The 288,358-nt window shown below is 47.4% G+C and overlaps 1 protein-coding gene across 2 annotated transcripts; it reads right to left on the bottom strand.

Moving 5' to 3' along the window:
* Positions 1-53,245: 53,245 nt before the first annotated feature.
* On the bottom strand, positions 53,246-234,594 carry LOC146866275 (uncharacterized). Of its 2 annotated transcripts, XR_014976780.1 has the most exons (8): positions 234,463-234,594; positions 215,413-215,514; positions 159,071-159,294; positions 153,291-153,378; positions 124,395-124,632; positions 122,984-123,119; positions 56,690-56,726; positions 55,243-55,361 (listed from the first exon to the last, which is right to left on the bottom strand). XR_014976780.1 is itself a non-coding variant. In XM_085640813.1 (7 exons), the coding sequence occupies exons 6-7, from the start codon at positions 123,047-123,049 to the stop codon at positions 56,160-56,162; spliced, it is 633 nt and encodes a 210-aa protein (XP_085496939.1). In that variant the 5' UTR covers positions 123,050-123,119; positions 124,395-124,632; positions 153,291-153,378; positions 159,071-159,294; positions 215,413-215,514; positions 234,463-234,594; the 3' UTR covers positions 53,246-56,159. The 2 variants fall into 2 exon arrangements, 1 of the variants encoding a protein (XP_085496939.1); XM_085640813.1 differs by having other exon boundaries at positions 53,246-56,726.
* Positions 234,595-288,358: the final 53,764 nt, after the last annotated feature.

The raw sequence follows: 288,358 nt of genomic DNA, 5'->3' as shown, positions 1-288,358 counted from the left end.
TATCCTGAAGGCCACCGGTCACTGGCAAGTGACTCTGAACTCTGTCCCCTCAATTTCCAGGTCGCCTGCAACTTCAATCCATCGTTGGAACCGAACGGACACCTCTCTCGACGACACAAGCAGCAAGAACACCTCGATTCCCATTGAAATCAGCATCGCGACCCGACACCAAAGGACACCTGTGCACCCGGACTCCCTGGGTGAGGTAACTCTGGCATTACGGTGCCCAAGTGTGCATTGGCTATCGAAATACTTACCCTGTAAGTTGTGTGCTTGTTGTCCACTCAGAAGTGCCCTAGAACTTTAAAAATACAAATCGCGACATTTTTGCATTGAAGTCTATGAGAAACTCGCGTGCGTGTTGAGACACTGCACGCGCCTCCTGTGGGCTGATTACCTACCTGAAAACACTACAGCAGTGAAGCCCCAGCGATTCCCAAGGCCCTAGGCCTCTTCATTTTGCTTGTCGAATTTGTTATACCATTTACTTAGTATATGGTCTGGTACGCCCCTAGGGCTACAGTGATTTATGTGCTTAATTTGTTGAGAAATGTTGATCTTTTGAATGTTTACCTGGGACTAATCTCATAAAGAGATTAGTAGAGTATATTTAGTAATAAATACATATATATTTCATATATATACCTGTGTGGTGTCTTTTCATTTGGTAATTCAAGAGATTATAAGGTAAAACAAGCTGCTTTACATTCCTCAGAGACTTAGCCTGAAGGCTGCTCTCCACAGCTACCACAAGGATAGCTTTCTTTTAAAAGGTTGTCTTTAAACCTATCTACCAAGAGTCGAATTGGACTGGTGCAAGGTGGCCACTAGAACTAGTGACCAGCATATGCCAGGCCAACTTCTCACAGATCCACAATACATACATAAGTTGTTGGCTCGTCTTTTCGACTTCTCCTCCTTTGTGAGCGGTCCTCGAATCGTTCCTATTTGCATAGGTTCAGATCCTGAGGTTCCTTCTGTACTTCTTCCTGTTTCAGCCTTAGCTCGGTCGAATCTCGGAACCGTACTTCTGTACTCTCGTCTTCTCTCTCGTCTTCTCTCTCCCTGCCGGAAATCCAGTTCTAGCACTAGGTCTATCAGGGCGGAAATTTCAGTTGGACGATTCGGTATTTGAGCCAAGCCATCTTTTAATTCATCTCGCAGGCCTCGATAAAATATTGCTGTCCTCTTGTTCTCCGGCCAATCAGTTTCCATTACAAGTTTGTTGAATTGAGCTAGATAAGCCACTAAGTCTCTATTTCCCTGCTTCAATTCCAAGAGCTCGTTATCTACTGCTTGAGAGATCCGTCTTCGGTCAAAGATTCTCAAAAATTCTTTCTTGAACTCATCAAAATTCTGCAATAATGGATCATCTCGTGACATTATCGGCATCGACCATGCTGCTGCATCTCCACTTAAATATGACAATATGAAGGCTACTTTCGACTGCGCATCAGGAAAGATAGAAGGGCGACACAAGAAATGAAGTGAACATTGTGTAATAAACACCTGCGCTTTTTGTGGGTCCCCACTAATTCTCTCTGGCGCTGCCAACGGTATTACTGGCGACAAAGAATGTATTACTTGCGTTGTTAGCTTATTTGTGTCTTCCATTGAAGTGGTGGGACCCTCCCTTCCAGTTGAATACGGTTGTCTCATCCTCTGTGCTAATTCTGCCGTCTCTTTCCTAGAATTCATGACCTCCTGCCTTAGACTTTGATTCTCTTCCTTAACTCCTACTAATTCCTTTTGTATCGCCTCTAGGACTGAGCCTAAGGTCTGTAAATTTATTCCCTCAACCATTTTCTTTTCTGTTCGGGTGCAAGATTAATACGTGGGCACTTCACTCTGTCAGGGCTCACCTTTAGCTTCCCGCTGGTTGCTGTTGTCTTGCACAGGAACAGAAGCTGCTAGCTTCCCGACTCCCACTACTAATCACTCAGCCCCAAGAAATGTCTTTGGCTCTAACTGATCAGCAAGGGGGAAGGGGGAAATTGGATAAAATAACAAACGAGAGAAGAGACTGGTTCTGGACCTTCTGGTTTTCCTATCTGGAATTCTTCTTCAGCTATCACTCTGCTACTGAAGATTCCTGAGGTAACGAAGCACACAACATTATTATTATTCCTCCTCTACTCTATCTCTTTTCTTCTCTTCTCTAATGGTGTTTTCTACCTACCCAGTATCCTGAACTCTGTGCCTCTCTTCTTGTTCAACTCTGCCTTTTCTTCTTTCTGGTTATTGATGTCACTATTTATCTGTAAAACATATATTCGTCTTTATTATACCTATTTATCTTGTAGTCTTAATATCCTTTAACTCTTTCTCTTTTGACCTACCATAAATCTTTCTTCTCGTGGTTTCTCTTCTTTTCTTTCTTGCTTCTAGCTATACTATAACTGTTGTCTTCTAGATGAGTCTTTTGTGCCTTAACTTCTCCATTTGCTTCTTCTCCTATGGTTACTGCGAACTGTTATAGCTCTGGTAAGTGTTTCTCCTTACTTTCCTAGTTGACTGTTCTTATTGTCTTTAATATTTTTTCCCTTAGTAACCACTTCAGTATCTACTACAATATACTTCTTTTCAGTACTCGGAATGCAGATCTCTGCAGTCTCTGGTAAGTCTTTACTTATTGCGTCACACAACACTACTTATCATTTTAATGTGACCTTAGATAATCTGTCAGTAATTCACTTAGCTTTCTACTGTCTTCTCTTCAGGTGCTGTAGAAGTCGTATCTTGTCTCCTGGAGCGACGAGGAAAAAACTCCGAACTCTCTCAGTAAGTTGCCTCTACGGACTCTGCGGCTTTTCCTGTTCTCTTCGGTAAGTATCGACACAACTCTCTTGTGTCACTCTGGAAAACTTCTTAGACAAGGTATTCTCTTCAGAACGGGGAACTCTCTCGAACACGTCTTCTCTGAGGAAAAGTCTTGGTGAAGTGCGCACTACCTAAGGCGCGCGCGCGTCACATCGTCTCCCTCTGGATCTGTTAGCAACTAGACCGCCGACCCCAGCGTCTGCGCGGCCATCTTGGAAATGCGGGCCTGCCACAAACTCGACCATTGAAATCCATTCAAGACTGAAGCGTCCATAGAACTTAATCCCTTGCGCTTAGTTTTGGAACTCACATTAGGGGTTCTGACAGTACCCCCCACCAAGGATGGTCCTTCCACTCTGAGCTTGGTTGGATTGCGCTGATAAAAAAGTTTTATTAGCCTAGGAGCATGAACATCTGAATCTGATTCCCAAGACCGCTCCTCTGGACCGTAGCCTTTCCAATCTACCAAATAGTACAGTTTACCTCTGACTAATTTTGAGACCAGAATTTCCTTTACCTCAAACTCTACTCCTGTATCTAGCTGAATTGGTTTTGGAATTGGTTCTTTTCTCAAGTCAGAAACTGCCTTCTTCAAAAGGGAAACATGAAATACTGGGTGAATTTTGAATTGGGAGGGTAAGGTCAATTTATAGGTCACTGGACCGATCTGCTCTGCAATTGGGTAAGGGCCGATAAATCGTGGCTGAAATTTTCAGTTCCCTTTTAGCCTTAAATTTTTTGTATTCAACCAGACTTTATCTCCTATTCCTAGTGGAGGGGGTTCCTTTCTTTTCTTATCTGCGTATTTCTTATACTTTTCCTTAGCCTGTACTAGATTCTTTGATGCTTCTTCATGCACCGACTTTAAATGAGCTACCAAATCCTTGGCTGCTGGGACTGTGAGCTCCACATCTTGTACTGCGCAATTTGGATGTCTACCATAGTTTAAGTAGAACGGGGAATATCCAGGGGACACATTCTTAGCGTTATTATGAGCGAATTCTGCTGTCCACAAGTAGTCCGGCCATTCTCCCTCCTGTTTCAGCAAGAACAATCGTAAATATTGCTCCAATTCCTGGTTCACCCTTTCCGTTTGTCCATCCGTCTCCGGATGGAAACTGGTGGAAAAACGAGTTTCTACTCCTAACCCTTTCATAAAAGCCTTCCAGAAATGTGAAACAAATTGGGTTCCCCGGTCTGATATTACGATCTTGGGTATTCCATGTAATCTGACAATCTGTGTACTAAAGTGTCTTGCTAACTGTTTTTCTGTAGGGATTCCCTTTAAGGCCAAGTAGTGTGTCATTTTTGTGTATGCATCTACTATTACTAGTATGGTATTTGTCCCTTGACAGGATGGTAAGTCTGTAATTAAGTCTAGGGTGATTGTATGCCAAGGACGAGGAGGAATGGGAAGGGGTTGCAACAGCCCTTGTGGAGCGTGCCGTTCTGATTTTCCCTGAGCGCATATCTCACAAGTCTTTACATATTGTTCAATGTCTTTACTCATCTGTGGCCACCAATATTTTCTTTTAATTAGATCGGCTGTCTTGAACTCTCCCTTGTGGCCAGCCAACAGATGATCATGGCATTCCTGCAAGGCTTGCTTCTGCAATGCTGTAGTCGGCAAATACAATGCACCTTCCTTAAATGGTAATTCATCGCAAACTTCTCTTCCAGGTTCTAGTTGCGCCCATCTCTGCATTTCTTCTGGGGTTAGAGCTTGGATTACCTTTTCTTTTAAGTTCAATATATCAGTGGCGCCTATAATCTTGGTATCTGGTACGATCACTTGAGCGCTTAGTGGACTTTTTTCTTCTCCGGGTCCCAACCTAGACAAAGCATCCGCCTTTCCATTCTGTGCCCCCGGTCGATAGGTTATCACAAAATCGTAATCGGCAAAGTACAGAGACCAACGGAGTTGGCGAGGTGTCAAGGTTCTGGCTGACTTCAGGAATTTTAAGTTCCGATGGTCCGTGTAGACTGTTACCACGTGGTGGGCCCCCATTAGATAATGTCTCCACTCCTTGAAGGCGTCTTTTATCGCCAGCAACTCTTTTTCCGTAATCGTATAATTGATTTCTACTGGTGTCAACTTCCTGGACCGATAAGCCACCAGGTGTAACTGGCCCGTTTCCTTATTCCTTTGAGATAGAACTCCTCCAATCGCAAGGTCCGAAGCATCTGTCTCGACATAAAAGGGCTCCAAAGGCGCAGTGGTGAACTCGATCTTCAAATCTTTAAAGGCTTGCTCTGCTTCCTCCGACCATTCGAATCGTGTTCCCTTCTTCAGTAGTCACGTCAAAGGTAGTATTCGTCGAGAAAATTCTCCAATAAATCTCCAATAGAAATTTGCGAACCCAATAAACGCTTGGACTTCTTTCACACAAGTGGGCGACTTCCATTCTTGTACGGCCTGAATCTTTCGTTTGTCCATATGAATGCCTGCTGGCGAGATTACAAAGCCCAAGAACTCTACCTGTGGAACTCCAAAAGCACATTTCTCCAACTTGACAAATAGTTTGTTCTCTCGCAGTTTCTGTAAAACTCCTCGAACCTGTGTTTGTTGCTCCTGCATATTCGTTGAGTAGATTAGTATATCGTCAATATACACAATTACGCATTGATCAATGAATTCACTGAGCACATCATTTATGAAGTGTTGGAACGCTGCAGGCGCATTACACAACCCATAGGGCATCACCTGGTATTCGAATAGCCCCAAGCGTGTTCTGAAGGCCGTCTTCCACTCGTCTCCCTCTCTAACTCGAATAAGGTGATAAGCTCCCCTTAAATCCAACTTCGTGAACACCTGTGCTCCTTTGATCTGGTCCAACAAGACGGGGATAAGGGGAAGAGGATACCTGTTCTTCTTTGTTATTCGATTTATGGCTCTATAATCAATGCACGTTCTCAACTCGCCCTGCTCCTTCTTAGGCACAAAAAATAGTGGCAAGGACACCGGCGATTGGGATGGACGTATAAATCCATTGGCCAGATACTTGTCGATATACTCCCTTAGGTGATGATTCTCTTGTTCCGTCAAGGCGTACACTCGACTGCAAGGCAAATTTGCCCCTGGCTCCAAGTCTATTTTGCAGTCGTAAACACGATGAGGCGGCAGTTGCTCGGCTTCCTGTTCGTTGAAAACGTCCTCGAAATCTTGATATTCTTGTGGAATTGTTTGCGTATTTATTACGCACACAGAGACTTCCGCTGAACATAACGCATGAGCCGGGTTCTGTTTACTCGTTACCTCGTGGGCCCCAAAACAGTTCTCTCTACAATATGCCGAGTTCATTTCGATTGTTCTGTTGCTCCAATTGATTGAAGGATTGTGCTCTGTGAGCCAAGGAAGCCCCAATATAAGTTGAAATTGGGAGGCATCAATTAAGTTAAAGTGCATAGCTTCTCTATGCCCATCTTCTTGAATCAGCTCTATCAACTCTGTGTGACTCGTGATTGGCCCTGAGGATAGATTGGTGCCATCGATTGCTCGAACTGGTTCACTTTTAGCCTTGGCAATTGCTTGCAGCCCAATCTTAGTCGCGAATTTCTGATCACAGAAATTACCTGTGGCTCCTGAGTCCACCATCACAGTCACTCCTTTCATTATTTTTTCACGAAAACGGATTGTCAAAGATAAAATCAAATGAGGCGAAGACGACTGTAATGTATTCGCCAGCCGATGTTCCTGAGGAGTTGTTTTCTGATTCGCATCCACCTGCACAACTCCTTCTACAGGTGGTGCTGCGAGTTTTCCTTCGGCTTAAATGAACCCTTTGGCTTCTTTGGACAATTTCGCACAAAATGTCCACTAGATCCTGTAGGAAGGTGGAATCTGACTATATGGTTGCCCCCACTTTTTTCCTGGTGTTTGAGTGGTTTTTGACTAGTCTGGCTGGGATCCTGCTATTCAGGACCCCAGCCTATCTGCTTACTCCCTAAAATGATTGGTGTGCATATTAGATGCACTAGTGAATGGATACTGTGGTACCTTGTGAGCCCCTAGTATATGGTACCTTAGGTACCTAGGGCATTGGTACTTCACAGGCCTACCAGGGGCTGCAGCATGTATTATGCCACCCCTGGGAAGCATTCTCAATCTGACACCACAGGCCTGCTACTGCAGCCTGTGTGAGGTAGTGTTAGCACTCCTCACTGAGGTATAGGTTTCTATATCTCACCATACACACACATATGAACCTATCAGTCACCCCTATGGTAGGCCCTATCAATCCCAAGGGCAGGGTGCGTGGTTTATTATGTGAGGGGGTGCTTCTGCCTGAGCAGGACCCCTCTGCAGCTGGCAGAGTCTATTCTCTGCTGCTGTTTGTGGATGCGGTTAAACCATATACTCTTAAGTGCATTATAACCTCCCGGTTAATGCTAACTTTGGAATGACTGCATCAAAACATGTCGTGTTTGGTGTCAAACGTTTTGGAATCATACCCCCACACCAGTAACTGGTGTGGGAGTATGATCCCACCCTACTAGAGGGGACGACATGTACCCACTGTACCAAACGGTAGAAATCTTCTAGAGCCCTGGCATCACAAAATGGATGCCACCAGCACAGACACCGGGCTGCCCTCCTGCTGCTGACTGAAACTCGCAGTGGAGGGAGCTCAACAAAGGGTTTCCTGTCACAGGGAGTTGTCACAACCTTCCAGACAGGATTTAGTGTATTGGAGCTGGGTGGGTGCACTCTTAGAGTGCCTTTGAAGTCCTGCACTGGGGGAGCAGTAGGCTCCTCTGTGCATATGCCAGCTCAAACCGGTTCAGGGGCCTCTGCCCCTGTCCTGGCGCGAAACTGGACAAAGGGAAGTGGGTGTAACCACCCCCTACCCTGGCCCTCCTAGAGGAGTGGCCATAGAGCTAGTCCCTCCCATCTTTACAGTATAAGATACCAAATATTGCCAATGCAATTCAGATTACACCTGGACGACGCTCTACGAAGAAGAATCCGGTCCCTTCAACGTTCTACTACCTTTAGAAGACCGAAGGATCTCCCTTGGAGCCAAGGAGTGGCTCCCCTGCTTTGCAGGTACCTTAAGGACTGAACAACGGTTGCAAACTTTACCGCTCCCGCCGGAGCCCGAAGTCCCTGCGTCCCCTGAAGTCGATTTCCTGACCTCTCTACGGCCATTTTGAGTCCCCAGCGAAGCTGTGGCGTCTGGACCCCACGAGTGACGAGGAACGACAATACCAGGGAACCGTGCACTGATTTCGAGTGCAAGCCCTGAACGACGAACTACAAACCTGTGCTTTGGACCACTTAATGTCCAAGTCCCGAGCAGGTACTGAACCAAAGATCAGCGGCCTACCCCGTCCCGAGTGACCGTGGGCTGTTGCTGAAGTTTTCCTGCAAAGGCGTCTTCGCGGTTGCTTGCCCGTTGGGTAGTAGCCCTCCTGAAGACATCCTCGACTATTCCAAGGGCTGGCCTGGTTGCTCTGGGCCTACCCTCGCTGGGTAAGTCCCTCGGACCTTGCTGGTCTGAGCCATCCACCAGCTTCATTCTACCCGAGACTTGCAGTTGCCAAGGGTTGTTGGCTCCAATCCGAGTGCCGACACCGCCAACAGCTGCAGACGTCGTGGGACCCTCCAACTCCAGCTGCTGATCGTCTTCGATCCCTCCTGGACGACGTGGGCGAAGAGACAAAACACCATCAGCGACGAAAGCGACGCGACAGTTGTGGTCATCTATCCTGAAGGCCACCGGTCACTGGCAAGTGACTCTGAACTCTGTCCCCTCAATTTCCAGGTCGCCTGCAACTTCAATCCATCGTTGGAACCGAACGGACACCTCTCTCGACGACACAAGCAGCAAGAACACCTCGATTCCCATTGAAATCAGCATCGCGACCCGACACCAAAGGACACCTGTGCACCCGGACTCCCTGGGTGAGGTAACTCTGGCATTACGGTGCCCAAGTGTGCATTGGCTATCGAAATACTTACCCTGTAAGTTGTGTGCTTGTTGTCCACTCAGAAGTGCCCTAGAACTTTAAAAATACAAATCGCGACATTTTTGCATTGAAGTCTATGAGAAACTCGCGTGCGTGTTGAGACACTGCACGCGCCTCCTGTGGGCTGATTACCTACCTGAAACCACTACAGCAGTGAAGCCCCAGCGATTCCCAAGGCCCTAGGCCTCTTCATTTTGCTTGTCGAATTTGTTATACCATTTACTTAGTATATGGTCTGGTACGCCCCTAGGGCTACAGTGATTTATGTGCTTAATTTGTTGAGAAATGTTGATCTTTTGAATGTTTACCTGGGACTAATCTCATAAAGAGATTAGTAGAGTATATTTAGTAATAAATACATATATATTTCATATATATACCTGTGTGGTGTCTTTTCATTTGGTAATTCAAGAGATTATAAGGTAAAACAAGCTGCTTTACATTCCTCAGAGACTTAGCCTGAAGGCTGCTCTCCACAGCTACCACAAGGATAGCTTTCTTTTAAAAGGTTGTCTTTAAACCTATCTACCAAGAGTCGAATTGGACTGGTGCAAGGTGGCCACTAGAACTAGTGACCAGCATATGCCAGGCCAACTTCTCACAGATCCACAATACATACATAAGTTGTTGGCTCGTCTTTTCGACTTCTCCTCCTTTGTGAGCGGTCCTCGAATCGTTCCTATTTGCATAGGTTCAGATCCTGAGGTTCCTTCTGTACTTCTTCCTGTTTCAGCCTTAGCTCGGTCGAATCTCGGAACCGTACTTCTGTACTCTCGTCTTCTCTCTCGTCTTCTCTCTCCCTGCCGGAAATCCAGTTCTAGCACTAGGTCTATCAGGGCGGAAATTTCAGTTGGACGATTCGGTATTTGAGCCAAGCCATCTTTTAATTCATCTCGCAGGCCTCGATAAAATATTGCTGTCCTCTTGTTCTCCGGCCAATCAGTTTCCATTACAAGTTTGTTGAATTGAGCTAGATAAGCCACTAAGTCTCTATTTCCCTGCTTCAATTCCAAGAGCTCGTTATCTACTGCTTGAGAGATCCGTCTTCGGTCAAAGATTCTCAAAAATTCTTTCTTGAACTCATCAAAATTCTGCAATAATGGATCATCTCGTGACATTATCGGCATCGACCATGCTGCTGCATCTCCACTTAAATATGACAATATGAAGGCTACTTTCGACTGCGCATCAGGAAAGATAGAAGGGCGACACAAGAAATGAAGTGAACATTGTGTAATAAACACCTGCGCTTTTTGTGGGTCCCCACTAATTCTCTCTGGCGCTGCCAACGGTATTACTGGCGACAAAGAATGTATTACTTGCGTTGTTAGCTTATTTGTGTCTTCCATTGAAGTGGTGGGACCCTCCCTTCCAGTTGAATACGGTTGTCTCATCCTCTGTGCTAATTCTGCCGTCTCTTTCCTAGAATTCATGACCTCCTGCCTTAGACTTTGATTCTCTTCCTTAACTCCTACTAATTCCTTTTGTATCGCCTCTAGGACTGACCCTAAGGTCTGTAAATTTATTCCCTCAACCATTTTCTTTTCTGTTCGGGTGCAAGATTAATACGTGGGCACTTCACTCTGTCAGGGCTCACCTTTAGCTTCCCGCTGGTTGCTGTTGTCTTGCACAGGAACAGAAGCTGCTAGCTTCCCGACTCCCACTACTAATCACTCAGCCCCAAGAAATGTCTTTGGCTCTAACTGATCAGCAAGGGGGAAGGGGGAAATTGGATAAAATAACAAACGAGAGAAGAGACTGGTTCTGGACCTTCTGGTTTTCCTATCTGGAATTCTTCTTCAGCTATCACTCTGCTACTGAAGATTCCTGAGGTAACGAAGCACACAACATTATTATTATTCCTCCTCTACTCTATCTCTTTTCTTCTCTTCTCTAATGGTGTTTTCTACCTACCCAGTATCCTGAACTCTGTGCCTCTCTTCTTGTTCAACTCTGCCTTTTCTTCTTTCTGGTTATTGATGTCACTATTTATCTGTAAAACATATATTCGTCTTTATTATACCTATTTATCTTGTAGTCTTAATATCCTTTAACTCTTTCTCTTTTGACCTACCATAAATCTTTCTTCTCGTGGTTTCTCTTCTTTTTTTTCTTGCTTCTAGCTATACTATAACTGTTGTCTTCTAGATGAGTCTTTTGTGCCTTAACTTCTCCATTTGCTTCTTCTCCTATGGTTACTGCGAACTGTTATAGCTCTGGTAAGTGTTTCTCCTTACTTTCCTAGTTGACTGTTCTTATTGTCTTTAATATTTTTTCCCTTAGTAACCACTTCAGTATCTACTACAATATACTTCTTTTCTTTTCAGTACTCGGAATGCAGATCTCTGCAGTCTCTGGTAAGTCTTTACTTATTGCGTCACCCAACACTACTTATCATTTTAATGTGACCTTAGATAATCTGTCAGTAATTCACTTAGCTTTCTACTGTCTTCTCTTCAGGTGCTGTAGAAGTCGTATCTTGTCTCCTGGAGCGACGAGGAAAAAACTCCGAACTCTCTCAGTAAGTTGCCTCTACGGACTCTGCGGCTTTTCCTGTTCTCTTCGGTAAGTATCGACACAACTCTCTTGTGTCACTCTGGAAAACTTCTTAGACAAGGTATTCTCTTCAGAACGGGGAACTCTCTCGAACACGTCTTCTCTGAGGAAAAGTCTTGGTGAAGTGCGCACTACCTAAGGCGCGCGCGCGTCACATCGTCTCCCTCTGGATCTGTTAGCAACTAGACCGCCGACCCCAGCGTCTGCGCGGCCATCTTGGAAATGCGGGCATGCCACAAACTCGACCATTGAAATCCATTCAAGACTGAAGCGTCCATAGAACTTAATCCCTTGCGCTTAGTTTTGGAACTCACATTAGGGGTTCTGACAGTACCCCCCACCAAGGATGGTCCTTCCACTCTGAGCTTGGTTGGATTGCGCTGATAAAAAAGTTTTATTAGCCTAGGAGCATGAACATCTGAATCTGATTCCCAAGACCGCTCCTCTGGACCGTAGCCTTTCCAATCTACCAAATAGTACAGTTTACCTCTGACTAATTTTGAGACCAGAATTTCCTTTACCTCAAACTCTACTCCTGTATCTAGCTGAATTGGTTTTGGAATTGGTTCTTTTCTCAAGTCAGAAACTGCCTTCTTCAAAAGGGAAACATGAAATACTGGGTGAATTTTGAATTGGGAGGGTAAGGTCAATTTATAGGTCACTGGACCGATCTGCTCTGCAATTGGGTAAGGGCCGATAAATCGTGGCTGAAATTTTCAGTTCCCTTTTAGCCTTAAATTTTTTGTATTCAACCAGACTTTATCTCCTATTCCTAGTGGAGGGGGTTCCTTTCTTTTCTTATCTGCGTATTTCTTATACTTTTCCTTAGCCTGTACTAGATTCTTTGATGCTTCTTCATGCACCGACTTTAAATGAGCTACCAAATCCTTGGCTGCTGGGACTGTGAGCTCCACATCTTGTACTGCGCAATTTGGATGTCTACCATAGTTTAAGTAGAACGGGGAATATCCAGTGGACACATTCTTAGCGTTATTATGAGCGAATTCTGCTGTCCACAAGTAGTCCGGCCATTCTCCCTCCTGTTTCAGCAAGAACAATCGTAAATATTGCTCCAATTCCTGGTTCACCCTTTCCGTTTGTCCATCCGTCTCCGGATGGAAACTGGTGGAAAAACGAGTTTCTACTCCTAACCCTTTCATAAAAGCCTTCCAGAAATGTGAAACAAATTGGGTTCCCCGGTCTGATATTACGATCTTGGGTATTCCATGTAATCTGACAATCTGTGTACTAAAGTGTCTTGCTAACTGTTTTTCTGTAGGGATTCCCTTTAAGGCCAAGTAGTGTGTCATTTTTGTGTATGCATCTACTATTACTAGTATGGTATTTGTCCCTTGACAGGATGGTAAGTCTGTAATTAAGTCTAGGGTGATTGTATGCCAAGGACGAGGAGGAATGGGAAGGGGTTGCAACAGCCCTTGTGGAGCGTGCCGTTCTGATTTTCCCTGAGCGCATATCTCACAAGTCTTTACATATTGTTCAATGTCTTTACTCATCTGTGGCCACCAATATTTTCTTTTAATTAGATCGGCTGTCTTGAACTCTCCCTTGTGGCCAGCCAACAGATGATCATGGCATTCCTGCAAGGCTTGCTTCTGCAATGCTGTAGTCGGCAAATACAATGCACCTTCCTTAAATGGTAATTCATCGCAAACTTCTCTTCCAGGTTCTAGTTGCGCCCATCTCTGCATTTCTTCTGGGGTTAGAGCTTGGATTACCTTTTCTTTTAAGTTCAATATATCAGTGGCGCCTATAATCTTGGTATCTGGTATGATCACTTGAGCGCTTAGTGGACTTTTTTCTTCTCCGGGTCCCAACCTAGACAAAGCATCCGCCTTTCCATTCTGTGCCCCCGGTCGATAGGTTATCACAAAATCGTAATCGGCAAAGTACAGAGACCAACGGAGTTGGCGAGGTGTCAAGGTTCTGGCTGACTTCAGGAATTTTAAGTTCCGATGGTCCGTGTAGACTGTTACCACGTGGTGGGCCCCCATTAGATAATGTCTCCACTCCTTGAAGGCGTCTTTTATCGCCAGCAACTCTTTTTCCGTAATCGTATAATTGATTTCTACTGGTGTCAACTTCCTGGACCGATAAGCCACCAGGTGTAACTGGCCCGTTTCCTTATTCCTTTGAGATAGAACTCCTCCAATCGCAAGGTCCGAAGCATCTGTCTCGACATAAAAGGGCTCCAAAGGCGCAGTGGTGAACTCGATCTTCAAATCTTTAAAGGCTTGCTCTGCTTCCTCCGACCATTCGAATCGTGTTCCCTTCTTCAGTAGTCACGTCAAAGGTAGTATTCGTCGAGAAAATTCTCCAATAAATCTCCAATAGAAATTTGCGAACCCAATAAACGCTTGGACTTCTTTCACACAAGTGGGCGACTTCCATTCTTGTACGGCCTGAATCTTTCGTTTGTCCATATGAATGCCTGCTGGCGAGATTACAAAGCCCAAGAACTCTACCTGTGGAACTCCAAAAGCACATTTCTCCAACTTGACAAATAGTTTGTTCTCTCGCAGTTTCTGTAAAACTCCTCGAACCTGTGTTTGTTGCTCCTGCATATTCGTTGAGTAGATTAGTATATCGTCAATATACACAATTACGCATTGATCAATGAATTCACTGAGCACATCATTTATGAAGTGTTGGAACGCTGCAGGCGCATTACACAACCCATAGGGCATCACCTGGTATTCGAATAGCCCCAAGCGTGTTCTGAAGGCCGTCTTCCACTCGTCTCCCTCTCTAACTCGAATAAGGTGATAAGCTCCCCTTAAATCCAACTTCGTGAACACCTGTGCTCCTTTGATCTGGTCCAACAAGACGGGGATAAGGGGAAGAGGATACCTGTTCTTCTTTGTTATTCGATTTATGGCTCTATAATCAATGCACGTTCTCAACTCGCCCTGCTCCTTCTTAGGCACAAAAAATAGTGGCAAGGACACCGGCGATTGGGATGGACGTATAAATCCATTGGCCAGATACTTGTCGATATACTCCCTTAGGTGATGATTCTCTTGTTCCGTCAAGGCGTACACTCGACTGCAAGGCAAATTTGCCCCTGGCTCCAAGTCTATTTTGCAGTCGTAAACACGATGAGGCGGCAGTTGCTCGGCTTCCTGTTCGTTGAAAACGTCCTCGAAATCTTGATATTCTTGTGGAATTGTTTGCGTATTTATTACGCACACAGAGACTTCCGCTGAACATAACGCATGAGCCGGGTTCTGTTTACTCGTTACCTCGTGGGCCCCAAAACAGTTCTCTCTACAATATGCCGAGTTCATTTCGATTGTTCTGTTGCTCCAATTGATTGAAGGATTGTGCTCTGTGAGCCAAGGAAGCCCCAATATAAGTTGAAATTGGGAGGCATCAATTAAGTTAAAGTGCATAGCTTCTCTATGCCCATCTTCTTGAATCAGCTCTATCAACTCTGTGTGACTCGTGATTGGCCCTGAGGATAGATTGGTGCCATCGATTGCTCGAACTGGTTCACTTTTAGCCTTGGCAATTGCTTGCAGCCCAATCTTAGTCGCGAATTTCTGATCACAGAAATTACCTGTGGCTCCTGAGTCCACCATCACAGTCACTCCTTTCATTATTTTTTCACGAAAACGGATTGTCAAAGATAAAATCAAATGAGGCGAAGACGACTGTAATGTATTCGCCAGCCGATGTTCCTGAGGAGTTGTTTTCTGATTCGCATCCACCTGCACAACTCCTTCTACAGGTGGTGCTGCGAGTTTTCCTTCGGCTTAAATGAACCCTTTGGCTTCTTTGGACAATTTCGCACAAAATGTCCACTAGATCCTGTAGGAAGGTGGAATCTGACTATATGGTTGCCCCCACTTTTTTCCTGGTGTTTGAGTGGTTTTTGACTAGTCTGGCTGGGATCCTGCTATTCAGGACCCCAGCCTATCTGCTTACTCCCTAAAATGATTGGTGTGCATATTAGATGCACTAGTGAATGGATACTGTGGTACCTTGTGAGCCCCTAGTATATGGTACCTTAGGTACCTAGGGCATTGGTACTTCACAGGCCTACCAGGGGCTGCAGCATGTATTATGCCACCCCTGGGAAGCATTCTCAATCTGACACCACAGGCCTGCTACTGCAGCCTGTGTGAGGTAGTGTTAGCACTCCTCACTGAGGTATAGGTTTCTATATCTCACCATACACACACATATGAACCTATCAGTCACCCCTATGGTAGGCCCTATCAATCCCAAGGGCAGGGTGCGTGGTTTATTATGTGAGGGGGTGCTTCTGCCTGAGCAGGACCCCTCTGCAGCTGGCAGAGTCTATTCTCTGCTGCTGTTTGTGGATGCGGTTAAACCATATACTCTTAAGTGCATTATAACCTCCCGGTTAATGCTAACTTTGGAATGACTGCATCAAAACATGTCGTGTTTGGTGTCAAACGTTTTGGAATCATACCCCCACACCAGTAACTGGTGTGGGAGTATGATCCCACCCTACTAGAGGGGACGACATGTACCCACTGTACCAAACGGTAGAAATCTTCTAGAGCCCTGGCATCACAAAATGGATGCCACCAGCACAGACACCGGGCTGCCCTCCTGCTGCTGACTGAAACTCGCAGTGGAGGGAGCTCAACAAAGGGTTTCCTGTCACAGGGAGTTGTCACAACCTTCCAGACAGGATTTAGTGTATTGGAGCTGGGTGGGTGCACTCTTAGAGTGCCTTTGAAGTCCTGCACTGGGGGAGCAGTAGGCTCCTCTGTGCATATGCCAGCTCAAACCGGTTCAGGGGCCTCTGCCCCGGTCCTGGCGCGAAACTGGACAAAGGGAAGTGGGTGTAACCACCCCCTACCCTGGCCCTCCTAGAGGAGTGGCCATAGAGCTAGTCCCTCCCATCTTTACAGTATAAGATACCAAATATTGCCAATGCAATTCAGATTACACCTGGACGACGCTCTACGAAGAAGAATCCGGTCCCTTCAACGTTCTACTACCTTTAGAAGACCGAAGGATCTCCCTTGGAGCCAAGGAGTGGCTCCCCTGCTTTGCAGGTACCTTAAGGACTGAACAACGGTTGCAAACTTTACCGCTCCCGCCGGAGCCCGAAGTCCCTGCGTCCCCTGAAGTCGATTTCCTGACCTCTCTACGGCCATTTTGAGTCCCCAGCGAAGCTGTGGCGTCTGGACCCCACGAGTGACGAGGAACGACAATACCAGGGAACCGTGCACTGATTTCGAGTGCAAGCCCTGAACGACGAACTACAAACCTGTGCTTTGGACCACTTAATGTCCAAGTCCCGAGCAGGTACTGAACCAAAGATCAGCAGCCTACCCCGTCCCGAGTGACCGTGGGCTGTTGCTGAAGTTTTCCTGCAAAGGCGTCTTCGCGGTTGCTTGCCCGTTGGGTAGTAGCCCTCCTGAAGACATCCTCGACTATTCCAAGGGCTGGCCTGGTTGCTCTGGGCCTACCCTCGCTGGGTAAGTCCCTCGGACCTTGCTGGTCTGAGCCATCCACCAGCTTCATTCTACCCGAGACTTGCAGTTGCCAAGGGTTGTTGGCTCCAATCCGAGTGCCGACACCGCCAACAGCTGCAGACGTCGTGGGACCCTCCAACTCCAGCTGCTGATCGTCTTCGATCCCTCCTGGACGACGTGGGCGAAGAGACAAAACACCATCAGCGACGAAAGCGACGCGACAGTTGTGGTCATCTATCCTGAAGGCCACCGGTCACTGGCAAGTGACTCTGAACTCTGTCCCCTCAATTTCCAGGTCGCCTGCAACTTCAATCCATCGTTGGAACCGAACGGACACCTCTCTCGACGACACAAGCAGCAAGAACACCTCGATTCCCATTGAAATCAGCATCGCGACCCGACACCAAAGGACACCTGTGCACCCGGACTCCCTGGGTGAGGTAACTCTGGCATTACGGTGCCCAAGTGTGCATTGGCTATCGAAATACTTACCCTGTAAGTTGTGTGCTTGTTGTCCACTCAGAAGTGCCCTAGAACTTTAAAAATACAAATCGCGACATTTTTGCATTGAAGTCTATGAGAAACTCGCGTGCGTGTTGAGACACTGCACGCGCCTCCTGTGGGCTGATTACCTACCTGAAAACACTACAGCAGTGAAGCCCCAGCGATTCCCAAGGCCCTAGGCCTCTTCATTTTGCTTGTCGAATTTGTTATACCATTTACTTAGTATATGGTCTGGTACGCCCCTAGGGCTACAGTGATTTATGTGCTTAATTTGTTGAGAAATGTTGATCTTTTGAATGTTTACCTGGGACTAATCTCATAAAGAGATTAGTAGAGTATATTTAGTAATAAATACATATATATTTCATATATATACCTGTGTGGTGTCTTTTCATTTGGTAATTCAAGAGATTATAAGGTAAAACAAGCTGCTTTACATTCCTCAGAGACTTAGCCTGAAGGCTGCTCTCCACAGCTACCACAAGGATAGCTTTCTTTTAAAAGGTTGTCTTTAAACCTATCTACCAAGAGTCGAATTGGACTGGTGCAAGGTGGCCACTAGAACTAGTGACCAGCATATGCCAGGCCAACTTCTCACAGATCCACAATACATACATAAGTTGTTGGCTCGTCTTTTCGACTTCTCCTCCTTTGTGAGCGGTCCTCGAATCGTTCCTATTTGCATAGGTTCAGATCCTGAGGTTCCTTCTGTACTTCTTCCTGTTTCAGCCTTAGCTCGGTCGAATCTCGGAACCGTACTTCTGTACTCTCGTCTTCTCTCTCGTCTTCTCTCTCCCTGCCGGAAATCCAGTTCTAGCACTAGGTCTATCAGGGCGGAAATTTCAGTTGGACGATTCGGTATTTGAGCCAAGCCATCTTTTAATTCATCTCGCAGGCCTCGATAAAATATTGCTGTCCTCTTGTTCTCCGGCCAATCAGTTTCCATTACAAGTTTGTTGAATTGAGCTAGATAAGCCACTAAGTCTCTATTTCCCTGCTTCAATTCCAAGAGCTCGTTATCTACTGCTTGAGAGATCCGTCTTCGGTCAAAGATTCTCAAAAATTCTTTCTTGAACTCATCAAAATTCTGCAATAATGGATCATCTCGTGACATTATCGGCATCGACCATGCTGCTGCATCTCCACTTAAATATGACAATATGAAGGCTACTTTCGACTGCGCATCAGGAAAGATAGAAGGGCGACACAAGAAATGAAGTGAACATTGTGTAATAAACACCTGCGCTTTTTGTGGGTCCCCACTAATTCTCTCTGGCGCTGCCAACGGTATTACTGGCGACAAAGAATGTATTACTTGCGTTGTTAGCTTATTTGTGTCTTCCATTGAAGTGGTGGGACCCTCCCTTCCAGTTGAATACGGTTGTCTCATCCTCTGTGCTAATTCTGCCGTCTCTTTCCTAGAATTCATGACCTCCTGCCTTAGACTTTGATTCTCTTCCTTAACTCCTACTAATTCCTTTTGTATCGCCTCTAGGACTGAGCCTAAGGTCTGTAAATTTATTCCCTCAACCATTTTCTTTTCTGTTCGGGTGCAAGATTAATACGTGGGCACTTCACTCTGTCAGGGCTCACCTTTAGCTTCCCGCTGGTTGCTGTTGTCTTGCACAGGAACAGAAGCTGCTAGCTTCCCGACTCCCACTACTAATCACTCAGCCCCAAGAAATGTCTTTGGCTCTAACTGATCAGCAAGGGGGAAGGGGGAAATTGGATAAAATAACAAACGAGAGAAGAGACTGGTTCTGGACCTTCTGGTTTTCCTATCTGGAATTCTTCTTCAGCTATCACTCTGCTACTGAAGATTCCTGAGGTAACGAAGCACACAACATTATTATTATTCCTCCTCTACTCTATCTCTTTTCTTCTCTTCTCTAATGGTGTTTTCTACCTACCCAGTATCCTGAACTCTGTGCCTCTCTTCTTGTTCAACTCTGCCTTTTCTTCTTTCTGGTTATTGATGTCACTATTTATCTGTAAAACATATATTCGTCTTTATTATACCTATTTATCTTGTAGTCTTAATATCCTTTAACTCTTTCTCTTTTGACCTACCATAAATCTTTCTTCTCGTGGTTTCTCTTCTTTTCTTTCTTGCTTCTAGCTATACTATAACTGTTGTCTTCTAGATGAGTCTTTTGTGCCTTAACTTCTCCATTTGCTTCTTCTCCTATGGTTACTGCGAACTGTTATAGCTCTGGTAAGTGTTTCTCCTTACTTTCCTAGTTGACTGTTCTTATTGTCTTTAATATTTTTTCCCTTAGTAACCACTTCAGTATCTACTACAATATACTTCTTTTCAGTACTCGGAATGCAGATCTCTGCAGTCTCTGGTAAGTCTTTACTTATTGCGTCACACAACACTACTTATCATTTTAATGTGACCTTAGATAATCTGTCAGTAATTCACTTAGCTTTCTACTGTCTTCTCTTCAGGTGCTGTAGAAGTCGTATCTTGTCTCCTGGAGCGACGAGGAAAAAACTCCGAACTCTCTCAGTAAGTTGCCTCTACGGACTCTGCGGCTTTTCCTGTTCTCTTCGGTAAGTATCGACACAACTCTCTTGTGTCACTCTGGAAAACTTCTTAGACAAGGTATTCTCTTCAGAACGGGGAACTCTCTCGAACACGTCTTCTCTGAGGAAAAGTCTTGGTGAAGTGCGCACTACCTAAGGCGCGCGCGCGTCACATCGTCTCCCTCTGGATCTGTTAGCAACTAGACCGCCGACCCCAGCGTCTGCGCGGCCATCTTGGAAATGCGGGCCTGCCACAAACTCGACCATTGAAATCCATTCAAGACTGAAGCGTCCATAGAACTTAATCCCTTGCGCTTAGTTTTGGAACTCACATTAGGGGTTCTGACAGTACCCCCCACCAAGGATGGTCCTTCCACTCTGAGCTTGGTTGGATTGCGCTGATAAAAAAGTTTTATTAGCCTAGGAGCATGAACATCTGAATCTGATTCCCAAGACCGCTCCTCTGGACCGTAGCCTTTCCAATCTACCAAATAGTACAGTTTACCTCTGACTAATTTTGAGACCAGAATTTCCTTTACCTCAAACTCTACTCCTGTATCTAGCTGAATTGGTTTTGGAATTGGTTCTTTTCTCAAGTCAGAAACTGCCTTCTTCAAAAGGGAAACATGAAATACTGGGTGAATTTTGAATTGGGAGGGTAAGGTCAATTTATAGGTCACTGGACCGATCTGCTCTGCAATTGGGTAAGGGCCGATAAATCGTGGCTGAAATTTTCAGTTCCCTTTTAGCCTTAAATTTTTTGTATTCAACCAGACTTTATCTCCTATTCCTAGTGGAGGGGGTTCCTTTCTTTTCTTATCTGCGTATTTCTTATACTTTTCCTTAGCCTGTACTAGATTCTTTGATGCTTCTTCATGCACCGACTTTAAATGAGCTACCAAATCCTTGGCTGCTGGGACTGTGAGCTCCACATCTTGTACTGCGCAATTTGGATGTCTACCATAGTTTAAGTAGAACGGGGAATATCCAGGGGACACATTCTTAGCGTTATTATGAGCGAATTCTGCTGTCCACAAGTAGTCCGGCCATTCTCCCTCCTGTTTCAGCAAGAACAATCGTAAATATTGCTCCAATTCCTGGTTCACCCTTTCCGTTTGTCCATCCGTCTCCGGATGGAAACTGGTGGAAAAACGAGTTTCTACTCCTAACCCTTTCATAAAAGCCTTCCAGAAATGTGAAACAAATTGGGTTCCCCGGTCTGATATTACGATCTTGGGTATTCCATGTAATCTGACAATCTGTGTACTAAAGTGTCTTGCTAACTGTTTTTCTGTAGGGATTCCCTTTAAGGCCAAGTAGTGTGTCATTTTTGTGTATGCATCTACTATTACTAGTATGGTATTTGTCCCTTGACAGGATGGTAAGTCTGTAATTAAGTCTAGGGTGATTGTATGCCAAGGACGAGGAGGAATGGGAAGGGGTTGCAACAGCCCTTGTGGAGCGTGCCGTTCTGATTTTCCCTGAGCGCATATCTCACAAGTCTTTACATATTGTTCAATGTCTTTACTCATCTGTGGCCACCAATATTTTCTTTTAATTAGATCGGCTGTCTTGAACTCTCCCTTGTGGCCAGCCAACAGATGATCATGGCATTCCTGCAAGGCTTGCTTCTGCAATGCTGTAGTCGGCAAATACAATGCACCTTCCTTAAATGGTAATTCATCGCAAACTTCTCTTCCAGGTTCTAGTTGCGCCCATCTCTGCATTTCTTCTGGGGTTAGAGCTTGGATTACCTTTTCTTTTAAGTTCAATATATCAGTGGCGCCTATAATCTTGGTATCTGGTACGATCACTTGAGCGCTTAGTGGACTTTTTTCTTCTCCGGGTCCCAACCTAGACAAAGCATCCGCCTTTCCATTCTGTGCCCCCGGTCGATAGGTTATCACAAAATCGTAATCGGCAAAGTACAGAGACCAACGGAGTTGGCGAGGTGTCAAGGTTCTGGCTGACTTCAGGAATTTTAAGTTCCGATGGTCCGTGTAGACTGTTACCACGTGGTGGGCCCCCATTAGATAATGTCTCCACTCCTTGAAGGCGTCTTTTATCGCCAGCAACTCTTTTTCCGTAATCGTATAATTGATTTCTACTGGTGTCAACTTCCTGGACCGATAAGCCACCAGGTGTAACTGGCCCGTTTCCTTATTCCTTTGAGATAGAACTCCTCCAATCGCAAGGTCCGAAGCATCTGTCTCGACATAAAAGGGCTCCAAAGGCGCAGTGGTGAACTCGATCTTCAAATCTTTAAAGGCTTGCTCTGCTTCCTCCGACCATTCGAATCGTGTTCCCTTCTTCAGTAGTCACGTCAAAGGTAGTATTCGTCGAGAAAATTCTCCAATAAATCTCCAATAGAAATTTGCGAACCCAATAAACGCTTGGACTTCTTTCACACAAGTGGGCGACTTCCATTCTTGTACGGCCTGAATCTTTCGTTTGTCCATATGAATGCCTGCTGGCGAGATTACAAAGCCCAAGAACTCTACCTGTGGAACTCCAAAAGCACATTTCTCCAACTTGACAAATAGTTTGTTCTCTCGCAGTTTCTGTAAAACTCCTCGAACCTGTGTTTGTTGCTCCTGCATATTCGTTGAGTAGATTAGTATATCGTCAATATACACAATTACGCATTGATCAATGAATTCACTGAGCACATCATTTATGAAGTGTTGGAACGCTGCAGGCGCATTACACAACCCATAGGGCATCACCTGGTATTCGAATAGCCCCAAGCGTGTTCTGAAGGCCGTCTTCCACTCGTCTCCCTCTCTAACTCGAATAAGGTGATAAGCTCCCCTTAAATCCAACTTCGTGAACACCTGTGCTCCTTTGATCTGGTCCAACAAGACGGGGATAAGGGGAAGAGGATACCTGTTCTTCTTTGTTATTCGATTTATGGCTCTATAATCAATGCACGTTCTCAACTCGCCCTGCTCCTTCTTAGGCACAAAAAATAGTGGCAAGGACACCGGCGATTGGGATGGACGTATAAATCCATTGGCCAGATACTTGTCGATATACTCCCTTAGGTGATGATTCTCTTGTTCCGTCAAGGCGTACACTCGACTGCAAGGCAAATTTGCCCCTGGCTCCAAGTCTATTTTGCAGTCGTAAACACGATGAGGCGGCAGTTGCTCGGCTTCCTGTTCGTTGAAAACGTCCTCGAAATCTTGATATTCTTGTGGAATTGTTTGCGTATTTATTACGCACACAGAGACTTCCGCTGAACATAACGCATGAGCCGGGTTCTGTTTACTCGTTACCTCGTGGGCCCCAAAACAGTTCTCTCTACAATATGCCGAGTTCATTTCGATTGTTCTGTTGCTCCAATTGATTGAAGGATTGTGCTCTGTGAGCCAAGGAAGCCCCAATATAAGTTGAAATTGGGAGGCATCAATTAAGTTAAAGTGCATAGCTTCTCTATGCCCATCTTCTTGAATCAGCTCTATCAACTCTGTGTGACTCGTGATTGGCCCTGAGGATAGATTGGTGCCATCGATTGCTCGAACTGGTTCACTTTTAGCCTTGGCAATTGCTTGCAGCCCAATCTTAGTCGCGAATTTCTGATCACAGAAATTACCTGTGGCTCCTGAGTCCACCATCACAGTCACTCCTTTCATTATTTTTTCACGAAAACGGATTGTCAAAGATAAAATCAAATGAGGCGAAGACGACTGTAATGTATTCGCCAGCCGATGTTCCTGAGGAGTTGTTTTCTGATTCGCATCCACCTGCACAACTCCTTCTACAGGTGGTGCTGCGAGTTTTCCTTCGGCTTAAATGAACCCTTTGGCTTCTTTGGACAATTTCGCACAAAATGTCCACTAGATCCTGTAGGAAGGTGGAATCTGACTATATGGTTGCCCCCACTTTTTTCCTGGTGTTTGAGTGGTTTTTGACTAGTCTGGCTGGGATCCTGCTATTCAGGACCCCAGCCTATCTGCTTACTCCCTAAAATGATTGGTGTGCATATTAGATGCACTAGTGAATGGATACTGTGGTACCTTGTGAGCCCCTAGTATATGGTACCTTAGGTACCTAGGGCATTGGTACTTCACAGGCCTACCAGGGGCTGCAGCATGTATTATGCCACCCCTGGGAAGCATTCTCAATCTGACACCACAGGCCTGCTACTGCAGCCTGTGTGAGGTAGTGTTAGCACTCCTCACTGAGGTATAGGTTTCTATATCTCACCATACACACACATATGAACCTATCAGTCACCCCTATGGTAGGCCCTATCAATCCCAAGGGCAGGGTGCGTGGTTTATTATGTGAGGGGGTGCTTCTGCCTGAGCAGGACCCCTCTGCAGCTGGCAGAGTCTATTCTCTGCTGCTGTTTGTGGATGCGGTTAAACCATATACTCTTAAGTGCATTATAACCTCCCGGTTAATGCTAACTTTGGAATGACTGCATCAAAACATGTCGTGTTTGGTGTCAAACGTTTTGGAATCATACCCCCACACCAGTAACTGGTGTGGGAGTATGATCCCACCCTACTAGAGGGGACGACATGTACCCACTGTACCAAACGGTAGAAATCTTCTAGAGCCCTGGCATCACAAAATGGATGCCACCAGCACAGACACCGGGCTGCCCTCCTGCTGCTGACTGAAACTCGCAGTGGAGGGAGCTCAACAAAGGGTTTCCTGTCACAGGGAGTTGTCACAACCTTCCAGACAGGATTTAGTGTATTGGAGCTGGGTGGGTGCACTCTTAGAGTGCCTTTGAAGTCCTGCACTGGGGGAGCAGTAGGCTCCTCTGTGCATATGCCAGCTCAAACCGGTTCAGGGGCCTCTGCCCCTGTCCTGGCGCGAAACTGGACAAAGGGAAGTGGGTGTAACCACCCCCTACCCTGGCCCTCCTAGAGGAGTGGCCATAGAGCTAGTCCCTCCCATCTTTACAGTATAAGATACCAAATATTGCCAATGCAATTCAGATTACACCTGGACGACGCTCTACGAAGAAGAATCCGGTCCCTTCAACGTTCTACTACCTTTAGAAGACCGAAGGATCTCCCTTGGAGCCAAGGAGTGGCTCCCCTGCTTTGCAGGTACCTTAAGGACTGAACAACGGTTGCAAACTTTACCGCTCCCGCCGGAGCCCGAAGTCCCTGCGTCCCCTGAAGTCGATTTCCTGACCTCTCTACGGCCATTTTGAGTCCCCAGCGAAGCTGTGGCGTCTGGACCCCACGAGTGACGAGGAACGACAATACCAGGGAACCGTGCACTGATTTCGAGTGCAAGCCCTGAACGACGAACTACAAACCTGTGCTTTGGACCACTTAATGTCCAAGTCCCGAGCAGGTACTGAACCAAAGATCAGCGGCCTACCCCGTCCCGAGTGACCGTGGGCTGTTGCTGAAGTTTTCCTGCAAAGGCGTCTTCGCGGTTGCTTGCCCGTTGGGTAGTAGCCCTCCTGAAGACATCCTCGACTATTCCAAGGGCTGGCCTGGTTGCTCTGGGCCTACCCTCGCTGGGTAAGTCCCTCGGACCTTGCTGGTCTGAGCCATCCACCAGCTTCATTCTACCCGAGACTTGCAGTTGCCAAGGGTTGTTGGCTCCAATCCGAGTGCCGACACCGCCAACAGCTGCAGACGTCGTGGGACCCTCCAACTCCAGCTGCTGATCGTCTTCGATCCCTCCTGGACGACGTGGGCGAAGAGACAAAACACCATCAGCGACGAAAGCGACGCGACAGTTGTGGTCATCTATCCTGAAGGCCACCGGTCACTGGCAAGTGACTCTGAACTCTGTCCCCTCAATTTCCAGGTCGCCTGCAACTTCAATCCATCGTTGGAACCGAACGGACACCTCTCTCGACGACACAAGCAGCAAGAACACCTCGATTCCCATTGAAATCAGCATCGCGACCCGACACCAAAGGACACCTGTGCACCCGGACTCCCTGGGTGAGGTAACTCTGGCATTACGGTGCCCAAGTGTGCATTGGCTATCGAAATACTTACCCTGTAAGTTGTGTGCTTGTTGTCCACTCAGAAGTGCCCTAGAACTTTAAAAATACAAATCGCGACATTTTTGCATTGAAGTCTATGAGAAACTCGCGTGCGTGTTGAGACACTGCACGCGCCTCCTGTGGGCTGATTACCTACCTGAAACCACTACAGCAGTGAAGCCCCAGCGATTCCCAAGGCCCTAGGCCTCTTCATTTTGCTTGTCGAATTTGTTATACCATTTACTTAGTATATGGTCTGGTACGCCCCTAGGGCTACAGTGATTTATGTGCTTAATTTGTTGAGAAATGTTGATCTTTTGAATGTTTACCTGGGACTAATCTCATAAAGAGATTAGTAGAGTATATTTAGTAATAAATACATATATATTTCATATATATACCTGTGTGGTGTCTTTTCATTTGGTAATTCAAGAGATTATAAGGTAAAACAAGCTGCTTTACATTCCTCAGAGACTTAGCCTGAAGGCTGCTCTCCACAGCTACCACAAGGATAGCTTTCTTTTAAAAGGTTGTCTTTAAACCTATCTACCAAGAGTCGAATTGGACTGGTGCAAGGTGGCCACTAGAACTAGTGACCAGCATATGCCAGGCCAACTTCTCACAGATCCACAATACATACATAAGTTGTTGGCTCGTCTTTTCGACTTCTCCTCCTTTGTGAGCGGTCCTCGAATCGTTCCTATTTGCATAGGTTCAGATCCTGAGGTTCCTTCTGTACTTCTTCCTGTTTCAGCCTTAGCTCGGTCGAATCTCGGAACCGTACTTCTGTACTCTCGTCTTCTCTCTCGTCTTCTCTCTCCCTGCCGGAAATCCAGTTCTAGCACTAGGTCTATCAGGGCGGAAATTTCAGTTGGACGATTCGGTATTTGAGCCAAGCCATCTTTTAATTCATCTCGCAGGCCTCGATAAAATATTGCTGTCCTCTTGTTCTCCGGCCAATCAGTTTCCATTACAAGTTTGTTGAATTGAGCTAGATAAGCCACTAAGTCTCTATTTCCCTGCTTCAATTCCAAGAGCTCGTTATCTACTGCTTGAGAGATCCGTCTTCGGTCAAAGATTCTCAAAAATTCTTTCTTGAACTCATCAAAATTCTGCAATAATGGATCATCTCGTGACATTATCGGCATCGACCATGCTGCTGCATCTCCACTTAAATATGACAATATGAAGGCTACTTTCGACTGCGCATCAGGAAAGATAGAAGGGCGACACAAGAAATGAAGTGAACATTGTGTAATAAACACCTGCGCTTTTTGTGGGTCCCCACTAATTCTCTCTGGCGCTGCCAACGGTATTACTGGCGACAAAGAATGTATTACTTGCGTTGTTAGCTTATTTGTGTCTTCCATTGAAGTGGTGGGACCCTCCCTTCCAGTTGAATACGGTTGTCTCATCCTCTGTGCTAATTCTGCCGTCTCTTTCCTAGAATTCATGACCTCCTGCCTTAGACTTTGATTCTCTTCCTTAACTCCTACTAATTCCTTTTGTATCGCCTCTAGGACTGACCCTAAGGTCTGTAAATTTATTCCCTCAACCATTTTCTTTTCTGTTCGGGTGCAAGATTAATACGTGGGCACTTCACTCTGTCAGGGCTCACCTTTAGCTTCCCGCTGGTTGCTGTTGTCTTGCACAGGAACAGAAGCTGCTAGCTTCCCGACTCCCACTACTAATCACTCAGCCCCAAGAAATGTCTTTGGCTCTAACTGATCAGCAAGGGGGAAGGGGGAAATTGGATAAAATAACAAACGAGAGAAGAGACTGGTTCTGGACCTTCTGGTTTTCCTATCTGGAATTCTTCTTCAGCTATCACTCTGCTACTGAAGATTCCTGAGGTAACGAAGCACACAACATTATTATTATTCCTCCTCTACTCTATCTCTTTTCTTCTCTTCTCTAATGGTGTTTTCTACCTACCCAGTATCCTGAACTCTGTGCCTCTCTTCTTGTTCAACTCTGCCTTTTCTTCTTTCTGGTTATTGATGTCACTATTTATCTGTAAAACATATATTCGTCTTTATTATACCTATTTATCTTGTAGTCTTAATATCCTTTAACTCTTTCTCTTTTGACCTACCATAAATCTTTCTTCTCGTGGTTTCTCTTCTTTTTTTTCTTGCTTCTAGCTATACTATAACTGTTGTCTTCTAGATGAGTCTTTTGTGCCTTAACTTCTCCATTTGCTTCTTCTCCTATGGTTACTGCGAACTGTTATAGCTCTGGTAAGTGTTTCTCCTTACTTTCCTAGTTGACTGTTCTTATTGTCTTTAATATTTTTTCCCTTAGTAACCACTTCAGTATCTACTACAATATACTTCTTTTCTTTTCAGTACTCGGAATGCAGATCTCTGCAGTCTCTGGTAAGTCTTTACTTATTGCGTCACCCAACACTACTTATCATTTTAATGTGACCTTAGATAATCTGTCAGTAATTCACTTAGCTTTCTACTGTCTTCTCTTCAGGTGCTGTAGAAGTCGTATCTTGTCTCCTGGAGCGACGAGGAAAAAACTCCGAACTCTCTCAGTAAGTTGCCTCTACGGACTCTGCGGCTTTTCCTGTTCTCTTCGGTAAGTATCGACACAACTCTCTTGTGTCACTCTGGAAAACTTCTTAGACAAGGTATTCTCTTCAGAACGGGGAACTCTCTCGAACACGTCTTCTCTGAGGAAAAGTCTTGGTGAAGTGCGCACTACCTAAGGCGCGCGCGCGTCACATCGTCTCCCTCTGGATCTGTTAGCAACTAGACCGCCGACCCCAGCGTCTGCGCGGCCATCTTGGAAATGCGGGCATGCCACAAACTCGACCATTGAAATCCATTCAAGACTGAAGCGTCCATAGAACTTAATCCCTTGCGCTTAGTTTTGGAACTCACATTAGGGGTTCTGACAGTACCCCCCACCAAGGATGGTCCTTCCACTCTGAGCTTGGTTGGATTGCGCTGATAAAAAAGTTTTATTAGCCTAGGAGCATGAACATCTGAATCTGATTCCCAAGACCGCTCCTCTGGACCGTAGCCTTTCCAATCTACCAAATAGTACAGTTTACCTCTGACTAATTTTGAGACCAGAATTTCCTTTACCTCAAACTCTACTCCTGTATCTAGCTGAATTGGTTTTGGAATTGGTTCTTTTCTCAAGTCAGAAACTGCCTTCTTCAAAAGGGAAACATGAAATACTGGGTGAATTTTGAATTGGGAGGGTAAGGTCAATTTATAGGTCACTGGACCGATCTGCTCTGCAATTGGGTAAGGGCCGATAAATCGTGGCTGAAATTTTCAGTTCCCTTTTAGCCTTAAATTTTTTGTATTCAACCAGACTTTATCTCCTATTCCTAGTGGAGGGGGTTCCTTTCTTTTCTTATCTGCGTATTTCTTATACTTTTCCTTAGCCTGTACTAGATTCTTTGATGCTTCTTCATGCACCGACTTTAAATGAGCTACCAAATCCTTGGCTGCTGGGACTGTGAGCTCCACATCTTGTACTGCGCAATTTGGATGTCTACCATAGTTTAAGTAGAACGGGGAATATCCAGTGGACACATTCTTAGCGTTATTATGAGCGAATTCTGCTGTCCACAAGTAGTCCGGCCATTCTCCCTCCTGTTTCAGCAAGAACAATCGTAAATATTGCTCCAATTCCTGGTTCACCCTTTCCGTTTGTCCATCCGTCTCCGGATGGAAACTGGTGGAAAAACGAGTTTCTACTCCTAACCCTTTCATAAAAGCCTTCCAGAAATGTGAAACAAATTGGGTTCCCCGGTCTGATATTACGATCTTGGGTATTCCATGTAATCTGACAATCTGTGTACTAAAGTGTCTTGCTAACTGTTTTTCTGTAGGGATTCCCTTTAAGGCCAAGTAGTGTGTCATTTTTGTGTATGCATCTACTATTACTAGTATGGTATTTGTCCCTTGACAGGATGGTAAGTCTGTAATTAAGTCTAGGGTGATTGTATGCCAAGGACGAGGAGGAATGGGAAGGGGTTGCAACAGCCCTTGTGGAGCGTGCCGTTCTGATTTTCCCTGAGCGCATATCTCACAAGTCTTTACATATTGTTCAATGTCTTTACTCATCTGTGGCCACCAATATTTTCTTTTAATTAGATCGGCTGTCTTGAACTCTCCCTTGTGGCCAGCCAACAGATGATCATGGCATTCCTGCAAGGCTTGCTTCTGCAATGCTGTAGTCGGCAAATACAATGCACCTTCCTTAAATGGTAATTCATCGCAAACTTCTCTTCCAGGTTCTAGTTGCGCCCATCTCTGCATTTCTTCTGGGGTTAGAGCTTGGATTACCTTTTCTTTTAAGTTCAATATATCAGTGGCGCCTATAATCTTGGTATCTGGTATGATCACTTGAGCGCTTAGTGGACTTTTTTCTTCTCCGGGTCCCAACCTAGACAAAGCATCCGCCTTTCCATTCTGTGCCCCCGGTCGATAGGTTATCACAAAATCGTAATCGGCAAAGTACAGAGACCAACGGAGTTGGCGAGGTGTCAAGGTTCTGGCTGACTTCAGGAATTTTAAGTTCCGATGGTCCGTGTAGACTGTTACCACGTGGTGGGCCCCCATTAGATAATGTCTCCACTCCTTGAAGGCGTCTTTTATCGCCAGCAACTCTTTTTCCGTAATCGTATAATTGATTTCTACTGGTGTCAACTTCCTGGACCGATAAGCCACCAGGTGTAACTGGCCCGTTTCCTTATTCCTTTGAGATAGAACTCCTCCAATCGCAAGGTCCGAAGCATCTGTCTCGACATAAAAGGGCTCCAAAGGCGCAGTGGTGAACTCGATCTTCAAATCTTTAAAGGCTTGCTCTGCTTCCTCCGACCATTCGAATCGTGTTCCCTTCTTCAGTAGTCACGTCAAAGGTAGTATTCGTCGAGAAAATTCTCCAATAAATCTCCAATAGAAATTTGCGAACCCAATAAACGCTTGGACTTCTTTCACACAAGTGGGCGACTTCCATTCTTGTACGGCCTGAATCTTTCGTTTGTCCATATGAATGCCTGCTGGCGAGATTACAAAGCCCAAGAACTCTACCTGTGGAACTCCAAAAGCACATTTCTCCAACTTGACAAATAGTTTGTTCTCTCGCAGTTTCTGTAAAACTCCTCGAACCTGTGTTTGTTGCTCCTGCATATTCGTTGAGTAGATTAGTATATCGTCAATATACACAATTACGCATTGATCAATGAATTCACTGAGCACATCATTTATGAAGTGTTGGAACGCTGCAGGCGCATTACACAACCCATAGGGCATCACCTGGTATTCGAATAGCCCCAAGCGTGTTCTGAAGGCCGTCTTCCACTCGTCTCCCTCTCTAACTCGAATAAGGTGATAAGCTCCCCTTAAATCCAACTTCGTGAACACCTGTGCTCCTTTGATCTGGTCCAACAAGACGGGGATAAGGGGAAGAGGATACCTGTTCTTCTTTGTTATTCGATTTATGGCTCTATAATCAATGCACGTTCTCAACTCGCCCTGCTCCTTCTTAGGCACAAAAAATAGTGGCAAGGACACCGGCGATTGGGATGGACGTATAAATCCATTGGCCAGATACTTGTCGATATACTCCCTTAGGTGATGATTCTCTTGTTCCGTCAAGGCGTACACTCGACTGCAAGGCAAATTTGCCCCTGGCTCCAAGTCTATTTTGCAGTCGTAAACACGATGAGGCGGCAGTTGCTCGGCTTCCTGTTCGTTGAAAACGTCCTCGAAATCTTGATATTCTTGTGGAATTGTTTGCGTATTTATTACGCACACAGAGACTTCCGCTGAACATAACGCATGAGCCGGGTTCTGTTTACTCGTTACCTCGTGGGCCCCAAAACAGTTCTCTCTACAATATGCCGAGTTCATTTCGATTGTTCTGTTGCTCCAATTGATTGAAGGATTGTGCTCTGTGAGCCAAGGAAGCCCCAATATAAGTTGAAATTGGGAGGCATCAATTAAGTTAAAGTGCATAGCTTCTCTATGCCCATCTTCTTGAATCAGCTCTATCAACTCTGTGTGACTCGTGATTGGCCCTGAGGATAGATTGGTGCCATCGATTGCTCGAACTGGTTCACTTTTAGCCTTGGCAATTGCTTGCAGCCCAATCTTAGTCGCGAATTTCTGATCACAGAAATTACCTGTGGCTCCTGAGTCCACCATCACAGTCACTCCTTTCATTATTTTTTCACGAAAACGGATTGTCAAAGATAAAATCAAATGAGGCGAAGACGACTGTAATGTATTCGCCAGCCGATGTTCCTGAGGAGTTGTTTTCTGATTCGCATCCACCTGCACAACTCCTTCTACAGGTGGTGCTGCGAGTTTTCCTTCGGCTTAAATGAACCCTTTGGCTTCTTTGGACAATTTCGCACAAAATGTCCACTAGATCCTGTAGGAAGGTGGAATCTGACTATATGGTTGCCCCCACTTTTTTCCTGGTGTTTGAGTGGTTTTTGACTAGTCTGGCTGGGATCCTGCTATTCAGGACCCCAGCCTATCTGCTTACTCCCTAAAATGATTGGTGTGCATATTAGATGCACTAGTGAATGGATACTGTGGTACCTTGTGAGCCCCTAGTATATGGTACCTTAGGTACCTAGGGCATTGGTACTTCACAGGCCTACCAGGGGCTGCAGCATGTATTATGCCACCCCTGGGAAGCATTCTCAATCTGACACCACAGGCCTGCTACTGCAGCCTGTGTGAGGTAGTGTTAGCACTCCTCACTGAGGTATAGGTTTCTATATCTCACCATACACACACATATGAACCTATCAGTCACCCCTATGGTAGGCCCTATCAATCCCAAGGGCAGGGTGCGTGGTTTATTATGTGAGGGGGTGCTTCTGCCTGAGCAGGACCCCTCTGCAGCTGGCAGAGTCTATTCTCTGCTGCTGTTTGTGGATGCGGTTAAACCATATACTCTTAAGTGCATTATAACCTCCCGGTTAATGCTAACTTTGGAATGACTGCATCAAAACATGTCGTGTTTGGTGTCAAACGTTTTGGAATCATACCCCCACACCAGTAACTGGTGTGGGAGTATGATCCCACCCTACTAGAGGGGACGACATGTACCCACTGTACCAAACGGTAGAAATCTTCTAGAGCCCTGGCATCACAAAATGGATGCCACCAGCACAGACACCGGGCTGCCCTCCTGCTGCTGACTGAAACTCGCAGTGGAGGGAGCTCAACAAAGGGTTTCCTGTCACAGGGAGTTGTCACAACCTTCCAGACAGGATTTAGTGTATTGGAGCTGGGTGGGTGCACTCTTAGAGTGCCTTTGAAGTCCTGCACTGGGGGAGCAGTAGGCTCCTCTGTGCATATGCCAGCTCAAACCGGTTCAGGGGCCTCTGCCCCGGTCCTGGCGCGAAACTGGACAAAGGGAAGTGGGTGTAACCACCCCCTACCCTGGCCCTCCTAGAGGAGTGGCCATAGAGCTAGTCCCTCCCATCTTTACAGTATAAGATACCAAATATTGCCAATGCAATTCAGATTACACCTGGACGACGCTCTACGAAGAAGAATCCGGTCCCTTCAACGTTCTACTACCTTTAGAAGACCGAAGGATCTCCCTTGGAGCCAAGGAGTGGCTCCCCTGCTTTGCAGGTACCTTAAGGACTGAACAACGGTTGCAAACTTTACCGCTCCCGCCGGAGCCCGAAGTCCCTGCGTCCCCTGAAGTCGATTTCCTGACCTCTCTACGGCCATTTTGAGTCCCCAGCGAAGCTGTGGCGTCTGGACCCCACGAGTGACGAGGAACGACAATACCAGGGAACCGTGCACTGATTTCGAGTGCAAGCCCTGAACGACGAACTACAAACCTGTGCTTTGGACCACTTAATGTCCAAGTCCCGAGCAGGTACTGAACCAAAGATCAGCAGCCTACCCCGTCCCGAGTGACCGTGGGCTGTTGCTGAAGTTTTCCTGCAAAGGCGTCTTCGCGGTTGCTTGCCCGTTGGGTAGTAGCCCTCCTGAAGACATCCTCGACTATTCCAAGGGCTGGCCTGGTTGCTCTGGGCCTACCCTCGCTGGGTAAGTCCCTCGGACCTTGCTGGTCTGAGCCATCCACCAGCTTCATTCTACCCGAGACTTGCAGTTGCCAAGGGTTGTTGGCTCCAATCCGAGTGCCGACACCGCCAACAGCTGCAGACGTCGTGGGACCCTCCAACTCCAGCTGCTGATCGTCTTCGATCCCTCCTGGACGACGTGGGCGAAGAGACAAAACACCATCAGCGACGAAAGCGACGCGACAGTTGTGGTCATCTATCCTGAAGGCCACCGGTCACTGGCAAGTGACTCTGAACTCTGTCCCCTCAATTTCCAGGTCGCCTGCAACTTCAATCCATCGTTGGAACCGAACGGACACCTCTCTCGACGACACAAGCAGCAAGAACACCTCGATTCCCATTGAAATCAGCATCGCGACCCGACACCAAAGGACACCTGTGCACCCGGACTCCCTGGGTGAGGTAACTCTGGCATTACGGTGCCCAAGTGTGCATTGGCTATCGAAATACTTACCCTGTAAGTTGTGTGCTTGTTGTCCACTCAGAAGTGCCCTAGAACTTTAAAAATACAAATCGCGACATTTTTGCATTGAAGTCTATGAGAAACTCGCGTGCGTGTTGAGACACTGCACGCGCCTCCTGTGGGCTGATTACCTACCTGAAAACACTACAGCAGTGAAGCCCCAGCGATTCCCAAGGCCCTAGGCCTCTTCATTTTGCTTGTCGAATTTGTTATACCATTTACTTAGTATATGGTCTGGTACGCCCCTAGGGCTACAGTGATTTATGTGCTTAATTTGTTGAGAAATGTTGATCTTTTGAATGTTTACCTGGGACTAATCTCATAAAGAGATTAGTAGAGTATATTTAGTAATAAATACATATATATTTCATATATATACCTGTGTGGTGTCTTTTCATTTGGTAATTCAAGAGATTATAAGGTAAAACAAGCTGCTTTACATTCCTCAGAGACTTAGCCTGAAGGCTGCTCTCCACAGCTACCACAAGGATAGCTTTCTTTTAAAAGGTTGTCTTTAAACCTATCTACCAAGAGTCGAATTGGACTGGTGCAAGGTGGCCACTAGAACTAGTGACCAGCATATGCCAGGCCAACTTCTCACAGATCCACAATACATACATAAGTTGTTGGCTCGTCTTTTCGACTTCTCCTCCTTTGTGAGCGGTCCTCGAATCGTTCCTATTTGCATAGGTTCAGATCCTGAGGTTCCTTCTGTACTTCTTCCTGTTTCAGCCTTAGCTCGGTCGAATCTCGGAACCGTACTTCTGTACTCTCGTCTTCTCTCTCGTCTTCTCTCTCCCTGCCGGAAATCCAGTTCTAGCACTAGGTCTATCAGGGCGGAAATTTCAGTTGGACGATTCGGTATTTGAGCCAAGCCATCTTTTAATTCATCTCGCAGGCCTCGATAAAATATTGCTGTCCTCTTGTTCTCCGGCCAATCAGTTTCCATTACAAGTTTGTTGAATTGAGCTAGATAAGCCACTAAGTCTCTATTTCCCTGCTTCAATTCCAAGAGCTCGTTATCTACTGCTTGAGAGATCCGTCTTCGGTCAAAGATTCTCAAAAATTCTTTCTTGAACTCATCAAAATTCTGCAATAATGGATCATCTCGTGACATTATCGGCATCGACCATGCTGCTGCATCTCCACTTAAATATGACAATATGAAGGCTACTTTCGACTGCGCATCAGGAAAGATAGAAGGGCGACACAAGAAATGAAGTGAACATTGTGTAATAAACACCTGCGCTTTTTGTGGGTCCCCACTAATTCTCTCTGGCGCTGCCAACGGTATTACTGGCGACAAAGAATGTATTACTTGCGTTGTTAGCTTATTTGTGTCTTCCATTGAAGTGGTGGGACCCTCCCTTCCAGTTGAATACGGTTGTCTCATCCTCTGTGCTAATTCTGCCGTCTCTTTCCTAGAATTCATGACCTCCTGCCTTAGACTTTGATTCTCTTCCTTAACTCCTACTAATTCCTTTTGTATCGCCTCTAGGACTGAGCCTAAGGTCTGTAAATTTATTCCCTCAACCATTTTCTTTTCTGTTCGGGTGCAAGATTAATACGTGGGCACTTCACTCTGTCAGGGCTCACCTTTAGCTTCCCGCTGGTTGCTGTTGTCTTGCACAGGAACAGAAGCTGCTAGCTTCCCGACTCCCACTACTAATCACTCAGCCCCAAGAAATGTCTTTGGCTCTAACTGATCAGCAAGGGGGAAGGGGGAAATTGGATAAAATAACAAACGAGAGAAGAGACTGGTTCTGGACCTTCTGGTTTTCCTATCTGGAATTCTTCTTCAGCTATCACTCTGCTACTGAAGATTCCTGAGGTAACGAAGCACACAACATTATTATTATTCCTCCTCTACTCTATCTCTTTTCTTCTCTTCTCTAATGGTGTTTTCTACCTACCCAGTATCCTGAACTCTGTGCCTCTCTTCTTGTTCAACTCTGCCTTTTCTTCTTTCTGGTTATTGATGTCACTATTTATCTGTAAAACATATATTCGTCTTTATTATACCTATTTATCTTGTAGTCTTAATATCCTTTAACTCTTTCTCTTTTGACCTACCATAAATCTTTCTTCTCGTGGTTTCTCTTCTTTTCTTTCTTGCTTCTAGCTATACTATAACTGTTGTCTTCTAGATGAGTCTTTTGTGCCTTAACTTCTCCATTTGCTTCTTCTCCTATGGTTACTGCGAACTGTTATAGCTCTGGTAAGTGTTTCTCCTTACTTTCCTAGTTGACTGTTCTTATTGTCTTTAATATTTTTTCCCTTAGTAACCACTTCAGTATCTACTACAATATACTTCTTTTCAGTACTCGGAATGCAGATCTCTGCAGTCTCTGGTAAGTCTTTACTTATTGCGTCACACAACACTACTTATCATTTTAATGTGACCTTAGATAATCTGTCAGTAATTCACTTAGCTTTCTACTGTCTTCTCTTCAGGTGCTGTAGAAGTCGTATCTTGTCTCCTGGAGCGACGAGGAAAAAACTCCGAACTCTCTCAGTAAGTTGCCTCTACGGACTCTGCGGCTTTTCCTGTTCTCTTCGGTAAGTATCGACACAACTCTCTTGTGTCACTCTGGAAAACTTCTTAGACAAGGTATTCTCTTCAGAACGGGGAACTCTCTCGAACACGTCTTCTCTGAGGAAAAGTCTTGGTGAAGTGCGCACTACCTAAGGCGCGCGCGCGTCACATCGTCTCCCTCTGGATCTGTTAGCAACTAGACCGCCGACCCCAGCGTCTGCGCGGCCATCTTGGAAATGCGGGCCTGCCACAAACTCGACCATTGAAATCCATTCAAGACTGAAGCGTCCATAGAACTTAATCCCTTGCGCTTAGTTTTGGAACTCACATTAGGGGTTCTGACAGTACCCCCCACCAAGGATGGTCCTTCCACTCTGAGCTTGGTTGGATTGCGCTGATAAAAAAGTTTTATTAGCCTAGGAGCATGAACATCTGAATCTGATTCCCAAGACCGCTCCTCTGGACCGTAGCCTTTCCAATCTACCAAATAGTACAGTTTACCTCTGACTAATTTTGAGACCAGAATTTCCTTTACCTCAAACTCTACTCCTGTATCTAGCTGAATTGGTTTTGGAATTGGTTCTTTTCTCAAGTCAGAAACTGCCTTCTTCAAAAGGGAAACATGAAATACTGGGTGAATTTTGAATTGGGAGGGTAAGGTCAATTTATAGGTCACTGGACCGATCTGCTCTGCAATTGGGTAAGGGCCGATAAATCGTGGCTGAAATTTTCAGTTCCCTTTTAGCCTTAAATTTTTTGTATTCAACCAGACTTTATCTCCTATTCCTAGTGGAGGGGGTTCCTTTCTTTTCTTATCTGCGTATTTCTTATACTTTTCCTTAGCCTGTACTAGATTCTTTGATGCTTCTTCATGCACCGACTTTAAATGAGCTACCAAATCCTTGGCTGCTGGGACTGTGAGCTCCACATCTTGTACTGCGCAATTTGGATGTCTACCATAGTTTAAGTAGAACGGGGAATATCCAGGGGACACATTCTTAGCGTTATTATGAGCGAATTCTGCTGTCCACAAGTAGTCCGGCCATTCTCCCTCCTGTTTCAGCAAGAACAATCGTAAATATTGCTCCAATTCCTGGTTCACCCTTTCCGTTTGTCCATCCGTCTCCGGATGGAAACTGGTGGAAAAACGAGTTTCTACTCCTAACCCTTTCATAAAAGCCTTCCAGAAATGTGAAACAAATTGGGTTCCCCGGTCTGATATTACGATCTTGGGTATTCCATGTAATCTGACAATCTGTGTACTAAAGTGTCTTGCTAACTGTTTTTCTGTAGGGATTCCCTTTAAGGCCAAGTAGTGTGTCATTTTTGTGTATGCATCTACTATTACTAGTATGGTATTTGTCCCTTGACAGGATGGTAAGTCTGTAATTAAGTCTAGGGTGATTGTATGCCAAGGACGAGGAGGAATGGGAAGGGGTTGCAACAGCCCTTGTGGAGCGTGCCGTTCTGATTTTCCCTGAGCGCATATCTCACAAGTCTTTACATATTGTTCAATGTCTTTACTCATCTGTGGCCACCAATATTTTCTTTTAATTAGATCGGCTGTCTTGAACTCTCCCTTGTGGCCAGCCAACAGATGATCATGGCATTCCTGCAAGGCTTGCTTCTGCAATGCTGTAGTCGGCAAATACAATGCACCTTCCTTAAATGGTAATTCATCGCAAACTTCTCTTCCAGGTTCTAGTTGCGCCCATCTCTGCATTTCTTCTGGGGTTAGAGCTTGGATTACCTTTTCTTTTAAGTTCAATATATCAGTGGCGCCTATAATCTTGGTATCTGGTACGATCACTTGAGCGCTTAGTGGACTTTTTTCTTCTCCGGGTCCCAACCTAGACAAAGCATCTGCCTTTCCATTCTGTGCCCCCGGTCGATAGGTTATCACAAAATCGTAATCGGCAAAGTACAGAGACCAACGGAGTTGGCGAGGTGTCAAGGTTCTGGCTGACTTCAGGAATTTTAAGTTCCGATGGTCCGTGTAGACTGTTACCACGTGGTGGGCCCCCATTAGATAATGTCTCCACTCCTTGAAGGCGTCTTTTATCGCCAGCAACTCTTTTTCCGTAATCGTATAATTGATTTCTACTGGTGTCAACTTCCTGGACCGATAAGCCACCAGGTGTAACTGGCCCGTTTCCTTATTCCTTTGAGATAGAACTCCTCCAATCGCAAGGTCCGAAGCATCTGTCTCGACATAAAAGGGCTCCAAAGGCGCAGTGGTGAACTCGATCTTCAAATCTTTAAAGGCTTGCTCTGCTTCCTCCGACCATTCGAATCGTGTTCCCTTCTTCAGTAGTCACGTCAAAGGTAGTATTCGTCGAGAAAATTCTCCAATAAATCTCCAATAGAAATTTGCGAACCCAATAAACGCTTGGACTTCTTTCACACAAGTGGGCGACTTCCATTCTTGTACGGCCTGAATCTTTCGTTTGTCCATATGAATGCCTGCTGGCGAGATTACAAAGCCCAAGAACTCTACCTGTGGAACTCCAAAAGCACATTTCTCCAACTTGACAAATAGTTTGTTCTCTCGCAGTTTCTGTAAAACTCCTCGAACCTGTGTTTGTTGCTCCTGCATATTCGTTGAGTAGATTAGTATATCGTCAATATACACAATTACGCATTGATCAATGAATTCACTGAGCACATCATTTATGAAGTGTTGGAACGCTGCAGGCGCATTACACAACCCATAGGGCATCACCTGGTATTCGAATAGCCCCAAGCGTGTTCTGAAGGCCGTCTTCCACTCGTCTCCCTCTCTAACTCGAATAAGGTGATAAGCTCCCCTTAAATCCAACTTCGTGAACACCTGTGCTCCTTTGATCTGGTCCAACAAGACGGGGATAAGGGGAAGAGGATACCTGTTCTTCTTTGTTATTCGATTTATGGCTCTATAATCAATGCACGTTCTCAACTCGCCCTGCTCCTTCTTAGGCACAAAAAATAGTGGCAAGGACACCGGCGATTGGGATGGACGTATAAATCCATTGGCCAGATACTTGTCGATATACTCCCTTAGGTGATGATTCTCTTGTTCCGTCAAGGCGTACACTCGACTGCAAGGCAAATTTGCCCCTGGCTCCAAGTCTATTTTGCAGTCGTAAACACGATGAGGCGGCAGTTGCTCGGCTTCCTGTTCGTTGAAAACGTCCTCGAAATCTTGATATTCTTGTGGAATTGTTTGCGTATTTATTACGCACACAGAGACTTCCGCTGAACATAACGCATGAGCCGGGTTCTGTTTACTCGTTACCTCGTGGGCCCCAAAACAGTTCTCTCTACAATATGCCGAGTTCATTTCGATTGTTCTGTTGCTCCAATTGATTGAAGGATTGTGCTCTGTGAGCCAAGGAAGCCCCAATATAAGTTGAAATTGGGAGGCATCAATTAAGTTAAAGTGCATAGCTTCTCTATGCCCATCTTCTTGAATCAGCTCTATCAACTCTGTGTGACTCGTGATTGGCCCTGAGGATAGATTGGTGCCATCGATTGCTCGAACTGGTTCACTTTTAGCCTTGGCAATTGCTTGCAGCCCAATCTTAGTCGCGAATTTCTGATCACAGAAATTACCTGTGGCTCCTGAGTCCACCATCACAGTCACTCCTTTCATTATTTTTTCACGAAAACGGATTGTCAAAGATAAAATCAAATGAGGCGAAGACGACTGTAATGTATTCGCCAGCCGATGTTCCTGAGGAGTTGTTTTCTGATTCGCATCCACCTGCACAACTCCTTCTACAGGTGGTGCTGCGAGTTTTCCTTCGGCTTAAATGAACCCTTTGGCTTCTTTGGACAATTTCGCACAAAATGTCCACTAGATCCTGTAGGAAGGTGGAATCTGACTATATGGTTGCCCCCACTTTTTTCCTGGTGTTTGAGTGGTTTTTGACTAGTCTGGCTGGGATCCTGCTATTCAGGACCCCAGCCTATCTGCTTACTCCCTAAAATGATTGGTGTGCATATTAGATGCACTAGTGAATGGATACTGTGGTACCTTGTGAGCCCCTAGTATATGGTACCTTAGGTACCTAGGGCATTGGTACTTCACAGGCCTACCAGGGGCTGCAGCATGTATTATGCCACCCCTGGGAAGCATTCTCAATCTGACACCACAGGCCTGCTACTGCAGCCTGTGTGAGGTAGTGTTAGCACTCCTCACTGAGGTATAGGTTTCTATATCTCACCATACACACACATATGAACCTATCAGTCACCCCTATGGTAGGCCCTATCAATCCCAAGGGCAGGGTGCGTGGTTTATTATGTGAGGGGGTGCTTCTGCCTGAGCAGGACCCCTCTGCAGCTGGCAGAGTCTATTCTCTGCTGCTGTTTGTGGATGCGGTTAAACCATATACTCTTAAGTGCATTATAACCTCCCGGTTAATGCTAACTTTGGAATGACTGCATCAAAACATGTCGTGTTTGGTGTCAAACGTTTTGGAATCATACCCCCACACCAGTAACTGGTGTGGGAGTATGATCCCACCCTACTAGAGGGGACGACATGTACCCACTGTACCAAACGGTAGAAATCTTCTAGAGCCCTGGCATCACAAAATGGATGCCACCAGCACAGACACCGGGCTGCCCTCCTGCTGCTGACTGAAACTCGCAGTGGAGGGAGCTCAACAAAGGGTTTCCTGTCACAGGGAGTTGTCACAACCTTCCAGACAGGATTTAGTGTATTGGAGCTGGGTGGGTGCACTCTTAGAGTGCCTTTGAAGTCCTGCACTGGGGGAGCAGTAGGCTCCTCTGTGCATATGCCAGCTCAAACCGGTTCAGGGGCCTCTGCCCCTGTCCTGGCGCGAAACTGGACAAAGGGAAGTGGGTGTAACCACCCCCTACCCTGGCCCTCCTAGAGGAGTGGCCATAGAGCTAGTCCCTCCCATCTTTACAGTATAAGATACCAAATATTGCCAATGCAATTCAGATTACACCTGGACGACGCTCTACGAAGAAGAATCCGGTCCCTTCAACGTTCTACTACCTTTAGAAGACCGAAGGATCTCCCTTGGAGCCAAGGAGTGGCTCCCCTGCTTTGCAGGTACCTTAAGGACTGAACAACGGTTGCAAACTTTACCGCTCCCGCCGGAGCCCGAAGTCCCTGCGTCCCCTGAAGTCGATTTCCTGACCTCTCTACGGCCATTTTGAGTCCCCAGCGAAGCTGTGGCGTCTGGACCCCACGAGTGACGAGGAACGACAATACCAGGGAACCGTGCACTGATTTCGAGTGCAAGCCCTGAACGACGAACTACAAACCTGTGCTTTGGACCACTTAATGTCCAAGTCCCGAGCAGGTACTGAACCAAAGATCAGCGGCCTACCCCGTCCCGAGTGACCGTGGGCTGTTGCTGAAGTTTTCCTGCAAAGGCGTCTTCGCGGTTGCTTGCCCGTTGGGTAGTAGCCCTCCTGAAGACATCCTCGACTATTCCAAGGGCTGGCCTGGTTGCTCTGGGCCTACCCTCGCTGGGTAAGTCCCTCGGACCTTGCTGGTCTGAGCCATCCACCAGCTTCATTCTACCCGAGACTTGCAGTTGCCAAGGGTTGTTGGCTCCAATCCGAGTGCCGACACCGCCAACAGCTGCAGACGTCGTGGGACCCTCCAACTCCAGCTGCTGATCGTCTTCGATCCCTCCTGGACGACGTGGGCGAAGAGACAAAACACCATCAGCGACGAAAGCGACGCGACAGTTGTGGTCATCTATCCTGAAGGCCACCGGTCACTGGCAAGTGACTCTGAACTCTGTCCCCTCAATTTCCAGGTCGCCTGCAACTTCAATCCATCGTTGGAACCGAACGGACACCTCTCTCGACGACACAAGCAGCAAGAACACCTCGATTCCCATTGAAATCAGCATCGCGACCCGACACCAAAGGACACCTGTGCACCCGGACTCCCTGGGTGAGGTAACTCTGGCATTACGGTGCCCAAGTGTGCATTGGCTATCGAAATACTTACCCTGTAAGTTGTGTGCTTGTTGTCCACTCAGAAGTGCCCTAGAACTTTAAAAATACAAATCGCGACATTTTTGCATTGAAGTCTATGAGAAACTCGCGTGCGTGTTGAGACACTGCACGCGCCTCCTGTGGGCTGATTACCTACCTGAAACCACTACAGCAGTGAAGCCCCAGCGATTCCCAAGGCCCTAGGCCTCTTCATTTTGCTTGTCGAATTTGTTATACCATTTACTTAGTATATGGTCTGGTACGCCCCTAGGGCTACAGTGATTTATGTGCTTAATTTGTTGAGAAATGTTGATCTTTTGAATGTTTACCTGGGACTAATCTCATAAAGAGATTAGTAGAGTATATTTAGTAATAAATACATATATATTTCATATATATACCTGTGTGGTGTCTTTTCATTTGGTAATTCAAGAGATTATAAGGTAAAACAAGCTGCTTTACATTCCTCAGAGACTTAGCCTGAAGGCTGCTCTCCACAGCTACCACAAGGATAGCTTTCTTTTAAAAGGTTGTCTTTAAACCTATCTACCAAGAGTCGAATTGGACTGGTGCAAGGTGGCCACTAGAACTAGTGACCAGCATATGCCAGGCCAACTTCTCACAGATCCACAATACATACATAAGTTGTTGGCTCGTCTTTTCGACTTCTCCTCCTTTGTGAGCGGTCCTCGAATCGTTCCTATTTGCATAGGTTCAGATCCTGAGGTTCCTTCTGTACTTCTTCCTGTTTCAGCCTTAGCTCGGTCGAATCTCGGAACCGTACTTCTGTACTCTCGTCTTCTCTCTCGTCTTCTCTCTCCCTGCCGGAAATCCAGTTCTAGCACTAGGTCTATCAGGGCGGAAATTTCAGTTGGACGATTCGGTATTTGAGCCAAGCCATCTTTTAATTCATCTCGCAGGCCTCGATAAAATATTGCTGTCCTCTTGTTCTCCGGCCAATCAGTTTCCATTACAAGTTTGTTGAATTGAGCTAGATAAGCCACTAAGTCTCTATTTCCCTGCTTCAATTCCAAGAGCTCGTTATCTACTGCTTGAGAGATCCGTCTTCGGTCAAAGATTCTCAAAAATTCTTTCTTGAACTCATCAAAATTCTGCAATAATGGATCATCTCGTGACATTATCGGCATCGACCATGCTGCTGCATCTCCACTTAAATATGACAATATGAAGGCTACTTTCGACTGCGCATCAGGAAAGATAGAAGGGCGACACAAGAAATGAAGTGAACATTGTGTAATAAACACCTGCGCTTTTTGTGGGTCCCCACTAATTCTCTCTGGCGCTGCCAACGGTATTACTGGCGACAAAGAATGTATTACTTGCGTTGTTAGCTTATTTGTGTCTTCCATTGAAGTGGTGGGACCCTCCCTTCCAGTTGAATACGGTTGTCTCATCCTCTGTGCTAATTCTGCCGTCTCTTTCCTAGAATTCATGACCTCCTGCCTTAGACTTTGATTCTCTTCCTTAACTCCTACTAATTCCTTTTGTATCGCCTCTAGGACTGACCCTAAGGTCTGTAAATTTATTCCCTCAACCATTTTCTTTTCTGTTCGGGTGCAAGATTAATACGTGGGCACTTCACTCTGTCAGGGCTCACCTTTAGCTTCCCGCTGGTTGCTGTTGTCTTGCACAGGAACAGAAGCTGCTAGCTTCCCGACTCCCACTACTAATCACTCAGCCCCAAGAAATGTCTTTGGCTCTAACTGATCAGCAAGGGGGAAGGGGGAAATTGGATAAAATAACAAACGAGAGAAGAGACTGGTTCTGGACCTTCTGGTTTTCCTATCTGGAATTCTTCTTCAGCTATCACTCTGCTACTGAAGATTCCTGAGGTAACGAAGCACACAACATTATTATTATTCCTCCTCTACTCTATCTCTTTTCTTCTCTTCTCTAATGGTGTTTTCTACCTACCCAGTATCCTGAACTCTGTGCCTCTCTTCTTGTTCAACTCTGCCTTTTCTTCTTTCTGGTTATTGATGTCACTATTTATCTGTAAAACATATATTCGTCTTTATTATACCTATTTATCTTGTAGTCTTAATATCCTTTAACTCTTTCTCTTTTGACCTACCATAAATCTTTCTTCTCGTGGTTTCTCTTCTTTTTTTTCTTGCTTCTAGCTATACTATAACTGTTGTCTTCTAGATGAGTCTTTTGTGCCTTAACTTCTCCATTTGCTTCTTCTCCTATGGTTACTGCGAACTGTTATAGCTCTGGTAAGTGTTTCTCCTTACTTTCCTAGTTGACTGTTCTTATTGTCTTTAATATTTTTTCCCTTAGTAACCACTTCAGTATCTACTACAATATACTTCTTTTCTTTTCAGTACTCGGAATGCAGATCTCTGCAGTCTCTGGTAAGTCTTTACTTATTGCGTCACCCAACACTACTTATCATTTTAATGTGACCTTAGATAATCTGTCAGTAATTCACTTAGCTTTCTACTGTCTTCTCTTCAGGTGCTGTAGAAGTCGTATCTTGTCTCCTGGAGCGACGAGGAAAAAACTCCGAACTCTCTCAGTAAGTTGCCTCTACGGACTCTGCGGCTTTTCCTGTTCTCTTCGGTAAGTATCGACACAACTCTCTTGTGTCACTCTGGAAAACTTCTTAGACAAGGTATTCTCTTCAGAACGGGGAACTCTCTCGAACACGTCTTCTCTGAGGAAAAGTCTTGGTGAAGTGCGCACTACCTAAGGCGCGCGCGCGTCACATCGTCTCCCTCTGGATCTGTTAGCAACTAGACCGCCGACCCCAGCGTCTGCGCGGCCATCTTGGAAATGCGGGCATGCCACAAACTCGACCATTGAAATCCATTCAAGACTGAAGCGCCCATAGCACTTAATCCCTTGCGCTTCGTTTTGGAACTCACATTAGGGGTTCTGACACATGGGGAATTTCACCCCTAGGCCTTTCTTCATGTGCTGCTCCACCCACTCTGCCTACCACTTCAGACCCTATAGGTCTTCTGAGATCATCCAGCCTGAGTACCTCTATGAGATGCTGGGTGGTTGGACTTTTGCCTGTCTTCAGTTTCCTAGTACTGCATAATGCTCTCAATTCCATGAATAGGAGGTGATCATACTTGGAGGGAAGAAGCCCATTGGCTTCTGGCAGGGACCCACTGGTTCCTGGCCTTGAGGACATCACTAGTGAGGTGTGGTGTATTGCACTACCTACTCTAGTGTGGCCTACTAAACCCTCTTGAGTTGTAGAAAGAGTTGTGTGTTAAGGGCTTAGCACACCCTAAGTTCAGTAGAACTAACTGTATTCTAAAGCTTGTATTATATGTACCTAGGGTACCTTTATTGGTTTTCAGTTAATCAATTGAGATTATATGGTAAAACAATAGCAAGCTGGAATCCCACCGCTGCCACCAATGTGAGAAGTTGGTCTGGTATATGCTGTCCACTAATTATAGTGGGCACCTTGCACCAGTCCAAACAACCCCTTTTTGATGTTAGGTTAAAGACAACCTTTATTGAAGGCTGCTCTCCATAGCTACCACTAGGATAGCTTTCAATAAAGGTTGCTGCGGGACACCTGATGATTTTAAGGCACTCAGGGGCCTGGACAAAATGTTGCAGCCCCCGTCTGGCCAGGAATGCTGGGAAGTGTAGTCTCCCTTCCTCAGCATAACAGCAGCAGCAGCAAACTCCCGGCATAAAGAACAGCGAGGGTCCCATGCTGTGGGACACCTGACTATTTTAAGGCGCTCCAAGCCTGGACAAAACATTGCAGCCCCCTCCGGGCCAGGAATGCTGGGGAGTGTAGTCACCCTTCTCCAGCGCAGCAGCAGTAAACTCCCGGGCAGAAAGAACAGCGAGGGTCCCATGCAGCAGGACACCTCTGACAATTTTGAGGTGCTCTGTGGCCTGGAAAAACGTTGCAGCCACCTCACGGCCAGGAATGCTGGGGAGTGTCGTCTCCCTTCTCCAGCTTAGCAGCAGCAATCTCCCCGGCAGAATGAACAGCGATGGTGACACGCTGCGGGACACATGACTATTTTAAGGCGCTCCGGGGCCTGGACAAAACTTTGTGGCCCCCTCCGGGCCTGGAATGCTGGGGAGTGTAGTCTCCCTTCCCCAGCGCAGCAGCAAAATCCCAGACGTACAAGTTATTTACCTTCGGTAACGATGTATCTGGTAGAGACGATTCTAGCCACAGATTCCTTAACGTAGAATAATCCCCAGGCATGAGACTGGACCCGGAAAACTTTCTTGCCCAGCATCTCTACGCGCCAGGGGGTGGTACCTCACGACTCCGCCCGGACGTCATCCGCGGGCGTGACGTCAGCGAGATCACATAAGCCCCACCCCTGCGCGCTGACGTCAGTTTGCTCCAGGGAACTTTTCAGCACCACAACACAGAGCCATCATAACAAAACTGAGGAGAGCATGGGAACAGTGTGCGAAAAAGCAGAGAAACAAAAGGTGAGGAACAGCACCAGTTGGCACCAGGGTACCAGAAAGCCATAGCAGGGAAAGTGCAAAGCACCACTCCGTGGAACCACCATGCAAGCCTAGGCGATAGCCATCCTGGGGGCACAAGCATGTGAAAGCGCCGTAACAGAAGAGAGAGAGAGACTGCAACCACAAAGTGAAGGGCCACAAGACCGGAACAGAGGAGCAACAGCAATCCACCCCCAGACTACACTGTCAAGGAGGCCCGCATCCCCTGAAAGGAGCAGGAGGCTAAGGACAGGCAAAAGAATCCCCAACGTAGAAGACCGCAAGGGGATCAGAAACTCTAACCACAGAGGGAAAAGAGCAAAAGCAGGCCCCTACACTGGAGAGAAACCAGCTGGAGGGATGCCTGACCCGAAGTAAACGATGAGGACACCCACAGAAGACAAGCTACCCAGGGGGAGGCGAGCGCAGAAACCCAATCTGAGGGTCTTTGCAGAACAGGGAGGAAGGGCGGGTCATGAAGAAATCTGCGGCTAAAATCGTCTCTACCAGATACTTCGTCACCGAAGGTAAGTAACTTGTACATCTAATAGAGACTACTAGCCGCAGATTCCTTAACGTAGAATAGATACCCTAGCCATACCCAGAAGGGCGGAGGCCCCTCGAGTGAGTCTCCCCACCAGGAGAGACACAGGGCCCCGGCAAGGGACATGTCACAGGGACAAGAAGGAAAAGGCCAGGATATCCTAAGCCCAACCAAGGGAGAACCGCTCAACACCCCGCAGGGGCAGATAGCGCCCAAAAAGCCTCATGAACACAAGGACCCCCTCAAACCCCAGGGAGAAGAGGTAGAACCAGAGGCAGGGCCCACCGTAAGAAACACATACACAGTGATAGAAAATAGCTGAACACACCTCGGCTGCAAGCAGCGGACAAGGCAGGAACGGCTCCACTGCCAATAGCGCAGGCGGAAGAAGGAAGGCATAGTTGCACAAAGCCCCAGCGGAACCAGAGGCAGGGGCACAAGGGAACACATCAAAGGCCACAACGGTGGATTAGAACAAGCAGGCCTGCACGGGCATGCGCAGCCAGCAGCAGGCAACACCACGGAACAGCGCACCCAGGACAAGCCAGACGCCAGCCGAAGGTAGAGGCCAGGGAGGGCCAGGACACACCCCAAAGGAGGGGCCGGACCAGAAACACACACGCACACTGACCCACGAAAGAAGTGGAACAAGGCAGAAAAGAAAGGGAGAAGCAGCTCCCGTCCACCAGAGCCCTGATGGAGAACCTCAAGCAAATAGACCGCGGGAAAATGGGCAGCCGGGTCGCCCATGCGCAAAATCCCAGCGGCCGTGGAGACAGACCGGGCGAAGGCAGCACTCGCCTCCGTAGGGCAACGCGGTGGGGAGAGCAATTCCTACGTGGGAGACGGCTGTAAGCTAAGCCGGCCATCCCCCAGCCCAACCGGAGGAAGAAACGGCCAAGCACGGACAGGAGAAGGCTGGACAGACGAGTGGGGAGCTTGAGACTCCTGTGGAGAAGACTGTTGGGAAAGACTGCGGGACGGCGAAGAGCCCTCCCAGGAAGACGCCGGGGAAAAAGCCACGATGCGGCATCCCGTCTCCGGGGAAGAAGATACAAAAAGTTACCGAACCTCTGGAGAAGAGGGGGTCTCCGAAGACTAAGCGATGACCCGACGCCGGCATGGCGCCGTGGAGTCCGCCACAGGCACCAGCTCAACGTCGAGCAGCGCCGAAGGGGACGCCGAGGAGACCTCCACCACCTGAGTGGCATCAGCTCGGCCTCGGAGAAGGCTGCTCAGAGGACCGAGGAGGATGAGCCACGAGTCCCGGCAACCTCCCGGGGATTTGCGGCGAGGCAGAGGCGCCGAAGGAGGAAACCCTGTAGGGCCGCACCCAGACGACACCACACACCCCGGAGCCGAACCTGTCAGCGCCGGAGCTGCCTGCGCCCTACAGAAGGCCCCGCACATGGCAAGGGATCCGTGGACGTCCCAGGAAGGGGATGAGGAGCCAAGGAGGCCTGCAGAGCTGCAGCATAGGCCACCATTTGGATTCTGGACGCCCCCATGCTGGGAAACGGCGGGTAGGGTGGCGACCTGTGCCCCCCCCCCCATAGGACAGGGACCGGGCCTCAGGGACAAGCTGCAAAACTTACCAACGGGCGAGTGACGCCCCTGTGGCTTCTGAGGAGGACGATGTCGGAGACGGAAGCCGCGGTTCCTGGACCGTTCCGCGGGGGACAGACGCAGAGACTACGCCGACCTGGACATGCGGGCTGAAAGAAGTTTCATCCGGCACTCCCGCTGGGACTTCGGCTTCATCTGCTGACATGCCTCATAGTCCGTGGAGTCATGGTGCTTCCCCAAACACCACATACAAATGGTCTGAGGGTTCGTCGCCGACATCTGGCGCCTGCAAGACAAGCATGTCTTAACACCCAAAGGGATTTGCACACTGCTCTCAATAAAGGAATGCAAAGCATGAAAAGACGGCCTGAAAACAGGCCAGGGACACGATCCGGATCCGTGTGGCACAGGAAAAGAAGGATACTGACATCACTGCGCCGGGGTGGGGTTTATGTGACATCGCTGACGTCACGCCCGCGGAAGACGTCAGGGCGGAGTTGCGAGGTACCACCCCCTGGCGCGCAGAGATGCTAGGCAAGAAAGTTTACCTGGTTCAGTCTCACGCCTGGGGATAATTCTACGTTAAGGAAACTGCGACTAGTAGTCTATCAGATCGAAAGAACAGCGAGGGTCCCAAGCGGTGGGACACCTCTGACAATTTTAAGGTGCTCCGGGGCCTGGACAAAACGTTGCAGTCCCCTCCCGGCCAGGAATGCTGGGGAGTGTAGTCTCCCTTCTCCAGCGAAGCAGCAGCAGCAAACTCCCAGGCAGAAAGAACAGCGAGGGTCCCATACTGTGGGACACCTGACGATTTTAAGGTGCTAAGGGGGCCTGGACAAAACGTTGTGGCCCCCTCCGAGCAAAGGAATACTGGGGAGTGTAGTCTCCCTTCCCCAGCTTAGCAGCAGTAGCAAACTCCCAGGCAGAAAGAACAGCGAGGGTCCGATGCTGCGGAACACCTATGATTTTAAAGTGCTCCGGTGCCTGGACAAAACGTTGTGGACCCCTTCGGGACAGGAATGCTGGGGAGTGTAGTCTCCCTTCCCCAGCTCAGCAGCAAACTCCCAGGCAGAAAGAACAGTGAGGGTCCCATGCTGCCGGACACTTCTGACAATTTTAAGGCACTCCGGGGACTGGACAAAATGTTGCGGCCCCCTCCTGGCCCGGAATGCTAGAAAGTGTAGTCTCCCTTCTCCAGCACCGTAGCAGCAAACTCTAGGGTAGAAAGAAGAGCAAGGGTCCCACGCTGCGGAACACACCTTATGATTTTGAGGCGCTTTGGTGCCTGAACAAGACGTTGCAGCCTCCTCTGGGCCAGAAATACTGGGGAGTGTAGTCTCCCTTCCCCAGGGTAGCTGCAGCAGCAAACTCCTGGGCAGAAGAACAGTGAGGGTCCCACGCAGCGGGACAACTGACTATTTTAAGGCGCTCCAGGGCCTGGACAAAACGTTATGGCCCCCTCTAGGCCTGGAACGCTGGTGAGTGTAGTCTCCCTTCTCCAGCGCAGCAGCAAACTCCCAGGCATAAAGAACAGCGAGGGTCCTATGCTGCAGGACACCAGGGCCTGGATAAAATTGTGGCCTCCTCTGGGCCAGAAATGCTGTGGAGTGTAGTCTCCCTTCGCCAGCGAAGAAGCAGCAAACTCCTCTCACAATTATAAGGCGCTCCAGGGCCTGGACAAAAGGTTGGGGCCCCCTCCGGGCCAGTAATGCGAGGGAGTGTAGTCTTCCTCCCCCAGGGGAACAGCAGCAGCAGCAAACTCCTGGGCAGAAAACAGCAAGGTTCACACGCTGTGGGACACTTCTGACGATTCGAAAGAGCTCCGGGGCCTGGACAAACCGTTGCAGCCCCTACCGGCCAAGAATGCTGGGGAGTGTAGTCTCCCTTCTCCAGCGAAGCAGCAGCAGCAAACTCCCAGGCAGAAAGAACAGCGAGGGTCCCATACTGTGGGACACCTGACGATTTTAAGGTGCTAAAGGGCCTAGATACAACGTGCGGCCCCCTCCGGGCCAGAAATACTGGGGAGTATAGTCTCCAATCTCCAGCACCGCAGCAGCAAATTCCCGGACGGAAAGAACAGCGAGGGACACACCTCTGACAATTTTAAGCTGCTCCAGGGCCTAGACAAAACGTTATGGCCCCCTCCGGGCCAGTAATGCTAGGGAGTGACGTCTCCCTTCCCCAGTGTAGCAGCAGTAGCAAAGTCCCGAGCAGAAAGAACAGCGAGGGTCCGATGCTGCGGAACACCTATGATTTTAATGCCCTCCAGGCCAGAAATGCTGGCGAGTGTGGTCTCCCTTCTCCAGTGCAGCAGCAGCCAACTCCCGGGCAGAAAACACAATGGGTGTCCCATGCTGCGGGACACCTGACGATTTTAAGGCATTCCAGGGCCCGGACAAAATGTTGCAGCCCGGACAAAATGTTGCAGCCCTCGACTGGCCAGGAATGCTTGGGTGTGTAGCCTCCATTCTCCAGCACAGCAGCAGCACACTCCTGGGCAGAAAGAACAGCAAGGGTCCCATGCATTGGGACACCTCTCATGATTTTAAAGCGCTTCGGGGCCTGGACAAAACGTTGTAGCCCTCTCCCGGCACGAATGGTAGGGAGTGTGGTCTCCCTTCTCCAGCGCAGCAACAGCAAACTCCCGGGTAGAAAGAACAGTGAGGGTCCCACGCTGCCGGACACCTCCGACGATTTTGAGGTGCTCCGTGCCTGGACAAAACTTTGCAGCCCCTTACAGGCCAGGAATGCTGGGGAGTGTAGTCTCCTTTCCCCAGGGTCAGCAGCAGCAAACTCCTGGGCAGAAAGAACAGCGAGGGTCCCACGCTGCGGGACACCTGACAATTTTAAGGCGCTCCAGGGCCTGGAAAAAAGTGTGCCACCTCCGGTCCAGAAATTCTGGGGAATGTAGTCTCCCTTCTCCAACGCAGCAGCAAACTCCCGGACAGAAAGAACAGCGAGGTCCCGATGCTGCGGGCACCTCTGACAATTTTGAGGTGCTCCGGGCCTGGACAAAACGTTGCAGCCTCCTCCCGGCCAGGAATGCTGGGGAGTGCAGTCTCCCTTCTCCAGTGCAGCAGCAGAAAGAAGAGTGAGGGTCCTATGCTGCTGAACACCTGACAATTTTAAAGCACTCCGGGGACCGGACAAAACATTGTGGCCCCCTTCGGGCCAGGAATACTGGGGAGAGTAGTCTCTTCCCCAGCATAGCAGCACACTCCCGGGCAGAAAGAACAGCAAGGGTGCCACGCTGCGGGACACCTGACGATTTTAAGGCGCTCCAGGGCCTGGATAAAAGTGCGGCCCACTCCGGGCCAGAAATGCTGGGGAGTGTAGTCTCCCTTCTTCAGCGCAGCAGCAAACTCCCGGACAGAAAGAAGAGTGAGGGTCCCATGCTGCGGGACACATGACTATTAGAAGGCGTTCCAGGTCCTGGAAAAAAGGGCAGCCCCTACAGGCCAGAAATGCTGGAGTGTTGTAATGACAAACTAGATCTCCCCTGGACCAAGGAATGTACCGTCACATTCCCAGGGAGAGAATATCAGTTCCAAACTTATGGAATATAACATATACACAGCACTTCTTAAGGTGGGCAAACTTTCAACACTCCCCCAAAGGCAAGGCAAGAAAACAATATATACACAGACTTTGCACATCACTTGCCAGGAGTATAACAACTTCCTATAACACAATTATCTGCTAGAAGGGAATTCACCCATCCTTCTACAACAGAATACTTGGCCAAGAAGAGTCCACACCTCCTGCTACAAGGAAAAGACGAATTGGTATATCTGGGATGTATTTATTAGTAAATAGCACCACACAGTAAGCCAAATGCACCAATCATAGCAGACTAACATATAAATAGTATGATTGAAACACAATCAAGGCAAATATATATGTAGAAATATATATGTATGATATAAGAATCTGAAAATAAGAAGGAAAGGAGAGAATCAGTAAAGAATCAAGAGACAGTTAGTAGCAGAGACACCTCACCTAATGCTCCATCATTTCACCCCACTTTGTTCAAGGGGAGTCCATTGCTTGAACCGGGTGAAGCTCAGAGGTGACACCAGCTTCTACTCTTCCGTGACAGCACGTCTGCTCCACGGATGAACTTCCACCAGGCCAGTGTAGGCTCCCCTTTTTAATACACATTTAAACACAGCGAAGCTTCTAGCAAGCCCCGCCCCCTAGTTCTCATGAGAGCCCGTACCAGCTTGCTCCAAGGTCATAGCAACGGTTGATCAGGCCCTTGCTATGGCTACGAGTCAAACCATGTACATTCCTCTGATAAGAACCAGTTCTCTCTAGTCACAAAGCAAAACATGCCCTCTTCTTCGTGCAGGCACAGAAAATGGCTTCAGCATGAATATGGAGTTAGTTAAGCCATGCACACAAAGGCCCAAAGCAAAGCAAGATGACATGAGAACATGTCAAAGGCAGTAGTTAGCACCTATAATTCTCATATACACAACTTACAAGCACCACTGTGCACCCAGAAAAGTTTGAAGCAAGGTAAAGTCAGAAGGCAAAATGACATTAGACCACGTCAAAGCCAATAGGTCAAAGTCATAATTCACCTAACCAAAATAACATTATACACTTAATCCCTCAGTATACAACATTGAGCACATGTGTACACCACCACCCACAAGACTGCACCTCAACATCCCATACCTTCTATTCTTGGAAAGACTATTCCAATAAAAGACAGAAAAAAAGCAGGCATATGCAAGCCCATCCTACATTAAGGCTAGGGCAACATAACACACTTAAATCAGTACAAAATGGTGGTGGTTGAGGGTCATCATAGGGTGTCAGACCACAAAAGCGGCTCATTCACTACATTGCACCCCATGACCCTCGATCATCACCATTCACATATGTCAAAAACAAAATCTCTTAAGTAAAGGCACAACTATGAATGAAGCACTGCATCGCTTAACTGCAAAAATGGAATCATTGCAAAGCAAATAGCAACTGTTTATCATAACTGAAAAACAAAACTATCATCGAAGCACTGCATATCTCAATTGAAAGCAAAACCATATAAAACCACATTTCTAAATTAAAAATCACAACTACTAAAAAGCACATGTTGAAACAGCAACTCATGTGTTGAAGTGGCTACACAAAAATACATAATTCAAAACAAATCATGACTAAAAAGCAACTATGATCAAAATACTGCATTGCAAACCTGAAAAACTCATCAAAAGTATATGATAATCACTTTAACTCAGGTGCATCTAGAAATCGCTCATAGATATCTGGATACATGTTTAAATGAATACACAAAATAAATGAATCAAGCTCTTGAATGCTCCTAATGGTTAAACTGGAAACTCTACTGCCAAACTCATAGTGTAGCAACAGGTTTTTTCTCTTCAGTCTCTAACTCAAAAAATATCTACTCTAATTGCAGCAAAGCGTCTCTATTGGTCTCCATCCCTAAAAACAAAAACAGTCCTTCTGTGTGAAAAAACACACAGCCGTCTCCCATCGCATCTGAACTTCACGTTGATAAAACAGTTCTGGCAAAGCACATCCTGTAGTTCCCTCTTCTTCACTTTTACTTGTACATAAGGAGTTCCTGTGTGAAAGACACACAGCCTTCATGCATGTAAAGTCGGCCTCACATGAAGGAAACAGTTCCACATTCTGCTGAATCCTCTTTGCTTGGAAAGAAGCAGTCCATCTGTGTAGGCCAGCATCTATCTGTATCTCCTTGACAAGGGAGCGCCCCATCCAGTCTGGTCAGCCACAGGCATCAGCCGCCACCGTCTGGTCTTGCGATCACTCCAGGCTTGGGGGGGTGGGGGGTGGAGGGGAGGGAGGGAGGGCCCCACTCACACGGGAGAAGGGAGTCCCACACACACGGGGGAACTGGGCGAATCTGAAAAAGAAACAAGCATGACTCTTCTTGCAAAAAACATTTTTCAAAAGCACACTTTTTCCGTCTTGCATTTCTACATAGCTCTCCTGTAGCTCTGGGGAATTATCAAATAATTCTATCAACGTTTTAACCTTTGAATTCTTGGTAAAATCTCTCTTCTTTACACAGCAAGAAGGGCTGGGGCAGTCTCCTTCTCTCACTGCACCCCTCACAGGTGCTGCCCGCCTTCACAAATCTCTGCGGACACCAAATGGCCCCTCGTCAAACATAACAAGCAGAGACTTCTCTGCTGCCTCTAGCTCCCACCTTATCTCCTCCAAGGTCGAAGGGGGGGGGGGGAAACCTGCACCTCTGCAAGCCTCCCAGACATCTATCTCCAAGAAGCTGTCTCTGTCTACTGGGGAGAGGAGCTGGGATGACCCCTCCCGTAGGGATTCCTCCTCAGACTTCACAGAAAGCCTGAGCTCCTCAGCGTTGCTGGATGATCTCACTGCAAGCCTCCCAAACATCAATCTCAAAGACGCCTTCAAATGAAGCACCAACAGTGTATTTCATTTCTTCCCGTGTGCCAGATTTCTACGTGCACCTACTCCCAGAACAACTCTTTACATGTCTGAGAGGAAAAACAGCTTTAACCTCTCCTGACCTCCAGAAAAACTTCACATTCTTAAATCTGAAAATGCTCCCCCATTCTGTCTAACTAATTCAAGCTAATTCTTACCTGTCATTAGTCCATCACCTCATGAAAGAAAACTAAACTGCTCTTGACATATCACAAAGAAAAAAGCATTGGCAATATCAGAAGTCACATACCAAGTCCCATGCTACTTCTGTAACAATATCTGGGACAGCATCAGTCATAGAAGGCGTATGTTTTTCCAATTCGCAATAATCAACTGTCATGCGCCAAGAATTATCACATTTGCACACAGGCCACACAATTAGGGTCACCACCTCTGCACCTGTCAAGCCCTGCATGATCTCACTGATCCCTTCACGCCCATCTGGCATTCTGTACTGTTTCAAATTAATTTCCTTTGTAACATGTGGCACCTTCACCTGGAAATCTTGTGTTTCAAACTCCACCTCTGGACCTTCTATTAAATCCTGTGCAAACTGTTTTTCTGTCTGTACATGCCACTTAATAACCATTGCTTCCTCCCATAGGCAAATCACAGTTTCTCCAATTCTGTTCTGTCCAGTATCTTTTAGTGCGCTAAAGCACAGCAGCATCTGCATTTGTCCAGCATCTGAATTTAACAGTGACCTCTTCTTTCCCTGCACGGCTCTGTAACTAAAAAGGGCACATTGCTCTTGAATTAACTCACCGCTGGTCTGTTTACCTTCCTGCACATTCCTTTCTGGCTGAAAAACAACAGAAGAATTAATTAAAACAGTCTGTGTAGCTTGTAGTCTGACTGCATTCTCGGTTACATTTATCACATCTGAATCATTCTGGCTGGTCAAAGTAAACAGCTTCAGAGCCTGGTACACGTTTAATTCGGTCTTCAAAGATAATATTTTAAAACTGAGCATCAACTAGCTCTGTTCTCAACTCACTACGTTCTTTTTGCAAATGCCCACATGTTTGATGCATATTAACCAACACATTTAAAATGACACCGCTGTCTCTGTCTAAAATGTCATTAATCTCCTGCTGATTAACACCCTTCATCGCAACTCCGGAGTCTGTAATCTCGAAGGAGTCCCACGTATCAGGGGTATGCTCTGACATCTTAACATTCACTTTGCAACGGAAAACATTTGATATGCATTCCTTAACAAACACTTGAAAGGGATCCAGCCCTTTCTGCCTAACGTAGCAAGCTATTTATAAGCACTTTTTACAAAACACACTTAAACACACACACACCAATTCTAACTCAGCACAATTAGCTCACTTCACGAGCCAGCACATCATATGGGCTACCCCCATGCAAAAAAATCAATTGATATCTAAGAGTCTGCTTTCAATTTCTAAAAAACATATTTCTTCCCCTTTTAAATCAATGTTCACATCCTGCAACCGACTACGCCAAAAGAACAAGTTACTTACCTTCGGTAACGATGTATCTGTAAGAAACATTAGTTAGGTAGATTCCTCACCTTAGAATATCCCCAGGCGTCAGGCTGGATCCGGAAAGATTTTTGTTGCAATACCCCTTGCGCGTCGCTAGGCGTCGTCTGCGGCTCCGCGTCCGTCGTCGTGCGCCGGAATGATGTCTGAGTACTTAGACGCCGCCCTCGCGCGCTGACGTCAGTTCTTATACATAGCTTTCCGCGCCAGGGACGCCGTGCCATGCAAGAGACCGACACTGGTGCCAAAAAATCTAGGGCCCTGAAAGAGAGAACCTTAACCCTAGATGTCTGTTCGCAGAGTGGGGAAGCTGGGTGGGTCGGTGAGGAATCTAACTAATGTTTCTTACAGATACATCGTTACCGAAGGTAAGTAACTTGTTCATCTGAAAGAAACACGTTAGATTCCTCACCTTAGAATAGATACCCCAGCAATACCAACCCTGGTGGTGGGTCTGCGAACCAAGCTCACACCAGAAAGTCCTGGAGAAAAGAACGGCCAAAGTGGCCATCTCTACGGACTTGGCTGTCCAGGCAGTAGTGCTTGGCGAACGTGTGCAGTGAAGCCCACGTCGCCGCCTGACAGATGTCCTGCAAGGGGACTCCCCGTCCCAGGGCAGTTGTCGCCGCTGTGGCACGGGTGGAATGGGCTCGCAGCCCAACAGGAGGGACCTTTTTCGCCAAAGAATAGCAGAGTTTAATACACAACACAACCCATCGCGAGATGGTCTGCTTGTGCACAGCTTTACCCTTCTTCGCACCTACATATCCAACAAAAAGTTGGTCGCCCACCCGGAACTGGTTTGTGCGGTCCAAATAAAATGACAGCGCACATTTTGGGTCCAGACGGTGGAGCCTCTTCATCTTTTGAAGGATGCGGAGGCGGAAAGAAGGTGGGCAGCGTGACAGATTGCCCGATGTGAAAGGGAGTCACGACTTTAGGAAGGAAAGAAGGACGGGTCCGGAGGACAACCTTATCCGGATGAACCGAAAGGAAGGGAGGCTTAGCTGACAGAGCCTGGAGCTCACTCACCCGCCTAGCGGAGGTGATAGCCACCAGGAAGGCAGTTTTCAGAGTCAGTAGACGAAGTGGACAGTTGTGAAGGGGCTCAAAGGGAGCGCACATCAGAAAAGTAAGAACAAGGTTCAAGTCCCACTGAGGCATTACGAATGGAACAGGAGGGAACATATGAGTAATGCCCTTGAGAAAATGGGAGACAACAGGGGACTTGAAAAGAGAAGGCTGATCAGGAAGCCTTAAGAAAGCAGACATTGCAGCAAGATAACCCTTCAAGGTGCCCGGAGCAGAGCCCTGCTTGGCCAAAGAAAGAAGAGGAGAACCTCAGAAAGAGGGGCAGAAAGGGGATCCACAGCCTTTGCTGTGCACCATGCCAAAAATGTGTTCCACCGGCAGGCGTATACCGTCTTTGTGGAGGGACGCCTGGCTGCCAGAATGACATCACAGTCTTCAGGAGGCAAGTCACATGGCATCAACTGTCGCCGCTCAATCTCCACGCATGGAGGCTGGACAGGTTCGGGTGAAGGACCGTCCCCTGTTGCTGCGACAGAAGGTCCTCCTAAAGAGGCAGTCGTATCGGGGGATCGATGGACATACTGAGTAGCTCGGGATACCAGTACCTTCGTGCCCAATCCGGAGCCACCAAGATGATTTGGAACACCTCTTACGATTTTAAAGAGCTCCGGGGCCAGGACAAAACGTTGCAGCCCCCTCCCGGCCAGAAATGCTGGTGAGGGAAGTCTCCCTTCTCCAGCGCAGCAGCAACAAACTCCCGGGCAGAAAGAACAGCGAGGGTCCCATGTTGCAGGAAAACCTCTGACAATTTTGAGATGCTCCGTGGCCTGGAGAAAACGTTGCAGCCCCCTGCCGGCCAGGAACGCTGGGGAGTGTCATCTCCCTTCTCCAACGCAGCAGCAAAAGCAGTAGCAAACTCCCAGGCGGGAAAGATCAGCAAGGGTCCGACGCTGGCGAACACCTCTTACGATTTAAAAGCGCTACTGCGCCTGGACAAAAAATTGCGGCCCCTCCAGGCCAGGAATGCTGGGGAGTGTCATCTCCCTTTTCCAGCGCAACAGGAGCAGCAAACTCCCATGCAGAAAGAACAGCGAGGGTCCCACGCTGCGGGACACGTGACTATTTTAAGGCTCTGCAGGGCCTAGAAAAAAGGGCAGCACCTCCGGGCCAGAAATACTAGGGAGTGTAGTCTCCCTTCTCCAGCGCAGCAGCAAATTCCCGGGCAGAAAGAACAGCGAGGGTCCCACTCGGTGGAACACCTCTTACGATTTTAAAGAGCTCCGGGGCCAGGACAAAACGTTGCAGCCCCCTTCCGGCCAGAAATGCTGGTGAGGGAAGTCTCCCTTCTCCAGCGCAGCAGCAGCAGCAAACTACTGGGCAGAAAGAACAGGGAGGGCCCCACGCTGCGAGACACGTGCCGATTTTAAGGCACTCGGGGGTCTGGACAAAATGTTGCAGCCCCTCATGGGCCAGGAATGCCGGGAGTGTAGTCTCCCTTCTCCAGCGCAGCAACAGCAAACTCCCGGGCAGAAAGAACAGCAAGGGTGCCACGCTGCGGGACACCTGACGATTTTAAGGCGCTCCAGGGACTGGATAAAAGTGCGGCCCCCTCCCGGCCTGAAATGCTGGTAAGGGAAGTCTCCCTTCTCCAGCGCAGCAGCAGCAAACTCCCGGGCAGAAACAACAGCGTGGGTCCCGCGCTGCGGGACACCTCTGACAATTTGGAGGTGCTCCGTGGCCTGGAGAAAACGTTGCAGCCCCCTGCCGGCCAGGAACGCTGGGAAGTGTAGTCTCCCTTCTCCAGCGCAGCAGCAAACTCCTAGGCAGAAAGAACAGCAAGGTTCCCACTCGGTGGAACACCTCTTACGATTTTAAAGAGCTCCGGGGCCAGGACAAAACGTTGCAGTCCCCTCCCGGCCAGGAATGCTGGGGAGTGTAGTAACCCTTCTCCAGCGCAGCAGCACACTCCCGGACAGAAAGAACAGCCAGGGTCCGACGCTGCCGGGCACCTATGACAATTTTAAGGCACTCCGGGACCTGGACAAAATGTTGCGGCCTCCTCCCGGCCAGGAATGCTGGGCAGCAGCAGAAAACTCCTGGACAGAAAGAAGAGCGAGGGTCCCATGCTGCGGAAAACCTCTGATGATTTTAAGGTACTCCAAGGCCTGGACAAAATTGCGTCCCTCTCCGGGCCAGAAATGCTAGGGAGTGTAGTCTCCCTTCTCCAACGCAGCAGCAACAGCAGTAGCAAACTCCCAGGCGGGAAAGATCAGCAAGGGTCCGACGCTGGCGAACACCTCTTACGATTTAAAAGCGCTACTGCGCCTGGACAAAAAATTGCGGCCCCTCCAGGCCAGGAATGCTGGGGAGTGTCATCTCCCTTCTCCAGCGCAGCAGCAGCAAACTCCTGGACGGAAAGAACAGCGAGGGTCCCACGCTGCGGGACACGTGACGATTTTAAGGCACTGCAGGGCCTAGAAAAAAGGGCAGCCCCTCCGGGCCAGACATACTAGGGAGTGTAGTCTCCCTTCTCCAGCGCAGCAGCAAATTCCCGGGCAGAAATAACAGCAAGGGTGCCACGCTGCGGGACACCTGACGATTTTAAGGCGCTCCAGGGCCTGGATAAAAGTGCGGCCCCCTCCCGGCCAGAAATGCTGGTGAGGGAAGTCTCCCTTCTCCAGCGCAGCAGCAGCAAACTCCTGGGCAAAAGGAACAGCGAGGGTCCCATGTTGCAGAACACCTCTGACAATTTGGAGGTGCTCCGTGGCCTGGAGAAAACGCTGCAGCCCCCTGCCGGCTAGGAATGCTAGGGAGTGTAGTCTCCCTTCTACAGAGCAGCAGCAGCAAACTCCTGGGCAGAAACACCAGCGTGGGTCCGCGCTGCGGGACACGTGAGGATTTTAAGGCACTGCAGGGCCTAGAAAAAAGGGCAGCCCTACAGGCCAGAAATGCTGGAGAGTGTAGTCTCCCTTCTCCAGCGCAGCAGCAAACTCCCAGGCAGAAAGAACAGCAATGTTCCCACTCGGTGGAACACCTCTTACGATTTTAAAGAGCTCCGTGGCCTGGAGAAAACGTTGCAGCCCCCTCCCGGCCAGGAATGCTGGGGAGTGTCGTCTCCCTTTTCCAGCGCAACAGGAGCAGCAAACTCCCATGCAGAAAGAACAGCGAGGGCCCCATGCTGCGGGGCACCTCTGACAATTTAGACTGCTCCGGGCCGGGACAAAACATTGCAGCATCCTCCCTGCCAGGAATGCTGGGGAGTGTAGTCTCCCTTCTCCAGAGCAGCAGCAAACTTCAGGGCAGAAAGAACAGCGACAATCCCACACTGCAGGACACATGACGAGCTTAAGGCGCTCCAGAGCCTGAAAAAAAGAGCGGCCCCCTCCGAGCCAGAAATGCTGGGGAGTGTAGTAACCCTTCTCCAGCGCAGCAGCACATTCCCGGACAGAAAGAACAGCCAGGGTCCGACGCTGCCGGGCACCTATGACAATTTTAAGGCACTCCGGGAACTGGACACAATGTTGCGGCCTCCTCCCGGCCAGGAATGCTGGGCAGCAGCGGAAAACTCCTGGACAGAAACAAGAGCGAGGGTCCCATGCTGCCGAAAACCTCTGATGATTTTAAGGTACTCCAAGGCCTGGACAAAATTGTGTCCCTCTCCGGGCCAGAAATGCTAAGGAGTGTAGTCTCCCTTCTCCAACGCAGCAGCAACAGCAGTAGCAAACTCCCAGGCGGGAAAGATCAGCAAGGGTCCGACGCCGGCGAACACCTCTTACGTTTTAAAAGCGCTACTGCTCCTGGACAAAAAATTGCGGCCCCTCCAGGCCAGGAATGCTGGGGAGTGTCATCTCCCTTCTCCAGCACAGCAGCAGCAAACTCCTGGATAGAAAGAACAGCGAGGGTCCCACGCTGCGGGACACGTGACGATTTTAAGGCACTGCAGGGTCTAGAAAAAAGGGCAGCCCCTCCGGGCCAGAAATACTAGGGAGTGTAGTCTCCCTTCTCCAGCGCAGCAGCAAATTCCCGGGCAGAAAGAGCAGCAAGGGTGCCACGCTGCGGGACACCTGACGATTTTAAGGCGCTCCAGGGCCTGGATAAAAGTACGGCCCCCTCCCGGTCAGAAATGCTGGTGAGGGAAGTCTCCCTTCTCCAGAGCAGCAGCAGCAAACTCCCGGGCAATAGGAACAGCGAGGGTCCCATGTTGCAGAACAGCTCTGACAATTTGGAGGTGCTCCGTGGCCTGGAGAAAACGTTGCAGCCCCCTGCCGGCCAGGAACGCTGGGGAGTGTAGTCTCCCTTCTACAGAGCAGCAGCAGCAAACTCCTGGGCAGAAACAACAGCGTGGGTCCCGCGCTGCGGGACACGTGACTATTTTAAGGCACTGCAGGGCCTAGAAAAAAAGAGCAGCCCCTACAGGCCAGAAATGCTGGAGAGTGTAGTCTCCCTTTTCCAGCGCAGCAGCAAACTCCTAGGCAGAAAGAACAGCAAGGTTCCCACTCGGTGGAACACCTCTTACGATTTTAAAGAGCTCTGGGGCCAGGACAAAACGTTGTAGTCCCCTCCCGGCCAGAAATGCTGGTGAGGAAAGTCTCCCTTCTCCAGTGCAGCAGCAGAAAACTCCCGCGCAGAAAGAAGAGCGAGGGTCCCATTCTGCTGAACACCTCTTACGATTTTGAGGCGCTCTGTGGCCTGGAGAAAACATTGCAGCCCCCTGACGGCCAGGAATGCTGGGGAATGTAGTCTCCCTTCTCCAGAGCAGCAGCAGCAAACTCCTGGGCAGAACAACAATGTTCCCACTCGGTGGAACACCTCTTACGATTTTAAAGAGCTCCGGGGCCAGGACAAAACGTTGCAGCCCCCACCCGGCCAGGAATGCTGGGGAGTGTCGTCTCCCTTTTCCAGCGCAACAGGAGCAGCAAACTCCGATGCAGAAAGAACAGCGAGGGCCCCATGCTGCGGGGCACCTCTGACAATTTAGACTGCTCCGGGCCGGGACAAAACATGGCAGCATCCTCCCTGCCAGGAATGCTGGGGAGTGTAGTCTCCCTTCTCCAGAGCAGCAGCAAACTTCAGGGCAGAAAGAACAGCGACAGTCCCACACTGCAGGACACATGACGAGTTTAAGGCGCTGCAGAGCCTGAAAAAAAGAGCGGCCCCCTCCGAGCCAGAAATGCTGGGGAGTGTAGTAACCCTTCTCCAGCGCAGCAGCACATTCCCGGACAGAAAGAACAGCCAGGGTCCGACGCTGCCGGGCACCTATGACAATTTTAAGGCACTCAGGGACCTGGACAAAATGTTGCGGCCTCCTCCCGGCCAGGAATGCTGGGCAGCAGCAGAAAACTCCTGGACAGAAAGAAGAGCGAGGGTCCCATGCTGCGGAAAACCTCTGATGATTTTAAGGTACTCCAAGGCCTGGACAAAATTGTGTCCCTCTCCGGGCCAGAAATGCTATGGAGTGTAGTCTCCCTTCTCCAGAGCAGCAGCAACAGCAGTAGCAAACTCCCAGGCGGGAAAGATCAGCAAGGGTCCGACACTGGCGAACACCTATTACGATTTAAAAGCGCTACTGCGCCTGGACAAAAAATTGCGGCCCCTCCAGGCCAGGAATGCTGGAGAGTGTCATCTCCCTTCTCCAGCGCAGCAGCAGCAAACTCCTGGATAGAAAGAACAGCGAGGGTCCCACGCTGCGGGACACGTGACGATTTTAAGGCACTGCAGGGCCTAGAAAAAAAGGGCAGCCCCTCCGGGCCAGAAATACTAGGGAGTGTAGTCTCCCTTCTCCAGCTCAGCAGCAAATTCCCGGGCAGAAAGAACAGCAAGGGTGTCACGCTGCGGGACACCTGACGATTTTAAGGCGCTCCAGGGCCTGGATAAAAGTGCGGCCCCCTCCCGGCCAGAAATGCTGGTGAGGGAAGTCTCCCTTCTCCAGTGCAGCAGCAGAAAACTCCCGGGCAGAAAGAAGAGCGAGGGTCCCATTCTGCTGAACACCTCTTACTATTTTGAGGCGCTCTGTGGCCTGGAGAAAACATTGCAGCCCCCTGACGGCCAGGAATGCTGGGGAATGTAGTCTCCCTTCTCCAGAGCAGCAGCAGCAAACTCCTAGGCAGAAAGAACAGCGAGGGTCCCACTCGGTGGAACACCTCTTACGATTTTAGAGAGCTCAGGGGCCAGGACAAAACGTTGCAGCCCCCTCCCGGCCAGAAATGCTGGTGAGGGAAGTCTCGAACAGCGAGGGTCCCATCTTGCAGGAAAACCTCTGACAATTTTGAGATGCTCCGTGGCCTGGAGAAAACGTTGCAGCCCCCTGCCGGCCAGGAACGCTGGGTAGTGTAGTCTCCCTTCTACAGAGCAGCAGCAGCAAACTCCTGGGCAGAAAGAACAGCAATGTTCCCACTCGGTGGAACACCTCTTACGATTTTAAAGAGCTCCGGGGCCAGGACAAAACGTTGCAGCCCCCTCCCGGCCAGAAATGCTGGTGAGGGAAGTCTCCCTTCTCCAGCGCAGCAGCAACAAACTCCCGGGCAGAAAGAACAGCGAGGGTCCCATGTTGCAGGAAAACCTCTGACAATTTTGAGATGCTCCGTGGCCTGGAGAAAACGTTGCAGCCCCCTGCCGTCCAGGAACGCTGGGTAGTGTAGTCTCCCTTCTACAGAGCAGCAGCAGCAAACTCCTGGGCAGAAAAAACAGCGTGGGTCTCACGCTGCGGGACACGTGACGATTTTAAGGCACTGCAGGGCCTAGAAAAAAGGGCAGCCCCTACAGGCCAGAAATGCTGGAGAGTGTAGTCTCCCTTCTCCAGCGCAGCAGCAAACTCCCATGCAGAAAGAACAGCAATGTTCCCACTCGGTGGAACACCTCTTACGATTTTAAAGAGCTCCGGGACCAGGACAAAATGTTGCAGCCCCCTCCCGGCCAGGAATGCTGGGGAGTGTCGTCTCCCTTTTCCAGCGCAACAGGAGCAGCAAACTCCCATGCAGAAAGAACAGCGAGGGTCCCATTCTGCTGAACACCTCTTACTATTTTGAGGCGCTCTGTGGCCTGGAGAAAACATTGCAGCCCCCTGACGGCCAGGAATGCTGGGGAATGTAGTCTCCCTTCTCCAGAGCAGCAGCAGCAAACTCCCGGGCAGAAAGAAGAGCGAGGGTCCCATTCTGCTGAACACCTCTTACTATTTTGAGGCGCTCTGTGGCCTGGAGAAAACATTGCAGCCCCCTGACGGCCAGGAATGCTGGGGAATGTAGTCTCCCTTCTCCAGAGCAGCAGCAGCAAACTCCCGGGCAGAAAGAACAGCGAGCGTCCCATGTTGCAGGAAAACCTCTGACAATTTTGAGATGCTCCGTGGCCTGGAGAAAACGTTGCAGCCCCCTGCCGGCCAGGAACGCTGGGTAGTGTAGTCTCCCTTCTACAGAGCAGCAGCAGCAAACTCCTGGGCAGAAAAAACAGCGTGGGTCTCACGCTGCGGGACACGTGACGATTTTAAGGCACTGCAGGGCCTAGAAAAAAGGGCAGCCCCTACAGGCCAGAAATGCTGGAGAGTGTAGTCTCCCTTCTCCAGCGCAGCAGCAAACTCCCAGGCAGAAAGAACAGCAATGTTCCCACTCGGTGGAACACCTCTTACGATTTTAAAGAGCTCTGGGGCCAGGACAAAACGTTGCAGCCCCCTGCCGGCCAGGAACGCTGGGTAGTGGAGTCTCCCTTCTACAGAGCAGCAGCAGCAAACTCCTGGGCAGAAAAAACAGCGTGGGTCTCACGCTGCGGGACACGTGACGATTTTAAGGCACTGCAGGGCCTAGAAAAAAGGGCAGCCCCTACAGGCCAGAAATGCTGGAGAGTGTAGTCTCCCTTCTCCAGCGCAGCAGCAAACTCCCAGGCAGAAAGAACAGCAATGTTCCCACTCGGTGGAACACCTCTTACGATTTTAAAGAGCTCCGGGGCCAGGACAAAACGTTGCAGCCCCCTCCCGGCCAGGAATGCTGGGGAGTGTCGTCTCCCTTTTCCAGCGCAACAGGAGCAGCAAACTCCCATGCAGAAAGAACAGCGAGGGCCCCATGCTGCGGGGCACCTCTGACAATTTAGACTGCTCCGGGCCGGGACAAAACATTGCAGCATCCTCCCTGCCAGGAATGCTGGGGAGTGTAGTCTCCCTTCTCCAGAGCAGCAGCAAACTTCAGGGCAGAAAGAACAGCGACAGTCCCACACTGCAGGACATGACGAATTTAAGGCGCTCCAGAGCCTGAAAAAAAGAGCGGCCCCCTCCGAGCCAGAAATGCTGGGGAGTGTCGTAAACCTTCTCCAGCGCAGCAGCACACTCCCGGACAGAAAGAACAGCCAGGGTCTGATGCTGCCGCGCACCTATGACAATTTTAAGGCACTCCGGGACCTGGACAGAATGTTGCGGCCTCCTCCCGGCCAGGAATGCTGGGCAGCAGCAGAAAACTCCTGGACAGAAAGAAGAGCGAGGGTCCCATGCTGCGGAACACCTCTGATGATTTTAAGGTACTCCAAGGCCTGGACAAAATTGCGTCCCTCTCCGGGCCAGAAATGCTAGGGAGTGTAGTCTCCCTTCTCCAACGCAGCAGCAACAGCAGTAGCAAACTCCCAGGCGGGAAAGATCAGCAAGGGTCCGACGCTGGCGAACACCTCTTACGATTTAAAAGCGCTACTGCGCCTGGACAAAAAATTGCGGCCCCTCCAGGCCAGGAATGCTGGAGAGTGTCATCTCCCTTCTCCAGCGCAGCAGCAGCAAACTCCTGGATAGAAAGAACAGCGAGGGTCCCACGCTGCGGGACACGTGACGATTTTAAGGCACTGCAGGGCCTAGAAAAAAGGGCAGCCCCTCCGGGCCAGAAATACTAGGGAGTGTAGTATCCCTTCTCCAGCGCAGCAGCAAATTCCCGGGCAGAAAGAACAGCAAGGGTGCCACGCTGCGGGACACCTGACGATTTTAAGGCGCTCCAGGGCCTGGATAAAAGTGCGGCCCCCTCCCGGCCAGAAATGCTGGTGAGGGAAGTCTCCCTTCTCCAGTGCAGCAGCAGAAAACTCCCGGGCAGAAAGAAGAGCGAGGGTCCCATTCTGCTGAACACCTCTTACTATTTTGAGGCGCTCTGTGGCCTGGAGAAAACATTGCAGCCCCCTGACGGCCAGGAATGCTGGGGAATGTAGTCTCCCTTCTCCAGAGCAGCAGCAGCAAACTCCTAGGCAGAAAGAACAGCGAGGGTCCCACTCGGTGGAACACCTCTTACGATTTTAGAGAGCTCAGGGGCCAGGACAAAACGTTGCAGCCCCCTCCCGGCCAGAAATGCTGGTGAGGGAAGTCTCGAACAGCGAGGGTCCCATCTTGCAGGAAAACCTCTGACAATTTTGAGATGCTCCGTGGCCTGGAGAAAACGTTGCAGCCCCCTGCCGGCCAGGAACGCTGGGTAGTGTAGTCTCCCTTCTACAGAGCAGCAGCAGCAAACTCCTGGGCAGAAAGAACAGCAATGTTCCCACTCGGTGGAACACCTCTTACGATTTTAAAGAGCTCCGGGGCCAGGACAAAACGTTGCAGCCCCCTCCCGGCCAGAAATGCTGGTGAGGGAAGTCTCCCTTCTCCAGCGCAGCAGCAACAAACTCCCGGGCAGAAAGAACAGCGAGGGTCCCATGTTGCAGGAAAACCTCTGACAATTTTGAGATGCTCCGTGGCCTGGAGAAAACGTTGCAGCCCCCTGCCGTCCAGGAACGCTGGGTAGTGTAGTCTCCCTTCTACAGAGCAGCAGCAGCAAACTCCTGGGCAGAAAAAACAGCGTGGGTCTCACGCTGCGGGACACGTGACGATTTTAAGGCACTGCAGGGCCTAGAAAAAAGGGCAGCCCCTACAGGCCAGAAATGCTGGAGAGTGTAGTCTCCCTTCTCCAGCGCAGCAGCAAACTCCCATGCAGAAAGAACAGCAATGTTCCCACTCGGTGGAACACCTCTTACGATTTTAAAGAGCTCCGGGACCAGGACAAAATGTTGCAGCCCCCTCCCGGCCAGGAATGCTGGGGAGTGTCGTCTCCCTTTTCCAGCGCAACAGGAGCAGCAAACTCCCATGCAGAAAGAACAGCGAGGGTCCCATTCTGCTGAACACCTCTTACTATTTTGAGGCGCTCTGTGGCCTGGAGAAAACATTGCAGCCCCCTGACGGCCAGGAATGCTGGGGAATGTAGTCTCCCTTCTCCAGAGCAGCAGCAGCAAACTCCCGGGCAGAAAGAACAGCGAGCGTCCCATGTTGCAGGAAAACCTCTGACAATTTTGAGATGCTCCGTGGCCTGGAGAAAACGTTGCAGCCCCCTGCCGGCCAGGAACGCTGGGTAGTGTAGTCTCCCTTCTACAGAGCAGCAGCAGCAAACTCCTGGGCAGAAAAAACAGCGTGGGTCTCACGCTGCGGGACACGTGACGATTTTAAGGCACTGCAGGGCCTAGAAAAAAGGGCAGCCCCTACAGGCCAGAAATGCTGGAGAGTGTAGTCTCCCTTCTCCAGCGCAGCAGCAAACTCCCAGGCAGAAAGAACAGCAATGTTCCCACTCGGTGGAACACCTCTTACGATTTTAAAGAGCTCCGGGGCCAGGACAAAACGTTGCAGCCCCCTGCCGGCCAGGAACGCTGGGTAGTGGAGTCTCCCTTCTACAGAGCAGCAGCAGCAAACTCCTGGGCAGAAAAAACAGCGTGGGTCTCACGCTGCGGGACACGTGACGATTTTAAGGCACTGCAGGGCCTAGAAAAAAGGGCAGCCCCTACAGGCCAGAAATGCTGGAGAGTGTAGTCTCCCTTCTCCAGCGCAGCAGCAAACTCCCAGGCAGAAAGAACAGCAATGTTCCCACTCGGTGGAACACCTCTTACGATTTTAAAGAGCTCCGGGGCCAGGACAAAACGTTGCAGCCCCCTCCCGGCCAGGAATGCTGGGGAGTGTCGTCTCCCTTTTCCAGCGCAACAGGAGCAGCAAACTCCCATGCAGAAAGAACAGCGAGGGCCCCATGCTGCGGGGCACCTCTGACAATTTAGACTGCTCCGGGCCGGGACAAAACATTGCAGCATCCTCCCTGCCAGGAATGCTGGGGAGTGTAGTCTCCCTTCTCCAGAGCAGCAGCAAACTTCAGGGCAGAAAGAACAGCGACAGTCCCACACTGCAGGACATGACGAATTTAAGGCGCTCCAGAGCCTGAAAAAAAGAGCGGCCCCCTCCGAGCCAGAAATGCTGGGGAGTGTCGTAAACCTTCTCCAGCGCAGCAGCACACTCTCGGACAGAAAGAACAGCCAGGGTCTGATGCTGCCGCGCACCTATGACAATTTTAAGGCACTCCGGGACCTGGACAGAATGTTGCGGCCTCCTCCCGGCCAGGAATGCTGGGCAGCAGCAGAAAACTCCTGGACAGAAAGAAGAGCGAGGGTCCCATGCTGCGGAACACCTCTGATGATTTTAAGGTACTCCAAGGCCTGGACAAAATTGCGTCCCTCTCCGGGCCAGAAATGCTAGGGAGTGTAGTCTCCCTTCTCCAACGCAGCAGCAACAGCAGTAGCAAACTCCCAGGCGGGAAAGATCAGCAAGGGTCCGACGCTGGCGAACACCTCTTATGATTTAAAAGCGCTACTGCGCCTGGACAAAAAATTGCGGCCCCTCCAGGCCAGGAATGCTGGAGAGTGTCATCTCCCTTCTCCAGCGCAGCAGCAGCAAACTCCTGGATAGAAAGAACAGCGAGGGTCCCACGCTGCGGGACACGTGACGATTTTAAGGCACTGCAGGGCCTAGAAAAAAGGGCAGCCCCTCCGGGCCAGAAATACTAGGGAGTGTAGTATCCCTTCTCCAGCGCAGCAGCAAATTCCCGGGCAGAAAGAACAGCAAGGGTGCCACGCTGCGGGACACCTGACGATTTTAAGGCGCTCCAGGGCCTGGATAAAAGTGCGGCCCCCTCCCGGCCAGAAATGCTGGTGAGGGAAGTCTCCCTTCTCCAGTGCAGCAGCAGAAAACTCCCAGGCAGAAAGAAGAGCGAGGGTCCCATTCTGCTGAACACCTCTTACGATTTTGAGGCGCTCTGTGGCCTGGAGAAAACATTGCAGCCCCCTGACAGCCAGGAATGCTGGGGAATGTAGTCTCCCTTCTCCAGAGCAGCAGCAGCAAACTCCTGGGCAGAAAGAACAACAATGTTCCCACTCGGTGGAACACCTCTTACGATTTTAAAGAGCTCCGGGGCCAGGACAAAACGTTGCAGCCCCCTCCCGGCCAGGAATGCTGGGGAGTGTCGTCTCCCTTTTCCAGCGCAACAGGAGCAGCAAACTCCCATGCAGAAAGAACAGCGAGGGTCCCATGTTGCAGAACAGCTCTGACAATTTGGAGGGGCTCCGTGGCCTGGAGAAAACGTTGCAGCCCCCTGCCGGCCAGGAACGCTGGGGAGTGTAGTCTCCCTTCTACAGAGCAGCAGCAGCAAACTCCTGGGCAGAAACAACAGCGTGGGTCCCGCGCTGCGGGACACGTGACTATTTTAAGGCACTGCAGGGCCTAGAAAAAAGAGCAGCCCCTACAGGCCAGAAATGCTGGAGAGTGTAGTCTCCCTTCTCCAGCGCAGCAGCAAACTCCTAGGCAGAAAGAACAGCAAGGTTCCCACTCGGTGGAACACCTCTTACGATTTTAAAGAGCTCCGGGGCCAGGACAAAACGTTGCAGTCCCCTCCCGGCCAGAAATGCTGGTGAGGAAAGTCTCTCTTCTCCAGGGCAGCAGCAGAAAACTCCCGGGCAGAAAGAAGAGCGAGGGTCCCATTCTGCTGAACACCTCTTACTATTTTGAGGCGCTCTGTGGCCTGGAGAAAACATTGCAGCCCCCTGACGGCCAGGAATGCTGGGGAATGTAGTCTCCCTTCTCCAGAGCAGCAGCAGCAAACTCCTAGGCAGAAAGAACAGTGAGGGACACACTCGGTGGAACACCTCTTACGATTTTAAAGAGCGCCGGGGCCAGGACAAAACGTTGCAGCCCCCTCCCGGCCAGAAATGCTGGGGAGTGTCGTCTCCCTTCTCCAGCACAGCAGCAGCAAACTCCTGGATAGAAAGAACAGCGAGGGTCCCACGCTGCGGGACACGTGACGATTTTAAGGCACTGCAGGGCCTAGAAAAAAGGGCAGCCCCTACAGGCCAGAAATGCTGGAGAGTGTAGTCTCCCTTCTCCAGCGCAGCAGCAAACTCCCAGGCAGAAAGAACAGCAATGTTCCCACTCGGTGGAACACCTCTTACGATTTTAAAGAGCTCTGGGGCCAGGACAAAACGTTGCAGCCCCCTGCCGGCCAGGAACGCTGGGTAGTGGAGTCTCCCTTCTACAGAGCAGCAGCAGCAAACTCCTGGGCAGAAAAAACAGCGTGGGTCTCACGCTGCGGGACACGTGACGATTTTAAGGCACTGCAGGGCCTAGAAAAAAGGGCAGCCCCTACAGGCCAGAAATGCTGGAGAGTGTAGTCTCCCTTCTCCAGCGCAGCAGCAAACTCCCAGGCAGAAAGAACAGCAATGTTCCCACTCGGTGGAACACCTCTTACGATTTTAAAGAGCTCCGGGGCCAGGACAAAACGTTGCAGCCCCCTCCCGGCCAGGAATGCTGGGGAGTGTCGTCTCCCTTTTCCAGCGCAACAGGAGCAGCAAACTCCCATGCAGAAAGAACAGCGAGGGCCCCATGCTGCGGGGCACCTCTGACAATTTAGACTGCTCCGGGCCGGGACAAAACATTGCAGCATCCTCCCTGCCAGGAATGCTGGGGAGTGTAGTCTCCCTTCTCCAGAGCAGCAGCAAACTTCAGGGCAGAAAGAACAGCGACAGTCCCACACTGCAGGACATGACGAATTTAAGGCGCTCCAGAGCCTGAAAAAAAGAGCGGCCCCCTCCGAGCCAGAAATGCTGGGGAGTGTCGTAAACTTTCTCCAGCGCAGCAGCACACTCCCGGACAGAAAGAACAGCCAGGGTCTGATGCTGCCGCGCACCTATGACAATTTTAAGGCACTCCGGGACCTGGACAGAATGTTGCGGCCTCCTCCCGGCCAGGAATGCTGGGCAGCAGCAGAAAACTCCTGGACAGAAAGAAGAGCGAGGGTCCCATGCTGCGGAACACCTCTGATGATTTTAAGGTACTCCAAGGCCTGGACAAAATTGCGTCCCTCTCCGGGCCAGAAATGCTAGGGAGTGTAGTCTCCCTTCTCCAACGCAGCAGCAACAGCAGTAGCAAACTCCCAGGCGGGAAAGATCAGCAAGGGTCCGACGCTGGCGAACACCTCTTACGATTTAAAAGCGCTACTGCGCCTGGACAAAAAATTGCGGCCCCTCCAGGCCAGGAATGCTGGAGAGTGTCATCTCCCTTCTCCAGCGCAGCAGCAGCAAACTCCTGGATAGAAAGAACAGCGAGGGTCCCACGCTGCGGGACACGTGACGATTTTAAGGCACTGCAGGGCCTAGAAAAAAGGGCAGCCCCTCCGGGCCAGAAATACTAGGGAGTGTAGTATCCCTTCTCCAGCGCAGCAGCAAATTCCCGGGCAGAAAGAACAGCAAGGGTGCCACGCTGCGGGACACCTGACGATTTTAAGGCGCTCCAGGGCCTGGATAAAAGTGCGGCCCCCTCCCGGCCAGAAATGCTGGTGAGGGAAGTCTCCCTTCTCCAGTGCAGCAGCAGAAAACTCCCGGGCAGAAAGAAGAGCGAGGGTCCCATTCTGCTGAACACCTCTTACTATTTTGAGGCGCTCTGTGGCCTGGAGAAAACATTGCAGCCCCCTGACGGCCAGGAATGCTGGGGAATGTAGTCTCCCTTCTCCAGAGCAGCAGCAGCAAACTCCTAGGCAGAAAGAACAGCGAGGGTCCCACTCGGTGGAACACCTCTTACGATTTTAGAGAGCTCAGGGGCCAGGACAAAACGTTGCAGCCCCCTCCTGGCCAGAAATGCTGGTGAGGGAAGTCTCGAACAGCGAGGGTCCCATCTTGCAGGAAAACCTCTGACAATTTTGAGATGCTCCGTGGCCTGGAGAAAACGTTGCAGCCCCCTGCCGGCCAGGAACGCTGGGTAGTGTAGTCTCCCTTCTACAGAGCAGCAGCAGCAAACTCCTGGGCAGAAAGAACAGCAATGTTCCCACTCGGTGGAACACCTCTTACGATTTTAAAGAGCTCCGGGGCCAGGACAAAACGTTGCAGCCCCCTCCCGGCCAGAAATGCTGGTGAGGGAAGTCTCCCTTCTCCAGCGCAGCAGCAACAAACTCCCGGGCAGAAAGAACAGCGAGGGTCCCATGTTGCAGGAAAACCTCTGACAATTTTGAGATGCTCCGTGGCCTGGAGAAAACGTTGCAGCCCCCTGCCGTCCAGGAACGCTGGGTAGTGTAGTCTCCCTTCTACAGAGCAGCAGCAGCAAACTCCTGGGCAGAAAAAACAGCGTGGGTCTCACGCTGCGGGACACGTGACGATTTTAAGGCACTGCAGGGCCTAGAAAAAAGGGCAGCCCCTACAGGCCAGAAATGCTGGAGAGTGTAGTCTCCCTTCTCCAGCGCAGCAGCAAACTCCCATGCAGAAAGAACAGCAATGTTCCCACTCGGTGGAACACCTCTTACGATTTTAAAGAGCTCCGGGACCAGGACAAAATGTTGCAGCCCCCTCCCGGCCAGGAATGCTGGGGAGTGTCGTCTCCCTTTTCCAGCGCAACAGGAGCAGCAAACTCCCATGCAGAAAGAACAGCGAGGGTCCCATTCTGCTGAACACCTCTTACTATTTTGAGGCGCTCTGTGGCCTGGAGAAAACATTGCAGCCCCCTGACGGCCAGGAATGCTGGGGAATGTAGTCTCCCTTCTCCAGAGCAGCAGCAGCAAACTCCCGGGCAGAAAGAACAGCGAGCGTCCCATGTTGCAGGAAAACCTCTGACAATTTTGAGATGCTCCGTGGCCTGGAGAAAACGTTGCAGCCCCCTGCCGGCCAGGAACGCTGGGTAGTGTAGTCTCCCTTCTACAGAGCAGCAGCAGCAAACTCCTGGGCAGAAAAAACAGCGTGGGTCTCACGCTGCGGGACACGTGACGATTTTAAGGCACTGCAGGGCCTAGAAAAAAGGGCAGCCCCTACAGGCCAGAAATGCTGGAGAGTGTAGTCTCCCTTCTCCAGCGCAGCAGCAAACTCCCAGGCAGAAAGAACAGCAATGTTCCCACTCGGTGGAACACCTCTTACGATTTTAAAGAGCTCTGGGGCCAGGACAAAACGTTGCAGCCCCCTGCCGGCCAGGAACGCTGGGTAGTGGAGTCTCCCTTCTACAGAGCAGCAGCAGCAAACTCCTGGGCAGAAAAAACAGCGTGGGTCTCACGCTGCGGGACACGTGACGATTTTAAGGCACTGCAGGGCCTAGAAAAAAGGGCAGCCCCTACAGGCCAGAAATGCTGGAGAGTGTAGTCTCCCTTCTCCAGCGCAGCAGCAAACTCCCAGGCAGAAAGAACAGCAATGTTCCCACTCGGTGGAACACCTCTTACGATTTTAAAGAGCTCCGGGGCCAGGACAAAACGTTGCAGCCCCCTCCCGGCCAGGAATGCTGGGGAGTGTCGTCTCCCTTTTCCAGCGCAACAGGAGCAGCAAACTCCCATGCAGAAAGAACAGCGAGGGCCCCATGCTGCGGGGCACCTCTGACAATTTAGACTGCTCCGGGCCGGGACAAAACATTGCAGCATCCTCCCTGCCAGGAATGCTGGGGAGTGTAGTCTCCCTTCTCCAGAGCAGCAGCAAACTTCAGGGCAGAAAGAACAGCGACAGTCCCACACTGCAGGACATGACGAATTTAAGGCGCTCCAGAGCCTGAAAAAAAGAGCGGCCCCCTCCGAGCCAGAAATGCTGGGGAGTGTCGTAAACCTTCTACAGCGCAGCAGCACACTCTCGGACAGAAAGAACAGCCAGGGTCTGATGCTGCCGCGCACCTATGACAATTTTAAGGCACTCCGGGACCTGGACAGAATGTTGCGGCCTCCTCCCGGCCAGGAATGCTGGGCAGCAGCAGAAAACTCCTGGACAGAAAGAAGAGCGAGGGTCCCATGCTGCGGAACACCTCTGATGATTTTAAGGTACTCCAAGGCCTGGACAAAATTGCGTCCCTCTCCGGGCCAGAAATGCTAGGGAGTGTAGTCTCCCTTCTCCAACGCAGCAGCAACAGCAGTAGCAAACTCCCAGGCGGGAAAGATCAGCAAGGGTCCGACGCTGGCGAACACCTCTTACGATTTAAAAGCGCTACTGCGCCTGGACAAAAAATTGCGGCCCCTCCAGGCCAGGAATGCTGGAGAGTGTCATCTCCCTTCTCCAGCGCAGCAGCAGCAAACTCCTGGATAGAAAGAACAGCGAGGGTCCCACGCTGCGGGACACGTGACGATTTTAAGGCACTGCAGGGCCTAGAAAAAAGGGCAGCCCCTCCGGGCCAGAAATACTAGGGAGTGTAGTCTCCCTTCTCCAGCTCAGCAGCAAATTCCCGGGCAGAAAGAACAGCAAGGGTGCCACGCTGCGGGACACCTGACGATTTTAAGGCGCTCCAGGGCCTGGATAAAAGTGCGGCCCCCTCCCGGCCAGAAATGCTGGTGAGGGAAGTCTCCCTTCTCCAGTGCAGCAGCAGAAAACTCCCAGGCAGAAAGAAGAGCGAGGGTCCCATTCTGCTGAACACCTCTTACGATTTTGAGGCGCTCTGTGGCCTGGAGAAAACATTGCAGCCCCCTGCCGGCCAGGAACGCTGGGGAGTGTAGTCTCCCTTCTACAGAGCAGCAGCAGCAAACTCCTGGGCAGAAACAACAGCGTGGGTCCCGCGCTGCGGGACACGTGACTATTTTAAGGCACTGCAGGGCCTAGAAAAAAGAGCAGCCCCTACAGGCCAGAAATGCTGGAGAGTGTAGTCTCCCTTCTCCAGCGCAGCAGCAAACTCCTAGGCAGAAAGAACAGCAAGGTTCCCACTCGGTGGAACACCTCTTACGATTTTAAAGAGCTCCGGGGCCAGGACAAAACGTTGCAGCCCCCTCCCGGCCAGGAATGCTGGGGAGTGTCGTCTCCCTTTTCCAGCGCAACAGGAGCAGCAAACTCCCATGCAGAAAGAACAGCGAGGGTCCCATGTTGCAGAACAGCTCTGACAATTTGGAGGGGCTCCGTGGCCTGGAGAAAACGTTGCAGCCCCCTGCCGGCCAGGAACGCTGGGGAGTGTAGTCTCCCTTCTACAGAGCAGCAGCAGCAAACTCCTGGGCAGAAACAACAGCGTGGGTCCCGCGCTGCGGGACACGTGACTATTTTAAGGCACTGCAGGGCCTAGAAAAAAGAGCAGCCCCTACAGGCCAGAAATGCTGGAGAGTGTAGTCTCCCTTCTCCAGCGCAGCAGCAAACTCCTAGGCAGAAAGAACAGCAAGGTTCCCACTCGGTGGAACACCTCTTACGATTTTAAAGAGCTCCGGGGCCAGGACAAAACGTTGCAGTCCCCTCCCGGCCAGAAATGCTGGTGAGGAAAGTCTCTCTTCTCCAGGGCAGCAGCAGAAAACTCCCGGGCAGAAAGAAGAGCGAGGGTCCCATTCTGCTGAACACCTCTTACTATTTTGAGGCGCTCTGTGGCCTGGAGAAAACATTGCAGCCCCCTGACGGCCAGGAATGCTGGGGAATGTAGTCTCCCTTCTCCAGAGCAGCAGCAGCAAACTCCTAGGCAGAAAGAACAGTGAGGGACACACTCGGTGGAACACCTCTTACGATTTTAAAGAGCGCCGGGGCCAGGACAAAACGTTGCAGCCCCCTCCCGGCCAGAAATGCTGGGGAGTGTCGTCTCCCTTCTCCAGCACAGCAGCAGCAAACTCCTGGATAGAAAGAACAGCGAGGGTCCCACGCTGCGGGACACGTGACAATTTTAAGGCACTGCAGGGCCTAGAAAAAAGGGCAGCCCCTACAGGCCAGAAATGCTGGAGAGTGTAGTCTCCCTTCTCCAGCGCAGCAGCAAACTCCCAGGCAGAAAGAACAGCAATGTTCCCACTCGGTGGAACACCTCTTACGATTTTAAAGAGCTCTGGGGCCAGGACAAAACGTTGCAGCCCCCTGCCGGCCAGGAACGCTGGGTAGTGGAGTCTCCCTTCTACAGAGCAGCAGCAGCAAACTCCTGGGCAGAAAAAACAGCGTGGGTCTCACGCTGCGGGACACGTGACGATTTTAAGGCACTGCAGGGCCTAGAAAAAAGGGCAGCCCCTACAGGCCAGAAATGCTGGAGAGTGTAGTCTCCCTTCTCCAGCGCAGCAGCAAACTCCCAGGCAGAAAGAACAGCAATGTTCCCACTCGGTGGAACACCTCTTACGATTTTAAAGAGCTCCGGGGCCAGGACAAAACGTTGCAGCCCCCTCCCGGCCAGGAATGCTGGGGAGTGTCGTCTCCCTTTTCCAGCGCAACAGGAGCAGCAAACTCCCATGCAGAAAGAACAGCGAGGGCCCCATGCTGCGGGGCACCTCTGACAATTTAGACTGCTCCGGGCCGGGACAAAACATTGCAGCATCCTCCCTGCCAGGAATGCTGGGGAGTGTAGTCTCCCTTCTCCAGAGCAGCAGCAAACTTCAGGGCAGAAAGAACAGCGACAGTCCCACACTGCAGGACATGACGAATTTAAGGCGCTCCAGAGCCTGAAAAAAAGAGCGGCCCCCTCCGAGCCAGAAATGCTGGGGAGTGTCGTAAACCTTCTCCAGCGCAGCAGCACACTCTCGGACAGAAAGAACAGCCAGGGTCTGATGCTGCCGCGCACCTATGACAATTTTAAGGCACTCCGGGACCTGGACAGAATGTTGCGGCCTCCTCCCGGCCAGGAATGCTGGGCAGCAGCAGAAAACTCCTGGACAGAAAGAAGAGCGAGGGTCCCATGCTGCGGAACACCTCTGATGATTTTAAGGTACTCCAAGGCCTGGACAAAATTGCGTCCCTCTCCGGGCCAGAAATGCTAGGGAGTGTAGTCTCCCTTCTCCAACGCAGCAGCAACAGCAGTAGCAAACTCCCAGGCGGGAAAGATCAGCAAGGGTCCGACGCTGGCGAACACCTCTTACGATTTAAAAGCGCTACTGCGCCTGGACAAAAAATTGCGGCCCCTCCAGGCCAGGAATGCTGGAGAGTGTCATCTCCCTTCTCCAGCGCAGCAGCAGCAAACTCCTGGATAGAAAGAACAGCGAGGGTCCCACGCTGCGGGACACGTGACGATTTTAAGGCACTGCAGGGCCTAGAAAAAAGGGCAGCCCCTCCGGGCCAGAAATACTAGGGAGTGTAGTATCCCTTCTCCAGCGCAGCAGCAAATTCCCGGGCAGAAAGAGCAGCAAGGGTGCCACGCTGCGGGACACCTGACGATTTTAAGGCGCTCCAGGGCCTGGATAAAAGTACGGCCCCCTCCCGGTCAGAAATGCTGGTGAGGGAAGTCTCCCTTCTCCAGAGCAGCAGCAGCAAACTCCCGGGCAATAGGAACAGCGAGGGTCCCATGTTGCAGAACAGCTCTGACAATTTGGAGGTGCTCCGTGGCCTGGAGAAAACGTTGCAGCCCCCTGCCGGCCAGGAACGCTGGGGAGTGTAGTCTCCCTTCTACAGAGCAGCAGCAGCAAACTCCTGGGCAGAAACAACAGCGTGGGTCCCGCGCTGCGGGACACGTGACTATTTTAAGGCACTGCAGGGCCTAGAAAAAAAGAGCAGCCCCTACAGGCCAGAAATGCTGGAGAGTGTAGTCTCCCTTTTCCAGCGCAGCAGCAAACTCCTAGGCAGAAAGAACAGCAAGGTTCCCACTCGGTGGAACACCTCTTACGATTTTAAAGAGCTCTGGGGCCAGGACAAAACGTTGTAGTCCCCTCCCGGCCAGAAATGCTGGTGAGGAAAGTCTCCCTTCTCCAGTGCAGCAGCAGAAAACTCCCGCGCAGAAAGAAGAGCGAGGGTCCCATTCTGCTGAACACCTCTTACGATTTTGAGGCGCTCTGTGGCCTGGAGAAAACATTGCAGCCCCCTGACGGCCAGGAATGCTGGGGAATGTAGTCTCCCTTCTCCAGAGCAGCAGCAGCAAACTCCTGGGCAGAACAACAATGTTCCCACTCGGTGGAACACCTCTTACGATTTTAAAGAGCTCCGGGGCCAGGACAAAACGTTGCAGCCCCCACCCGGCCAGGAATGCTGGGGAGTGTCGTCTCCCTTTTCCAGCGCAACAGGAGCAGCAAACTCCGATGCAGAAAGAACAGCGAGGGCCCCATGCTGCGGGGCACCTCTGACAATTTAGACTGCTCCGGGCCGGGACAAAACATGGCAGCATCCTCCCTGCCAGGAATGCTGGGGAGTGTAGTCTCCCTTCTCCAGAGCAGCAGCAAACTTCAGGGCAGAAAGAACAGCGACAGTCCCACACTGCAGGACACATGACGAGTTTAAGGCGCTGCAGAGCCTGAAAAAAAGAGCGGCCCCCTCCGAGCCAGAAATGCTGGGGAGTGTAGTAACCCTTCTCCAGCGCAGCAGCACATTCCCGGACAGAAAGAACAGCCAGGGTCCGACGCTGCCGGGCACCTATGACAATTTTAAGGCACTCAGGGACCTGGACAAAATGTTGCGGCCTCCTCCCGGCCAGGAATGCTGGGCAGCAGCAGAAAACTCCTGGACAGAAAGAAGAGCGAGGGTCCCATGCTGCGGAAAACCTCTGATGATTTTAAGGTACTCCAAGGCCTGGACAAAATTGTGTCCCTCTCCGGGCCAGAAATGCTATGGAGTGTAGTCTCCCTTCTCCAGAGCAGCAGCAACAGCAGTAGCAAACTCCCAGGCGGGAAAGATCAGCAAGGGTCCGACACTGGCGAACACCTATTACGATTTAAAAGCGCTACTGCGCCTGGACAAAAAATTGCGGCCCCTCCAGGCCAGGAATGCTGGAGAGTGTCATCTCCCTTCTCCAGCGCAGCAGCAGCAAACTCCTGGATAGAAAGAACAGCGAGGGTCCCACGCTGCGGGACACGTGACGATTTTAAGGCACTGCAGGGCCTAGAAAAAAAGGGCAGCCCCTCCGGGCCAGAAATACTAGGGAGTGTAGTCTCCCTTCTCCAGCTCAGCAGCAAATTCCCGGGCAGAAAGAACAGCAAGGGTGCCACGCTGCGGGACACCTGACGATTTTAAGGCGCTCCAGGGCCTGGATAAAAGTGCGGCCCCCTCCCGGCCAGAAATGCTGGTGAGGGAAGTCTCCCTTCTCCAGTGCAGCAGCAGAAAACTCCCGGGCAGAAAGAAGAGCGAGGGTCCCATTCTGCTGAACACCTCTTACTATTTTGAGGCGCTCTGTGGCCTGGAGAAAACATTGCAGCCCCCTGACGGCCAGGAATGCTGGGGAATGTAGTCTCCCTTCTCCAGAGCAGCAGCAGCAAACTCCTAGGCAGAAAGAACAGCGAGGGTCCCACTCGGTGGAACACCTCTTACGATTTTAGAGAGCTCAGGGGCCAGGACAAAACGTTGCAGCCCCCTCCCGGCCAGAAATGCTGGTGAGGGAAGTCTCGAACAGCGAGGGTCCCATCTTGCAGGAAAACCTCTGACAATTTTGAGATGCTCCGTGGCCTGGAGAAAACGTTGCAGCCCCCTGCCGGCCAGGAACGCTGGGTAGTGTAGTCTCCCTTCTACAGAGCAGCAGCAGCAAACTCCTGGGCAGAAAGAACAGCAATGTTCCCACTCGGTGGAACACCTCTTACGATTTTAAAGAGCTCCGGGGCCAGGACAAAACGTTGCAGCCCCCTCCCGGCCAGAAATGCTGGTGAGGGAAGTCTCCCTTCTCCAGCGCAGCAGCAACAAACTCCCGGGCAGAAAGAACAGCGAGGGTCCCATGTTGCAGGAAAACCTCTGACAATTTTGAGATGCTCCGTGGCCTGGAGAAAACGTTGCAGCCCCCTGCCGTCCAGGAACGCTGGGTAGTGTAGTCTCCCTTCTACAGAGCAGCAGCAGCAAACTCCTGGGCAGAAAAAACAGCGTGGGTCTCACGCTGCGGGACACGTGACGATTTTAAGGCACTGCAGGGCCTAGAAAAAAGGGCAGCCCCTACAGGCCAGAAATGCTGGAGAGTGTAGTCTCCCTTCTCCAGCGCAGCAGCAAACTCCCATGCAGAAAGAACAGCAATGTTCCCACTCGGTGGAACACCTCTTACGATTTTAAAGAGCTCCGGGACCAGGACAAAATGTTGCAGCCCCCTCCCGGCCAGGAATGCTGGGGAGTGTCGTCTCCCTTTTCCAGCGCAACAGGAGCAGCAAACTCCCATGCAGAAAGAACAGCGAGGGTCCCATTCTGCTGAACACCTCTTACTATTTTGAGGCGCTCTGTGGCCTGGAGAAAACATTGCAGCCCCCTGACGGCCAGGAATGCTGGGGAATGTAGTCTCCCTTCTCCAGAGCAGCAGCAGCAAACTCCCGGGCAGAAAGAAGAGCGAGGGTCCCATTCTGCTGAACACCTCTTACTATTTTGAGGCGCTCTGTGGCCTGGAGAAAACATTGCAGCCCCCTGACGGCCAGGAATGCTGGGGAATGTAGTCTCCCTTCTCCAGAGCAGCAGCAGCAAACTCCCGGGCAGAAAGAACAGCGAGCGTCCCATGTTGCAGGAAAACCTCTGACAATTTTGAGATGCTCCGTGGCCTGGAGAAAACGTTGCAGCCCCCTGCCGGCCAGGAACGCTGGGTAGTGTAGTCTCCCTTCTACAGAGCAGCAGCAGCAAACTCCTGGGCAGAAAAAACAGCGTGGGTCTCACGCTGCGGGACACGTGACGATTTTAAGGCACTGCAGGGCCTAGAAAAAAGGGCAGCCCCTACAGGCCAGAAATGCTGGAGAGTGTAGTCTCCCTTCTCCAGCGCAGCAGCAAACTCCCAGGCAGAAAGAACAGCAATGTTCCCACTCGGTGGAACACCTCTTACGATTTTAAAGAGCTCTGGGGCCAGGACAAAACGTTGCAGCCCCCTGCCGGCCAGGAACGCTGGGTAGTGGAGTCTCCCTTCTACAGAGCAGCAGCAGCAAACTCCTGGGCAGAAAAAACAGCGTGGGTCTCACGCTGCGGGACACGTGACGATTTTAAGGCACTGCAGGGCCTAGAAAAAAGGGCAGCCCCTACAGGCCAGAAATGCTGGAGAGTGTAGTCTCCCTTCTCCAGCGCAGCAGCAAACTCCCAGGCAGAAAGAACAGCAATGTTCCCACTCGGTGGAACACCTCTTACGATTTTAAAGAGCTCCGGGGCCAGGACAAAACGTTGCAGCCCCCTCCCGGCCAGGAATGCTGGGGAGTGTCGTCTCCCTTTTCCAGCGCAACAGGAGCAGCAAACTCCCATGCAGAAAGAACAGCGAGGGCCCCATGCTGCGGGGCACCTCTGACAATTTAGACTGCTCCGGGCCGGGACAAAACATTGCAGCATCCTCCCTGCCAGGAATGCTGGGGAGTGTAGTCTCCCTTCTCCAGAGCAGCAGCAAACTTCAGGGCAGAAAGAACAGCGACAGTCCCACACTGCAGGACATGACGAATTTAAGGCGCTCCAGAGCCTGAAAAAAAGAGCGGCCCCCTCCGAGCCAGAAATGCTGGGGAGTGTCGTAAACCTTCTCCAGCGCAGCAGCACACTCCCGGACAGAAAGAACAGCCAGGGTCTGATGCTGCCGCGCACCTATGACAATTTTAAGGCACTCCGGGACCTGGACAGAATGTTGCGGCCTCCTCCCGGCCAGGAATGCTGGGCAGCAGCAGAAAACTCCTGGACAGAAAGAAGAGCGAGGGTCCCATGCTGCGGAACACCTCTGATGATTTTAAGGTACTCCAAGGCCTGGACAAAATTGCGTCCCTCTCCGGGCCAGAAATGCTAGGGAGTGTAGTCTCCCTTCTCCAACGCAGCAGCAACAGCAGTAGCAAACTCCCAGGCGGGAAAGATCAGCAAGGGTCCGACGCTGGCGAACACCTCTTACGATTTAAAAGCGCTACTGCGCCTGGACAAAAAATTGCGGCCCCTCCAGGCCAGGAATGCTGGAGAGTGTCATCTCCCTTCTCCAGCGCAGCAGCAGCAAACTCCTGGATAGAAAGAACAGCGAGGGTCCCACGCTGCGGGACACGTGACGATTTTAAGGCACTGCAGGGCCTAGAAAAAAGGGCAGCCCCTCCGGGCCAGAAATACTAGGGAGTGTAGTATCCCTTCTCCAGCGCAGCAGCAAATTCCCGGGCAGAAAGAACAGCAAGGGTGCCACGCTGCGGGACACCTGACGATTTTAAGGCGCTCCAGGGCCTGGATAAAAGTGCGGCCCCCTCCCGGCCAGAAATGCTGGTGAGGGAAGTCTCCCTTCTCCAGTGCAGCAGCAGAAAACTCCCGGGCAGAAAGAAGAGCGAGGGTCCCATTCTGCTGAACACCTCTTACTATTTTGAGGCGCTCTGTGGCCTGGAGAAAACATTGCAGCCCCCTGACGGCCAGGAATGCTGGGGAATGTAGTCTCCCTTCTCCAGAGCAGCAGCAGCAAACTCCTAGGCAGAAAGAACAGCGAGGGTCCCACTCGGTGGAACACCTCTTACGATTTTAGAGAGCTCAGGGGCCAGGACAAAACGTTGCAGCCCCCTCCCGGCCAGAAATGCTGGTGAGGGAAGTCTCGAACAGCGAGGGTCCCATCTTGCAGGAAAACCTCTGACAATTTTGAGATGCTCCGTGGCCTGGAGAAAACGTTGCAGCCCCCTGCCGGCCAGGAACGCTGGGTAGTGTAGTCTCCCTTCTACAGAGCAGCAGCAGCAAACTCCTGGGCAGAAAGAACAGCAATGTTCCCACTCGGTGGAACACCTCTTACGATTTTAAAGAGCTCCGGGGCCAGGACAAAACGTTGCAGCCCCCTCCCGGCCAGAAATGCTGGTGAGGGAAGTCTCCCTTCTCCAGCGCAGCAGCAACAAACTCCCGGGCAGAAAGAACAGCGAGGGTCCCATGTTGCAGGAAAACCTCTGACAATTTTGAGATGCTCCGTGGCCTGGAGAAAACGTTGCAGCCCCCTGCCGTCCAGGAACGCTGGGTAGTGTAGTCTCCCTTCTACAGAGCAGCAGCAGCAAACTCCTGGGCAGAAAAAACAGCGTGGGTCTCACGCTGCGGGACACGTGACGATTTTAAGGCACTGCAGGGCCTAGAAAAAAGGGCAGCCCCTACAGGCCAGAAATGCTGGAGAGTGTAGTCTCCCTTCTCCAGCGCAGCAGCAAACTCCCATGCAGAAAGAACAGCAATGTTCCCACTCGGTGGAACACCTCTTACGATTTTAAAGAGCTCCGGGACCAGGACAAAATGTTGCAGCCCCCTCCCGGCCAGGAATGCTGGGGAGTGTCGTCTCCCTTTTCCAGCGCAACAGGAGCAGCAAACTCCCATGCAGAAAGAACAGCGAGGGTCCCATTCTGCTGAACACCTCTTACTATTTTGAGGCGCTCTGTGGCCTGGAGAAAACATTGCAGCCCCCTGACGGCCAGGAATGCTGGGGAATGTAGTCTCCCTTCTCCAGAGCAGCAGCAGCAAACTCCTAGGCAGAAAGAACAGCGAGGGTCCCACTCGGTGGAACACCTCTTACGATTTTAGAGAGCTCAGGGGCCAGGACAAAACGTTGCAGCCCCCTCCCGGCCAGAAATGCTGGTGAGGGAAGTCTCGAACAGCGAGGGTCCCATTCTGCTGAACACCTCTTACTATTTTGAGGCGCTCTGTGGCCTGGAGAAAACATTGCAGCCCCCTGACGGCCAGGAATGCTGGGGAATGTAGTCTCCCTTCTCCAGAGCAGCAGCAGCAAACTCCCGGGACAGAAAGAACAGCGAGCGTCCCATGTTGCAGGAAAACCTCTGACAATTTTGAGATGCTCCGTGGCCTGGAGAAAACGTTGCAGCCCCCTGCCGGCCAGGAACGCTGGGTAGTGTAGTCTCCCTTCTACAGAGCAGCAGCAGCAAACTCCTGGGCAGAAAAAACAGCGTGGGTCTCACGCTGCGGGACACGTGACGATTTTAAGGCACTGCAGGGCCTAGAAAAAAGGGCAGCCCCTACAGGCCAGAAATGCTGGAGAGTGTAGTCTCCCTTCTCCAGCGCAGCAGCAAACTCCCAGGCAGAAAGAACAGCAATGTTCCCACTCGGTGGAACACCTCTTACGATTTTAAAGAGCTCCGGGGCCAGGACAAAACGTTGCAGCCCCCTGCCGGCCAGGAACGCTGGGTAGTGGAGTCTCCCTTCTACAGAGCAGCAGCAGCAAACTCCTGGGCAGAAAAAACAGCGTGGGTCTCACGCTGCGGGACACGTGACGATTTTAAGGCACTGCAGGGCCTAGAAAAAAGGGCAGCCCCTACAGGCCAGAAATGCTGGAGAGTGTAGTCTCCCTTCTCCAGCGCAGCAGCAAACTCCCAGGCAGAAAGAACAGCAATGTTCCCACTCGGTGGAACACCTCTTACGATTTTAAAGAGCTCCGGGGCCAGGACAAAACGTTGCAGCCCCCTCCCGGCCAGGAATGCTGGGGAGTGTCGTCTCCCTTTTCCAGCGCAACAGGAGCAGCAAACTCCCATGCAGAAAGAACAGCGAGGGCCCCATGCTGCGGGGCACCTCTGACAATTTAGACTGCTCCGGGCCGGGACAAAACATTGCAGCATCCTCCCTGCCAGGAATGCTGGGGAGTGTAGTCTCCCTTCTCCAGAGCAGCAGCAAACTTCAGGGCAGAAAGAACAGCGACAGTCCCACACTGCAGGACATGACGAATTTAAGGCGCTCCAGAGCCTGAAAAAAAGAGCGGCCCCCTCCGAGCCAGAAATGCTGGGGAGTGTCGTAAACCTTCTCCAGCGCAGCAGCACACTCTCGGACAGAAAGAACAGCCAGGGTCTGATGCTGCCGCGCACCTATGACAATTTTAAGGCACTCCGGGACCTGGACAGAATGTTGCGGCCTCCTCCCGGCCAGGAATGCTGGGCAGCAGCAGAAAACTCCTGGACAGAAAGAAGAGCGAGGGTCCCATGCTGCGGAACACCTCTGATGATTTTAAGGTACTCCAAGGCCTGGACAAAATTGCGTCCCTCTCCGGGCCAGAAATGCTAGGGAGTGTAGTCTCCCTTCTCCAACGCAGCAGCAACAGCAGTAGCAAACTCCCAGGCGGGAAAGATCAGCAAGGGTCCGACGCTGGCGAACACCTCTTATGATTTAAAAGCGCTACTGCGCCTGGACAAAAAATTGCGGCCCCTCCAGGCCAGGAATGCTGGAGAGTGTCATCTCCCTTCTCCAGCGCAGCAGCAGCAAACTCCTGGATAGAAAGAACAGCGAGGGTCCCACGCTGCGGGACACGTGACGATTTTAAGGCACTGCAGGGCCTAGAAAAAAGGGCAGCCCCTCCGGGCCAGAAATACTAGGGAGTGTAGTATCCCTTCTCCAGCGCAGCAGCAAATTCCCGGGCAGAAAGAACAGCAAGGGTGCCACGCTGCGGGACACCTGACGATTTTAAGGCGCTCCAGGGCCTGGATAAAAGTGCGGCCCCCTCCCGGCCAGAAATGCTGGTGAGGGAAGTCTCCCTTCTCCAGTGCAGCAGCAGAAAACTCCCAGGCAGAAAGAAGAGCGAGGGTCCCATTCTGCTGAACACCTCTTACGATTTTGAGGCGCTCTGTGGCCTGGAGAAAACATTGCAGCCCCCTGACAGCCAGGAATGCTGGGGAATGTAGTCTCCCTTCTCCAGAGCAGCAGCAGCAAACTCCTGGGCAGAAAGAACAACAATGTTCCCACTCGGTGGAACACCTCTTACGATTTTAAAGAGCTCCGGGGCCAGGACAAAACGTTGCAGCCCCCTCCCGGCCAGGAATGCTGGGGAGTGTCGTCTCCCTTTTCCAGCGCAACAGGAGCAGCAAACTCCCATGCAGAAAGAACAGCGAGGGTCCCATGTTGCAGAACAGCTCTGACAATTTGGAGGGGCTCCGTGGCCTGGAGAAAACGTTGCAGCCCCCTGCCGGCCAGGAACGCTGGGGAGTGTAGTCTCCCTTCTACAGAGCAGCAGCAGCAAACTCCTGGGCAGAAACAACAGCGTGGGTCCCGCGCTGCGGGACACGTGACTATTTTAAGGCACTGCAGGGCCTAGAAAAAAGAGCAGCCCCTACAGGCCAGAAATGCTGGAGAGTGTAGTCTCCCTTCTCCAGCGCAGCAGCAAACTCCTAGGCAGAAAGAACAGCAAGGTTCCCACTCGGTGGAACACCTCTTACGATTTTAAAGAGCTCCGGGGCCAGGACAAAACGTTGCAGTCCCCTCCCGGCCAGAAATGCTGGTGAGGAAAGTCTCTCTTCTCCAGGGCAGCAGCAGAAAACTCCCGGGCAGAAAGAAGAGCGAGGGTCCCATTCTGCTGAACACCTCTTACTATTTTGAGGCGCTCTGTGGCCTGGAGAAAACATTGCAGCCCCCTGACGGCCAGGAATGCTGGGGAATGTAGTCTCCCTTCTCCAGAGCAGCAGCAGCCAACTCCTAGGCAGAAAGAACAGTGAGGGACACACTCGGTGGAACACCTCTTACGATTTTAAAGAGCGCCGGGGCCAGGACAAAACGTTGCAGCCCCCTCCCGGCCAGAAATGCTGGGGAGTGTCGTCTCCCTTCTCCAGCACAGCAGCAGCAAACTCCTGGATAGAAAGAACAGCGAGGGTCCCACGCTGCGGGACACGTGACGATTTTAAGGCACTGCAGGGCCTAGAAAAAAGGGCAGCCCCTACAGGCCAGAAATGCTGGAGAGTGTAGTCTCCCTTCTCCAGCGCAGCAGCAAACTCCCAGGCAGAAAGAACAGCAATGTTCCCACTCGGTGGAACACCTCTTACGATTTTAAAGAGCTCTGGGGCCAGGACAAAACGTTGCAGCCCCCTGCCGGCCAGGAACGCTGGGTAGTGGAGTCTCCCTTCTACAGAGCAGCAGCAGCAAACTCCTGGGCAGAAAAAACAGCGTGGGTCTCACGCTGCGGGACACGTGACGATTTTAAGGCACTGCAGGGCCTAGAAAAAAGGGCAGCCCCTACAGGCCAGAAATGCTGGAGAGTGTAGTCTCCCTTCTCCAGCGCAGCAGCAAACTCCCAGGCAGAAAGAACAGCAATGTTCCCACTCGGTGGAACACCTCTTACGATTTTAAAGAGCTCCGGGGCCAGGACAAAACGTTGCAGCCCCCTCCCGGCCAGGAATGCTGGGGAGTGTCGTCTCCCTTTTCCAGCGCAACAGGAGCAGCAAACTCCCATGCAGAAAGAACAGCGAGGGCCCCATGCTGCGGGGCACCTCTGACAATTTAGACTGCTCCGGGCCGGGACAAAACATTGCAGCATCCTCCCTGCCAGGAATGCTGGGGAGTGTAGTCTCCCTTCTCCAGAGCAGCAGCAAACTTCAGGGCAGAAAGAACAGCGACAGTCCCACACTGCAGGACATGACGAATTTAAGGCGCTCCAGAGCCTGAAAAAAAGAGCGGCCCCCTCCGAGCCAGAAATGCTGGGGAGTGTCGTAAACTTTCTCCAGCGCAGCAGCACACTCCCGGACAGAAAGAACAGCCAGGGTCTGATGCTGCCGCGCACCTATGACAATTTTAAGGCACTCCGGGACCTGGACAGAATGTTGCGGCCTCCTCCCGGCCAGGAATGCTGGGCAGCAGCAGAAAACTCCTGGACAGAAAGAAGAGCGAGGGTCCCATGCTGCGGAACACCTCTGATGATTTTAAGGTACTCCAAGGCCTGGACAAAATTGCGTCCCTCTCCGGGCCAGAAATGCTAGGGAGTGTAGTCTCCCTTCTCCAACGCAGCAGCAACAGCAGTAGCAAACTCCCAGGCGGGAAAGATCAGCAAGGGTCCGACGCTGGCGAACACCTCTTACGATTTAAAAGCGCTACTGCGCCTGGACAAAAAATTGCGGCCCCTCCAGGCCAGGAATGCTGGAGAGTGTCATCTCCCTTCTCCAGCGCAGCAGCAGCAAACTCCTGGATAGAAAGAACAGCGAGGGTCCCACGCTGCGGGACACGTGACGATTTTAAGGCACTGCAGGGCCTAGAAAAAAGGGCAGCCCCTCCGGGCCAGAAATACTAGGGAGTGTAGTATCCCTTCTCCAGCGCAGCAGCAAATTCCCGGGCAGAAAGAACAGCAAGGGTGCCACGCTGCGGGACACCTGACGATTTTAAGGCGCTCCAGGGCCTGGATAAAAGTGCGGCCCCCTCCCGGCCAGAAATGCTGGTGAGGGAAGTCTCCCTTCTCCAGTGCAGCAGCAGAAAACTCCCGGGCAGAAAGAAGAGCGAGGGTCCCATTCTGCTGAACACCTCTTACTATTTTGAGGCGCTCTGTGGCCTGGAGAAAACATTGCAGCCCCCTGACGGCCAGGAATGCTGGGGAATGTAGTCTCCCTTCTCCAGAGCAGCAGCAGCAAACTCCTAGGCAGAAAGAACAGCGAGGGTCCCACTCGGTGGAACACCTCTTACGATTTTAGAGAGCTCAGGGGCCAGGACAAAACGTTGCAGCCCCCTCCCGGCCAGAAATGCTGGTGAGGGAAGTCTCGAACAGCGAGGGTCCCATCTTGCAGGAAAACCTCTGACAATTTTGAGATGCTCCGTGGCCTGGAGAAAACGTTGCAGCCCCCTGCCGGCCAGGAACGCTGGGTAGTGTAGTCTCCCTTCTACAGAGCAGCAGCAGCAAACTCCTGGGCAGAAAGAACAGCAATGTTCCCACTCGGTGGAACACCTCTTACGATTTTAAAGAGCTCCGGGGCCAGGACAAAACGTTGCAGCCCCCTCCCGGCCAGAAATGCTGGTGAGGGAAGTCTCCCTTCTCCAGCGCAGCAGCAACAAACTCCCGGGCAGAAAGAACAGCGAGGGTCCCATGTTGCAGGAAAACCTCTGACAATTTTGAGATGCTCCGTGGCCTGGAGAAAACGTTGCAGCCCCCTGCCGTCCAGGAACGCTGGGTAGTGTAGTCTCCCTTCTACAGAGCAGCAGCAGCAAACTCCTGGGCAGAAAAAACAGCGTGGGTCTCACGCTGCGGGACACGTGACGATTTTAAGGCACTGCAGGGCCTAGAAAAAAGGGCAGCCCCTACAGGCCAGAAATGCTGGAGAGTGTAGTCTCCCTTCTCCAGCGCAGCAGCAAACTCCCATGCAGAAAGAACAGCAATGTTCCCACTCGGTGGAACACCTCTTACGATTTTAAAGAGCTCCGGGACCAGGACAAAATGTTGCAGCCCCCTCCCGGCCAGGAATGCTGGGGAGTGTCGTCTCCCTTTTCCAGCGCAACAGGAGCAGCAAACTCCCATGCAGAAAGAACAGCGAGGGTCCCATTCTGCTGAACACCTCTTACTATTTTGAGGCGCTCTGTGGCCTGGAGAAAACATTGCAGCCCCCTGACGGCCAGGAATGCTGGGGAATGTAGTCTCCCTTCTCCAGAGCAGCAGCAGCAAACTCCCGGGCAGAAAGAACAGCGAGCGTCCCATGTTGCAGGAAAACCTCTGACAATTTTGAGATGCTCCGTGGCCTGGAGAAAACGTTGCAGCCCCCTGCCGGCCAGGAACGCTGGGTAGTGTAGTCTCCCTTCTACAGAGCAGCAGCAGCAAACTCCTGGGCAGAAAAAACAGCGTGGGTCTCACGCTGCGGGACACGTGACGATTTTAAGGCACTGCAGGGCCTAGAAAAAAGGGCAGCCCCTACAGGCCAGAAATGCTGGAGAGTGTAGTCTCCCTTCTCCAGCGCAGCAGCAAACTCCCAGGCAGAAAGAACAGCAATGTTCCCACTCGGTGGAACACCTCTTACGATTTTAAAGAGCTCTGGGGCCAGGACAAAACGTTGCAGCCCCCTGCCGGCCAGGAACGCTGGGTAGTGGAGTCTCCCTTCTACAGAGCAGCAGCAGCAAACTCCTGGGCAGAAAAAACAGCGTGGGTCTCACGCTGCGGGACACGTGACGATTTTAAGGCACTGCAGGGCCTAGAAAAAAGGGCAGCCCCTACAGGCCAGAAATGCTGGAGAGTGTAGTCTCCCTTCTCCAGCGCAGCAGCAAACTCCCAGGCAGAAAGAACAGCAATGTTCCCACTCGGTGGAACACCTCTTACGATTTTAAAGAGCTCCGGGGCCAGGACAAAACGTTGCAGCCCCCTCCCGGCCAGGAATGCTGGGGAGTGTCGTCTCCCTTTTCCAGCGCAACAGGAGCAGCAAACTCCCATGCAGAAAGAACAGCGAGGGCCCCATGCTGCGGGGCACCTCTGACAATTTAGACTGCTCCGGGCCGGGACAAAACATTGCAGCATCCTCCCTGCCAGGAATGCTGGGGAGTGTAGTCTCCCTTCTCCAGAGCAGCAGCAAACTTCAGGGCAGAAAGAACAGCGACAGTCCCACACTGCAGGACATGACGAATTTAAGGCGCTCCAGAGCCTGAAAAAAAGAGCGGCCCCCTCCGAGCCAGAAATGCTGGGGAGTGTCGTAAACCTTCTACAGCGCAGCAGCACACTCTCGGACAGAAAGAACAGCCAGGGTCTGATGCTGCCGCGCACCTATGACAATTTTAAGGCACTCCGGGACCTGGACAGAATGTTGCGGCCTCCTCCCGGCCAGGAATGCTGGGCAGCAGCAGAAAACTCCTGGACAGAAAGAAGAGCGAGGGTCCCATGCTGCGGAACACCTCTGATGATTTTAAGGTACTCCAAGGCCTGGACAAAATTGCGTCCCTCTCCGGGCCAGAAATGCTAGGGAGTGTAGTCTCCCTTCTCCAACGCAGCAGCAACAGCAGTAGCAAACTCCCAGGCGGGAAAGATCAGCAAGGGTCCGACGCTGGCGAACACCTCTTACGATTTAAAAGCGCTACTGCGCCTGGACAAAAAATTGCGGCCCCTCCAGGCCAGGAATGCTGGAGAGTGTCATCTCCCTTCTCCAGCGCAGCAGCAGCAAACTCCTGGATAGAAAGAACAGCGAGGGTCCCACGCTGCGGGACACGTGACGATTTTAAGGCACTGCAGGGCCTAGAAAAAAGGGCAGCCCCTCCGGGCCAGAAATACTAGGGAGTGTAGTCTCCCTTCTCCAGCTCAGCAGCAAATTCCCGGGCAGAAAGAACAGCAAGGGTGCCACGCTGCGGGACACCTGACGATTTTAAGGCGCTCCAGGGCCTGGATAAAAGTGCGGCCCCCTCCCGGCCAGAAATGCTGGTGAGGGAAGTCTCCCTTCTCCAGTGCAGCAGCAGAAAACTCCCAGGCAGAAAGAAGAGCGAGGGTCCCATTCTGCTGAACACCTCTTACGATTTTGAGGCGCTCTGTGGCCTGGAGAAAACATTGCAGCCCCCTGACAGCCAGGAATGCTGGGGAATGTAGTCTCCCTTCTCCAGAGCAGCAGCAGCAAACTCCTGGGCAGAAAGAACAACAATGTTCCCACTCGGTGGAACACCTCTTACGATTTTAAAGAGCTCCGGGGCCAGGACAAAACGTTGCAGCCCCCTCCCGGCCAGGAATGCTGGGGAGTGTCGTCTCCCTTTTCCAGCGCAACAGGAGCAGCAAACTCCCATGCAGAAAGAACAGCGAGGGTCCCATGTTGCAGAACAGCTCTGACAATTTGGAGGGGCTCCGTGGCCTGGAGAAAACGTTGCAGCCCCCTGCCGGCCAGGAACGCTGGGGAGTGTAGTCTCCCTTCTACAGAGCAGCAGCAGCAAACTCCTGGGCAGAAACAACAGCGTGGGTCCCGCGCTGCGGGACACGTGACTATTTTAAGGCACTGCAGGGCCTAGAAAAAAGAGCAGCCCCTACAGGCCAGAAATGCTGGAGAGTGTAGTCTCCCTTCTCCAGCGCAGCAGCAAACTCCTAGGCAGAAAGAACAGCAAGGTTCCCACTCGGTGGAACACCTCTTACGATTTTAAAGAGCTCCGGGGCCAGGACAAAACGTTGCAGTCCCCTCCCGGCCAGAAATGCTGGTGAGGAAAGTCTCTCTTCTCCAGGGCAGCAGCAGAAAACTCCCGGGCAGAAAGAAGAGCGAGGGTCCCATTCTGCTGAACACCTCTTACTATTTTGAGGCGCTCTGTGGCCTGGAGAAAACATTGCAGCCCCCTGACGGCCAGGAATGCTGGGGAATGTAGTCTCCCTTCTCCAGAGCAGCAGCAGCAAACTCCTAGGCAGAAAGAACAGTGAGGGACACACTCGGTGGAACACCTCTTACGATTTTAAAGAGCGCCGGGGCCAGGACAAAACGTTGCAGCCCCCTCCCGGCCAGAAATGCTGGGGAGTGTCGTCTCCCTTCTCCAGCACAGCAGCAGCAAACTCCTGGATAGAAAGAACAGCGAGGGTCCCACGCTGCGGGACACGTGACGATTTTAAGGCACTGCAGGGCCTAGAAAAAAGGGCAGCCCCTACAGGCCAGAAATGCTGGAGAGTGTAGTCTCCCTTCTCCAGCGCAGCAGCAAACTCCCAGGCAGAAAGAACAGCAATGTTCCCACTCGGTGGAACACCTCTTACGATTTTAAAGAGCTCTGGGGCCAGGACAAAACGTTGCAGCCCCCTGCCGGCCAGGAACGCTGGGTAGTGGAGTCTCCCTTCTACAGAGCAGCAGCAGCAAACTCCTGGGCAGAAAAAACAGCGTGGGTCTCACGCTGCGGGACACGTGACGATTTTAAGGCACTGCAGGGCCTAGAAAAAAGGGCAGCCCCTACAGGCCAGAAATGCTGGAGAGTGTAGTCTCCCTTCTCCAGCGCAGCAGCAAACTCCCAGGCAGAAAGAACAGCAATGTTCCCACTCGGTGGAACACCTCTTACGATTTTAAAGAGCTCCGGGGCCAGGACAAAACGTTGCAGCCCCCTCCCGGCCAGGAATGCTGGGGAGTGTCGTCTCCCTTTTCCAGCGCAACAGGAGCAGCAAACTCCCATGCAGAAAGAACAGCGAGGGCCCCATGCTGCGGGGCACCTCTGACAATTTAGACTGCTCCGGGCCGGGACAAAACATTGCAGCATCCTCCCTGCCAGGAATGCTGGGGAGTGTAGTCTCCCTTCTCCAGAGCAGCAGCAAACTTCAGGGCAGAAAGAACAGCGACAGTCCCACACTGCAGGACATGACGAATTTAAGGCGCTCCAGAGCCTGAAAAAAAGAGCGGCCCCCTCCGAGCCAGAAATGCTGGGGAGTGTCGTAAACCTTCTCCAGCGCAGCAGCACACTCTCGGACAGAAAGAACAGCCAGGGTCTGATGCTGCCGCGCACCTATGACAATTTTAAGGCACTCCGGGACCTGGACAGAATGTTGCGGCCTCCTCCCGGCCAGGAATGCTGGGCAGCAGCAGAAAACTCCTGGACAGAAAGAAGAGCGAGGGTCCCATGCTGCGGAACACCTCTGATGATTTTAAGGTACTCCAAGGCCTGGACAAAATTGCGTCCCTCTCCGGGCCAGAAATGCTAGGGAGTGTAGTCTCCCTTCTCCAACGCAGCAGCAACAGCAGTAGCAAACTCCCAGGCGGGAAAGATCAGCAAGGGTCCGACGCTGGCGAACACCTCTTACGATTTAAAAGCGCTACTGCGCCTGGACAAAAAATTGCGGCCCCTCCAGGCCAGGAATGCTGGAGAGTGTCATCTCCCTTCTCCAGCGCAGCAGCAGCAAACTCCTGGATAGAAAGAACAGCGAGGGTCCCACGCTGCGGGACACGTGACGATTTTAAGGCACTGCAGGGCCTAGAAAAAAGGGCAGCCCCTCCGGGCCAGAAATACTAGGGAGTGTAGTATCCCTTCTCCAGCGCAGCAGCAAATTCCCGGGCAGAAAGAACAGCAAGGGTGCCACGCTGCGGGACACCTGACGATTTTAAGGCGCTCCAGGGCCTGGATAAAAGTGCGGCCCCCTCCCGGCCAGAAATGCTGGTGAGGGAAGTCTCCCTTCTCCAGTGCAGCAGCAGAAAACTCCCAGGCAGAAAGAAGAGCGAGGGTCCCATTCTGCTGAACACCTCTTACGATTTTGAGGCGCTCTGTGGCCTGGAGAAAACATTGCAGCCCCCTGACAGCCAGGAATGCTGGGGAATGTAGTCTCCCTTCTCCAGAGCAGCAGCAGCAAACTCCTGGGCAGAAAGAACAACAATGTTCCCACTCGGTGGAACACCTCTTACGATTTTAAAGAGCTCCGGGGCCAGGACAAAACGTTGCAGCCCCCTCCCGGCCAGGAATGCTGGGGAGTGTCGTCTCCCTTTTCCAGCGCAACAGGAGCAGCAAACTCCCATGCAGAAAGAACAGCGAGGGTCCCATGTTGCAGAACAGCTCTGACAATTTGGAGGGGCTCCGTGGCCTGGAGAAAACGTTGCAGCCCCCTGCCGGCCAGGAACGCTGGGGAGTGTAGTCTCCCTTCTACAGAGCAGCAGCAGCAAACTCCTGGGCAGAAACAACAGCGTGGGTCCCGCGCTGCGGGACACGTGACTATTTTAAGGCACTGCAGGGCCTAGAAAAAAGAGCAGCCCCTACAGGCCAGAAATGCTGGAGAGTGTAGTCTCCCTTCTCCAGCGCAGCAGCAAACTCCTAGGCAGAAAGAACAGCAAGGTTCCCACTCGGTGGAACACCTCTTACGATTTTAAAGAGCTCCGGGGCCAGGACAAAACGTTGCAGTCCCCTCCCGGCCAGAAATGCTGGTGAGGAAAGTCTCTCTTCTCCAGGGCAGCAGCAGAAAACTCCCGGGCAGAAAGAAGAGCGAGGGTCCCATTCTGCTGAACACCTCTTACTATTTTGAGGCGCTCTGTGGCCTGGAGAAAACATTGCAGCCCCCTGACGGCCAGGAATGCTGGGGAATGTAGTCTCCCTTCTCCAGAGCAGCAGCAGCAAACTCCTAGGCAGAAAGAACAGTGAGGGACACACTCGGTGGAACACCTCTTACGATTTTAAAGAGCGCCGGGGCCAGGACAAAACGTTGCAGCCCCCTCCCGGCCAGAAATGCTGGGGAGTGTCGTCTCCCTTCTCCAGCACAGCAGCAGCAAACTCCTGGATAGAAAGAACAGCGAGGGTCCCACGCTGCGGGACACGTGACGATTTTAAGGCACTGCAGGGCCTAGAAAAAAGGGCAGCCCCTACAGGCCAGAAATGCTGGAGAGTGTAGTCTCCCTTCTCCAGCGCAGCAGCAAACTCCCAGGCAGAAAGAACAGCAATGTTCCCACTCGGTGGAACACCTCTTACGATTTTAAAGAGCTCCGGGGCCAGGACAAAACGTTGCAGCCCCCTCCCGGCCAGAAATGCTGGTGAGGGAAGTCTCCCTTCTCCAGCGCAGCAGCAACAAACTCCCGGGCAGAAAGAACAGCGAGGGTCCCATGTTGCAGGAAAACCTCTGACAATTTTGAGATGCTCCGTGGCCTGGAGAAAACGTTGCAGCCCCCTGCCGTCCAGGAACGCTGGGTAGTGTAGTCTCCCTTCTACAGAGCAGCAGCAGCAAACTCCTGGGCAGAAAAAACAGCGTGGGTCTCACGCTGCGGGACACGTGACGATTTTAAGGCACTGCAGGGCCTAGAAAAAAGGGCAGCCCCTACAGGCCAGAAATGCTGGAGAGTGTAGTCTCCCTTCTCCAGCGCAGCAGCAAACTCCCATGCAGAAAGAACAGCAATGTTCCCACTCGGTGGAACACCTCTTACGATTTTAAAGAGCTCCGGGACCAGGACAAAATGTTGCAGCCCCCTCCCGGCCAGGAATGCTGGGGAGTGTCGTCTCCCTTTTCCAGCGCAACAGGAGCAGCAAACTCCCATGCAGAAAGAACAGCGAGGGTCCCATTCTGCTGAACACCTCTTACTATTTTGAGGCGCTCTGTGGCCTGGAGAAAACATTGCAGCCCCCTGACGGCCAGGAATGCTGGGGAATGTAGTCTCCCTTCTCCAGAGCAGCAGCAGCAAACTCCCGGGCAGAAAGAACAGCGAGCGTCCCATGTTGCAGGAAAACCTCTGACAATTTTGAGATGCTCCGTGGCCTGGAGAAAACGTTGCAGCCCCCTGCCGGCCAGGAACGCTGGGTAGTGTAGTCTCCCTTCTACAGAGCAGCAGCAGCAAACTCCTGGGCAGAAAAAACAGCGTGGGTCTCACGCTGCGGGACACGTGACGATTTTAAGGCACTGCAGGGCCTAGAAAAAAGGGCAGCCCCTACAGGCCAGAAATGCTGGAGAGTGTAGTCTCCCTTCTCCAGCGCAGCAGCAAACTCCCAGGCAGAAAGAACAGCAATGTTCCCACTCGGTGGAACACCTCTTACGATTTTAAAGAGCTCCGGGGCCAGGACAAAACGTTGCAGCCCCCTGCCGGCCAGGAACGCTGGGTAGTGGAGTCTCCCTTCTACAGAGCAGCAGCAGCAAACTCCTGGGCAGAAAAAACAGCGTGGGTCTCACGCTGCGGGACACGTGACGATTTTAAGGCACTGCAGGGCCTAGAAAAAAGGGCAGCCCCTACAGGCCAGAAATGCTGGAGAGTGTAGTCTCCCTTCTCCAGCGCAGCAGCAAACTCCCAGGCAGAAAGAACAGCAATGTTCCCACTCGGTGGAACACCTCTTACGATTTTAAAGAGCTCCGGGGCCAGGACAAAACGTTGCAGCCCCCTCCCGGCCAGGAATGCTGGGGAGTGTCGTCTCCCTTTTCCAGCGCAACAGGAGCAGCAAACTCCCATGCAGAAAGAACAGCGAGGGCCCCATGCTGCGGGGCACCTCTGACAATTTAGACTGCTCCGGGCCGGGACAAAACATTGCAGCATCCTCCCTGCCAGGAATGCTGGGGAGTGTAGTCTCCCTTCTCCAGAGCAGCAGCAAACTTCAGGGCAGAAAGAACAGCGACAGTCCCACACTGCAGGACATGACGAATTTAAGGCGCTCCAGAGCCTGAAAAAAAGAGCGGCCCCCTCCGAGCCAGAAATGCTGGGGAGTGTCGTAAACCTTCTCCAGCGCAGCAGCACACTCTCGGACAGAAAGAACAGCCAGGGTCTGATGCTGCCGCGCACCTATGACAATTTTAAGGCACTCCGGGACCTGGACAGAATGTTGCGGCCTCCTCCCGGCCAGGAATGCTGGGCAGCAGCAGAAAACTCCTGGACAGAAAGAAGAGCGAGGGTCCCATGCTGCGGAACACCTCTGATGATTTTAAGGTACTCCAAGGCCTGGACAAAATTGCGTCCCTCTCCGGGCCAGAAATGCTAGGGAGTGTAGTCTCCCTTCTCCAACGCAGCAGCAACAGCAGTAGCAAACTCCCAGGCGGGAAAGATCAGCAAGGGTCCGACGCTGGCGAACACCTCTTATGATTTAAAAGCGCTACTGCGCCTGGACAAAAAATTGCGGCCCCTCCAGGCCAGGAATGCTGGAGAGTGTCATCTCCCTTCTCCAGCGCAGCAGCAGCAAACTCCTGGATAGAAAGAACAGCGAGGGTCCCACGCTGCGGGACACGTGACGATTTTAAGGCACTGCAGGGCCTAGAAAAAAGGGCAGCCCCTCCGGGCCAGAAATACTAGGGAGTGTAGTATCCCTTCTCCAGCGCAGCAGCAAATTCCCGGGCAGAAAGAACAGCAAGGGTGCCACGCTGCGGGACACCTGACGATTTTAAGGCGCTCCAGGGCCTGGATAAAAGTGCGGCCCCCTCCCGGCCAGAAATGCTGGTGAGGGAAGTCTCCCTTCTCCAGTGCAGCAGCAGAAAACTCCCAGGCAGAAAGAAGAGCGAGGGTCCCATTCTGCTGAACACCTCTTACGATTTTGAGGCGCTCTGTGGCCTGGAGAAAACATTGCAGCCCCCTGACAGCCAGGAATGCTGGGGAATGTAGTCTCCCTTCTCCAGAGCAGCAGCAGCAAACTCCTGGGCAGAAAGAACAACAATGTTCCCACTCGGTGGAACACCTCTTACGATTTTAAAGAGCTCCGGGGCCAGGACAAAACGTTGCAGCCCCCTCCCGGCCAGGAATGCTGGGGAGTGTCGTCTCCCTTTTCCAGCGCAACAGGAGCAGCAAACTCCCATGCAGAAAGAACAGCGAGGGTCCCATGTTGCAGAACAGCTCTGACAATTTGGAGGGGCTCCGTGGCCTGGAGAAAACGTTGCAGCCCCCTGCCGGCCAGGAACGCTGGGGAGTGTAGTCTCCCTTCTACAGAGCAGCAGCAGCAAACTCCTGGGCAGAAACAACAGCGTGGGTCCCGCGCTGCGGGACACGTGACTATTTTAAGGCACTGCAGGGCCTAGAAAAAAGAGCAGCCCCTACAGGCCAGAAATGCTGGAGAGTGTAGTCTCCCTTCTCCAGCGCAGCAGCAAACTCCTAGGCAGAAAGAACAGCAAGGTTCCCACTCGGTGGAACACCTCTTACGATTTTAAAGAGCTCCGGGGCCAGGACAAAACGTTGCAGTCCCCTCCCGGCCAGAAATGCTGGTGAGGAAAGTCTCTCTTCTCCAGGGCAGCAGCAGAAAACTCCCGGGCAGAAAGAAGAGCGAGGGTCCCATTCTGCTGAACACCTCTTACTATTTTGAGGCGCTCTGTGGCCTGGAGAAAACATTGCAGCCCCCTGACGGCCAGGAATGCTGGGGAATGTAGTCTCCCTTCTCCAGAGCAGCAGCAGCCAACTCCTAGGCAGAAAGAACAGTGAGGGACACACTCGGTGGAACACCTCTTACGATTTTAAAGAGCGCCGGGGCCAGGACAAAACGTTGCAGCCCCCTCCCGGCCAGAAATGCTGGGGAGTGTCGTCTCCCTTCTCCAGCACAGCAGCAGCAAACTCCTGGATAGAAAGAACAGCGAGGGTCCCACGCTGCGGGACACGTGACGATTTTAAGGCACTGCAGGGCCTAGAAAAAAGGGCAGCCCCTACAGGCCAGAAATGCTGGAGAGTGTAGTCTCCCTTCTCCAGCGCAGCAGCAAACTCCCAGGCAGAAAGAACAGCAATGTTCCCACTCGGTGGAACACCTCTTACGATTTTAAAGAGCTCTGGGGCCAGGACAAAACGTTGCAGCCCCCTGCCGGCCAGGAACGCTGGGTAGTGGAGTCTCCCTTCTACAGAGCAGCAGCAGCAAACTCCTGGGCAGAAAAAACAGCGTGGGTCTCACGCTGCGGGACACGTGACGATTTTAAGGCACTGCAGGGCCTAGAAAAAAGGGCAGCCCCTACAGGCCAGAAATGCTGGAGAGTGTAGTCTCCCTTCTCCAGCGCAGCAGCAAACTCCCAGGCAGAAAGAACAGCAATGTTCCCACTCGGTGGAACACCTCTTACGATTTTAAAGAGCTCCGGGGCCAGGACAAAACGTTGCAGCCCCCTCCCGGCCAGGAATGCTGGGGAGTGTCGTCTCCCTTTTCCAGCGCAACAGGAGCAGCAAACTCCCATGCAGAAAGAACAGCGAGGGCCCCATGCTGCGGGGCACCTCTGACAATTTAGACTGCTCCGGGCCGGGACAAAACATTGCAGCATCCTCCCTGCCAGGAATGCTGGGGAGTGTAGTCTCCCTTCTCCAGAGCAGCAGCAAACTTCAGGGCAGAAAGAACAGCGACAGTCCCACACTGCAGGACATGACGAATTTAAGGCGCTCCAGAGCCTGAAAAAAAGAGCGGCCCCCTCCGAGCCAGAAATGCTGGGGAGTGTCGTAAACTTTCTCCAGCGCAGCAGCACACTCCCGGACAGAAAGAACAGCCAGGGTCTGATGCTGCCGCGCACCTATGACAATTTTAAGGCACTCCGGGACCTGGACAGAATGTTGCGGCCTCCTCCCGGCCAGGAATGCTGGGCAGCAGCAGAAAACTCCTGGACAGAAAGAAGAGCGAGGGTCCCATGCTGCGGAACACCTCTGATGATTTTAAGGTACTCCAAGGCCTGGACAAAATTGCGTCCCTCTCCGGGCCAGAAATGCTAGGGAGTGTAGTCTCCCTTCTCCAACGCAGCAGCAACAGCAGTAGCAAACTCCCAGGCGGGAAAGATCAGCAAGGGTCCGACGCTGGCGAACACCTCTTACGATTTAAAAGCGCTACTGCGCCTGGACAAAAAATTGCGGCCCCTCCAGGCCAGGAATGCTGGAGAGTGTCATCTCCCTTCTCCAGCGCAGCAGCAGCAAACTCCTGGATAGAAAGAACAGCGAGGGTCCCACGCTGCGGGACACGTGACGATTTTAAGGCACTGCAGGGCCTAGAAAAAAGGGCAGCCCCTCCGGGCCAGAAATACTAGGGAGTGTAGTATCCCTTCTCCAGCGCAGCAGCAAATTCCCGGGCAGAAAGAACAGCAAGGGTGCCACGCTGCGGGACACCTGACGATTTTAAGGCGCTCCAGGGCCTGGATAAAAGTGCGGCCCCCTCCCGGCCAGAAATGCTGGTGAGGGAAGTCTCCCTTCTCCAGTGCAGCAGCAGAAAACTCCCGGGCAGAAAGAAGAGCGAGGGTCCCATTCTGCTGAACACCTCTTACTATTTTGAGGCGCTCTGTGGCCTGGAGAAAACATTGCAGCCCCCTGACGGCCAGGAATGCTGGGGAATGTAGTCTCCCTTCTCCAGAGCAGCAGCAGCAAACTCCTAGGCAGAAAGAACAGCGAGGGTCCCACTCGGTGGAACACCTCTTACGATTTTAGAGAGCTCAGGGGCCAGGACAAAACGTTGCAGCCCCCTCCCGGCCAGAAATGCTGGTGAGGGAAGTCTCGAACAGCGAGGGTCCCATCTTGCAGGAAAACCTCTGACAATTTTGAGATGCTCCGTGGCCTGGAGAAAACGTTGCAGCCCCCTGCCGGCCAGGAACGCTGGGTAGTGTAGTCTCCCTTCTACAGAGCAGCAGCAGCAAACTCCTGGGCAGAAAAAACAGCGTGGGTCTCACGCTGCGGGACACGTGACGATTTTAAGGCACTGCAGGGCCTAGAAAAAAGGGCAGCCCCTACAGGCCAGAAATGCTGGAGAGTGTAGTCTCCCTTCTCCAGCGCAGCAGCAAACTCCCATGCAGAAAGAACAGCAATGTTCCCACTCGGTGGAACACCTCTTACGATTTTAAAGAGCTCCGGGACCAGGACAAAATGTTGCAGCCCCCTCCCGGCCAGGAATGCTGGGGAGTGTCGTCTCCCTTTTCCAGCGCAACAGGAGCAGCAAACTCCCATGCAGAAAGAACAGCGAGGGTCCCATTCTGCTGAACACCTCTTACTATTTTGAGGCGCTCTGTGGCCTGGAGAAAACATTGCAGCCCCCTGACGGCCAGGAATGCTGGGGAATGTAGTCTCCCTTCTCCAGAGCAGCAGCAGCAAACTCCCGGGCAGAAAGAACAGCGAGCGTCCCATGTTGCAGGAAAACCTCTGACAATTTTGAGATGCTCCGTGGCCTGGAGAAAACGTTGCAGCCCCCTGCCGGCCAGGAACGCTGGGTAGTGTAGTCTCCCTTCTACAGAGCAGCAGCAGCAAACTCCTGGGCAGAAAAAACAGCGTGGGTCTCACGCTGCGGGACACGTGACGATTTTAAGGCACTGCAGGGCCTAGAAAAAAGGGCAGCCCCTACAGGCCAGAAATGCTGGAGAGTGTAGTCTCCCTTCTCCAGCGCAGCAGCAAACTCCCAGGCAGAAAGAACAGCAATGTTCCCACTCGGTGGAACACCTCTTACGATTTTAAAGAGCTCTGGGGCCAGGACAAAACGTTGCAGCCCCCTGCCGGCCAGGAACGCTGGGTAGTGGAGTCTCCCTTCTACAGAGCAGCAGCAGCAAACTCCTGGGCAGAAAAAACAGCGTGGGTCTCACGCTGCGGGACACGTGACGATTTTAAGGCACTGCAGGGCCTAGAAAAAAGGGCAGCCCCTACAGGCCAGAAATGCTGGAGAGTGTAGTCTCCCTTCTCCAGCGCAGCAGCAAACTCCCAGGCAGAAAGAACAGCAATGTTCCCACTCGGTGGAACACCTCTTACGATTTTAAAGAGCTCCGGGGCCAGGACAAAACGTTGCAGCCCCCTCCCGGCCAGGAATGCTGGGGAGTGTCGTCTCCCTTTTCCAGCGCAACAGGAGCAGCAAACTCCCATGCAGAAAGAACAGCGAGGGCCCCATGCTGCGGGGCACCTCTGACAATTTAGACTGCTCCGGGCCGGGACAAAACATTGCAGCATCCTCCCTGCCAGGAATGCTGGGGAGTGTAGTCTCCCTTCTCCAGAGCAGCAGCAAACTTCAGGGCAGAAAGAACAGCGACAGTCCCACACTGCAGGACATGACGAATTTAAGGTGCTCCAGAGCCTGAAAAAAAGAGCGGCCCCCTCCGAGCCAGAAATGCTGGGGAGTGTCGTAAACCTTCTACAGCGCAGCAGCACACTCTCGGACAGAAAGAACAGCCAGGGTCTGATGCTGCCGCGCACCTATGACAATTTTAAGGCACTCCGGGACCTGGACAGAATGTTGCGGCCTCCTCCCGGCCAGGAATGCTGGGCAGCAGCAGAAAACTCCTGGACAGAAAGAAGAGCGAGGGTCCCATGCTGCGGAACACCTCTGATGATTTTAAGGTACTCCAAGGCCTGGACAAAATTGCGTCCCTCTCCGGGCCAGAAATGCTAGGGAGTGTAGTCTCCCTTCTCCAACGCAGCAGCAACAGCAGTAGCAAACTCCCAGGCGGGAAAGATCAGCAAGGGTCCGACGCTGGCGAACACCTCTTACGATTTAAAAGCGCTACTGCGCCTGGACAAAAAATTGCGGCCCCTCCAGGCCAGGAATGCTGGAGAGTGTCATCTCCCTTCTCCAGCGCAGCAGCAGCAAACTCCTGGATAGAAAGAACAGCGAGGGTCCCACGCTGCGGGACACGTGACGATTTTAAGGCACTGCAGGGCCTAGAAAAAAGGGCAGCCCCTCCGGGCCAGAAATACTAGGGAGTGTAGTCTCCCTTCTCCAGCTCAGCAGCAAATTCCCGGGCAGAAAGAACAGCAAGGGTGCCACGCTGCGGGACACCTGACGATTTTAAGGCGCTCCAGGGCCTGGATAAAAGTGCGGCCCCCTCCCGGCCAGAAATGCTGGTGAGGGAAGTCTCCCTTCTCCAGTGCAGCAGCAGAAAACTCCCAGGCAGAAAGAAGAGCGAGGGTCCCATTCTGCTGAACACCTCTTACGATTTTGAGGCGCTCTGTGGCCTGGAGAAAACATTGCAGCCCCCTGACAGCCAGGAATGCTGGGGAATGTAGTCTCCCTTCTCCAGAGCAGCAGCAGCAAACTCCTGGGCAGAAAGAACAACAATGTTCCCACTCGGTGGAACACCTCTTACGATTTTAAAGAGCTCCGGGGCCAGGACAAAACGTTGCAGCCCCCTCCCGGCCAGGAATGCTGGGGAGTGTCGTCTCCCTTTTCCAGCGCAACAGGAGCAGCAAACTCCCATGCAGAAAGAACAGCGAGGGTCCCATGTTGCAGAACAGCTCTGACAATTTGGAGGGGCTCCGTGGCCTGGAGAAAACGTTGCAGCCCCCTGCCGGCCAGGAACGCTGGGGAGTGTAGTCTCCCTTCTACAGAGCAGCAGCAGCAAACTCCTGGGCAGAAACAACAGCGTGGGTCCCGCGCTGCGGGACACGTGACTATTTTAAGGCACTGCAGGGCCTAGAAAAAAGAGCAGCCCCTACAGGCCAGAAATGCTGGAGAGTGTAGTCTCCCTTCTCCAGCGCAGCAGCAAACTCCTAGGCAGAAAGAACAGCAAGGTTCCCACTCGGTGGAACACCTCTTACGATTTTAAAGAGCTCCGGGGCCAGGACAAAACGTTGCAGTCCCCTCCCGGCCAGAAATGCTGGTGAGGAAAGTCTCTCTTCTCCAGGGCAGCAGCAGAAAACTCCCGGGCAGAAAGAAGAGCGAGGGTCCCATTCTGCTGAACACCTCTTACTATTTTGAGGCGCTCTGTGGCCTGGAGAAAACATTGCAGCCCCCTGACGGCCAGGAATGCTGGGGAATGTAGTCTCCCTTCTCCAGAGCAGCAGCAGCAAACTCCTAGGCAGAAAGAACAGTGAGGGACACACTCGGTGGAACACCTCTTACGATTTTAAAGAGCGCCGGGGCCAGGACAAAACGTTGCAGCCCCCTCCCGGCCAGAAATGCTGGGGAGTGTCGTCTCCCTTCTCCAGCACAGCAGCAGCAAACTCCTGGATAGAAAGAACAGCGAGGGTCCCACGCTGCGGGACACGTGACGATTTTAAGGCACTGCAGGGCCTAGAAAAAAGGGCAGCCCCTACAGGCCAGAAATGCTGGAGAGTGTAGTCTCCCTTCTCCAGCGCAGCAGCAAACTCCCAGGCAGAAAGAACAGCAATGTTCCCACTCGGTGGAACACCTCTTACGATTTTAAAGAGCTCTGGGGCCAGGACAAAACGTTGCAGCCCCCTGCCGGCCAGGAACGCTGGGTAGTGGAGTCTCCCTTCTACAGAGCAGCAGCAGCAAACTCCTGGGCAGAAAAAACAGCGTGGGTCTCACGCTGCGGGACACGTGACGATTTTAAGGCACTGCAGGGCCTAGAAAAAAGGGCAGCCCCTACAGGCCAGAAATGCTGGAGAGTGTAGTCTCCCTTCTCCAGCGCAGCAGCAAACTCCCAGGCAGAAAGAACAGCAATGTTCCCACTCGGTGGAACACCTCTTACGATTTTAAAGAGCTCCGGGGCCAGGACAAAACGTTGCAGCCCCCTCCCGGCCAGGAATGCTGGGGAGTGTCGTCTCCCTTTTCCAGCGCAACAGGAGCAGCAAACTCCCATGCAGAAAGAACAGCGAGGGCCCCATGCTGCGGGGCACCTCTGACAATTTAGACTGCTCCGGGCCGGGACAAAACATTGCAGCATCCTCCCTGCCAGGAATGCTGGGGAGTGTAGTCTCCCTTCTCCAGAGCAGCAGCAAACTTCAGGGCAGAAAGAACAGCGACAGTCCCACACTGCAGGACATGACGAATTTAAGGCGCTCCAGAGCCTGAAAAAAAGAGCGGCCCCCTCCGAGCCAGAAATGCTGGGGAGTGTCGTAAACCTTCTCCAGCGCAGCAGCACACTCTCGGACAGAAAGAACAGCCAGGGTCTGATGCTGCCGCGCACCTATGACAATTTTAAGGCACTCCGGGACCTGGACAGAATGTTGCGGCCTCCTCCCGGCCAGGAATGCTGGGCAGCAGCAGAAAACTCCTGGACAGAAAGAAGAGCGAGGGTCCCATGCTGCGGAACACCTCTGATGATTTTAAGGTACTCCAAGGCCTGGACAAAATTGCGTCCCTCTCCGGGCCAGAAATGCTAGGGAGTGTAGTCTCCCTTCTCCAACGCAGCAGCAACAGCAGTAGCAAACTCCCAGGCGGGAAAGATCAGCAAGGGTCCGACGCTGGCGAACACCTCTTACGATTTAAAAGCGCTACTGCGCCTGGACAAAAAATTGCGGCCCCTCCAGGCCAGGAATGCTGGAGAGTGTCATCTCCCTTCTCCAGCGCAGCAGCAGCAAACTCCTGGATAGAAAGAACAGCGAGGGTCCCACGCTGCGGGACACGTGACGATTTTAAGGCACTGCAGGGCCTAGAAAAAAGGGCAGCCCCTCCGGGCCAGAAATACTAGGGAGTGTAGTATCCCTTCTCCAGCGCAGCAGCAAATTCCCGGGCAGAAAGAACAGCAAGGGTGCCACGCTGCGGGACACCTGACGATTTTAAGGCGCTCCAGGGCCTGGATAAAAGTGCGGCCCCCTCCCGGCCAGAAATGCTGGTGAGGGAAGTCTCCCTTCTCCAGTGCAGCAGCAGAAAACTCCCAGGCAGAAAGAAGAGCGAGGGTCCCATTCTGCTGAACACCTCTTACGATTTTGAGGCGCTCTGTGGCCTGGAGAAAACATTGCAGCCCCCTGACAGCCAGGAATGCTGGGGAATGTAGTCTCCCTTCTCCAGAGCAGCAGCAGCAAACTCCTGGGCAGAAAGAACAACAATGTTCCCACTCGGTGGAACACCTCTTACGATTTTAAAGAGCTCCGGGGCCAGGACAAAACGTTGCAGCCCCCTCCCGGCCAGGAATGCTGGGGAGTGTCGTCTCCCTTTTCCAGCGCAACAGGAGCAGCAAACTCCCATGCAGAAAGAACAGCGAGGGTCCCATGTTGCAGAACAGCTCTGACAATTTGGAGGGGCTCCGTGGCCTGGAGAAAACGTTGCAGCCCCCTGCCGGCCAGGAACGCTGGGGAGTGTAGTCTCCCTTCTACAGAGCAGCAGCAGCAAACTCCTGGGCAGAAACAACAGCGTGGGTCCCGCGCTGCGGGACACGTGACTATTTTAAGGCACTGCAGGGCCTAGAAAAAAGAGCAGCCCCTACAGGCCAGAAATGCTGGAGAGTGTAGTCTCCCTTCTCCAGCGCAGCAGCAAACTCCTAGGCAGAAAGAACAGCAAGGTTCCCACTCGGTGGAACACCTCTTACGATTTTAAAGAGCTCCGGGGCCAGGACAAAACGTTGCAGTCCCCTCCCGGCCAGAAATGCTGGTGAGGAAAGTCTCTCTTCTCCAGGGCAGCAGCAGAAAACTCCCGGGCAGAAAGAAGAGCGAGGGTCCCATTCTGCTGAACACCTCTTACTATTTTGAGGCGCTCTGTGGCCTGGAGAAAACATTGCAGCCCCCTGACGGCCAGGAATGCTGGGGAATGTAGTCTCCCTTCTCCAGAGCAGCAGCAGCAAACTCCTAGGCAGAAAGAACAGTGAGGGACACACTCGGTGGAACACCTCTTACGATTTTAAAGAGCGCCGGGGCCAGGACAAAACGTTGCAGCCCCCTCCCGGCCAGAAATGCTGGGGAGTGTCGTCTCCCTTCTCCAGCACAGCAGCAGCAAACTCCTGGATAGAAAGAACAGCGAGGGTCCCACGCTGCGGGACACGTGACGATTTTAAGGCACTGCAGGGCCTAGAAAAAAGGGCAGCCCCTACAGGCCAGAAATGCTGGAGAGTGTAGTCTCCCTTCTCCAGCGCAGCAGCAAACTCCCAGGCAGAAAGAACAGCAATGTTCCCACTCGGTGGAACACCTCTTACGATTTTAAAGAGCTCTGGGGCCAGGACAAAACGTTGCAGCCCCCTGCCGGCCAGGAACGCTGGGTAGTGGAGTCTCCCTTCTACAGAGCAGCAGCAGCAAACTCCTGGGCAGAAAAAACAGCGTGGGTCTCACGCTGCGGGACACGTGACGATTTTAAGGCACTGCAGGGCCTAGAAAAAAGGGCAGCCCCTACAGGCCAGAAATGCTGGAGAGTGTAGTCTCCCTTCTCCAGCGCAGCAGCAAACTCCCAGGCAGAAAGAACAGCAATGTTCCCACTCGGTGGAACACCTCTTACGATTTTAAAGAGCTCCGGGGCCAGGACAAAACGTTGCAGCCCCCTCCCGGCCAGGAATGCTGGGGAGTGTCGTCTCCCTTTTCCAGCGCAACAGGAGCAGCAAACTCCCATGCAGAAAGAACAGCGAGGGCCCCATGCTGCGGGGCACCTCTGACAATTTAGACTGCTCCGGGCCGGGACAAAACATTGCAGCATCCTCCCTGCCAGGAATGCTGGGGAGTGTAGTCTCCCTTCTCCAGAGCAGCAGCAAACTTCAGGGCAGAAAGAACAGCGACAGTCCCACACTGCAGGACATGACGAATTTAAGGCGCTCCAGAGCCTGAAAAAAAGAGCGGCCCCCTCCGAGCCAGAAATGCTGGGGAGTGTCGTAAACTTTCTCCAGCGCAGCAGCACACTCCCGGACAGAAAGAACAGCCAGGGTCTGATGCTGCCGCGCACCTATGACAATTTTAAGGCACTCCGGGACCTGGACAGAATGTTGCGGCCTCCTCCCGGCCAGGAATGCTGGGCAGCAGCAGAAAACTCCTGGACAGAAAGAAGAGCGAGGGTCCCATGCTGCGGAACACCTCTGATGATTTTAAGGTACTCCAAGGCCTGGACAAAATTGCGTCCCTCTCCGGGCCAGAAATGCTAGGGAGTGTAGTCTCCCTTCTCCAACGCAGCAGCAACAGCAGTAGCAAACTCCCAGGCGGGAAAGATCAGCAAGGGTCCGACGCTGGCGAACACCTCTTACGATTTAAAAGCGCTACTGCGCCTGGACAAAAAATTGCGGCCCCTCCAGGCCAGGAATGCTGGAGAGTGTCATCTCCCTTCTCCAGCGCAGCAGCAGCAAACTCCTGGATAGAAAGAACAGCGAGGGTCCCACGCTGCGGGACACGTGACGATTTTAAGGCACTGCAGGGCCTAGAAAAAAGGGCAGCCCCTCCGGGCCAGAAATACTAGGGAGTGTAGTATCCCTTCTCCAGCGCAGCAGCAAATTCCCGGGCAGAAAGAACAGCAAGGGTGCCACGCTGCGGGACACCTGACGATTTTAAGGCGCTCCAGGGCCTGGATAAAAGTGCGGCCCCCTCCCGGCCAGAAATGCTGGTGAGGGAAGTCTCCCTTCTCCAGTGCAGCAGCAGAAAACTCCCGGGCAGAAAGAAGAGCGAGGGTCCCATTCTGCTGAACACCTCTTACTATTTTGAGGCGCTCTGTGGCCTGGAGAAAACATTGCAGCCCCCTGACGGCCAGGAATGCTGGGGAATGTAGTCTCCCTTCTCCAGAGCAGCAGCAGCAAACTCCTAGGCAGAAAGAACAGCGAGGGTCCCACTCGGTGGAACACCTCTTACGATTTTAGAGAGCTCAGGGGCCAGGACAAAACGTTGCAGCCCCCTCCCGGCCAGAAATGCTGGTGAGGGAAGTCTCGAACAGCGAGGGTCCCATCTTGCAGGAAAACCTCTGACAATTTTGAGATGCTCCGTGGCCTGGAGAAAACGTTGCAGCCCCCTGCCGGCCAGGAACGCTGGGTAGTGTAGTCTCCCTTCTACAGAGCAGCAGCAGCAAACTCCTGGGCAGAAAGAACAGCAATGTTCCCACTCGGTGGAACACCTCTTACGATTTTAAAGAGCTCCGGGGCCAGGACAAAACGTTGCAGCCCCCTCCCGGCCAGAAATGCTGGTGAGGGAAGTCTCCCTTCTCCAGCGCAGCAGCAACAAACTCCCGGGCAGAAAGAACAGCGAGGGTCCCATGTTGCAGGAAAACCTCTGACAATTTTGAGATGCTCCGTGGCCTGGAGAAAACGTTGCAGCCCCCTGCCGTCCAGGAACGCTGGGTAGTGTAGTCTCCCTTCTACAGAGCAGCAGCAGCAAACTCCTGGGCAGAAAAAACAGCGTGGGTCTCACGCTGCGGGACACGTGACGATTTTAAGGCACTGCAGGGCCTAGAAAAAAGGGCAGCCCCTACAGGCCAGAAATGCTGGAGAGTGTAGTCTCCCTTCTCCAGCGCAGCAGCAAACTCCCATGCAGAAAGAACAGCAATGTTCCCACTCGGTGGAACACCTCTTACGATTTTAAAGAGCTCCGGGACCAGGACAAAATGTTGCAGCCCCCTCCCGGCCAGGAATGCTGGGGAGTGTCGTCTCCCTTTTCCAGCGCAACAGGAGCAGCAAACTCCCATGCAGAAAGAACAGCGAGGGTCCCATTCTGCTGAACACCTCTTACTATTTTGAGGCGCTCTGTGGCCTGGAGAAAACATTGCAGCCCCCTGACGGCCAGGAATGCTGGGGAATGTAGTCTCCCTTCTCCAGAGCAGCAGCAGCAAACTCCCGGGCAGAAAGAACAGCGAGCGTCCCATGTTGCAGGAAAACCTCTGACAATTTTGAGATGCTCCGTGGCCTGGAGAAAACGTTGCAGCCCCCTGCCGGCCAGGAACGCTGGGTAGTGGAGTCTCCCTTCTACAGAGCAGCAGCAGCAAACTCCTGGGCAGAAAAAACAGCGTGGGTCTCACGCTGCGGGACACGTGACGATTTTAAGGCACTGCAGGGCCTAGAAAAAAGGGCAGCCCCTACAGGCCAGAAATGCTGGAGAGTGTAGTCTCCCTTCTCCAGCGCAGCAGCAAACTCCCAGGCAGAAAGAACAGCAATGTTCCCACTCGGTGGAACACCTCTTACGATTTTAAAGAGCTCCGGGGCCAGGACAAAACGTTGCAGCCCCCTCCCGGCCAGGAATGCTGGGGAGTGTCGTAAACTTTCTCCAGCGCAGCAGCACACTCCCGGACAGAAAGAACAGCCAGGGTCTGATGCTGCCGCGCACCTATGACAATTTTAAGGCACTCCGGGACCTGGACAGAATGTTGCGGCCTCCTCCCGGCCAGGAATGCTGGGCAGCAGCAGAAAACTCCTGGACAGAAAGAAGAGCGAGGGTCCCATGCTGCGGAACACCTCTGATGATTTTAAGGTACTCCAAGGCCTGGACAAAATTGCGTCCCTCTCCGGGCCAGAAATGCTAGGGAGTGTAGTCTCCCTTCTCCAACGCAGCAGCAACAGCAGTAGCAAACTCCCAGGCGGGAAAGATCAGCAAGGGTCCGACGCTGGCGAACACCTCTTACGATTTAAAAGCGCTACTGCGCCTGGACAAAAAATTGCGGCCCCTCCAGGCCAGGAATGCTGGAGAGTGTCATCTCCCTTCTCCAGCGCAGCAGCAGCAAACTCCTGGATAGAAAGAACAGCGAGGGTCCCACGCTGCGGGACACGTGACGATTTTAAGGCACTGCAGGGCCTAGAAAAAAGGGCAGCCCCTCCGGGCCAGAAATGCTGGTGAGGGAAGTCTCCCTTCTCCAGTGCAGCAGCAGAAAACTCCCGGGCAGAAAGAAGAGCGAGGGTCCCATTCTGCTGAACACCTCTTACTATTTTGAGGCGCTCTGTGGCCTGGAGAAAACATTGCAGCCCCCTGACGGCCAGGAATGCTGGGGAATGTAGTCTCCCTTCTCCAGAGCAGCAGCAGCAAACTCCTAGGCAGAAAGAACAGCGAGGGTCCCACTCGGTGGAACACCTCTTACGATTTTAGAGAGCTCAGGGGCCAGGACAAAACGTTGCAGCCCCCTCCCGGCCAGAAATGCTGGTGAGGGAAGTCTCGAACAGCGAGGGTCCCATCTTGCAGGAAAACCTCTGACAATTTTGAGATGCTCCGTGGCCTGGAGAAAACGTTGCAGCCCCCTGCCGGCCAGGAACGCTGGGTAGTGTAGTCTCCCTTCTACAGAGCAGCAGCAGCAAACTCCTGGGCAGAAAGAACAGCAATGTTCCCACTCGGTGGAACACCTCTTACGATTTTAAAGAGCTCCGGGGCCAGGACAAAACGTTGCAGCCCCCTCCCGGCCAGAAATGCTGGTGAGGGAAGTCTCCCTTCTCCAGCGCAGCAGCAACAAACTCCCGGGCAGAAAGAACAGCGAGGGTCCCATGTTGCAGGAACACCTCTGACAATTTTGAGATGCTCCGTGGCCTGGAGAAAACGTTGCAGCCCCCTGCCGTCCAGGAACGCTGGGTAGTGTAGTCTCCCTTCTACAGAGCAGCAGCAGCAAACTCCTGGGCAGAAAAAACAGCGTGGGTCTCACGCTGCGGGACACGTGACGATTTTAAGGCACTGCAGGGCCTAGAAAAAAGGGCAGCCCCTACAGGCCAGAAATGCTGGAGAGTGTAGTCTCCCTTCTCCAGCGCAGCAGCAAACTCCCATGCAGAAAGAACAGCAATGTTCCCACTCGGTGGAACACCTCTTACGATTTTAAAGAGCTCCGGGACCAGGACAAAATGTTGCAGCCCCCTCCCGGCCAGGAATGCTGGGGAGTGTCGTCTCCCTTTTCCAGCGCAACAGGAGCAGCAAACTCCCGGGCAGAAAGAACAGCGAGGGTCCCATTCTGCTGAACACCTCTTACTATTTTGAGGCGCTCTGTGGCCTGGAGAAAACATTGCAGCCCCCTGACGGCCAGGAATGCTGGGGAATGTAGTCTCCCTTCTCCAGAGCAGCAGCAGCAAACTCCCGGGCAGAAAGAACAGCGAGGGCCCCATGCTGCGGGGCACCTCTGACAATTTAGACTGCTCCGGGCCGGGACAAAACATTGCAGCATCCTCCCTGCCAGGAATGCTGGGAAGTGTAGTGTCCCTTCTCCAGAGCAGCAGCAAACTTCAGGGCAGAAAGAACAGCGACAGTCCCACACTGCAGGACACATGACGAATTTAAGGCGCTCCAGAGCCTGAAAAAAAGAGCGGCCCCCTCCGAGCCAGAAATGCTGGGGAGTGTAGTAAACCTTCTCCAGCGCAGCAGCACACTCCCGGACAGAAAGAACAGCCAGGGTCTGACGCTGCCGCGCACCTATGACAATTTTAAGGCACTCCGGGACCTGGACAGAATGTTAGGGCCTCCTCCCGGCCAGGAATGCTGGGCAGCAGCAGAAAACTCCTGGACAGAAAGAAGAGCGAGGGTCCCATGCTGCGGAACACCTCTGATGATTTTAAGGTACTCCAAGGCCTGGACAAAATTGTGTCCCTCTCCGGGCCAGAAATGCTATGGAGTGTAGTCTCCCTTCTCCAGAGCAGCAGCAGCAGCAAACTCCTAGGCAGAAAGAACAGCGAGGGTCCCACTCGGTGGAACACCTCTTACGATTTTAAAGAGCTCAGGGGCCAGGACAAAACGTTGCAGCCCCCTCCCGGCCAGAAATGCTGGTGAGGGAAGTCTCCCTTCTCCAGCGCAGCAGCAACAAACTCCCGGGCAGAAAGAACAGCGAGGGTCCCATGTTGCAGGAAAACCTCTGACAATTTTGAGATGCTCCGTGGCCTGGAAAAAACGTTGCAGCCCCCTGACGGCCAGGAATGCTGGGGAATGTAGTCTCCCTTCTCCAGAGCAGCAGCAGCAAACTCCTAGGCAGAAAGAACAGTGAGGGACACACTCGGTGGAACACCTCTTACGATTTTAAAGAGCGCCGGGGCCAGGACAAAACGTTGCAGCCCCCTCCCGGCCAGAAATGCTGGGGAGTGTCGTCTCCCTTCTCCAGCACAGCAGCAGCAAACTCCTGGATAGAAAGAACAGCGAGGGTCCCACGCTGCGGGACACGTGACGATTTTAAGGCACTGCAGGGCCTAGAAAAAAGGGCAGCCCCTCCGGGCCAGAAATACTAGGGAGTGTAGTCTCCCTTCTCCAGCACAGCAGCAAATTCCCGGGCCGAAAGAACAGCAAGGGTGCCACGCTGCGGGACACCTGACGATTTTAAGGCGCTCCAGGGCCTGGATAAAAGTGCGGCCCCCTCCCGGCCAGAAATGCTGGTGAGGGAAGTCTCCCTTCTCCAGCGCAGCAGCAGCAAACTCCCGGGCAAAAGGAACAGCGAGGGTCCCATGTTGCAGAACACCTCTGACAATTTGGAGGTGCTTCGTGGCCTGGAGAAAACGTTGCAGCCCCCTGCAAGCCAGGAACGCTGGGGAGTGTAGTCTCCCTTCTACAGAGCAGCAGCAGCAAACTCCTGGGCAGAAACAACAGCGTGGGTCCCGCGCTGCGGGACACATGACTATTTTAAAGCACTGCAGGGCCTAGAAAAAAGAGCAGCCCCTACAGGCCAGAAATGCTGGAGAGCGTAGTCTCCCTTCTCCAGCGCAGCAGCAAACTCCTAGGCAGAAAGAACAGCAAGGTTCCCACTCGGTGGAACACCTCTTACGATTTTAAAGAGCTCCGGGGCCAGGACAAAACGTTGCAGTCCCCTCCCGGCCAGAAATGCTGGTGAGGGAAGTCTCCCTTCTCCAGCGCAGCAGCAGCAAACTCCCGGGCAGAAAGAAGAGCGAGGGTCCCATTCTGCTGAACACCTCTTACAATTTTGAGGCGCTCTGTGGCCTGGAGAAAACATTGCAGCCCCGTGCCGGCCAGGAACGCTGCGGAGTGTAGTCTCCCTTCTACAGAGCAGCAGCAGCAAACTCCTGGGCAGAAAGAACAGCAATGTTCCCACTCGGTGGAACACCTCTTACGATTTTAAAGAGCTCCGGGGCCAGGACAAAACGTTGCAGCCCCCTCCCGGCCAGGAATGCTGGGGAGTGTCGTCTCCCTTTTCCAGCGCAACAGGAGCAGCAAACTCCCATGCAGAAAGAACAGTGAGGGCCCCATGCTGCGGGGCACCTCTGACAATTTAGACTGCTCCGGGCCGGGACAAAACATTGCAGCATCCTCCCTGCCAGGAATGCTGGGGAGTGTAGTCTCCCTTCTCCAGAGCAGCAGCAAACTTCAGGGCAGAAAGAACAGAGACAGTCCCACACTGCAGGACACATGACGAGTTTAAGGCGCTGCAGAGCCTGAAAAAAAGAGCGGCCCCCTCCGAGCCAGAAATGCTGGGGAGTGTAGTAACCCTTCTCCAGCGCAGCAGCACATTCCCGGACAGAAAGAACAGCCAGGGTCCGACGCTGCCGGGCACCTATGACAATTTTAAGGCACTCAGGGACCTGGACAAAATGTTGCGGCCTCCTCCCGGCCAGGAATGCTGGGCAGCAGCAGAAAACTCCTGGACAGAAAGAAGAGCGAGGGTCCCATGCTGCGGAAAACCTCTGATGATTTTAAGGTACTCCAAGGCCTGGACAAAATAGTGTCCCTTTCCGGGCCAGAAATGCTATGGAGTGTAGTCTCCCTTCTCCAGAGCAGCAGCAGCAAACTCCTGGGCAGAAACAACAGCGTGGGTCCCGCGCTGCGGGACACCTGTTACGATTTTAAAGACCGCCGGGGCCAGGACAAAACGTTGCAGCCCCCTCCCGGCCAGAAATGCGGGTGAGGGAAGTCTCCCTTCTCCAGCGCAGCAGCAACAAACTCCCGGGCAGAAAGAACAGCGAGGGTCCCATGTTGCAGGAAAACCTCTGACAATTTTGAGATGCTCCGTGGCCTGGAGAAAACGTTGCAGCCCCCTGCCGGCCAGGAACGCTGGGTAGTGTAGTCTCCCTTCTACAGAGCAGCAGCAACAAACTTCCAGGCAGAAAAAACTGCAAGGGTCCCACCCTACGGGACACCTCTGATGATTTTAAGGCGCTCCGTGGCCTGGACAAAACGTTGCAGCCCCCTCCCGGCCAGAAAGAGCAGCAAGGTTCCCACGCTGCCGGACACCTATGACAATTTTAAGGCACTCCGGGACCTGGACAAAATGTTGCGGCCACTTAGGGGCCAGGAATGCTGGGGAGTGTAGTCTCCCTTCTCCAGCGCAGCAAGAAAAACGAGGGCCCCATGCTGAACACCTCTGACAATTTTTAGGTGCTCCGGGGCCTGGATAAAATGTGGCAGCCTCCTCCCGGCCAGGAATGCTGGGGAGTGCAGTCACCCTTCTCCAGTGCAGCAGCAGAAAACTCCCGGGCAGAAAAAAGAGCGAAGGTCCCCACGCTGCTGAACACTTCATACGATTTTAAAGAGCTCCAGGGCCTGGACAAAAAGTTGCACCCCCTCCGGGCCAGGAATGCTGGGGAGTGTAGTCTCCCTTCCCCAGCGTAGCAGCAACAGCCGCAGCCATCTCCTGGGCAGAAAAAACAGCAAGGGTCCCACGCTGCGGGACACCTTTGATGATTTTAAGGCGCTCAAGGGCCTGGAAAAAAGTGTGGCCCCCTCCGGGCCAGAAAAGCTGGGGAGTGTAATCTCCCTTCTACAGCGCAGCAGTAGCACACTCCCGGGCAGAAAGAACAGAAAGGGTCTGACGCTGGCGAACAACTCTTACGATTTTAAAGCACTCCGGGGCCTGGACAAAAAGTTGCGGCTCCCTCCGGGCCAGAAATACTAGGGAGTGTAGTCTCCCTTCTCCAGCGCAGCAGCAAACTCCCAGGCAGAAAGAACAGCGGAGGCCCCATGCTGCGGGACACCTCTGACAATTTTCAGGTGCTGCGAGCCTGGACAAAACATTGCAGCCTCCTCCCGGCCAGGAATGCTGGGGAGTGCAGTCTCCCTTCTCCAGTGCAGCAGCAGAAAAATCCTGGACAGAAAGAAGAGTGAGGGTCCCATGCTGTGGAAAACCTTTTACGATTTTGGGGCGCTCTGGGGCCAGGACAAAACATTGCAGCCCCTCCCGGCCAGGAATGCTGGGGAGTGGGGTATTCCTTCTCCAGCGCAGTAGCAACAGCAGTAGCAACCTGCAGGTCAGAAAGAACAGCGAGGGTCCTACGCTGGAGGGACACCTGCCGATTTTAAGGCGCTCCAGGGCCTGGACAAAATTGCAGACCCCTCTGGGCCAGAAATGCTAGGGAGTGTAGTCTCCCTTCTCCAGTGCAGCAGCAGAAAACTCCCGGGCAGAAAGTAGAGCGAGGGTCCCATTCTGCTGAACACCTCTTATGATTTTAAAGCACTCCGGGGACTGGACAAAACATTGTGACCCCCTCCGGGCCTGGAATGCTGGGAAGTGTAGTCTCCCTTCCCCAGCGAAGCAGCAGCCATCTCCTTGGTATAAAACAGCGAGGTTCTCACGCTGTGGGACACCTCTGATGATTCTAAAGATCTCCGGGGCCTGGACAAAATGTTGCAGCCCTCTCCCGGCCAGGAATGCTGGGGAGTGTAGTCTCCCTTCTCCAGGGTAGCAGCAGCAGCAAACTCCTGGGCAGAAAGAACAGCGAGGGTCAACGCTGCTGGACACCTGACGATTCTAAGGTGCTCCACGGCCTGGATAAAAGTGCGGCCCCCTCCGGGCCAGAGATGCTGGGGAGTGGAGTCTCCCTTCTCCAGCGCAGCAGCAGACTCCTGGGCAGAAAGAACAGCGAGGGTCCCATGCTGCGGGACACAGGACGATTTTAAGGCGCTCCAGGGCCTGAAAAAAAGTGCGGCCCCCTCAGGCCAGAAAAGCTGGGGAGTGTAATCTCCCTTCTACAGTGCAGCAGCAAACTCCCAGGCAGAAAGATCAGCAAGGGAGCGACGCTGGCGAACACCTCTTACGATTTTAAAGCGCTACGGCGCCTAAACAAAAAATTGCAGCCCCTCCAGGCCAGGAATGCTGGGGAGTGTAGTCTTCCCTTCTCCAGCGCAGCAGCAGCAAACTCCTGGATAGAAAGAACAGCGAGGGTCCCACGCTGTGGGACACGTGACTATTTTAAGGCACTGCAGGGCCTAGAAAAAAGGGCAGCCCCTCTGGGCCAGAAATACTAGGGAGTGTAGTCTCCCTTCTCCAGCGCAGCAGCAAACTCCCGGGCAGAAAGAACAGCAAGGGTCCCACTCGGTGGAACACCTCTTACGATTTTAAAGAGCTCCGGGGCCAGGACAAAACGCTGCAGCCCCCTCCCGGACAGGAATGCTGGGGAGTGTAGTGTTCCTTCGCCAGTGCAGCAGCAACAGCAGCAGCAACCTCCAGGGCAGAAAGAACAGCGAGGGTCTCACGCTGCAGAACACCTGACTATTTTAAAGCACTCCGCGGACTGGGGAAAACATTGTGACTCCCTCCGGGCCTGGAATGCTGTGGAGTGTAGTCTCCCGTCCCAGAGCAGCAGCAGCAGCAAACTCCTGGGCAGAAAGAACAGCGAGGGTCCCACGCTGCGGGACACCTGACGATTCTAAGGCGCTCCACGGCCTGTAAAAGTGCGGCCCTGTCCGGGCCAGAAATGCTGGGGAGAGTAGTCTTCCTTTTCCAGCGCAGCAGGAGCAGCAAATTCCCAGGCAGAAAGAACAGCGATGGCCCCATGCTGCGGGAAACCTCTGACTATTTTGAGCTGCTCCGGGCCTGGACAAAACATTGCAGCCCCCTCCCGGCCAGGAATGCTGGGGAGTGCAGTCTCCCTTCTCCGGCGCAGCAGTAGAAAACTCCTGGGAAGAAAAAAGAGCGAAGGTCCTAAGCTGCAGAACACCACATACCTTTCTAAGGCGCTCCACGGCCTGGAAAAAAGTTCGGCCACGTCCGGGCCAGAAATGCTGGGGAGTGTAGTCTCCCTTCTCCAGCGCAGCAGAAGAAAACTGTCAGGCGGAAAAAAAGAGCGAGGGTCCCATGCTGCAGAACTCTTTATACGATTTTAAAGAGCTCCAGGGCCTGGACAAACCGTTGCAGCCCCCTCCGGGCCAGGAATGCTGGGGAGTGTAGTCTCCTTTCCCCAGCGTAGCAGCAACAGCCGCAGCCATCTCCTGGGCAGAAAGAACAGCGAGGGTCCCACGCTGCGGGACACCTGACGATTTTATCAAAAAACATAGCATAACATAGCATAACAAAACATAGTATAGCATAACAAAACACAACAAAACATACCATAGCATAACAAAACATAGCATAGCAAAACAGAGCATAGCATAACAAAACGTAGCATAACATGACAAAACACAAAACATAGCATAGCATAACAAAACATAGCATAACAAAACATAGTAAAGCATAACAAAACACAACAAAACATAGCATAACAAAACATAGTAAAGCATAACAAAACACAACAAAACATAGCATAACAAAACAAAACCTAGCATAACAAAACACAACGTAGCATAGCATAACAAAACACAACGTAGCATAGCATAACAAAGCATAGCATAACAAAACACAAGAAAACATAGCATAACAAAACATATCATAGCATAACATAACAAAACATAGCAACACACAACAAAACATAGCATAGCATAACAAAACACAACAAAACATAGCATAAGAAAACATAGCATAACAAAACACAACATAGCATAACAAAACACAACAACACATAGCATAAGAAAACATAGCATAGCATAACAAAACATAGCATAGCATACACAAAACAAAACATAGCATAGCAAAACAAAACATAGCATAACAAAACATAGCATAACAAAACATAGCATACACAAAACATAGCATTGCATAGCATAACATAACATAAGAAAACATAGCATAAGAAAACATAGCATAGCATAACAAAACATAGCATAGCATAGCATAACAAAGCATAGCATAACAAAACACAACAAATCATAGCATAACATAACAAAACACAGCATAGAAAAACAACAAAACATAGCAGAGCATTACAAAACACAAAACATAGCATAACAGCATAGCATAGCATACCAAAACAAGCATAGTAACACAAAGCATAGCATAGCAATACAAAGCATAGCAAATGCAAAACATAACATAGCAAAACGTAGCATAACATGACAAAACATAGTATAGCATAACAAAACACAACACAACACAACATAGCATAACAAAACAAAACATAGCATAACAAAACACAACGTTGCATAGCATAACAAAACATAGCATAACAAAACACAACATAGCATAACAAAACATAGCATAGCATAACAAAACATAGCATAGGATAACAAAAAATAACATAGCATAGCATAACAAAATAAAACATAGCATAAGAAAACACAAAACATAGCATAGCAAAACATAGTATAGCATACAACAAAACATACCATAACAAAGCATAGCATAGCAAAACAAAACATAGCATACCAAAACACAACAAAACATAGCATAACAAAACAAAGCACAGCATAGCAAAACACAACAAAACAGCATAGCATAACAAAACATAGCATAGCATAAGAAAACATAGCATAGCGTAACAAAACACAACATAGCATAGCATAACAAAACATAGCATAACAAAACATCATAGCATAACATAACAAAACACAGCATAGCAAAACACAAAACATAGAAGAGCATAACAAAACATAGCATAGCATAACAAAACACAACAAACATAACATAGCATAACAAAACAAAGCATAGCATAGCAAAACATAGCATAGCATAGCAAAACATAGCATAGCATAACAAAACACAACGTGGCATAGCATAACATAACAAAACACAACAAACAGCATAGCATAACTAAACAAAATATAGCATAGCATAACAGAACAAACATAGCATAACAAAGCATAGCATAACAAAACACAAGAAAACATAGCATAACAAAACATATCATAGCATAACATAACAAAACATAGCATAGCAAAACACAACAAAACATAGCATAGCATAACAAAACAAAACATAGCATAACAAAGCATAGCATAGCATAACAAAATAGCATAGCATACACAAAACATAGCATAGCATACACAAAACATAGAATTGCATAACATAACATAAGAAAACATAGCATTAAGTTTGATAGTAGTGGGCTAGCTAGCTTTAACGGCCAGTGAGTGTAAGCAACTCCGTCAACCCAGAAGCAGTCACTCGGTCACCTTTGCTCTTGTATTGCAGTGGCTTCGTTTATTAAACAGTGCCCATATTTATACTGTTAGCACTTTACTTGTGCAAATTTCAGGGCTCACAAAACTTTAATGAATCGAAATTCACAACTGAGGCTGTTAAGTTCGTGCTATATAAAACCCTAAGGATAAATAAAAAACATTGCCATTTACAATGTGAATAGCTCCAACAAACACAAGACCTTTTTCAAAGTACAAAACATTGCCATTTACAATACCAATAGCTCCAGCTCCAACAAATGCGAGATGCTTCCCGGGACGCAAGAAATTACCATCGCCTATAAATAAAGCTTGGCGTTCCTGGCGTTCGAGGAGGGGCGGCAGAGAAGTAACAGGACTCGGTCTTTTCCTTCTTACCCAGAGAAGAAGAAGAAAAAGCATTCCCAATGCAACGGTCTTGGCATTGTTAAAGTTAGAGCTATTGGCATTGCTCATGACATTATTTTTGTTTATGTTTTTGTTTTTAAAACATGTAGAGAAACGGCATTGTTATTTACAATGTCAATAGCTTAATCAGTGTGTGTGTAGGTGGCACTGTGTGTGGGTGCAAATGCAATAGGTCTCGCATTTGAGAGTGATTAAGCTATTGACATTGTAAATAACAATGCTGTTTCTTTAAATGTTTTAAAAACAAAAACAAACAAAAATAATGTCATGAGCAATGCCAATAGCTCTAACTTTACCAATGCCGAGACCATTGCATTGTAAATGCTTGTATTTATGTGTTTTGAAAACCTGCAAGCAGTGCGTTAACACTCACTTTGTACTTGCATTGAGAAGCAAGGCTGGCAGTAACTGCGCCTCTTTTACTGCCAGCTGTTAGTACAAAGTGCGTGTTTACGGACCGCTTACAGGTTCTCAAAACACGTAAATGAAAGGCATTGTCATTTACAAAGACAATAGCTCAAACTCTCTTAAAGGCGAGACCTATTGCATTGCAAATGCTTGTTTTTAAGTGCTCCGGGGCCTGCATAAAATGTTACAGCCCAATCCTGGCCAGGAATGCTGGGGAGTGCGGTCTCACTTCTCCAGCGCAGCAGCAGCAAACTCCCGGGCATTTAGAAAGGGAAAGCGTGAGGAGGGGATGAGACTGGTGGTTTTAAGTCAATCAGGGCACTCTGGTAGACAAATGTCAATAATTTATGGAGCGTAGGCTAAAGATAGGTGACCTTCTCCATAAGTATGCCATATGATGCATTAACAGACTGGTTCCTGGTTCACCCACCGTGCCATAATGTTTTTTTTTGTTTTTTTAAACCAGATGCAGCAGGCAGACATCTGAGAACCAATGAGCAGTATGCAAATAATGTCTAGGGATATACGCACACATCAATCCTCACCTATTATCGAAACGTGCACATCACTTGTTTTCTGCCCTACTTTGCTTCAGATTGCTATTATTGGTAGTCAGCTTCACCAATTTACAGGAAAACAGCAGGTCCAGCAGTGCAAATATTCTGATCGTTGCTACAGGCAGACTGAAGAGGCCTTTCCCTCACATGCTTCTTCCCATCGCAATCAAGTCACCCTCAATCTGTGTTTGGCCTGTATGTGTGTGACTGCACCAGAGCGCAAGATGGCAGCAATTTCCTATATACGGCTGTACCCGCCTGAAAATAAAAGCAGATGCATTTGGCTTTATCACTGCTAGGTTAGCTGACAACTGAACATACTGTGCTGTTCTGACCTTTACAACCTCAATTAAGTCCAAGGATGATTCGGATCCAGTTCTACAAAAAATAAAATGAAGCCCTCAAAAATATACATACTCGGAAGTGGAGGACACAAACAACTAAAGTTACCTCCGAAGGCAGTGCCTTTCCATGTGGGTCCAGTGACAAGTCGGAAGGGCCTGGTAGAAATCTCATTTCCGGATGCAGCTACTCCTACCACCACGCTGGTACCCCATCCTTTGTGGCAGGCCTCCAGAGCAGCTCGCTTTTGCATACAAACAAATTAAATACATTAACTGATCTTACGTTGATGCTGCAGTATACACATTTTATTGCAGTTTATTTAATTAAACTATATTGGTTTGTAAAGTGTCAATATGGCACAGGTGCATTTCGTAAGGGGCCGGCTCAAGGATCATGGCTTAGGAGGGATGGACCTGGAGCAAAAATTAGGGTTGACAGTGGAAATCTTGGATGGAAAAAGAGGGGACTGAGAAGCTTGCCGGTGAGAAAGGAAAAGTTGTTCGACATGAAGGAAGGTGTTCACGAGTGGGCTCCCCCGGGCCACCTCCTGTTACATTGTGCAGCAATAACGTCTATCATTTAACGATGAGACGAGACAAGCGAGCAGTTGGTGCACCTTGAGAAGCTCAATTCCAGAGGGACTAATCTTTGCATATGAGAACCACATAAAAGGCATACTTATTCCAAGACTTTGAGACAAGTTTAAAATCTTGTAAAATCAAAGTGTCAAAACAAAGAAATGCATAACATTTTCCGCTTGAATCTGGAAGTTTAAAAAAATATATAGGAGAAGGTAAAACGCTGAAAAAAAATACCTGCTGAATTAGCAAATCAAGTTGATCGCAGAAAATTAGATTACAATAACACAAGTCGTTCAAATGTATTTTTCAGCTCTTCCGGAGTTTGCCTTGCAGTAGCCTTTTCATAGGACGTGGGAATCTGATTAAGCTTATGCAGTAGGGACGGACTGAATTTTTTTTTTTCCATTTAAAAGAGTATCGAAAAAAACGTGCAACTGCATAAACAAGTGATGCGGTCATCTTTGCTGCTCAATACCGCAGGGAAAAACAGGGCAGACAGAACAAAAGAAGGCAGGTAATGAGTGAGGATAGCGGGAGGGATGGTGTTGGTAAGGATATGTGTAACTAACAAGGAAGAGGGATTTCCAACACAGGACTGCACTGCTCTAGGTCTTCTATTGGCCAGCCGGGCACACAAAATAGCCATATAAATTTCGGGCAATGCAAGTGTATGGACAGGAAATCTATTTTTCTCCAGATTGATGGGGTCGGGTGCAGGAGGGGAGGGTGGGGGCTAGGAATTCAAATATAGAAAAAATAAACAGAGGAAAAAAGTTGTTCACTTAGACACCCAACATACCACGACATGACAAACGGTAATCAAAAAGAAAAAAGGCAAGTGATGCATATCGTCTTTAACAATATGCTGAAGTATCCTGCAGCTGCCTTTGCAGTATGAGGCGAGAAGGGGGGAGCTGTAACACAATTACACATACCATGACAACCACGTTGCCGATGCACTCAAAGGAATAGTCCACTCCCCCATCTGTTAGGTCAATGAGCACCTCCTGGATGGGTTGATGCACCCAGTCGCTCCAAATTCTTTTGCTTTTTCAAATTTGTCTTTATGTCAACACCGATGAACCGAGCAGCACCGGCTACTTTTCAGCTCATGATCACTGCAAGGCCGACCCCTCCCAATCCAAAGACAGCACAGTTTGAACTTGTCTCTACCTGTAAGCATGAAGGAAATGACAAAAATATGAAAGGGAGGCAAGTGTGGGGGCACAACGATGACAAATTAAAAAAAATTGAAGTCAATGTACAAAATGAACGATTTCTTTCAACTAGTGTGCATCTTGCTAAATGCCTTCAAACAACCTCCTGTCCCGGCAACTCCAAATAAACATAAGCAGAATATTGCAGTTTGAGGAAGAGGATGGGATGTATGTTTGTTTTGTGCGGGAAATATCTTTCAAAGCTCAGATTTTATTTTGATCTTTTGGGCCAGGCTCTGGTTGGCCGTGGAGGACGCTGTTCACTCTGATAACCGGGTGCATAAAGTTTGGCGGTCTGGAGAATTATTCTTTAATACAAAGGCCCAATATATCGCTCTATATCCATTTTTGCTTTCATGTGTTCTTGTGCTATATTAACGCCATGCTCCCCACCACCTTCCTCCAAAAAGATTTTACAATCCAAACTGTGTTCAGGATTTGTGTCAGTACTTTAGGTACAGAATGACAGACAAGACACTACTTTTTAGGTCGAGCCTAGAGCAGCGCATATGCTGCTTGCTCGACTTTTAGTAAGGGGTAAAAAAAAAGTGCTACCAGATGCTGCCATGGCCGGCCTAGAGCTTGAGTGCATGTGCGCGGGCACGTACTTTGCGTGCCTCTACGCGCTTCAATTTCCCCCCCCCTTGCATGCCTCTCTCTGTGCTTCAATTCCCTCCCCCACCACAGATCGCGTCACTCTGCTGGCCTCCACTCCCCCGCCTCTCTATCCTGTAGCAGGCCGCGCGATCACTTTCATCAGTTTCACTTTTGCAGCCAATGCTTGTTTTCCGCGCGGCCAATGCTGGTTTCATTTATACCCTGTCAGTGGCGAAGGTGCTTGAACCCTGGTTAACTTAGAGGACGCGACTATTAGTCATTCTAGGCAGAACGTTCCTTCTCACACAGCTGCTGCTTGCAAAACCTTATTCATAGCGGAAATAGAATGGCAGTCTGGTAGTTGATAGTTCTTAAATAGGCTCAATTGTGATCTTCAGATTTTGCTGACCTCTGACGAACTTTACCTATCCTGCCTACACCGGATTTCATAGCCCTTTGTCTGCTTGTGCTGTACTCTTTAGTAGAGCTGAAGTGGATTTTTAAACATCCTCAAGCCCCTTTTTTCCACTTTCGCTTTCCGATTCTTAGAGAATCAAAATATATTGCCTTACAGTGAAATTGAACTGATTACCACGTTATGCTGTGCATTTCTTACTTTAAGCGGCGCAGTGATTGTTAAGAGCTAACATTTTCTGCCTTGTACGGCATCAGAAAGACGCATTTTAAACGTGTATGCTTTATGCTGTTATCAGTTTATTACTCTACAAGAAGTGATAGAAACTTTATGACTGAGGGGCTGCTGTCTTAAAATGTTACCTAAATTTGTTCAATTCTATGGAATGTGATGCTGTTTTTATTCGCACGTGGCACTTTAAAGACTGGATTGTCTAAATAAAGTATTTCTGATTTATAGCACCACTATACTATCAGGGGTGAATGCTACCATCTTATCTACAAGAAATAAATTACAATCCGAACTCAGATTAAACAACCAAAGGAGAAAAAGCAGCTTGAGGTGGCCCGACTATTGATAATTTATTCATAAAAAACAAAACAAAATAAGTGGAAGCTCCTTTTCACTACAGCATGTAAGCTTTGGAATGTACGTGCATAGTGAACATGGACCACCGAGAGAAAAACAAGAGAAATAAAGATCTGACTTTTCCCAAAATAAGGACCCATGTGACCATCTGACACAATCCTCAGTGGTTTGTATAAGCGTCTTGCAAACCTACCCTCAAATTAATCCACTTACAACCCACATCTGTGAGAGGTGCTTTGATGAGAAGAAATTCTTAAAAACAACTGAACCTGCCCAATAAACCTCCTGAAACCGGGACCAAATACATTCAGTAACAACAATGTTTCCTGAAGGAATAGTTCCATCAACAGAAAAAACACACCAACATATACTTTGACAGTGTGCTCAATATGTGATTTTATACAACAGCATGCACAAAGCAATAATATTTATTGGCTTATATTGAATCAGCAACACCAACGGCAAATCATACAGATACATTTTATCTGGTTGATACGGTCAACAAATCAGATATATTTCAGACATTATCAGTGCTCAGAAAAGTGCTCACTGTGTGCAAAAACAACAAGCATTGGCATAGGCAATAGGTCTCGCCTTTGGGATCTTACAAGTGTGTAGTTATCCAGCACAATATCCTTGGTGCAACAAAAAACTGTTGCATGGCTAAAAACACTTGTAAGGTCCCAAAGGCGAGATCTATTGGCTATGCCAATGCTTGTTTTGAGGTCTGCAAACTATGCATGCCAAGCCATGGTCTAATCGTCTTAGTTGCTACCACATTTTTAAAGTTTTCATCTGGAACCATGGCCTGCTGCTGCTGCTTCCTCTTCCAGTAAAACCTTTGACAAGCCTAGTAAATAAAGCTGCGACTGTCAGTTTATCAACAGGTCAAAAGATGTACCGTCACTCCCGCCTCAAAAATATTGACAGCATCAATTACAAGTAGATATAAACCATGCTATCAATTTATGGCACCCCGTTAAAAGGGAATGCTCCTACATCCACCCAAACAATGAACTGCACGGCCCCAGCGCAGGCGATGGCCATGGGTAACTACACCCCATTCACACAGGATGTAGTTCAAGCATGAAGACACCCGGCAGACGAGGCTGTGCAAAAATCAGGGCTGCTGCATGTATAATGGAGCTGTAACACTGTGTAGAATGGAGAGCCAGGTTAATTAGGAAGGAACCTCTACATGTTTAGGTCATGCTGAATCAGACAGGCCATTTTCTTACCCCACCAAACCTTTATATTTCCTTTTGAAAATGTCTGCTTGATGCCGGTTTGCTCACCCACATTTTTACAGCAGTTTTGTAAAAGTGCTTGTTCTGGTCAGCAATTTTCAAAGACCAAAGAATGCCAGGACTACAATATAAAAAATAATCTACCCTGCCTTGGGGTATGGCTGCCTCTCTTTGTTGCCGCTGATTTTATGCTGCTGAGAAGTCATGAGATAGACTGCTCTGAACTTATGCAAACGAACAGTGCTGTTCAGACCAAGAATCGGCCAAACAATGCAGAGACTGGACTGCAAAGGTAGATCTGTTGAAGGTATCCCCCCAGCCTTCCTGATGTGTATTCACCACAGGGGGCTAACATGACAAAGACCCTGATGAAGCAGGCTCCAGTCACTGATCGATAACTATCCCAATGGGAGGATCAGTGTACCTACAATGAGAAATACAGTATAAAAATAAGCTGCACGCCACAACAGATATTCCAGTTGATGTGATCTTACAAGCAATTAAAAAAATATTCCTGCCAATTGTAAAATTATTATTTTGACTAAACACTTTAGGATTATACTACTGTAGAATTTAAAGGACTGCTCAAAATTCAGCACTGTTCAGATGTGTCCAACTGAAAAGTGTTCATTTAGAGGGTAAATTGCGGTAATAGAATACCCTTGTGACGGCACAGGAGCCCTGGAAACTCTGGAACTGTAGTAAGCAGCATACCTGGTAGCCAAGAATCTACAGAGTGTGCCAGCAACTGCCAGCTGCCGCACCCTGCTCCGCATGCTATGTTCAGGCAGAGTAGATGTACACTTAGAACAACAATCTCTGGTCCAGTTATTCACAATATTTTGCAGCAACAGGCGCTAGGCAATCTGCATTGACGCTGAAGCCACTATTTTTGTCAACTTTCAACGCAACCCCCGCGCTACAGAAATTAAAAGTGCTAGGGGGGAGGGGGGGGGGTGGGGGGGAAATTGCTCACACCCATTAAGACTCATGACAAAAAAGACAAACCGGACGTGAACATACTGATGTATTCAGCTGAAGAGACCTATAGTGGATTTGTATAACAGTTTGTGATTCAAGGACCACACCATGACATGGTGATGGAGGCAGAACTGTATCAAGCCCCATTTGCTAAGCAGCTCAAATGATTAGGCCTCAGTCATACTTAGATTTTTCCTAAATAATCCAATCACAATCTTTATTCTACACGAATTGCGGGAGGGGCTAGGACATTCAGAGTCCTCCCTCAGTAGTAAATGCTGGAAATTGACTCCTGCTGTCCAATTTAGAATTCAAGAAGAATGCTTAAATGATGAGATCAGTGGCAGTAGCGCTCAAATTCGTAGATTTGACCCCTTCTCTCTGATGCTTACATTTTTACGATATTTTCTGAATGTTTTATAAATGATCATGCTGATCAGCGATGCCAACCGTAACATTTGTGTACTTTGTCAATGGGGTGCCCGCCACAAGGTGAAAGCTAACCCCCCCCCCCCCCCCCCTTTTTTGCTATGGGAGCCTGTGCCTGCGTCCAGTATACAGGCTCCCATAGAGTTCAATGGGAGCTCGAGCGAACCAAGTCCGTAAGCATAAGAATGCATTGTATCACTCGTTCAGACTCCAGTTGCACGAATCGCTCGTAAAGCCCTACGGATCAGAGTAGTACGGAGGGCTTTACTAGCGAGATCCGAATCATGCCCCAAGTATTGACATTTGTACTTGAATCATAGGTACTTCCAGTACACATTTCTTTCACTACACAAATTTCCAGACAGGCCTGCTCTCTCCTTGAGCACAGGAAAGTAAAACACCATACACAGCATAATGCCAACATTTAGAAAAAAACAGGAATTTATTTTACTTGCATTGATTTGGAGGCAAAATTAGGGAGGGGACAGCAAAAATAAAGCTGTATGTGGTTTAAAAAAATCATGAGCCACCCTGCTGAGACAGGCGTGTTGGCACTTATGACATGGGTAGAAATGGAAGTGCATGCCAATATTCAAGAGCAGAAACACTTTGGAAATGGGGCCTACATGCATAGGGGTGCTATCTAGCACTGTGGCCTACATGCATAGGGGTGCTATCTAGCACTGTAAGTGGGATAAACAAAGTTTGAGAGGGTACTCTAAAAAAGGCAGGGGCAAAGAAGTGTAATTAGGAATATTTTAGAGACTTAGTAATACCAAACATCCCAGTTATTTTCAGGGTGAAAAATGCAAGTACTCCAGAGGCCGGCCTTACACATCCCCCTTCCAAAATGGGTCAAGGGAGCCAAGGGTTGAAAAATTTGGAAACCACTGCCATAAACCATCTTGCACTGGAAGATACTTTGTCCCTCATTCTGCAGGCCTTAGGAATGTCCTGATGGCAGATTGTCCTGCCATCAGGACAGAAGTATTCTTTCCCCAGCAAAGTTCCAATGGCTGCCTTTCAGGCTCTGAATTTGTTCACCTGAACACTCTAGTCCACCACTCACTGGTAAAAGACGATGCTTTTAAAATAGCAGGTTAGAGTATGTTGTCCATGAGGAAGATCCAAAATGAAAACAGCAACATGCTCATGCACACAGACTCTTCCGTGATTTTCTCACGAATGTGGAATTTTATAAAGTATCTACTGTTCAAGGTATGGGTGATCTATCTACTTATTCTGGATTTGTGTGTGTATATAATATAAATGTGTGTGTATATATTGTGTGTGTTACCCTGTAAACATCGGTTTGTGGCATGTGGTGCTGTACAATCACATGCTCTGCAAACACCTGCAATCTAATATTGGGTCCGGAGTTGTGCAAGTTGTTTTTCTTCAAAGAAGACTTTTGAGTCACAAGGTAGAGTGACTCCTCTCGGGGATATTGCACTTGGACATTAACTCCATTGTTAGATTGTTTTCTCTCTGCCGTCTGGGTTGGACGGGTGTGCCTTTGCTCCGGGATTCAACTTCATTCAGTTTGTTCAGTTCGATCTTTTGGTTTCTTGCTGTCTTAGACTGTATTGTTTATCGTTTGTGCTGTCACTGCGTTCTTTAGACGCTTCAAATATGTTCGTTCAATCGCCCTTCGGGGCACCGCCTGTTCGGGCCTACCTTCAGCATCATAACCGCTCCATCCGAAAATGTGTTACGGGTGAGATGGAAGGCATGCCTTTTAGATTCTGTCCACGTTGCCATGGACACGACTAACCCCTCATGTACAAACTGCGCCTTTCACCTGACCACACAGAAGCAGACAGTGATGCGTGTAAGTAATTTAGGTACAAAGGGCTCGTCGACTGGAAATGTCTCGCAAGACCCCAGAAGCTCCCAAATGATTTGGCGAAGAACACACCCAAGAGGAGCCGGCCCTCTAGGAAGATGAGGCTCTCTCGATCGACGAAAACCCTTGCGTGAAGGTAGATCTGGAGATGCAGGAACTCCCAGCTGTGGAGCGTGTGCAGTACTGTGACCTTAGTCCCTACTCCTCCAACCAAGCCGACCAAAACATTTTTCGGCACTTCCAATATTGACTAGATGACTAACTCGAAGTCGGCTGGTGCTGCATTTCTAGTGGAAAATCTGGTGAGACATTTGGAGAGATGAGCAACTTTTTACATTAGATTTGCATGAGCAAGTCTCCCAAGGATCCTGGACTTGTGCCCACTCTAGATGCTAATTTGTATTACCTTTTATTCAGACAATTTGCAAAGGTATCTGTATCTAGATTCCTTCAACAGTGCCTAGGACTTCCAGGTTGAACTACCAATCATATTGCTAGTTGAGAAACCTACTTAGGTTGTTGTTCGGAGATTTAGAACTCCTGTACAGAGACTGAGACCTTCACACCATACACGCAGCTGTGCTATCCTACACTTTTGTTCAACTTGTCAAACTATGGTATTTGTCAAAGAATGGTATCAACATTTAGCAGCTTACTGCAGGCATTCAACTTGGTTTTAAATTAATCCCTCCGCAAAGCACAAGGATGTGAAGGACTGGGGATGCCCCTAAAGTGAACACACAGGAATACTAGATAGTGACTTCATAAGGCCAAGGGAACAACGACTGCTCGTAGCAGCTGAGATTCCGGGAAGGGGCACAGACCCTTTTTTGTTTATATATGGCAGGTGAGTGGACAGGCTCTCCCAGAGTAAATTTCATTCACCCCCTACCCCTCGCCAAACTAAAGTCCTTCACTTTCAAGTAAATGTAGTGAGTCTAGCCCAGAGTTTTGTCTGCGTTTTAAATGGCTAAATGTACACATGCATGTGGATGGTGTCTTCCCTGAAGAAATGCAGACAATAGGGCAAGATGAAGGTTTATCTCCATTTGACTTTTGTGGACATGGCACCCTTCATCAACCATGCCTTTTGCCTAATGGCAAGTAGCCTGTCTGGAAAGGTTTATTGAAATACCATTGAGGCTGGAATTCCCATCGAGGCTGTCTGAATAAATAACTGTTCAAATGAGTCCTGCTGCTTGGCAGCTCTGCCTACACAACAGGTCCTCCATGCCAAGGATGTTGGGTCTGTCACACCTTTTGACCAGTTTGGGCCTTCCCCACCCTTGCCTGTGGAAGTAACAGGGAAAACAGAGCCCAGCTGTGGTAGTCCTATCAATTGTAGGCACAGCATTCCTTTCAATGGATCAATACTATTGCTCCCTGACAGGATTATGAAGAAGCCCTTTCTAGGCAGTAACCCTTTCAACAAGAACAGTGCATGCCTTCAACTGGCACAGGTTATTTCTTTGCGGTTCTGGGATATTTCAGCTATGAGATCTTTAATAGATCTACTTTTTCTTTTTTTAAAGAAATTGTATTTTTATTGTAATTTTACAAAAAAGAACAAAACATTATAGACCGAGGTAGATCGCGATCACAATTATGCCTAAATTATCATGACCGGTGCATAACGACAGTACCAAAGTTTGTGGCCGGCTGTCTAATCTCTCGACTCTTCCCTTCATATTCCACTTGACCAGTGTAGCAGCAGTAGTAACGAAATTGATCCCAAGGAATTCACGAACCGTAAAGAGTCGGAAACCGCATACAATAACATTCCTCACCCTTAATGACTAGAGTTCCAATCCTATATACTCTCATCCTCAGGCACTCAACTGTGCTCATGATTCCCGTCTTGTCCTCTCGCCACCTCATGGCAGTGCACTGAAGTATATCCTCCATCGCTCTTTCATGGATTCTGATTTCTCGCATCTTAACTCCGTCCACTAATGACCACTTCCATCAGGTCGCATTCCCAAGTTTCTCATTTGGTTGCCAGTGATCTGTGTCAGTCTAGGCACTACCTGCGCCAGTACATATTATGCTCAGCGTAGTTCAAGGCCATGTGTGCGAATGTGGCCTCCCTCGTCCTCATCCAAGACACGCCAGGGCCCTAAGAGGATAGATTTTGTGCAGCTTAAGGAGGGGGTCATATATGTCTAGAGGAGAAATTTAAAATGTGCTACTTGGAAACATTCATCACCTCCGTCACCAGCGTGCATGTCACCTCCATTTCACATCTGTCAACTGCTCCCCTAATTCAGTCTCATAATTATTGCGCTTTGGTGGAGGCCTTCACCCGATCCTTCAGAGCCCTGTACATAATTGTTACGAGCCTACGACACACATTCCCATCTCCAATAGCATGCTCATGGCAGCCGTGGCCGCAGGAGCACAAGGGAACTCTCCATATTCCTCCGGCTGCTTTTGCCAATTCGGCCTATTCAAATAATTGACAGGGCCTCACTCTACATTTTTCCTGTACGTCCATGAAGGAATTAAACTGATCAATGAGTTGTAGATCACCCAGTGTGCGAAAGCCACTGTCCTTCCATTAAGCTACTGTCATTTCTCTGCTCAGTTTTAGAAGGGGCTACAATTCGTTCATGTCAAGAGATCTACAGTCGCCGCCACTTCCCATGCCAGTGACGTCTGGCGCAGCACGTGCAGGATTGACTTGGGTAATTCCCGCCTTTCAGTGTTACTAGCAGTGCTTTACCCACATCCTCCCACTTAACAGACGCTTTTACCATTTACCATTCTCATCGCACCACCGTACAGCATGCTGGAGCAGCGCAAGCGCAGGCAGGCAGCAAAGCTTATTGCCTGAAATTATTTTTGACCATTGTTACTATTTATTACAAATCTCCTTTTACACACCTCAGTTCAGCATCCAGAAGAATGTAAATAACTATCTAAGAGTTCAAGTATACAGCCATATATCTTTTTTACATTTTTATGAAAAGCAGACCTGAACGACTACCCAATCGCCCAAAAAAACATGTTCTAAATATTCACTGGCAAAAACTATCATTCTGGCAAATACTGGTTCCCCAATCAGTTCGAATGAGTTTATACCCTGAAGAGGGTCATTAAAGACACGTGCCCAGATATGGAGTATGGCAGACAGGTTACGCCATTTCAAACGTGATGGATAAACCATCCACCTTAGTACATGTGGCATAGAATATAGTGCAGTTGTAATAAGGTGGGCCGAGTATCTGTCATGTTTGTGATTGAGTAACCCGTCTGACAATCTTTAGATTATATTAACCCCAAAAGACTAGGTTTTCATCATGTTCTTCGAAACGTTTAAGGAGTGATTTTATTAGAGTTGAAAACAGAGGATTCCGTAGGACAGGCACTTCCCTGTTGCCTACCTCTGAAATGTCAAGACCATGTTACTTTTGTGACTCAAATACAGGTAACAAATGGGTGCAAAAACTCACCCCCACAACTACCTCTCGAAGTATGAAAGAGGTTGTACATCGCCCTGCTTTTCTAAACCCAACAGTCCACTGTCAATGTGTGAATAAGTAATGAAACTCCATATAGTTAGCTACATCCATATTCTGGCACGATTCAAAATAGTTTGTGCAGCCAAGTGGAACATTAGCGTGCAAATCAGAAGTGTCAGTGCAAACATTTGGATTCACAGAACCACAATTTGAACCTTTACACCTGTAGATGAAACTTAGCAGTTCTGGTCAGGCAGGCTGTCTGCAGTACTAGGTTTGAGGTAGGAACCCGGGTGCGCTGGGTGGCCAGGTTGAATACTGTGAAACCTGTATTTTTGGGAGGCTTTTAAAACATTTTGCTGGTTGCTTCCCACAGTAGTTCCAGAATAGGAAGGAGCGAGGACCAGGTCTAAACTTCTTACAGGCTTCCAGAGGTTTTTGCCATAGATAAAAGCCCATCACTGTATAGAAAATATAGCACACCAAACTACGTTTTTGGTTAAATGCAGAAATCCACAGCACACTATTTTGACAGTGTAGAGCAACCCACAGGAGCAAGCAGAGTGGCAGAGGAGCCAGCATGGAGTTGTACAATGCTGGTAGCTTTCCAAGTGTACTAGGTGTTTTCTGGCATGCTCAAAAACATGAGCTGTAAGCCAATCATCGGTTTACTTATATGGTGGGAACATTTAGAATTTTCTTTCACTCCTTACAAACGGGACCCGTAAACAACCACTCAAAGTTTAGCCCTACTACTCATGTAAAACTTATCCAGATGCATAAGTGAGTACATTGATCACCTTCACTATCAACTACCAGGTTACAAGTTAAAAACGCTTCAATCACATTTACACTGGCATTCAATGATAATAGCCTTTTGGTTTTCATCCCGCAAATTTTTTAACCAGTCTAGGGCCCCTGACCCTGAAGAAAGCAAAAGGGTGAAAATAAGCAATGACTGATCTAACCCTCTTTTTGATGTAAAACTACACGGTTTTGAATGGACCATCCACGGCTAGGGCATCTTCTAAATGCCAACCTGTGCAAGAACGAATTATCATAATGTAGGAAAACATAATGAAAAAAGACTACACCTTGGCTGTATTGTCAACAGCACCGTAGCCCGTGGAAATGCCACAGCCAAGCAGGCAAACTTTGTCAAAGCGAGCATAGTCGTCAATCTTTGCAACAGAAATGTCTGCCACCAGGGTGTACTCTGAGAAGGTGCTGGTTCCCATGAAGTGGTAAAGCTGTTTGCCTTTGCAAGTGAAGCGGCTGGTGTTATCTGGCATCATTCCTCTCCCTTGAGGCACCCTGTTATAGCTATAAAGAACACAGATCATACTGGTTTCATGGCAGGGTCGCGGGTATTTTTGTGGACCATCAAGAGGAGATTTAATTGCCTCTCTTGCTTTTACGCAGAAGCAAAGACATGCCTGGTTTACTGTAATGCATCATTCAATAAGTTAGGTTTATGGATTAAAAGCAAGTACACAAAAACACTGAACTAAGTTTAACTTCTGCACACAGCCAAAATAGAAACTTGAATTACAAATACAGTGGCACCTATTGTAGGTTCTTTTTGCTTTCTACCAAAATAGGCAACATGTAAGAAACTGAATTGCAGCTTTAAAATGTATAGAAACTATAAAAATTACTTGCCTCTATAATAAATTATGTCCTCCATCTTTCAGCTGTGTACGAAATCTGTATTTTCTGTGTGGTCATCCCAGATTTTTCAGCTTTTGCAGGACGTTATTTTTGTTGGCTTTAGAACTCTGTACACCTTACCCCTATCAACCAGTACTAAAGAGCATGTGCTCCCCCTTTAAATATGGTAAAATTGGCTTACCCCTTTTTTAACCATGTTTAACTGGTTTAAAAGTCCCTAGTGTATGGAGTACCGAGTGTACAGAGGGCCTGGAACTTTAAGGCCACTTGTGACCTGAAGCACATTCTGTGCCGCCACATCAGTGACAGTGCAATCATGGCTCAGGTCTACCACGGTCTTCTGACTTTTGCAGTGTAAATCCTGTAATGTACCCTGTCAAAATATTTTTGACAGGTAAAAAAAGTCCTTTAAAATATTAGAGTCACCCCTATGTAAGCCTTGCTGTCTACAAGGTAGGGTGCATAGTATTAAAAAGTAAGACATGTATAGTTATTACCACATCCACACAGTGACTAGGCCAAAAAGCTATTTTCACTGTGGTAGGCTTAGCTGTCCTATTGAGAAAGTCAAAGTACATATTAAAATACTAATACTGTATCTTGCGCTTGGGACAAACTAGAAAAATATTTAAATAACTTTTTAATAGTTATAAAAGAATTAGATTCAAAGCTGAAGTCGGATTTTGAAAAAATATTAAGGAAAAGTAATTTTACAAAAGTTTCCTTTTTCCTGCCTGAAGTTCCTGGAGACTGACTTGCATTGGCTTTCCAGCTTCACCCTGGCAGTGATCATCATTGAATAGGTGTGAAATGCCTCGCAGGAGTAGACAATAGGCAGGCCTGAATGGGCAGAGAAGACATTCACGTATACTTAATGTACTGTTCCAATTGTTTTTATGACTGGCTTTGTACCCTGTTATTTAAGTTTTCACTTTTCCTCTGTAAATATTTTCAGTTTTGGGATGTTTTATTGGAATCTTACCCTTTTTTATAATATTATGGATCTTAAAGAACATATGATGAGTTTTGTATTATTGGACAGAAATTCCTCAGTTTCTTAAAATTGTTTTGCACAATGAAACTGCACGTTTCACTGCATTACCATTTCAAATGTTTATAATGTACCCTTTATGGTTTTATTTAACCGAAATAAAAGAAATATGACGACTCCTGAGTTCAGCAGAACATGCATGGTGGGAGCAGTGGCCCTCCTTTTGACAGCACATGTCTATTGAGCCACATATACCAATTGGAGCACACTTGAAAGGGAAAGAACATGATGCCATGACAATCCTTGTATATCACCTGTTTGGTGGATGGATGACCCTGCCTTTGACCTACCAGCCTGTGCTGTTGTGGGTATAGTGCATGCCTAAAACGGGATTTTAGAGTGAGGTATATGATAACACTACGATTACCACAGTATAATTGCCCCTCCCACACTCACCCAGACCAAGTTTAGAGTACCCAAATATTTTTACCATCTTGTAAATGCAGACATGTGACATTTGAATAGGTGCAATAAAGCAAAATATAGGTCAGGGCTGGGAACTTCAACAGCATTGGTAAGGGATGGATCAGGTGTCACCCCCACTCACTGGCTAGTGCTAGGCATATATGGGGCACCTCCAGGCACCCACTTCAGACCACCTTTTGGACCCGCGGAAGATGATCCGAGGACTTGACCTGCTGTCTGTAACAGCAGAGGATGTCTGAAGGAATGTACCTGCTCCCCCTTATACCCAGGACAAAGAAATTGACTTTAGAGGCCAGTTTTCTGGCCTCCTGTGTGACTGGAGGAAAACAACAATAAGCCTTTTCCTGAAGTACCCAGCAGCCCAGTGGCTACAGGACCTGAAATTGACCCAGCTGTTGACTTCTGTCCGACACCCTGTGAGCGCTTAAGTGCCTACCCTGAGGGCCTAGAGCCATAAAAATTTAAAAAAATCATATTTCCTGTGTCCCTTATTGGATTGTCATTTTGGGGGTCAATATTATAAAGGTTACTCTTGTTATTATGTGGATTGTGTATCGTTTTGCATTTGACTTTAATACTGTTTCGGTACTGCATATATACTTCGAAATTACCCAAGGTTAAGCCTGTCTGGGGTTGAGATCAGATTAATTTAGTGACTGAGGTTTCGCACTGATAAGGGTTGGGACAGTTCCTAGAGGTGGGTAGTTACTCACCCCAATTCATAATCCAATATCTTAAAAACGTCTTGTAAGATTATGTGGATTGACTTCCTATTTGGCAAAAGGTAATGGTGTCCCCTATACTCTTCCATCTAAACGCTAATGGATCATTGTAGGTTGAAGTTTCAAAGGAGGGAATGGAAATGAGCAAACATGCCTTTAGTCTATGATTTAATCTCTGGGTCCTACCGGGAAGATCACCGAGGCAGCACTTCACTGTTTGCAATTGGCAATTGTCCAATAAAAATGTAATCAGGCATAGAGCCCTCCATTATTTTAAATGCAGAGTGTGCGCTATAAAGTGACATCAAGAAAATGGAATCAATAGTATACTGGTAGAATGTACACATTGGTTAGCACAACGGGGAAAAACACCTTTTCCAAGGGGGCGGGGGGGTTGTAGGAGAGTAGGATCTGCACTTATGTTGCCCCCACTTTTTTTCTGATGTTTACACTGGTTTCTGGCTATAGTCTGGCTGGGACCCTGCTAATCAGGGACCCTGCTAATCCGGGCCCCAGCCTCTCTGTTCGCACTAAACAACTTGGAGTGCATATTAGATGCACTAGTGATTGGATACTGTAGTACCTTATGAGCCCCTAGTATATGGTACCTTAGGTACCTAGGGCATTGGTACTTCACAGGCCTACCAGGGGCTGAAGCATGTATTATGCCACCCCTGGGAAGCATTCACAATCTGACACCACAGGCCTGCTACTGCAGCCTGGGCAAGGTAGTGTTAGCACTCCTCACTGAGGTATAGGTTCCTATATCTCACCATACACACACATACACCTATCAGTCACCCCTAAGGCAGGCCCTATCAATCTTGAGGGCAGGGTGCTTGGTTTCCATGCGAGGGGGTGCCTCTGCCTAAACAAGGCCCCTCTGCAGCTCTCAGAGCCCATTCTCTGTAGCTGTTTGTGGATGCGGTTAAACCATATACTCTTATGTGCATTATAACCCAACGGCAAATTGTAGGAAGGTGGAATCTGACTATATGGTTGCCCCCACTTTTTTCCTGGCGTTTGAATGGTTTTTGACTAGTCTGGCTGCGATCCTACTATCCAGGACCCCAGCCTATCTGCTTACTCCCTTAAATGATTTGTGTGCATATTAGATGCACTAGTGATTGGATACTGTGGTGCCTTGTGAGCCCCTAGTATATGGTACCTTAGGTACCTAGGGCATTGGTACTTCACAGGCCTACCAGGGGCTGCAGCATGTATTATACCACCCCTGGGAAGCATTCACAATCTGACACCATAGGCCTGCTACTGCAGCCTGTGTGAGGTAGTGTTAGCACCAAACACACATATAAACCTATCAGTCACCCCTCTAGCAGGCCCTTACCATCCTGAGGGCAGGGTGCTTGGTTTACTATGTGACGGGGTGCTTCTGCCTGAGCAGGACCCCTCTGCAGCTAGCAGTCTCTATTCTCTACTGCCGTTTGTGGATGCGGTTAAACCATATACTCTTAAGTGCATTATAACCTCCCGGTTAATGCTAACTTTGGAATGACTGCATCAAAACATGTCGTGTTTGGTGTCAAACAACTTGGAATCCTACCTCCACACCAGTAACTGGTGTGGGAGTAGGATCCCACCCTTCTAGAGGGGACGACATGTACCCACTGTACTACACGGCAGAAATCTTCTAGAGCCCTGGCATCACAAAATGGATGCCACCAGCACAGACACCGGGCTGCCCTCTTGCTGCTGACCGAAACTCGCAGTGGAGGGAGCCCAACAAAAGGTTTCCTGTCACAGGGAGGTGTCACCACCTCCCAGACAGGATTTAGTTTATTGGAGCTGGGTGGGTGCACTCTTAGAGTGCCTTTGAAGTCCTGCACTGGGGGAGCAGTAGGCTCCTCTGTGCATATGCCAGCGCAAACCGGTTCAGGGGCTACCTGCCCCTGCTCTGGCGCGAAACTGGACAAAGGGAAGTGGGTGTAACCACCCACTACCCTGACCCTCCTAGAGGAGTGGTCATAGAGCTAGTCCCTCCCATCTTTTCACTATAAGATACCAAACATTGCCAATGCAATTTAGATTACACCTGGACGACGCTCTACGAAGAAGAATCCTGGCCCTTCAACGTTCTACTATCTCTAGAAGACCGAAGGATCTCCCTTGGAGTCAAGGAGTGACTCCCCTGCTTGGCAGGCACCAAAACTATTGAACTACGGTTGCAAACTTTACCGCTCCCGCCGGAGCCCGAAGTCCCTGCGTCCTCTGAAGCGGATTTCCTGACCTCTCGTCGGCCATTTTGAGTCCCCAGTGAAGCTGTGGCATCTGGACCCCACGAGTGACGAGGAACAGCAATACCAGGGAACCATGCACTGATCTCGAGTGCTAGCCCTAATCTTCGTCCTACGAATTTGTGCTTTGGACCACTTGTTGTCCAAGTCCTGAGCAGGTCTAGTACCGAACATCAGCGGCCTACCTCGTCCCGAGTGACCGTGGGCTGTTGGTAAACTTTTCCTGCAAAGGCGTCTTCGCGGTTGCTTGCCCGTTGGCTAGTAACTCACCTGAAGACTTCCACATCGACTTCAAGGGCTCGCCTGGTTGCTCTGGGCCTGCCCTCACTTATCCTCGCTGGGTAAGTCCATCAGACCTTGCTGGTCTGCACCATTGCCAATCTTCACTCTACACGAGACTTGCAGTTGCCAAGGCTTGTTGGCTCCAATCCGGGGGCCGACACCGTCATCAGCTGCAGACGTCGTGGGAACCTCCGAAGCGAGCTGCTGGTCATCTTCGATCCCTCCTGGTCCTCGTGAGCAAAGAGACAAAACACCATCATCGACCTGAAGAGACGCGACAGCTGTGGTCATCCATCTTCCTTGCCCCGGGTCACTGCCAATTGACTTTGAACACTGTCCCCTCTGCTTTTAGGTCTTCTTTCTTCTGAATCCAGCCTTGGATTCCACTGGACACCTCTACTGTCTTCACAAGCAGCAAGTCTTCTTTGGCTCCCATTGAAAACGACGCCGCGACCCGATACCAACAGACACCTATGCACCCGCTTCCCTGGGTGAGGTAACTCCAGCAATACGGTGCTGCTGTGTGTGTTGGCTCTAGAACTACTTACCCTGTAAGTGACTTGCTTGTAGACTCTTCCGAAGTATCCTAAAACTTTAACATTCCAACCGTAACTTGCTCCATTGAAGTCTATTGGGATCCATGGCTGTGTTCTCACACAGCATGCGTCTCCCGTGGGTCCTTCACTTACCTGCCTTGGGTGGATCAGTGAGGCCCTAGCGCTTCTGAAGGCCCGAGGCCTTGTCCACTCGCAAGTCGATATTCTTAAGTCTTTTTTAGTATATGGTCTGGTACGCCCCAGCCATATTTGTGCTCAACTTGTTGTGAAATGTTGATTTGTGCATATGTCCTTGACTTCTCTCATAAAGAGATTAGTAGAGTGTGTCTAGTAATAAATACATATATATATATATATATATATTATTACCTACTGGCGATAGCCAGTAGGTAGTTATAGTTAGGACCACGTTTCCATAGGAAAACCTCAACATTCTATTTTGAATAACTTTGGCGCCGGTCGACGAATCCTCGCGAATTTCTCAAAATAGGTGGGGCGCTACGCTCCGCTCCTACCCTGAAAGTCTCGGGGGGATTCGTCAAGCGGGGGCTGAGATAAAAGGGGGGTCCCAAAACGCGTTTTTCCCATGCATTTTTCCATAGGACCTTTAGAACGAGCTACAGCCCGAATGGCTGAACAGAATTACTCAAAATTTGGCAGAGAGGTAGTCCCTAGGTCAAGGAAGTGCCTTTTGTAGGTTTGGTGTAAATCTGTTCAGTAGATTCTGAGAAAATAGCCTTTAAATCAATATATATATCTGAGCCAGCTTACGGTACGCTTACCGTACGCTTACGGTAAGCGTACGGTGGCGTGCGCGAGCGCGATTCTGATTGGCTCTTAGATCTTAGTAAACATTCGAATCGGCCGAAACCAGGAAGCGGCGGCCGCCATTTTGTCTCTCGCACTGAGAGAGATTTTTAAAATCGGAAGCCCAAAAACATGTAAAGGGGCTGTTTTGACAACTCCCTCCCACATAGTCATGTGGAGGGAGTCCCCAAACATCCCCCAAGTGCAAAAACGGTTTTATTTTTTTTTCGGCAATTTCGCGGGGTACGCTTACCGTACGCTTACGGTAAGCGTACGGTAAAAAAATAAAAATAAAAAAAACACTATCCACACTTACCCCACCCCCTGTGCTTTTGGTGGCCGAAGGCCACCAAATGTGCTGGGCTTATTACAATGGAAAAAAACACTATCCACACTTACCCCACCCCCTGTGCTTTTGGTGGCCGTAGGCCACCAAATGTACAGGGCTTATTATAAGGGAAAAAAACTTAGCATTTAAAAAACCGTACTAATTCACTGAAAAAACCATAGGTTTCACACACGTTATAGTTAGGAATTAGCATTTAAAAAACCTTGCAAATTCACTGAAAAAACCATAGGTTTCACACATGTTATAGTTAGTGGAAATTTTACTGATAAAAAAACCAATGAAATTGCCCCGTTATAGTTAGCGCAGGCAACTATAACTCACGCGACCGCAATCCTCTGCTGATGACATATGTGTCTTTAGGAAAAAAAAATATTTGTAATATATGTATAGCTAAAAATGTATGGAAGAAGACATGGGCAAATAAGTGTCTAAATACAGTATTAGCATCAGCAGAGGATTGCGGTCGCGTGAGTTATAGTTGCCTGCGCTAACTATAACGGGGCAATTTCATTGGTTTTTTATCAGTAAAATTTCCACTAACTATAACATGTGTGAAACCTATGGTTTTTTCAGTGAATATATATATATATATATTCACTTAAAAAACCATAGGTTTCACACATGTTATAGTTAGGTGGATATTTCACTCGTAAAAAAACAATGAAATTCCCCCGTTATAGTTAGTTCAGATAACTATAACTCACGCGACCGCCACTCTATCACAAGGATGATGTCATCAGTGATGTCATGAGTGATGCCACTGACCATGTCATGAGTGATGTAATATGTGACGTTATGAGCAGTGGATTGCGGGCGCGCGAGTTATAGTTATCTGAACTAACTATAACGGGGGAATTTCATTGGTTTTTTACGAGTGAAATATCCACCTAACTATAACATGTGTGAAACCTATGGTTTTTTAAGTGATATATATATATATATATATCACTTAAAAAACCATAGGTTTCACACGTTATAGTTAGCTGTACATTTTACTGATAAAAAACCAATGAAATTCCCCCGTTATAGTTACTGTAGGCAACTATAACTCACGCGACCGCAATCCTCTGCTGATGCTAATACTGTATTTAGACACTTATTTGCCCATGTCTTCTTCCATTAAATTTTAGCTATACATATATTACAAATATTTTTTTTTCATAAAGACACATATGTCATCAGCAGAGGATTACGGTCGCGTGAGTTATAGTTGCCTACAGTAACTATAACGGGGGAATTTCATTGGTTTTTTATCAGTAAAATGTAGAGCTAACTATAACATGTGTGAAACCTATGGTTTTTTCAGTGAATTTGCAAGGTTTTTTAAATGCTAATTCCTAACTATAACGTGTGTGAAACCTATGGTTTTTTCAGTGAATTTGTACGTTTTTTTAAATGCTAAGTTACTTTGCGCCATTCGTGGCGTGCGCACCCACTTAACGCAGTTCCTTCCGTGCGCGCACGGTGCGCTTCGCGCACCGCGCGCCCACTTTACGCAGTTAGTGCCGTGCACGCACGGTGGGCCCGCGGTGCGCTACGCCCGCGTTGCCACGTTACGCTGGATGGGCCATGTACGCACGATGCGCTTCGCGCACCGTGCGCACATGGAGGACATATTATGCGCTTCCTTGTGATAGGTAATCTGTTGAAATTTTTTGGGGAAATGCTGTGCTCTTATATGCCATGCACAAATGGTGGCCTTCGGCCACCATTTGCACACGGGGTGGAGAGAGTGTGGATTTTTTTTTTTTTTTTTATTTTTTTACCGTACGTGTACGGTAAGCGTAATCGGCGAAATTTTCGAAAAATAAAAAATTACCGTTTTTTGGCTTGGGGGTCCTTTGAAGACTCTACTAACATGGTTATGTGCATGGGCGCTGTCTAAACAGCCCCTTTATATGTTTTTGGCATTTGTTTATCAGCTCCCCCCTCAGAGTGCGAGAGAGAAAATGGCGGCCGCCGCTTCCTGGTTTCGACCGATTCGAATGTTTACTAAGATCTAAGGGCCAATCAGAATCGCGCTCGCCACCGTACGCGTACGGTAAGCGCACCGTAAGCTGGCTCAGATACATATATTGATTTAAAGGCTATTTTATCAGAATCTACTGAACAGACTTACACCAAACCTACAAAAGGCACTTCCTTGACCTGAGGACTACCTCTCTGCCAAATTTCAAGTAATTCTGTTCAGCCGTTCGGGCTGTAGCTGTGTCTAAAGGTCCTATGGAAAAATGCATGGGAAAAACGCGTTTTGGGACCCCCCTTTTATCTCAGCCCCCGCTTGACGAATCCCCCCCCGAGACTTTCAGGGTAGGAGCGGAGCGTAGCGCCCCACCTATTTTGAAAAATTCGCGAGGATTCGTCGAACGGCGCAAAAGTTATTCAAAATAGAATGTTGCGGATTTCCTATGGAAACGTGGTCCTAACTATAACTACCTACTGGCGACCGCCAGTAGGTAATATATATATATATATATATATACATATACACACACACACCTGTGTGGTGTCCTTTCATTTAGTGATTCAAGAGATTAGAAGGTAAGCTGTTTTACATTCCTCTAAAGACTTAGCCTGAAGGCTGCTCTCCACAGCTACCACTAGGATAGCTTTCTTTAAAAGGTTGTCTTAAACCTACTACCATAAGAATCGAATTGTACTGGTGCAAGGTGGCCACTTTAACTAGTGACCAGCATATACCAGGCCAACTTCCCACAGGGATCATCACAATCATAAGTAGCAAAATGCATCTGAAACAGATGTTAAGTTAACTAGTTGTGCTTAATGCTGTAACAACTTTCCAGAGATGGTAAGCAAGAGAGAATCGGCCATCTTCTCCCTCTGTATGAAATGTCTAACAGCCTCACTAGAGCTGGGAAGAGCTGCACAATTTCATAATGGCTATTGTGTACATGATCAAGATATAGGTACACGGTTTGCATAGTAGTGATGAAGGTCAACTTGACAAAATGGGCTGCGTGAGATGAAACCTCGATAATTCAGAAAACAGTCTAGAAAGAAAACTATCCAGCATGCTCAAATAGGACAAAACAGGCTTCAGTCTGGGTGAAAATATAGAGTTTAACATTCTTCAAACTAGATAAGGAACAATTACATGGAGCTTGTAACGGGTGAGGATGTACTTTGCAAAGAAAGTTTATGGACCGCATGGCAAATTTGGAATCCCTGTTTAACAAGCATTTACAACGAAATAGGTCTCGTAGTGACATTGTTTTGAGCTATTAGCATTGTAAATGACATTGTTTTTATATTGTTTTTCTTTTCTAAAACGTATACAGTATATATTATTGCACACATTAGCTCTCTTTGTAACGTCACAGCAAAGCGACGTATGATAATATGTCATTCCGATATCAGTGCCAATGTGACGTCGCCTGTACAAACAGTCACTGAAAAATCTTATGACAACCTGGAAGTAATTGTCTCATTCTACTGGGTTCTGGACATAGACTGAGTCACAAATATACACAAAATGCATTTTCACTGTCATCGTGCAAGTGATCTCGTGTTAGTTTACACATTTCACACCCCGTGCCCTACCCACCACCAACCCAAGTCTGTCGGAAGAAACAGTATAGTTAGTTTTACATTCACAAAAGGATCGTATCAGACCATGGGCGCGAGCCTGCTCTGGCCAAGGGCTTTTCCGAGCATCAAACATTTTCAAACGCAGAAAAAAAAATTATTTGCCCCCGTTTCCACTTTTTTCCTTTTCAACACTCCGCGACGAGCCCGTGCTCCCCAGACAGATTTGATGCACACAATTAAGACACATTACCAAGGCCCGCTTTTAAAGGCTCCGCGGGCCTCTGATGCAATTGGAATCGCTTTTTGAAAACACAGTCCGTTACTATTAACCACAGCAGCAGAAAAAACAGAAGGGGCTAATTCTATATGGTGAAGTTATGCGGCATCCGTGTTATGTTACATGTATGCCAGGTCACACAATATTTACATCCTGGTTTTCAGTCTGCCCTTCTAGTCACCACTTGCATCACCCTAAACCCTATAGCTCCCAGACTGGCTTGTTTCGAAACGTGAACTTCTGACAGGCCTGACATCTTTGTTCAATTGCATGCTGGTACTTGTAGTGTCACTTGTCCCATTATTTACCTATGCATGCAGGGCTGCCGCTACCAGCCTATGGTGACATGAGTGGGTTTAGTAACTGTCACACCTGACAGGGGACACCTGGAGGGCCCTGGGGCCACACAGGCCCTCAACATGACAAACCAAAATACAGCAGAAACGACACGAAAAGAGCATGTGAGGCTGGCGGGTAAAGCCGGAGACAACACAACCCCACTCACAACCCCCAGACGAAACAAGCACACAACATAAACCCACTCACTTCATGACAACCCCCTGACGAGAATCACACAACACCACTCACCCCATGACTCAACTCCCAGACGAAATTAAAGCAAGCAACCCCCATGCAAGAGAATTACACAGCCCTGCTCAACTCCTCACACAATCCCCAGAAACAATCACACAACACAACCCCACTCACCTCCTGACAACACCTTCAGACGAGACTAAAGCACACAACCCCACTCACCTCATGAGGAACCCCAGAAGAGACTCACCTTGTGACACCACCCCCAGACTAGGAAAGCACACAACCTCACTCACTTCATAAAACAAGCAAAACAGAACGCAGCACCACATAGTGGGAGGGTGAGGGCTGCCCGCGCATGCGTGGTATCTGTAACTTTCGCGTGTCCAGTGGCGACGCGTGCGGCCGGTGCAGGCAGCGCCTGTCCCCTTCCGGGGCTCCCGTGGTGAAGAGGGAGCACCGGCGCCAGAGAGGAAGTGCGGGAGCTGAATTCCCGGGTCCCAGGTGAAGAGCGGCAGATAGCAGTGTGGGGCTCCCATGCCTAAGGAGAGAGCCCCACGTCGTGCTGGCAGAAGTATAGAGGAGCTGGAGAGCTCCGGAAGCGCGCCGCAGCCAGGCACCGTTCAGGAGGATTCCCCCGCAGACCGGGTGAGTGGGGGATTCTCCATTTGTCCAGTGGTTGTGCCGATGAAGGCACAGTGTCAATGTTTATTTCCTGAGCAGACCCACGGTTGCGGGCCGCTCCAACGATGGGGCGAGTTTAAAAAAAAGAAAAAAGTGAAAGTGAAACTGCATGCTGGCTTGCGAGGACGGAAAGGGGACAGGGGATGTGCACACCGCATGCCTGAAAGCGCATCCACAGACTGCAATCTACAATCGCCAAAATGCATGCGCGTGCTCATCTCCTGTCCCACTTCCGAGGCAAGTCAGCAACAATAGATCTCGCTGGCGACAGCGCTTACGCGCTGCGTTCGCCAGGTGAGACCTAAAAATGACTGGTAAAGGCTAACACTCACCTGTAAAACATATTCCTCTGGAAACAGTGCTCTGTGTAAATTGGAGAAAATGGATTCATTCCAAAAGTTCGACAGAAAATCGGAGAGAAGCATCTCAGAAAAACATTCTAGAAAATTGTTAACTGTCATTTGTAAAAGGTTCAAGGCCAATATTTTAACAGAGGACCAGAAAAAGGGAAAAATGAGGAAAGGGAAAAAAAGGTAAAGAATACAACACATCTTTTCCCTCAAAACAGGAAAACAGCACAACAAATAAAGAGAATAATACAAAAATTATTCCTTGAGAATGCTCCATGATCGAGTATGCATTCAAGAAATGCTTGATGTGATCTGCAATGCAGCCTTCTCCCAGCTGGTCCTTAAACATTAGGAGGAGCTTAAGGATCCAAAGTCAGAGGGTTCGTTGTTTCACCAAAAACGTATTCCAATCTTTCATCAGTAGTTTTACTCTCTTCGGTGACCACCAACAGAATATCAAAAGTGTTATGCCCCTGTTCAGAAACAGAGTCTCCTTCACTTTGAAAGGGAAAGAACTTGAATGCATGCTTGGCAACATGGTCAATACTGCAACATCAATCATCTGATAATATTCCCTTTGGTAATTCTTACAACCTTCATGGGCCTATAAAACTTGGCGTAATACTGTTCCTACAAATTAAGTAGGCCTGTGTATCTGGACAGCAAACTTAAGAATATGGGGACTCAGTCCACATATTATCAGAAAATATAGGCCCAACACCTACTTCGCTCATAGTGCCCCATCTGAACCCCTAACATTACCAGTCTATCTGACCGCAACCTCGAACAGGACCACTTTCATTTCCCAAAGAAATTGTGGAAACAGATCTACCCTTTCATCGTTACATTTGCATGCCCAAGGTAAATCCAAAAAAAGATATGAATCTGGCTTTTCAAACATTTATTGAAACAATCTTAAACTTGTATAGAAAATGTGAGATGCAATTATTAGGCAGAGCGTTCCAACCAGCATTCCAAGAATAATGAAAAAGAAACAGTTTAACCATTATAACTTTACTATATGATTATCCTCCTACCCAATACTACCTATACTATCAAGAGCATAGTTGGAGTACCCATGGCCAGGTCCATTAGGAGAGCCTAACCCCTCTCTCCCCCAACCAGCGTATGATGAGCCAGGAAGCTAGTCTGGGTAGAACAGGGTATTGTCCTTTTGCAGGATAAAGGTTAGAGTCACAACATGTGCATCTCAATCATAGTGCACAGCGTTCCAGGATAATCCAAGCCGAATTGCTCCTTTGCTGAATGTAGCGTAGAGGCAAAATAAAAGCACTGTTTCAATCTCACTGTGTCAAAGGTGCAGAGTGGATGCGATGGTTTGTCTGAAGCCTTAGAGCTGCCTCCAATTGGACAATCAACTACAACTGCATTGTGTTCTATGCGCTTAGCCTTAGAGTGGACAAGCAACATGATGATGCTTACTAAGAAAGGAGTTGCACGTAAAATAGCTTCTGAGTATATTATCGCTTAAGTGCAAAACATGTAGAAAGTCACCATTAGAAAAAGAGGTCAGGCTAAACCGTAAAGCTAAAATGGAGAACCGGGGCGGGCCCTGGTGTTCCATACTACATTGGGAGCTTTTCTTCTTTGACCAGAAGTTTTATCGCAACTACACCTCTCAGAGAGAACCCACAACTTGTAGCTCTGTGCAGGATATCCTGATGTAGCTCAGATTTAGCGCGACATTCCTCAACCGTTAATCATACTCGGACAATCATTCTCGCATTCTTTTTTTCAAAAGAACTTATTCATGAAAAACATGGGACAGATTTTTATACCAGCAGTCTCCTTAGTGTAATGAAATGGGCTTAGTCTAGAGCTACAGTGTAGGGTGAAATACAGTAAGACCACAACCTCTTCCTGATGGTCTGACACAATGGTCTGTGGTTTGGATGGCTAAGAGTACACCATCTTCTAAGTAATGGCTAAAACATTCACCCAGACAATTGAAGTCAAATCATACAAGGTTAATTTCATGCCAACAAATGAGCTCAAGCACCTCATTGGAATTAATGTGTACCCCATGGTTATTGACTATTGTCTCAAGGAATTCTTACTTGGGAAATTCTAACACTTCCAAAGTTGTCACTCTTTCCACAAACTTAACTTCAGGCCATTTTGATCAGTAGTCTACAAGAAGACATTCATACTGTAACTGAGGTGGCATTTTCCTGAACAGACCAGAAAAATCCAATTCTAACTTTTGCCAAGCAAGCTCCAGCCATGGTACAGGGTGCAAAGGAAAAGTGGTCTTCCTTAGATTCTTATAACACACCGAACGTTCCCGATAACTTCACAATGCGATCCACTTCTGCATCCATTTCAGGCCACCAAAAATGTGTTCTTAAGAAGCTCTTAAGGGCTGAAATGCCCATGTGACTGGTACAGACAATTAGTTGATGGATGCCTTCAGCTGTAAACTTTCAAAACAAACCTCTGAACTACACTGACACCTGGACAAGAGAGCAAGGGCTATTCTTGATGGCCAACCCTTACAGGTGTAATCTCTCATGCGCTTAAGAACATCATCCATTAATTCCTCAACGTATGAGAACTCTTCAGTCACAGTTCCATTTTGTAGCGCGCACGCATCCTTCATGCTTGCCACCACATCAACCTCCTCATTCTGTTGATCTCCTGTGCTAGGACATAGCAACCCTTAGTCTACCTGTTGTTACCTGGGAAAAACAATATCAAGTAGCTTCACAAACCAAGGGAGGTGATAGTCTATAACCTACATAAAACTAATCATTCACAACATAGTACGGGGCCTAATAATGGCTAAACACTACTGTCTATGCCAGTAAGAGAAGACCCCCTCATCCACCCACTGGTGTATCCCCTCATCCGGTTAAGTTATTAACTTCCAGATGGGCTCAAGCAACCCAGTGGTAGCTTGTAGATGTTCCTTTCTGGACAAATGCAAGGGTCCAGATATAAAGAAGTTTATGGGTATGCCCAGAATATCTTATTTACTGGGTACCCATACAATGGTTAAAAATTGATTAATGAAAATCAAATGAACATCCTATATTGCCGACATGTTTCTGACAAAAAGGTCTGTCCATATGGGTCACTCTGCATTCAGGGCTTTTCTATATCCATGCCTACTTATTCCTAATGTGAAAGACCATGTTAGAGAGGAAACCAAAGGCCTTATATTAATGACAGAGCCCACTTTAAGTTCCCTTTAGACCTTATCAGCTGAGAGGAAACAGGCAAATCCCTGTAGTCACACTTATGCCAATGCCGCTTGCGCCGCACCCATCGGGTTCTCCTCTGCCAGCGCGGAAGTGGATTCTCTCATTCTGTCGGAGGGATCAGTGTTCTAGGCATGAAGTGCTCAGGGTCACTATCACCATCTTCACCATCAACGCACTGAATGATGGGATTTAGAAGTGGTTCAAGGAGGGGACTAAGAGCGTGGCAGGGAAGCCCATTTGAGTGTTCTTGATACGATGAAGGCCATCTTATATATGGCTTATAGTAGTTAAAGAAACAGGAGAAATAGATTACCTAAGAAGGTGGGACCGTGCCACAGGTGTCTTCCACAGCCTCAAGGGCCAGTTTGTATGCATCTCTTAAAATAAGTGACTAGATAGGCTGAATATTAAACACAAAAAGATGGACGGAATGTTGTACATTGTCAAACGTTCACCCCCAGTCACAGATCTGGGTTTAATCCATCGTTATTTTGCTCACCACGCCACCCCAGTTCAGACATAGCCATATGCAAATCAGTCTTGACCATGTGCCTCATGGGAACAGTCCAGACCGAACTGCCAGGCCAGGTCTTCCCTGGACAGGAATCAAGCATCCTAGGACCGGGTTCGGGCTTTCAGCCCTCTTCAGCTTGACTCCAGTACCATAGTGAGAACAGGACCAACGTCTAGGCATACCCTTCCCACTTAGGGTGAAAATGCAACACAAAAAGGACGGAATGTTGAACATTGTCAAACATTCACCCCCAGTCACAGATCTGGGTTTAATCCATCGTTATTTTGCTCCTAGGATGCTTGATTCCAGTTCAGGGAAGACATGTCTTGGCAGTTCCGGATGGACTGTTCCCATGAGGCACACAGTGTCAAGACTGATTTGTATATGGCCATGTCTGAACTGGAGTGGTGTGGTGAGCAAAATAACGATAGATTAAACCCAGATCTGTGACTGGGGGTGAATGTTTTGCCAATGTGCAACATTCCGTCCATCATCTTGTGTGTTTTGCTAGAATGGCTGAATAAACACAAGAGGTTAGCCGTTAAGTCTGTGGCTATAAAATGAACATGTGGTTGGACGATGACCAGCAGCATAATGAACAAGTTACATCCAGAGTCTGGGTGTGAGGTTTTATTCCGTGGGTTACTGTCTAACATGCAAAATACACATTATATGTTTAGTTGTGATTAAATGAAAAGCATACTTACCGCTTGGTGAATGAAGCGATCACACATAGTAGGTGGTCACATAACTGATTCCATTTGTATGGATAGTGCTCAAGCCTTTGTACTCTCACATCTGGAAGGTGCGAAAGCCCCACTCCATGGTCTCCAAGACGCCACACTGGCAAACCTTAGGGGCATGCTACATGCCGCAACATGTATCATCCAGAGACTGAAGTAATCTGATCACATCACCCCCATCTTGATGGAACTCCATTGGCTCCTCTTGCCGGCCAGCACCACCCTCAAAACCTGCTGCATCGTTTACAAAACCATCACAACGAGCACCACTGCTTATCTGAAAGGCCAGCTCACCATCTCTGGTGGTTCTTGGCAGACCCGGAGCAAGAACACCATCAGAGTGCAGACTAAGAAGTCTAAAAAAAACAAACAAAAAAAAAAAAACACAAGACAGCAGGCCTTTTCCATCTATGTCCAAGGATCTCGAGCCCATCCTAGTGTCCATCAGGACCACCCTAGCAATACTTTTTTTTTGGGGAGGGGGGGGGGGGCATTTATATAGCGCCAGCTCGACCCAAAGGTATCAAAGCCCTTTACATGAGTACCAGTTACGTTACACATTAATTTTTGTTAGGCATGAGGAAATAGAGGGATTTGCCCAGATTCACAGGAAGTTTACAGTCCCTGCCGAGACTCTAACCCGGTTCCCCAGCTTCGAGGTCAACCGTCCTAGCAGTTAGGCCACATCCTCTCCCCTGCCTTCAATTTAGGAAAGAGTTGAAGACAACTGTTTAATGAACAGTAAATCACAATGCATTAACCATCCACAACCAGAGTTCCACTCAGATTACTTGTTTACTTTAGGATTGCCTTTGGCCATTTACAGTGCTCCGCTGCCTGCTTGCTAGGTTTGTGCTATAGAATTACCATACACATACATAATATATTGTAGGATTGGGGAAAACGAACAGGGGAAAAAGCAAAAACTACACGAGCTACTTGAAAAGATGGATAAAAGGTCATCTGGTTTGTGTACATGAAGCAAGATCCACAGTTGTGATGATAACACAATAAAAGACATGTCCGTTTGTGATTCAAAAACTTAACATATATACCTGATCTTTTGGCAGAGGTTGGTTTTCGGGTTTAACCAAAACTTACATTCTCCGCATTGTGGAATGTAAAGTGGAATAACATGATCGCCTAGAAAGGAAGCAATGAAGAGATTTACTACAAGACATTTGCATAATGTTGTCCAGAAAAAAGATAAATCTATAAAGCTTTTCAGTGCTTAATTTAATTACACGTGCTATATTTTTTAAAGTGCCTCTAAACAAGAGTTAAAAAAGCCTCATTAAAAGTACTGCACCACTTGTGGCATTCTCACTTCATTTCTCACATCAAATCATGATTTTTGCTATAAAAGGCCTCTCCTTGCACAGAAATCTGAAAACGTAATCAAACCGAGGAGAAACAGATACTTAATCAATGAATGCGGCCCAACATCCAAAAGTGATGATGCCTTCAATCTAAATAAGCATCTTCTTGCAAATAGCACTGGGCCAAGGCTGATCGGCCAGTTCAGGTTTCGAAATAACCACAGAAAGTAAATTGAATCTACTACAAGAAGCAGTCTTCAGATGGATTCCAACTAACACCAGAAGAACGGTCACTCAAGTCCTCATCACTAGTCAACTTTACTACGGAAACACCCTCTACGCCAGAACCATCACCCTCCTCCTCCTCCAGCACCTCCAAACAATCCAGAACGCAGCAGCAAGAATCATCCTGGACCTGCCCAGACAAGCCCACATCACCCACCACATCCGTAGCCTGCACTGGGTACCAGTCAAAATTAGATGCCACTTTAAGCTGCTCACGCACGCCTACAAAGCCCTCCACAACATGGGACCCGAATACCTGAACAACCACCTGACCTTCCACCAGACACCTGCAGTCTGCCGCAGTGGTCCTCGCCACAGTCCCCAGCATCCTTCGTACCCGAACCAGAGGACGCTACTTCTTCCACCTCGCAGCCAAAGCCTGGAACAACCTCCCTATCCACTTCCGAACGTCTACCACCTCACCGACTTCAGGAGTAGACTTAAGACCTGGCTGTCCAAGTAGCTCCACCTCTCACAAGCACCTGGATACCCCTCTGGTTGATTAACGCACTCGACAAATCCGGTTGATGGTGTAGTCATGGCCAAGCCATTCACTGGCCAAACCACCTGCAAGTCACCAAACAACCATCCATTCAAAACATGTGGAAAGTAGTACCACTGAACATGTATAAGCTGTAAAAAGACGGCCTCCCAGGTGCCTCTGGCGAGGACTCCATGGTGATGCTAGTCACTGAACAGCAGAATGATTGTACCAGTTGGTCTGGAGCTCTTAGGATACTGGTGGCATCCTGAATATATGGAAGAATGAGAGTACCAAGGATTCTCAGAGCCAAAATATCAAATGAAACCTTAAAATACCTGGGTACATGGTCTACTGGTGCACAGAAAAAACTAACAAGATTTCAACAATGAATCAAGTTGAGGTAATTCTACAACTGGAGTCCCCCAAATTCCTCTGATGGGACATGATGCTACTGCCACAAGGCAACCATCTCCTCAGTAGGTTTACAATTTAACTTTCAAGTGAGGTTGAGGCTATGGATTCACTCAAATCTAAATATTTAGGAAAGTAGGAATGGGGTTTGAGTCTTGTAAATAATTTTTAATGTTCTAAGGAGGTCATTTGAAGACACTACAACAATAAATACAAAATGGCTGGTTACTGAAAACTTATTCACCAAGCCCCTTGCGCTCTAGTACGGTGTGAGAAGTTCATCATCCCATTCAAAAACAGCTACTGTCAGCCACATTCAAACCTCTATTGTAGTTAACCAAGATATAACCCAACAAAACTTTCCATTCCTTATGTTCACCAACGAAGATTTAAATGGATGGTTAAAAAATAAAAATCTAGCCACAAGGCTGAAATTTTGCTGGCCAAAAGAGACATAGCGACCTAGTGGAAGAACCCTGCCTCCACCCAATAGTGTTGCAATGGCAAAGAGGGATGGACTGGTGCGCACTGCAGGATAAGCCTTTATATGAGGCGAGAGGATGTCAGTATGATCGTGTATGTGGTAAATGGCTGGGCTTGTGGGTTAAAACGCGCAACTGGCTCGGTCTTCTCGCACCGGATTTTAAATTGTCATGATGTACAGAAAGAATTGTTGGCCGCATGGGGCTGCACAAACGTTCCACTACCGGCGCAAGCCCTCCTCAGAGCTTCGGCGGCCTCGGATCATGGACCCCAGACACGGCATTCCTAGCGGGCCACAATCTTGCGTGCAGGTCGGGTCCGATCATGTGGCCACAGGAGACAATAGCGGTGGCCGCCAGTAACAGGATTCCAGCAAGGCAATCACCAGAGTGTACAGGAGTGGTTTGGGGTATCCACTACTTCTGTGATCAACGAGAATGTAAGCGGATGACAGGGTGGTCCAGAACACTCGGAGTGCGACAGTCATCTTGACGGTCATAGCTATGCCTCTCAGGCCGCTTTTTAAACTGCATTATTTGCCCCCACCATGTTCACCCAGCTAATCACGCCAAGTTCACCACAGATTATGATTACAGGTGACAGGTTGTATGACAGATCAATGGGGGGCCAGGTGCAAGACCCACACCTATCACTGACTGAGAGCCTGCTAATGTGGGCACTAACCTGGCTTCCAAACTGCCAGGTCCAGATGCTTTAATAATTTAGTCCATCGCAGGTGCCCTTCCCTGTACCATTCATGGCATGCAACTATTTGGAACATATGTTTCTTATGAGCTTTATGCTTATGGCACCTTCAGGTTGTTAGTTTGGAAAGGGAGTCCAGCAACTCCAAATCGCCAGAGCTACCAGGCCATTCACACTTACATGAAAGCTCCGTTATCCTAACCGTGACAAAACTGAAATTTGCACAGTGTACTTTTCCCCACCATTCCATCTCAGTTTCTAGGACATTGTGTACATAAATTTCCCGGGTCTGGATCAAGTCTCTCCAACAACAGGTTCAATAAAACATGGCTGAGGCGTGGTGGATAAATATCAACTACTCTCTCAACCACAAGAACATCCTTCAAAATCAAAAGATTGTGACTGGGACACATAGGATGCCTATATGGACCTAGTTCTCCTTTAATAACTACACACCTTGTGCGTGACGGTGGTCTAAGATTGGTCCTCAACCCACATCCACTTGTCCAGTATTGGCTGAATCAACAGTGTCACTTTGCTCAAAAAAGTGTTACCCTAGGTTGGTAAGCAATTATTTTTGTCTCCTCGCTCGTGAACTCACTAACCTTTTTCAGGATCAGTATTTCAGTCTGTTCAGCTCCGAAAACAATACTTTCATGGCTATTTGCTCAATGAAGTCTTATTTAAGCCTGAATGCGCAGCGCTTCCTAGGGCCAGTGGGGTGCTATATGGATTCCCTTCTATTCTTCCCCTTTTCAAAGTTCTTTCACGATCCAGACTGAGTGGCATAACTGTACGTTTATAGCTCCTTCCATAATTTTGGGCATGCTTTCTGTCTTTCATGGCTAGTGAAGGGGTGTCTGAAAATTGTGGTGTTGCCTCACCCATCTCACTCAGTACCTTAAAGAACTCCAAATCCTTCACCTCAGGACATAAAGACTAGAAGGATAGGGTATCACATGTTCTCCTAGGAGATAGCAATTTTTATACAGGAAACTTGAGGACCCAAAACTTTGGCTGTCAGCGTCAACCACAGGTCACTTTTTTTTTTTTAATCAATACATCTCACAATACGCCAACATTAAACTGCAAGCTAAAGCTGATTTTTCAAGTCCTGCAAAAATGTGCTGTTTGTTATTTTTCCCATCTGTGCTGATGAACCAGGATGCAGCCACCAAAGCCTATTGAGACTTTTTTCTTTTTAAGAACCTTTGAAGCCATCAGATTCCTCCCTCCCGTAGCTTTGAATTGTGGCATTCAGCTGTTCTTTCAAGTTCCATTCTAGGTTCTCCTCTGGTGGTTACAGGCTGTTCAGGACCCTGCAATCTAGCCCTATCGAGATATATTTATTTATCAGCAAAAGTGGCATTTTAGATGCTGTTGCTTGAGAGCAGTGTCTTGGAACTGCATAACGGATAGGGGTGGATGTTAAATTCCACCCTGCCAGAGGAGTTTTGGCCACCTTACGTTACACTAGTAACGCGAAGTTCCAGCCTTTTATAGCGAGCAGGCTCGCTAACAGTACGTTGGTGAACGCCAGTAAGAATTGGCATCCCCTAGTGTAATTTGTGGGTACAAGTAAGGCACCTGGTGAGATTATCAACGCACCACATGAAAAGGTCAGAAGTGGACCGAGACTGAGCAGTAAGTAATATAGTGGGATGTGGGTCACACAAATTTTTCATTTTAGCTGTAAAATCACATGCAGTTTTACAGTGATGTCAGTACTGTTAAACTCTAAATTAGGACCTATGTGGTAAATCCCGCCCCAGTACTATGAAATTACAAGTCAAATCCCGCTCAAGACTGGGAATTATTGTGGGACTGACTTTTCTGATTATAAACTCACATGGTATTTCCAGTTCTGTGAGGTTTAACGCATAGATCACCTGCTTTGAGCAGATGTTAAATGTTGTGGGGACGTGTAGGAGGGGGTCAGAGGGACTGTGTTTTCTGACAAAGGAGTATTGTATGCTTCCCCCATAAGAAAAAAATGCTGATACGGCATTGTTCTTGCAGCAGCTAGAGACTCGTTCGAATTTACCTTGCAGAATTCCTGCACTGTAAATTTTGGTCTACTTATCCAACACTCGGGGGGCTCATACTCACCTGACTCGTATTGAGGACCTTAGTCTTTTCATATGGAATAACCAGACGGGATGCACAAGCACATCTTACCCCCACCCAAAATTAATAGTTTTATCTCAGTTATGATAGAAGTGCATCTTGCTGCATGCTAGAGTACTTGGGTTATACCACAAAAAAAGCAAAACAGCAGCTTTACAGTAGTAGCAAATATTGCTCCAAAAATATAAACACACGATTCAATACTTTAGGAGCTGCAAAAGTAATTTTCAGACCTGCTTTTACTCGAGTCACCAGAAAACAGTCTAGAGAGACCAAAGCTGCATGAAAACTGATACAGGAGTGCTAACAAAGTCACTGATACTTTAAGACATCGCTATGCAAACAGAAAAATTCCCTCAAACGAATAAACGAAAGGGAATAGAGAAAATATATAATTTTTTTATTTTTATTATTTCTAGCATTTCATCAGAATTTATAAAAGTGACATGTGACAGGATAACATTTCAATGTCCATAAATATACACAAGGTCCCACATTCACACACTCAATACATACTAACCACAAATGCAGCCATACGCATACACTCCACACAAGAGGAATTCACGATTTGTGATATGGTCAGGACTCAAATTGGTTCACATTCATGGTACAAGATAGGCATCAAGTAGTAAATGGTCGTTAATGTGTCTTGTTATAGAAGGTGGAAACAACCGGAGGCACAAGGTTCTCCAGCGCCAACGCTCGTTTCAGTGTCTAACCCAATATGTGTCACACCTTCATCAGGGTAGTCAAATTAGTTGTGCGACACACGAATAGATGCGCCTGAATATGGAGCATCTAAGTGAATCCACAACAGTAAGAGGATCGGTTGAAAAAAGGCTAAACAAAGAGTCGAGACATTCAAATAGATACAGCTGAGGGGTAGGCAAACAAGACGTCATCCAACTCCACTTGAATTGTAGTTCAGAATATGAAAGGATAATTTTTAGAGTTTTGTCCAATCTCCAAGGGAGTAGCGCTCAATGGCGCGTATTCAGGAGAAAAGAGAATACATCCTCACTTGCATATCAAACGCGGCGGCCTTGGTCCTCCTGCAGCATGCGGGGGAACAACATTTCCGTAGTGGGCCAAATCAGCTGAGTCACTACTTCTCCAACACTCTCTACAATTCCAGCTCCTTCGTGACCCAGGATCACTGGAAAGCAGCCTTCAGGGTCAGCAGCCTTCAGGGTCAGCACCACTCAGAGTGTAGGCGCCAGTGTGGCATACAGCAGTGGCAACAATCTGCAAGAAATGGAAGTTACCTTAAGTTTTCGGCATGGTGGGTAAATAAAGTTCTAACAAGCAAAATGGGAAAATAAGAAAGTTACTTCCACTCCCTAGAAATGCAAAAACTGGCAGAACACAAAGGATGTCACGCAGAGAATAAGAACTCCACGACCATAAAATGAAGTACTTCTTTTATAACCGGCATGCAGACATTAATGTTTAAATTAACTAGAATGGGCTGGGCCGAGAACATAATTCAGAGCTGAACAGTTCACTAAGAAAATGCAGCTGGTTTGGGCAAACAATATGGGGATGTAACCAGAGTTTAAACTTTATGCTAAACAGCAATAGACTATCCTAAAAAAAAAAAAAAGGGAAAGAAAATGACAATTCTAGGTACCTACAACAGCGACATTGTCGAATAAATGAATGAATGAATCTTGCATTTGTAAAGCGCAACTGTCTACGATTGGAGCATCCTGGCCCTGAGCGGCAATAAAAATAAAGTTCACAGCGGATAGAGCATAGATGAACATAGGCAAAGCTCCCTATACAAGAGAATAGCATAAAGAATCAGAAGCTGCAAAGATCCAGGTTTCCAGTTGTTTTCTTGAAGAGGTTCTGAATCAATGAACCTTAGATGTCTGGGAAGGAGATTCCACGCTCTAGTCCCCAGGTTCCTCAGGAGAATGGTATTCTGGGAAATAAGGACTGTTGATTATTAACCAGTAAGGATGGTAGAAAATATCAACTATCAAAAAATGGTGACAGCAAATTAAGAGGCTGGTTTTCAGCTCAAACCAAAGGAAAAGTTAACAAAACCAAACGCTGCATCTTTTCAGTAGGAAAAAGGGAGTCATGTTTCACCAACATATCACACAGGCAGAGCGAGTCTCTGTACACATGTAAGACGGGCAGCAGCAGCAGGGCAAGCTACTCTTAGTGCTGAAGAGGACAGATAAGGGAGAGCTGACACAGATACTTTCAAAACAACCAGAGTTCTAGCCCACAAAGCAACAGTATTTAAAGAAAAATAAGTAATGTCATAATGGCTATGGGTTAGGCCTGGGACTAAAGACACAGTGTGGCAGGTTGAATTTAAAAGCAGTAATTTGTTAGTAGATACTTGTTTCTGCACTGTGTGTATTTATTTGGGAGCAAACACAGCAAAGGATTTTTTTTCCCCTCTTTGTCCAGATATACGCCAAATAATTCTATTTTTTAAATCCAAAATATTCTGCCTGTAAACGCTCAGCTCAGGAATCACATTTCTTGGCCAACTCTACTCATCACTTACAACATACAGGACAGATGAACACTCCGTAGCCGCGATTGAGGGAGAAGTACAAGCTGCCACACAAACCAAAGGTGAGGGCATCTCATGGCTGGGTTTTCGGTTGGCTCGCTTTGTGTGGCTTTTACCGCTCTCATCTTCCTAACAACTATGGCTGACACTCGGACATGAGCCTTCAGTCAAAAGGGGTGTCAAAGCTGAAAAATCTCTTGATGGGAAATGGGGGTTGATCGCAATGAAATTGTACTGAAGCACGCTTGCTTGCATATTCATCAACCACAGAAGGCACTCTCACTGCCTTGCTATGCAAGTTAAATGCTCAAGGGGTTGGGTTTAACCTCCTGTGGTATGGAATATCACCAAAGGAAATATGCAGATTGTGTGACTTGGCAGCTGCAACTTGTTAGCTATTTGACCAAATGACCAGAGATCTTCAGGTACTGGAGTCCCCCAAAGCAAGCAAGAATGGCCGAGTGGCACCACTTGTCCAAGGTTAATTTGGGAAGCAGGATGACTCAACTCTGGTACATACTTAAGTAGGTAGGCTGGGCTATATGGTAGGGCGCTACATTGGCTCATGGACTGCCTCGCCCATCGAACGCAACAAGTCTACTTGAATTCTTTCAAGTCTCGACTGATGTATATGAACAAGGGAGTACCCCAGGGATCATGCCAGAGTCCTACTTTGTTTAACTTCTATGTGGTGCCATTAGCCAGAATCGTTAGAGCCTGTGGTGTGGAGATTGTCATATACACAGATGATACTCAACTACTATTCTCCTTTGGTAATGATTCACACAAAGAAGAGTAAATTTGCGAAATGCATGATGGAAGTCACTGCTTCGATGAGTAACAACTGTCTCCAAATAAACAGCGACAACACGGAGATCATGCTTTTTAGGTCTCGGCTCGAAGGCTGCGCTTGATTTAATGTTTTGGAGAAGAGGGGCTTGAACCCGCCCCTCTTCTCCATTGGCTGGCCTCTTAAATGCTGGCCAGCCATTGGAGAAGAGGCTTTGTCTCGCAAAACAAGCCCGGTCCTTTTCGGATTCGGGGGCGTGTTTTTGCGATACTTTTCGCTGGGCGTGTTTCTCTCCTCCAGCCAATGGCAAGAGGAGAGCAAGAGAAACACTCCCCCGAATCCGAAAATGCCGCTGCCTTTCTCCGAGGCATTTCTGCTTTCACTTCGGAGAAAGGCAGTGGTGTGCTTGTTGTCGTGGTTTCCAGCACCCTCACACGTTTCACAGCTAGCCATAAACTTCCAGTGAATTATTCTCTAGCGCTAACTCCGGTCAGAATGGTAATCATTGCTCGGCGCTACATCTCAGAAGTTTCCAACTATCAAGTTATTTTCCCCCTTTGCTGCTTCCGCCCTGAAACCAAACCTGTCTGGGGCTAACCCTATTTTAAGCCAACGTTGTCCCTATTTTTAACGTTTAAACTGTTGAAAGGCGTATGTTACAATCGTTTAATATATGTATTTATGTGGGGACGTAAGGCTGGATTCACAGCGGTGGCCCTGGAGAGCAGCACAAACGAGGCAGACCTGTGTTTAAATATATTCGCGATGACAGTGGAGTCCTTCGGGGAAGGTCTGAACTGGAGACAGCATCTCAGCCGGCCTCGGAGAAGCGAGGATGAGGCGGACAGCTGCCCGAGCCCCCAGCCATGTGCTCGGCTCCCCGCTTCGTTTCCACTGGAAAGGGAGCTGCTACAACCCCCCTCCCTGCCCTGCTCACATGTCTCTTCCTCATCCCAGTAGAGGGTTTGTGGGGGAGGGAGTGCCGTGCGCCTTAATCTGAATCACTGCGCTGTTTTTATTTTAATCATGTATGTACGCGTTTTGACGGTGAAGTAGTTGTTTAGTAATCTCATAATCCTGACAGAATTGAACAGTGTAAATCTTGGGAACACGCTTCCCACCTGAGAAGGCCTAAAACATTGTGGTTTGGACGTCACCGTGGCACAAGCACGTATACAGAACTTCCCATGTAGAATCCGGCCGAGGTATATGTCTAACTATTCAACCATTCAGCCTTCCGACTCGCCCACCCACCTTTTTATCTATCCGCATGCTTATCCGTGTATGCATCGACCCATTCATCCGTCCGTCTATGCATCCTGCAGTTAATAAATCAATGTGTTTTCCATCCATTCCACCATGAGACGTCATTTGGGCTTGCGTGCAATCGTTTGAGCAACATAGCGTGGGTCAGCAAGATTAAAGTAGGGTATTTACAAGAGTGAACATGTTTCCTCAACTTATTTTAGTAGAGTACTGCAGCTTTTTCTTCAACGCTTCCCGCCGTTTGCTTTTTGGTGTAGGGAGAAACCTATATCGGGAGAGGAGGAAGAGATCGGAATACTGGCTTATCAGGTACTTGATGGACTTGTGTTTTACTTTTTGGTGGTTCAGGAAGGTCTCTTTTTGTTTACATCAGCCCTCAAATGAAAAATGCTTACAGCAGCAAAAGCTGCCGTTTGGTAATTCTCAAGCACTGTCTAGGCCTGCAAGGAAACTTAAAAAAAAAAAAAAAAAATTCTATCTTTGAAGGAACTAACTCGATCTGCAACAAGGTTTAGAGAAATCTCGCGCTGTATGTGGATAAAGAAAAACAAACCGCATCTTAGCCTCAAGATTGACATGAAAGTTGCTGCGCCACGCAAAGAAAAAATATTGATAACTTTGTGAAGAAATAAAGAACTGGCCTGCACGTAGATGATTCTACCAGTCTGCATATGCGAGGCCACGAAGACCGCGCATAATATAAAGACATTTGTTATCTCTAGCAGCAAACTTAGCTTAGCGATGAGATCATCTCTATTTAGGGGGTGGGAGCTATAGACTCTTAGGCATTGAAGCCCCTTTTCTGGATTATCTATCGTGTCATCTAGTTGGCACAGCGTGCACTCTAGTCTGGGCAAGGTAGAGTGGATATTGGCTTCAGGGTTTACTTCTGTAAAAACAAGTAGGAGTTACAAATCTCGAAACGCTAACATAACCAAAAATAATATCATGAGCAATGCCAATAGCTCTAACTTTAACAATGCCGAGACCATTGCATTGTAAATGCTGGTTTGCTTTTTTTTTTTTTTTTTATATTTTTATTATGCAGTTGGATACAATCAGAAGGAACAGAAGGACAAAAAGCAACAAACATTCTTAACCTAGACATAAGTTTGGCCAACAGAAAAGAAAATAGAACAAAAGGCGAAGTAGATATTCATTCACAATGCCAAATCTTCTCCCTCCCCTGGTCTCACAGCAATCCATTCGGATATGGGGGACCAGATAGACTCCCCAAAATCCCTACTTTTCTTCCCTTTCTGAGCATACAATAATAGCTCAATATTATAAATGCCCAATAATCTTGATAACCATAATTGAAATGAGGGAGCATTTGTGTCCTTCCAACCTGAGGAAATTAAAATCCGAAGAACAGCTACAGAAACGAAGACCAGAGCTTCCTCGGCCTTTCCAAGATTTAATCTATTGTCTAAACCCATCAGCATCAGAGAGGGAGATAAATCAATTCTTAAACCTAATACTTCCTCCCAGAATTTAACAATTTCTCCCTGAACAGCAGTTAAAGAGCCACAATTATAAAACATATGCAATAAATCAGCAGGTCCCATATTACATCTGGGGCAAGAATCATCTTCCCTGACCCCCCAAGCGAAAAGCTTAGCGGGAGTATGATACAGATCAAATACTGTCTTGTAGTGCTGTGCCCTCAGATTCGTAGAACGAAATATTTTTTTATTCATATATAATGCCATATCCAAATCAATATCAGGGTTCCCTAATTTAGCTGCAAGGGTATTTTCCGTTTTCTCCAGATCATCTTGTATTTCACCCAATAAAGACATATAAATAGTTTTAATACTCTGACCCCCTTTCAGCAACAAATCAATCAAAGGAAATTATAACAAAAATGGGATCTTGGGCCTTAAAGTCTTAAATGAGCTGACTAGTTGAACATAAGAGAGCCAGTGACATGAAGGGATAGCGGCTCTACGTTGAAGGACATCAAACCCCTCAATCCCATCTACACCCAGTATATCCCCTACTGTCTTAATTCCCTGCACTTTCCAGGCCTGGAGGTTCCTTTCTAGACCCAGCTTCAAAAATAAGCTAGAGTTACAGAGATGGAGATACGAATGAATCTTAGGAATTTTACATAACCTGGAAATAGCCCTCCAGAGCCCCCATACTCCTTCCAAAATCTTGAAGCGGGCCCTTTTATAATATCTCCGATCGACTTCACACATCAAGAGACCTAATGCTTTCCTGCCCACTAACAACTCATAGATTGAGGGTGGTTTCTGGATGTCAATGTTTACAGGGTTATGAGATGGCCTTGACTGAAAAAGAATAGACATTTGGGTTAACAAACATGACCAGTGATAAAGCCCTAACCTGGGTAATGCGAGCCCCCCCCTCTCCCTCGGAAGAGACAGTAAGCACGTAGAGCGCCTGATTTTTCCATACTGCCAAATAAACCTTATAAAAATTGATTCCAAGTTTTTAATGACTTTCTCCTCGACTAAGAGGGGGATAGCACGAAACAAATAAAGTATCTTAGGAAACAGTCATTTTAAGAACATTAACTCTACCAATCAGTGCCAGGTGTAAGACATCAATTCTTTTTAGATCAGACTCAATAGATTTACCTAATGGAATAAAATTCTCCTCTATAATTTTATCGACTGATGCATTGATCCTAACACCCAAATAATTTGCAGAGTCCATAAATCTGGAGTCTGATTTAACAATGTTTCTTGTACATATAATTTGGGTTTTAGATTCATTTAGCAAATACCCAGATTGACACCCAAATATTCTTGCCAGTTGGGCCACGGCCACCAGGGCCTGTTGGGGGTTAGTAGTTATCACCGCCAAATCATCTGCATATGCCATAATCTTATTTTCATAACCATTACAGACCACAGGACTTATCAAAGGGCTCTCTAATATCTGCCGAATAAGTGGGTCGATATAGAGGGCAAAAAGAATTGGGGAACAGGGGCAGCCTTGACGCGTGCCTCTGTTAATAAAGATTTTCTCCGAGCTCTCCCCCATAACGACAATCCGTGCAACTGGGTCAACATACATTGCCCTGATCGCTTGAATACATTTCTCGCCAAAGCCTCTTCCCCTTAAGATCTGCCAAAGGTACGCCCAAGCTACGCGATCAAAGGCTTTCTCAGCGTCGAGCAGGATCATGGCCATCTCACCCCCCATGACAGCCTGGGCATCGAATAAGGCTATTGCCCTCCTAATATGATCTGTAGTACCTCGCCCAGGCACAAATCCGTGCTGCCATGGGGAGACAAGGTCGCCAATGATCCTGCCCAACCTCCTAGCCCAGATTTTAGAGTAGAGCTTCGTGTCGGCATTGATCAATGAAATGGGACGATAAGACCCAGGTTTCTCAGGAGGTTTCCCTTTTTTGTGAAAAACAACTATATTGGTCTCCTTCCATGACTGCGGGACCTTTCCTGTGCAGATTACACCATTGAAAAGATCGATTAGAAGCGGGGTGATCTCAGCTTCCAGGCATTTATACACCTCAAGAGGAATTCCGTCGGGGCCCGCTGCCTTACCCAAGGCTGAGTCATGCAGGGCAGCCAAAATCTCGTCCCGATTAATATCCCTATCCAGCTCCTCCCTTAGTGAGTCCAAGATGCGAGGACCTTTGTCACTAACTTTTGCATTTTGGGCGTCATTTAACTTCTCGTCAGTGTAGAGTTTTTGATAAAAGTTCTTAAAGACCTGTAAAATATCTTTGGCATCAGAGTACTCTACCCCACTTTCTTCGATCTTGGAGATAATATTTTTAGATTTCCCTTGCTTAATTTGTAGAGCAAGAATTCTGCCTGCCTGTTCGCTCGTCTCATACCGTTTAGCCCTGGTTGTTTGATATTCAGTCATAGACCTCTGCATCACCAACTTCTGTAATTCCGCCCTAGCTGCCAACAATATCTTGTAGCTCTCATTGCTATCCCCTCCTTGTACAATATCAAAAGTGTGTTCCTCCGCAACAAACAAATTCCTACCAAGTATTTCGATATTACTTCTATCTTCCCTTCTCAGCTTTGTTGCGTAGCTTATTGATTCGCCCCTGAAAGCAGCCTTAAAAGTCTCCCATACCCCGTTTCGTGATGTGCTATATCGATTGGCATTAAAAAAATCCACCACCCATTTCCTTGTGTTCGATAAATCGATTATCCGATAATAGACTCCTTTCAATGGTCCACCTTGACCGGGCCTTTCCTTGCACTGCAATTTGATACGTTAGTACTAGGGGATTATGATCCGACAACAGCTTTGGAAGTTTCGTAATTGCCACCCTATTGATTGCGGAAGATGATACCAAAAAATAATCAAGTTTTGAATATTTTTGAAAAGGGTTTGAAAAATATGTAAAACCCGATTTAGCAGGTTCCTTGGCTCCCCAAACATCTACCAATCCATGTGAGTTTATAAGAGCCTTTATAGCCCTAAAAACTCTCGGTTTCCGTCCCAAATAAGCTGACTCCCTGCACCAATCAAAGGAGATATTCAAATCCCCACAAAATATTATAGGGGTGATCCAGTTTACCAACTCCATTTCTAGAAAATCAAAAATCTCTGGATCATCGCTATTTGAACCATATACCACACATAACGTAAAACCCTTTCTCATCTCGACCAGAAGCCATCTCCCACTACTGTCAACTTTAGTTCGCCTAGCTCCACCCATGGATATTCTGGCTAACACAGCGACCCCCCTAATAGTCGATGATTGGGTTGTACATGATAGCAACTCGAAACCATTTAGGGACATAAGGCACCTTCTAGCCCAGGGGAGATGGGTTTCTTGAAGGCATAAGACGTCGAAATTATTATATTTCACATATTGTGCCATTTTATTGCGCTTCCTCCAATCGTTCAACCCTCCTATATTGACTGAACATATTTTAATACATGCCATCCCAAGGGTCCGTCTGTACATCCAAGATCACCTGTACCTTAAACCGATTACCTCTGAAAAAAATCATACCCTGCCTACGCAGAAAACCATCTTCCAATTTTCCAACTGCAAATTTTTTGTTTGATTACCCCCCCCCCCTGCACCCCCCCAGTGAACCCACCCCCCCATGGTCCTACCGGCCTCAGGTCCCTGAAGCCGGCACCCCATCCCCCACCCCACCAACGCCACACACCAATCCCCCTCTGGAAAGCGCTCAGACCTGGTCTGTGCGTATGATGGAAAGCAGAGATTGCAGTGAGGACAATCTAAAAAAGAAAACAGATTATCTTAACCCTATTTGGCGAGGCCGAACCATACTTCCTAACCAAAATAACATTGGATACTCGATTCCCCTTAACAATTCAGTCCTCTAATATGGCCATAAAGAGACAAAAGTGAACACAACGCCAAGCTTCTAACAATTAGAGTTATTTGCCTAAAGAGTCCAAGTATTCTTTTGCCTTGATTTCTGAGGCAAAGAATACAGTTCTGCCTTCATTGATTATTTTCAGCTGGGCGGGGTTTATCAGAAAGGCTTGGATCTTTTTTTCTTGAAAAGGTTTGATCAGCTCCCTCAGCCGCCATCTGCGCTCGACTGTCGCATGGCAGAAGTCCGGGCGCACAAAGAAGGAAAACCCTTCACCACTCCTTTTAGCGTCCGGTCTGGCTTTTTCTGCAATGGATTGTCTTAAAATGAAGTTACCCAAGAAGATTAACACTGCCCTAGGTTTATCGCCTTCCTTGGTACTCTTGCGGAGTTTATAGGGAGTGCGGTGAACCCGTTGAATTTCAGTAGGCCAATTCCAGCTTGAGAGCTCTGGGAATGCTTGCTCGAAAAGTTTGATGATAAAGGTTTTGATATCGGAGCCATCAACTCCCTCAGGGATACCCAGAACCCTCAGATTGTTCCGACGCAGCCTGTTCTCCATCTCCTCCATTTTCCACTGCATATCTGTCACCTGCGCATAATGAGAATTCACCTGACTAGTTGCTGCAGCTACCTCAGTCTCCGCCGCGACAATTCTTTCCTCCAAATTAGAGACTCGGTCCGCGGTATTTGTACATACTTTTGACAGTTTCCTGACCACACCCTGAATCTTCCTCATGGCAGCCTGAGCCTTTCGATTGTCCTGACGGGTCTCCTCTCTATGTAAGATTATCTCCTTGTGAATAGTTTCCAATATGGTTAAATGGGTAGAATCTACATTGGGAGACCCCTGCAGAGCCAACTCCGAAGAATGATCCCAGCTAAGTTCACGTTCAGAGTTGGCCAAGATTCTTACGGTTGGGCCTACTGGGGGTCTGGATGTAATTGCCGATGGATTTGTTTCTAAATCACTCTCTGAATCTAGAAAGGAGCTACGCTCGTCATCGTCTTCTGACCATTCTACCCCTTCAGAGACAGAGAAGAAACACTCGCTAGAATCTTTTTCTTTTTCGAGAAACCTATATCGGGAGAGGAGGAAGAGATCGGAATACTGGCTTATCAGGTACTTGACGGACTTGTGTTTTACTTTTTGGTGGTTCAGGAAGGTCTCTTTTTGTTTACATCAGCCCTCAAATGAAAAATGCTTACAGCAGCAAAAGCTGCCGTTTGGTAATTCTCAAGCACTGTCTAGGCCTGCAAGGAAACCTAAAAAAAAAAAAATCTATTTTTGAAGGAACTAACTCGATCTGCAACAAGGTTTAGAGAAATCTCGCGCTGTATGTGGATAAAGAAAAACAAACCGCATCTTAGCCTCAAGATTGACATGAAAGTTGCTGCGCCACGCAAAGAAAAAATATTGATAACTTTGTGAAGAAATAAAGAACTGGCCTGCACGTAGATGATTCTACCAGTCTGCATATGCGAGGCCACGAAGACCGCGCATAATATAAAGACATTTGTTATCTCTAGCAGCAAACTTAGCTTAGCGATGAGATCATCTCTATTTAGGGGGTGGGAGCTATAGACTCTTAGGCATTGAAGCCCCTTTTCTGGATTATCTATCGTGTCATCTAGTTGGCACAGCGTGCACTCTGGTCTGGGCAAGGTAGAGTGGATATTGGCTTCAGGGTTTACTTCTGTAAAAACAAGTAGGAGTTACAAATCTCGAAACGCTAACATAACCAAAAATAATATCATGAGCAATGCCAATAGCTCTAACTTTAACAATGCCGAGACCATTGCATTGTAAATGCTGGTTTGCAAAGCAACAGATTTAGTCAGCTGACTGGTGGTCCGTGCAACTCTGCTCGGCTCCTGTAGGTAGTAAAAAAATCTGTGTGAAGTTGGATCAAACTCTTTTCATGAAAGATCAAGTTAGCTCTACCTTTGGCATCTGTTTCGCCTCTATGAGGCTTTTAACCAATTATTTTTAAATAAAGCCCTTCTGTGACTTGAAGACACAGCTAGAAAGATTCTTGTCTAGGCTCTAATCAGTCGCCTGGACTATGGGAATGCCCCATTGACCTCAGTAAACAACTCTATTGCCCAAACTACGGGTGGTCCAGAACAGTGCCATACGGCTAATCTGTAACCTATCTTGCTTGCCTTGGTCTCCGATCCTTAGAAAACTTTATTTGCTGCCTATTAGGAAGTTTGTGGTCTTTAAACTTTGCTGTCTGACACAAAGCTCTTCTTAAGTCTCGGCCAGCTTATTCGTCTTAGACTATCCTCAAGACACCCGAGATCTTTGGACAAAGTGCTTTTTCGAAATCCCGTGTATCTGTACCTCAAGATTTGGGAGAAGATCTTGCTCTTACACTGCCCCCCCACCCCCTCATCATTGGGAAAAACTTCCTCTTAGCCTTAGTGCTTGCCTAGAGTTCCCCTCCTTTAACAAACGGCTTAAAACTTTGTTGCTTTAGACTTCACCCTTTTCTTCTCTTGTGCAGTGCCGAGATTAGATACTTCTTCGAAAGTGCGTCGGGCCTTGTGAGAAGTTGGCCTGGCATATGCTGGTCACTAGTAGTGGCCACCTTGCACCAGTCCAATTCGACTCTTATGGTAGATAGGATTAAGACAACCTTTTAAAGAAAGCTATCCTAGTGGTAGCTGTGGAGAGCAGCCTTCACGCTAAGTCTCTGAGGAATGTAAAGCAGCTTGTTTTACCTTATAATCTCTTGAATTACCAAATGAAAAGGACACCACACAGATATTATATATCAAATATATATGTATTTATTCTTAGATACACTCTACTAATCTCTTTATGAAATTAGAACCCAGATACACATTCAAATGTCAACAGCTCTCAATAAATTAAGCACAAATATGGCTGTAGCCCTAGGGGCGTACCAGACCATATACTAAGAAATTGGTTTAACAAACTCGACTTGCAAAATCAAAAGGCCTAAGGCCTAGGGAATCGCTGGGGCTTCACTTCTGCAGTGTTAGCAGGTAAGTAATCAGCCCACGGGAGGCGCGTGCAGTGTCTAAACACAGCCGCGTGTTTCCTATTGGTTTCAATGGCACAAGTCGCGGTTTGTAATTTAAAGTTTTAGGGCACTTCGGAGAAGTCAACAAGCAAGCCACTTACAGGGTAAGTATTTCGAGGGCCAACACACACTTGGGCACCGGAGTGCACGAGTTACCTCACCCAGGGAAGCCAGGTGCATAGGTGTCTTTTGGTGTCGGGTCGCGATGCTGTTTTCAATGGAGATCACTGAAGACTTGCTGCTTGTGACGACTGGAGAGGTGTCCGCTGGAATCCGAAGATGGATTGAAGTTGAAGAGGACCTGAAAATTGAGGGGACAGAGTTCAAAGTCACTTGCCAGTGACCGGTGGCCAGCAGGATGGATGACCACTGATGTCGCGTCGCTTCAGGTCGTCGATGGTGATTTGTCTCTTCGCTCACGAGGTCCAGGAGAGATAGACGATGACCAGCAGCTGGATTCGGAGGGTCCCACGACATCTGCAGCTGATGACTGTGTCGGCAACCGGATTGGAGCCAACAAACCTTGGCAACTGCAAGTCTCGTGTGGAGTGATGATTGAAGATGGTGCAGACCAGGAAGGTCTGATGGACTTACCCACTGAGGGTAAGTGAGGGCAGGCCCGGAGCAGCCAGGAGAGCCCTTGAAGTCGATGAGAAAGTCTTCGGGTGAGTCACTAGCCAACGGGCAAGCAACCGCGAAGACGCCTTTGCAGGAAAAGTTCCACAGGAGCCCACGGTCACTCGGGACGGGGTAGGCCTCTGATTTTCGGTACCAGACCTGCTAGGGACTTGGACTACAGATGGTCCAAAGCACAAGTTCGTAGAACGTTGTTTAGGGTTTGCACTCGAAATCAGTGCACGGTTCCCTGGTATTGCTGTTCCTCGTCACTCGTGGGGTCCAGATGCCACAGCTTCGCTGGTGACTCAAAATGGCCGTCGAGAGGTCAGGAAATCCGCTTCAGGGGACGCAGGGACTTCGGTGGGAGCAGTGAAGTTTGCAACCGTTGATCAAGTTACTGGTGCCTGCCAAGCAGGGGAGTCAATCCTTGACTCCAAGGGAGATTCTTCAGTCTTCCAGAGGTAGTGGAACGTCGAAAGGCCAGGATTCTTCTTCGTAGAGCGTCGTCCAGGGTTAATCTGAATTGCATTGACAATGTTTGGTATCTTATAGTGAAGATAGGGGAGGGACTAGCTCTATGACCACTCCTCTAGGTTACACCCACTTCCTTTTGTCCAGTTCCGCACCAGAACAGGGGCAGGTAGCCCCTGAACCGGTTTGAGCTGCCATATGCACAGAGGAGCCTACTGCTCCCCCAGTGCAGGACTTCAAAGCACTCTAAGAGTGCACCCACCCAGCTCCAATACACTAAATCCTGTCTGGGAGGTGGTGACACCTCCCTGTGACAGGATACCCTTAGTTGGGCTTCCTCCACTGCGAGTTTCGGTCAGCAGCAGGAGGGCAGCCCGGTGTCTGTGCTGGTGGCATCCATTTTGTGATGCCAGGGCTCTAGAAGATTTCTACCGTTTAGTACAGTGGGTACATGTCATCCCCTCTAGAAGGGTGGGATCATACTCCCACACCAGTTACTGGTGTGGGGGTATGATTCCAAGTTGTTTGACACCAAACACGACATGTTTTGATGCAGTCATTCCAAAGTTAGCATTTACCGCGAGGCTATAATGCACTTAAGAGTATATGGTTTAACTGCATCCACAAAAAGCAGCAGAGAATAGACTCTGCCAGCTGCAGAGGGGTCCTGCTCATGCAGAAGCACCCCCTCACATAGTAAACCAAGCACCCTGCCCTTAGGATTGTTAGGGCCTGCAAGAGGGGTGACTGATAGGTTTATATGTGTGTGTATGGTGAGATATAGGAGCCTATACCTCAGTGAGGAGTGCTAACACTACCTCACACAGGCTTCAGTAGCAGGCCTGTGGTGTCAGGTTGTGAATGCTTCCCAGGGGTGGCATAATACATGCTGCAGTCCCAGGTAGGCCTGTGAAGTACCAATGCCCTAGGTACCTAAGGTACCATATACTAGAGGCTCAAAGGTACCACAGTATCCAATTACTAGTGCATCTAATATGCACACCAAGTTGTTTTAGAGAGATCAGGGAGACTGGGGTCCTGATTAGCAGGGACCCAGCCAGACTATAGTCAGAAACCAGTGTATACATCAGAAAAAAAGTGGGGGCAACATAAGTGCAGATCCTACTCTCCTATATGCCTGATATCCAAAGACCAAATAATATTAATAATAATAAGTATTTGCTATTTATATAGTGCAAGCCTGGCTGAAAGGCAGTGCAGCACTGTACAGAACCAAAGGCAAATATATAGTAAACAAGCAAGTGGATGACTGGCTTGGTTCGGAGATTGGAAGTTAACGATTTCTGCTTTTTTAATAGTTATTTGAAGTGTGTGTTAAGCTCTAGCCTAAATTGCAGCAGGGATGGGGGCAATACCTATGAAAAACAAAAGTTACTTACCTGTAATCTGTGGTTCCCCAGTATTGGTATCTTTCATAGATTCATATGCTTGAATCATTCCCCATTGTCAGAGTGGGAGTCCCACGGTACATACAAATAGCAATATATATGCATATAGAAACCATATCATAGGTGACCTAGAACCAGGAAGTAAAGTAGCCAGAAAACAAAAAGGAAACAATCCTCCACTTTTATGACTCGTCCAAGTCATTATATATAGTCCAAACTACAGCTAATCGGGCGACACCACCACCCAGAATGTTCTCCTCAGAGGCTCAGGCTCTCAGATTTTCTAGCACAAGGGCAATCCAGAGCCAACACAGCAGGCAGAGAAGAGCCTCTGAGGGGAGGTGGGTGGGTTGCATGTGAATCTATGAAAGATACCAATACTGGAGAACCACAGATTACAGGTAAGTAACTTTTGTTCTTCTCCAGTATAGGGGTATCTTTCATAGATTCACATGCCTGAATCAGAATAGTGAGCAGTAACTCCATAACAATACTAGTGATATTATCATCACAAACATAAGCATATGCACATCACAGGCAATATGTAATCACAAATATATATATAAATAATACCTACTGGCAGTCGCCAGTAGGTAGATCTAGTTAGGACCTTTTTTCCATTGGAAATCCGCAAAATTCTATTTGGAATAACGTTGGCGCCGATTGACTAATCTTAGCGAAACTTTCCACACGTTTGGCCAGCTCCGGTCCGCTCCTATCCTGAAAATTTCATGGTGATTCGTCAAGCGGGGGCCGAGAAAAAAGGGGGGTCCCAAAACGAGTTTTCCACCATGCATTTTCCCATAGGACCCGTTGACGCAGCTACAGCCCGAACTGCTGAACGGAATTACACCAAATTTGGCAAAGAGGTAGTCCTCAGTTCAGACTCGTGCCTTTTGCTTAAATGGTGTAAATTCGTTCAGTAGTTCCTGATAAAATTAGAGTTAAAAATATAGATACATCTGGGCGGAGCCTAACCACACATCTCATCGTGAGATCTGTCAGTAGTGTTGGCAGCCATCTTGGGACCAATATACATGATAGCACCTCATTAAAAAGCATTGCAGTTAATTGAAGATTTTAAGACTTTAGTTACATTATAAATCATTTGTTGATGGTACCATACTCATTTTAGGAATTGTGGTGTGTTCTAAGGTGATTTTACCATGTGAAAAAGCCTTCTGCTGTGATATCATGAATCATGTTTGAGAGAAAACTATTTTCTCATGCTTTTCCCACAGAGGTTTGGAAGGTGATCTATAAGCTAAATTGAGAGCATATTTTTGGTAAATTCACATTATCTCTCTCAGTCATGTGAGAATGAAGGCTGACATTCTCAGTAAAACATGTACATCCAACAAGGGCAGAGACTGTCAGTTGATTCCTTTGTGTTCTACTGCAGCTTCCCAGAGTGTTCTAAAGAACAACTAGAGCGCTAACAGTCTTACTTATGACAAACGTATTGCACACCTGAAGCCATCTTGGTTGGAATAAAGTGGTAACCCTTAAAACATTTCATTTAAAAAAGGAACAACATGAGGGGGTTCTTTTTGCCATAGAAATTATGATTAGTGCTGCAGAAAGAAAAATTAGGGCACATTTTGACTTCTCAAATCCTCTTCTATTTCATAACAAAATTCTGACATGCAGACTGAAACATGCACTTTCAATACCAGTAGCAGACTTCCCTGGTGAGCAGTAGCTTTACTACAGTGATCTAATGAGCAACTAGAGTGCTAACATTCAGAATTTATGGCAAATGTGCGACACATCTGAATGCCTTCTTGATGGAACCAAAGTAAAAAACTGAAAGAATTTCCTACTGAGGAGATTGCAGTAAATGAGGAAACTTCATAACAAATAAATCTCCCAAGATGGCCACCAGACACAAAAGAGCCCAAACGTAGCCCAAATATCACCCAGATGTAGCCCTCATGTAGCCCAAGTGTGCAAAACACTTATTTTTTGTGAATTTGCAGTTTATATAGTGCAGACTTGTCAGGTATTGGAGTGCTTTACATGAGCATTGGTTACATCACACAAGATCAAATTCATTTTGGTTGTAGACATGGGGAGATTAAGTGATTTCACCAGAATCACAGAATGTTGAGCTGAAGCAGAAACTCCAACCTGGTTCCCCCGTTGCAAAGTCTGCAGCTCTGGAAGTAACACCACATCCTCTCCCCTAGGTGCAACATTTAATCAAGTGGTCAACTGGATAAAAAAACAAAGATTACAAATAACTTAAAAGTTCTTTGTCGCTATTTGAAAACTCAGAAAAAATGTCCTCATTTTAGTTTTTTAGAGCACTAACCATAATTTTGATGCAAATAAGATCCTCTCACATATGTAATTTCTAAAGGAAATGCTCTAGGTATTACAGTTTTGATTACATCATGGTGACGTCAGGCGTTCCACACTTTTGTAATAAATATAGAATGTTAGCAATCTAGTTGTTCATTGGGATACTGTTGAGAGGCAGAGGCAAGGGGCACAGACTCTGAAAATTGAAGGCAGATAGGAGAGTGCAGAGGCAACAATTTGACCACACTGGGAGGGGGTCAGGGGCAGCTAGCTGACAACACAGGGAAGGTGGGAGGGGTCATGGCAGCACAGAAGACAATGCTTGGCAAGCGGGAGGGTTAGTGGCAGCACAATGGCTATGATGGGCAAGGAGGAGGGTGCAGGGGCATGCACAAAGGACCATGGAGGATAGAAGGGATAGAAGGGAGGGTCAGTACCTGGGCACAGACAGGAGAGTTCAGGGAAAGGGGCCTCACAACAGACCGTGCAGGGCAGGCAGGAGGAGCAGTTGCAGCAAACAGACCAGGGAGGGCAGAAGGGTGTGGCAGTAAAATGGACCATGTAGGACAGGAGGAAGGGGATAGGGACATGGCATGTGGACAGGCAGGGTGGAGGTGGCAGGGACAAGTTACAGTCATCTGACAATGCTAGGCAGGTGGGAGGAGAGTGGCAGCTCAACAGAACACTCAGAGTAGATAGGAGTGGCAGGTCCATGGACCATGGTGGGCAAAAAGGATGGAGCAGGGGCATGCACAAAGACATCGGAGAGCAGGGGGAAGGAGAATAGGGGCAGCAAGCTAAGCACAGAGGCTAAGCAGGAGGTCAATGATGGGCCATTGAATTGGGCAATGGAGGGCAGGAGGAGTGGACTGGTACATCATGCTAAATGGAGGGCAGTGGCAGCACATCAGACCATGCATAACAGGAGGGAGAAGGCTAGTCCAAGGATTCAGACAACAGAGGATTAGGGAGGAGGTGGATGGGGCAACAAGCTAACTGTTCAGAGAATGTGGGTATTAGGAACTTTGTTTTTAAACGTGTGTCAGTGCGAACTACTTAAAATATGAACAAGTATGCAGAATAATCTCACTTTTATTCAGGAAGAAGAGGACGTTTGTGACCGACTCCGGGCTCACTTGGCAGAAACACCCCCTGACCCTCCACCGCAAAATGTAATGCCCGTGAAAAGGGTAGGTGGACGCAGTGTTATATAATGAACATAGTCCTGAGAGCACGATTGAAAATGAAAACTAGATATAGTATATGGTATAAACTATGCACCAAAAAGTGTGATACAAGATGAACCGGGGCGTGAAATATAATATGCAATACATTGTGCGCAATTTACAGATTCATTGGAGAGTGCGAGATAGCACAGGCACTAGCGCGTGCTATGCGATATGCGCCTTGGAGTGTAATATGCACAGGGCAGTGTTGTGTAACCTAACTAGTCTCTAAAGTTGTAATATAAAATATGTGCTGGGGAGTGTAACGTTGCATATGCACTGTGACAAAGATATGGATCCCAGATTGTAATATGTATGGCATAGCGCTGTGCGTTATAACATAGGCATCGAGGAAGGCACGTTAGATGGGGCAATATAACCATTGCGAAGGCAAGTGTGGCATGACATTCACGGGGTGGTGTTACAGTGCACATGGGCCAGAGAGTGTCATAGCATACGCACTAGCTGGTGGAATACAACACAGAGGTGTGTGGCACTCAGCGGGCACTGGTGGGTGTAACACAGCATTAGGCTCAGCCAGGAGCACGCTGGGACTCTCAGGTGACGTTCTTCTCCTTTCCAGAGAGTAAAATTAAACGTATTACACATCTGGCGGTGGATGTGTGTTTTATTAACCGTGAGGGGGGTTTCTTGCATAGTTTGGTCGAATTTTTGTCAAAACCCTCCTTTAACGGCTTGGTGTGCGTGTGTATTAAATGTGCCCATCAATAGCTACCATGTTTGTATAAATAAACGATAAGGGTGTCTACTTGGAGAGTACCCACCGGCGGGGGCGCCGGGATTAGGCACGTCAGAGCTTCACTAGCGGTGTAAATACATTCCACGTGGATTCATTGTATGCATAGTCGCCTTTTAATGAATATCACGCAAATCGCCATGGTGATAGGTACATACGGTTTGTCCAGCATGTCCTAGGTGTTTCTATAAATACATATTTTTTTTAAATAATGAAAAACAAAGTCCGGCCCCGAGGGATGGGGTCCTTGGGGCCGATTAAGGCCTTGGGAGGGGGACCACGCGGCCCCCTTCCAAATTAATTTTTCTCAACAAAAAAAATTAGGGTGCAGGCCCTGGGGGATGGGGTCCCCAGGGCCAATAAATTGGAAAAAGAAGGGGGGCCACACAGCCCTCCTTCTTAAAAAATAAAATAAATAAAAACCGGCATCGCGCCGGAGGCCACGCCCCCTCCTTGCAGCACTCTGCAAACGCGCCCCCTGGCCAGTTGTAAGTTGGGGAATTAATTCCCCTTCAATACTGAGGGTCCTTGAGGGCCAACTAGCCCAACAGGTATCTCCAGTATGCGCCAGAGAGCTGTGTTGCAGACAGGTGTTCTGAGGCAATTTACACCTCTATGCAACGCAGCTCTGTGGCGCTTACTGGAGGTACCTAGTGGGCTAGTTTGACCCTAGGGACCCTTAGGATTCAAGGGGACTTAAGCTCTCAACTTAGAACGGCCACAGGGCGCGTTTACACAGTGGGGAGGGGATGGGGCCTGACGTGACGTGTGCAAACACGCCCTGTGGCGCGTTTTAAGAGGTAGTTTTAATCCCCTGCCCTATTATATACTAGGGGCTTACAGAAATGGTCATGCTAATCACAGGGGGACCCCAACGCATAGTGTTCCCTAGTGTATGTAGGTGTTTTCACTGTATTCGGAGTGCCTTTTAACATAGCACTGGCTCTAGGACTGGTTAGTCAGAATCAGTTACCACCAGTATCCGTATGAAAAGGTTGAGGGTACAGGATGATTTTGCAACAAGGCTTCTTTCTGTTCTGTTTGTTCTTTCTGCATGTTATCCTTCTTCCTGCACTTTACTTCGTCTTTGAGGACTTCTGTTGCTTCTTTCTGCATCTCTTTTTTTTCTCTTTATGTGCGTTTTTTCTTCTTTCTTCACATGTCCTATCTCTGTAGGCATAGTTAGAAATTCGCATTTAAAAAACCTTAGAAATTCACTGAAAAAAACTATAGGTTTCAGGGGCGTTATAGTTAGCTGGACTTTTCACTCTTACAAAACCATTGAAATTCCCCCATTATAGTTAGTTCAGCTAACTATAACTCGCGCGCCCGCAATGCACTGCTGATGATGTCACTGGAGGTACCTGGTGGGCTAGTTTGCCGCCAGGGGACCTCAGGATTCAATGGGCCTTAATCCCCCAACTTAAAACACGCCACGGAGCACGTTTGCACAGTGGTGAAATTAGGGGGTGGGGCCTGAGGTGATGTGTGCAAACACGCCCTGTGGTGCGTTGTAAGTTGGGGGAATTAATTCCTCTTCAATCCAGAGGTCCCCTAGGGGCCAGCTAGCCCACCAGGTACCTCTGGTGCATCTTTTAGCTCAGCACTGACCCTGAAAAGTAATTCTAAGCGTACTTACCAGTAACTTGTATTTCCTTCCATAGGAATCCATTGTGTGGTTTTCAGCAGAAAAGTTTCTAAGTGTCTATTTTCACAAACTAAAAATATTCCTAAAAAATCATCTGTATTACTTAAACATTTACAGTGAGTGATGAAAGGTTATACTAGTGTATGATGAGGTGTATCGGGTTGTCACGTGGATGATATCCGTGATTTCATTTAAGATGTCATCAGTGATGTCACTGACCATGTCATGAATGATGTAATATGTGACATCAGCAGTGGATTGCAGGCGCGCAAGATGTAGTTAGAACAACTAACTATATCGGAGGAATTTCAATGGTTTTGTTCGAGTGAAATGTCCAGCTAACTATAACACCCCTAAAACCTATTGTTTTTTCAGTGAATTTCTAAGGTTTTTTTAAATGCTAATTCCTAACCATATCAGGCCTGAAACCTGTGGTTTTTTCAGTTAATATATACACACACACAGGTATATATATATATATATATATATATATATATATATATATATATATATATATATATATATATATAGCGGTGAGTAATACGGCGTGTGTAGGAAGGGAGGCGACAGCGTAAGGGCGAGAGGAGATCGGCGGACGTGATTTCCGTGATAAGATTCCACTCGCTCTGAGAAAATGTCTGCTGACACAGTGAGAGAACGAGAAGCGGCGGCAGATGAATTGTTTAACAATCCGCCCAAAGTTATTTCGAGTGTAGAAGGCTCGCAAGGCAGTCAAGGCATCGTCAAACAAGATATCAAACAATTATTCAAGATTTTGGAAAAAAAAAGTCAAAAAATAAAATCACCAAATGGTGAGAATATCGATCGCTCACCAAATACGAGGAAGTGGGGAGAGTACCTCGGGGCCTCAGTATCATGTTGGCTCCTAGTTTTGAGGAGCCCAACCCCGAAATGCTTAAAAAATGGGGAGAAAGTAATCGGATAGCTTCCATGAACCTGGTGAAGATTTTAATCAAATATGCAGCGATAGATCGCCAACATTTATTAGAGGAAATTGATAAAATAATTGAAGAGCTAGACAAATCGGATTTGAAAGAGTTTATATCAAAATCCTGCAAAGAAATGATTGAAAGATTAGGCAAACATGAAGACAGAATAAAAATACGCAAAGCACGTAAGTTTGCCCGAGACCAAGATGATTACGAACAGGGGCAAATATACACCTTTTCGCGGAAGTTTGAGCATGCTAAGAAATTGAAATAGGAGGACAAGAGAACAAACAAATTCTATTGTACCACAATAACAAAGCCATGTAGAGGAAGTATCCGATGGAGATACAGAGTCGCTTATAAGTAAATTGGACTCAGAGTATAGCAACTTAAGAGGTCAAAATTCTAAAATCATATGACGTCTGGGTGAAGAGATCGATTTTTTAGTGGAGGAAAGACGACAGACTCTTCGTCCGAGAAATCGGAACAATACGACAAGAAAAAAAGAGAAACGCAAGGAGAAGAGCCAGGCACAAAAAGCAAAAACAAACAACCAAAGAAAAGACAATGGTTCAGGAAACAGCGCTAAATGATCAAACTATCATAAATCTATCGGATGTCACATTCACCCAAGCAGAGAAGCAGCTTTTAATATTAGGACTCAATTACTGTTCTGAAAGAACATTCAACTACGCTAGCACGCGAATTGATATATTCTGCTTCATAAGAAAGTTTACATTAAAAAAAATTCTGCACAATCAAAGCAGGAGTCCAGGTTCCAAAACCAACCCCCGAATCCAGCAATGACAATTTGCAAGCATTGTTAGCATCAGATGCTTCAACCCTATTGACTCTTCACAAACTAAATACACCCGGAGATGACACTCAACAACCAAATGAGACAACTGAGTCTAGTACTCAATTAAGACTGCAGGCAATCGACATCGCACAAAAAGGTGCAGGTGAAAGCCCGTTTAAATCAAAAAGACCTTTATTCCTATAATGCCGAAAGACGCAATAGACATTTTTCATGAATGTGCAACAGAAGATCTGAAACGACTAGGTCATGCTACATAAAAGAAAGATCATTACAAGAAAAGACACAAGGACATACAATATGCTAGATTAATGAAAAAACTAGGGGACAATCAAGAAATAATCAACAAGTCAGACAAGGGAGGAAATATTGTCTTATGGCCTAAGAAAGAATACATTGCGGAAGCCATGAGACAATTAAATGATGAAAAATGTTACATGAGGTCCAACATGAAGGAATAAAATAAGGCGAAAGAGGGCCTCAAAAAACCACTATTGCAATTTAAACGAGAGGGATTAATTTCATCTACTGAATTCAACTTTTTGCACATTGAGTGCCCGGTTATTCCTATCATGTACCTAATCCCTAAAGTGCATAAAATGGTCTCTCCAACACCAGGGCGACCCATCATTTCGGCTAATAATAGTGTCAGTGAACATATTTCACAATATGTAGACTATTATTTGCAGGACTTTGTCAAGAAATGTCTGATATGTCAAAGATACAGGAGATTTCTTGAACAAAAATGCCACTAAGTGGGAAGATGGCCTCATTTTAATTACGTTAGACATTGAGTCGCTTTATACAAGCATTAATCATAAAACTGGACTCAATGCTGTTAATTTCTTTTTAGATAAGAGACCTGTTGAATATTATGGGCACAACAAAATGTTATTTGACTTGATTGCATGGTGTTTTAACAAGAACTATTTCTTGTTTGGAAAAGAAACCCTAAAACAGTTTAGAGGTGTAGCAATGGGATCCTATTTCTCCCCTAGCTATGCTGGTTTACATGTTGGCTGGTGGGAGGAACAGGTCCTGAAAAAGGTTCACAATGTGCATCATGTGCGACAGTGGCTACGTTACATAGATGAGGTCTTTATTGTTTGGGATGGAGATGAGGAGGAAGCACAAGAGTTTATTTTAACTTTGAATATTAACTAGCAATCTCGTTTTTACCTCCAACATAAGCAGTACCAAGGTAGAGTTTTTGGATGTACAACTCTCGGTTATTAATAACAAATTAGAGACATCATTATTTAGAAAAGCCACAGCAGGAAATAGCACATTCCATCCGAGCAGCGGACACCCAAAACACCTCATAGACAGCATACCTTATGGTGAGCTACTTAGACTAAAACACATTTGTAGTACACCACATGAATATGAAAGTTGCACACAAGATGCGCTTAATAGAATGCGTCCCAGAGGCTATAGTGAAAGAGTGCTGAAAAACGCTATAATGAAAGCACAAGAAGGGCCAAGAGAAACGTTACTTTCTCCCAAAGAGGCTTTAGGGGACACAAGTAAAGAGGACGACAATCCCCGCCTAATTACGACTTATAGCAAACAAGAAAGAAAGATAAAAGTCGATTATTAGGAAAAATTGGCCTATTGTCCTTACTGATGGAGTACTAGCAAATAGACTCCCAGAATTACCAGTAATAACTTACAGAAAACCAAAATCCATGAGGAGCCAATTAGTCAAAATGAGCCCAGAATTGAGTTAATCAGGCACTTGGCTTAAACCAAGGCAGGGTTTCTATAAATGTTCTTCATGCCGTGCATGCAAGTTTGGCATTAATACTACGAATTATGCGGTCCCATTTTCAGATACTAAGGTGGCCATTAAAGGCAGCTATGGCTGCAGAACAGAGTATGCTGTTTATGTCCTGACATGCACCTGTGGCTTACATTATGTGGGAAGCACTAAGCTGCAGGTGCAGGTCAGGATTTTACAGCATGTCAGGGCGATCGTGAACGATAGTACATATCCGGTCGCAAAGACACTTTAAAGCCACTAAAGCCACACAACAATGATCTGAGCTGCCTTACATATTACGTGATCAATGCTATTGCACCATTATGGAGAGGGGGCTGTAGGGAAAAACTACTAGGAAAACCGGACACGCGCATCGTTTTAGATCTAGACAGTAAGGCACCCAATGGTTTGAACACCACAGATGACATGCATAACTTTTTATGAGTAGTATTGAACATCTTGATATTTTGGTTTTATAATTCAAATTTTCAATGATTGTCCAGTATGTATATTTGGTTCTATACAAGTCAAAAACAAGGGGTTTGTCTCATTTATTGTAATTGTATATTTAAAATGTATTAATTGGTGATTTTTTTTGTACTATTTTTTATGTAAATCTAATAGACAAATATTGATGAACTTTCTGTGGGTGTTTTAGTAAAATGCTTTTTAGACGCTTTGCTTATTAACATTAAGGTGTCAATTAGATTAGGTTTTGTAAGTCCACGGGTTTTATATTATACACAGCAATTTTTGGAGATTTTTTTTAGTCGCACTAATCACTTTTATTCGATATCACATGTTCAAATAAGGATTAGAAGTTAGGAAAAGCAGCACTGTAATTACAACTTTAGACAAAAGTCATTGTACCACAGAAACACGAGACGTTATAACATTACCTAATGTAGGTGGATGGTTAAAGACATATTGACAATGTTGTAAGGAGCATTCAAGCAGACAATTATCTATGTTATACATATAGGGCGAAATGCATTGCATAGGACGACATTTAAGGGCATGATATTAGAGGAACTGATAATCAGCAAAACGACGAAAAGGTCAATTTGACAAACAATCTCTTTGCTGCTATATTTATTGGTTTCTACATATTTGCGAATTTTTGCACAGATACCGCAATGTGTATATATATATATATATATATATATATATATATATATATATATATATATATATATATATATATATATATATATTCAACACAAACATCCCCGGAATGAAAATGCACTCAAAACCAGCTTCTTTCCACGAGTAAAACAGCATTTATTCCAGCACAGAATTAGTTCCTTAGCCTTACGCGTTTCGGGGCTTCTATCCCCTTGATCACAGGCATCGACATGTAATGGGATAGAAAAAAGGTATTTAACAGCATGTGACTTTTAAACCCTCCAATGGGCAACAAGTAAGTATAACATGGTGTTGCATGCTGGGTAGTAAAGTACGTAATTATTTTCTGTTTGAGTACAGTTTAAATACCTTTCTGCATAATTATTTCCTTGGTATGCTCTGTCCCAATGCATGATTGTCACTTTAAAAGCCCTCCAGTGACGAAATCATGTCATCAGTGATGTCATGAGTGATGTCACTGACCATGTCATGAGTGATGTAATATGTGACGTCATCAGCAGTGCATTGCGGGCGCGCGAGTTGTAGTTAGTTGAACTAACTATAACGGGGGAATTTCAATGTTTTTTTACGAGAGAAATGTCCAGCTAATTATAACGTGTGTGAAACCTATGGTTTTTTCCAGTGAATGAATATATATATTTTTTTCTCTCCAAGATACCCCAAGCGTTCGAGGTTGCACTCAGGAACAGGCAAACACCACGATGTGCTTCGCAGTGTTCTTTATTTGGAAAACCGGCGCTTTATTCAGAATGTTATTCAAAAGCCCAACGCGTTTCAGAGTTCATTCTCCTTGCTCACGGGCGTGTGCAGTTCATTAAGGCGAAGGTGAGAGAAAGTCACGAGTCGATTTTTATCGCCCTCTGGTGGGTCTCTGTGTAATCCAGCATTCTGGGCCTCGTAGTTCCTTTCCTCATTAGTTAAAACCATTGGTGGGTCCCGCCTCAATTAATTAATGCATTTCTTCAACTTGTAGTAAGTCTCTGAGGAAAGCCTCCGATTTTATAATTTAATTGGGTTTCCTTACTGTTCCTCCGACTGGCACTCAGGAACAGGCAAACACCACGATGTGCTTCGCAGTGTTCTTTATTTGGAAAACCGGCGCTCACCTTCGCCTTAATGAACTGCACACGCCCGTGAGCAAGGAGAATGAACTCTGAAACGCGTTGGGCTTTTGAATAACATTCTGAATAAAGCGCCGGTTTTCCAAATAAAGAACACTGCGAAGCACATCGTGGTGTTTGCCTGTTCCTGAGTGCAACCTCGAACGCTTGGGGCATCTTGGAGAAAAAAATAATATGCCGGCCAGTCCTGGTCGGGAGGCTGCACCGCCACGAAATAGTGGACTGAGGCACTAAGACTGTCTGTGTGCCAGTCGGAGGAACAGTAAGGAAACCCAATTAAATTATAAAATCGGAGGCTTTCCTCACAGACTTACTACAAGTTGAAGAAATGCATTAATTAATTGAGGCGGGACCCACCAATGGTTTTAACTAATGAGGAAAGGAACTACGAGGCCCAGAATGCTGGATTACACAGAGACCCACCAGAGGGCGATAAAAATCGACTCGTGACTTTCTCTCACCTTCGCCTTAATGAACTGCACACGCCCGTGAGCAAGGAGAATGAACTCTGAAACGCGTTGGGCTTTTGAATAACATTCTGAATAAAGCGCCGGTTTTCCAAATAAAGAACACTGCGAAGCACATCGTGGTGTTTGCCTGTTCCTGAGTGCAACCTCGAACGCTTGGGGCATCTTGGAGAAATATATATATATATATATATATATATATATATATATATATATATATATTCACTGAAAAAACCATAGGTTTCACACACGTTATAATTAGCTGGACATTTCTCTCGTAAAAAACCATTGAAATTCCCCCGTTATAGTTAGTTCAGCTAACTATAACTCGCGCACCCGCAATCCACTGCTGATGACGTCACATATTACATCACTCATGACATGGTCAGTGACATCACTCATGACATCACTGATGACATCTCAAATGACATCACTGATGATATCACTGATGACATCATCCAGTGAATATGTGATTTTGTTAAAATTTTCAATATCTTTTATATATATATAGGGAAAGGCCTGTTAAAGAATGAGTGGGTGTACAAGTGTGTAAAGGGATGATTTTCTGTGTTGCGTAACTGACTCGATAAGTGAGTCGTTTAACTGCATCTTACTTCAGACTAGTGACTAAACTGTATAAATGTTTGTATGGGTCTGTGTGTTGGTGTATAAGTGGCGGCATGGTTTTGTGAATAGCTATATAAGTGTCTATATGACTTATTGATTGCTTGTCTCAGTATCTGTATGAGTTCCTGAGTGTTTGTGTGGGTAAGGTGTGTGTGACTCTGTGCATAGATGAGTGAGTGGGTGATTCTATGAGTGGAGGTTTTTAAAAGTGCATCTGTGATGGACTGTATGGTTGAGTGAGTGTATGTATGGCTGTGTTATGGATTGAATGTATATCTCAGTGGTACATTTGTGACTAACTACATATGTGAAAGGCAGTATATATGTGTGTAAGAGTATATAAGTGGCTAGATGTGAGAATGTGTGAATGTGACAGTGACTGTATGGATGAGTGTGTGCTTTTGTCAATGATTCTAGTAGAGCATAAACATGTGATACTATTTTTGTGAGCAAGGGAACTTGAGTGTGTATAACTGCATAGGTGAGTAAATGGCAGTGTGGTTATTTGTATGAATGACTAGGTGTGAGAGTACCTCTATGGATGATTGGTAGTGTGTGTGTGTCTATATAGGTGTGTGTATAAATTCATATGATACTTTTTTATGGAGTGACTGTAACTATGAGTGACTTTACAGGTGAGTGTGTGGAGGTGTATGAAGACCTAAAAGTTAATATGTTTGTATGCAGTTATTGGTATTGCATTATTTATGAATATGAGAATGGAAATCTGTAATTTTGAGTTGGTATATCAAAGGTTTTATAAGGGTGTGAGAAGATGTGGTAATTTATCACATGAATGACGTCGTGAGTGATGTCATTTGAGATGTCATCAGTGAGGTCATGAGTGATGTCACTGACCATGTCATGAGTGATGTAATATGTGACGTCATCAGCAGTGGATTGCGGGTGCGCGAGTTATAGTTAGCTGAACTAACTATAACGGGGGAATTTCAATGGTTTTTTACGAGAGAAATGTCCAGCTAACTAGAACGTGTGTGAAACCTATGGTTTTTTCAGTGAATTTGCAAGGTTTTTTAAATGCTAATTCCTAACTATAACGTGTGTGAAACCTATGGTTTTTTCAGTGAATTTGCAAGGTTTTTTAAATGCCAATTCCTAAATATGTGTGTGAAACCTATGGTTTTTTCTGTGAATTTCCATGGTTTTTTAAATTCTAATTCCTAACTATAATGTGTGTGAAACCTACGGTTTTTTCATTGAATTTGCTTGGTTTTTTACATCATTTTTTTTCTTTTTATTTTTTTCCTTTAAACACTATGCTACCTATGTATATATTCATGGATTTAATGCATTCTTCAATATAGTATGATTCACTTTTTTTTAAATAAATGGTTAGATATAGTTGTATAACATAGTTAATATCTTCAACAAACCTTTTTTTTTATTTTCATTTTTTTTGTGAAAAAATTTTACCGTGCGTGTACGGTAAGCTTACCGTAAGCGCACACTTAGCTTTATGTACGGTGAGCGTACGTAATATTTATACTCCGTGTGCGCATGCTTATGCAATTTGCGGACGCGTCCGTACTTCCTACGCGGCGCGTAAGCGCATGCTTTATACGCGCACGTTACGCGGAAGTTTACGAGTGTGCCTGTAATGTGCATGCGCGCGTGCGTGTGTCTTTCGTACGCTTATGCGTACTTTTACCGTACGCGCTCGGTAAGCTTAACGTGCGCGTATGGTTGGTCATGTGATCAAGAAACAACACTTGATTGGTTTAAACTACTTTCAGTTCCAGAATCTTCCTACACCACACCCATTCCCCTCATTACTGCTTGTGATTTCTTAGGAGAAGGAGCTGAATTGTCTTTGGGATACAATGGCAGAGCAGCAGTCCTCTTCTGAGAGTGAGCAGGGCAGCAGCATCATCAGACAGAGAAGGAGGAAACAGAAGAGTTCTTTTATTTGGGAGTATTTTACATTTCCCGAGGGGCAGAAAAAGGTAAATGCTCCTTTAGTTACCTGCTCACTTTGTGAGCGTGTGTTATCTAGAGGTAATCCAAGGAAGAAGTATTCCTTTGGTAATCACACTATGTTGAGACACCTTAGGGATGTTCATCCAAGGACTTTTGCTCGACATACTGAAGCAAACCCTTCAGTAAGTCACCCGAGCACATCCGCAGAAGCTCAGCCGAGTAAATCTTCGGCAGCTCAGCCGAGCACTTCCTCTGCAGTGGGAGCATCACCCTCTTCTGCTCCTGTGGAAAGGAACCCTCGATTTCAGAGGGTACAAATGAGGTGCACCAGATGTTATGGTCTAATTGTTCATGGGGAGACCAGTATTTCCCTAATAAACAATAAGATAGACCAGCACATCTGTGGTCCTTGTTAATATTCCCATTCTTTCTTTCCTCTGTCCCTGTATTAACACAACGGCTCTTTTAAGAGCCAACCTTACCTCACAACTTTTTTTTAATTAATTTTTTAATTTTTTTTTTTTTTTACCGTACGTGTACGGTACGTGCATTTTTTTTAAATTTTTTTGTTAAAACAAAAAAAAAATGTTTTCACCCTACAAGGTCCTTGAGGGAGTACAACGGAAATGAGAAAAGCAGAGAGAGGAGAAGTGAAAAAAAGGGAGCATGAAACTAAATGTGTGATAAATACAGAAATTTCACACTTACCTGACCAACAAAATAACTTTTTTATTAGTAAATGGTTTATTTAAATGGCTAGAAAAAAGGTTTATTTTTTCCTAAATTTTCTTTCTCAATCTGAAAAAAAAGAAAAAAGTATTAATATTTAATACATTTTAGAATACAAAAGAAGAATCACAATTCTAATATTTATATCAAAAATCACCACATACATCCCCTCTCAAACTCTTATCTCACCTTTAAAATTATTTAGTTGAGAAAGAAATGTGGCACTCAAACAGCAGATTATCAGAGTCAGAATCTCAGAGCTCTACACCCCTCTCCTGTCACCAGAACCAGTAAATGGCAAGGTTTCCCTCTTTTTTCACACATATACATGTTAATTACAAATCTCAGTGCTTCCCACATTTTTTCAAATTAAATCACACATTTCTATTGGTTGAAAACTTCAACCCTTTTCCAAATGAACCCTTCCCCCAACTTGACTTCTGCCTGCTACCATAGCAACAACTCATGGAACACTGGTGTGAGCAGAGAGGTCAGAAGTTCAGCACACAATGTTTCTATTCCAAAGAGCAAGAGTGCTTCACCTATCAAACCTAACAGCAAATCCAAATTAATCTTCTGTGGGAACACAATTTTATGAACCAATACAAAACATGCTTCTAAAAATGTACACACACAGCCTAGTTTTAACTGTAAAATGGTTTGAATCAGCCAATGAGTTTTTTATTAAAAAAAATATGTATGCCTCCATTTTACAACTGTCTTTCATTTCATATTGCCATTCTACTGAAAGACACCTCCTGAGTGCATCCAGATCTCCTTGAAAGATGTTCACAGTGTGGATTGTAGGTCACAGCTATGTCTTCTGGAGTGAAAAGTATGCAGAAAAAAGAGGTATGGTGAGAGACCTTGCTTGGCCAAATGTAGACATTAAATGGATTGGTCAGAGAGGGTTACAGTGGCACCAATTAATGCCTTTGGTGAAATCTTTTCTACACCTCCAACAGCCTAACCTTATTATTGTGCACTGTGGTGGAAATGACCTAGGCACTTTAACTGGGGTAGGTCTGGAAATGCTTGTTAAGGACACCTTTGTGCAATTAATGTCGCTTTTTCCTCAATCTGGCTTGGTTTATTCTAATATATGCCAAAGGCAAAAGTGGAACTGGTCCAACCAATTTTGTCCACAGATTGACAAAGCAAGAAAGCACGTCAACAAATCTATTTCTGCTTTCCTCAGAGACTATGGTATGGGTTCTATATACCACAACAACTTGCGTTACAACATGCAAGGCATTTATAGAGGAGACGGTGTACATTTCACTGATTAAGGCAACAGAGTCTTCCTCTTGAACTTTAGACTCTGCATCGGTACTTACTTGTAGGTACCACAAAAAAAACACTTCATAAACTCAACGGCTCTTTTTAGAGCCCCCTAATATCTAAACACTTAAATTTGATTTTTACTTCTATTTTTTTATTGTTTTTTTTCTGCCGTACGCGTACGGTAAGCTTACTGTACGCGCACCCCGCGATTTTTTAAAAAAAAATTAAAATGTATTTTTCACACTTTTGGGACCTTCTTGGACCCCCTGACAAACGCTAGGGGGTCTGCAACTCACTTCGTTGCCCCCTTTTCACGTTCTCCACCTTTGTTTATCAGTGTGAGACACACAAAATGGCGGCCGACACTTCCTGATTTCGACCGATTCGAATGTTTACTGTCATGTAACCACCAAGCAGAATTAAGCTCGCGCACGGCAGCGTGCGCGTACGGTAAGCTTACAGTACGCGCTCGGAGCGCGCTTATAGATATATATATTGATTTAAATGCTATTTTCTCAGGAAATACTGACCAGATTTACACCAGACCTGCAAAAGGCACATCCCTGACCTGAGGACTACCTCTCTGCCAAATTTAAAGTAATTCTGTTCAGCCGTTCGGGCTGTAGCTGTGTCTAAAGGTCCTATGGAAAAATGCATGGGGAAAACACGTTTTGGGGACCCCCCCTTTTTCTCAGCCCCCGCTTGAGGAATCCCCCCCGAGACTTTCAGGGTAGGAGCAGAGCGGAGCGCCCAACCTATTTTGAAAATTTCGCAAGGATTCCTCAATCGGCGCCAAAGTTATTCAAAATAGAATGTTGCGGATTTCCTATGGAAACACGGTCCTAACTATAACTATCTACTGGCGACCGCCAGTAGATAGATAGATAGATAGATAGATAGATATATATATATATATATATCTACCACTTTTTACCCATAAGTAAGCGTCAGTATATTTAGATAATGTCATTTGTGTCTTTTTAGTATTATGCTGATCATAATATGTATAATGTATGTAGTTTTAATGTGTTTTTTGAAGTGGTAATTGTTTGCTAAATTGCACAACAAACATGCCAGTTTGCAAATATATTTCCTCTATGTCTATGAACATGTGGCTCACCAATGGGTGGACACCTAGCATTTAAAATAATGGCGGACGTTTGTTTTCTCGTGTGATCAAGGGCACAGGGTGCTCGAAACGCGTCGCAGAGGGAGACAAACAACAATTCTTGCCTTACCTGTTTGGGTCCGTCTCTCTGTTCGCCGAAAGGAAGTACGGAGAGATTGGAATATTATATATACATACATATACACACACACACACACACACCACAATCATAGAATATCTGTATGTCAGAAAATAACAAGAGGAGGAGGGAAGAGCAGAGGCTCACCTTATTTACGGAGAACCGCCTGTCCCACAGACGCGTCGGCATCGCTTGCAGCTTCCAAACAGTAGTGCTTGGTAAAGGTGTGCCTGCTGGACCACGTAGCAGCTCTGCAGATTTGATGAATAGGCACACCAGCAAAGAGAGTGGTAGAGGAAGAGATTGCTCTAGTAGAATGTGCTCTCGGAGTTCTCTGTAAAGGTCTGCCTGCATGCTGATGACCGAAACAAATTGCAGTAGAAATCCAACTAGCAATGGACTGTTTGATTGATTGATTGAACGGTAATTTATAATGCGCTACTTTGCCCGAAGGCGTCAAGGCGTTTGGATATTGGGTATCCTGTACACATCTTTCCATAAGCTATAAATAGCTGATCAGATTTCCGTATTGAAGATGTCCTATGTAAATAGAATTTGAGACACCTCTTGACATCAAGAGTATGTAAAGCCCTTTCCGCAGGTGATTGAGGATTAGGAAAGAAAGTTTTTAAAATGATCGGTTAGTTGAGATGAAGTTCGAAGGTACTTTAGGCATAAAAGTGGGGTTAGTGCGTAGTACTACCGAATCTCTGGTGAATTGAAGGTAAGGCGGTTTTATAGTGAAGGCTTGAATGTCACTGATCTGCCTAGCAGATGTGAGGGCTAATAATAGAGGGACTTTCCATGAGAGATTTTAAATCTGCCTTATGAATAGGTTCAAAAGGATGGCGCATGAGTTGTGAGAGCACAACGTTCAGATGCCAGGATGGAAGTGGACGGTGAATGGGAGGAAACATACGAAACAATCCCTTGAAGAACTGCTGAATGATCCTAGCAGAGTAAAGAGTTGGAACCATCCTGTCAGAATCTGGAGATAGCAGCTAAAAATACCTTAAAGGTAGAATGCGAAAGGCCTGATCTTGCCAAATGGAAAAAGAAAGGCAAAATTTGTTCCGGTTTTGCATGAATGGGATGAATGTTGGCACCAAATGTAAAATAGTTTCCATTTAAGCCTGTATGTCTTGATTGTGGAAGGAGCTCTAGCATTGGCCAAGACTTCTCTACAGTCCGAAGGAATATCTAAGTGAAGGAATTCAAAGTGCTCAGGTGCCAGGCCGCTAAGTGCAGGGATGCAGGATCCGGGTGGCAGATCTGACCGTTCTGAATGAATACAAGGTTCGGTATTGGTCGCAACTGAATGGGATCACATTCGGAGAGGAGGAGGAGTTCAGTGAACCAGAACTAGCGAGGCCACCTGGCAGCTATGAGTATTAGGCGACAAGGCTCCTTCATTTTAAGGAGAACCCTGGGAACCAACAGTATCGGTGGAAAAGCGTAGGCATAAATCCGCAACCAGTTAATCAAAAAAGCATTCCTGCACGATCCCTTGTGGGGAAGCCAACTTGCGAAGAATGGGCATTTGCGGTTCAGACTGGCCGCGAACAAAACCAGATCGGGCTGACCCCAATCCTGAAAAATACGATTCAAGGTTTGTTGGAGCTCCCACTCGTGATGTGAAGTTGTCGGTCCGCTGAGGGAATCTGCGAGAACGTTGGAAACTCCCGGGACATGGATTGCTGTCAGACTGATCAGATGTTTGATCGCCCAATCCCAAATCTCCTGGGTTTGCTGAGACAATAGAGCGAATCTTGTCCCTCCTGGTTTGTTCAAGTAGTGCATACTTGTTGTGTTGTCTGTCCAGCTCAATACTGATGCCCTGAGAATGATGGTGCGAAAAGATTTTAGGGCCAGGAAGATCGCCAGCAATTCCAAGAGGTTGATATGCCAAGTTCATTGTTGAGCATCCCATCTTCCGCTTACCGTCAGTCCTTGCAGGTGAGCTCCCCATCCTTCTAGGGAGGCATCCGTGGTGATGACGAAGATTGGAGCTTCTATTAGGAATGAGCAGCCTGCTGCAACATTTTTCTTGTAAGTCCACCATCGTAGAGCGTCCCTTATTTGAGGAGTGATGTGGATGAGATCGAAGGATCCCGAAACTTGTAGCCACTGTTTGTTGAGTTCCTCTTGCAGAGGTCTCATTCTGAGACGGCAGTTGGGGACCGGATGAAAGCATCCCCAGAAGCAACTTGAACTGCCGGACATGAAACGCACTCTTTTGACCGCAGTAGCTGGACAAGTTTGCAAAGTTTCCATTGCCTTTCCTTTGAGACAAAGGCTTGTGTTCGCAAAGTGTCTAAGGTGCCTCCCAAGAACGTTCTGTTTTGCGATGGGACGAGGTGGGACTTGTCGAAATTGATGGAAAGACCCAGAGATTGGAAAAGAGATAGACATCTCTGAGTATGGACGTTTGCGATGTTGAAAGAATTCACCTTGATAAGGCAGTCGTCCAAATAAGGAAAAAATTGAATTCCCTTCAGCCGAAGGTGTGCAGCCACCGGTGCCAAGACCTTGGTAAAGACCCGGGGTGCGGAACTTAGTCCGAAAGGGAGGACTTTGAACTGAAAGTCCCTGCCAGCCACTCTGAACCTCAAGAACTTTGTGTGTGTAGGTGTAGAATTGGTACATGAAAATAAGCGTCTTGGAGGTAGAAGGTGGTCATATGATCCCCCGCAGTGAGAAGTTGAAGGATTTCTTGCAGAGTTAGCATCCGGAAGGATAATTTGAGATATTTGTTGAGGGAGCGAAGATCTAGAATGGGACGCCATTCTCCCGATTTCTTCTTTATCAGAAAAAATCTGGAATAAAAGCCGGTTCCTCTTTGCAAACGAGGGACTACTTCGATCGCTCCTTTTCGCAGCATCAAATTTATTTGGGCAAAAAGTTCTGAGAGGTGAGCTGGAGGTGGTCCTTTGGGAGGAAAATTCGGAGGAAGTTTTACATATTCTAGAACGTGGCCTCTGGCTACAATGTCCAAGTCCCATTTGTCTGTTATCTTCGACCAGTTTGAGTAGTAACGGGAGATTCTTCCTCCAACTTTTAACAGGGCAAGTGGTACAGCAGGTGGCAGTGGTCACTGCTTCTTGGACTTATCACGTCCGCGGTAGGTAGACTTCCTTCGATTTTGCGAGGAGGAGGAAGATGGTTCCTCTCTGAATGATTGTTGGCGCTGGAAAGAGTAATGTTGGTTACTTTGATAGTACTGATATTATCTTTGCTGATTATATCCTCCTTGATTAGCAAAGGATCCGCGGCCTCTTGCACCCCAAAAGGGCGGTTTACGAAACTGAAGCGTCCGAGAGATCTTGCTGTCTCGGTATCCTTTTTAATGGCCTGTAGGGCCTCGTCAACATACTGCCCAAAAAGAGACTCACCATCAAAAGGCATATCAATTGTTTTATTATTGTAAAGTGCTATAGCAAGTGAATGAATGTATGACAAACAAACCAAGGTGTAAACCATGAAAACGACCATTCATAATCACATAAATATAAATAAAAAAAATGCCATACATAATTGTTAATTAGAAAAATATATGGGATGTTTATTTGTTAATTTCTTATCATTCAATGGATATTTTGATTTTTGTTAATTATATATAGATATATATATATATATATATATATATTCACTGAAAAAACCATAGGTTTCACACACGTTATAGTTAGGAATTAGCATTTAAAAAACCTTGCAAATTCGTTATAGTTAGGTGGATATTTCACTCGTAAAAAACCAATGAAATTCCCCCGTTATAGTTAGTTGAGATAACTATAACTCGCGCGACCGCCACTCTATCACAAGGATGATGTCATCAGTGATGTCATGAGTGATGCCACTGACCATGTCATGAGTGATGTAATATGTGACGTCATGAGCAGAGGATTGCGGGCGCGCGAGTTATAGTTATCTCAACTAACTGTAACGGGGGAATTTCATTGGTTTTTTACAAGTGAAATATCCACCTAACTATAACATGTGTGAATCCTATGGTTTTTTAAGTGAATATATATATATATATATATATATATATATATATATATATATATATATATATATATATATATATTCAGTGAAAAAACCATAGGTTTCACACACGTTATAGTTAGGAATTAGCATATAAAAAACCTTAGAAATTCAGTGAAAAAACCATAGGTTTCACACACGTTATAGTTAGGAATTAGCATATAAAAAACCTTAGAAATTCAGTGAAAAAACCATAGGTTTCACACACGTTATAGTTAGGAATTAGCATTTAAAAAACCTTAGAAATTCAGTGAAAAAACCATAGGTTTCACACATGTTATAGTTAGCTGGACATTTTACTCGTAAAAAACCATTGAAATTCCCCCGTTATAGTTAGTTCAGCTAACTATAACTCGCGCGCCCGCAATGCACTGCTGATGACGTCACATATTACATCACTCATGACATGGTCAGTGACATCACTCATGACATCACTGATGACATCTCAAATGACATCACTGATGACATCACTGATGACATCATCCTTGTGATAGAGTGGCAGACCTCCTCTCACCCTAATATAACCTTTGATACACACATTCAAAAATAGAGACTAAAATTTTCAAAACAATGGACATACCAATACCAGTTACAACAACCTCTTCAGTAATTCTAAGATCCACATACACATCCACTCATTCACCAACAGTCCTATACAGGCACTCATACATGTACTCACTCATCATATGTACTCATACACCTATACATCCTGTTACACAATGCCACTCATCCATAGAGTTACTCACACACATAGTCACTCATGCTAATAAAGAATCAAACATACATTTACTTGCATATACAGTTATACACACACCACCATACTTACTTCTACGGAAACTTACACATACTTAGTCTTTTAAACAATCACTTATAGAAACACATACTTATTCATACAGGAACTCTTTCAATCTCTCACTCTCACATATATACACCAATAGTCACATATACTAGTTTAAAACATATGTAGTTACTCATAAAGACACTATTGAGACAGTCATTCACTCACTAACACACCCATACACACACTCATCCACCCATACAGTCCTGCACACATGCTGTGTTCAACACATACAAACAGTGAGTCACTCATTCATGCACCTATGCACTACATAATACCCCCCACCGAACCATGCAGACACTCAGACTAATACTCAAAAAACCAACTAATAACCTATATAGACACCCATGTAGCTACTCACCAACCCATGCAGCCACTTATACACAAAGTGAGAGACTGATACAGATATTTACATATTTAAACATTACTGACTAAGCCATGTATTCACTATGATACACTTAATCAGTCAGTTACCCAATCAATTTTTCAAAAACAAATCATCCATTTAGACACTTATATACCCATTTATTCTTCCATAGACCTTGAGATATACATATATAAAACATATTTAATTTTCAGAAAAACACACATTCACTGGATGATGTCATCAGTGATGTCATCAGTGATGTCATTTGAGATGTCATCAGTGATGTCATGAGTGATGTCACTGACCATGTCATGAGTGATGTAATATGTGACGTCATCAGCAGTGCATTGCGGGCGCGCGAGTTATAGTTAGCTGAACTAACTATAACGGGGGAATTTCAATGGTTTTTTACGAGTAAAATGTCCAGCTAACTATAACATGTGTGAAACCTATGGTTTTTTCACTGAATTTCTAAGGTTTTTTATATGCTAATTCCTAACTATAACGTGTGTGAAACCTATGGTTTTTTCACTGAATTTCTAAGGTTTTTTAAATGCTAATTCCTAACTATAACGTGTGTGAAACCCATGGTTTTTTCAGTGAATTTGCAAGGTTTTTTAAATGCTAATTCCTAACTATAACGTGTGTGAAACCCATGGTTTTTTCAGTGAATTTGCAAGGTTTTTTAAATGCTAATTTTTTTTTTTCTTCTATTTTTTCTAACATATTTTTATTTTAATTTTCTTACCTTTTATAAAGACTATGATTACATTTTTAAAATTCTTAAATATGTTTTTTTTAATATATTTTTTAAAATAAACATGTAAAATGTATTTGCAGTACTTTTTTTCTATTTTTTTTTTTATTTTTTTAGTACGCGTACCGTAAGCTCACGGTAAGCGTACGGTTTACGCAACGTCCGTAATTTTCCTACGCTGCTTGCGTATAGTTACGCAATTTGCGTAGCCGCGCGTACTCCGCGTGGGACGCGTACGCTACACGCGCACGTTACGCGGAAGTGCCGGGAGTCACTGTTATGCGCATGCGCGCAAGCGCGTGTCTTTTTTACGCGCATGCGCACTTTTGCCGTAAGCGTACCGTAAGCGTACCGTAAGCGTACGGTAGGTCATGTGATCATGAAACACAACTTTTGATTGGTTGAAACTACTTTCAGTTCTAGAACTCTCCTACACCACACCCATTCCCCTCATTTCTGCTTGTGATCCCTTGGGAGAAGGAGCTGGTTTGTCTTTGGGATACGATGGCAGAACAGCAGAGCTCTTCTGAGAGTGAGGCTAGCACTAGCAGCACTGTCTTGAGGCAGAGATCGAGGAAACAAAAGCCCTCTTATGTATGGGATTATTTTACTTTTCCTGAAGGCCAGCAAAAGGTAAATGCACCCTTAGTGACTTGTAAGCTGTGTAAGCGTGTACTTTCTAGAGGTAATCCTAACAGGAAGTATTCCTTTGGGAATCACACCATGAAGAGACACCTCCAGGATGTACACAGAAGGACACATGGTCATCTTTTTGGAGGTAACTCTTCAGAAAGACAAGCCAGTACATCCACAGCAGCTCAGCCTGAACCATCATCTGCAGGGCTGACTCCTTCTTCTGCAGGTCAGGTGAGCCCTTCATCTGTGGGGGGAGAATCTCCTTTTGCTGGCCCTCTGGAAATCAACCCTCGATTTCGGAAGGTTGATATTCGATGCACATTTTGTCAAGATCTAATTTGCTATAGGGAGACCAGTGTTTCCCTAGTGAACAACAAAATAGATCAACACATTTGTCGCTTTGAATAATTTTCCCATGCTTCCTTTCCTCTGTCCCTGCATGAACACAACGGTTCTTTTAAGAGCCAACCTTATCTTTCATCTTTTTTTTACATATGTTTTTAAAAACTTTTTTTTATTTTTTTTTTACCGTACGCGTACGGTGCGCGTACTTTTTTTTTTTAAAAAAACACTAAAAATCAATAAACACATTACAAGGTCCTTGAGAGACTACAATTATTATTATTGACTTACCATACTCACTGAAAATATATTTATTCATTTGTTTTTTTTAAAAATAGTTTTAAAAATGTTTGTACTTTTCAAAAATTTTCTATATCTATCTGGAAAAAAAGAAAAAAGTATTAATATTTTTAGAACATTTTATAATACAGTACACATATTTACATGGGTGTGTGCTAAGAGTCTGCTTCTTCCCCCAAAAATTCGCTCCCCCTTTCCATCTAATGCAACTGTGAAATCACCAGAGCAAGACGCAATAAATCTCTGCCTATAATTCCTCTCTGCACACAGAGTCATGTTTTCACATTAGTCCCAAAACGAAATTTCTTTGCCAATTTGAAAGCACACTTACTGCTCTTTTTTTTTTTCGGTGCAAGTGAAAATCACTTTTACAGACTGACACATTATGAAACCATTTTTTTTTTATTTATTTAAATGCACATGTCCAAACTGTTTTTTCAGACCACCACCATGTGTATTCTCGGTGACTGCCTACACTCCAGCAAGGGCAACCAGCCTTAGTGATGCTGAATGTATTTGCATTACAGACTGAAACCTCAAAACCCCACTCGCTTGTAAATACTGTGCATGACTATACATGGCAAGCACATGGGTGTGTGCTAAGACTCTGCTTCTTCCCCCAAAAATTCGCTCCCCCTTTCCATCTAATGCAACTGTGAAATCACCAGAGCAAGACGCAATAAATCTCTGCCTATAATTCCTCTCTGCACACAGAGTCATGTTTTCACATTAGTCCCAAAACGAAATTTCTTTGCCAATTTGAAAGCACACTTACTGCTCTTTTTTTTTTCGGGGCAAGTGAAAATCACTTTTACAGACTGACACATTATGAAACCACCATGTGTAACTACAACAAAAACAATTTCCATTTCTATTATTCATTTCTTAAGTTACCACATACATCCCCTCTCAAACTGTAAACTCACCTTTAAAATTAGTTAGTTGTGAAAGAAATGTGACACTCAAACAGCAGATTATCAGAGCCAGGATCTCTGTTGTGTTCACCTCTCTCCTCTCAGCAGAACCAGATAATGGCAAACTTTCCCTCTATTTTTCCACACATATACATGTAAGTTTCAAATCTCAGTGCTTCCCCCTTTTTTTCAAATGTAATCACACATTTCTATTGGTTGAAAACCAACCCTTTTCCAAAAGTACCCTTCCCCCAACTTGACTTCTGCCTAGTACCCTTCCCCCAACTTGACTTCTGCCTGCTACCATAGCAACAGCTCATGGAACACTGCTGTGTTGAGTTAGGTCAGAAGTTCGCCAAACAATGTTTCAATTCCACAGAGCAAGAGTGCTTGACTTTTCAAACCTAACAGCAAATCCATAGTACTGTTCTTTGGTTACACATTTTTTTTTACCAATACAAAACATGCTTCTATTAATTTACACATACAGCCTAGTTTTTATTCTAGAATGGTATGAAACAGCCAATCAGTTCTTTTTGTTTTGTAAAAAATATGTATGCCTCCATTTCCAAACTGTCTTTCTTTTCATATTGCCATTCTACTGAAAGACACCTCCTGAGTGCATCCAGTTCTCCTTTGAAGATGTTCACAGTGTGGATTGTAGGGCACAGCTATGTCTTCTGGAGTGAAAAGTTTGCAGAGAAAACAGGTATGGTGAGAGACCTTGCTTTGCCAAATGTAGACATTAAATGGATTGGTCAGAGAGGGTTAAAGTGGCACCAATTGATGCCATTGGTGAAATCCTTCATTCAAATCCAACACCCTGACCTCATAATAGTGCACTGTGGTGGCAATGACCTAGGCACTTTGACTGGGGTAGGTCTGGAAATGCTTATGAAGGACACCTTTGCACAACTGTTTACACTTTTCCCTAAAACTGCCTTTGTGTTTTCCAACATATGCCAAAGGCAAAAATGGAACTGGTCCAATCATTTCTGTCCACAGATTGACAAAGCAAGAAAGCACGTCAACAAATCTGTTTCTGCTTTCCTCCGTGACTATGGTATGGGTGCCATTTACCACAACAACTTGCGTTATGACATGCAAGACATTTATAGAGGAGATGGTGTACACTTCAATGAAGAAGGGAACAGAGTCTTCCTCTTGAACCTTAGACTCTGCATCGGTACTTACTTGTAGGTACCACTTAAAAAATGACTTCATAAACACAACAGCTCTTTTTAGAGCTCCCTAATATCTAAACTCTTAAATCTGCTTTTCATTTATTTTTTTTTATTTTTTTTTTTACCGTACGCTTACCGTAAGCTTACCGTACGCGTACCCCGTGATTTTTTTTAAAATCAATAAATGTTTTTTTTGTACTTTTCTGTCCCTCTTTGACCCCCTTACAAATGTTAGGGGGTCTGTAACTCTCCTCATTGCCCCCTTTCCTTGTTTTCACTCTTTTTTTTCCAGAGTGAAATACACAAAATGGCGGCCGCCGCTTCCTGGTTTCGACCGATTCGAATGTTTACTAAGATCTAAGAGCCAATCAGAATCGCGCTCGCGCACGCCACCGTACGCTTACCGTAAGCGTACGGTAAGCGTACCGTAAGCGGGCTCAGATATATATATTGATTTAAAGGCTATTTTCTCAGAATCTACTGAACAGATTTACACCAAACCTACAAAAGGCACTTCCTTGACCTAGGGACTACCTCTCTGCCAAATTTTGAGTAATTCTGTTCAGCCGTTCGGGCTGTAGCTCGTTCTAAAGGTCCTATGGAAAAATGCATGGGAAAAACGCGTTTTGGGACCCCCCTTTTATCTCAGCCCCCGCTTGACGGATCCCCCCGAGACTTTCAGGGTAGGAGCGGAGCGTAGCGCCCCACCTATTTTGAGAAATTCGCGAGGATTCGTCGACCGGCGCCAAAGTTATTCAAAATAGAATGTTGCGGATTTCCTATGGAAACGTGGTCCTAACTATAACTACCTACTGGCGACCGCCAGTAGGTAATATACACACACACACACACATTTATATATATAAATCATCATTTAACAATTATACAGGCAATTAATACATATACAAATGATACAAGCAATCTACCGCATTGCATCATTTGTATATGTATTAATTGCCTGTATAATTGTTAAATGATGATTTATATATATAAATGTGTGTGTGTATATATATATATATATATATATATATATATATATATATATAAAGAATTAACAAAAATCAAAATATCCATTGAATGATAAGAAATTAACAAATAAACATCCCATATATTTTTCTAATTAACAATTGTGTATGGAAAATAATTTTTTTATTTTTTATTTATATTTATGTGATTATGAATGGTCGTTTTCATGGTTTACACCTTGGTGTTTGTTTGTCATACATTCATTCACTTGCTATAGCACTTCACAATAATAGTTTATTTCCTTACATATAGCAAGTTCATTAGCTTTGTAGGGGTCCCCTTCTTTCTAAACAATATCAATTGTTTTAGCCTGAACCTCCTGACAAAAGGATGTTTATTTTAACCAGCCTCGTCTCCGCAGGACTGTGGCACCTGCCAGTTGTTGAAAACCTGTAGATGCAACATCCAACAATGAATCAATAATCTCAGTCGAGATTCGTTCCCCTTCCTGGATCTCAGGCAACATGTCGATGTAGGGAGAAATGTCCGACCACATTTGTCTATCATATCATCCTAAGATAGCCAGTGAGTTAGCTGCACGAATTGTCGTCGCTGCCATAGTGGACACCTTCTTTCCAATAGCATCCAGACGTCTGCCATCCCGATACGGAGGAGCAGACAGCGGAGAGGAGGGATTCCACGCTCGTCGTTGAGCTGCTTGGGCAGTAACTGAATCTGCCTTTGGTTGAACTATCAAGCATACAGGCGAATTGTCCAGCGCCTTGTAATTTTTAATCACGGCGGGGCAGGACCCCAGGAACAGAAGCCGGAGCTTTCATAACTTTTAATCCTTCTTGCCAAATGAAATTAATAAATCGGAACAGACCGTACTTGCTTTCTTGGTTGGTCTTTAAAATCAAAGGAAACAATCATCCTGTTTTTTTACACGCTGTTTAGCCCTCTCCATAAGAAGGTGAAAACCTCCAATGTCAACAGGAGGAGAATCGACAGGAGCAGGAGTTCAAGGTGACGGAGTTTGAATTTGGTAATCATCTCATTCCATGAGGAGTGATCTGTCATCCAATTCTCTCCTTCCTCTCTATCGTCAGAGGTGTGAGCATCCTGAGAGTGATGCGAAGGTACAGGAGAATGTAGCCTGGGCGACAGTGTGTGGGCGGTATAGAAGCCGCCGATTCAGATGGAGGGAAACGGCGATAGTAATCGTCCAACATGTACTACAGATTGTTTGAAGGAGCCAAAGGCATTTGGGGCATAGGAACTGGATCTGGAGCTGAAGGAACCGTCTCCGGACAAAATTCGTCATCTTGATCCTATTCTTGGTACTTAAAGAGGAGTTCAGAAGGGCTCCTGGCTGTATGAAACCTATCTCCCTCATCTGACTCTTCATCAACCTTCAGAATCCAGTAGTTGTTCAAGTAACCCAAGAGGAACCTTAGAAGGAGAGATTGTAATTGGAGAAAGCACCTCCAATGAAGATCCACGTCATTGTAGTAAAGAAGACGTCGCTGTCGACGGAGGCAATTGTAGAAATGGTGCCGTAGAAGATACTACAGGCGTAGACGAAGACCAAACCTGAAGAGCCGTACATGAAGATAAGTGGTAACGTCGAAGAGGCAACCGTCGACGAAGTAGTAGTCGACAAGGCGGGCGTCAATGGAATAATCGTCGACGAGACTGACTTCGTCGACGAGGAAGTAGTCGACGACACTCTTTGAATCTTCGCCGTTGGAGCGTCAACGGTAGATTTAATCTCTTTCGTCGACAGAACTGGTCCGACGGCGACACATACCAGCGTCGGCGGCAAAGACATGATCATCTGTGGCATCGGCGATGAGAAGGTTGCAGTCGACGTAGTCGTAGCGGCGACAGAAGGCTTCGTCAACCAAGGCGTCAGTCTAGCTCGTCGAAGAGGGACCCAGTTTCTGAGGTAAATCCTTCTCAGAAACCTGCTTTGAAGATTGAGACTTCGCAATCTTTCTCGGGGGCGTAGAAGGCATAGTTTTACTCTTAGAAGGTGGAAGAGCCTTTTTTGAAGTAGAAGGCAACTCAGCACTCTTGGATGTATGCTGTTTCTGCGACACCTTAGCCCCAGGAGAAGATAAATCCGTGTCAGCACTCCTCTTTCTAGAGGATGTAGTCTGGACAGAGGCAACACTCAAAACTTCAGATAAGGGATTGTCCTGATCTTTAATCTTCTGTAGCCACAGAAGTAGACGCCCCCTCTGTCCCTCGGAGTCTTTTGTGGGAAAGTTCTGCAGATCTTGCTGTCTCTCACCTGGTGGTCAGGATACAAGCAGTAAATGCACTTCTTGTGGGGATCTTCTGAAAACAGCCAGAGCTTCCCACAAGATATACAAGGTCAAGAGAGAGATTTCTTAGAAGAGGACATCCTAACAGGAAAAGTTTCCAAAGAAAACGGAGAAGAACTGAGCAGAGCTCAGGGAGACTCCCTTCACACAACGTGCAGTAGAATTTCTGAGAGCCTGAGCCTCTGAGGAGAACATTCTGGGTGGTGCTGTCGCCTGATTGGCTGTAGTTTGGACCATATATAATGACTTGGACGAGTCATGAAAGTGGAGGATTTTTTCCTTTTGATTTCTGCCTACTTTACTTCCTGGTTCTAGGTTACCCATGATATGGTTTCTATATGCATATATATTGCTATTTATATGTACAGTGGGACTCCCACTCCGACGACGGGGAATGATTAAGGCATGTGAATCTATGAAAGATACCCCAATACTGGAGAATACAAATTTTCATCTTTGGGGCACAGATTAAGAAAAAGACTTGCTTACACTTCATCAACAGTCTAATGGTGTCCTGGTTACGGGCATGCAGAATCTAGCCAGCGAAGGTGGTGAGATAGCTGGGTACTCATTACATCTGAGCCCTTAGTTAAGGGTGCATTGTGGAGGTTAGCGCTGTTTACATTTGGGATTGCTTTATAGATGTTGCAACCAGTTTGGACGACGGTGCGGGTCAGCAAGTGGAGTCTGTGGCATTCCATTAGAGTCAGGATAATGTCATCTGACTTCAGGCCCTTCCTGGTGAGAGTCCCAGCAAAAAAGAATAGGCTTCCTCCTCGGTTTTCAGAAATCAGGAAGTGTATTCAGATTTAGGACTGCTACAGATTCAGCAGGCCTGAACAATAACCAGAAGGGGAATTCTAAACATGCACAGAATTGCATTAAACCTCTGCATATTCTTCTCAATCCTGCAAAGAACAGCGCCCTCTGTGCCAGCGATTGCGGCGCTGTTGGACGCGGAGAAGGCCATCAAATCGCATGAGTGGCCCTTCCTGCAGGCCGTTCTGCGTAAGTTGGGGATATCAGGGGTATACCTCGCTCATCACTGCTATACACCAAGCCAACGGCACGACTATGGGTAAATGGCAAAACAACCCAAGCGTTCGCTATAACACGGGGCACTAGACAGGGTTGCCCAGTCACCATTATTGTTCATTATTGCCATGGACCCACTGGTGCGGCGCCTACAAGAAAACCACATGCATAGGGGACTACAATTTAAAACTGGCCCAGTGTAGATGACTCTACGCGGACATTATACTATACATTAGGCACCCCGCTGAGAATTTAACACCACTGCTCCAAGAGATCTCCCATTTCGGGAAGCACTCCGGACTACATATTAATTGGTCAAAATTGGTAGCATTCCCATTGATGGACATACATAACCGTGAATGTGAAGGATACCCATTAAGATGGTGGGACACCGAGACTAGGTATATCAATATTATTCTACACAAGCACAGGAAACAGCTAGTGCGACTCAATTATGGTCCAGCCCTGGAACTGTAAAAAACCCAAATTGACCGATTGATTGCTTTGCCAATCTCCATGGCTGGGGGGATAGCAATAATTAAAATGGTCACACTACCAAAGCTGCTATAGCTCTTTCACAATATTCCCATACCACTTACCACTCTTTGCCCAGCTGCAAACTCACCTGTCGCATCTTGTTTGGGGCGGAAAGCAACCGGACACTCTAATGCGACCATATGAGCAAGGGGTGGTGGGTCAGATTCCCAAACTTGCAGCTAAAGTACCTGGAAGTGCAATGTAGCAAAATGCCATACACGAAACCAGAGGACCTGGTGGCACCAGTGCCGCTACGAGTGCTATTACCTGCCGGGCTGCCAACCGATAAAGTGGAAATTCAAACTGTGTCAAACACCTTTTAGGCCTGGAGGAGGATGTTGCAAATGACAGGGCACATAAGTCTACGCCTCCCGAATTCCACTGCTTGACAATCCCTGGGTACTCATTACATCTAAGCCCTTAGTTAAGGGTGCATTGTGGAGGTTAGCGCTGTTTACATTTGGGGATGCTTTTCCGGGGAAGGGGGGCATATTTACTCACGCACTGAAGACACACTTTACGGACGCTACTCATGGACCAGTTTGTACTGACCAGATTACAAAACGCGCTGTGGGAGGCAGATTTGGGACACCTCATTTCAGATGACGTATGGAAAGAATGCTGTTATCAAATGCTTAAGGTCTCTGGCAATTATAGACCAAGCTGAAACATTACAAATACCTGCGCAGGGTCTACAGGACACCGGTTAAGATGGCACGCGTTGGCCCCTCCCGCACAGCAGTCCGCCTCCAGGGCCCAGCACTTGGGACAGACTAAATACACGACATGGACTTGCGGTAGGGTGGTGGAGTACTGGACACACCTATTCAAGAACTGCAGCAAATGACCAGTCTCACAATCAGGCCGACTCCACTGCTAGCATTACTGGGTTACGTGGCTGAGATTGCCCAAGGCAATGCGTAGGCTTGTTGGAATAGCACTCCTCATAGCCAAAAGGGAGCTGCCTATCCATTGGGGGCGCAGTAGTATACCAACTATAGAACAATGGCTTTAAAGGTTAATGTACTATGATAACTACAGCGAGTTCTTAGCAGAACTACAACCGAGGACATCCAGGCCTATGGACATTTGGCAACCGCTGAGAGACTATTTGAGTGCATGGGCGCAGGATTCCAGCAGCCAATGAGTATTGTGTACTAGATGGCTGGCTCGGGAGGGAGAGGAAACGGACTATGATCTATTGGAAATGTTTTTAATCAGGCGCCACAGGGGAAGAAATTGGACATGGCAATGGAAAATGTACTGCATTTCGAGACTAATGAACACAAATATATATTTCAGCGCTGTTACTTATACAAAATGTTTGACAATGTTGTAAAGAACAATGTGACAATGGTACTGCTGCACTGATGCTTGTGACCCTACTGTTATAAAAACCGATAAATAAAGTTTAAAAAAAGAAGAAAAAAAAATAAAGAAGTCTTACATGGTCAGCTTTCAGGCAAATAATGCTTCAACTGCTCAACAATGAAGTAGTAACATTGAGCAAGGTCAAAAAATGTCATGGGAGGTGCATCAGAGCAGAACTGCAACTTTTAATCCTGTTCCGGGAGACCTACGTCTTCATAGTGTGATTGAGGGTTGCATTAGCTTAGATCAGGCTCCAACGAGTAACTGGTGAGGTACAGGCAGCCCTACAGCTACCTATAAGTAGCTCTCTACTGTGCATGCAGCCCAACCTACTAGCCTAGAAGCTTGAGACGAAATTTGTTTGCAGAAAAATTGAAAAAATTCCAGAACCTTTTTAAAGCTCATATTTGAGTGAAAGACCTTGTGTGGTAGAAGAGACTTACTATTGATATAATTATGTTGGTACCAAGGACATGGCAGTGAGGCTTTTATTATCCATGTAGAGGCATTCAAATTTGACAAAGTACATTTATTTTTTATTTTTAAACACACATTACTGCCGATTGCTGCAGTAATCCTGCATATGGTGGACACTAATGTAATCTTGTCTGATTGGTATACCACTTTTTCTGCTTTGCTGCACCTGAGTTGGGGCTGCTCGCGAAAGTGGGAGAAGGATTGGGATCTGTGGTAAGCATACAGGGGTTACTGAACATGCCCCTTGGACAAGTGCAATTGCGTATATAAAGGGATTTTGTTAGAGTAACCAGAAATGTATTGAGGCATACAGATGTCCTGTTCCTTTATTGAAGATTATTGAACACTGTAAATGCAGAATGCACTACTGTTTATATTATGTCAAAACTGTTTATGAAACGGTCCAACTGTCCTGAGAAAGAATAAATCTTGTCTGATAGCTTTTTTTAGTAGAGACCCTAACAATATTAGTATCTCAGGATAATTTTCACTAAATGCAAGTAGCTCTTATTAAAAGAAAAAGGATGGAGGCCCCTGGCTTAGATGCAACAAAATAAAGATTCAGAAACACTTAACCCCTTCGGTGCTCATGACGGAACGGTTTCGTCATGATTCACAGTGAGCGTGTGCCCATGATGTTATGTTAATTGATTTGTAAAGCGCAACGGTTACCCTGGGGTATCCTGGCGCTAGTTACCTGGGACGTCCTGGCGCTAGTTACCTATCTTTTCGCCCATCGCAAAAAGGAGTTCTGGTTATTAAACATCCGATAAGGAGTTCTAGTTATTAAACAACCACGTTTTCAGAGCCCTTCTGAAGGACAATAGATCAGGTATGTTTCTGAGCTGGGCCGGAAGATCATTCCAAGCCTTGGCAGCTCCAAAGACAAATCTTCGTCCTCCCAAAGAAACCTTTTTTGTGACCGGAACTGTCACCATTTTAGCTCCTGATGAACGTACATTTCTTGTGGGTGTATACCATTTGAATTGTTTCTGCAGATATTCTGGTCCAACACCATTTAGTGCCTTAAAAACGGTACTCAGATTTAAAGAGCACACGCTTTTTAACCAGGAGCCAATGTAACTTTTTGTTTTCATTTGAAATGGCCGCAAATTTAGGCACCCCAGTGAGTAATCTGGCGGCTGCGTTTTGTAGCCTTTGCAATTTATTCAAGAAACGTTCCTGAATGTTTAGATAGAGGCCATTACAATAGTCAAGCCTTGACAACACAAGAGAAGTGACCACTGTTTTCTGATTCCCTGCTGGCAAGAAAGGCAGAATCTTTTTCACTATTTTTAAAACGAAGGCCGTTGATGAAGAGACCGAGTTGATTTGGTTGCCCAGGTTCAGTTTGTCATCGACAATTTTTCCCAAATGTTTTACTTTCTTTACCGGGGCGGGGAAGAGTTCCCATAGTAGTTGGCCACCAATTTGGATTCCAGAAGTTAGGAGCATTCCCAAAAATGATCACCTCTGTTTTATTAGAGTTGAGCTTCAGGCAGTTTTTTGCCGTCCATCCACTCACTGCCATCATGCATTCATGAAAACGATTGACAATGCCCCCCTCTTGACCTGGCCGAAGAGACACCACAATTTGGGTGTCGTCGGCATAGGATGTGAGATCAAAACCCAAGGTCTCAATAATAGGGGCCAAAGACGAAACAAACATTGAACAACGTCGGGCTCAATGATGACCCCTGTGGAACCCCGCAGGGTAGCACAAATGACCTGGAATGGAATTCACCTATGGATACCAATTGAGATCTATCCGTGAGGAAGGATTTAATAAGACTCAGGGCCTTGCCCCGAAGTCCGCAAGACTTTAGCCGGTCCACCAAAAGATCATGATGGACCGTATCAAACGCCGCGGACAAATCTAGTAAGATCAGGGCGGCCTTTCCACCTTGATCATCAACTTTCCTGATCTCATCAGTGGTTTTTATGAGGGCTGACTCCGTGCTGTGGCCACTTCTGTAGCCATATTGGGTTGGATCCAGGGCCTGGGCTCTATGGAGAAATGCGCCCAATTGTGCATTTAGTGCCTTTTCTATCATTTTTGCTGGAAGAGGGAGCCTAGATATTGGGCGAAAATAGGAGGGATCAGCCGGGTCTAAATTAGGCTTTTTTAGAAGGGGTAGAATTGATGCCCTCTTCCAGAGCCTGGGAAAGAACCTGGTGTCGATCATGGCATTAAAAACTGATGTAAGTGGCATACTGAAAGGTTCTACTGCTAGCTTGGTAACAGCCACTGGACAGTGGTCATATGGTGACCCTGATCTGGCAGTTTCAAGAAGACACTGTGTTTGGTCTATGGACACGTTCTCGAAATTCTCAAGACAGGTGATAGCGGCGTTGATACACCCCAGATTGTCCTTCTCTTGGATGCTTCCAACTGACGTTGATCCGCTGAGTGCCGAAAAGATCACTTCTACTTTATCCAGGAAGAATTTGGCAATCTGTTCGCAGAGTTCCTGACTAGGCTGAAATGAAACCGGACGTGGGGAGGAGAGGTCTAGGACAGTTTTGAATAATACTTTGGCTGAATCTTTTGCCAGTTCAATTTTATTGACTAAGAATTTTTGCTTTGTGGCGAACAACAGTTGCTTGTAGTTCGCTAAGCCCTTTCTATAGGCTAACTTTTCTACTTCCTTGTATTCTTTCCTCCAAGACCGCTCTAGGCGTTTACACTTGAGTTTTTCATTTTTCAATTCCTCTGAAAACCAGGGAGCGGAAGGAGTCAATCTCTTAGGCATAATACTCCTGACTGGGGCTAGTTTGTTACAGGCATTCTCTACCCATTTAGTATACGCAATCGCCCCCTCCTCTACTCCTTAATTTGAATGAGTAGATGTCGAACTAAAGAGTTCCTGGAAAGCTCCTCTATCCATTTTGTTCCAGGATCGGATATCAATCCGTTTCTTAGACCTTGCCCCCCCCTAGATACTGTGCCTTAAAGGTTAATTTAAAAAAACGGCTGAGTGGTCTGTCCAGGCCATGGGTAGAACACCTGTAACCTGGAGGCCTGGATGGTTTGAAAAAATGCCATCTAGGGTGTGCCCAGCCATATGCGTTGGACCAGTGACCTGCTGTTTAAGGTCTACACTGTTCATTGTATCAATAAGAGTGGCTATGTCTGGATTGAGAAGAACCTCCAGGTGGTAATTAAAATCTCCCAAGATAGTATAGGACGAGACAAATGCGGTCTTCCAACAGATTTCCAATGGGGGCAATGAAGGGCTGTTTATTGCTCGGGGGTCTATATATTAGAATACCTTTGAAAGTGTGATGGAAGGACAGGTTGAAATTGAAGGCCAGAGCCTCACAACCTGCATTAAGTATTGGGTGGAAGGCCACTTTGAATGAACTTGGGTATATCAGGGCTAGCCCTCCCCCCCTTTTTGCTGCCGTTCCTGTTCAAGGTCTGGCAAACAAATCCTGGTGGAGTTGCTTTCAACAAATCGTGCCCAGACGATTCATCAGTCCATGACTCCGTGATAAATGTTATTTGTATGTCCTTTTCCTCAATTAATTGTGCACACTCAGTGCTGTGTTTGACCAAGGATCTTGCGTTAATCAGCATGCACTTACAGACCGAGGCCTTATGGCCCCCGGACTTAGGCCTAAGATCCCTCAGCTCATGGGGTGCTAAACAGAGAATTGTAGGTAGCGAGGTTTTACAAGTAGAACAGACCACTGGCTGGGGATTCGGCCGTGAGTAAAAGGAAAGACAGACGCAATTTGGATCTTTTTCTACCCCATTTAACCCAAACAGTGCTATTCTCGAGTACGTAGTATGGGAAGTTGTACCTGAGTTTAGAGGAGCAGGGGTTGTGGCGCTGAGCGTGGGCCAAGCGTAGATGGGCTTGCCTTTAGCGTGCCGCTGGCACGCCCGCTGCGATCTCACGCCATTAGGTCCAAATATAGCGTGGGGAAGCCAGGCACTAGACTGCTTCCCTCGCTACCCCCAATATGGCGGTCGCACTGAGACTACCAGAGGCTCAGCGACGTGTAAAAGCAGAAAAGACTCCTGTGCCAGACCCACTCAAACGAAGTAAGCCTCCAAAAGTGCCACGTATATTCAAAGGGTAAAAAGGATTAAAAAAGCAACTGACCGACACAATTTAAAATCTTCCCTAAAATACCAAGAATAAACAGTGCAAATATTGCAAAATAGTTGTGCAAATTAGCAGAGTATTAGCAAATATACAGTACAACGTATAAACACACCTGTCTCCCGACTCAAGCCTCAGGAGAGGTAACCTCATGGCACCCACGCACGGGTAGGGGTCAGGAAGCAGAAGAGTTTTGGCTGCCACCCCCCAGCAATCCTGTAACGTCAGCGTGGGCCGACGTTATCAGGAGCAGTTGGACGCACTGCAAGCCATTTGCTTCCAGGCGTCCGAGGGACAAAGGTAGGTTTTCTTGCTAGAGGATTTTCCTCTCCCTTAATGTCTCTTTGCAGGGCATTCCTGATGCAGATCACGCATTGCGTTGCAACAGTGCAGCAGGAATGCCCCCACTAGGCACACCTTTTTTTGTAATGGCAGCGACCCCTTCCAATGGGGGGGGGGGGTGCTTATTTTGTATTTTCTGCACAACCCCCCCCCCCCCCCCCGGTGGGCAAATCTGCACGGTCTTTTGGCTGGTCTGTCGGGCGGGAGGGGGGGGGGGGGGGGGGGGGGGGCAGAAAACCCCAATAAGATTACTGCTCAGCAGGTTGTTGGTATGCTTTTTGAGTCTTTCGCTATCCATGGTTCAGAGACGGACTCTGCATATGAGGCAGAGGAGGGAGTGGAATATTCTGGCAGTTTTCGGTCTATGAGGAATCATCAGATAATGAAGCCACTGTTAGTGCAGATGAAGTGCGGGTCTTAGAGTAGGAGAGTAGGAGAAGGACATTGATGAGCCCCATGCATGGTGCAGCTGGCATTCTCAGACTTTACTGGTGGCCCAGGGTGTAGAGTGGATACTGAAATCTTTTGCCTATAACTGTTTTTTATGGACAATGTATTTTTGGCGGAGATTTTTGCAGACTAATTTGTATGCTGTTCAGTATTTGAGGGACAACAGTGCCAGCCTTAGGCCCCCTCTAGAGCTACTCGGTGGACTCCCACAAATCTGGAAGAGATTATGTTCTTGGGTTTAACTTTTTTTGATGGGCTTGATAAGGAAGCCATTGATGTCTTCATATTGGTCTACTAGTCAATTGATGGCAACGGCTATATTTCCGGCAATCATGAATAGTGATCGGTATTTGCTTCGGATGCTGCATTTTGTCGATAATGGTTTAGCATTGCCACAAGATCATCCTGATTGTGATAGTCTTTTTAAGATTCGGCCTGTCATTGATCACTTTGTGGATCGATTTTCTGAGATCTATGTTCCAGGGAAAGAAATCGCGGTGGATGAGTCTTTGGTCTTGTTCAAGGGCAGCTTGGTTTTTAGGCAGTACATTCCTAGCAAGAGGGCACGCTATGGAATTAAGATGTATATGCTATGTTACAGTAGGACTGGATAGGTCTCAAATTTCAGGGTGTACAACAGTAGGGATTCTAGGATTGACCCCACTGGTTGTCCGTCCACTTTTGGAGTGAAAGAGAAAATTGTGTGGGAATTTGGTAGAGTACTTTTTAACAAAGGCCACCATTTATATGTAAATACGTTCTACACTGGTGTGCAGTCGTTCAGGGAATTGGCCAAAGTGGACACTGTTGCTGGTGGCACAATCCGCTCTAACTGTAAAGGTTGACCAAAAGAACTTGTTTGCCAAAAGCTTGAGTGGGGACAGTGCATTGCGTTGCGTAGTGAGGAACATTTAGCTGTGAGGTTTGCAGACAGGAGAGATGTCTACATGCTGACTACCATCCATGATGAAAGCACTTCACCTCTGACTGTTTGGGGTCAGGTTGCTGAAGTGCGCAAACCTGTGTGCATTTTAGAATATAATAGGCACATGGGTGGAATTGATACAGTAAATCAGAGGTTGGAGCCTTACACTGCTCTTATTAAAGGCTTACATTTGGTATAAGAAGTTGGCTATCCATCTTTTCCACTTGGCAACCTTTAATGCTTTTGTTGTATTTAAGGATTGTTGTCCCGAGTCAACATTGACTTTTGTTAAGTTTCAGGAGTCTATAATAGGCAGCCTTGTTGTAGGGAAACAGCCAAGTTTTCCTAGAGTTGGAGTGGCGGAGGATGTGGCTAGATAGAAAGATCACCACTTTCCTGATCACAATCCTACCACGCCCACAAAAGACTTTCCCAGTAGGAGATGTAGAGTCTGTTGGCAAAGAGGTACGCGGAAAGAGACTTGTATGTACTGCCCGAGTGTTCTAACCCTGCGCTGTGTGTAGATGCTCGTTTTAGACTGTACCACAGGCAAAATAATTTTTAGGAGCATCCACGAGTGGTAAAGTGAACTGCTTGGTCTGTATTGTTGTTCAGTTTCAAGGTTGGCATAAGTGCAATGTAATTAGTTTCAGATTGTTAGTAGATTTCTATCTATATACAATTTGTGTTTTCTTTTTTGTATAAAAAAAACCCCTAAATGGGATGGCGGTGTGAGTAGGCTGGCGCTTGGCTGGCCGTGTGTGAGTAGTGACTAGCTGCTGGTCATGACACACACAGGTAGCAAAACGCTAGTACACACAATCAGTCAGCCGATGTGGTTCCAGTATCAGGCGTGTGAAAGTGATGGGCCCTTGAATGGAGCGGTCTGCTGATGCATGTGATGGGCCCGCGGCTTGCTGTGTGAATGATTTTGTACATGTCACACGTATGAAAGGTGTATGAATGGCCTGTAAACAGGTTGGTGCCTTGATGTGGCTTTACAGCTCACAAGCTCAATGATTCAGTTTCTTGTCCTTTCAATTAACAGCACATTTCATTTTTGTGAAATCTCTCGTTAATAAAATTTTATATACTGAACCATCACTCACCCTCGTGCCAATTCCAACCAGTGTGTGTGTGCTTGAGGAACACATGGCTGTGCAGTAATATTTTGTCTTTTCTGTGTTTCTCTGCCATGGTGTACATTCCTTCTAAGAAAAACCTACCAACTCTAGAAATGTTCGTAAACTAAACACCCAGGGGAGTACATGTTGATGTCTCACTCGTGGATACCTCAAAATGCGACAGTCACATTTTCCTTGCATTACTGTGCCATAATTTTCATGCTTCAAAAACCAACAACAAGTTTCCTACCACCCAGCATTTCCCTAAGTTTCCCGATAAAAATGGTACCTCACTTGTGTGGGTGGGCGAAGTACCCGCCACAGGGAAGGGCCCAAAACATATTGAGACAACATCAAAAGCTGAGAAGATGGTGATTATAGCACCACAAACCCTTTAAGGTGGTGCTATTTGCAGGGAACAAACCAGACTCTTTCTGTAGCAATGTATGCCCATTTAAAAAAATCCACAAACCTTGGGTACCTTTAACATCCTTATGATGGAAGAAAAGGACGCAAATTTGTCGTGGATACCTTATGTGGACAAAAAGTTACAGGGGCCGAAGTGCGAACTAACCCAAATAGACAAAAAAAAAATACTTCGCACAGGGAAGGGGAGAAGGCCTAGCAGTGAAGGGGTTAAATACTAAGCCTCCCAATATCTGGGTGCAGAAAGGCAAAATGTTTAGCCACTAACAGCAGGCAGATGAAAATGCCTACAGGAAGAGTTCTCTTACAAACAAATGCTCATTAAAAAAGATTTGAGTAAATTTGTACAAACGACTTTCTTGCTTTATAGAATGGCAAACCACATTAACACAATTAAGTAAAACTCACCTTAATCCGAACTTCATAAGCCTTTGGTGGTGTGACCTCCACCTCTTCAATGGAAAGCGGTTTTCCTGCTTCCCAAGCAACAGCAGCCTTGCAGTGGATAACCTAATGGGGATGAGAGGTCAGTCAGTGGCTGCATTATCTCACTATAGATAAATCATCACAGGCATTATCCACCGTACAAGAGTAAGCTCACTTCCAATTTACACAAAATGAATACGACACTGTGAATTACACAAAAATTCAGGGAAGGAGAAAATTTAGCTCAGGAAATCTCTTTATAAAATGTGCATTCATTGGACAATTGAAGGTAGCCATCTATTTCATACCCAAAGCGGCACCCTTTTTTGGGTCTCGTTTAACATTGCAGCCGTTGTTACCGGTTCTTCAAACTATACATATGGTGGATTTTGGCTCCACTCAGCGGAGTAATTCTCTCTAACCTCATGTTAATAGCTGTCTGGTGTGCTACTGCTCCTCCTATGGAGTGCCTGCATTGCATAAGGGCATATTTCACATCACACTTATACCATATATGCACAGTATACAGAAAGCAATCCCTTTTGTACTTGTCTATTTTTTTATTCTTTTGTCAGCACTGAAGTGTTGGCCGTTTCATCCCCAATATCATTACAGTCCCCTCAAATATTGTGAGAAAGTGGCTCTGTATATACTGTTCCCAAATAGGTACAGGGTGTACAGAGTCCACAGTCCCCAGAGGTTTGGCAGAGGCTAAAGTTAGATATAACCTTACTCTCTAAAGTGGTAGCTTCGTCGAGCAGTAAGGCAGTATCAGAGGACAGCATTTTGTTGTACCCAGTCAGCAAATGGTTTCACACACTCAATAACTGAACTCTAGGCCAATGGTTTATATATAAAAAATATATGCTTGTTTTATTTTAGAATCTACAATAGGTATTACAATATACTTTCTCAGATTGAGATGCTTTAGATAGATACTTTTGCAATATGCAATTGACTTTTGTAGAAAGTAACAAGCGGTTGCAATAGGCAACACAATAATGCATTGAGTTCAATGGAAGTTTCAAGTTATGTGCCACAGATTACTTTTAGGATTACTTTTGTAATCCAGTAATGGGTGCCTAGATTTAGGACTGGGACCTTTATCCAAAACAGGTAAGTAATTACATTTTCAGAAATTATACGATTTTTAAAGAATATTTAAAGTTTGCAGAAATTGACAGAAGAAATTTCACAGAAAAACAGTCAATGATTTCCTATGGAGAAAATAGAGTTATCAGTTTAAAGGGAAGTATTCAACTGGCAGAGTTAAGGTTCAAGGCATAGACTCAGGGGTCTTCCAGGGTCAGGTAGGTACAACTGGTTCACCCTCAGCAGCACGGAGGCGGCCGGGTGCAGAGAGAGAGTTAGACCCAATCTTATCCTACGAGAGGTAGGGGGGCCTTGGTTGGTGGCTGCTGACTAGCAGGCCACGAGGCTGTGGGAGCTGGGCTCCTGGTCACTTACTCAGGGCAAGTGGGGAAGTAGATAGGTGTAGAGGTTGCACTGCCAGGGCCACTCAGGCGGCTGGGTGCAGGGTGCTTTTGAGCCTTCAGGCGCTCAATTGATTTCAATGAGAAAGCTCCAGTTTAGAAAAAGACTGCAAGCTCGGGGACAAAGATTCTGCAGGTGCCACCACCACTTCGAGAGGTAAGTTGGGTAGTTGGAGGATTGGTAGGTACCCCGGGATTGGGCACAGGGGGCCGCGGGGCGCCGGGGTGCCTTTTGGTGTCGGGAAATCTTATCCTCTGTTGATCGCAGTTAGGGGGGGTTGGGGGCACCTGGTTCTGAGGCTGCAGGCTTCTTCAGGAGTGTCCAGGGAGGTCCTTGGGTGCCGGACTCGGGATCACAGTCGCCGTGGGGTCATCCTCTGGGTCTTTGTTCACTCCGGCACAGGACAGGCTTGGCAGGTGCAGTGTGCTGGGTTCGCGGTTCCGGGCTGCTGCCAGGGGTTAGAAGTAGATTTTGAGTAGAGCCACTACTCATGGGAGTCCCAGTGGGCTTACAGTCAAAAGGTAGCCAGGTCCTCCGGGGTTTGTGAGGTTGCTGGCCACAAGAGATGCCGGGTTGGATCAGGTTCGAGGGTCGACAGGCCGGTAGGGCTGGGGCCAAAGCAGTTGGTGTCTTCCTCTTCTTAGCAGCTGCAGGGCAGGTCTTCTTTCTTCTAGCTCTTCTTCGGATTTCGGAATCTGGGGAAAGGAGGTTCAGGGTGCCCCTAAATACTAGATTTAGGGGCGTTACAGGTAGGTGAAGGGCAGGGACCAATGGGTCCCTGTCCTGGGGTGGGTACACCCCCTACCCTGCCTCTCTCCTGTGGGAGAGGGGCAGTAGCCTAGTCCTGATTGGGCAGGGCTTCCCATCTTCAAGATGGCGAGAGCCCGGAGATGTGCTTCACCTCGCCTCCCCCACCTGAGGGGTGGGGTTGGCAGGCTGGCACATCCCCTGTCCTTATTTGGGGTTTCCGGACAAGCTTCACACCATAGTGGGAGGTTGCAGTGGCCTGGGGCGGCATGCCTTTGAAGCTTCCCCCTGCCCATCCTGGAGGAGGAGATTTAGCACCTCGACCAGGATGTGCATTCTTGCAGGCCCAGGAGAGCAGGGGCTCTCCTACCCAGGGCTCCAGCAACATGTCTGCTGTGTGGCAGCCTAGGCAGCCTCAGAACAGACGTGGATTGTAGGTTAGGTTTTAGGGGGCATCTCTAAGATGCCCTCTGGGGTGCTTAGTACATTAAATCCCACACTGGCATCAGTGTGGGTTTAATGTGCTGAGAAGTTTGATACCAAAATTCTCAGTCTTCAGTGTTGCCATTATGGTGCTGTGGAGTTCGTGTTTGACGAGCTCTCAGCACCATGTACTCTTAAATGGCAGCACTGCACTTACAGTGCCCAGGAATGGACCTGGGTACTGTAGGGGCACAGGGCTCATGCTCCAGTGCCCACACCACTGGCATAGGGCACCCAGCTAGAGGGGTGGCTGATGTATGCCAGGGCAGTGTAGGTGGTGGGCATGGCACACAGGAATGTGTGCCATGTCGACTCCTTGTTTTGTCCTGTACCCAGACACCCAGCCTGCAAGGGCAGTGTGTGTGTGTGTAAGGGTACAGGGCCTCTAAGGGTGGCACAATGAGTGCTGCAGCCTTTAGAGGTCTTCCCTTTTCACAAGGCCCTGGGTACCATTTACCAGGGGCCGGCATGTGGCCAGGATTTGCCAATTTGGGTTTTGTGTTTTAGGGAAGGAACATAGGCCATGGGCACCTGATTGGCAATTCAGCAAAAAGTGGGGGCATACCATGCAAGAAAGATGGCACTTTCTCACAAATATCCCTACTACCACCACAGAATTCGTGCATGCATGTTTAACTGCATGAAAGCCAGACCTATTCGATTCGCAAATGCTTGTTCAACACATTTGGCCCCCGGCCAAAGAGAATCCCAATTTTGAGGCCTGGTTAGCCAGTAATCTCACAGAATACATGATTTAAGTCTGGCATTAAGTTTGATCTTACTACCACCGCTGGCCTTCCTTGCATGAGAAAAGGAAAGACAAAATACACGGTCTATAGCATGAACCACGCCATTGTACGTTACACCAACATTTGAAATTCTGAATATTTCAACAAAGTATTCATAGGAAGATGTATGAAAAGCAGAAACGTGGTTTTATAAACTGAGAAAAAAAAATGTAAGAAATGTTCTGAGTTTTAAATCGTACCAGAAGAGGACATGAACGGATCATCAAGAGTGATTTTAAAAAGGCAGACACCATAAAATGCTCTTACAGCATTTGACAATCAAAGAGACATTTTAGGGTACGCAGCAGCACAACAGATGATCTAGTCGCGTTTATGTGCCAACTCCACAACAGTAAAACTGTGGCAATATAACTGACAGTCGTTTATGTGCCTTTTCAACAAAAGCCAGTATAAAAACACAGAAAAACCCACAATTCCGAAGGAACCTGGGCAATGAGAAGCCCGAAAAACAATGATTCAACAAGTACTCATTTAGCCAGAATTGAGATGTCAATGGCAAATCAATTGCTAGAGAACGGGAAAAAATTAACATTCAGGACTGCACGTAATGCGTTCTACATTGCTATCGGTCCTGATGACGACATGGAAAATAAACTACCAAGGTAGAAACACTGTTGGCGCTGCAACAAACATACTAGTCTCCTGTGGATTCATTAATGGACTGACGTGCAAATCCTTTTTGAACAACTGGTCTAGTCTCTTGTATCCAGACCACAGTCATTTGTAGTGTGCTTATAAAAACACATGCTCTTAGCTTTACTCTCGTTTAATCATTTTTTAAAATGAGTCCTTGGCGAACAATTGTTTTTATTCTTTTCAACAAAGCAACAATTTCTAGAGGAAGATGATGTACCAGACAGAGTTTTAAACATTAGGAACAAGATTTCCTTGATTAACTTTAAATATGCCCTCCCCACCATCCTGAAACAAGAGGACATTTGAGTTGTGATATGCAAGCGGGATTCAAAAGCCTCCCACAGCATCCAATTAAGCAGTGGAAGTAACTAGAACCTTGGGACTGGAGCATCATCTTTACTGCAACATCTACAAACAAGCATTTGCAATGCAACGGTCTCACCTTTGGGACCTTATAAGTATTTAGCTATGCACCATATTTTCCATGGGACCACCTGCACTCACTTTTTAGTTAAAGCCCATTGCTATCGAACACCCTGTCTTGTGAAGCACTAACTCCGGCCTTCAGGCCAACCTATCGCCCACTTTTGCTACTATTGTCCACCTCCCACAAAACATTAGGCCAACAGTCTCTCCTGCTGAAAAAACTTCCCTACCACCATCACCACTTACTACTCCAATACTGCAGTGATATGTATTTTACAAATATAAAGGGCTTTTATGCAGAGCATTTCATGAACTCAGATATCTGAAACTGTTAATTAGGAAAAAGAAGGATTGGCTAAATTACATTTTTGCCTCGGATCACACAATTTGTAAATAAGGAGGCCATGTTCTTTTCACAGTTTTTTGTTGTTTCATATTGTACAGTTGGCCACTATATAGGTATCTATTTCTGTCTTCCATCCTACATCAAAAGTCAAGGTTTTGTTTTTAATTCTTGGGGCACAGGTTAGAGCCACATTAAAGCTCATCATGTTTTGGGCTCAAGAGCCCAAGAATACCCTGAGCTGAGCCACAGCCAGCTGGAGCTTTAAGTGGCTTGCCCACAATTCGAGAGAATCGAAGAGGTAATGTGTTTTGCAGAGTGCAAACTGTAGGAAGGTGGATATCTGACTATGGTTACCCCCAACTTTTTGCCTAGTGTCTAGCTGGTTTTTCGACTTAGTTGGCCTGAGATCCTGCCATTCAGGGTCTCAGGCTGTCTGCTCTCTCTTTAAAATGGACTCCATGTACCCTAGGTACATTCCCAATTGGTAAGGATCACCTTATTGGACCCTGTACAGTGTACCCTAGGTACCCAGGGCATACGTGTACCCTAGGCCTCCCAGGGGCGGCAGCATGTATTATGCCACCCCTGGTCTGGCCTTCCAATCAGACACAACTGGCTGATCACTCAGCTGGGGCAAGGTCGTGTAATCACCCCTTGCTTAGATATAGTATGCCTATATCTACCCTTATATATAGACACATGTGTACCTATCAGTCACTCCTATGGCAGGCCTTAACAATCCTGGAGGCAGAGTGCTTGGTAACATGTGAGATGGTGCTCTAGCATGAGCTGAGCCTGTCTGCAGGTTTCGGAACCATGTCCTTATAGCTGTTCTATGGTATAGCCTACCATATACTCTTAAAGTGCCTTATAATCTTAAACGGTTATGGTAACTATGGTTTGGCTTTATCAAAACATGTTGTGTAAGGTGTCTAACACTTTGGAATAATACCCCCATACCATTTCTGGTGATGAGGATATTATTCCTCCCTTCTAGAGGGAGAGACATGTTAAAATCCTACTTTGCTGTTTAACTCTAACCAAAGCCTCAGCATCACAAAATGGATGCTGCTGCCACAGACACAAGTCTGACCTCCTGCTGCTGGGAGTGATCCCGGCCAGGGAGGCTTGGACAATAGGTTTCCTGCTTGGGGAGGTGCTAGCACCTCCCCAGACAGCCTTTAGTGTATTGGGGCAGGGAGGGCTGAAAGGAATGAGACATGCCTGGGGCACACAAGGTGTCCCATGCATAGTCCAGTTCAAACCGGTGCTGGGGCACACCAGCCCCAGTCCTGGCGCGAAACTGGACAAAGGGAAGGGGGTGTAACCACCCCCCTCCCAGGTCCCACCCATAAGGCGTGACCTAGCTGGTAACCCAGCCCCCCAGATTAGTATAAGTGTGGTAGCTGGGCCCCAGGAGATTAGATTATCCTGAACCTGCAACTTGAACAGAAACTCTGGACATTCGACGAAAGAAGAAGACTGAAGAATCTCCCTTGTGGCCAAGGAGTGGCTACCCTGTGCAAACAGGCACCATCAAGAGACTACCCTTTGCTTTGCTGAAGTTCTACGAGGGACCGACTGCAGAGCCCGACCAGAGCCTTGACTTCCAGACTTCTCCGACCCTGATCCACATCCACAGCCAAGCTGAGATCCGTGGAGGAGACGAGAGACGTGGGACCGGCTACCTGGGAAAAGTGGCGAGTATCTTCCAGCGCAGCTTCTGAGGCACCCTCGAAGTTGTGCACCGGGGATTGAGAAGCCCCAACCCCAAGCACCATCTGCACCGAAGATCAGCCCCCCACACTCCACGAGTCCTGCGTGGGGCCCTTCTGCATTTTCCTGCTTGCCGCGCCTGTCCTGTTGCTTGCCCGTTGGCTAGTGGCCTTTGTGACGAAGCATCCAGAAATCTTCACTGCTGGTTTGGCTCCTCCAGACTGGCTCCCGCTTCCTTGCAAAAGAGAAGCACCCCAGACCTTCCTGGTCTGCACCAGAAGCAAGTCCTCCGTTCTTCGTGGGTTCCGCTTGCCAAGGCTTGGTGAGTCCTAGTCCAACTTCGACGCCGCCGACAGCAAGAGCCTTCGTGGGACAGCTCGCCTCCTGGTCCTGGTCGTCCTCGACGTTCCCTGGTCCTCGTGGCCGCAGCGGCAAGCTTCACCTTCACCTGCAATCTTCACGACATCGCCGGGTTCCTTCCTGGTTCCACGTGGTCACTGGCTAGTGACCTTGAGTCTGTCCCTTCTGCTTGCAGGTATCCTCTCTTCTTGATCCCAGCCTTGGGATCAAACGGACACTCTTCACTGACTGCCTGTCAGCAACTTTCCTTCAGGCATCCATAGAAGTCCACGACGACACCCGACGCAAGTTCACACCTATGCACCCGCAGTCCGTGGGCTAGGTAACTTGCGTACTTCGGTGCTCACAAGGGTAGTGACTATCCTAGGGTCTAGTTTACGAGTCTCGACTCTCTAGCTGCTTCAGAAGTGTCCTTAAACGGTTAATTTCTAACTGCTAGTAATTCTATCGACTTTTACGCATGAGTGTTTCCACTCTGCACCTGAATCCCGTGGGCCTCCCACTTCCTAACTGTTGCTAGTGTAGTGTAGCCCCAGCGATTCCCTAGGCCTAGGCCTATCCTATTTCCGTGACAGTGGTCCTTATACCACTTACTTAGTATATGGTTTGCGTGGCCCCTAGGGCCTAACTGTATTACTTACCTGTGTGATTTAATGTATGCATAATTAAGACTGTGTTGTACTTACCTCGAATCTCATAAAGAGTGCTGAGGGTTTGACTAGAATAAATACATTCTATTTTATATATATATATATATATATATATATATATATATATATATATATATATATATATATATATCTGTTGTGGTGTCCTTTCATTTGGTATTCAAGGGATTATATATGGTATCACAGCTGGCTTCACATGCCATTCAGAGTTTAGCCTAAGACTGCTCTTGTCCATGCTACCACTAGGATAGCTGGTCTATAAGGTTGACTTTACAACCAATCACCATAAGGGTTGTTTGGACTGATATAAGGTGTACACTAGAACTAGTGACATCATACATCAGGCCAACTTCTCACACAAACAAATTAAGAAAACACGTTTAAAAAAAAAATACACAACAGATGAGAGGACAAGGTAGGACAAAATACGGGAAAAGACGAAATAGCTTGAGAAGTACATCCAAGACAGAGTGGGACCTTGCAAACGAACACAGGACTTACAACCCGCACACACATGAGCAACCACACAAACAATTGAGTGCACACACACGACACAGGCCCGTTACTACCCGAGCACACATATAAACAACCATGAATAATCACAGTAAACAACTGGGCGCACTCTCACCCACACGCACTCGCACACATACACACACCCTGCTGCAGGCCCCACACACACTTATATACAGAAACACTAACGTACCCAAACAGACACATGCATTTACCACTACAGGCCGCATGATGGATGTGGAAACAGGTAGAATGGACACGGATTCTGTGATCGAAACGGGACCTGCTGGCATGAGCATGTGACAATGGAAGGAAGACAGATGGTGAGATGCGTCTTGGAGACTTTGATAAGTGCAGGTGAGCAGGATAGACCGAGAGAGTCAGTTTTAACTAAAAGGGACTTTGATCCCAGGATGGAAATTGTAGTTCATGCTGGAGGCAGCCAGTGGCAAGAGTTGATCGCAGGAGAGGAGCCAGCTGGTAGTCTACCATAGGCTGGGGAATCTGCTTACCTTGTCTGGCTTTACTTACACCGATGTCTCCAGAACTCAGCAGAATGAAAAGTGTGGAGAAACCAGAGACACCAAGAGCCCCAATAGCAGCCGCAGCAAATCCCTCTCGCAGCAAAGACCTATTTGAAGGTGGTAGTGTTGAGTAATGATCATAATGAGTGTGACAAGCTCCATGCCGGGTCACACGCCTCCTGGGAGCTTCCTGCGTGCGCTGGCGCTTTAGAATAGCACAGATGCAGGCGCCGGCACGGCTCCCGTGCTGCTGTCCCCAAGAACTGTGTTAATGCTGGACTGTCTCTCCAGTCTCCGGAGACGAGAACCCGCCTGCCTGCTCTCCGTTGAAAAAACAGAACAGATATAAAGTGAAACTAATCAAATAAAAGTACACAGCACAACGGCTTGGCCGTAACAAGACTTCTAGCAAAAGAGGGGGTTTTTCGGCACCCCAGGGACGTCACTTCCGGAATGCCTGCGCACTATTTTAAAACTAGCAATACGATTCGCATTTACGTGAGTCGTATTGCATTAAAAGTGAGTGCCAGTGTGAAAAAAAGCCAGAACGGAAGTGGGGGGGGACGGGGGTGGGGGTGAGGGGCTGGTGAAAAACCACGGACTGCGTGAGGGGGCACAGAAAAAAATAATATGTTCAGTAAAGGGGCCAATAGCCTCGGATGAGCACAAATTACGCTATAGACGTTAGGAGGGACTAACAAGGGAAAAACCAATCAGAAGGCACCATTTAGGATGGAAGCCAAATAAAAAGATGGGCGGAGAGTGGGTGGAGCTTACGCGAAGCTTCCCTGCTAAAGTATATACCATACCCCTCGCAAAGCAAGCAGCGCATGCGCTGCAACGCTAGGGGAGACCTGAAAAACTGAGTGCTCTGAATCGGGCAGACAGATTTTGGGAACTGCGATGAAAAAAAAAAAATAATCAAGCTAGAAATTCACTCCGATTCCAGCCCTCCTTGTTTCAAGTGAGTTCTGAATCAAATATGTGCATCTACAGCTTTAAGTGGGCCGGTCTCGCCAGTGCTGAGCACCAGCAGTTTTTTAAAAGGGGCCTCGAAACGAGTCTCTATTGGGTTCTGTTTTGCGCTGCGGCACAGGCGGTGCGTGTTTTTTTCAGACTGCAATTACAGCAGGCACAACGATTTGCGCATGTTCACACTGGTCACTTCTCACTACTGGAGAAGTTACGGCATGACGTCATGCCAGGCGAGTGTTGCAGGGGAAGGGAATTCCTTTAAAGAGTCATTTTCTCTCTGGGTTTCTCTTCTTTGTGAAACGCAGGAGCAGCAACATGGTTGTGGTGTCACCAGGGCTTTAAGTGGAAGCTTTTTCAATATTATATGCAACAAGCCATAGTTGCAGCTTATTTATCTTATGCAACTAATAACCATTGAGAGCCAATAGTCCCAACTTGTAGGTATGATGTTACTGTATCACATCTGTGGGGACAGTTTATAGTTAAAACCTCTGAGTAGGACAAAGAGGTGGGGCGTTTTTATGATAGCACTTTGATTAAATTCGTTCTTTGTGTTAATGAAATGTGTAATCTTAAGGCTGACCGATTTATAGTGATGAAATGTGATTTGCATATGCATTTAACTGCTGATGTATGATGATTTGATGCTTTTGTCGCTGCTTTCAATCTCAATAAAAAAAACATTTTTTTTAAACTCAAACCACTTGGTGACACTGCAAGAGACCTTCACACTCATGCTTCCACACTGGCAAAAACTGGAGACTCTCTCTGCCAAGGAACATTACCAGACTGCCTCAAAACTAAACACCTCACCCCTATATCAAAAAAAAAACCCTCTGCGGACACCAAAGAACTCACCAACTACCGCCAGATCTCCAACCTGCATTTCCTCTTGAAAATCATTTAAAGATGTATAGCGGAGAAAGGCACCAAACACATCAAAAACAACCTCCAAGACTAATTCCAATCTGGTTTCAATGAGGACTTCAGCACAGAAACCACTCTATTAAAGGTGGTCGGCGACACTCTTTGAATTGTAGATACAGCAGACAACCTTTGCCTTCTGATCCTTTTCGACCCATTATCTGCCTTGACACTGTCAACCACCATCACTCTACTAGACACTCAAAAATCGAATAGGCATTGATGGTATGGGCCTGAAATGGTTCGCTTCATTCCTCATGGGCTGATCACAGCGAGTAGAAATTGATCTCCATCTCTCCGCACGACTGCGGGGGGGGGGGGTCAAATCAATGAGTCCGTCCTTACTTCAACCCTTTTCACCCTAAACATGGCGCCACTCTGAGTCCTCCTTAAGTAGTCAGGGATCTTCCATCACCAATGCGTAGACATCTGCATCTAGAGGTCACCTCATAAAACGATATCTCACAGCTTGCTCCCAGCCTAAATTCTATTCACAACTGGATGACCTTTCATAACCTACAGCTAAACCCTTTTAAAACTAAATTTTGTCCCATCTCCGCCTCGAATTCAACACCTCTGCTGCAATCCTGAATGGACACATACAACATCTTCAACAGTAAACCGACCATTGTGGACAGTGCCAATTGTCTGGGGGTGATCCTAGGCAAAAGACTCAAACTACATTCTCAAATAAGCACCAAGGAAAAAAAAACGCTTGTGTTGTATTCTCTCCCATTTATTTCCCTGCCTTCTCTTTTCCATTGGACCCTTCCGCCTCCCTCCTCCTTTCATTGTTCTGGACCTTTCCTTAAAATGTGGTCAGAGTTCCAATGTGCACTCCCGGAGCCCAACTGAGATTTCTGGGTTATGGATGTCGACAAAGGAACTTAAGCTGAATAAAGCGTTGAACCTTACTTTGTGCATGTTTCTTCATTACACTGGTAACAATTTTAGTTGTGAGAAGGACAACGTATCAGCATTCCCTCTAGTGTTACCCAGTGGAGCAGTGCGCAATATTTTAAGTCTTTAGGAAAAGATGATGCGCAGATATTGACAAGAATTCAGACAACAGTCGAAGCACATTGTGCCAGCTTCCGTCGAATTGAAGAAACTTGGCAGTGGAACAAAATTATTACAAAAATCATCTTCATGCAATTTGCCTTGTGCGTTCGTCTCTGGGAGCCGACTGACCTGGAAACTGAAACATGATTACCGGTCTTATCTTCGTTGGAGTGAAACCCCGTACGAAGAAGAATTTGCTCAATTTGTGGAAGAAATTCAAGGCGGCGGCGTAGCTACCTACAAATCATATCCGGTGGGTGTGCAACCCCGACTGGGCGGAGTTCACCTTAAGACGTTCCGCACTTGCACCGCCAGGAGATTTCCTCAAGTGACGCACTGAGTATATGTTTCGAGTGAGAGCGCGATCCCGCCTGGGTGAAGTTCATCGAAGGTAGCGCCGCACTTGCTACTTGAGAAGATTTTCTAATGGACGGACTGTGGAGTCACTAGCCTCTGCATGTTCACTATGAGACTGCCGCTTGCGGGATCACTCTCTTCAATTCTGAGGTGAGATTGCCAACACTCCTAACGAGAGCTTGCCTACATCGACGTTCCGTTAGGAATCAATATTAACTTTATACAGTGTGAGGTGTTTATCGCAATAAAGTCTATGACAAGACTTTCTTCGTATAGTTGATTTCTTTTTTCAATGTGTTAGCCTTTCCAATAGGCTAGTGTGCACTCCTGACTGGCTACTTGAATATTATTGGTTTACAGAGCAGGAGTATGTACTATATACTGGTGAAGAGAATTTCATGAGGTGAGCTTGTTAGTCCAGCAGCTTACAGGATCTCTCGTGTTTTGTTTAAGAACTCAGACTGTGACGAACTTCCCATAGAAGTATATCATTTAGCAGAAGGAACCTTGGGCAACCAATTGAATTGTGGAACTCACCTAAATTGCATCTACAATTTAAGCATTTTGAAATTATTTCCTCTTATTTCTTCACAGGAAAATACATTTTACTTTGGGAGAAGATAGATATTGATGTACTTAATTAGATCTAGCTATTAACTTTCTTTTTTTCACATGATTATTCTTCTACTGTTTTTGTGCCTTTCAAATCACCTATACTTTTCATTAAGCTATATTACTGTAAGTAACCAGATATTATAATGGCAGCAGCTAGTATGAACCAACCCCCACCCTTCCTTTCAGTTGCTGGAGAACCAATTGTGGCTTGGAAAAACTGGATGAAAGGGTTTGAAATATATTTGATTAGTATTGGTGCCAGTGGGAGGGAGTGAGGGAGGGAGGGAGGGAGGAAGGAAGGAAGGAGAAAAGAAAGATTGATTTAAGCTAGTACCATTAAAAAAATTTGAATTACAATTTGCTGATAAATTAATGTTGTCTTAGAATGACATGTTTCAGAAGCAGCCATGGGAAGAATGAAAAAGTGGGAAATTACAGAGCAGTTTTAAGAGGTTTAGCAAATACTTGTGAATTTAACGAGTTGACAGATTCCCTCATTCATGACCAGTTAGTGCAATGCACTAATAAGAAAATAGAAGAAAGGTTATTAGTGGGTACTCCTGATCTAAAGAATGCTATTGATATCGCAAAAAGTGTAGAACACACTGCAGAATGTATTGGGGAAATTAACGTTACTACTGACCAAGAGGTGAATGAAATATGCGGAAAAAATAAAAATGTATGTGCCATTAAGAGTCAAAAGAATATTTATATGTTTGAAGAGCCTAACAAAGAAATGTTTAATTCAGAACACAGACTTAAGTGCTTTATGTGTGGAAGTACAGGGCATCTAACTAATAATGTAAATTGTTTAGCAAGAACAGCCACGTGCAGGAAATATAACCGTAAAGGACACTTTGCGCGTGTATGCAAAGACATGTCAGGCAGAACCGTTAATGCCAATGAAACCTGTGAAGATGACAGAGGTAAATACGTCCTCCAAGTAGATGTGGAAGGAAATAAGAGAAGTACACATGGTTAATCTACCTACGTGCGAGATTGGATAGGATGGACAAAGGGTGTAAGTTTTTGCAGATTCATGTTCTCCTTTTACTTTCATCAATAGTAAAACGCACCATGCTAAATTTGGTGATGAGTCTTCTCATATAACCACATGTTATTCCGGTAGGGTACAACAAAGACCCAATACCACTGGAAGGTGTAGCTATTATGAAGATCACATTTAAGGATACATGCACAGTTGGAAAAGAGTATATAGCAAGACAAGGACCTAACCTTCTGGGATGGGCACATCAAAAAGATTTGGGAATGTAACTAGACCCTACAACAGAATTCCCTGTCATGCTTGTTGAAATATCCGTATGTGGTATTGGGTTGCTTGAGTTTCCTGAAGTATTCACAGATAAGCTTGGGTGTTTGAGAGAGATCCAACATAGAATAAAATTAAAAAAAACTGTGCCAAACCTGTTGTACATAAATGCAGTCACATCCCATCCCATTAATGATGAGGGAACCCCTTACACAAGAACTGGATAAGCCTATCAGTCAAAGAGTAATTGAGCCCATCAAATGTGCTGAGTAGGTGGTACCCATAGTTATTATGTCCAAATCCAATACCAACGCCATCAGATTATGCATTGACCTGAGAGAATTAAATAATATTTGGGTTGACGGGCATCTCTTGCCTAACATTATTGAAATGTTGAGTCAAGTTGGTAAAGCAGATTTTTTTCTCAGCAATTGATTTATCTTCAGTTTATCATCAAGTGAGACTTCAGCCTGCGAGCAGAGCATTAACATCATTCATTACACCGTTCAGCGCATTTAGATTTTGCAGGATGCCGTTCGGTTTAGCCTCCTCTGCCGCGGTTTTCCAAAGAGCTATGCAAAAGATTCTGGAAGGGGTAGATCACGTACTGTGCTTAAAGGAGAATTTGCTAGTTTTTGGAAAAAATTAAGATGAGCACAAGACCTTCCGAATAGTTCTATCGAAGTTAAAAGAGGCTGGACTAAAGTTGAAGAGAGAAGCGTCACGTGGGGGTCGTTTCTGTCACTTATTTAGGACATGTTATATCCAGAGAAGGTATTAAGCCAAAGGTTGACCTGGTGGAAGCGATCAAATCAGCCGCGGAAACTAAAACCAAGGAAGTAGTAATGTCTTTCCTTTGTTTATCAAAATATTATTCAAAGTTCGTAAAAAACTTTGTTGACATTACTCATTCTTTGCGGAATTTGTTAAAAAAGGGTGAAAATTTTGTTTGGAGTGAATAATATATGGAAGCATTTAATAAATTGAAGTGCCTTATTGTGAATGTCCCTTTTTAGGACAATTTGACACCAGCAAACACACTATACTTACCACCTATGTCAGAACTAAAGGCATAGAGGCGACCCTTAGCCAAGTTGTAGATGATGAAGAAAGGATTGTAGCGTTAGTGTAAAGAGCATTGACTGAAGCTGAACCCCGATACTCTGTAGTATAAAGAGAAGCTCTAGCCTGCTATTGGGCAGTGAAGCACTAACGTGTGTTTGTCTGAGGAATTCCTTTCACTCTAAAAACAGACCACAAGCCTTTGGTTAGTGCATTTTCAGTGAAAAATATTGAAAGAACCACACCTAGAATCTCCAGGTAGTTCCTTGGTTTAGAAAGATTCAACTTCAAGATTGCGTACATACCAGGACCAAGAAATCAGGCATAAGATTCTTTGTCTCGACTTCCCTAACCAAATAATGAGTCGGAAAAAAAGGTTTTTGAAGAATTTGTGGTGGCAGCAATTACTGAGGGGATAAATAAACAAGAATGGGAAGACAGTATGAAAAGCGATCATGTGATTCAAAATGTGAAAACATTTTGAAGGGATGACCTAAAAAGTGTTCTGATCTTAAGAATGATGAGAAAGGATTTTGGGAGGTGAGAAACTAATTGTATATTTGTGACCAAGCTTTGTATAGGGGAAACAAATTAGTACCTCCTGAAAGTTTGCGTGAAAAAAATAAAATCATAATCTTGGCACATGAAGGCCATTTAGGTTGCTGTTTGACCAAGAACAAGACCAACCTTCATTGTCGGTGGCCAGGCATAGACTCCATGATTGAGATGAGCATGAGACAAGGTATCAGCTGTACATACAGCGATAAGAGCAAACAAGCGGTCAAAAGTTACATTTCAGCTGTTAATGTGCCCCCTGTTCCTTGGAACAAGTTGGCTCTGGACATTATTGGTCCCATAAATGCGAAGGGACTAGGAGGAAGGTTCATATTTACACTAGTAGATTATCATTCTAAATGGGTGGTCATCAAAGTTGTGGACAACATCATTACCAATACTGTTATAATACTGTTATAACATTTGTACAAGAAGTGTTTTGCATTGAAGGTGTAACCCAAACTCTGGTAACGTAAAATGGTGCCCAATTTACTTCATCACGAATGAAGGAATTTTTACATACATTTTCAGAAACTCGCTTGCAAACCACACTATTTTTCAAGAGCAAATGGATTAGTTGAAAGAGTCAACCGGTTGATCAAACATTGCATTCAACTCAACGTAGGCAGAGGACTGAACATGAAGAAAACATTAGATTAAATGATTTGTTCTTATCTCGTTACCCCTCACTCCATCACTGGTGTCGCTTAACCTCTTCCATGCTCATGACGTCTCCCGGCCGTCATGAGTCACAATTGGCGTGTGCGGACGACGGCCGGGAGACGTCATGACCACGCCCACGAATGGAATGTCCAGCACCACGGCAGCGCTGCGGCGGAATTTGTCGCCGCAAAGAGGTTAAAAGGTAGGGAACCAGGAACTAAACTAAGTCCCTTGTGGCTGGTTGGTAACAATGATAAGGAGGTAGATCGTGACAAAATAAGGGAAAGAATTCAGGATCATCAAATGAAGTACGTAAACAAGTACAACAGTAGAGTGCAAATAAAGATCAAAATTTGGAAGGAAGGAAGATGTCGTAAGAGTAAAATTGCCTAGATCTGTATACTCAGGTTCCTCTAAGTTTTCAGAGAGAAGGAAAGTATGTAAGGCTTTCAAAAACGTACTTCTAGAGGATGCCCAAATGTGGAGTCCTGACAGGATTGCCAAAGATAACAGTGAGGACTTCTCTAATACTTGCATGGAATACAGAGCACTAATAAACAATAAACCTGGCTCACAACAGGAAAAAGTTTCTAAGGAACCATCATAAGAAACTTTTGTGGCACAAGGATTACAAAATGTACTAACCTGTTCTCCTTATTTATCTTTTCTCTTCCTCCACAGCTATGCCATTATGTATCCCTTATTATTTCAGTGCTTGGTTATTGTATTTCCTAGGGAAGGAGATATGTTGTATTCTCTCCCATGTATTTCCCTGCCTTCTCTTTTCCATTGGACCCTTCCGCCTCCCCCATTCTTTCATCTTTGTGACCCTTTCCTTAGAATGTTGTCAGGGTTCTAATGTGCACTCCTGGAGCCCAACTGTGGTTTCTGGGTCATGGATGTCGACGAAAGAACTTAAGCTGAATAAAGCTTTGAACCCTACTTTGTGCATGTTTCTTCATTACAGCTTGCTACCAAGTTCATCGTCTGTGGGGAATCCACTGTTTCATCCCAGAACTAGATCTTAAATCTCTTGCTCATACGCTGGTGCTCTCCAGAATAGACTATTGCAGGTGGTAGAGCCTTCTCTTACGTCACAGCAAAGACATGAAACGAGCTCTCAGTCAGCCTCAGACGCTCCCCCACCCTGCACACCTTCAGGAAGTGCCTCAAGACCCAGCTCTTCACCTGATCCGGAGCTGCATGCCCCCCTCCCCCAGCGCCTTGAGACCCATCACGGGTGAGTAGCACGTTTTACAAACCGCTGATTAATTGATTGTAACTTTCTTCTGGCCGGTATCCCCAAAACCCATATCACCACCCTCCACCCCCCCAAAAATAATTCGGCACCCCCCAAAAATGACCATATCGCCATGCTGACCACCCTCTGAGGGTTCCCAATTGAACCAAGAGCTATCTACAAGACTGCCTGCATCATCCAAAAAGCCCCGCACACATCAACTCCCCATTACTTATCGGAAAAACTCAAGCTATCAGGTGGCTCCTGACCGCAACAGAACGCTGAAGCAATGTATCTTGAACCCCTGTCTTTTAAAAAGGAAACGTCTGACGGCACAATCCTCCTCGGGAAGAGCAGCATGAATCTGGAATACACTACTTGCAAATCTGCGCACCTCTACCATGCGTGGCCCATGCGGCGGGTAAGCGCAGTGAGGCGGGGGAGTAGACAGCTGACGAGGTAAACTGATATTTAAAAAAACAAAAACCCCTTACCTTTCGTTTTTTTTACATGTAAGTTTACCTCTTTATCGTCTGTCGACCAGTCTCCCCGCTCTTACCTGCACGGGCCGCGCCCAACCACTACGTCACTGACGCCTTCCAAAACGGACTTGAAAGCCCTTCTTTTCCAATGGCACTTTAGCTAAAACAATGTAATCAACTTTTGGCGCATACCCCTATACTACCTGAACCCTTTCTACGGTGCATACTACCTAATCATTTTCACAGCCATACGTACCTTCGTACACTCTGCATATATTACTTAAAACTTTTTAAGGGTTTTGTACATTCTGTTTTTATGTAATGATGTACTTTCTTATATTATCTTTTTTTTAAAACTTTATTTCGGTCAGAGACCATAAAAGAACAAATAAAATATGTACATACAAGATAAAATGCATAAATAATTGCGCACCTTAATTACAAAGTTATTAAACAAAAATGTTATCAACGCATTACAATTTATCCCTTATATTATCAATCCTTAGTAATTATTTATAGTTGCATCGTCGATGTTAAACCATCAACTTCTATGTAACGAAATATTTGCCCTGAAAAGCACTCTGGCACCTTTGGGTAATGTCCGTGCTAAATATGCATATGCAAATAAACTTGTATCGGAGCAAAGTTGCTCAGAAAGTCTATGGCACCTCAAGCCCAGGCAATTTAGCTAAGAATATGTGGCGTGAATGTGTGTGCAGCGAAAAGTTTGGGTGGAGTTTTAGCTCTCAGTCGCAAATTACTCAATTAACAGATTATGGTTAATTACTTACTGAGCAGGAAAAAAAAAGTCCAGCTGGGCACACTAGGGACCTGCTGCGCAATACGCCGAATCCCAACCCCCTGCAATGGTTGTGGAAAACAAACCGTAATTTGAACATTTAACGGACCTCGTTTCTGCGGGGCACAGGTCAGTGGGTACCACAAACAGACCCTCCGCCGCCCCTAGCCTCAGTAAAGTGGTACTTAAACGTCGCGGTCACCTAGCCTCGTGTATAATTGTAACACATGCCTGCCTCGCGTACTCCCCGCAGCGCCTCCTTTGCCAAGCCCACCGCCCACCGCCCCCTTCCGTGGACTCGGCTCTTACTTTGCCCGCGGTGTCATTACTGCTTTTCGCTTGGTGACTGCGAGGAACTAATAAATGAGCCGCGGGCCCGGAGATAGACTTGAACTTTGAAGAAGGTAGGGTGCGCGCGCAGCTTTCGACATTCGCGCTTCCTATTGGCCGGAAGGAACACGCTACAGAACCTTCCCCCAGACAATGGTCTCTCCGCCTTGCGCAGTATATGTTCGTTTTAAACAGGGTTATGATGTCTTTCGCTCGGGCCCCGCTGCCAATTGATAATCCCATGTGTCTATCTCAGATATACCAGTCGTCTTCTGAAACGTTAGGAAGTTTTTCTTGTGGGTTTGAAACAGACATGCATTTCAGAATATTCTATGAGCCTATGTTGCTTAGCGGGTTGTTAATGTTTTTGAATTTTAACCATAGGGCGCCATCTGTTGACAGCCATTGGACTAACAAGTGACTTCGATGGTACTGTTATAGGAGGAGCTGCCCAACGGAAATTATTTTTAACTATTCCATTTTAGTGACGAGTGAAATCAGTCTGTAGTAGTGGGATTATATGTATACTAAGGTTAGAAAACGTAGAGTGTAGAACTGTATAATGCAGTATTAGAATGTGTATTTATGCCTTGTCATAGAATGTCGCAGCATTGCGAGGTTTAACCTGCAGCTGGGAACATACTTGTCAGGGCACGAGTCCTAACAAGCATTTGCAATGCAATCGATCTCGCATTTGGGGAGACTAGAGTTAGAGCCAGTGCTTTAAGTGGGCCGAGCCTGCCTACAACAAGGCAGTGAGTAAAAGCAGGATGTGCACCAAGGGAAAAGGATCAGGTGTGGGTCTATCGAGATGGAAGACCAGTCCTACCAGATAGCATGTTGTCTACCATGGCACGGATGTATCATGGCCAGGGACACATAGGGAGAGATGCTATGATCAGGTCGTTTAAACAGACCTGGTACAACCCAAAATTCAGAATTATATCAGAGTCTATGTCACAGATGTCTAATTTGTCAGCAATACAATCCTGGAAGAAAGACAGTGGTGAGTCTAGGAACTATAGGTTGAGAAGGAGGGCCTTTTAACAGAATGCAGATAGATTTCATTGAGATGCCAACATGTAACAGACTGAGGTATGTTCTGGTCATAGTCTGCCTATTCTCCAGGTGGGTAGAAGCATACCCGACAAGGAGAAATGATGGATTGACAGTAGCAAAGCTGCTTTTGAGAGAATTCATCCCTAGGTTCGGGTTTCCAGTGACCCTTGAATCAGACAGAGGAGGGCATTTCTATAATGAGATTGTAAAATTGGTCAGTGAAGCATTGAATGTACAACAGAAACTGCACTGTGCCTACTGACCAGAAGCTTCTGGTGTGGTTGAGCAAATGAATGGTACAATCAAAAACAGAATTGGAAAAATGTGTTTAGCCACAGGAATGAAATGGCCTGATGTCTTGCCTCTAGTTTTGATGACCATACGTGCAACCCCAGATAGAACTACAGGGTTAAGTCCTCATGAAATAATCATGGGACGTGCAATGAGGCATGCTTACATACCAGTCAACAAACTGATGACGATTTCTGATGACATGGTGTTGGAGTACTGTAAAGGCCTGGCTGACGCAGTTCATTCTGTGTTTCATCAGGTTTGAGGGGATGCCACCACTCTTGAAAAGAAGCCAGCCCATGATCTGAGCCCAGGAGATTGGGTGAGGATAAAGGTCCACAGAAGAAGAAACTGTATGGTTCCCAGGTGGGGAAAACCAAGACAAATCATTCTGACCAAGTCAACAGCTGTGAAGTGTGCTGGACTGAAAAACTGGATCCATGCCAGCCATACCCTGAGAATACCAAATCCAGTGGATTGCAAGGAGAAAGAGTACTATGATGAATCAGAGTCAAGTACTGAATCAGACAACGAAGAACCAAAAACGCGAGAAAATCCTGAAAGGGGGGAAAATGAACCAAAACAGATTCTAGTTCCCAGAAGTGTCTCTCTGAGAAGAAGATTGCAGATTTCTAACAGCTCAGATTCTGAAGATGAGCAAAGAAAGAAAGGTCCTAGAAAAGAACCTAAAAAGAAGGAAGGAAAAGACAAAGAAGCAGTAAAAGAAAGTCAAAGAAAACAAATCCCAGATGAAAAACTGAGAGAAATTCCACCTGAAATAATAGATTTGAATGAAGAAGGGACAGATACAGAGAGAGAGGGTCAGATTGCGGAAGACCCCCGAGGAGGTGTAGGGAACTGCAACATCCAGCTAGGTGAAGGGACAAGTAGTCAGCAGGACGATTGCGTGTCGGAGACCCGAGGAGGGAAAGAAGTAAGGAAACCAGAACAAGTGGTGGATAAAGAGACTGGTGAAAAGGAAAAGCAAGTTGGGACAGAGTCAGAAGAGAGTGAGAACGAAATACCTGAAGGTCGAGTTCTGAGAAAGAGAGCTTGGAGAGAAGAAAAGAATGAAAAGAATGTTAAAGAAAGGAAATTGAAAAGAACTGTAAAACCAGAAGTTTGGCCAAACAAAATAAAGAGACTAAGATATCGATTGTCTCGAGTGAAATCACCAAGAGCTGAACAGGTGAATGAAGTCACGAGTCAGGAAAAATCAAAGGAGGAAGAAACAGTTGTAACAAAAGGGTCCGGAAGGACAAGAAAACCTAACCAGAAGTATACGTCGCCGGAATGAACGTATATGGCCCTGCCTGAAGAATCCCAAGAGGCAGACAGTCAAGGAAATCCAGAGGAGGCTTTACTGAAAGTGGTTAAAGAAGAAGAAGAATCAGAAATCCTGAGAGTTCTCTTGTCCGACATTGGAGAAGAAGAAGCGGAGATTCAGGAAATTCTGTATCCTGATTGGGAGAAGGAGGCAAAGGACGATGAGATGCCAAACTGAATAAACAAAGAAGCTGTTGATGTGGAAAACGATAATAAAAGAGAAGAAGTAGAAAACTAGTGGTACCAAGTAGAAGCTTAGAAGCTTTGGGTTAGAAACTGGTCACAAAGTAGAAGAGGCTAAGTCAAAAGACACGGTCTGTTTTAGTAAAAATGGCTAACATAGATGGTAGTAAAAGTAGATGTACATTCATGAAAAGATGGTGTAAAACATGTTGCTGTTGTACAGGCTTATTAATGCTTTTATGGAGCATCCTAGCTCTTGTAATTTAATTTAAAGTCACAATAGATACAATAGAAGGACATGGTCAAAACAAAACTAACATTGGTAAAATTTCAAAGGTAGTGCCGACTGTAGAAACAAACATTCATTTGCATAAAGATAGGTCTATTAACGATTTCTCTAATAATGTATTTTCAAAATTGTTGTATGAATATGTAAAGACTATGGATGTAAGGGACTGCTACGTCTGTATGCAGTTACCTGCTTCTGTGGTAGAGGGAGTGACTTATCATCACCTTCCAGGTACTTATGGAATAACATGTAGTGTAATAGCTAGCTTATTTTATGAGTTAGGGAAATTAGAGTATTATTTTTCAGATGTAGATAACATTTTTGCATTAGTGCCTGCTAATAATAAGCTAAATAAGGTAAGACCTGCTAAAGTTTTAGGTGAATTTTTCCTAGAGACTAGTGAACTAACATTAGAAGTTGTTTTTAAATATAATTTGACATGCAGTTTGCAGAAAGAAGAAAATACATTTTTGAATATGGTTGAGGAAAGAAGGCATAAGATGCACAAAAAGGCATCAGAAGGAAAGGTTGAGAAAACGGCTTGGGACATAGAAATGGAGAAACATCTGACAAAAGGAGAGTCTACACCAACAATAGCTTTGGATAGGCCTCAGAAAGGAAAATTTAGTATAAGAAGGAATCAAACTGCATATGATAATCTTTTTGTAGGTAATAGTGAGTGCCATGATATATACCGAATCATAGGTGGATGGGGATTCAAAGGTGGAAGAGATCCAGTATTTCCTGGAATATATTTTATCTTTGGGAACAGGGCATATTATCGTTTGCCAGACCATTGGTATGGCACATGTTATGTAGGCCTGGTGTTTCCAAAAATCTTTCACTTTGACAGAGAAGAGGGTGTAAATAGTTTAAATAGTCATTTAGTGCGTAGAAAGAGAGAATCTTGGGCAGAAATTGTAGGTGACATCTTTTGTGCATTGATACCAGCAGTGGGAATAACTCTGAATGCAAATAAAATTAGAAGATTGTCTACAGTAGTGGATCGCTTGTCAACAAGCACTGCTAATGGATTTTTATTGGTTAATACTGAAATGGTTGCCATGCGTGCTATGGTAATGCAAAATCGACTTGCCCTTGACATTCTATTGGCGAAAGAGGGTGGAGTCTGTGGAATGCTGAAAGTTCAACATTGTTGCCCTTACATTCCAGACGAAAGTAAGGATCTAAAAGTTTACATTAAAAATATTACTGAATTGCATGATGAACTTGCACCACTGGAGGTTGAAGATGTATGGACAAGAATGGGAAAGAAAATAGCTGCTATTAAAAATTTCTTAGCTAAAATTGGTAGTATTGTTATAGGTAAGATTTTGTTTCCATTAACCTGCGTGATAGTTGCATTATTAGTGATAAGATTAGGGTGTATGTGTTGTAGAAATAAGAAAACAAATAATAAAATAAAAAGAGATAAACTTAAGAGAAAAGGAAAAGATCCAGAAAAAGATTTAGAAGAGATAGCCTTAGATGAGTGGAAAGAAAGTATGTATAAAAAAGTAAAAAGAGATGAATATGGAGTAACAGAATTATATCAGAGTCTATGTCACAGATGTCTAATTTGTCAGCAATACAATCCTGGAAGAAAGACAGTGGTGAGTCTAGGAACTATAGTTTGAGAAGGAGGGCCTTTTACCAGAATGCAGATAGATTTCATTGAGATGCCAACATGTAACAGACTGAGGTATGTTCTGGTCATAGTCTGCCTATTCTCCAGGTGGGTAGAAGCATACCCGACAAGGAGAAATGATGGATTGACAGTAGCAAAGCTGCTTTTGAGAGAATTCATCCCTAGGTTCGGGTTTCCAGTGACCCTTGAATCAGACAGAGGAGGGCATTTCTATAATGAGATTGTAAAATTGGTCAGTGAAGCATTGAGTGTACAACAGAAACTGCACTGTGCCTACTGACCAGAAGCTTCTGGTGTGGTTGAGCAAATGAATGGTACAATCAAAAACAGAATTGGAAAAATGTGTTTAGCCACAGGAATGAAATGGCCTGATGTCTTGCCTCTAGTTTTGATGACCATACGTGCAACCCCAGATAGAACTACAGGGTTAAGTCCTCATGAAATAATCATGGGACGTGCAATGAGGCATGCTTACATACCAGTCAACAAACTGATGACGATTTCTGATGACATGGTGTTGGAGTACTGTAAAGGCCTGGCTGACGCAGTTCATTCTGTGTTTGATTAGGTTCGAGGGGATGCCACCACTCTTGAAAAGAAGCCAGCCCATGATCTGAGCCCAGGAGATTGGGTGAGGATAAAGGTCCACAGAAGAAGAAACTGTATGGTTCCCAGGTGGGGAAAACCAAGACAAGTCATTCTGACCAAGTCAACAGCTGTGAAGTGCGCTGGACTGAAAAACTGGATCCATGCCAGCCATACCCTGAGAATACCAAATCCAGTGGATTGCAAGGAGAAAGAGTACTATGATGAATCAGAGTCAAGTACTGAGTCAGACAACGAAGAACCAAAAACGCGAGAAAATCCTGAAAGGGGGGAAAATGAACCAAAACAGATTCTAGTTCCCAGAAGTGTCTCTCTGAGAAGAAGATTGCAGATTTCTAACAGCTCAGATTCTGAAGATGAGCAAAGAAAGAAAGGTCCTAGAAAAGAACCTAAAAAGAAGGAAGGAAAAGACAAAGAAGCAGTAAAAGAAAGTCAAAGAAAACAAATCCCAGATGAAAAACTGAGAGAAATTCCACCTGAAATAATAGATTTGAATGAAGAAGGGACAGATACAGAGAGAGAGGGTCAGATTGCGGAAGACCCCCGAGGAGGTGTAGGGAACTGCAACATCCAGCTAGGTGAAGGGACAAGTAGTCAGCAGGAAGATTGCGTGTCGGAGACCCGAGGAGGGAAAGAAGTAAGGAAACCAGAACAAGTGGTGGATAAAGAGACTGGTGAAAAGGAAAAGCAAGTTGGGACAGAGTCAGAAGAGAGTGAGAACGAAATACCTGAAGGTCGAGTTCTGAGAAAGAGAATTGGTAGTATTGTTATAGGTAAGATTTTGTTTCCATTAACATGCGTGATAGTTGCATTATTAGTGATAAGATTAGGGTGTATGTGTTGTAGAAATAAGAAAACAAATAATAAAATAAAAAGAGATAAACTTAAGAGAAAAGGAAAAGATCCAGAAAAAGATTTAGAAGAGATAGCCTTAGATGAGTGGAAAGAAAGTATGTATAAAAAAGTAAAAAGAGATGAATATGGAGTAACTGAATTATGAGCTATGAGTAAGAAGTCATTTCAAATTTCCGTAAAAGGGTACTAAATATGGGTGTTTTGTGGTGATAAAATCACCAAAGGGGGGATTGCTGGAGTGAGGTTTTCCCTAAGATTTGTATACCTCCTCAATTTTATCATTTTGAATTAAAACGAATAACTGATTAAAATTAATAATATTAATGGTTTGCTGTGTTTGAATAATCAACATTACTAATTAGAAAATACACGTGGGAATCGCATTTGCATGGCCTGATTGATATGTAAACTAATTTCGTATGCATACTAATGACAGATATTTAGAATTTGCATGTTATATGTTGCTTTTGTGATGTGATTTGTGAATCGTGCTTTAAATTGTGAGTATAAACCGCAATGCGTGTTGCTTTTGCTAGATAAATACACACACATAGAGGGTTTAGTGAGGGAATAACATTTTAATAGTCACTTCCATGTATTAGTTACGTTTTGTGTTTCTTTGCTTAAGTTGACCTTTCTGGAGTGGCCACAAAATGGCTGCCTTCCCTATTTTGACGGACAGACGAGATACAGAATTCACTGAGTGAAGTGCGCCTGCGCTAAAAAAAGAGCAACAATAACCTCGTCCTGACCCCAGGCGGACTGTACTCGTGAAGGTCGCACCGGGAGGAGTGCCAATCCTCAGACAATGGACTTCCTTAAACTAAGAACTGTTATAATTAATGACACCATGGACACAAACCCGTATGGGAACCAAAATGCCCTGAATGGACTAGTAACTGTTGCAAATTATTAATAAATTGAGAATTACATCTAATGAAACATTGAACGTATGAGAATCAGGAAGAATGATCCTGGTTCCAGCAATCGGTTTTGTTTAAAACATGTATTGTAACATTTTGTTGTTGATTTTACTATAAAAGAAGTAGACTAGAGAGGGTCATTAGGCTCATTGCGCTTTAGCTTGTTTTCCTGACGTTATGCTGACGGAGAGGATGGTGACACTGCTGGACAGCTGCTTGCCAGAGACTCTGATGGACTGATCTGATGCCCAAATAATTTACGAACTGATTGATCGATTTATGGGCATAGAGACGAAAGATTTGAATTTGACATAGAGGACGCCATTTAGCCAGATTAGGTAAATATTGCGAATCAAAATATTGAATGTTTATGATTTTCTTATGCTTTATTTAGATAAACATTTCAATTCATTTTAGAACTGTGTCGGGTTATTATTTGGAAGTGTATTGATGTATATTGTTTAGAAGAATTAAGTGTCGCTTTTCCCAGCAACTCAGCTGATCCATGGCCTATACATGGGAGGAATTGCTAGGTTAAAAAGTATTGAGACCCTGGTGAGGTAGGGAGGAATAGGTGAACTTGTTTACTCATCAGGGAATTTGTGCATTTTCCTCCCATTTCCAGCGCATGGAATAGAGAAAGGATTCCCCCTCTCTCGAGGACCATTGATCTAAAGTAGAATGAATGATTGGTGTTATGGGCCCCACCAGTGAATGAGTGAATGAATGTGGTAGAAGAAGATCTGTGGTCTGTGACGTAGAAAGGGGATTTTGGTATTCAGCGCTGGAGCACCTTGACACAGACCACCATGTAGGACTAGTCAGGCCTCTACCGAAGACGGTCGGCTGACAAAAGAAAGGAAGTGTTTTGACTTGAGATCTGAGAGAACTAGAAAGGAGCCCCAGTAGTGTGTGGGATTCACAAATTAGAGTCTGAAACAGTGCATGGTAATCGGCAGAAAATGATGTCACATATTGAAGTGTAATATTTATGTTTCGATAGAAGGTGCATTACATTTTAATTTAAGGTAGAGGAAAAGTGAACCACACGGACGGAGGTCGTGAGGTTTCCTTACAGAAAGTTTTGTTCTGGCAGGCAGTGTTTCACCTAATCCTAACAGGAAGTCCTTAGATCTAGCAGGTCTGTCTTCCTACCCTAAGCAAATGGTGTGCACTTTCGCGGCCGCTTTGATGTTCTCAGTGGCCGCGCGGCTCACTGAGAACATCAAAGCGGCCGCGAAAGTGATCACGCAGACTGACAAATGGTGCGCGCGCCCGGCGTACATTTACTGTAGCTGGAGGCCTGAAAAGTCACTAGTTTGCACTTCCAAAACCCGTTTACTAAAACTTTTGTCAGAGCAGCGCTAAATCGCTGTCTCAGGCGAGACCTAAAAAGCAGCCACCCACAGGCAGCCTCCCTTCCCTCCACCAATCACAATGCTGCAATGGCAGCATTGTGATTGGTGAGGCCGGCGCCCTGCTGGGCGCCTGAAGGAAGCCATTTTCTCTATGTAGGCAGCCTACGTAGAGAAAAAGGAGAGTAAAGGGATAGTATACATGACTGCTTTGGTCGGCCCCAAAGGGCCGACCTAACAGTCTGGGCCTACAACAGTGGGCTAGCCACGCCTCCCCTGATTTTAAGCAGACCTGCCTACCCTCCCACCCACAATCAGGCACTTCTGCTTTCTTGCAGTGCGAGAAGCAGAAACATAAAATGGTAGTTGTACTATTTTATGTTTCTGCTTCTCGCACTGTGAGAAAGCAGTGGGGTGACGCCCCAATGGAGGGGCCGCCACTGCAAAGCTTCCACTTAACGCCCTGGTGACACCACAACAATGTTGCTGCTCCTGAGTTTCAAAAAGAGAAGGGAAATCCAGAGAGAAAATGACTCTCTTTAAAGGATTTTCCTTCCCCTTCAACATTCACCTTGGCATGACGTCATGTCATAACTTCTCCACTAGTGAGAAGTGAGCAGTGTGAGCACACGCACATCGATGTTCCTGCTCTCACTGCAGTCCAGACAAAAACAGGGCACAAAACAAAGCCCGATAGAGACAGGTTTCGAGGCCCCCTTTGAAAAACTGCAGGTGCTCAGCACCGGAGAGACCCGGCCCAGCGTTCATTGACAATCCGGTTTTTCAAGATTCTCTTACGAGGGTAATCATCCCGCAATTGGTTGTAATGTGCATGCTGCCACACCAGGCACCTACACGACCTCTTCCGCATTAAATAATTGAATGTTTTAGAGCCAGCGTTCACTTACATGCCTTGATTTTACAATACTGTTTTTTTCTAAATCCGGATCTCGCAGCAACAGTTAATACTTCACCCCGTCTTGGCTGTTAGTCTTACGGCCCTAATGGGCATGCTGCCACACCCGGTAGTAATTATACCACGTCTGACATTTACCTCATGTCATTGAACATGACGTCTATGCTCTCACCTCCGGCCGTGTTTTTAAAAACGCACACTACAATGTGTAGCCCTTACACACTTTTTTGGCTCTGCTTTTAATTCACATTTCATTTAGCCTAATTAAACTGAATAGGACTCTGATTGAGACTCAGACCACTAAATCTAAGCGCACACTTCACAATGTGGAGCCCTTACACAGTTTTGGCATGCTTTTTATTCACTACTTTCTGGCCATGCTTTTATTTACATTTCATCTAGCCTAATAAAGCACAATAGTACTCTCTGATTGAAGCTCAGACCGCTAAATCTAAGCGCAAACTTTACAATGTAGAGCCCTTATACTATTTTGGCTATGTTTTTTGTTCACGCTTCGTCAAGCCTAATGAGTACAACAGTAATCTTGGAATGAGGCTCAGAGTGCTAAATCCATTGTTCCTTTCCCCCTTGATAGCTTTGACTCTTGGAATAGGATTCTCTTCCGAGTAACGTGACTCATTCCCGCCCTCCCTAAAGGTAACCCTCTTTCCATTTGCTGCATGATCATGTGAGCTAGTCTAGCAGCACTAATTGCTCGTTTACTCAATTGCCTCTTTCAGAATCCAACAGGTTGGTGGATTACGCCTCATCAAATAGGACTTCTAATGGTATCCCACACCACGTCTACTGGTAGGTCTATCTGACTATCAGTTTATTTGTGCGCTTAATGAAACACACCCCACTTATTGCTGATTAACTTTGTCCAAACACACGAACACAGAGTCTACCCACACTGCGCGCAGGAGGACGCTGTGGCGGCCACCCCTGAGGTTAGTACACGACTGGACGCCCCGGCCAGTAAGCTACAGTGTGTTCGACCTTCTGAGGGCCTGATCTGCCCCGGAGGTGTTGGACCTGAGTGGGATGTGGTGGCCTCATCCCGTGCATGCCCTCCTGCGACCCAGAGACAACTCCAGCAACTAATGTCTGCTTTGGCTGCTTCTGCCTTCCTGAACCTTGCGTGCAGTGCAGATCCTAGGGCAGCACTGGGAAGCCTGTTTCCTCACGCGGCGGACTGTGTTGATGCTCAGAGACTTCCACCCCACCTGTGTGCGTCGCTTCTCTGTCGTTGTTGGACATTCCTCTGCCTAGGAACATTGGGTATGGTGCTGGGTCGAGGGGTTGGCATGGGCAGAATTCCACAGAGTGGTCAGGGATGAGGCTGGCCCCTCGGGGGTGGTCGCCTAGTGGACGGGCGGGCTTGGGGTGGTGTGCTTCTCCTGACATGGCTACTGGCACAATAGGTGCATAATGCTCCCCATCGTGGTTTGAGAAGATTGTTTTTGTACTGTTCCTTGTTCACTTTAGGGGAACCTTACCGTGCGGGAGGGAGAAGCCGGGGGTCTGTTATGAAGGCCCTCCTCCAGTTTATAAATACTTTCTCTACCCCCCCGTCTGGTGGGGGTCCTTTCCTACTTCTTTTTCCCTATTCTCCTACATTTCGGGTCTGGTTCCAGGGCGACAGGCACACTGCTGGGGGGGGGGGCCGTACTCATCTGCAGAGGTGCATGGTGGGGGGTTGGGGGAGGGGATTCTATATTCTTTCATCTTTTTTTCCATGGCCTCCTTTTTCTTCTCTGATTCTTTTTGTTTTTCTCTTTCTGGGATCAGTGTGATACACCTCCTTTTGCTAAGCCTCGTTGCCGTTCCATGTGTTCACAACTTCCGGGGTGTTCTTGGGGAGTTCTGGCGGGGGACTGCGGGCGCAACTGTATACTATGTTTTTCCCCATCCTGATGTTCTTGTGTTTGCGCCATTGACCGAATAGATTGCTGTAAATCGCTAACGTTCATTACTCTGCATATCCGTGATCGTTGTTTTAAAATTGCTTGTCACCTGATCCTTCTGCCTTGTTTCATCATAAAATGAAAACCTCTTTCTCCTGGTGCCCTACTTACGCTGTTCACAGTATTAGCAGTACGATTTGGCTCCCCGAAGTGCTGCCTGTGTTTATACTTGTCGTTATTGTTCTGATTGCTTAGCGGCCGGCCCTGGGGGGTTGTAGGCCCATACTTGTTCTTATTGAACTGTCAATAAAGGTTTTCAAAAAAAAAAAAAAAAAAAAAACTTTGTCCAAACAGGCGGTCTTCCCCTTGTCCTGAAGAAGACCCATTTTGACTCCGTCAAAATCCCGCACTTCCCTGGGTCGAAATGTTGAAGTATCCCGATACTCCATACCGTACGTTCTCCACCCCACGCAAAAAAACAGAATATGTAATAGGCCTATTGGAGATTCATGTGTTTAGGGATGGATGTCCATTGATCTTAACATTTTATATACTTCTTGTATAGCACTGTACATATTTCTTTCACTTACAACACCTTCTCCCTTCCAGATCACCTAATCACTTATAAGTCACCCCTCCGTTGTTTTCAATTATTTTTGTTTGCTTGTGACTGCCATACTATGTTGTGACAAAAACTGTAAATACAAAAAAGAGAATAAGATGACAATATATTGATTTTGATTGATTCAATACAGGTGTGTTTCACTTTCTTTCTGTACATGTTTTGATGAAACTATAAAGCAATCACTTACCCGACAGAACTAATTGTACTACATATTCTAGATGCCCAGGTTTTGAGGGACACTGGGTCACACCATATACTAGATTTACCTATACCATAGGCAGTGTGTTGGAAGGCAATGCACACAGTGTGCCATACCAACTCTTCACTTTGTTCTGTACCAAAACATGCAGCCTGCAATGACAGTGTGTGGCTGTAAAGGTACAGAGCCTCTAATGGTGGCACAATGAGTGCTGCAGCCCTTGGAGGTCTTCCTTGGTCACAGTGCCCATGGTACCTATGGTACCTTTTAAAAGGGACTTACATGTGGCCAGAGACTTGCCAATTGGGTTTTGCAACAGTACAGTTTAGGGAAAGAACATAGGCCTTGGGTACCTGGTTGGCAAGAACCCAGGGCACACCCAGTCAAAGTACATCAACATTAGGCAAAAAGTGGGGGAGCCTTTTCCTACAGGGACCTTTCTAGTAAAAGTTCCTCTCTTGTTTAGTGTTTCTGTCTCACGATTGTTTTAAAAAATATTTCCTTCTGACTCATGGGCCACTAGATTTTTTGCTGTTTTGGCGGCATGTCTGTCTGTTTGTTGTTTCTTTGCTGTAGTAGAGGTGTAGGGTGTTGGTGTCGTAGTGATTGATGAAGCCTTTTTCGGAGTCGAAGTGTGGTTGTGCTCCAATACCTTATTCAGAGGGGATGTGCGTCTTGGCTCTGATAAGGAGCGAGTGAACACCATGTGTTTGCTCGGTACCGATGGTTTTGTCGTTGCCAGAGGATTGTCTGGTGTATTGCCATGTTGGGTACAGGAGTTGACAGCTTTTTGTGGCATCGAGTGCTGCTGCCTCGTGCCTGTCCCCTGATTGGGATAGAGTATATTCTCACCCTGTCTCAGCTTTGAGGTCTCCTGTCTGTTTCAGCAAGAACCTAATGGGTGTGGCGCACCTAGGGGTTGTTTCGAGGGCTGAGCGATTGCTTTTTATATATGCGGTGGGTCTTGTGTACTCATGTTCCGTGGCGTGATCTTCGCCCTGGGCCCCGACTCTGATGGTCTCTGTTCACGTGGTGGTTCCATTACCAGCAACGCGTACCTGTCTTCTTCGTGCTGGTTGGACTTGGAGGTGATTGTGCGGACTGGCTACAATGGCATCCTCTTCTCTTGGAGCATCACCTTCTTAGTCTCCAATGGTTGGAAAATGTTAGTCAGCTAGCTCATAATATGGAGTTGGCGGCAGAAGCAGACTTCTCACCACAGGAGGAACGTCTCGTATGGTGAGAAGTGTCTTTATTTTTTAACAGGCTGTGGAATCCAATTCCTCATGTTCTGGCGAAAGACAGAGATTGCAGACGTCTGGTGTGTCTGACTAAGCATATTTAGACCTGCACTGAGGGCATTTACAGAAAAGACTGTCTTTTATCCTCCATTACCCAGAGCTGAACATTCTTGACAGATCCTGGAAGGAAGCTAGGCCCTTTGACCGTAAAATCGTGCGGCGTCTGAAAAACTCAGATCCGCTAGTCAATGATGACTTGTCGCAGTCGCTTTTAATCCGGTACAAACCATTAGGCGTCCATTGGCCGTGTAGGTGTTGAAGCTTCAGAGATCCGGCGCAACCCGTCTGAACCCTTTGGCTGCAAAAATCAATCTAACAAAGAAGCCGTAGGACATGCACGTTCCTTCGAGGAGGTGGAGACTCGATGTCACATGAGCAGTAAAAATACTTCAGCAAGAAAAACTTGTAAAATCCGTCCCAAACACTAGATGGCAGGAGTGTTCATAGCATGTGTATCTGCAGCCAACACATGCTACGAAAATTATACTTATCCTGTAAGCATCATCTGTTGGTGGCATGTAGTGCTGTAGATTCCCATGCTGTACACACATACTCCTGTCAGGGTTGGGCTCAGACATGTGCAACTTCTTTTTGTTCAAAAAGTATTTTAGGGGGCGTGGCTTGGACCTTAGTGGAGCTCCGCACATCCACGCCACAAAATAATTAAATCCAACAACATCCTGCCCTACAGAGTACTCCGATTGCATGGCTGCACATCAGAAATACCCAGCGGAGCTTCGAGGTGGGAATCCCGGACCCTGGAGGTACGAGCAGCATGGGAATCATGCTTATACCTGGCGCTACACGTCGCGGGACTGGAGACCTCCCTGCACCTCCGCCTTGAGCTCCACTTGCAGACTAGCGGGCAGAACCAACAGCATTCAGACCCTCGAGGTAGGCGGTGGGGTGCCCTGTGGTCTGGGGACCGCCCAGCTGGCTCCAAGTTGTGGATGCGGCCCGGGGGGCGTGTAGGTCGACTGCCGCACGGGGCTTGCCTGCTGGGAATGCCCCCAGACCGTATCCACGATAAGCCTCTCTCCTCTGGCCGTGCTTCCCGGTGGTGCGAGCGGCCCAGCCACTTGGCGCAGATCAGGACACACCAGGTGCCCGGACCGACTGTGTGGCTGGGGCCGCTAACAGATTCTTCGCAGCCGTTATCAGAACCATCTCCGTAGCCGGGTACACGTGACCGGGTGACCAGGTGATGAGGACCAGAGGTGAGCGCCATACGTGGCGATCCTGCAGAGAGGGGGTGCCGGTACTCTACAGCGATTTGGTTGCGCATGGTGGGCTGGGGGTCCGGCGAGTCTGGTCCCTATAGCGGGGCCTACTTGGCCAGCGGTTCAGGGCTACGGAGGCGGCCTGGCTAGGCCCGGTTCGCCTTGTGGCCCGAGACGTGTTGGATTTCACAAGGCCCGGCCTGCAGCGTCACCCCTGAGAAGTACAACGATTGCCTGGTGGTCTGGGGGTGGGAGACAACGACGAAGTACGCACCCTCCTCCTGCAATAAGATCCGCAATTCTAACCCAGCTGCTGAGTCGTCCATTGCCATGAGCAAAGACAAGCCGGGCGCGGCAAGTACCCTTGATCAGTATGCCACAGCTCCTGGCAACGCTACCGGGGGCAACACGAGCAGCATGATGCCAGACAATGTAACACTCCAGGCGGCCATCATCGAAGCAAGGAACCCACTGGATGCCAAAATTGGCGCCGTAGGATCGGAGGTCTCCTTCTTATGCCAAGATCTCCAGAAGGGTGTGGACCGCATTACTGAGGCGGAGACGCGCGTGTCAACAATCAAAGATGCAGTAACCACCCTTGCGGATGTAAGTAAATAAACTCACAGGAATTGGCCTCTCAGATTGTAGACGGTGAAGGAAGCGCACAACACAAAAATGTGCGCTTCGTCAGCTTCCTGGAGGGCTGCAAGGGCTCATCTATGACCCATTTCCTCACTCAATGGCCAACGGACAAACTGTCCGCCTGTTTTGTTGTAGAGCAGGCCCATCGTGCTTTAACAAAGAAGCTGCCTCCAGGGAAAAGTCCAAGACCCGTAATTGCTAAGTTTCTGAACTATGCGGACCGAGATTCCATTCAGCAATTTGCCAGGACCCAGAAAGACAAACTTAAACATGATTCTAAAACTATAATGATATTCCAGGACTATACCCGTCTGGTACAACAACAGCGGCAGTCTTTTATGGAGGCGAAACGCCGGCTGCGGGAATTGAACATACAATAAATGCTTTTATATCCGGCCCGCATGCGAGTCATTTATAATTCTAAGTCCTACTTCTTCATTTGCCTGGACAGATGAACGAACACATCTGAAATCACGTACCCCACCGCCAATGGAATCAGACTCATGTCAGGACCCTCACAGGAACAGGCCAAAGCTAAACAAATCCAAACAACGATACAGATCGGGATCTGCCTGGCATTTCACAGACCCGGAAGAAGCATCCTAACACCAGTTATAGACATCTATCATTCAAAGACCCAGGGCCACATTTGCAGATAACCCACAAGTATACTTAGCTCTGTACGACCTACAAAGATTGTGTGGATGTTCAGCCACATACTTCCTCTCGCCCTAGACACTTTTACTGTTTGTTAAAGTTACATGGGTTATTTGGGTACTTTTGGAGGAGAGGCCTTGAGTCCCTCTGTTGGGGATCTGAGAGCGTCCTCTGCTGCGACAGATGCTCTGTGTTCCAGGCAGTATCGGGTGGGGAGTGGAAGGGGTTTTGGGGGTTTATTATGGTACTATGTTAGTATTGTTCTTTGTTTTTTTTAGTAAGTGCGCAACGATCAAGTCCCCATCCCACCGTCTCAGTTTTAACACATTCAAGTCCTGGGGATAGATGACCATAGTCCCCCCCCCCCCCCCCCCCCCCCCCCCACCTGGGGAATCGACCATAGTCTTGTGGAATGTCCGGGACCTTCTCCTTTGCCAAGCCAAATGCTATGGGGCCGATATTCTCTTTTTACAAGAGACACACCTATTGGGCACTAAGACCCCCTGTCTCTCCAGATTTGGGTATCATGCAATATACCACGCCGGGTTCACCAGGGGCTCTGCCATTCTTATACATCACCTTGTCCCCTTTGTACACACAAAACACAGGCTGGATCCGGGCGGGCGATATGTATTGTCATCAGGCCCACTTTAAGGGGAACGCCTGAACCTAGGAAGTAATTATGCCTCTCCGCTGTTAGGAGCCACCTTTGTTGAAAAGATACCACGCTTATGGGGTGAATTATCAGACGACCTGACACTCCTGGGTGGGGACTGGAACGACACCATGACAGTACTGGACAGAATGCATGCATTAGGGCAAAATCCCCCAACAGATAGAACCAAACTACTCCTTCTGGCTACCACGTTAGGCTGGTCAGACATCTGGCATGAGTTCAACCCCCCTGAGCATAGTTACACATACATGCCCACAGCCCATGGCTCCCTGACCCGCCTGGACTATATGTTCGTCCCCCGTAGATACGTGTATCGGGTCTCTGGGGTGTCACATCTTCCCAGGGGCCTCTCTGATCATTCTCCAGTCCAGTGCATGCTCCGGGTATACTCTTACAAACCCCCATGTAGGTGGAGGATGTCTCCATGGCACCTAAGGGACCCAGAATATATGGAGACCCTGTCACTAGCGATCTCAGAATATCAGAATATCAGAATATCTTCAATTTAATGGCGTCTCAACTCCCTCTAAATGTATCTTCTGGGAAGCCATGAAGCCCACAGTACGTGGGATGGATATCAGTTTCCGTGCCATGGCCAAACGCAAATGAGTGGTGCAAATATTGGATCTGGAGGACCGCCAGAGGGCCCTAGAGACTCAGTACCTTGCCGACCCGAGCCCTGCTCTCAAACACTCCATACTTAAGGCACAATAGTCCATACAGCATCACATTACAGGGGAGGCTCAAGAAATCTGGCTAGCATCGCAACATAGAATTTACCAATGGGGAGATAAATCCAGCAAAATGCTTTATAAGCTATGCCAAGCGGAGAAGTCCCCTACCAGTGTTCCGGTGCTTAGGAACAATAGTGGAGTCTTATGCTCATCTCCCGAGACTGTGCTTATGTAGTGTGCATGCTCTTTCTCGCTCCTATATGCAAGCCAAGATCAATTATCAGAGGCCTCTATAGACAAATTTTTATGTGATATTCCTCCCCGTAGACTTACAGACCCCATGCGAGATCAACTCGACACACCTATAACTATAGACAAACTTAGCACTGCACTGGCGGCCATACACCCCGGCCGGGCTCTCGGACCCAAAGGTTTTCCCATGGAGTTCCTGAGACCACATATGAACACACTGGGTTCATTCCTGTTTGATGCCACACATGAAGCTGCCGACCAATTCGTACTCCCTCAAGAGTGGCGACATGTGGAGATAGTCCTATTCTTAAAGCCAGGACGTCTGCCAGAAAAGCCCACATCATACTGACCTATCTCTCTCATTAACTTTGAGCCCAAACTTCTGGGTAAAGTCCTCGCTGACCGCCTCAGATCATGTATACAGGATCTAGTCTACCCGGACCAATCTGGGTTTATGCCCCACACGTCACAATATCGGACTGGTGCATACCGCCATGGCTAGAGCCCCGGAGCTGGGACGTCCTGCCGCTATTTTGTTTGCAGACATTGATAAGGCGTTTGATTCTCTCAGCTGGTCATACCTCTTCAGACTCCTGGGCGCCATTAATTTTGGCCCCCTGTTCCTATACAGGGCTAACTGCCTCAATTTGAGTTGCTGGTCATCGCTCGGTCCAGTTTCCCATGGCACGCGGCAGGGCTGCCCCATGTCGCCATTATTGTTCGTCCTCACCGTGGAACCTTTGTTGGTGTGGGTACGTAGTGACCCGGTACTCAGGGGTTTTGAATGGGCCCTATTCCCTTCTGATCGCATTGCGCTGTATGCGGACGATGTCCTTTTCTTTATGACCGACCCCGCATCCTACAGATCCTGCGTGTCTTTGGCCAAACCACCGGTCTTCACACTAACCCCACTAAATCTATACTATTCCCGCTGTGCTGGCATCAGGGCCGTGAGGGATGGGCTGAACAACTGTCGCGTGCTACCACAGGATTTAAGTACCTAGGTATTTATACGTCGCCATGTCCGCAGACCTCGTGGGCTTACAACATCAATCTCCTCCTCAGAAGCCTTTAGGACAAGACAACAGTTGGGTCCTCTCTTCCGCTCTCACTATACGGGCGCTCGGCGATATTCCAAATGGTTTCACTACCCAGAATACTCTATAGGCTACAGAATTTCCCATATGCCATACCGCAAGCTTGGTTTACACAGGTACACGCAGTACATAACAAATTTCTCTGGCATGATGGGACAATATGGGTTGCACTGAGCACATGCACGTAGTCAACTTATTGCGGCGGTATCGGGCAGCGTACATCTATGCCTATTATGTGGCCTCCCATCTACATCTTGTGGGGATTTCCACCATAGGGGACGTAGTACTGGGGCCCTGCTCTGATCTACCACTGGAGCCGAAGTTACTGTTATGCAACAGTACCAATAGTATTGGGGAGAGCTGATACAAGCAGCACCTATTATTTTTAGCAGTCATCATTGCTAAACGGGGTATTGCCCAGCAGTGGAAAAGTACGTCTCCTCCGACGATAGGCAGATGGAAAAAGTCCATTGACGAATGCAGAGATAGCTGTGTTCCAAGCTAAGAATTGTCCCCATAAACATAAGAAAATATGGCTGCGGTGGGGGGGATTACAGGGGCATAGAACTACCCCCCTTGCCACTTCAGACCCCTGACAGGCTGCGTTCCCTTGATTAGATGAGTCAATATACGGATTTGAAAGGAACTGCACAATGTTATTACTGTTATGTATGGACGTTTTCCATAAGTTATGATTAAATGTATACAGGATTACATATATCTGTCAAATTGCATCCTTCGGGTTACGACCCGGTATATACCATGCAAAATCAATAAAATATGTTGTAAAAAAAAGTCTTTTTAGAGTCACTGTTGGACTTGGCCCTGCTTGCAGGGTCATCCCAAAACTTTTTGCCTTTCCCCCTAGCCTTTTAGCTGTGATGGAATTGGTGGGTTCAGGATTCTGAACACTTTAGCACTGGTTAGCAGTGCAAAGTGTGTGTGTGTTGTCTGCCTCATATAGGCTTACATTAGGGACCCCCATGGTAGAAAACGTAGATGCCATGTTTGGTGTGTCTGGAATGCAAATGTTAAATGCTGCACAATGGTGGGCGCCCGCTTATTTGTACCATTGTGTAAATGTTCCTTTTAAAACAGTCGCCATTTCTGTAGCCTTGTACTTGCCTGCCTGAAGGGGGTTGGCGGTCTAGTGCTCGAAGTGACCAAGGCTGACTCCGCCCCCTGGGGTGTGTCCGTGTCACACACCCCCAGCTTTTGGAGGGAAGCCTAGCAGACAGGGTGCCCTACACCTCCCCCAAAACCAGTTGGGGCCGGTTTCCCCAGGGAACCTTCTAGCAGCTGCTGGCCCTTTCTGGTAGGTGGGGTGAGGAGTGTATATATATATATATATATATAGAGGAGCTGAGACTCCATGTGTCAGAGCTGTTCGTGGACTTTGATTGAGAGGGAACACTCTGCCAGGAGGTACCGCCGCAGGGGTCTGTGTGCTGGCCCCTGTGACCATCTGTACCCCTCTGCTGTCCACAGGGCCAGTGAGAGACTTTTACTGGAGTGAAGACTGCCATGCCAGGAGGAGTGCCACATTATGGGGGTTGACTGTTCCTTGGAACTGCAGTCCTGGACTGATGAGTGCCCACTGCCTGCTGATCTTGCCTAGTATTGCCTGCCTGCTCTCCTGCCCTAGCGCCTTGTGAGCACTACAAATTGCTTGCCTGCACTCCAAGGAGGTGAGGAGCGTGGGCGCTACCTGCTCGTGTAGGACCCTGGAAGTGTGAGCGCTTTGCCTGCCCAGAAGAGGAGAGTGTGGTTCCTGCAGTGCTGTGCTGCCAGCGTAATGAGGGAATCACAGCGTGTGGGATCCCCCCCGTGTGGCTGATCGAAGGGCATGTGCCCACCCCACGTTATTGCCGCAACCGGTGTTCATTTGGTGGGCGGGACCCCACCCCGCTCTTATGGTGTATCTAGCGGGAGACCATCCCGCATTGGCGTTCTCTTAACAGCGGGAGCCCACCCCGCATTGCAGCCCCACTTTGAAGGTGCAATAGAATCACCCCGCGTGTCACCGCCGCTGCCCGGGGATCTACGTGTGCAGTGGATGCCAATCTCACCGCCGCCGGCCCGGGAACTTCGAGGATATCCCCGTGTCGTCAGAGGCAGTGCCACGCTGGGATTGGAGCTAGCACGGGACATCGACTAGCAATGAGGGGGCTCGCCATCCGGAGGAAGCCGTGCGGACATGAGGGGACGTGCCGGAGCGGGAGGTGCTGCCTCGCTCCGCACCCGTGCAGCGAAGAGGAGAGCCTGGTTCCAGCGGGAGCCCACCCTGCCTGCGTGGTGTTGTGCCTGCGGCCCGGGTAGAGTGAAGAGAGGCCTGGAGACGGTCTGTTGGTGTGCGGGGCTCCCGTGAGCATGGGAGAGCCCTGCGTGTCTGGACGAAAAGGATGGGGCACGTTGTCGGTGCCCGCCCCCGGTGCTGATTTCACAGCTGGCCCCGTCTGACAGTGGCCGGCTGCAACGGTGGGACAAACTTTTCCATCAGAGTCCCGAGATTAGGGGCTCCCATTCACCACGGCTGCCCTGCTAGAGCAAGCAGCTCCAACGTTGGGCTTTTCTAACTTTCGAGTCCCTGCCAGAGGCGCTCCCCAGGCGCCGTGGCGCCAAGGACTAACCTGGCCCTAAAGGTGATAGGCACCAAGTTAGTATTTCCGAAGTGCACTTATGCTCCATGCTAATATGTTTATGCCCAACGTTATGCAGGATGTGTTTTCTGCTTCAGGAGGATGCCTGATGCATATGTTTATGCGTCTAAGCTCACATGGTTAGGTATACTGTGATCTATGCTAATGAGATTATGCCCACAGGTCCCTGCCTAATGCCATGTTAGGATGCTTTATGTTCCCGCCACATGCTAATGTGTTCTTATGCCTATCGAAAGGCCTCATGGGTCATGCCCCATGCTGATTGTTGCATAATGCATTGGTACCTATAGTGATGCCTAATAACCGGATTATCATGTCCTAAGGATATGCTTTTACGCTAATGATGATGCCTTCACACACACATGGTTATGCCTATTGAAATGCCTCATGATGGTGCCTAATGCTAATATGATTATGCCTTTGGTATTTCTATGCCTAATCTGATATTTCAGTCTATGCCTAATGTTGCATTTATGTTTATGGCTATGCCTAATCTAATGCGATTTATGCTAATGAGGATGCCTCTATGGTCACATGTTTATGCCTAATGCTATTATGATTATGCACATTGCCTAACTTGAGGTTTTCATTCCAGGCAAGGGTGATTTACGCCTGATTCAGAGATTCATGCCTGGTCTGACAGGGTTTTACCCTATGCTAAAATGCTGATGCTACCTTCATTGTTTCGCCAGTAGGTACTGGCCGTTACACAGTCATTGCTAATGGACTTTCACTTATCCCTTGTGTCTTATGATGGTTCTGGCAGCGGCCCGATTGGCCCTGCCCTGTAAATAATCCCCCTGTATATTGCTACCTGGCACCAGTTGGCACGGTGTCCACAACTGTGATGGTATTCTAATGTGTTTTGCATAATACATATGCTGTTTTCACATAACTTGGTGTGGAGTCTCTTTTGTTGTGTCTCCAGTGTGTCGCCTGTGAGTGTGTGCTGTGCAGATGCTTTACACAATCGTCCGGAGTTTAGCCTACCCGCTCCGCACCACGCTACCCCGTTTCTAACAGTCACGATTTATAGTGACTCCACTTATCTCTGGTAATGTGCATGGGCTCCATTGTTATATTGCTTTTTTCCACATGGAGGGTAAAATGTAGGTGAAGCATAGGAAGTACAAGAAAAGATGACCTTGCAAAGTAAAGGTGCCACAACCAGATGCTTACAGGATAAGTAACATTTTCCATTTTTAGCATGTGTAGCCATAGAACACATGCTGTGCACAGACTGTAAAGCAGTCTTCCCAAAAGTGGTGGCTTAACTGTAGGATGTTGCAGAAGATTGAAAAACTGTGCGTAATACTGCCTGGTTAACATTACACAGACTAATGTTTCATGAATGAGTGAGGGGTGGACCATGTTGCTGCCTTGCAAATGTTAGCTAGAGGTATGTTACCCAAGAAAGCCAGGGAATCTTCTTCTATCGAGTGGAGTGAGGCCTTGAAGGACAGGTAAGGTTCTTTTTGCTTTGTCATAACATGTTTGTATGCACTCAACAAGCATAACATGTTTGTATGCACTCACCAAGCCAGCGTGCAAATCCTGCATTTGAAATAGCATGCCCCTTGTGTGGCTTTAAAAAGGCATAAGATATGTTGTGTCTTATGAAAGGGGTTTGTTCTGTCAATGTAGTACATGAGCGTACTTTTGACATCCAGAGTATGAAGGGAATGTTCCGCTACAGACTGGATGTGGGAAGTGTAGGAAACTGGATTTCTGTGGCAGTACCCCCCCACCCCACACCTTTTGCCTGACTGTTGCATCTGAGTGTGCACTGGGTTCCTGCTAACCAAGTTCCCAGTGCCTGTGCTTTCCCAAAATTGTACTGTTGATTGCACAACTGGACATACCTGGCTCAAATTGAAGTCCCATGTAAAAAAAGAAAGGTACCAGTAGTACCAAAGGTCTTGTGACCAGAAAGGTTCTTGAAGGGCTGCAGCATGTGTTGTGCGACCCTCGTAGACACCTCACCGAATACAGGCATACTGCCACAACAGCCTGCCTGTTTTGGTGCAGATAAAAGTGACGCGTTGACCTGGCACACATTCCTGTGTGCCAGGCCAATCAAAGAGGCATATGTAAGTCACCCGTAGAGCAGGCCTTACAGCCCTAATACAGGGCACACTATATCTCATGTGGACCTAACTGCCTGAGCAGATACGCCCCTATAGTGTCCAAGTCCATTATCATGTAACATCCCTCTAGCTAGCCGAACTCCTCACCCACTCTAACCAGTTCCCTCACACACTTTTCATCCTGCTAGGTGTATTACCCACATGGCATGGCTCAGAACCACTCTTTTCACACTTCTTAACTGAGCCGTCCCTGGACCCTCTAGCTCTCTACTACCAAGCCCGTTTCATCTGGGCTACATGGCATCATATCAAGCCTCTATTGCGGGATTACTTCATGATGGACACACTGGTGACCTTATGATTTGCTTTATGAAACCATGCATGCATCCTATGTAATAGGTCTCATATTGCATCAAGAATGAATTCCAAATTGTCAACTGTTGATTCATGAACTCGTGTCCCTGCGATTTCTTCTATACCATCTCTTCAATTCTTGACCATTTTCCATCTTTTCAATTCACATCTGTGTTCAAATCTAATCGTATCGGTCTCTGCCCTTGCGCAGAACGTCTGCCTCCCGGGCGACTCTGGCCCTTTAACCATTTCAACACATTCCTGCCCACTCTGACGTACACGCCTCGAGGAGTGACGTCATTCCAGCCCGGGAAGTTTACTTCCTGGTTCCTTCGCGCTCGGTGTGAGAAAGTGCCATCTTTCTTGCATGGTATGCCCCTACTTTTTGCTGAATGTACTTTGACTGAGTGTGCCCTGGACTCCTGCCAATCAGGTGCCCAGGGCCTATGTTCCTTCCCTAAAACCTAAAACCCAAATTGGCAAACCCTGGCCACATGTCAGCACCTGGTAAATGGTACCCTAGGTGCCCAGGGCCTTGTGACCAGGGAAGCCCTCTAAGGGCTGCAGCACTTATTGTGCCACCCATAGAGGCCCTGTACACTAACACAAACACACTGCGCTTGCAGGCTGAGTATCTGGGTGCAAGACAAAACAAAGAGTATGTGAGAAAGTGGCTCTGTATATACTGTTCCTAAATAGGTACAGAGTGTACAGAGTCCACAGTCCCCAGAGGTTTGGCCGAGGCTAAAGTTAAATATAACCTTACACTCTAAAGTGGTAGCTTGGTCGAGCAGTAAGGCAGTATCAGAGGACAGTGTAGAGCATTTGTTGCACACACTCAGCCAGCAAATGGTCTCACACACTCAATAACTGAACTCTAGGCCAATGGTTTATATATAAAAAATATATGCTTGTTTTATTTTAGAACCAAAAATAGGCATTAAAATATACTTTCTCAGAATGAGATGCTTTATATAAATACTTTTGCAATATGCAATTGACTTTTGTAGAAAGTTACAAGTGGTTGCAATAGGCAACACAATTCTAAACACAATAATGCATTGAGTTCAATGGAAGTTTCAAGTTATTTGCCACAGATTACTTTTAGGATTACTTTTGGAATTCCAGGACTGGATCCTAGATTCAGTCGACTTAATTACTGTGATGATTTTTAGACAATATTTGACTATTTTAAAAGTTGACACTTGGAAAATATTTCATAGAAAACAGTCAATGATTCCTTATGGCAGAAAATTCAAGTTGCAGGTATAGTAGGTTCTCGTTACTTTTGTAATCCAGTACTGGGTGCCTAGACTCAGTACTGGGACCTTTATCCAAAACAGGTAAGTAATTACGTTTTCAGATATTATACGATTTTTAAAGAATATTTAAAGATTGCAGAAATTGACAGAAGAAATTTCACCGAAAAACAGTCAATGATTTCCTATGGAAGAAAATTGGGTTACTGGTAAATACAGTTGTAAGTATTTTTCAGAGTCAGTGCTGGGCACCAAGATCCAGCACTGGGAGCTCACCTAAGAGCAGGTGAGTATTTTCGGTTTCGTTACTCGGCTGATTTTCGGTGAATATTTTAAGTTTTGAAAAGTCCACACTTAGAAGAAATTTCAGGAAAAGCCAGTCAATGTTACCCTATGGAGAAAATTGAGTTATCGGTTTAAATGTAAGTACTCGACTGGCAGAGTTAAGGTTCTGGGCATAGACTCAGGGGTCTCCCAGGGTCAGGTAGGTACAGTTGGTTCACCCTCAGCGGCACAAGGGCGGCCGGGTGCAGAAAGAGTTAGGCTCAATGTTATCCTATGAGAGGTAGGGGGGCCTTGGTTGGTGGCTGCTGACTAGCAGGCCACACGGGTGTGGGAGCTGGGCTCCTGGTCACTTACTCAGGGCAAGTGGGGAAGTAGATAGGTGTAGAGGTTGCACTGCCAGGGCCACTCGGGCGGCTGGGTGCAGGGTGCTTTTGAACTTTCGGGCGCTCTATTGATTTCGAAGGGAAATCTCCGGTTTAGAAAAAGACTGCAAGCTCGGGAACGAAGATTCTTCAGGTGTCACCACAACTTCGAGAGGTAAGTTGGGTAGTTGGAGTATAGGTAGGTACCCCGGGATTGGGCACAGGGGGCCGCGGGGCACCGGGTGCAGGGGTGCCTTTTGGTGTCGGGAAATCTTACCCTCTGTTGATCGCGGTTGGGGGGGCACCTGGTTCTGAGGCTGCAGGCTTCTTCAGGAGTGTCGAGGGAGGTCCTTGCGTGCCGGACTCGTGGTCACAGTCGTTGTGGGATCGTCCTCGTGGTCTTTGTTCACTCCGGCACAGGCCAGGCTTGGTGGCTGCAGAGTGTGCTGGGTTCACGGTTCCGGGCTGCTGCCAGGGATTAGAAGTAGTTTTTGAGTAGAGCCTCTACTCATGGGAGTCCCAGGGGCCTAGAGTCAAAAGGTAGACAGGTCCTCCGGGGTTTGTGAGGTTGCTGGCCACAAGAGATGCCGGTTTGGAGCAGGAGCAGGTTCTAGGGTCGACTGGGACCAAAGCAGTTGGTGTCTTCCTCTTCTTAGCAGCTGCAGGGCAGGTGTTCTTTCTTCGGATTTTTGAATCTGGAATCTGGGGAAGGAAGGTTCAGGGTGCCCCTAAATACTAGATTTAGGGGCATTATAGGAAGGTGAAGGGCAGGGACCAATGGGTCCGTGTCCTGGGGTGGGTACGCCCCCTATCCGGCCTCTCTCCTGTGGGAAGGGGCAGTAGCCTAGTCCTGATTGGGCAGGGATTCCCATCTTCAAGATGGCGAGAGCCCGGAGATGTGCTTCACCTCGCCTCCCCCACCTGAGGGGTGGGGTTGGCAGGCTGGCACATCCCCTGTCCTTATTTGGGGTTTCCGGCCAAGCTTCCCGCCAGAGTGGGGGGTTGCAGTGGCCTGGGGAAGCTCACAGAGGCGGCATGCCTTTGAAGCTTCCCCCTGCCCATCCTGGGGGAGGAGATTTAGCACCTCGCCCAGGATGTGCATTGTTGCAGACCCAGGAGAGCAGGGTCTCTCCTACCCAGGGGTCCAGCAACATGTCGGCTGTGTGGCAGCCTAGGCAGCCTCAGAACAAGGGGAAGCTTCAAAGGCATGCCACCTTTGTGAGCTTCTCCAGGCCACTTGCTGTACTCAGCAACTGGCCCACACCGGTTCTGAGCCCCACTCTGGCGGGAAGACTGGCCGGAAACCCCAAGTAAGGACAGGGGATGTGCCAGCCTCTGCCAACCCCACCCCTCAGGTGGGGGTGTCGAGGTGAAGCATACCTCCGGGCTCTCGCCATCTTGAAGATGGGAAGCCCTGCCCAGTCAGGACCAGGCTACTGCCCCCCTCCCACAGGAGAGTGGCAGGATAAGGGGTGTGCCCACCCCAGGGCAGGGACCCATTGGTCCCTGCCCTTTACCTACCTGGAACACCCCTAAATCTACTATTTAGGGGCACCCTGAACCTTCCTTCCCCAGATTCCAGATTCCAAAATACAAAGAAGAGCAAGAAGAAAGAAGACCTGCCGTGCAGCTGCTAAAAAGAGGAAGACACCAACTGCTTTGGCCCCAGCCCTACCGGCTTGTCGACCCTCGAACCTGCTACGTCCCGGCACCTCTTGTGGGCAGCAACCTCACAAACCCCGGAGGACCTGGCTACCTCACGGCTCTGAGCATATGGGACTCCCATGAGCAGTGGCTCTGCTCAAAGCAAGTTTCCAACCCCTGGCATCAGCCCGGAACCGCGAACCCTGCACACTCTGCACCCGCCAAGCTTGGCCTGTGCCAGAGTGGACAAAGACCCCGAGGACGTCCCCCCGGCGACTGTGACCCCGAATCCGGCACCCAAGAACTCACCTCGATGCTCCTGACGACGCCTGCAGCCTCAGAACCAGGGACCCCCCCAACCGCGATCAACAGAGGGTAAGATTTCCCAAGACCAAAAAGCACCCCTGCACCCGGCGCCCTGCAGCCCCCTGTGCCCGAATCTTGGATACCTACCTATCCTTCAACTACCCAACTTACCTCTCGAAGTGGTGGTGACACCTGAAGAATCTTCGTCCCCGAGCTTGCAGTCTTTTTCTAAACCGGAGCTTTCCCATTGAAATCAATTGAGCGCCCGAAGGCTCAAAAGCACCCTGCACCCAACCGCCCGAGTGGCCCTGGCAGTGTAACCTCTACACCTATCTACTTCCCCATTTGCCCTGAGCAAGTGACCAGGAGCCCAGCTCCCACAGCCGCGTGGCCTGCTAGTCAGCAGCCACCAACCAAGGCCCCCCTGCCTCCCATAGGATAACATTGGGCCTAACTCACTCTGCACCCGGCTGCCTCAGTGTCGCTGAGGGTGTACCAACTGTACCAACCTGACCCTGGGAGACCCCTGAGTCTGTGCCCAGAACCTTAACTCTGCCAGTCGAGTACTTACCCAAAAGCCGATAACCCAATTTCCTTCCATAGGGTAACATTGACTGGTTTCTTCTGAAATTTCTTCTAAGTGTGGAGTTTCTAAAACTTAAGATATTCACCTAAAATCAACCGAGTAACGAAAACGAAAATACTCACCTGATATTAGGAGAGATCCCAGTGCTGGATCTTGGTGCCCAGCACTGACCCTGAAAAGTACTCACAACCGTACTTACCATTAACCCAATTTTCTTCCACAGGAAATCATTGACTGTTTTTCTGTGAAATTTCTTCTGTCGATTTTTGCAAACTACAAATATTCTTTAAAAATCGTACCAACTGTGAAAACATAATTACTTACCTGTTTTAGATAAAGGTCCCAGTACTGAGCCTAGGAGCCTAGTACTGGATTACAAAAGTAACAAGAACATACTATACCTGTAACTTGAATTTTCTCCCATAGGAATCTAGGATCCAGTCCTGGAATTAGAAAAGTAATCCTGAAAGTAATCTTTTGGAAATAACTTAAAACTTCCATTGAGCTCAATGTATTATTGTGTTTGAAATTGTGTTGCCTATTGCAACAACCTGTAACTATTACTTACAAAAGTCAATTGCATATTGCCAAAGTATTTAACTAAAGCATCTCATTCTGCGAAAGTATATTTTATACCTATTGTTGGTTCTAAAATAAAACAACCATATATTTTTTATATAAACCATTGGCCTAGAGTTCAGTTCTTGAGTGTGTGAGACCATTTGCTGACTGAGTGTGTACAAGTGCTTTACACTGTCCTCTGATACTGCCTTACTGCTCGACCAAGCTACCACTTTAGAGAGTAAGGTTATATCTAACTTTAACCTCTGCCAAACCTCTGGGGACTGTGGACTCTGTACACACTGTACCTATTTGGGAACAGTATATACAGAGACACTTTCTCACAATCTGCACTACCGACTTGGACTCACACCCATCCCGGTTGCCAGCCCCAGAGGATCCCGCCTGGACCTCGGACGCAAGTCATGGTCATCTCCAATTGATACCCTAGGTAAGTGCTTATACCAGCCACCCCGTTGCCAACAAGTCCGCTAACCCTATCCGTGACTTTTCTTGACTATCGGCCTTTTTCATATTGTTTACCCAGCCTCTAGACACCTCCCAAGTGACGCCGGCATTTGACTGCATTTTCTTCGTGCACCGGCTGTCCCAGTGGCACCACAGTTCCCCTCAAAGGGCAACCTCCTACCTCACTTGGCTCGATTCAAAGTACTTCTCACTCCGCCTACTGTTGGACATGACTCTTGAAACCTGTGTCCACAGCATCTGGAGGCTCTACCGTAGACGCCGGCTTCTTAAACCCATCGGTCACACCCAGGAGGCCCTTGTGTTGACATCCTCCCATACTCTGATGGACATTTACCTTGCATAGGTGTTACATACCCTGGCAGATCTCTGGTGAGTTTTTTCTCCCACCGCTCCCCCATTCACTTAGACTTTAATTCAATACACCTTTCCAGTCCTACCCAGGGTTCCATTCTAACCACACTTAATTTAATTTTCTTCCCCTAGCTCATACCCCTGATGCACACCGGCAGATAGTACTTCCTTACGCCTGCACAGTCCGCCCCCACCTTATGATTCTAGTATCCCGATCGTCTGTCACAACAGGGACCCTTAACTAATCTACCGGCAGATTCTTTCCAAACCGACACCCACCTTGTCATCTCCCCTTTCTTGTACAGCAAGAACAAACCAGTAACCTGGTCCGGAAGATAAACCTAACCTACTATGGGTCAAAACGCCGTAGAATGCCCAGCGAAACTTCTGGCGCTATACTCTGGTTCACAAATTGTTAACCCTTTGTAACTCTTGTAAATAATTTTTCGTCAACCAAAAGTACCTTGTAAATATTATCGCTTTGCTCACGCTGCACAGTTCATCGCTGTGTCACTTGCGCTGTCCACCTTGGGTGTCAAGAGCACTTATGTGCACAGTCTTTTCAGGTTACACCCACATTTAATGTAAACAGTGCTGGTACTGTTGTTTTTCCCTTTACATGTTCTGAATATATAGTGTCCCTGGCACATTCTTTAACCTTGGAGTCTCCCTGCTCTTTTCTTCTTGCAACTATATGTGCATGGTTATTTAATAGCCCAACGAATACTACCTGTTGAGACATTGTTTTCGTTACATACATTCATCACCCAGGTCTCAACTGGGTGTACTCATGTCGTTTGATCTCTACAAGTACATTATTAGACATTATAAGTGCATAGTGAAGCCATACTGAGTACATGGGCTGGGAGCTTGTCAACACGAGTTCCACAGCTCTATGACGGCTTTACCGAATTCCAAAATGATTGGTACCATCTCAGCGCGATAAAACCCCACTGATGCCAGTTTTGGATTTATTAAGAAATGCACTCAGAGGTGCCCCCTGAAATCCTACCAACTCGCTACTGTGTGCGTGACAGGTCCCCATCAGCCTGCTACCTCTGGACAGGTTTCTGACCCCGAGGTGGGAGCCTTTTGCGCTCTTTGGTCAGAAACAAAGCCTCTCGGTGTAGGTGCTTCACACCTACCCCCAATCAGGAACAGAATAGAAAGGCGGTGAGCCTCAAAGGCTTCCTGTCCTTTGTTATGCTGACCAGGGCCTCTCCAGCTAGTGGAGATTGCCTGCCCCCCCTGCCTAAGCCCCATTTTTGGCAGCAAGGTTGGCAGGAAAATTAGCAAGCAGGAGAGGTGCATCCCCTCTCAGCCAGAACCACCCCTAAGGTACATTGAGCTGAAGTGACCACCTCCTTTGAGGATCCTCCATATTGTTTTGGAGGACTCTAGCCAATAGGGTTAGGAATATGCCCCCTCCACAGAGGGAGTAGACATAAGGTGCATAACCCATTAGTTACTACCTTCTGACCCCTGTAACGCCCCATAAAATAACATTTAGGGGCACCCCCTGAACCTTAATTCTCAGATTACTGATGACCTACAAAGAAGAGGACAAAGAGCAGCCGTGCTGCAGAGAAGACTGAAGACCTCAACGGAATTGGCCCCAAACCTACCTGTCTGACTCAGCCCACAAGGACCCTGCTACAGAAGGGCGACTTGTCCTGCAGAGCAGCATTCATTACAACCCTGGAGGACTTCATGCCTTCTAAAAAGACTCCTGATGTCCTGTGGACAGTGTACCCGTTCAGAATAAAACCAACTTTAAAGACCAAGTGCTCTGCCTGTGGAAGTGCAAAGTCAATCACCTCTGCACACGGCGGTCCAAGAGGCCCACCTGTCCAGAAGAGGTTCCCCAGCGATACTGAGCAAGAGCCCCTCGTGGGTTGACTCCTGCCAGACTCCATGTCGACGCCTGCAGCCTCTGCACATTGACGCCCCCTCCAATCATGATCACACTGGTAAGCTGACTTCTGACGTCAAAAGACACCCCTGCACCCGGAGCCCCTGTGCTTTGCAGAGATCTACCGATGATGTCCAGATGCCCCAGCACATCCCTCTTACCTGTGCAGTTGCTGCTTTCTTTTTTTCGATTTCAAGATTCTCCATTTGTTTGCACTGAGCACCCGATGCTGTGTTGGCACTTTGCACCCAGCTGCCCCTGTAATTGTAATTTCATTTATATAGCACAAGGTGTTGAAGCGCTTTTTTGTATTATATTTTTGGCGAGTAGCATGCTAAAACCGGAACCCAAAAAGGATTAGTGGTGAATTAATATAGGAAAATATTAAATTAATTTGAGCGGTGGACATGTTAGCCTGCTAATTGGGTTTAAAAGGAAAGCGGAGGGAAGGGTTTGCATTTATATAGCGCTTGCAAACCCCAATGAGGTTCTGAAGCACTTTTCGGTAGGTAGCACGCTACTCCAGAACCCAAACAAGATTAATGGGGAAATAAATTAATTTGAGAGGTGGACATGTTCGTCTGTTATTTGGATTGAAAAGGATAGTGTAGGGATAGAAGAGGGTAGGATTTCGAATTGTTTTGGGGAGCTCATAGCAGTAGGTGGTTTAGGATGAGTAAAGGGGAGGTGGAGGTTGGGAAGAGTCAGAGAAAAGGGTTTTGAAAGGCTTGTTTGGGAGATCTGAATAGTAAAAGAGGTATGAGATGATGCATGGAGGGGCAGAGAAGGCAAGAGTCTAGAAAGGGTTATTTTGGGGATTGTAGTGGTAGAATGGGGCTTGGGATGAATGTAGAGGATATATTCAGAGAGGTATAGGTCTCAAATAGGGTAGTGCATTGGAAAGAGAAGGAGATGAGTCAGAGGGTAGATGATATGAGAGGTATAGGGTGAGATATAGGGTAGTGCATTGGAGATGCTAAATTAGAAGCAAAGTCATAAATAAAAAGATACATAAGTCCATGAAAGTATATATGTATAAGTAAGGAAATATATATGTAGATTTGTATTTAAAAAATACATTTTTGTACCTGTCTGTGTAGTTTTGCAGCTTAAAGTAATTTCTGGATTCACATACTGTGCATTATTCCGCCATCTAGTGGTTGGTTCCGGAACTGTTGTATTTGTCCTTTTTTTAGGCCTTGCCTAGGCAGCGTGCATGCGCTACTCTAGGAGGGCCTTTAGCCATCGGTCTTCACTTTTGTAGCACTGCACTCGTGGCGGCATCCACCTTGTGGGATCGAGCAGTGGCGCGGCCACGTTAATTACAAACATATGGACGCTGCTCGCTCCTGCAAGGTGGATGCCGCCACAAGCATGAGTGCAGTGCTTCAAAACTGAAGACCGCCGATCGCGATGCTGCTTGCGTGTTTCATCACTTGTTTTGCTCTTACCAGCATCTGCTGCCGGTTTTGGGTCAAATAACCGTGCCTCTCTCCTGATAACCTCTCTGCAACTTTCTTTCCAGTTTTACCCCACTCCTCAAGTCTCTCTTCTGTCCCTTTTCTAAACTCTCTGCAACTTTCTTGCCAGTAAGACCTTCTCTCTATGTCCCTCTTCGCTCATCCTCTGCCTACTCGACCTCGCTCACCTCTCGGTCTCTCCTATCTATCAGTCCTTAGTAAGCCAACCTCTCCCCTCAAAATCTCCTGCGGTCTGTGCTTCTTAGTACGTCTCTAACCTGTTGCCATCTCCGACCAGCCCCCTTCACAGACTTTCTCTTCTCTCAAATCTCAAACCCGCTAGTCAGGTTGTCTCCCTCTCCCCCGCCTCTCTTACCTCGGATGCCCTTTGCCTTTCGTGAGCCTGTCTCTCTCATATAGGCACCCCCTGCCAGCTTCTTCCTACTCAGCCAGTCCTCTTATGCCTGTCTGTCTCCTGCAGCCCACTACTCAGTATGTCCATCTCGCCTCACCCTCTCTCTTGATGGTCTTCATCTTGACCACTCTCTCCCCAAAGGCCTCTGTTGTGGGTGTCTTACGTTCCACTCCCTGTTCCTTCATTGATCAGTCTCCTTCTCCCACCCATGTCCCTTTTCGACCTCTTTCCATCCACTACGTCTTTCTCTTTTCTCAGTCTATTTAACTGCTCGCGTCTCACTCTTTTCGGTATTTGCTTCCCCTCTTCTCTTGTGTGTCCCTCGCTTTCTCTTTTATTGTGCTACCTGTGCCAGTCTCTCCTCCGAACCTTTCTTTGTGGCTGTCCGTTGCCATGGAAGCCCGGTGCATCCACCGTACAAAAGAGGTGGGGAGTATCAAAGCTTACAGCCCGGACCCTCTTCGCTACACCGGTCCATGGTCCGCTGAGGATTCCATTGCCCGCGCGCACAATCTGCTTGGGATAATACCCGTCTATCCACAAAAGGGCAGGGATTTGTGGTGTGTTTAAATCTATCATGTATTTTCTGCCCTCACCACACACACATTGTGTTATGATTTGCAGAGGGGTTTAGGGCTACATCACTTATACACTGTGTTATATTTGTAGTATGTCCCATATGAAGATACTCCGTATTGACATAAACCTTATCTAAGCGCTTATTTGCGCATGGCGCACTTTTCTGCTGCGTGGTGAAATAAGAGTCCAGTATGGATGAATGGTTTATTAAAGTGTAGCGCATCTCTGGACTCTTTGAGCGTTCATCTTTTAGGAGTCAAATGGGATAAAGGTATTTGCTCAGGGTCACACACGTTGGTTCAGTGGGTAAGCTGGTGTTGAAATTAAGAGCGAGGTCTGTTTTCTTGGACATCTCTCTGTGTGGACTGCAAGGGTGTGTGTCGTGAACAATCCAGTAATATGCAGCATTTTTTGTCACTGCTGGCTGCGGAGATAGTCCACTTCTAAGCACTCTATTCATTGTTAGCCCGGGCTGGTTCTCATTTGGAAAACTCGCTTTGCAATTGACAATAAGAGCCAGTTCCTCCATTGGTAGATTTTTATTTCCTAAACATAAAATGTCAGGTTTAGATTGTGCAGACATCGGTTTTATCCGTAGGAGGTGTGGGGGTGGGGGGGGATACACATTCTGAAAGAAACGGTAATGCGTCTCTTGGGACACTGCTCTATAACATAGCTTAAACATATTGGCGAAGCCAATAGGTCTTGCAAAACACTTATAAGGTCCCAAAGGCAAGACCTATTGGCTATGCCAATGCTGGTTTTGTTTATGTCAGTGGGCGTCAACATCCCATTTGGTGTCCTCCAGTGATGTCAAAGCTCCCACCTTTGGATTCTTTATTTTTTCCGCTCCCCCACCCCCCCCCCCCTCCTTTCTCATCGTTCTTGGTGGAGGAGGGTGGGTTCGCTAGTGAATCCAGAAAATTCTTCAAGCTGCAAAACTACACTGACTGATAAGCTATACGTTTTGCAACGTGAATCTTTTCTGGATTCACATACTGTGCATAAACTTTTTAGCGGTTTGCTAGTCTTGTGGTGGCTGGGTGGAAGATGAGCGTTGGTTTGTGAATAGATGTTGGAAGACTTTTTGTCCTACTTTTGCTTCTTTATTCATGTGAATGTCCACACAGTAATGTTTCATGAACATGTGCCCTGTAGACCATGTTTCTGCCATGCAAATGTCCTGAATTGGAGCACTAGCTAGAAAGGCTATTGTTGCACCTTTCTGTCTTGTTCAGTGAGCCCGCGGGGCTCCTTGTAACGTTTGTCCTGCTTGTTTGTGGCACAAATGTATGGCTTGCAATTGTGTTCTTGGTTACTGGCCGTCCCAGAAAACTGTTTGCAAGAGTTAAAAGAATTGCTTTGTCTTTCTGTATTCCTTTGTCTTTTCAACGTAATACAAGACTGCTCTTTTAGCATCAAGAGTGTGCAATGCTCTCTCTGCTTGCGTCTCTGGATTTAGGAAGAAACTTGGTATTTGTATGGATTGGTTTATGTGGAACTTTGATACTACCTTTGGCATGAAATGTGGATCTCTACTAGTGAAGTTATCGCCACTAAAAAAACTGTCTTCAGCGTGAGCATTTGTGACGTCGCCTTGTGCAGTGGTTCAAATGGTGCCTTCATCAGCTGAGTGGGTACTACATTTAGGTGTCATGTGGGTGCTGGCACTGTGTTTGGTGGGGCGATTCTTACACTTCGTTTACTTACCTGCATATTACTGATTGTGTTTTCTTCCCATAGGATAACATTGTACTGATTGAAAAGTGCACGGTGTCCAGTTTTTACATTGGAAAACGGAGATACTGCAAAATGTATCTTACTGCAACAAAGTGTCTTTGGTTCTATGAAGTAAATATACAAAAAGTAATAATTTTACAAAGGATTGGTCTCAGATTTAGTCATTGTGTGTAATCATTTCTTGCCTGTGTGTACAACAAATGCTTAGCACTGCCCTCTGATAAGCCTAACTACTTACCCACACTACCACAAAAGAGAGCATTAGTATGATCTACTTTAGCCTCTGTAAACCTCTGGACTCTGTGCACACCATACCTTAGTTTAGTACAGTAAATACAGAGACAGCTTCCTACAAGGAAGTACACTGGGGGTTCTATGATTTGGTTGATAAGAGAAACTGGAGACTACATTGGGTAGGAATGTAGGGTTGGTTCTGAGAACCACTCTATCTTGATGCACTTGGAAGAAAGCTTTTAAGGTGAGAGCATGAATTTCACTGACACGCACGCCTGAGGGTAGTAATTGTCATAAGGAAGGCTACTCTAAAAGAAAGAAATTGCAGTGGACAAGAGGGAAGTGGTTCGAAAGGAGGACCCATTAGTCGAGTGAGTGCTATGTTAAGGTTCCACACAGTAACGGGGGGTGCCAGTGGTGGGATAACCCATTTGAGACCCTTCATGAAAGCTTGAATAACTGGGATTCTGAAAAGCGAAGCGTGCTGTCCGTTTTGAAGGTAAGCAGCTACCGCAGTGAAATGGAGTCTGACAGACATATAGGCGATGTCCAGCTTGCCTAAATGGAGAAGATAACGGACAATGTCCTGAGGAGAGGCTCACTGTGCTTAGGGAGACAGTAATAAATAAACCTTTTCCACATAGCAGGCCCTAGTTGTGGGCAGGCTTGCTCATTTTAGAATGGTCATACACTCTACAAGAAGATTAAGGCAGCTGAATTCTAAGACTGCAGGAGCCAAATCGCAAGATGGAGCTGCTGTATGTTGGGATGCCTGAGAGTGCCCCGATTTTGAGAAAGGAGGTCAGGTCGATTAGGGAGCTTCTCGTGAGGAACAAGGGAGAGTTCGAGCAGAGTGGTGAACAAGGGCTGGAATGCCTAGGTTGGAGCTAGTAGGATGAGAGTGAGGGATGTCTGGGTCAACTTCTGAACCACAAAGGGTAGGAGTGGGAGGGGGCAAAAGGGCAAGCAAATATCCCTGACCAAACCATCAATAGTGCATTGCCCATGGACTGTGAGTGTGTGAGTCTGGCAGCGAAGCTTGGGCATCAGCAGCGGTGAACAGATCTATCTGCGGAACCCCAAAAAATTTAAGTATGGAAGGCGGACTTGGGGGTAGAGTTCCCATTCATGGTCTTGTTGACATTCCTGATGATCAGGTCTGCTAAGATTTTTTCCATCACGGGAATGTACTGAAGCAATAGATGCACCTTATGATGTATCGCCCAATGCCAAATGCCCTGAGCTAACAGACAACTGGAGTGAATGCATTTCCTCCTGTTTTAGGAGGTAAAACATGGCAATCTTATTGTCTGTTTGGATCAGAACTACCTTCCACTGAGTGAAATGAAGAAAGAATGTCCCGAGGGCCAGTCAGATAGCCATCAGCTCTAGGAGCTTGATCTCTGCAACCCCCTTTGCGCAGGGGTCCACCATACACCTTGTCCAGTGAGGTCCTGCAGAAGCCCCCCGTACCCCCTAGTGAGTGAGGGGTCTCTGGTGATGGTCTCCAGAGAAACTGAGCAAGAAAAGGCTGTCCCTGCAACAGATTGTTTGCATTCCACCACTGCAAAAAATGATCAGTAAGGCCCCAAATCAACACAAGATCCTCGCAATGACCCTCAGCCTGAAACCATTGCACAGTTAGGCAGTGTAGTAAAGGACCCATGTGTAACCTAGAGAGAGGAATTATGGTAATACAGGATGACAGCAAAACCTAGTAGGCGCATTATCGTCTTGACTATTACCTGACAATCTGGCTAAAAATTAGGCAACAACATCTAAAATGCTTGCATCTTTGCGGGCAGGGGTAAGCTTTTACTACATGGGAATCGAGAACTGCTCTAAGGAAGGGTTGTACCTGGCGGGTTTGGAGGTGAGATCTGCTTACAATCATCATGAAGCCTGAACAGTATAGGAGGTATACAGTGGCCTGCGTGTGAGCTAGGCATTGCAGCCATGCGATGCTCTTGATCAGCCAGTTGTGGAGGTGGGGAAAGATGCGGATGCAGGTCCGTCTGAGGTGAGCGGCTACCACAGCTAAGCACTTGGTAAACACCTTGGTGGCTGTGGAACCAGACGGCAGAGAAAAAAGAAATTTAACAATGGATTTGATGTCAAAGCACATTACCGGATACAGGTGGTGACGCATGACTCGAAAAGACTTCTATGAACAAAAACAAGTTGCACATGTCCAAGCCCAACACTAAATGGCAGGAGTATGCACAGCATGTATATATAAAGCTACACATGCAACAAACATATACACACGTGGCTGTGGGGTGCATAATAATGGCAAATGTCATTTTGATGTGTAAGCTTTGTATGTGTATTTGTCACGCATGCATGGTAAAGTCATGCATGGTGTTGATGTGTGTGGTGGTGACCTATAATCTCAGCAACAGATGTAGCATTGCTTCTCTGCACCTCTACCTGCTGTATAGACACTTGGCACAAAATATTCAGAGTGCATCAGCTACAGCTGGGAAATGGGGTCAGAGTCTGATTACTAATGCAGTTGGTCCTTGGGGTGAAGACTGTGTGATATTTCCCAGGAAAGTAGCACAATTTGCCTTGTTTTTTGTGCTTGGCAACCTAAAGCTTTGCCTCCCGCCCCCCTGATGACCTTTGGGTGCATCAGGGAGCATCTGTGTGGATCAAAGATGCCAAAGAGAGAGACTGTGGAGATCTGTAACAAACATTTACTACCTGCAGGTGTGGCATGGTGTGAAGGCTATGGTCTTCAGTGGGGATAGTTCCCTAGTGCACTGTCAAAGAAAAACATTGGAAGTCAGTAAAGCACTGACCAACATTCCAGAGTGGAACTCCAGCTCCCACTTCCTAGTGCAAAGCAGTGCCCCATTTGTAGGGCACAGAAAAAAACTAAAGGGTGGCAGCTATATGCAGCTTCATGCTGTCACTTACAGAGGTAGGGCGAGGCATCCGTAAAGTATGATGGCACAAACTGTTGATACTTGGAAAATGTATCCAGATCTGATCTGGGGCCTAGAGGAATTAAAATGGACAGGAATCTACAGTTAGCTATCCATCAGAAACACCACTAGGTGAACTCTCTTCAGAGGTAAGGAGGGTTAGGTAAAGCTCACTGTTGGGCTTTTTCTGTTGGAGGTTAGTAAATAACCAGAGCATTGGAATGTTAAGGAGTTGAAATAACCAAAGCAAAGAGTGTTAACTAGAATGCAATCCATTTTTAACCAGTATAACTGTAAACCTATGGCAATACTTACTTCATACTCCACAATAAAAGCTCTGTATGCCATGCTGTGCAATTTTAGATTTTGCAGCTTTCACCATTGTTCAAAAGGGAACCAATGTTTAAATGAATGAATCGAAAGAAACATCACCACTACGTTACCAATGAAGTCTCAACCTTACTTCTGTGTCAAGAAGTGTACCTAATTACTACAGTCACACAAGTAATCACAGACTAAATGATCTAAAACAATAGTTGTGTTGTAAAACATCTATTTACACTTCAGTCTAAACCTGCACAGTACAACAATTTAGCAAAACGCAACAAATTCTTTATAAAAAAAGAACTCACAAATACACAATGAGTACACATGATATGGGATTAAAAACACTGCTATAAAAAATTACTTGAACTCTTAGAAAACCAAAAAGAAGAAATAAAATTAGAAGCCACTCTGATGCCACACAAACTACTTAACAATGTAAAGTGTCAGTGTTTCGGGATGGGTAAATGCATACAAGGTATGCAGTTTGATATTAAAAAAACATAATTTGAATGTTTGGTACCATTACTTCGTGACTTGCGCACTTACATCTACAGCAAGTAGCATAGGAATAAGCTTTGCAACACAGAATACCTTTGTTTTCCTGCATGTACAACAGTTAACACTTTAAAGTTCTGTATTTTTTTCAGTACTGCACAAACAAACAGGAAAAGACACTTTGGTTGTCAAACAAAAACACAAAAACACAGGGGTGTTGGACGAACACAATGTTCTTTTAAAACATCAAATTACTAATAAAAATATTTAAAACTTCTAACAGTCTTTAAAGGTTTTAGCTGCACAACTGTCAGAATATGGACTTTGCAGTGTTCATGATGGAGGAGTTACAGTAGGTATGTTCATTTTCAGAGCCGGAGTCTTCATTAGTTTGTTGTGAAGGTCCAGATGCGATGGGTCCACCAGATTTCCTAGGCAACAAAAAAAACTGTTAGAAGTGATGGCCACTAATTTGCAGAATACTAATACTGCAATCACTTTGGTGGCTTCTGATAAGTTACATTGCATTGTTTTACTGGCAAGGGCATTTGTTATGGGTTCAGGTGCCTACCTCTGCAAATTCTAACTTGGTTAGGGCAAGTCCCAGCTTACCCACAGAGGTTACCCACAGTTTGAGTAACCCTACCATGACCAACAGGGTCAGGGGGCCTAACTTGCTATTTGGCATGGGGCTAGACCACCATGCCAAGGGTATTGCTGTCGTACAAGTTACTTACCTTCGGTAACGATGTATCTGGTAGAGACGATTCTTGTCGCAGATTCCTTAATGTAGAATTATCCACAGGTGTGAGACTGGATCCGGCAAATCTTTTGCCACAGCATCTCTGCGCGCCAGGGGCGGTACCACGTGAGCCATCACAAACAAAACTGTGAGAGTATGGGAACAGTGTGCGAAAAAAATCAGTGAAACAGAAAGGGAAGAAACAAATGGTGAGGAACAGCACCATTAGGGACAGTGCCAAGCACTGCGTTACTGAAAGTCATGGAAAGGAAAGAGCAGAGCACAGCTCTAAGAAGCAACCTTGCAAAGCGAAGGCAATATCCTCCCTGGAGGCAGAGAAAACATGTGAAAAATGTCGTGGCAGACGACAGAAAGCCTGTAACCAAAATCTATATGTAACCACAATCTATAACAGTGAAGGGCAACAAGTCCAGAACAGATGAGTAACGACAAATCACCCCAAAACAACACTATCAAGGAGTGTAGTATCCCCTGTAAGAGCTAAGGGCTGAGGCACAGCCAAGAGACCCCAGCCCAGAGGATTGCAGAGGAGTCAGAAACCCCAAGCAATGAAAAAAGGGAGAAGAGTATGAGTAAGCCCCACACTGGAAGAACCAGGGTGCAGGGATGCAAAAGTACACATGAACCTACCGTCCAATTACCAGAAAGGAAGGAGTGGAACAAATAAACAGAACAAAGCATCCTGCCAGGGAGGAAGAGGAAGAGCACCCGCAGAAGTCAAATGCCACCCGAAGGGAGGCGAGTGTAGAAGACCAAGTTGAAGGGTCCTCGCAGAACGGGGAGGAAGGGCGGGCAGTGAAGGAATCTGCGGCTAGAATCGTCTCTACCTGATACATCGTTAAAGAAAGTAAGTAACTTGTACATCTGATAGAGACTACTAGCCGCAGTTTCCTTAACGTAGAATAGATACCCTTGCCATACCCACAGGGGAGGAGGGCTGCAAGAGAACCCCACCAGCTTGGAACAAAACAGGGCCATCACAGGGGATGTGTCATGGGGACAGGAAGGGCGGCCTGTGAGAAAGTGGCTCTGTATACACTGTTCCCAAATTGGTACAGTGTGTACAGAGTCCACAGTCCCCAGAGGTTTGGCAGAGGCTAAAGTTATATATAACCTTACTCTCTAAAGTGGTAGCTTGATCGAGCAGTAAGGCAGTATCAAAGGACAGTGTAAAACATTTTGTTGTACACACTCAGTCAGCAAATGGTTTCACACACTCAATAACTGAACTGTAGGCCAATGGTTTATATATAAAATATATATGCTTGTTTTATTTTAGAACCAACAATAGGTATTAAAATATACTTTCTCAGAATGAGATGCTTTAGGTAAATACTGTTGCAATATGCAATTAGCTTTTGTAGATATTTACAAGTTGTTGCAATAGGCAACACAATTTTAAACACAATAATGTATTGAGTTCAATAGAAGTTTCAGATTATTTGCAATAGATTACTCTCAGGATTACTTTTGTAATTCCACGACTGGATCCTAGATTCAGTCCTTGGACAGTTCTTAGAAACAAGTGGTAAAAGTCGACTTAGTTACTACTAGGATTTTTAAGTAATATTTTGCTATTTTAAAAGTTGACAGAAGAAATGTCATAGAAAACAGTCAATGATTCCCCATGGAAGAAAATTCAAGTTGCAGGTATAGTATGTTCTCGTTACTTTTGTAATCCAGTACTGGGTGCCTAGACTCAGTACTGGGACCTTTATCCAAAACAGGTAAGTAATTACGTTATCACAATTTATACGATTTTTAAAGAATATTTAAAGTTTGCAAAAATCGACACTTAGAAGAAATTTCACAGAAAAACAGTCAATGATTTCCTATGGAAGAAAATTGTTACTCAGCTGATTTTTGGTGAATATTTTAAGTTTTGAAAACTCCACACTTAGAAGAAATTTCAGAAGAAACCAGTCAATGTTACCCTATAGAGAAAATTGAGTTGTCGGCTTTAGTTAAGGTTCTGGGCACAGACTCAGGGGTCTCCCAGGGTCAGGTAGGTACAGTTGTTACACCCTCAGGGCTCATGCTCCTGTGTCCACACAACTGGCATAGGGCACCCAGCTAGAGGGGTGGCTGATGTATGCTAGGGCAGTGTATGTGTGTTAGGGTACAGCGCCTCTAAGGGTGGCACAATGAGTGCTGCAGCCCTTAGAGGCCTTCCCTGGTCACAAGGCCCTGGGTACCTAGGGTACCATTTACCAGGGGCTGACATGTGGCCAGGGTTTGCCAATTTGGGCTGGAGGTTTTGGTTTAGGGAAGGAACATAGGCCCTGGGCACCTGATTGTCAGGAGTCCAGAGCACACTCAGTCAAAGTACATTCACCAATTCAGCAAAAAGTGGGGGCATCCCATGCAAGAAAGATGGCACTTTCTAACACAACCCCCCCCCCCCCAAACGAAAGGTGATGAGACTAACCTTGCCCTATGGAGTCTTCATTGTCTAAGTGGAAGAACCTGGAAAGTCCATCTGCATTGGCATGGGCAGTCCCTGGTCTGTGTTCCACTTCAAAGTCCATTCCCTGTAGGGAGATGGACCACCTTAGTAGTTTGGGATTTTCCCCTTTCATCTGCATTAGCCATCTGAGAGGTCTGTGGTCAGTTTGAACCAGGAAGTGAGTACCAAACAAGTATGGCCTCAACTTCTTCATTGACCAAACCACAGCAAAGGCCTCCCTCTCAATGGCACTCCAACGCTGCTCTCTGGGGAGTAGCCTCCTGCTTATAAAAGCAACAGGTTGGTCTTGGCCTTCATCATTGGTCTGGGATAGGACCGCTCCTATCCCTAGCTCAGAGGCATCAGTCTGCACTATGAACTGCTTGGCATAATTGTATTGTATTGTATTGTATCGCGTATTTATAAAGCGCAAAAAACTGTACCCCAAAGGGTATCCTGGCGCTTCGACTTATTACCAACAACACGCGATGTTACAATGTCCAAACAAAAATTAACCTAACCTAGGAAAAAGATGAGTTTTTAATCCTTTCCTAAAGGAGGAAAGATCCCCCATACTTCTCAGCAACAGGGGTAGGGAGTTCCAACATTTGGCTGCCACAAATCTAAAGGATCGTCCGCCCATCCGGGCCCTCAGAACCTTCGGAACCACCAGTAAAAAACCTGACAATGAACGGAGAGGACGTGCAGGTACATACCACATGAACATTTCTTGCAGCGGGACAGGGCCTTGCCCATGAAGTGCCTTAAACACCAAACTTAGGGGCACATGCATCAACAATGCCATTTGCGATTCCTTATTAGCGAAAAATAAGGAATCGCTAATAAGGAATAGCAAAAGGCTATGCATGTAGGAATCGCTATTCAAATAGCGATTCCTTAACTTTCCTTAATTGCTACTAGCAAATTGCGAGTAGCAATTAAGGAATGCCATCCCAATCATTCCTATGGGCCTCCAGGCCCATAGGAATGAATTGGAGATTGCATGAGCAAATAGCGAGTACCAGTAGGTTCTCGCAAATTGCTCATGCAATTTCAAGGGTGCAAGGGTGTCAAAATGACACCCTATTGCACCCCTGAAATTGATATGTGCACATATGTTGCACACACACATGCTCTAAGGGCATGTGTGTGCGCAACATGAAACTTTGAAAAATGCACAAAAGTGCATTTTTCTAACTTGTAGCAAATTACCATGCAGTTCATCTTCATGGTAATTTGCTCCCCCTATTAGCGAATTCGCTAATTTTTTAACTTTCATGCATTGCATTTAAGGAATCCCAAATTGAGATTCCTTAAATTAAGGAATCTCAATTTGGGATTCCTTAAATGCTATCGCTATTTAAGGAATCGCTATTTAAGGATTCCTTAAATAGCGATTTTTGCTTTTGGGTTGATGCATTGGGATTTGGTATTTTTAACTCAATACCGGGAGCTATTAGCGAATCAGTATTTTACCGACTGGATTTTGGCTTGATGCATGAGGCTGTTAGTGCTTTAAAAACGATCCGCTGCGAGATAGGCAACCAGTGAAGGTCTGCCAGCGCCGTGGTGGAAGAATCAGAGCGCCGCCGAGAAAGGGCCAACTTAGCAGCCATATTCTGCACTCGTTGCAGTTTACCCACCAAATTGGCGGGAGCTCCTAACAGCATTGCGTTGCAATAGTCCAACCTGCTCAATATAATGCCACGCACCACCTCTGGCCGAGCATTGACCGGTAGCAACGGGAGGATTTTCCATAGCATGCGGAGCAGCGCCATGCAAGTGGCCACAGTCTTGTTTACAAATACGTCTAGCTGAAGATTGGGCCCAAACATCACACCCAGGTTCCGGATGGAACCTGCTGCCAAAGGAGCATCCTGAGAGGAGGTAGGCCAGAAATCAGATGGCAGCGGACGGGAGACACGATCCATCGAGCAATGCAGTACCTCTGTCTTGGAGCTATTAGATTGCAGGGAGTTTTGCCTCAGCCAATCTGCGGTTGCTGCCATTCAACGATTGAAAGTCTCCAGAGACACCGCATCCTTACCCTCGATGAAAAAAAGTTGCGTGTCATCAGCGTAATTAATGACCGCAATGCCAAATGATTTAATCAATCTCACCAGAGGCCGAAGATAGAGATTAAACAGAATGGGGCTGATGGCAGACCCTTGAGGAACACCCTGCCCAAACACCTTGATGTCAGACTGAAACGGTGGCAAGGCTACCACCTGACGCCTGCCCCCCAGATAAGAAACCAGCCACTCACGGGCCAAGCCCGTCACTCCGATTTCCTCTAGTCTATTGACCAGGATGGCATGGTTGACCATATCGAATGCGGCCGACATGTCGAGCAGCACTAAAAAGGCTGCCCGTCCAATGTCGACTCGCGAACGAAGATCGTCCAGGACGGTCACCAAGGCGGACTCAGTACCGTGAGCTGGTCTGAAGCCAAACTGGGTCACGTCCAGACAGATGTTAGTCTCCATAAAACCGGACAGATGTTTAGTGACCAGTTTCTCCAGAATCTTAATAGGAAAAGGGAGCAGCGATATAGGTCTATAATTCGCTGGACAGGTGGAATCCAGTGGTTCTTTCTTCAGCAATGGGGAAACCACCGTGAGTTTCCAACTATCCGGGACTCGAGCCAAGGTAAGGGACTGGCAGCAGATAGCGTACAGTGGAGGAAGAAGCTCCGCCTGGAACAATTTCCAATATTTATGTGGCAATGGGTCCCTAGGGGAGCCAGAGGATACACTGTTTGCCAAAGAACAGAAATCCTCAAAGGACGGGGGTGGAAAACTGTCCAGCCGTACCTGTCTGCCATCTACCTCTACGGTCTCTGAATCAGTCGCCGGCACGGAGACAGGCACAGAATGAATGGCAGGCGTGGTCGACAAAGCAAGCTTGCTCAAAATCAGAGCGATCTTATCTTCAAAGGCTGGCGCCAGGGAGTCGCACAGAGCCTGAGAGGCTGGGATGTCGTTAGCAGCACAGACTGGTCGAGAAAGGTCTCTAAAGATCTTAAATAAGGTCTGTGATTTATTCGCTGCTTGTAATAACGACTCCTCAAGAAATCTCGCTTTGGCACCCTTAATCTGCGTCTTATAGTCCGTCAATGCCTGTTTAAAGAGGACTTTATCCGGCTCGAGATATTGTTTTCTCCAGGTCCGCTCTGCCCGCCTACAACGAAGTTTCGGTTGCGACAACTCAGCTGTAAACCAAGGCGTAGCGATTTTTTACCTATCCCTAATTCTCCGCAGGGGGGCCAATACTTCCAGAGAGTCGAGGATTTTCCGGCTAAGAGACTCATAGCTCTCATCCACACTATCTCCTAAAAGGATACCCTCTCCCAGCAGGCAAGATTGTTTCAGTAGCCTCGACCACTGCCTGCCAATCTTGGTCATAATACCAGTGCTCCCACTCCTAGAAGTCTCCACAGGGAGAGCGATGGAGAAATGGACTAGGGCATGGTCCGTCCAACACTGAGGGAGGATGTCTCGAACAGAAACCTGACTGGCATCTGCAAAGACCAAATCGAGAATATGGTTCTTGATGTGAGTCTGTGAGGACACCAACTGCTGCAGATGAATGTTGCTGCAGGCCTGAACTAAGTCCAAGAAAGCAGACCCTGTAGACCCATCTGGCCGTAAATTGAAATCTCCCAAAATCAGAATCCTGGCATGGGTATTAAAAAGATCATAGATGGTGTCGATTAGCTCAGGTACTGCTGACAAAGTACTAGCAGGGGGTCGATAGCACAATAACCCCGAATAAAGAGTACCTCCCTGTCCTTTCGGGGAAAAGCCTAATACCTCACAGCCAGAGATAATCTTAGTCTCAAACTGGGAGAAATCCAAAGACTCCCTATTAATAAGACCCACACCACCTCCTCTGGCTCCCACCCGCGGGTTATGCCTGATCTTATAACCAGGAGGGCAGGCTAAGCCCAGTTCTACCGCACAGTCCACTCTAGTCCATGTTTCTGTCATGAAAAGAACATCTAACTCACAGGACTCTATGAGCAGTGCAATTTTCATGTGATGTTTGCTAAGAGATCTAACATTAAGCAGACCACAGGACGGGGACTGATTCCACCTAGCAGTGGTAAAAGGCTGGCGGCGTGATGATATACCTGGATCGAGGCTTAGTATCATGTCTCTGGAATAGGTTAACACAGCAGGAGGAGAAGAAGCAGCATCCCCCGCGCTTGTCGCTACCTGTGCGCGACCTCCGGCGCGCCGCCGTCGCGCCCGCTGCGCACCCACGCTGCGCGCTTGTACGCACATCTCCTTATATACTGAGACAGTAAACCGCGCGGGAGTCCTGTGAGGAAATCCTCTGGACCCGCGAAAGATGGCGCCTGAGAACGGGCCGATCCAAGGACCCTCACCCAAGATGGCGGCCGAGACGCTGCGTTCGCTTTCAAAGCAGCCCCCCGAAGTCTACCTAATTCCCGCAAAATGCGGGTGGGTTAACAATTTATAGTGCAAGTCAGAGCTGACTAAATACCCCCAAATGACAGACTACAAATGCGCCTATCGCCGAAATAGCAGCACGAGTAACAGGTAAGATTTAAAATATCAATTATAAAATAGCTGAGTAAAGCTGCAGAGCTCGCGTTAGCGCAGTGGTAAAAGGTCTACCGTAGGGTGGCAAGAAGCGCCTTAAATGCACTCTCCAATGTGCGGGAGTCCTGTGAGGAAATCCTCTGGACCCGCGAAAGATGGCACCTGAGAATGGGCCGATCGAAGGACCCTCACCCAAGATGGCGGCCGAGACGCCGCGTTCGCTTTCAAAGCAGCCCCTCGAAGTCTACCTAATTCCCGCAAAATGCGGGTGGGTTAACAATTTATAGTGCAAGTCAGAGCTGACTAAATACCCCCAAATGACAGACTACAAATGCGCCTATCGCCGAAATAGCAGCACGAGTAACAGGTAAGATTTAAAATATCAATTATAAAATAGCTGAGTAAAGCTGCAGAGCTCGGGTTAGCGCAGTGGTAAAAGGTCTACCATAGAGCGGCAAGAAGCGCCTTAAATACACTCTCCAATGCGCGGGAGTCCTGTGAGGAAATCCTCTGGACCTGCGAAAGATGGCACCTGAGAACGGGCCGATCCAAGGACCCTCACCCAAGATGGCGGCCGAGACGCCGCGTTTGCTTTCAAAGCAGCCCCCCGAAGTCTACCTAATTCCCGCAAAATGCGGGTGGGTTAACAATTTATAGTGCAAGTCAGAGCTGACTAAATACCCCCAAATGACAGACTACAAATGCGCCTATCGCCGAAATAGCAGCACGAGTAACAGGTAAGATTTAAAATATCAATTATAAAATAGCTGAGTAAAGCTGCAGAGCTCGCGTTACCGCAGTGGGAAAAGTGATGAAATGGCAAATTAAAAGCAAAGTCCTCTACAGATAAGTAAAATCCCTTTGTTGGCCTAGTTTCTTTCTGCTGTTTCAGTAGTAAAAATGTGGGCTCCGTGCACAAAAGGCAAAAGAGCAAAGGCAAAAATAAAGTCTGGAGCTTTTAGAATTGGTGCTGAGCACATTGCTTCTTTCAGGGTGTCAAAAGCCTTTTGGCAACTAACTGTCCAGTTAACCTTCTTGGGCAACTTCTTGGAGGTGAGTTCTGTGAGGGGGGTCACAATGGACCCATATCCCTTCACAAACCTCCTGTAGTATCCAGTCAAGCCAAGGAATGCCCTGACTTGGGTCTGGGTTGTTGGAGCTACCCAGTCCAGGATGGCCTGGTTCTTGAGTTGTAAGGGTTGTACCTGGCCTCCACCTACAAGGTGGCCCAAGTACACCGCAGTGCCCTGCCCTATCTGGCATTTGGATGCCTTGATAGTGAGACTTGCATTTTGCAGAGCCTCTAAAACCTTCTCAAGGTGAATCAGGTGATCCTGCCTAAATACAGCAATATCATCAAGATAAGCTGCACTAAAGGACTCCAGCCCAGCCAGAACATGGTTCACCAACCTCTGGAAGGTGGCAGGGGCATTCTTTAACCCAAAGGGCATCACAGTAAACTGATAATGCCCATCAGAGTTGGAGAATGCTGTCCTTTCTTTTGCTCCTGGGGCCATGCCAATCTGCCAGTACCCTGCAGTTAAGTCAAAGGTACTGAGGAATTGGGCTGCCCCTAATTTAGCTATCAGCTCATCTGCTCTTGAAATAGGGTGAGAATCTGTCTTGGTGACAGAGTTGAGCCCTCTATAGTCCACCCAGAACCTCATATATCTCTTTCCACCTTTTTGATGAGGTTTGGGGACCAGAACCACTGGGCTGGTCCAGGGGCTCTCAGAGGGTTCAATGACCCCTAACTCCAGCATCTCGCTGACCTCAGCTTTGATGCTTTCCTTAACTTGGTCTGACTGGCGATAGATTTTGTTCTTGACAGGTGCACTGTCACCAGTGTCCACATCATGGGTACACCAGTTTGTCAGACCAGGGGTCAGGGAAAAGAGGCTAGCATACTGTTACAAGATTTGCTTGCAGTCAGTCTGCTGTTGGGCAGAGAGGGTGTCTGAAAAGACCACACCATCTACTGACCCATCGTGTGGGCTGTAGGAGAGGAGGTCAGGGAGAGGTTCACTCTCTGCTTCCTGTTCCTCATCAGTCACCATCAGCATGGTGATGTCAGCCCTGTCATTGTAGAGCTGAAGGCGGTTCACATGGATAACCCTTTTGGGTGTCCTGCTAGTGCCCAGGTCAACTAAATAGGTGACCTCACTCATTCTTTCTAGGATAGGGTAAGGGCCACTCCATTTATCTTGGAGGGCCCTCGGTGCCACTGGCTCCAAAACCCACACCTGTTGCCCAGGTTGAAATTCAACCAGTGCAGCTTTTTGGTCATACCAGTGCTTTTGGAGCTCCTGGCTGGCCTCAAGGTTCTTGGATGCTTTTTCCATGTACTCAGCCATTCTGGACCTTAGGCCAAGCACATAGTCCACCATGTCTTGTTTGGGCTCTTGAAGAGGCCTCTCCCAGCCCTCTTTTACAAGACAAAGTAGTCCCCTCACAGGATGACCAAACAGAAGTTCAAAGGGTGAGAAACCTTATCCCTTCTGTGGTACTTCCCTGTAAGCGAAAAGCAGGCATGGTAACAGGACATCCCATCTCCTTTTGAGTTTTTCAGGGAGACCCATGATCATACCTTTCAATGTTTTGTTGAATCACTCAACAAGGCCATTGGTTTGTGGATGGTAGGGTGTAGTAAACTTGTACTGCACTCCACACTCCTTCCACATGTGTGTCAGGTAAGCAGACATGAAGTTGGAACCTCTATCTGAAACCACCTCCTTAGGAAACCCTACCCTGGTGAAGACACCCAGGAGGGCCTTGGCTACTGCAGGAGCTGTAGTAGTCCAAAGTGGAATTGCGTCAGGGTACCTAGTAGCATGATCCACTACTACTAGAATAAATGTGTTCCCTGAGGCTGTGGGAGGTTCAAGTGTCCACTCCTACCCTTTCACTGGTAGTGGGATGAGAGGGGCCTTTGGGTGGCCACCTGTCCTGCCACTGGCTTGACAGGTAACACAGGAGCTGACAAACTCCTTCACCTTTTGGTGCATCTGGGGCCAGTAAAAGTGACTAACTAGCCTCCCCCAAGTTTTGGATTAGCCCAGATTTCCAACTAGGGGGATGTCATGAGCCAAAGTTAGGAGGAACTCCCTGTACTTCTGTGGCACTACCACCCTCCTGGTAGTTCCAGGAGTGGGGTTTCTTGCCTCAACATTCAGTAATCCCTCTTCCCAATAAGCTCTGTGGGTACCACTATCATCTCCCTTTGCTTCTGAAACAGCTTGCTGCCTCAGGCTTTGAAGAGTGGGACAGTCTCGCTGACCCTTGCACAGCTCTTCCCTAGAGGGTCCCCCTGGGCCCAAGAGTTCAACCTGGTAAGGGTCGAGTTCCATGGGCTCAGTTCCCTCAGGGGTATCCAAATCCTCTCCCTGTGGAGAGGGGTCCTGAATGTCCTGCTGTACAGAAGCTGGCTCCCCAATCTTCTTACTTTTTCTCTTGGTTGGCTGGGACATTGGTCGAGCAGGAAGGCAGTATCAGAGGACAGTGTAAAGCATTTGTTGTACACACTCAGTCAGTAAATGGTCTCACACACTCAATAACTGAACTCTAGGCCAATGGTTTATATATAAAAAATATATGCTTGTTTTATTTTAGAACCAACAATAGGTATTAAAATATACTTTCTCAGAATGAGAGGCTTTATCTAAATACTTTTGCAATATGCAATTGGCTTTTGTAGAAAGTTACAAGTGGTTGCAATAGGCAACACAATTTTAAACACAATCATACATTGAGTTCAATGGAAGTTTCAAGTTATTTGTAATAGATTACTTTTGGATTACTTTGGGAACTCCAGGACTGGATCCTAGATTCAGTCCTGGGACAGTACTCAGAAACAAGTGATAAAAGTCTTTCTCAGAATGAGATGCCTTATATAAATACTTTTGCAATATGCAATTGACTTTTGTAGAAATTTACAAGTGGTTGCAATAGGCAACACAATTCTAAACACAATAATGCATTGAGTTCAATGAAAGTTTCAAGTTATTTACCACAGATTACTTTTAGGATTACTTTTGGAATTCCAGGACTGGATCCTAGATTCAGTCCTGAGTCAGTACTTGGAATCAAGTGATAAAAGTCGACTTAATTACTGTGATGATTTTTAGACAAAATTTTGCTATTTTAAAAGTTGACACTTGGAAAATATTTCATAGAAAAATGATTCCCTATGGCAGAAAATTCAAGTTGCAGGTATAGTATGTTCTCGTTACTTTTGTAATCCAGTGCTGGGTGCCTAGACTCAGTACTGGGACCTTTATCCAAAACAGGTAAGTAATTGCGTTTTCAGAAATTATACGATTTTTAAAGAATATTTAAAGTTTGCAGAAATTGACACTTAGAAGAAATTTCACAGAAAAACAGTCAATGATTTCCTAGGGGAGAAAATTGGGTTACTGGTAAGTACAGTTGTAAGTATTTTTCAGTCAGTGCTGGGCACCAAGATCCAGCACTGGGAGCTCACCTAATAGCAGGTGAGTTTTTTTGTTTTCGTTACTCGGCTTATTTTTGGTGAATATTTTAAGTTTTGAAAAGTCCACACTTAAGAAGAAATTCCAGGAAAAACCAGTCAATGTTACCCTATGGAGAAAATTGAGTTATCGGTTTAAAGGTAAGTACTCGACTGGCAGAGTTAAGGTTCTGGGCATAGACCCAGGGGTCTCCCAGGGTCAGGTAGGTACAGTTGGTTCACCCTCAGCTGCACAAGGGCGGCCGGGTGCAGAGAGAGTTAGGCCCAATTGTATTCTATGAGAGGTAGGGGGGCCTTGGTTGGTGGCTGCTGACTGCAGGCCACGCGGCTGTGGGAGCTGGGCTCCTGGTCACTTACTCAGGGCAAGTGGGGAAGTAGATAGGTGTAGAGGTTGCACTGCCAGGGCCACTCGGGCGGCTGGGTGCAGGGTGCTTTTGAGCCTTCGGGCGCTCAATTGATTTTAATGGGAAAGCTTCGGTTTAGGAAAAGACTGCAAGCTCGGGGACGAAGATTCTTCAGATGCCACCACCACTTTGAGAGGTAAGTTGGGTAGTTGGAGGTTAGGTAGGTACCCCGGGATTGGGCACAGGGGGCCGCGGGGCGCCGGGGGCAGGGGTGCCTTTTGGTGTCGGGAAATCTTACCCTCTGTTGATCGCGGTTGGGGGGGCACTTGGTTCTGAGGCTGCAGGCTTCTTCAGGAGTGTCGAGGGAGGTCCTTGGGTGCCGGACTAGGGGTCACAGTCGCCGTGGGGTCATCCTCATGGTCTTTGTTCACTCTGGCACAGGCCAGGCTTTGCGAGTGCAGAGTGTGCTGGGTTCGCGGTTCCGGGCTGCTGCCAGGGATTAGAAGTAGTTTTTGAGTAGAGCCTCTACTCATGGGAGTCCCAGGGGCTTAGAGTCAAAAGGTAGCCAGGTCCTCCGGGGTGTGTGAGGTTGCTGGCCACAAGAGATGCCGGGATGGAGCCGGAGCAGGTTCGAGGGTCGACAGGCTGGTAGGGCTGGGTCCAAAGTAGTTGGTGTCTTCCTCTTCTTAGCAGCTGCAGGGCAGGTCTTCTTTCTTCTAGCTCTTCTTCAGATTTTGGAATCTGGAATCTGGGGAAGGAAGGATCAGGGTGCCCCTAAATACTAGATGTAGGGGCGTTACAGGTAGGTGAAGGGCAGGGACCAATGGGTCCCTGTCCTGGGGTGGGTACTCCCCCTATCCTGCCTCCCTCCTGTGGGAGGGGGGCAGTAGCCTAGTCCTGATTGGGCAGGGCTTCCCATCTTCAAGATGGCGAGAGCCCGGTGATGTACTTCACCTCGCCTTCCCCACCTGAGGGGTGGGGTTGGCAGGCTGGCACATCCCCTGTCAATCAATCAATCAATCAATGAAAACTTTATTCGGATCATTGAGAATCCATAAAAGTACAAAAAGACAATTATAAAATCATACAATAAAATAAAATACTGTTTGCACATGAGAAATAGTCCATCTAAACTTTAAGACATAGTAGACCGGGCACGAACCGCAGTTTTTAAAAAAGAGCTCACACGAAAGACAAGTTCATCATCGTCCAGGGCCAAAATCATTGAAAATGCAAGTTCCAGGCTAATAGGTTTTGGGGTTTCCGGCCAAGTTTCCCGCCAGAGTGGGGGGGTTGCAGTGGCCTGGGGAAGCTCACAGAGGCGGCATGCCTTTGAAGCTTCCCCCTGCCCATCCTGGGGGAGGAGATTTAGCACCTCGCCCAGGATGTGCATTGTTGCAGACCCAGGAGAGCAGGGGCTCTCCTACCCACGGGTCCAGCAACATGTCTGCTGTGTGGCAGCCTATGCAGCCTCAGCACAGATGTGGATTGTAGGTTAGGTTTCAGGGGGCATCTCTAAGATGCCCTCTGG

The sequence above is a fragment of the Triturus cristatus genome, chromosome 2_1 (genome assembly GCF_964204655.1).
Source record: "Triturus cristatus chromosome 2_1, aTriCri1.1, whole genome shotgun sequence".
NCBI lineage: Eukaryota > Metazoa > Chordata > Amphibia > Caudata > Salamandridae > Triturus > Triturus cristatus.
This window is presented reverse-complemented; position numbering and strand designations above follow the sequence as displayed.

Bases quoted from the DNA above. Each gene is read 5' to 3' on its own strand.
- LOC146866275 (XM_085640813.1), bottom strand. From the start codon at position 123,049: ATGAGATTTCTACCAGGCCCTTCCGACTTGTCACTGGACCCACATGGA. The intron at 56,727-122,983 runs GTAACTTTAGTT...GTTGTTTTTCAG, and splicing joins GAAAGGCACTGCCTTCGGAG to CCAGAAAGGAATGTGCAGGA.